The sequence below is a fragment of the Megascapheus bottae genome, chromosome X (genome assembly GCF_031878675.1).
Source record: "Megascapheus bottae isolate mThoBot1 chromosome X, mThoBot2.hap1, whole genome shotgun sequence".
Taxonomy (NCBI): domain Eukaryota; kingdom Metazoa; phylum Chordata; class Mammalia; order Rodentia; family Geomyidae; genus Megascapheus; species Megascapheus bottae.
In genome coordinates this window covers 76,759,301-77,029,458 of record NC_143547.1, presented here as the reverse complement: position 1 = coordinate 77,029,458, position 270,158 = coordinate 76,759,301, and the positions used below count along the sequence as shown (strand labels likewise).

Below are 270,158 nucleotides of genomic sequence, written 5' to 3'. Positions count from 1 at the left end.
TTGAAGTACTACATGAGTAGCCAAGAAAGGCACACTTTCTTATGCCCTGTGTTTGTCAATCTCTCACTGATGTGACAAACACATGATAAAACAACAAGAAAGACTGATTTGGCTCATGGCTTCAGATAGAGGTTTCTGCCCATGGTCACACGGCTAAGTTCCTTTTGGGCTTGTGTGTAGTAAGACAGAACACTGATTGGCAGCACATGGTTGAATGAATTGGCAAACTGGAAGTCTGTAGGGCAAAAGAGGAGCAGGGTGAAGGGAAAGAAATGAAAAAAGTAGGGAGATGAGGGGAGGACCTTGGAGGGGAAGGGAAGAAAGCAGAAGAGAGGAGAGAAGTTTTGGAACAAAATATATCCTTCAAAGATATGTGTCCCTAATAGTTCTCTCCTAATAGTTCAGCTATGAATCCACTTGAGCCACAACACCACTTCCAGCTTTTTTATATATATGTAGTACCAAGGAATCGAACCCAGGTCTTCATGCATGCTAGGCAAGCTCTACCACTAGGCCAAACTCCCAGCCTCTGTTTTGAGTTTCTTGACGTGGAAGACTAAGGTTACATTTTGGTAGGTTAGTTGAAAGGAAAACAATGATATGGTGTATATGTATATATATATATATATATACATATATATATATATATAGAGAGAGAGAGAGAGAGAGAGAGACAGAGAGAGAGAGACAGAGAGAGAGAGAGAGACTGCAGAGTTGAAGTCCTACAATGATACAACTTCAGTGTGATCACGGAAAATGTATTGAATCTCTTTTTGGACAGGCTAATTCATTTGTCAAAATAGATCTAACTCATGGGATTTTATAAAGAAATTTTCTGTGTATGATATAATCCATGTGACATCTGGCACAATGTATTTGTTTATGCTTTTAGTATAATTATGAAGTGGGCATCTGTAGAAACTTGTTGACTTATAGCATTTGGATCTAAGTAGGTCTCATGGCAATAAAGTGGGTCAGGGCCCTAACATTGTGGGATGCTTTCATTGAAATAATGCTTTATAAAACCAATGTGTTTGGGTAGATTGGTCATGGGGGTCACTATATTGCAGATTTTGCAAGATATTCAAAAAATTAGGCTAAAGTGAATCTTTAACGTAAAGTCATCTGGCAAGGGGAAATAATGTTAACAGTTTCTGAGTGGACAATTGATTTCAACTATGAATTATGAAAGACAATATGTATTTTTTTCCTCTTCCCTCCCTTCCTTGTACTTCCCTAATTTCTTCTTGTCTTTTCATCCCACTGTAGTATGGGAGTTAAAAAAAATAAATAGTGGGGCGGGGAGCATAGCCTAATGGTAGAGTGCTCACCTACCATGCATAAAGCCCTGGGTTTGATTCCTGCATACCACATATTTAGAAAAAGCCTGAAATGGTGCTGTAGCTCAAATGGCAGAGAGTTAGCTTTGGGCAAAAGTGTCTAAGGATGTGCCTCAGCCCTGAGTGCAAGCTCCAGGACTGGCAAGGAAAAAAAAAGTAAAAAGGGCTGAGAATATGTGCCATGTGAATTGACCAACAAGTGCAAAGCCCTGACTTCAAATCCCAATACCACCAAATTATGTGTTTATATATGCTTGTCCACTAGAGATTCCATCTCCATCTCATCTCCCTGACCAGCTCAACTCATCTTATTGAAAATTCACTGTTTATGGAAAGGCAAATTTTCCTTACAGGGACAAAAACAGAAGTTAAAATTCTCCAGATTTGTAAACTGGGGACACTTGGGTTGTGGTCCTAATTCTGCCACTGAGCAGTTGACCTGTTTTATATATCTCACCAATTTTTCCTGTCTCAACTAGTTCAGTTATTTCTTGGAGTAAATATGAGCTACAATAGTATTTTACTAAAATAGCATGTTAATAAAACAGGGTGGTTATGGCTGACTGTGCATGTGATGCTCTAAGTTTAACACATTTCATTCTTCTTGTAACCCATTAATGTCATGGAGGGTTCTATAGAAGGGAATTTAATTTGTAGTGATTTTTTTCTTTTTAAATATGAACTAATCATGGCAACGCTATGATTCAGAATCTCTTGTAGGACTAGTACATTTGCTTGGATGATGATGATGATGATGATGATGATGATGATGATGATGATGATAAGGATGATATTGGGTGTTGGAAATCAAGCCCAGGGCAGGGAGTATGCTAACCATTGACATTGTTTTGAGTTGTATCTAAGCTCTAATGTTCCACTTTAACAGTTGGTCTACGTGATCTGTAGGGGAAATACCAGTTTTTACCTGTTTTGATTTTTTAATGACATTCATTGAGAGTTCACTCTTCTGTCTTTTCTAAAGCAGACTTAAACATTTATCTCTGATACGTTGAAGGAACATTCTCCTATCGACACGCCCTCTAAAGTAACAGCATATGATTTTCAAAATTCTACTCAGTGTACTTTCACATGACTTGGTATTTTTGGAACGTAGCCTTTAAAAGATAGTGACTAGCTTAGGCTAGTTGTTTTCCTCTATATAAGAAGCTTTAGGGCATCTAGTGTTCATAATTAATTTTGCAATCTAGGGGAAATGTTGTAAAATTTCTGCAGAAAATAGTTTGGGAATCTACCTACAGAAATTTTGCCAGATACACAGGAACTCCTACTGCCTAAAGGCCACTTGCTTCCTTGTTTTAGATCCAGGAAGATTAGGCAGGGCAAAACACAACAAGATTCCCCATGAAACAATGAGTACCTTGTTGCCAAAGTGATGGGTTTGAAGGATTACAGCTGATCTGGCTGACTGACTGTCCGGTGTGAAAGAACTGTATCTCCTGTTGGAAGCACAAGTAGATCATATGACCTTGGAAAAGTCTTCCTTGTGGTCTAGGAATGGTCTCCAGAGATTTAGCCCTGTTGTTTCAACTATAAGTACTTTTGAGTCTTTTACTTGTATCTTAGTCTGCAGCCAGCCAATTTGTAAATTAACAGATAATACTAGGAAAGGTGTTTTATGGATTTTTCTTGAGTTACTAAAAACTTTCTATTTGTTTTCCTTAATTGTTCTAAGGCAATAAATGAATGGGACATGACACTGTTTACAAATGGGGAAGATAATCAACCATGGATAATGAAACATGTGATGTGGATGAGGAGAGTAATATTGCAGGAGTGTGAAAGTTACTTCACAATTGTAAAAGAGAGGAAAAAAATCTTATATAGCTTGGGGAACGAAGGACACCAATTAATGCACTAGTAAAATATACCAACTCCTTACTAAAACTCTTTCTTATATGACACTTAGGCAACACACACCAGAATACCAGAATGAGGAGTAAGTTAATTAACAAGGTAGAGTCTCTATCAATAAATACTTGGAGTTACAGTGTAATAACAAATAAAATAAGCAGTAAAATTAGATATAATAAGATTCTGACATAAGGCGTAGGTGGCATAGAATTGTCTTTACGGAGATTCCTTTTGTTGTATTTAAGAAATACAGCTCTAAGGTCATTTTAGTATTGTTTATGTATGTTCTGCAAATTTTAGTTTTTTCCATTTAAATCTTTTCTACATCTTGAAATAGATGTTGAGTATTCATATAAGATAGGGATCTGACTTTATTTACTTTGAAAAGATTAATCAATAAATCCGCAATAGCTCTTATTCAGTCATTCCTTTCACCTGATCCACGATGAGCTCAGCATATACAATTTCCATGTAAATGAATATGAATCAGGGCTTTCTATGCTGTGTCAATATGTCTGTATTGTGATAAAACCATAGTTTGCATTTCTGAGAATTCATCATTAGTCTTGCCATCTTGTAGGGCAAGTTTTCATACTATAAATTTCATCCATAATGTCCTTCTTTTAAGGTTAGAAGTAAAGTAATGCTGTATTACTTCATCTCTGGAAGAGTTTGATTAATATATGATGTCTTCAAGTGCTTACTGACTAATTGTATATGTTCTTTGAAGAAACACCTAGTTGAAACCTTTGCCCATTTCCTTTTGTGTCAGTACTAGGTTTTGAACTCAAGGCCTTCCTCTTTCTTTTATTTTTCTGTTTTTTTGCCAGTCCTGGTGACTGAACTTAGCACTGTCCTTGGGTTTCCCCTCAAAGCTAGTGCTCTATCATTCAAACCACAGCATCAACTTTTTTCTATGCATGTGGTACCAAGGAATTGAACCCAGGTTTTCGTGCATGCTAGGCAAGCACTCTACCACTAGGCCAAACTTCCAGCCCCCAGGGCCTTGCTCTTTGTGCCAGGCAATCTATCATTTGAACGATGCCCCCAGCCCTTTTTGCTTTTATTATTTTTCAAATAGCATCTTACACCTACACCAGAGATGGTTTGTAAGTAATACCTCTATTTATACTTTCCTCATGTCTGGGATAACAGGTATTGTGCCTAGTTTTTTATTGACTAAGATGGGGTCTCATAAACTTTTTGCTCTGGCTGGCCTCAAACTGCTATTTTACTATACAGCTGTCAGTTTTCTTTGGATATATTTCACTATATACCATTAAATATATAACCACGAGAACTGAAAATGGATCTTAATACAAAACTTACCTATGTTTCCTTTGTTTACAGACAGTAGTTTCATTTTTACAATGGTGTCTTTTGAAGTACGAATATTTTTAGACTTGATTAAGTCAAATCATCATTGCTAATTAATTCCTTGTGATTTTGTTGTCATATTGAGTCATAAAGACTAGATTTAGTGTTCTTTTCTACCTTGTTAAAATAGTTTTACCTCTGATGTAAATATCTAAATATCTATGACTGATTTTTACTTCAATTATTCAATTATTAGTTTATTGTATTGCATTTTATACTCATTTGTCCCCACATTGTTTATTGACAAGACTATTTTTTCTTTTGTTGGAAAGCAGTTGACTTTAAATGTGAGATTTACTTCTCAACTGTCAAATCTGTTCAACAAATCATCTTTACTCTTCTACCATCAGCATATTGTGTCAGTTTGGGTAGGTTTATAGCAAATTTTGAAATCAAGAAGCATGGGTCCTTCAATTTTGTTATTCAATATTATTGATTCCTTCTATCGAAACTTGAATCTCCTACTTAGTCACATTCATGAAATCATTACTCTGTTTTCCACTCCCTACTTCCTACTTTGTATTTTAATAACTTATAGCTAGTTTTAAAAAGATGATATTCTGGGGCCGGGAGTTTGGCCTAGTGATAGAGTGGTTGCCTAGCATGCATGAAGACATGGCTTCAATTCCTCAGTACCACGTACATTAAAAAAAAAACCCGGAAGTGGTGCTGAGGCTCAAGTGATAGAGCTCTAGCCTTGAGAAAGTCCAAGAACAGTGCTCAGGCCCTGAGCACTGGCAAAAAAAAAACCAAGATGCTATTCTTCAATTTTTTATTATATTTAGGATTGCTGATTTATCATCTTCTTTATTTATATACAATATCTGACTTCTTCACAAATATGTCTATGATTTCTTTTCCCCCTTTCTGGGCACAGACTATGTTTATTGTTTCTTTGCATGCCTCATAATTCATTTGTGTATATTTTAAGTAGAAAAATGTGTCAATCATAGAAATCAGATTATTGTACTTCCCTAGTATGCTTATGTTATTTTTTGTTTTGCTTCTGATTGTTTCTTGATTACTTTCTGAACTAATATATTATCTAAAAGTATAGATTCTTCATTGTCTTTGTTCACTTAGCTAGTTTTTAAATGGAGAGAAATTTCCTTAAATACCTGAAACCAGGAGGTCTTCTGGGCATTGCTGAGAGCTTTTACATGGTTTGGACATTTAGCCAAGTCTGCAAGACTTCACTTCTTTCTGCAAAGTTTTTTAAGATCAGCCAAACATGACAGCTTAGGGTGTTTGGTTTTCTCAAATCCCTGATGAATATCTTTGTACAGCTTTTTATTTTTAGGTTTTTATGTAGGCTAACATTTCCTCCAACTCATATCAACCTCTTCAGATATCCTCAAATTCAAGTGAAGTAACTTTAAACTATTTTATTAAATTTCCCTCGGAACAGGGGTGTGGGAAGACTTTTAGCACTGGACAAGCTCAGTCAGGTAAAGTCAGATCCACCCTAATTCTTCAATTAGAGTGCTCTGGAGAACTGTCAGTCATATCATTCTCTGGAAAGCAGGCTTTGAAGGACTTCATATCCTGTATTCCCTGACCAGTGGTTGCCACACTGTTGGTTCTCACTCTGACAACCATGAGTTAGTCATTTTGAAGGATATCACAAAGCTAGAGAAAGTAGGCTAGGAATTCTGCAAAATCAAATACTCCAATCTCTTTGCTCCCAATATTCAATTTTTTTTGCCAGTCCTGGGCTTGAACTCAGAGCTTGGGCACCACATCTGACTTTTCTATATATGTGGTACCAAGTAGTGGCAAAAAGAAATTATTTCTGCCTTCATATAATGTGAAGCTAATTGAAAGGACCTCCAGGATATTGAAACAAAAGCCATATAATGAATGATTGTTGTCCTTAATGTACTATGTTGTCTCTCATCTCCTTTGCTATCCCTTGGTTATCTCATATTGGTATAGTATCTCACTTTATTATCTGATTTATTGAATTTATTTGTATTTGGATATTTGAAATTTGATAGGGAAGGGGGGAAAACCAAGACGGGAGGGGGGGTGTGGGGGGGGGAGGGAAATGGGTACCAAGACATGTGAAAGGGTATCAATGTATGTGAATTAATGCACCTTCTATCTGGCAAATATCATGTAACCCTTTTACTAATTACAATAAAAAAAGGAAAAAAAAGAAATTATTTCTGCCTATTAAATTACAGGATATTTTAATATTTTCCTCAATGTTTCCTCCTGACCTTTTACAGTGCAATTCTTTTCACCATCACTAACGTTTGGTGTCCACTGATCTATGGATTATCTCTATACTTCCCTTTCCGTAATGTTGTTTTCTTAGTGTCATTGTAAATGTATCCTTTTGAGTCTTGTCTTTTTAAATTTGTTTAGTGACATTCAGGTTCTTCTATGCTGTTGAATATGTGAGTAGTTTGCTACATTTTTTTGCAGTAGTTGGTATTACACTTAATCTGACATATGCTAGGGAAACAGCCAACCCCATCAAACAGCCCTTTTGTATTTTTTTCCATGATTTTTTTTCCAGATAGGGTTTTGTAATTTTACCCCAGCTGGCCTGGAATGAAAATCCTCCATTTACCTGCTGAGTAGATGAGATTCCAGACATGTGTCACCAGTCAAGTTTGTTCTTTAAGATAAGTGTTTATTAGCCTTTTTCCTGGGCTTGTATCAAATCAACATCCTTGTATCTCTGCCTCTTAAGTAGCTGGGAGGGAATTATAGCCATACGTTACAATGTCCACCTCCCCTATATTTAAAGTATCCTTCATATATGAGAGAAAACTTGCACTGCTTATTGAAATGATTATATTTTTCCTCCACTGTTCTGTTATTATCTTGAGTTTATGAATTAATTTTACATAAGTCAGCCCAATCTTCTTTCCTTGAATAAGACTAATGTGCTTATTATTACTTATCCTTTGCATTGGGCTCTACTGTGTCCCTCTCCCACCTACCAGATGGAAGTCACAGACTATTTCGTGGGATGATGTCTACAAGTTCTGTGACAAATGGTTATGTGAATGTGATTCATAAACTAGAGGTGAGGCATATATTTTGAAATGTTGTTGTGCAATTTTCTTTTAAAGAGAAGGGTGCAAACGGTAGAGCATGCCTGTGTTTTAATTCTTTGATATGTTGAGCCCAAGCATGAGCAACTGTTTAATCCTGGCCAAGCCATTGCTTTTCATTTCCTTTCCTGTGGAATGAGGGGTAATCACAGTACCCATCTCATGGACTGATGTTTTAGCACCCATTTCATGCAAGACTAAGGGATAAGAAAAATCAGAAGAATAAGGGGGTCGTTTTCTGTATGATAGTTGGACACTAGGACCTGTACCCAGACCCAGATGACAGAGCATCTCTGAATTCAGATCCATATTCTAGTTGTCTAGCATATAGATCCTTTTTGCTTCCCCAAATTCCATGAGTTCAAAAGTTTGCTCTCTGGCTCAAGCTTAGAGGAATGAGAGGATCCTGTGGCCAAGTAATTCCAGCTGTCTATAAATTATGCACTAAATGAAAGAAAACAACCTTTTACTCAGGAGGATTATCACTCAAGGATCAGATAAACTCTATTGACAATGTACACTTTCTGTCATGCAATTTGATCATTTTTAATAGCTATATTGTCAATTTATGCTTTTATCTGCCTCATTTGGCTGATCCTTGAGAGCCATTGAATAGAGCATTCCCCCTTTCTCTAGTCACCTATCATTTATGGGCTTGGCTTTAGTCTCTATCCTTTTCTGGACCCCTTTGATGTATGGATATTGCAGTGAAGAAATGAACATACAATGTGGATCCACCATGTTCTGCCCTTGGCATTCTTTAGCTATTTATGCTGATGATGTTTTTAAATCTTCAAATAGTTCTATTTTTAGTTTTCTGGGGAAATTATGTACTGTTTTCCATAGAGATTAATTTACATTTTCCGACACAGGTTTTTCTCCACATCATGCCAGCACTTTGTCTTTCTGATTATTGTCATTCATACTGGAATGAAGTGATATCTCATTGTGGTTTTGCCCTGCATTAAAGTTTCTTTCTTTCTCCTTCTCTTGTGGGTCTTCAGGTCTTCAGTTGTGGTTGTATGATTTATTCCAATAGTGTGTTTTCATTCCTTATTTGTTTTGTTCCTTGTGTCTATTACAGGTTTCTGCTTTGTTTTACTATGAGGCTTAGAAAACATATCTTGATTATATTCTATTTGAAATGATAGCATCTTAACATGTTAAAGATAAGAGCTGATAGTTACTTCTGCAATTTTAGTTTTATTCAGTAGCTACTTCTGCTACTTAAATATTTTATGTTTCTTAGATGATGACCTATTTCCAGGTTTGCCAGGGATGTTGAAACTGCTTTGGTTACTAGAGTTTGTGCCAAGCCCTTGTTTGTTCCAAATCCATTTTGTTGGTATGTTGTTCAGTACAAATCAGGGGAATATTTTTAAAAAATGGGGTAGTTCATTCTCAGAAGCCTGTTCTTGGACTGAGGCATTACCAAATAACTTATTCAGTGTCAGTCAGTCGTAAGATATTGCCCGATTTTCCCCAGCTCTGAGTAGAATAAGAGGATGACTGACTTACTCTAGTCCCTGTAGCAACCACCACTTAAACCAAGGACTTTCAGAAGAGGAATTGTTATTTACTACTGTGGAGCCCTAACCATGGTGAAGCCATTTTGAACTCAGACTCCATTTTACAGGAAGGCCTGTTACCAAAGACACAGACTAAAATTCCTGGAAAACCCACAGAATGTCTCAGCCAGGTGATGTGACAAGCCCCAGAGGTCCAAATGTTGACCAAAGATAGCATTGTTAACATTCTTCACAGTTTAACGTATGCTCCCCAGCCAAAAAGATTGTGATTAGACTAGCTTGCAAAATATTAGCCAATTCTGTAGTCATTTAGCTGAAACTCCCCCTAGACCTGATTTTGTGACCCATAAAAACCCCTCCAACTGGGTTTTAGGGCTCTCAACTCAGACTCGCTGTGTCGGTGTTGGTTGTGAGTCCAGGCTCGAGCTCGCAATAAAGACTCTTGTGCCCTTACATTGGATTCGGCTCCTTGGTGGTCTTTGGGGACCCCAAAATCTGGGCATAACACTGCCACTTATAGGTTCTGTCCTCTGAACTTCCAGTTTTTATTAACATTATCATAAACACTAAGACATATGCCATATATTTGACTCTTTTCTCTTTTTGAGCTCATTTAGTAAATTATCAGATTACTAGAACCTTTTTATACATATTGTCTCCCCTACCCTATCAGCTTTCTTCTCAGTTGCTTTTTCCCCCATGAATTTTTATTGTTATTATAAAGGTAATATACATATGGGTTAGATTTACATAAGTTAGGTAATGAGCACATCTATTTTGGATAATATCATCATTTCTCTCTTTTGCTCCCATTTCCCCCCCATCACTTGCAAGTTGTATAGTTCCTTTTCAACACAGTGTTTAGTGTGTAGTACTGTTCTCAATAGCTTTTGCAGGTTCTAACTGGACTTTCTCCAATTAGTCTCTTTCTATTCTAATACACCTTATCAAAAGGATTCCAGGGAGGGAGACATGGTTCAATGATAGAGAACAGGCTTATTATGTGCATGCAGCAGTTCAATCCCTAGAACCGTCTTTTTTCCCCATATTTCCTAAAGATTCATTACTCAATGTTATTTAGCTTCTCAAAATAATTGATGCATATCTTTTTTTCTCAATGAATAAACATTCACATCTCAACCTGGCACTTGTTGCCCAACTCAGTAAGATATCAAGTCCATCTCTATATTTATTTTCTATAGTACTCAACAGAGACATTTAACTTTATTCAAACTGGAGTGATCATAACACTTTATACACACTCCATGATTTTTTCCTTACTATTTTGTTTGGACCTTTTTTTCTTCTGGTCACAAAAGCACTTGATAGCATATTGTATCTTCTGTGTTAATACAGACAATTTTCTCTATGGATATGCAAGATATCTTGGTTCCAAGGCAGGTCACATGCTGTTCTGTTTTGCTTTCTGCCATCAGATTGTTTATCCTTAAGATCATGAAAACATGATTAGTGCCACTTCTTTGCAGAAGAACTCATCTAATAATGACTTCAAATTTTGGCACAGAAACATAAATAAAAAGGAGGAGGAGTTATGACTTTAATAATCTGCAGGTGGGAAAAGTTTGTCTTGAAAATTGGAGACACTCCACAAAGAAATGATTTCCAGAGCTGGATTATGAGTGGGAAGGCTAGTAAATAGTAACATTGAGTTGAAATTCCTAGGCACAATTCCTCTTATTGTGTTATTGATTAATAGATTCTGAGAAAATTATTTGTGGGGCAACAGAGTCATTGTCAGAATTAGGATGTGTACTTTTAAGGTGCCTATTTGAAAAACTAGCCTCCATTTATTCTAAACTTATCCTGATTCTGTGGAGCTTTGTATTCTCACCTAACCTTTCCCTATCTTGTAGCACCACACTCCAGTCTTGGCCCTTGATACCTTACCAATCTTTTGTGATTAATTAGAGCAATGCTATACTGAGCAATGTACATATTCCTGATGTGTACAAGATAGTTGAATTATATTATTTAATGCTTTATGAAGTAGATACTTAAATGTATAAAATTGTAAAAGTGTAAGAAATTCAAAGCTTGCCATGCTCACATTCACACAATTTCATAAAAGGCATGGCTTCCATTGAAAGTCTAGAATATAGTTTGCATGTACTATTTACTCTAAATTCCTTTCTCTGGAACCCCTTCCAGATACTTTTAGGTCTCTCAAGAGCGAACATTTTCCCACAGGGAGGAACCCTATGCCTGTCATATTGATATTGGAGCAGTTGCATGGATTTTCAAGAAAAACTAGAGAACAAAAAGAACAAGAGCAAGAGGAATGGATTTTGAAAGTGCTAAGAAAAGATCTTAACCCCAATGTTTCCCACATTGAAATTCCCACTCCATAGCACTATTGAAAAAATTAGTTTCATTTCAACACTGCTTTTTGATTTTGGAAAATTATGGACACTGTAATGCACTAACAGTGCAATACATGCCTGTATGTGTTGCTCACATTTGTCTGTGACACTAATAAATTGATTATGAACATTAGAAGTGATAAAATATGTACAAATAATATATTCTATAGCTTGTTTCTTGTCAATTAAAAAAAACTTGGAAAGACATAACCAGTTTATAAATGACATTGGACAATAGTTGAAGTCATAATAAATTAAGACCTGATGAAAATAGAATGACATCTGAAATTTGAAGCTAATCTAACATTATATTGCAGTTCATTCTAGGAGAATGAACATTGGAATGTTAGAATTCTTTCAGTTAATTGGTTCATTTTTATACTGTGACTTCATAGTACTATCTAGCAATTTCTTTGCCATTACTGTAAGCCCAGAGGCTTTCTTCCTTAATAGAGGCAACATGGGCTTGGAAGTCAAAGGGAAAAAAATGAACTGGTAGTAATATTTTACACATAGTGTTCACTGTTTGCCAGGAATTAATCTAACATCTTTGCATTATTATCTCTGCATCACTTTTCTTTAATGTGTGATAATTTCCAGCCTATATATTTTCACCAGGACCCTGACACTCTTCTCTTAAACATTCCTTTATCCTCCACATATTTCTCTTCTATTTTGGTCATGTGTCCCCTGCCTAGAAAAGCAAAACCTCAGGCTTACATTGTTTTACTCATGAAACTTTAATTAATAGGTCTTATGCTAGATAATGGGCTGTACATGAACAAAGGATTGATTTTCTGCTACACTAAGTTTGAAAATGTTGTGTTCAAATTCAAAGTCTGCCCCTTACAAAGTGTATCAACATGGTAAAATTACATAACTATTTCTCGTCTTATTTTTCCCTGTCAGCTGAATGAAGGCAAAAATGTTATCTGTGCTACTGAGTTTTGCAACTATTGTATGAAATGACAAATGACTTTCTACACTGTTTTGCTTATAGTTACATGTAACAGTTGTCATTGTTTAATTATAATCATGGCTTTATTATAAATTATGATAATGCCATTAAGTTTGCATTTATGACCAAATGTTTAGTTTCTTGATGGGTCATAGAAACCAGATCTTAAATGCAGTAGATTCACAATTGTGCTCTATGGATAGTCACTTCAGAATCTCTACAGAGTCTTTCTCCTCTTGACACTAGGATTTGAACTTAGGACTTCATGATCACTCAGCTTGGTTGTTTGGCAGGTGTTCTACCACTTGAGCCATGCTTCCAGCCTGACAATTTCCTGGTTATTTTGGAGCTAGAGTCTCTGATTTTTCTGCCTTGGACTGTCTTCGGCAGCAATCATCCTGATCTCAGCTGATAGAGTAGCTAAGATTAAAGGCGTAAACTAGACACTCTCTTCTATATAATTTTTTTCCAATCCTGGGCCTTGAACTCAGGGCCTGAGCACTGTTCTTGGGCTTTCTCAAGGCTAATTGTTCTACCACTTGAGCCACCACACCACTTATGGCTTTTTCTGTGTATGTGGTACCTAGGCAAGTACTCTACCACTAGGCCACGCTCCCGGGCCCACTGCAGGTTATTTCTTTTTTATTTATTTCTTTTTCATTTTTTTATTGTGATTAATAGAAGGTTTACATTATATTCACCAGATAGAAGGTGCGTAACTACACAAACTTTGCTACCCTTTCTTATGACATACTATTTGGCCTAATGTCTCTAGATTTTGTTCTATTGTAAATCTCTGCTAGGAGAGCCCAAGGTTTCTACTGATTATGACAAATAGGGAGACTATTGGACGTATGTTCCTTTGAGTCTGGCTTACTTCACTTAATATGATTTTTTCCTAAGTCTTTCTATTTCCCTACAAATGGGGCAATGTCTTTCTTTCTGACAGCGGCATAGAATTCCATTGTGTATAAATATCAGTTAGAATGGCCAGGATCAAGAAATCTAATAACAACAGATGCTGGAGGAGATGTGGCCAGGAGGGATCACTACACTGTTGGTGGGACTGCAAACTCGTTCAACCACTATGGAAAGCAGTATGGCAGTTCCTCAAAAGACTAAACCTAGAGCTCCCCCATGACCCAGCAATTCCACTACTTGGCATTTACCCAACAGTCCAGAAACAAGGGCATACTAAATCCACTAGCACAATGATGTTCATTGCAGCATTATTTACCATAGCAAAGATATGGAACCCACCCAGATGTCCCTCAGTTGATGAGTGGATCAACAAGATGCAGGTAATTTCTTTAAAAAAATAAAATTTTAGTTTGGCATGGTGTCACATGCTTGTAGTCCTGGCACTCAGAAAGCTAAGGTAGAAAAATTTTGATTTTGATACTAAGAAGTGACTAAGCAGTTAGGATAGCATACATGTATATATGTATGATATACATATGTATATACTATATATGATAAGTATATGTATATATGATATATATATATCCACATATATATCCATTAGAAAACAAAAATAGAAAAATACAGTATCTGAAGATACCTAAACTAGATAATTAAACATATCCAACTTTGATTCTTAGAGTTACTAATTTAGTACATTTTTATAACTTCATTTATTTTATTAAAAAATTTATTAACACTTATTTTTACATCATATTTCAAATGTCATATTTAACAAACAAGTATTCCAGAAAGGAATCTCTATATACAATCACTGGCACACAGATTTTACAATATAAATAAAATTAAGCTGAAAGTTTGTATGTCATAGATACCTATCAATCCATATAATATAACATGTCCATAGAGTATATATCCCTTCATAGTTTTTTATGTCTATGTAGTTATAACTTGATTTTTATGAAGGGATACTTGAAGATACAATTTGCAATCATTTGGAAACTACAAGTTTGGAAAACAATATTCATATTTTTTAGCATAGTAAACAAGGTTTTTCCATGGTCCTTCCTTTTTATTTGTGGCTTCTGATATAATATTAGGGAACCCGTTTGATAAAGAAGTCTGGTAACCTATGGTACCTAGAAGAGAGGAATTGATTTGACAGACAAAATTCCTTTAGTTGCTACAAATCTGGTAAACAAGAACATCACCTTGAGACAGTTATTGAGCACATTTATTCACAGGCTTTATTTACTCCTTGAGTTTCTTGGGGAGCAAATCTGGAACAAGAATTTGGAATAAACATTTTTCCATAAGCTCTCCTGGTGATTCTAGAAAGACGTGAGGCTTGGAACCCATAGTATATTCTGTCTAGACACACACACACACACACACACACACACACACACACACACACACACACCTCAAGTATTTGCTCCTTACTAATGTCCAAACCCTGTAGGCCAATGTTTGTAAGTTATAATCATTTAGCAAAGTGTGGTGTTCATTTGTTGATCCAACAAAGAAGGATTTGTTGGCCTGATGGGGAAGATAATTCTGTGCTGTGCCACGGTAATGACTTACTTTGCATCAGACATTTTCTTCTCTGGTGTGAATAAGAGACATGACATCCAATTATGTATTCCTGACTCCTCTGAAACCACATAAAAAAAGCATTAAAGTTGAAGTTTATACTTTTCTACATTTTTTTGCAGTGCTGAGCATGAAACTGAAGGCTACATGCATGCTATACAAGTGTTTCTTCACTGAGACCCAGCTGCAGCCAGTTTGTTTGATGGTATGGGGACTGAACACATTTTCCCCACAGATTGAGGATGTGCTTTGTGTGTTCATTGGATGGTGTCAGAATACAATTATTCTTACTTAGATCAGAACTATCATTTCATAGTGGTTATAGGTTTTTTTTCTGTTTTTATTTTTAATTTTTAAGATTGTTTTTGTTGGTCATAGAACTTGAACTCTGAGCCTGGGTGCTGTCCCTGATCTCTTCAGCTTAAGGCTAGAGGTCTGCCACTTGAGCCACAGTGCCACTTACGTTTTTCTGGTGGGTGACTGGAGATAAGAATCTCATATACTTTCCTGCTCAGGCTGGTCTTGGACCATAATCCTCAGATCTCAGCCTCCTGAGTGGGTAGGATTATAGGCGTAAGCCACTGGCACCCAGCTTGATTATAGTTTTTATGTGTGAAAACAAAGCAAGTGAGTAACTCAGACCCAATGTTACAGGATTTTGATTAACAACGAAGATTAACTTTGAACTCTTCCTGTTCTAATTTTTTCTTGGCTTATTGCCAAAGGAAGATACATAATCCCTTGACAAATAAATTTAATTATTTGTGCATCTTCCTGTAACTACCAATGCATCTTCTATGTACATATTTCCCAATTTCCATAGAATTCTGATGTAATTTCCTAAAATATGTACTTTGATGAGTTAACCTCTTCTGTAGAAGTCACATTTTCTTCATAAGGATAGGGAGCAAGTTTTGACCATGTGTCATATAGAAAGGTCTCCAATAACTCATACTTCGTTATGTATTCACCATTCTATGCAAAGTGAGAGGCATACAGTAATGATTACTATTGTCATTTCTTATGAAAAATTTCCCTTTACACATGGATGATTTCATTCCTACATTTGTGGGATTGATATGCTGCCTTGTAGGTATTTATAATGTTTAAATTTATGACTTACAACTGGTATATCCCAATAAATCTGTCATAAGTTGCAACTATACAAATTGTAAATACATTTAATAACCCTAGCCTACCAAATGTTGTAGTTAAGGCTAACTTACCTTAAATTTTCTTAGAATACACACAAGCCTATAATTGGGCAAAATAATTTAATATGAAGCCTGTTTCTTTCAAGTAATTTATTGACTTCTGTACTGAAAGTGAAACAATTTCTATTGAATATCTATCATTTTTATACCATCATAAATTTAAAAAGTCAGGCCATATCATAGAAAACATGTAACAGCTACCTTAACAAAAATATTAAATGTGCCCTACCTTTATCAAAATTTAGTTGTTTGAAATTTTGCTGTTATGTGAAATATATTAGTTGCTTGTGGAATACATTAGTTTAAGAAGCACTTTGCTAGTTTTATTATTGCTATCTCATTCACACATAAAGCTAAAATATCAAAGCAGAAATTCACATTTCCTTTGGCCACCTACTAGTACAGATACATATTTCTTCCAGTTGTCTTACATTGTGGTATTGCTCTCCAGTTGACAAATTCCCCAAAACAGCTGTCATTTTGACATAAGAAAAAATTTTCCAAACCTTGCCAAGAAGAAAACTTACAATAATGCTGTCAGTAACTTCCAGTTGTCACTTTAGGAATTTTTAAGTACTTTACAGGCAGTAAAATGATTTATTGTGTTTTAAACAACTAAGTTATGATAATATTAGAGAGATCATTTATTCTGTCATTTAAGGTTGCATGTTAGTGCTACCAAAAATAGAAGAACTTGTGTTGCATTCAAGTTTCATAAAAAGGCGTTTAGAATGCTTTACAAAGATAAAAGCATGAGTTAAATGCAACATATTCTTGGTGGGTTCCTATGTGAGATTATGTTTTCCATTTTGATTTGCCTCCGTATTTCCAATATTATATGGATATAACTTTTCACACACAAGAGAGAAGATCTAAAAGTGTGTTTGGGTACTGTCCCTAAAGGACTGTTATTATAGTCGTAGGGTTAAAATACTGGACTCATTGCTTTTTCTTTGCTAAGGTTCTGAAGCTCAAACCCAGTTGCTTCTTGAAAATAGGCTAATAAGGAATTTTTTCTTTATATACTGTTGTGTACAAAATATAAAATTATAAAGATAATATGAAAGCAAATATAATCAAGAATTTATCTGTGATTTCCACTGGGCACCACCAATGTATGACATTCAAACTGTGGTCTTTAAATAAAATTCTAATAGTTCTACATCTAGCATTTAACTCCAGGTTTTTATTATTGGAATCAATCTTTAAGCCAGTGGTGTCTATTATTCTAAATTAAAAGGAAAAATTTACCAGATGAACTCAACAGCAGAATTTGAAGGCAGAAGAAAATACTATTGAACTTACCTAACTCAGGTAATTGCAATCCCTGAGTACATCGCCTCTGAAATAATAATAAAATAAATGATAACAATAAGTAACAAAAAGTGTCATAAATTTTTCTAGGATAGTTGTTTCTTGGGCATCCATGTTTATACTTTACCCATGTTGTACAAAACTGAGTTAAAGCCCATAATCCCTTTCGATTATTTCAAGTTCCTTCCCAAATTTTTCTTTTTGTTATATGACCTGGCCTAATTTTTCTTATCCCATCTACATAAACCTTAATATACCCACAGATTTTGATTGCATAACCCCTAATGGTGTGTATTTCTTAAAATTAGCCTATGAACAACTTCCTTGAAAAAGCTTAAGGTCAATGCTCACAGACTTAATCTGTTGGGATATGGATTTTGTAAATTTTTGACTAGGCTGGCCTTGAACTGTATCCTTCCAATCTGGGTATCTGTGATTATATGAATGAGCCATTGTGCTCAGAGTGTAATCCTTTTCCTCCTTTATCACTTAAGAGAATTTCAGAAAACAATAATTGCAAAACTTATTTTCCATACAAAAAATAGTCTGATCTGATTTTCCTAACTATGTGATTAGGCATGCCCTTTAATTATTCTCCTTATAGTCATCAGTTTTTCATTTGCATGACACTTGTGTCTTATAAGTATTGGGGAAATTAAAATGGATAATTCAAATTTAAAATGGATAGTTCAAATTTAAATGTTTTGAAATCAATATACTACTACATATATAGTTTTTTAAAATAAACTTGTATTTTACAAGACTGTTAGATTTATAGAAAATATGCAAATAAAATCATAGTTGATGCTGTTAGTAACATATTAAATGAGTATGGTAGAGTTATTATGCATTATGAAAGAAATGTGATAATTTATTCTAATTTCTCCTAGTTTCATCCTAATGCTCTTTGTCAGATACAGACTATCATATTACTAGAGACATAATAGTGTTTAGTCATCCTATTTCTGTAAGCTCATGAAGAGGTAATTAGTTAGATGTGGTGTCTTTCATTTTTTCAGAAATTGCTTATTATTTTTTTAACAAAGCGTTAAGTGTATTTATTCACATACATGATTATGTACAAAATCCACTAGCATGTTGTTCTCAGAGGCAGCACTTACATAAATCTGGTGGTGAGAATTTGATAGAAGTAGATTGTAGTTATTCAGGACAGAATTCAGGTTTCAGAATTTCTAAAAAGATCATACACACACATGCGCGTGCGCGCGCGCACGCGCGCGCGCGCACACACACACACACACGCGTGCCTGCAGCTACTCCTAGTTACTCAGGAGGCTGAGATCTGAGTTTCATGGTTTGAAGCCAATCCAGGTAGAAAATCCCTGGTAAGACCCTTATCTCCAAATAACCACTCAAAAACTGGAAGTGAAATGGTAGAATGCTAGCCTTGAGCTAGCAGGGACAGTGTCTAAGCCCTGAGGTCCAGCCCCACAACCGACAATAAGACAATAAAAACTCTGCTATGAAGAGCCCAGAATTTGGCCTAGTGGTAGAGTGCTTGCCTAGTATGCACAAACACCCGGGTTTGATTCTTTGGTACCACATATATATATATAGAAAAGCCAGAAATGGTACTGTGGTTCACGTGTAGAGCTCTAGCCTTGAGAAAACCCAAGGAAATAACCCCTTCTATGTATATATCTGATTTATGATTAACACCAAGGTTAATTTAAATTGTGAGGATTTTAAAAATAGCAAAGTGGGGCGAGGAAAATGGTGACCAAGACATGGGAAAGGGTATCAACGTTTGTGAAGTAATGCACCTTCTATCTGGTGAATATAATGTAACTCTTCTATTAATTACAATAAAACATATTTTAAAAAGTTGTACTTATTGCAGGAAGCTTATGGAAATAGAACTTTGCCTGATTTAAAAGGCTGAACTCTACCTTTGGAAGGTAGTCATGAATATCTATGTAGGACCTATGAAAGCTCTGCTGTGTGTGTCTGTGTGTGTGTCTGTTGGTTAGATATGGTTTTAATACATTATTATATATGTGGCAATTTATATTAGGAATGTCTTTAAATAAACAGACACAATCTGAAGACTGTATAAGATATTTTGGAACGCTATGTCCTGAGTTTGGTGTTTTCTCAGAAACATGAGAGGAATTTTTGAATTCCTGTGTGCCACCCAGGACTTGTAAATAAATATCATGTGGTCTGAAGGATTTGTGCAAGAGTTCCATTTTGTTGGTTCTTCCCGAAGTAAATTTCCACTGTAGTTATGAGACCACTGATCAGAAACAGGTTATAGGCAGGCACTTGAGATTCACTGTTTCGGAGCACTTCAATTTGTTCCTGAAGTATTCAGCTTATCTATAATGACATAGGATTATTGTTGAATAAAGCATGCAATTCTCTCAAGGCCTATGAAAGATTCCTCTACCAACTTTTACATAATGGGGCATCTGCTCCAACAGCAAAGAAATAATTCAATCTCCCAACTAAATGCATAGAGTCTGATGCTGGTGGTCCATGCCTGTAATTCTACTGTAACAGCTACTCTGGAAGCTAAGCTCCAGATGATTGAAACTTAAAACTAGCCTGGGCAGAAAGGTCCATGAAACTCTATTTCCAAAATAATCAGCAAAAAGCTGAGTGGAGATGTTGTACAAGTTGGAGAGAACTAGCCAAGCAAACAAACTTATTAAGTTTGAATCCCCAAGTCAAATTTCAGTAATAGGGAGGAGAGGGGTAGGGGGAGGAGGAGAGGAGAGAGTAGGGAGGGAAAGAGAGACAGAGACAGAGAGGTGCATGGAATTCAGGTCGTTATTGGTGCTTTCAGACAGAGAAGCCTTTACTCATTAAATAGATGAGCTAAAGAAAAAAAATTGGCTTATGTAGTAATACAAAACATTGAAGGCATAGAACCCAGAAAAATATTGTTCAGGCAAGTTCCTGTCCAACTTAATGCCTGACAATAAACAGTTCTGGGCTGGGCTAGGCCAAACTGTTCTCTAGACAAAATGAGATATGTGTTAAGAAGTTTTGACAAGTACAAACACATTAGACAAGCCAATCCTCAGGAAATGTTATTCCCAAATTAGTCACAAGTATTTCTTTTAGGGAGGTGAGGTTAGCATTTATATTTTGCCTGTCTTTTGACTTTTTTCTTAATGTGAACGATATTTGTGCATTTGTGGCGGGGCGGGGGGGGGGGTTTGACCTCAAGGTCTAGGCTCTCTGAGCTTTTGTACTCAAGGCAAGCACTCTACCACTTGGGCTACAGTGCCACTTCCAGCTTTGTCTGAGTAGGTTTTTGTGGAAAAGAGTCTCACAGACTTTCCTACCTGAGCTGGCTTAGAATGATGATCCTCAGATCACAGCTTTCTGAGTAGCTAGGATGACAGATGTGAGCCACCAGCACACAGAGGAAATATTTTAATTTTGATGAGATCTTGTTTATTAAGTTTTCTTGTTTGGATTTTGCTTTTGCTACTAAGTCTAAAACCTCTTTAACATAAATATTATCTGTTTTTGAAAGAACTAGTTCTTACTACATTGCTGAAAGTGTTATCTAAAATTTTTAGGATCTTTTAGGGTGTAAATACTGTGTACAAATAAGGGCAATTTGACTTCTCCTTTCTTTCAACCTCTTTTATTTTTTCCTCTTATTGCTCTTGCTAGAGATTCCAGTACTATATTTAATATGTGCAAGGAAAGGAGATACCCTTCTTTCGTTTCTGAAGAAATGAGTAATTGGAAGAAATTGAGTAATTTTAATACACTTGAAACAGTTGTTTTCAACATTAACATGTTTTGTATCATTGTGATGAGAATAAAAAAAAAACCACAAAACACTAACCCAAAAATGGTAGTCTATACTTCCCCAAATAAATCCAAACATTTTCTAAGGTTGAAAACAAGGTAATTGTACTTAAAAAACCTCTTAGAATGGTTATAATGCACAGCTTTATTTAATATTACATAATTACATGCTGCATGGTATGTTTATCCGAGATATTTATATTGTAACAGGTACTTCAACTACTTTTTCTGAATCGCAGTTACTTAGCAGTGCCTACAAATTAACTAGAATCAAGAAAAACCCTTGATATTTTATATATCTTCACTCTAAGTATTTCTCCTTGGTTTCTAGCAGGACAGGACTGACTCAATAACATCTTTAGTATGGAAACTACCCCCATGGAAAGGAACAATACAGACTCTACAAGAGAGACCATCTGTCAGGCAGCAATGACTGACTTATTGTAACAAGGCCCTCTGTGAACAATCTTAAGATAATGAGCAAACTATGAATGTCATCTATAACCACGAAACATACCTGTGACTGGGACTGTTTAATAATTATGTATACTTCTCTCCACTCCACTAACTTCTTCATTTGAACTGAAAACAAGCATTTTCCAGGAAAATGAGTTGAATAACGATCTTTCTATGGCAGCCCTGGGTGTGTTTATTAAATCTCAATTCTCTCATCTCTCTATTACTAGTGTGACCTACGTAATACAGAGGTTTGGGACAGGACCTAAACTTCCTATAATATCATATTGAATATAGTGTGTGTGTGTTTTTTTTTGCCCATCCTGGGCTTGAGCTCAGGGCCTGAACACTGTCCTTGGACTTTCTCAAGGCTAGAGCTCTACCACTTGAGCCTCAGCACCACTTTCAGCTTTTTTCTATGTACTTGGTACCAAGGAATTAAACCCGGGTCTTCATGCATGCTAGGCAAGCACTCTACCGCTAGGCCAAACTCCCGGCCCCGAATGTAGTGTTTTTAATAATGCCATTTTGTCTGAAAGATTAATCCTAAGGTTAATATTTTACAAACTGTAACCTTAGTAATTGAATGGGTATTATGGCCAAAAATATTTTTGTGTAATTTTAGAGGGTATTATTAATAAATGGAAAAATACATCTTAAAAATTAAAGTGTCTGTGAATTATAAACTCCACAAATTGCAATTCAAGTACAAAATGGAGAAAATAGAATGTGACCATAGAAATGGAACCTGTAGATGGTTACAGATTAATAACCTGACACAAAAAATAAGATGTCTAGAGTTTGATGTCCTTGACCCTCTGGAGGAATCAACAGAAATGAGCTAATATTTTCATTTACTTTTTCAGTTATGGTGAAATGATTGATTTATAAGCTCATATCACAAGACTGGCAGAAAGTGAAGGAACAATTAACTGATAAAAATCTCTTTAGAATCCAATAAATTAATATACATAACCTCTTTAGATTTAAATTCTAGCTAATAATTATTCATCTCTACCATTTTATGTATTTGAAGTCACACAAAAAGAATACTTAAGGCAAAATTGTATTAGCAAGATAGTGAAAAACCTCTAAAATTAAATCAAAAGGATGTAAATAAATGATGTAGCATTGTAGTTCGTTATTTTGAATCCTGAGTTTTCTGTTTTTTAGAATTGATTTAAAAATTTTAGAATATGAAGCTGAGTAAAGCACTTTCAAGTACTAAGTAATGTTTTTTTATGAATGAAAGTTATACACATTGCTAATACATACATAGGTGTATGACACTGGAGAATTCATTAAGACAATAAAACAACTGGTAATGATGATTACTTCTGTGTGGTAACCATGCAGACAAAGCATATTGTAAATAGATTTAGAAGGATTATTTTCCTTGATTGTATATATGTAAAATAATTTTTTGTCAGTCCTGGGCTTGAGCTCAGGGCCTGAGCAGTGTCGTTGGACTTTCTCAAGGCTAGAGCCCTATCACTTGAGCCAGAGCATCACTTTTGGCTTTTTTCTATGTATGTGGTACTGAGGAATCGAACTTAGGTCTTCATGCATGCTAAGTAAGCACTCTACCACTGGGTCACACTCCCTGCCTTTCTTTTCTTTTTTAAAATAATTTTTACTGTCCAGGGTGATGTATAGAAGGATACAGTTACATTCATGTAACTGTACTTACTTCTTGAACTTAAATGTGTGTCAGAATTGGGGCCAGAACTTAGCTGTCCCTCAGATGTCTCTTAGCTGGCCTTAGCCATTCTTTGACCAGTACTGCTTAATTTTATAGGCCTCTGCTTCTCTGACCTGATGTTTCCTTGTTGAAATTTAAAACTTAAATTAGTATCCTTAAGATGGGCTGAAATGGTTATTTTCCATCTTCTTATGGCTGGTAGCTCTGATATTAGTCACTCTTTTTCCTATGTCCTGTGTCATATTTCTTTTATTGGTGTAGTAGTATAAGTGGCTGGGTCTGACATGTTGGAAGAACCAACAATGGTCTTTTGGCCTGGGACTCTGGTTACACAATTAACCAGTGTTTTTATGTGTAAGATTACTGAAGAGGTATTTTTCAATTTGGAAGTACAGTGGTAATTACTCTTCCAGAAAAGTATTCTTTAGAAAACCATAGAAGTGGCTTAGAGTGTAGGTCAGTACTGGGCATACAAGAAGCCTTGCATTCAATTCACACACCAAAAACAAACCCCAAAAGTGGATACATCTCAAAGTAGAACTAAATCGTGAGCTAAGAAAAGAAGGAAATACTGGTAAAGCAAAGCAATGACATTGAACAATAAGCTTTAACATTAATGAATAATGTATACATGGTTATAAAATTAATATGTCAGAGGAGCAGTTTAATTTAGCATGTATGTATTGCATAAATAAAACTGTCAACATGAGTATTAAAATCTTTTGGAACATTAAAGAAAAAACAAGTCAGAGGGTAAGTAAAAGTAAAGTACTAAAAGTAATTTGTATGTCATACTATATGAAAGAAGGATATAAGTTTCAGTTCAATAAGAAACTGTAGATTCAAAATAATTTTATGAAATTAAGAAAGCACTAGGAAATTAATTCAACTCATACACTGAGAAAGACCAGTTGAAATGCAATCAATTTATGAAACAAATCTAATTAGTAAATATGGAAGTAGTGATCTGACTCTAATCTGGAAGTTCAATGAGAAAGAGCAAATACACTAATTAGAACGAAAATCTGGGAAATAATTATACATGAAAATTTAAAGTATAGATACAGCTTGGTCACATTTATGTAAGTATATTTGGAAGTAAAATGAAATTAGGAATCTGAACCAAAACTGTCCTCAAAAGTGGTAGAAAACAAATTACTATGGAACATACTACAAATGATGCTGAAGAGATTTCTCTTTCACTCTGAAGATAATCCCCAAAGTAAGAATTTATACTCTCAGATTTAAGGAGTTATTTCTTTGCTGGAGATTTATTTCCTTAAGAAAATATCAAACTTTTGTTTCCTAAACTATTCTAGCATATAGGGATATATAACAAGAAAAACTTTCAATTTCACTAAATGAGTGCTGACAATACATAGTAGGAAAGATAATACCCAAACTGAAGTACAAATATATCATTTCTTTGTGGGTTTCCTGTATCTGCAGAATTAACTGTTATAATCCATAGGGATATTAACCTCTATTTATACACACACACACACACACACACACACACACACACACACACACACACACTCTTTTAAAGGGTTAGTTGGAGGTTGTTTATTGGGAGAAAGGACAAAGGACAAGCATTGTAAAACAAGAGCAGTAGTCCTCCTTTTGCAGGACCTTTACCTTTGAAGAGGAACTCAATGTTTGCAATAGTGGCTCCCTCCTTGCACCAGGATAAGGCTGACTTCATGTCACTACCGATTGTCATCAATGGAAGATACAGAGCTGTATCCCAAATAACATCCTGTTTACTCCTAGCTTTTCCTCCTAGCTCATTCTTTATTGCATCCTTGATCTCTCTTTTGTTTCATTTGAGGATAGTATTGAGGGATGAAGGTGGGGTGATGTGCCGTCTTTCACTGCTGTGACTGTGCTGTGTAAAAATCTCCTTTCTCTTCCTTTCATCACATCTCTGTCATGGAATATCTAGAGCCTAGATCTGACATGTGGCACTCTTAGAGTTTGGGTTTAGGATTTAAAACTCCAATTTCATTACTCTCTCTACTAATCTTTCCTTCTTTAAACTTCTAGAACCTTCCCCCAAAACACCACTACATGGATACCAAACACTCAGCGCGTAATTCTATGGGAGATATGTCATGTTAATGTGCATTGCCTGTCGTATCACATATATTCTAGATTGTAGTGCTCTGTCATTCCCAAGCAAAATATTTGCTCTGAAAAAATCTCTATGCAGTATGACGCTAAATGAAAGGACCTCTAGGATATAGAAATAAAAGCTATATAATGAGTGATTGTTGTCCTTAATGTACTATGTTATCTCTCATCTCTTTTGCTGTCCCTTGGTTATCTCATATTGTTACACTATGTCACTTTGTTATCTGATATATTGAACCTATTTGTATTTGGTTATTTGAAATTGGATAGGGAAGGGGGGAAAACAAGATGAGGGGTCGGGGTGGGGGGGGAGGGAAATGGGGACCAAGACACGAGAAATGGTATCAATGTATGTGAAGTAATGCACCTTCTATCTGGCAAATATAATGTAACCCTTCTATTAATAAAAAAATACAATATTTTAAAAAAATTTTTTAAAAAGCTGGAAGTGGTGCTGTTGCTCAAGTGGTAGAGCTCTAGACTTGAGAAAGCCCAAGGACAGTGCTCAGGTCCTGAACTCAAGCCAGGACTGGCAAAAAAAATGCTATTTGTCTTGAACTGCAAAATCATTTCAACTATTCAAAGTTTATTCTAGCAATTTGGAGTACTCAGAATTAGGGTATAAAAATCCTCATTAGTTTCCTAATAATGTTAGATCCTTAGTGATCCTTAATCTCCTTGGCCTCATGAGACTGCTTTTGACTGATTTAAAGCAACTAGAAGTTGAGTAATTGGTAAAAAAAAAAAAACCAAAAAAATGATATGGTTTGATTGTTTTGGTCCTCTCTAGACATTCATGTTGATATTTAATCCTCAAGGGAATTCATCCAGGGAGATTTGATGGAGTCTAAAGGGTCTTCTTTTGTGAATGGGATTAGATCCTTTGTAAATGGTGCAAAGAGGCCTTTTGCCTCTTTTGCCTTTTCATCTATGCTGATTCTCACCTTGCAGCTCACAACACTCAAAGCACCACCTTGAAAGTCAGAGATAGGCCCTGGAAAGATCTAAATGTTCATTTAATCCAAAATCTTAACTGGAAGAGAAATGAGCTCTCTTTTAAATCACATAGTCTGTGATATTGTGTTATTAGCAGAAATGGATGAAGATTATTGTGTTTGTAATATCTTTCACAAAATTTGGCTTCATAATTTTTCATGCTCTTTTTAATATTTTGCCTCAAGTTTTGGTTTGATGACTGCATAGAGAAACTTTACAGGTGACTATGTTTATAACATCTACATCTTATGTATTTTATAAAGTCTTTTTAAAATAAAAAAATCTCTAGGCTGATTGTTGACAAAATACATATTTAAACCACTGCCTTAAATTTTCATGACATACCATAAGTTTAAGCATAGAATTTTGTCCTTTTAATTATACATTTACCTTTCAGAGGATTTTATTTGCTCTGCTAAGATCTCTCTTCTCATTCATTATTTTTCAGGTTATTTGTTTTCATTTTGATAACTATATTTTATTTATTTTATTGGATTTTATTGTTGGGGTAATGTACAGAGGAGTTACGGTTATATTGGTCAGGTAATGGGTACATCACTTCTTGAACATTGATACCCCTTCTCATGTTTTTGTCCCATTTCCCTTACCCCCACCCCTCCCAACATCTTGATCTTTTTCTCCTCTTCAATTCTTTTAATTTTTCAGGTTTTTAGCCAATTGTTAACCCTCTTTATGTTTATAGATTTATTGATTGTGGGCATGATTTATAAACAGAATCATACACTATTGTAACCTTTTATGTCTGGCTTCTTTATCTAACTAACATAATCAGGACCTCATTTATTTTTGCTGCCAAATAATATACCATTTTATGCATTATGATATTACATTACTATTCCCCATTCATTATACATTTGCCATTTCCCATATTTTTGCCATTATGAATTATATATATGGTTCTAAGGTAACTGTATTTAATCATTCAAGGAACTGCCATAGTGCCCTTAGAGAATGATATATTTCAATTTTCATACGTTTTATATTTTAACTTTGGTATTTCTACTTAGTTCATTTTGGAGGGGGTGTAGGAACAGTATTGGTGTTTTAAGTCAAGGCCTTTCACTTGGTAGGCAGATACTCTATCACTGATCCATGCCTCAGGCTTCCAGTCAAATTATTTGGAAATAATATTTTGCTTTCTACAGTGAGTGTACTTAGGCAACAGTCTTCATCTTTGTACTTCTCATAGTAGCTGAGATGACAGGTATACGCTACAACACCCAGCTTTTTCCACTGAAATTGAGTCTTCTGAACTTTTATACCTGGGCTGGCCTGAAATTTAGTCTTCCTGATCTCAATCCTCCAAGTAGCTTGGACAGAATTGTACTTGTGGGTCACTGCCACCTGGTTATCTGCTCAGTTTTTATTTATTTATTATTTTTCCCTTTTCAATTTTTCCTTATAGAAAAGTATTATTTTTAGTTTAAAATTGTTAAACTTGATTTAATAATAGCAATTTTGAAATGTTGTTTTGCTGACTAAAACCTGGGCCCCCACAAAGTCAAGTTATATCTTGTACTTTTTTCCTGACCACATTGGCATGATCCTGTCTTTACATATAATTTAAAAATAAATATATGATACAAATGTATGCACGTCATAGGGAGATGCATATGCAGACAGTAAGATATACAGAAAAGTAGATATTTTCCATTCGATAGTAGCAACTATGAAATCCTATTGTCTCAAATTTGGGGGTTTCTTTTTTTCTTTTCTTTTTTTTTTCTTTTTCCTTTTTTGTCAGTCGTGGGGCTTGAACTGTGGGCCTGAGCTCTCCTAAGATCAAGGCTAGTGCTCTATCACATTGAACCACAACATCACTTTCAGTTTTCTGGTGGTTGATTGGAGATAAAAGTCTCACAGACTTTCATGTCTGGGCTGGCTTTGAACCATGATTCTCAGACCTCAGCCATCTAAGTAGCTAGGATTACGGGCCTAAACCCATGCTACAGCCTGTGGCTTTTCTGCTCACAGCTGATTGTCATCCACTTGAGCTGTTCTTCTTACCCTGTTATTTTTTTCTGGTTAATTAGAGATGTGGAATCTCATGGACATTTATGTTTAGACTCACCTCAAATCAAGATCTTCTGGGTCTCAGTCTTCTGAGTAGTTAGGATTACAGTTGTGAATCAAGTATTTCTTTCTTTTTATTTATTTATTTTTTTCTAAGTCCTGGGGCTTGAACTCAGAGCCTGAGTTCTGTCCTTGGGCTTTTCTCTACCTTAGGCTAGATCTCTACCACTTGAGACATAGCACCACTTCCGCCTTTTTCTATTTATGTGGTACTGAGGAATCGAACCCGGGTCTTCATGCATGCTAGGCAAGCATGTTACCACTAGGCCAAACTCCCGCTGCAAGAACTTTCTTTTCTTAAAGGCCTGTTTATGCTTCTCCTGTGAAATATATTTGTCTCTCCTAGGTGGATATCCTAGGTACTGAGTAATTGCCGTAAGTATTCGACGTGGGCTTTTAGTCTGTGGAGTCGGTGTTAAAGCTAAGCAATGTTGAAAATGTCAAGGAAAACAGGCTGTAGCATTGGTTTAGGGAATGTAAAATTAATGAGATTCCACAAAGGTCTGAAGCAGGATTAAACTTCAGACCTGCAAGCCACTGCAACTTCCACACTCATGGGAATTCACCTTTGAAAGATAGTTAACTGGTTCACCTCTGTACAGCTGATCATTTCTCAAAGAACAAAATGGCACTCAACTCCTTTAATGACATAGCTTATCTTTTATCAGCAATTCAGGACAAGTGATATAATTTCCCTTGCTTCTTGTTGTTTAAATGTATAAAATCCAGGTGTCATTTTGTAAACGCCTTGAGAACCACTTCAACTGCGGCTTCAGTATTGAAATGCTAATTTTAGTGTTGGATAAATTTAACAAATACATCTTTCATTGTTCTCCACTAGATTGATTTTATTCTCAGTTGATAGAATTGAATTAAAGTATGAATCAGTTGGTGTTTTCAGAGAATTGCTTGGTTTGGAAACCCCGTGAAGTGTAAAAATATACCTTACTATAGTGAATCATTTACTATCCAAATAATATCCTATTTCTCTTGGATGCGGCTACTCTGCCTTTGGTGCTCATAGGGTATTTCCTAGGAGCTGACAGCTCTCATACATGTCAAGTCTTCCTTGGGAGTTGCCTTTGTTGTACAGAATGGCCTGGCCATTAAAGGAAGTGGCAGCACAAAGGCTTGGTGCCCTCATCTCAACCTAGAACCACTCTGAAGGGCCATCCAAAATTTACCACTTCCCATGGGGGCCAGCAAAGTACAATAGTATGTTGTTCACACATTCCAGTCATCATACCTCTGGTATTATAATAATTTTGAGTACATGTATAGTGTTAGGAAAATGACATCATTGCTAAATTCCTCTTCATGAAAGTCATTTATGAGATTCAGTTCAATTCTCAAAGGAAATGAGGCTATATGTTGAGTCTTTCCCTCGAAAGGGGAAAACTTCTCATGACCTGACTTTTTCCCCATCTCACAATCATATGCATACCCAAACCTCTTTCCAACAGAGTTCCTGCACACTTATCATCAGCATATCACAATTTACAAATACAGTAAGTACATTCAGGGTTCTTCAACCCTCATTTCCTTTCCTATACTTTATAGTTAGTAATGAGTGTAGCTCTGGGATTGTCAAGAAAATTTAGTCTCTTTCCGTTGCCTCACTTTTGGGCAGCTTAAATGCTATCAGCTATTTCTAGCTTTGTACTTCAAGTAGCCCTGCTATTTCAAGTTGCAGTTTAACTTGTATCACTGGACCTTTCTAGCAATGAAGTTACTTATGGTTATAAATGAATGAGGAATTGATGCTTTATTCTCAGGACCTGCAGTCAGAACAACCCATCAAGTAGCAGAAAAAAATAACATGGAAAGATAAGGCCAATGTATGTGGTCATCCTTGGATCCAGATATAGAGAAATTGCTTGTTTTTTATGGTGGGTTAGATGATTTTATAGGTGTTCAGAACTATCTGACATTACAGGTAGGTTAAGGTGACTGAATTGAGAGGATCTGTATGGCTCATTTTGACAACAGAAATGGATAACATTGGCCTGGTTAATATTAAAGCTCACTGTATACCTGTGCTAAAAACTATGAATAAGACTGACATGGTCTTTTTCTCCATGGGAAATAGACAATGGTGATATCAAGGCAAGGACATGTGACGCCAGTCGCTGTAGATCTTCTCATGAGAAGCTGGTGTTGCTATTGTGATATGGTTTTGACAGCCCCACTTCTTAATTATTTTTCCTCTCAGGCTGTGGTGTTTTCAAGTACATAGAGAAAGCAATATTTTCTCATGGTGTTAGTCTTTGAAAACTTATTTTATAGGAACCCATTTAATCTCCAAAAAGATAGTGAAGGATATTTTTGTCCATGAAATCCTCAGGGAAAAAAAGACACATGACACAGTATCCGACATTTAATAAATTTAATAAGTTAATAGGAAGTATCACAAAAACCTGGAGTGGATAGCATACAGGAACCAAGAATATGACATCACTTGGCAACCATTCACAAAAAGTACCATTGGACAAAGGAGAAGAATTACAGGAAATAATATAAGGCAGTCTGTTGCACGTGTCTTAAACAGTTACACATATATAATAGCACATCAAAGTGATTTGTTTGACAGTAAATTCATCACGTTTACGTTTATCACATAGACTGTTTTAAAACACTTAGAAAAGTTTGTAGCTTTAACACTGAACTGTAAGATTTATATCCAAATGAGTATATTTGTTTTCATACCAAACAGCACAGAACTTACGAATAGCACACTATTTGAGGATAAATACTGTGTTGGGTACTATTAAGTACTACTACTTGATGATATAGGAATTATTAACAAATGTGCTATAAGCTATTATCATCCAACTTATTGCTAGTGCTTTTGGAAATCCGTGGTTTATATTTTATTTCTCTGTAAAAACATGTGCTATGAGCTTGCCCTGATAGTTCAGAAAGACATCAGATGTTTCCAATTTTCTCTAATACAATAATTCAGCTCTGAATGTACACTCTTTAAGGACTGCTGAAGGCTTTTCTTCAGTCCTGTTTATATCAGCTACTCTGCCCTCCATTAATACAAATCGATGGATTCATGCAACACACATGGTATACATGCAGGGCACCATCTGTCTATGCAGAGCCCATGCTAAGTGCATGCTGTATCACTTCAGACAGTTTCATTTCAGTAAGAATTAGATCATCTCATTCTATTTCAGATAATTATTTAAACATGCAGTTCAACTGACCTAACAGGCAGGTAGACTTGACTTTCGTGTTATATTTGGGCATGCTCAAGAAATTGACAGGCGTTTGGCAGTGTAATCAAATAGAGACTGTTTGAGTTTCCTCAAATACAGCCACCCTTCCACTGCCCCTGTGGCAGACTGTTGGATGTATCCACACTGTGTGTTGAAAACACAGACCAGGGGTGTTGAAAACTCAGATTCTGCAGTCACCAATTTGAAGATACTAAGAAGCACACCCTAAAGTGTATAAGCAACTGTCAGGCATAAAAAACAGCATCATGAGTTCTTCAGAAATTTATCCACAGTTGTGTGAAATGGAAACACAGTTACTGGAAACACGTGTACACTCTGCACACAGCATAAATTTATAATGGTCTAGCTTTATTGGTGTTTGAAAACCTCTTATGGTTTACAAACTATTAAAGTAGTATTGAATTCTTAGAGAGCAGTAGCAGGCCCATGAATGAAACAATGGCCAACACTTATTGTAGCACAACACTATACTTTAAGAAAGATTTTATAATTGCAGTAACAATGAAGAGCTTGCCATTTGCACGTTAGCTGCAGCCTTTTCCTGCACTAGAGAGTTTGGAAGGATCTGAAAATGAGATAAATTTTGTTTAAAATCCAAATGGAAACTCTGTATTTCTGTTTTCCCAGAGTTCAGTAAAAGAGTCTTTTAAATTACTTTTTTCACATTCTAAGGGCTTAATTCAGCAGTCCTTAATCAAGTAAAACATCCAAGTTTTTTGTCATTGACCTATACAACACACATTTTACTTAAAAACGGACTGCTAATTTAGGTCCTATAGATAGAGGTACCACAATTAAGAAAATATTTTAATAAGGCTCAAAATGTGAATTTCACTTTGTGTGTAGCACACGAATTTCCAGAATTCTGAGATCAAAACCCAATTGATTTTGAATCCTGGTTTGGGAAGTAACTCTGGGATCTCATTTCCCAGATTAGTCATGGAATTAGGTATTTACTAAGGACCAGAATGAAGACACTAATTCCAGTTTCCTTGTCATAAGAATAAGAATTTGAACATTGTCCTAAAGAAGTGAAAAGCGATTTGGTATATATATTATATATATATATATATATATCTTTCTCTTTGTCATCCTTCCACTTCTGTAGTCCTGGTTAACCAGCTGCATGTTAAAATACCACTATGTTTAGGGACAGACATTGCAGCAAAATACCAACACCACATTCTGACAATGTCTAATTTTGCCCCTATATGTAACAACGAGGCTAAGTTCTCCCTTTCACACACAGGGATGTTTTTCACAAAGGCAGAATCTATCTTACTGCGTGGATGTGTTTAGATGAGCAGAGCAAGAATTTAAAGTATATATTTACTGTCAGTCTAGAAAAGATACCACTGGGCTTGACAATTTCGGTGTGCTCGAAATGTAACCACTATCATGTTTGTGTATCATTCTGGTCTCCTGCAAATGCCACCTGAGAGAACATTAATGTGTCCACGTGCACAGGAGTAGAGAGAGACAGGAAGGGAGGAATAGAAGAAAGAAGAGGAGGAGAGAGAGAGGGTGAGGAAGGAATGAAAACAATAAAGGAGGAAGGTGAAAGAAAACCATAAACACTGTATTCATCAAGATTCAAAATAACTTAGTCTCCATCTATTATAAACAGTAAATATAGAACCCTAAATCTCACTTTTATAGGCATGATTGTAAAATACATTGTCGCAAAGCTATATATAAAACATATTTTTCACACAGCAATATTTACATTAGGGATGACCGACATAAAGTCCAAGAAGAGAGTTTGCCTATGCATGTCGCATCATCTTAAAAGTCAAAGAAGAGAGTTTGCCTATGCATGTCGCATCATCTTAAAAGTCAAAGAAGAGAGTTTGCCTATGCATTTAGCATCATCTTAATAGTCAAAGTAGAGAGTTTGCCTACTCGTGTAGCATCATCTTAAAAGTCAAAGTAGAGAGAGAGTTTGCCTACTCGTGTAGCATCACGGTAGGGGACTGTGCTGCTTTCTTACACACTGCTGATCCTTTCACTAACCACATTGGAGGGATTTTCTGGCACCTCTAATTTCTCCACCTGCATCTCTATACTAGGCTCGCATCGCTGAGGTATCCTCATTATCGGTTCGTTGGTGTGCCGATAAATATTAACATTAAGCTCCCTCCCAGACAATGCAGTAGCTGCAACTCTAGGATTCTGTCTGACTGGAGGCTTTTTGTCTGGCTTATAATTACAACGCAAATAGTTGGAGAAAGCCCTTCGGTAAATTTTGTTAAAGAGCGTATACACCAGAGGATTAATTCCTGAGCAAACATAGCCAATCCAAACAAACACATTCTGAAGCTTTTCCATCAGCTTTTGGTTACATGACTTCTCACAGAGAACCGACAGAATATTGGTAATGAAAAATGGGCACCACATGATGAGAAACACAAAGAACACAATGCCAAGAACTTTGGAAGCTTTCTTTTCATTATTGATGGCCTGCATGGTGCCCCGTGGACGTCTTTCTTTCTTCTTCTTCTTCTTGCGGCGTGGCTTCGCGTCTTCAGTAGGATTGGCAGGGTTCTCTTCCTCAGCCGTGTCCTTGAAGCAGCACTTCAGGAAATCCAGGTTGGGCCCAATAGGTTCCTGGGTTTGGCCGCGCAGCAACATCAGGGCTTGTCTGCGCAGGACGTAGATCGTGAGGAAATACGTGATCACCATGATCGTCAGCGGGATGAAGAACGCCACGAAGGACCCAATTAGAACGAAATTGGGATCATTAAGCACACACGTGGTGTTGTTCACGAACACTTTGCTTTCATCCCGCAGTCCGATCACAGGGATAGGAACCGATACACCTAAGGAAGACAAAGGTGGAAGACTGTTACAGCATGCGAAACGATTGAACGGATCCGTCACAGCGTCATATATCCATTCACTTGCATTTTCCTAAAGATATTTTAAACTGGATGTTTGTTGAAAGCAATTCACAGCATTACTGATGGTTACTGGGGATGACAGGATCGCTGTTGCATAATAGAAAATGGTGGCTTTCTTCCCAAAATTTCTATAGAAAGCCTCAAATTATGATTGACACAATCGGTTAGAGATAGCTTATTGAGTCTAAGAATGGACTGTGATTCCTTGTGTCAGATTTCCAGTATCTGACCTGTCCTGGCTCATAGAAAGAACTCACATGTTTGGTGACTGAATGAATGAATAACTTCACATCTGTCCTCAGTGACATCACTGAAGTTAAGCATTCCTTTTTAGCATGTTATCATTGAAATTTGGGAAAAATAATATGTATATCACTTTTAAAACTACTAGTAATCTATTAGACAAGTGTGCATGAATGTTATGTAAAATAATCTATAAGCAAACTGAAATGTTTCTAGGCATAAGTAATATTGTTTTAAAGTTAAGAGAAAGAGTAGAGAGGGGGTCTCTCCACAATGCCTAAGCAATAGGGTTAAATAGAAGGCTCTGGGTCCAGCTGCAGAGAGACAGAGAGATGCAGAGAGAAAGAGAGACAGACAGGGACAGACAGAGACACACAGAGGAGAGAAATGAGGGAGATGGAGAATTCTGAATGTTTTTGTAAAAATTTGTGTTCCACCCAGGAAACACTTTTAAAAATTAGTAAAAAGTGAATAGAAGATTGGAGGTATTTTCAGACAGTCTGAGATGTACATAATGTGTCTATTCAAACTGCACATCTAAAGAGTTTCCAAGGTGTTGGGAGTTTTGCCGCGTGGTAGAGTGCTTGCCTAGCATACACAAAGACTAGGGTTCGATTCCTCAGTACCACATACATAGATAAAAGCCGGAAGTGGTGCTGAGGCTCAAGTGGTAGAGCTCTAGCCTTGAGACAGTCCAAGGACAGTGCTCAGGCCCTGAGCTCAAGCACAGGACTCGCAAAAAAATTAAAAATAGTTTCTAAGAAGTCGTGGCAATTGCTAACTTTGTAAATAATGACTTTTTGAGCAAAATATTTGCATCTCAGTAGAAACACTCAGCATGACCATAAGGATGACCATCGGGAAGAAGGACATGTTTATGAGACTATGTTGGTATAACACAGTTACCTCTAACAGCAAACCTCCATTAAGAATAGTACTCTGTGTGTGTGTGTGTGTGTGTGTGTGTGTGTGTGTGTGTGTGTGTGTATACTTTTTGGTTGCCTTCTTCTCCACTCTCCTAGGAACATAGAAACTCGACCTTGAGGCTTCAGACTTATGTGGGAGTTTTGTCTGCCCTCTCTGGGAGTTTTGTCTGCCCTCTCGTGGCATCCTGACTCCAGTAGTTATAACCTAAATGAGGAGATTTTTTTTTCCCTCAGGAAATGAATTCCTGAAAAATCTTCTACAGAGTGCTAGAGAAACCTGAGTATCTGGGGAAGGCTTCGTACAGTGGCTGTAACAGGCACTCATACACTAGAAATCTGAGGGATACTAACATCACTCAGAGCCCAGCTCTGGAGTAATGTTTACTTGCTTGTATCAATTTATTTTCTCACTTTGTCCAGGAGACTTTTGGATCTACACTGAAGCTTGTCAATGACAAGATAATGGTGAGATGAAGCCATTTTGGAAAATGTAAGAGCAATTTTATCCCTAGAATACAGTTGCATAATTTTTGTATGTTGAGTAATCCTAATAGTTGCTACTTATATTAATCGGCTATGCTTCTCAATTTGCTTGGTGAGGTAGCTTAACCTCATTACCAAATCTGTGCTATCATAAATTTTGTGTTTAGAAATCGTATATGCTGTCAACAAACAAGAAGAAATTAAAACTTTAGAGCAATATCAGATTATAAATAGCAATTAAAACCACAATAGAAATGGAATTAATAACAATATATCAATCAGAGACTATATTATTTAATGCTTTAAGAATTAAAAGATTGGTTCAGCAGTTCTCAAACTGTGGTTCAAGGACTATGGGAGCCCCTGAGGTTCAAGTATACTCTAAGTTTCCATCATCCAGCCTTTCCCATGAAAACTATATTGTTTCCTATTTTTTCTCACAAATTTTAGCCAAAAGAATGTACTACAATATACTGAATTTGGACACACGCATGAACATTCAATTGTCTTTGTATCATGTTACATAATTCATTAGAGTTTGAAACCTATAAAATGCTTGCCTTCTTTCTGATTTTCTGAAGTTATATTCATAAAACATGCATATTACATCTGTTAATATTTAAAAGAAGAAGACTTTACCAAAATTTCAACATTTCCAAGTATTAATTTCAAATATAAATACCAATAGATGTATCTCATGGAAACAAAAGCTCTTTAGAGTACTTTGGAATATAAAAGGGTCCAGGACATTGAGGTTTGGGAACTGCTGAATAGTACTGATAGATGAAGTTATTGAGGTTTGGAAGTGTTAACCCAGCATACACACCACCCACACGCCCCACATCTTCCTCCTCAGCATTTTATTTATTTATTTTAGTGGTAAATTTATGATACGTCTCATGGAGTATTTTTCACAAGCTGGCTTCAAAACTAAGCCTCCTGAGACGTTAAGATTAAAGGCATGACCTGCCAGTATCTGACTTCGCATTTTAAATTCAAACAATACTGATTGACATGCTATTATAATGCCAGTTAAGTATAAATAGCAATACTACCAACGAAACACCTTAATTCATAAGCTCATTTATTTCTATAAAAATTCTAAAAGGTGCATGTTATTTGGTGAAGTTAACTTCAGAAAAGTTGAGTAAATTAGCAAATACAATGAGGAAATTTTTGGTAGTTTAAAAATTCTTAATGTAACAGAGCAAAAGTGGAAACAAATAACAGTTGGAAATACTAAGTAATAGTAACAGCTGGGTCAGGAGTTTGGCTCAGTGATAAAAGTGATTGCCCAGTATGCACGAAGACCCGGGTTCGATTCCTCAGTACCACATACACAGAAAAAAGCCGGAAGTGGTGCTGAGGCTCAAGTGGTAGGGCTCTAGCCTTGAGAAAGCCCAAGGACAGTGCTCAAGCTCTGAGCTCAAGCCCAGGACTGGCAAAAAAAATAGTAACAGTTATTTTCATGGTAGTAGAAGTAGTGGTATTAACTTTTTACTGAATTGTTTTCATTTCTGACATCCTGGGCTTTAATGTACTTTATTCAACACAGATGAAAAAATACACAAAAAATGATTAAGTGAAACCACCTCACGTTTCTGAAATTAACTTCAGTAAGTATATCATCTTATAAATCTATGTAAAAATAAATCTATGTAAAATATTATTTTTGAAAAAACAAAGACATGTTATAATTTATTTTCTGCTGTAAATATTCATATTTTTGCATGCATTATCTTGTTCAATCTTTGTAAACCCCTCAAAAGCAATTATAAAATATTAACTTTAACTCAGAAAGAAAAATAGCATCTTCGGTAAACTTATGAAGACTTATTTAGCATTTAAATATAAAATTTAGTAATATCTAGTTTTATTGAATATATCATGCATTACTGCTATCACTACTTCACTGAAATATGCTATGATAGCTAATCTACACTGACGGCTTTATTCTGTCTGCTACTCTTTCTTCATTACATATTGTTCCTGCATTGTCTCATTCTAACATAATTTTTAAAATTCAGTAATAAGTAAATTTATTTTACTGTAAAAACTGATGTCTAAATAGGTTCTATTACTTCCTAAAACCTTGAATTCAAGCAACACAGATTAGTTCTCTTTAAACCATCAGCAAATATTATTTGTCAGGGATTCTTAGATGCATATTTCTTTTAAATTTTAAGGCCTTTGAAGTTAGGATGTATCTTAAAATTAGTGACTTTAACTTAGAAAAAATCATATTAAGTGAAGTAAGCCAGACTCAAAAGAACATAGGCTCAATGGTTTCCCGCATCTGTCATAATCAGTAGAAACCTTGGGCTCTCCTAGCAGAGATTTACGATAGAACAAAACCTAGATACATAAGGCCATATAGTTGCTGCTAAATGAAAGGACCTCCAGGATATAGAAACAAAAGCCCTATAATCAGTAATTGTTGTCCTTAATGTACTATGTTATCACTCATCTTTTTGCTGTCCCTTGGTTATCTCATATTGTTACAATATTTCTCCTTGTTATCTGATCTGATATATTGTACATATGTGTATTTGGTTATTTGAAATTGGATAGGGAAGGGGGGAAAACAAGATGAGGGGCAGGGGTAGGGGGAGGGAAATGGGGACCAAGACATGAGAAATGGTATCAATGTATGTAAAGTAATGCAACTTCTATCTGGTGACTATAATGTAACCCTTCTATTAATTACAATTAAAATATATGAAAAAATAGTGACTTTACAGTTAGTATTTGTCAATCCAGTAGTTGTTAAATAGTTGCCATTTTTAGCAATTCTGATATGAAAAAAATCTCTTGGCAACTTATGATTGGATCAAAACTATCATCAGCAAAATTTGTAAAATATCTTTCAGGTAACAAAATGTGTTTAGTTAAAATGAGTTTAAATAAGTAAAAATGAATTTGAGTTACAGAATTTATAAAAAATGATGTTCCTATGTAAATAAAAACATACTGCAATAGCCTAAAAACGTGAAAGCTTTAGGGGGATCCTTAACAGTTTCAGATGCGACAGTAACATTCAGAGGTTTCAACATTTTCTGTCTTTGAAAATGAAGTGTTCACACATCTCCACCAACGAAAACCCTGTAACTCATGGAGACTGAACAACACATTGTTGAATCACCAATGGGTCATCGAAGAGATCAGAACAGAAATCCAACAGTTTATGAAATTTAACAATAAGGAGCACACAAAATACCAACTCCTTTGGGACACAGCAAAGGCAGTACTCAGAGGAAAATTTATAGCGCTGAGTGCCTACAACAACAAGTTGGAAAAATCGCAAACCAACAAGTTAATGTCTCACCTTAAGCTCCTGCAAAAAGAGCAACAAACCAACCCTAATCCTAGTAGAAAAAAGCAAATTATTAAAATCAAAGCAGAATTAAATGATTTGGAATCCAAAAAAACCTATAGCATGAATCAACAAAACAAGGAGTTGGTTCTTTGAAAGATTTAACAAAATTGACAAACCCTTAGCAAATCTTACCAAAAAAAGAAGAGAGCATATCAAAATAAACAAAATCACAGACGAAAATTGTAATATCACGACAGAAATTACCAAGATCCAGAATATCATGAGGGAATACTTCTCAAACCTTTACGCCAACAAATTTGAGAATCTAGAAGAAATGGATGAATTCCTACCCAATATTAACATACCCACACTGAACCAAGAAGAACTAACCCAACTCAACAGGCCTATTTCAAGCTCTGAAATAGAAATGGCAATTAGAGAACTTCCACCTAAGAAAAGCCCAGGGCCAGATGGATTCACAGCTGAATTCTATAAGGTCTTCAAAGCAGAGCTCACACCAATACTCCTCAAGCTCTTCAACGAAATTGAAAATGAAGGTTCTTTACCCAACTCGTTCTATGAAGCCAGTATAACCCTCATCCCCAAACCAGACAGAGATTCATCAAAGAAAGAGAACTATAGACCTATTTCTTTGATGAACATCGATGCAAAACTTCTCAACAAAATTCTGGCCAACTGTCTAAAACAACTCATCAAAAAAATGATACACTATGATCAAACAGGATTCGTCACAGGGAGGCAAAGCTGGTTCAACATAGCAAATCAATTAATATAATTCAACACATCAACAGGAGCAAGGACAAAAATCACATGATTGTCTCAATAGATGCAGAAAAGGCATTTGACAAGATCCAACACCCTTTTATGTTAAAAGATGTGGAGAAACTAGGAATCCATGGAACATTCCTCAATGTAATAAAGGCTGTGTATGAGACACCCACTGCTAGTATTACACTTAATGGTGAAAATCTAAAGCCATTCCCTCTAAAATCTGGAATGAGACAAGGATGCCCACTCTCTCCACTACTCTTTAACATAGTACTAGAATTCCTAGCCAGTGCAATAAGGCAAGAAGCAAGCATAAAGGGGATCCAAGTAGGGAAAGAGGAAATAAAACTATCCCTCTTTGCAGATGACATGATTCTGTATTTAAAGAATCCTACAGACTCTACTCCCAAGCTCCTTGAGCTGATTCAAAACTTTGGAAGAGTAGCAGGCTATAAAATTAACCCTCAAAAATCAACTGCCTTCCTGTACGCCAACAGTGAGAGGAACGAGGCAATGATCAGGAAAGTAACTCCTTTCACAATAGCCTCAAAGAAAATAAAGTACCTAGGAATTAGCTTAACTAAGAATGTAAAGGACCTTTTTGATGAAAACTTTAAAACCCTAAAAAAGGAAATTAAAGCAGAACTAAGGAAATGGAAAAACCTCCCATGCTCCTGGATTGGAAGAATCAACATTGTGAAAATGACAATCTTGCCAAGGGCTATCTACAAATTCAACGCAATACCCATCAATATCCCAATGGCATTCTTTAAAGAAATAGAAGAGGCAATTCAAAATTTCATATGGAATAATAAAAGACCCCATATAGCAAAAACACTTCTTAGCAGAAAGAACAGCACTGGAGGAATTTCAATTCCAAACTTTAGACTCGATTACAGAGCTTGGTACTGGCACAAGAACAGGCCTGAAGACCAATGGAATAGAACTGAGGACCCATATATTAAACCACAGACCTATGGCCACCTAATCTTTGACAAGGGAACCAAAAAAATAGAATGGAAGAAAGACAGCCTCTTCAACAAGTTGTGCTGGCAGAACTGGTTAAGCACCTGCAGAAAACTAAAGGTGGATCCTTCTTTGTCACCTTGCACTAGAATTAACTCCAAATGGATCAAAGACCTGGAGGTAAAAGCTGACACACTGAAAACTTTACAGGAAGGAATAGGAGATACACTAGGCCTCCTTGGGACAGGTTGAAACTTTCTTAATAAGGACCAAGAATCACAACAAATCAGAGAAAGGCTGGGTAAGTGGGACTGCATTAAACTGCGGAGCTTTTGTATGGCAATGGACATAGCTAGTAAATTAATTAGGAAGCCTACAGAGTGGGAGAAGATCTTCACAAACCAAACAACGGACAAAGGCCTCATATCTAAAATATATCAACAACTCAAAAAATTGAATCACCCCAAAACTAATCTCCAAAGTAACAACCATCCCATTAAAAAATGGGCCAAAGACTTAAGAGAGTCTTCTCTGAAGAAGAAACAAAAATGGACTATAGACACATGAAGAAATGCTCAACATCTCTGGTCATAAAAGAAATGCAAATCAAAACAACTCTAAGATTCCACCTCACTCCAGTTAGAATGGCCAGGATCAGGAAAACGAATAATAACAGATGCTGGAGCGGATGTGGCCAGGAGGGATCACTACTACACTGCTGGTGGGAGTGCAAACTCGTTCAACCACTATGGAAAGCAGTGTGGCAGTGCCTCAAAAGGCTAAACATAGAGCTCCCCTATGACCCAGCAATTCCACTACTTGGCATTTACCCAACCATCCAGAAACAAGGGCATACTAAATCCACTAGCACAACAATGTTCATTGCAGCATTATTTACCATAGCAAAGATATGGAACCAACCTAGATGTCCCTCAGTTGAGGAGTGGATCAACAAGTTGTGGTATTTGTACACAATGGAATTCTATGCTGCTGTCAGAAAGAATGACATCGCCCCATTTGATAGGAAATGGAAAGACTTAGAAAAAATCATATTAAGTGAAGTAAGCCAGACTCAAAGGAACTTAGGCTCAATGGTTTCCCTCATTCGTCATAATCATTAGAAACCTTGGGCTCTACTAGCAGAGATTTGCAATAGAGCAAAATCTTGATACATAAGGCCATATAGTATGAAGGTAATTGAAAGGACCTCCAGGATATTGAAACAAAAGCCATATAACCAATGATTGTTGTCCTTAATGTACTATGTTGTCTCTCATCTCCTTTGCTGTCCCTTGGGTATCTCATATTGTTATAGTATCTCACTTTGTTATCCGATATATTGAATTTATTCGTATTTGGTTATTTGAAATTGGATAGGGAAGGGGGGAAAACCAAGACGGGTGGTGGGGTGGGGTGGGTAATGGGTATCAAGACATGTGAAAGGGTATCAATGTATGTGAATTAATGCACCTTCTATCTGGCAAATATCATGTAACCCTTTTATTAAATACAATAAAAAATTTAAAAAAAAGAAAATGAAGTGTTCATTGGTGATTGGAAAGAGAACAGTTCAGTGAAGTAAGAAACATATTGCCAAGTGATGGGCAAGAAGCAAATGGTGCTGGACTTGGTGGCTCACACCTGTCTGCAATCCTAGCTACTCAGCAGGCTGAGATCTAAGGATCAAAGTTCAAAGCCAGCCCGGAAACAAAAGCACCTGAAACTTTTATCTCCAATTAACCTCTAGAAAATGGGAAGTGGGTCTTGGCTCAAGAGTAGGGCAGTAGCCTTGAGCTGAAGTACTCAGGGGCAGTGCCCAGGCTGAGTTCAACCCCATGACCCACAAAAAAAGAAGTAAATGATGATATGAAAGAGATAATAAAAGAACTCTCCTAGGACAGTTTGTCCAACATTATAAGAGAATACAGGTTTGGGAAATTAATGTCCAACTGCAAGGATAACCAGTTTTTTATGAATGAGTGTGCAAAACAGGTATTTTTTAAGACTTAGGTGACCATACAATATCAGGCTGGCTAACACTCTTCCTCCTCTTCCTCCTCCTCCTCCTCTTCCTCCTCCTCCTCCTCTTCCTCCTCCTCCTACTATCAAAATGCCTTGTGGTGGTATTAGTAATTTCCTAGAATGTAATAATTGATAATAGAAAATGGTCATCATTTGACAGTCCATCTGCTCATATTGACAACCTTGTGTGGTCCATAAAAAAATGTTGTAAATATCTAAATAGCCCTTGGCAGATAAAATCTTCACTCTTGAATGGCTGAGCAAGAGTAAAGTAAAATGTTAGGTAAAGTCAAAGATGGGTCGCATTATTACTACAAGCTAATGAGTAAATTAAGAAAGATTATAATTAAAATGATAAAAAAGAATCACAAAAGGGCTAATACACATGTTCTAAATATTTTTGTATGGATTTCCTCTTGGGAAGATATATCTATATGGCATATAGGAAACAAAATATTTTGATATGTTTCTATCAAAATATTAAAGATAGGGGCTGGCAGTTTGGCCTAGTGGTAGAGTGTTTGCCTAGCATGCATGAAGACCCGAGTTCGATTCCTTGGTACCACATGCATACAAAAAGCCAAGGACAGTGCTCAGGCACTTAGTTCAAGACCCAGGACTGGAAAAGAAAATATTAAAGATTATATTTGGTTTATTTTTACTAATACTTGTAAAATTTTCTTTTTTGTAATTTCCTTAAGATTCCTCTAGATAATTAATTTATTTTCAAATGCAAATTCTTTTTTTTGCCAGTACTGAGACTTGAACCCTGGACATGGGCACTATCTCTGCTTTTCATTGGCTCAAGACTAGCATTCCACCAATTGAGCCACAGTGCCATTTCTGGCTTTTTCTAAGTAGTTTGTTGGAGGTAAAAGTCTCATGGACTTTACTTCCTGAGCTGGCTTTGAATGGCGATGCTCAGCTCTTAGCCTCCTGAGTAGCTAGGATTATAGGCATGAGCCATCTGGCTATTGTTTGTATTTTTACAACAATCATTACATTTATTTTAATCTATTTACCCATTTATTTATTTAGTACTGTGTATTGAACTGAGGCCATTGTGTTTACTAGGGTGACATGATACCATGGAACCTTGCATGTCTCCAGGCTATTTATTTAGCTTTATTCCTCTGGCTATGAACTAAAGTTAAAATGGAAAGAAATATAAATTTGAAATTCATGTTTATCTATTCAAATCAACTCATATTTAACAACTCTCCCAAAATTCCATGTCCAAATGGTTTCACTGCTGAATTCTGTCAAACATTTAATAGAGAAATATATTCAATTATACATGAATGGCTCCAGGTAATAGAAAAGGAGGGAACTTAACTAATCTTATGAGAATAAAAACTCTGTAAATTAAAAAATATAGAATCATATCATTTTGTCCATATATGTACTAATATTCAATAATGATTAGCAAAAAATTTATTAGTAAATAAAATTGCGTTATAAGTAAATGAAATTTAGTCCTCAATGTGATTCCAAGAATGCTAGGATATTTCAAAGTTGTATATCAAGAAAATGCTGAACATTAATAGAACCAAATAGAGAAAAATATACTATTACTTGGTATATTGTATATACATTTATTTGTTTATTTGAAATAGGGAAGGAAAGGGAAAAAACAAGATGATTAGGAGGGGGTAGGAGGAGAGAAATGGGAATAAAAACACGCCATCCCTTGGTTATCTCATATTGTTACAACGTTTACCCTTGTTATCTGATATATTTTATGTGTGCCTAATTGGTTATTTGAAATTGGATAGGGAAAAGGGGAAATCAAGATAAGTGGGGGGAGGGTGGGAGGGAAATGGGGACCATGTCATGAGAAAGGGTATTAATGCTTGTGAAGTTGTGCACCTTCTATCTGGTGAATATAATGTAACTCTTCTATTAATCACAATAACAAATTATTTAAAAATTAAAAATAAAAACAACATGAGAAAGAGTATCAATGTTAAAAATGTAATGTACCCACTGCCTGACAAATGTAACTGTAATCCCTCTATATGTTACCCTGACAATAAAAATGTATACTAATATCTCAGTAGGCTAGGAAAAAAATCACTTAATAAAATTCAATACAAATTTCTGGTAAAAAAATATATTTTCTGAAACTAAGAAGAAAAGGTAGTGGGTGCCAGGGGCAAATGTCTGTAATCCTACCTACTCAGAAGGTTGAGATCTGAGGATAACAGTTTGAACTCAACTTGCACAAGAAAGTCCAGAAGGCAAGAGATATAACTGTGGCTCAAGGGTAAGGTGATAGATTAGATTAGGTCTTGAATAGAAAAGGGCAGGGATGGACTAGCACAATGATGTTCATTGCAGCACTATTTACCATAGCAAAGATATGGAACCAACCCAGATGTCCCTCAGTTGATGAGTGGATCAACAAGATGTGGTATTTGTACACAATGGAATTCTATGCTGCTGTCAGAAAGAAGGACATTGCCCCATTTGTAAAGAAATGGTAAGACTTTGAAAAAATCATATTAAGTGAAGTAAGCCAGACTCAAAGGAACATAGGCCCAATAGTCTCCCTCATTTGTCATAATCAGTAGAAACCTTGGGCTCTCCTAGCAGAGATTTACAATAGAACAAAATCTAGAGACATTAGGCCAAATAGTACAACACTAAATGTAAGGACCTCCAGGATAGGGAAACAAAAGCCATATAATGAGTGACTGTTGTCCTTAATGTACTATGTTATTGCTCATCTCTTTTGCCATCCCTTGGTTATCTCATATTGTTACAATTTTTCACCTTGTTATCTGATATATTTTATATGTGCTTAATTGGTTATTTGAAATTGGATAGGGAAGGGGGGAAATCAAGATAAGTGAGGGGAGGGTGGGAGGGAAATGGGGACCATGTCATGAGAAAGGGTATCAATGTTTGTGAAGTTATACACCTTCTATCTGGTGAATATAATATAACCTTTCTATTAATCACAATAAAAATTATTTTAAAAAAGTGCAGGGATGCTATCCAAACCCTGAGTTCAAGCCCCAAGAATTATACATGTTCACACACACAACTAAAGTTAGGATGGCTCATGAAGGATATTTATAAAACTACAGTGGCTATTACACTAAATGATGTTACAAAGAAGGCTTTGTCACTATGATGAGGAGATGCAAGGTGAGTTCATATTAAGACAACTTCTTTGTGTTCAAGCTTTGCTTTAGGAGGTCTTACTACTTATTTTGATGTGCTCTCCTGCATTTGAATTATACTTTCTGCCATTTCCAATGTAAAAGACATCTGTATTCTGTTAAGATGAGAACAATTCTGCTCCTATCCAGATTTGCAAGGTTACTATATCTATACACAAATGTGTTCCCCAACAAGTACTAAATCTGCATTTAAACATTTCTCCAAATCTTGGCTGATCTTACCACTATATAGGCAAAGAGAAAACACTGAAACACAATAAGTAAAGAAGAAATAACTAGAAGCTAAGAAAATTGAGCAGAGTCATATCCAGAATAATGGGAGGGATACAGCAGCTATACTTTCCAACTTTGTTTATGGAAAGTTAACTTCCTCATAGAAGAGTAAGACAACTGTCCTCACAAGATCTAATAAACCAGAGAGTAATATACCATTAAACAATACCAGCTTCTAAAAGAAATATGGTTAGTCAGAGAAACAGAGTAGAAGCAAAAGACTACAAAAGGAAGTCAATATAGATTATAACTAGACACATCTTTTATATAAAACACCCATATTTCAAACTGACTACATGTGTCAATTAATTGAAAGAAAGTATGATATAAATGTCAGTAGTGAAATGGCAAATATAAAAATACAAGGTGGAAATGGTAGCATTGGAACCTATAAAAGAAAATAATCACCAGGTAACATGACTTCAGATTTCAAAGATCAAAAGAATTGATGTCTAGGAATGAAAAAATAATGGAAAATTAAAAACAAAGCCCAAGATATGTGAAATATCTATGAAAATAGGACTTTCCAACATTTGTTCCTACATAAAATTAGCATAAACACTGGAAAATAGTCAATAATTTTAGAACTAAGGAAACTAAACAAAAGTTTATGGCAACATATCAAATATTAGTTCAAGAAAAATGTCTCAGTTTTGCTAAAGAATGCTCGTTTCCCATTACCTGCCCTCCAGGTCAGTATTACCTTGAAAAACGCAGTTGACATTCTGATATTAGAGGTACTAAAATAGATTCGTAGAGCTTTAAAGCTATGAACCTAAACAATTATCATTTATTCTGTCTGGTTTTCTTTATTGGTTTTGATTTAAGGAGTTCAAGCAGTCCTAAAAAATATCCCATAGGGACAACACTGAGAATTTTTTACTGGAAAATGTTTTAACATCTGGGCTGCCTGAGGCAATGACTAACAATCAGGAAAACCAATAGACTAAGAAGAAAGCTGAAAAAAATAGCTGAAGAATAATGTGCCTATAAGGGCTTTCAAAAGTCCCAACATATTTCTCATTACTTAGAAGGACTCCTATTTATGTAAGTCTGTATGTATTGGCAAAACTGTGTTTTAAAACCTAAGAAGGCACGAAATTCTCAGATCTGGTTCACCTTAAGCTGTCTTCAGGAAGTAAAGACCATGGAGAATTGTAAAATGCCTGGCTGAATGTTAAAGCAATGTCCCATTCACAATCCATCACCTGGCAAAGTCTGGGAGATTAACTGGCTCCAGATATTTAGTGTAATCTAAGAATTACTTCCAGAAAGTCCTTAAAAACAATAATATCATGATAAATAGTGGAAACAACAAATCTTAGAGGATAAATAGAATCTATTTGCTTAAGTTTCGGGTGAATATGAACAAGAACTGGGTAGGAACTCCCTTTCCCTACTAAGCCCCTAGATGCTGAGAGTATTGGAGCCTGATAGTGTAAGATAACAGTTTCAGAATAAGAAAGCAAAGAACTGAGGTCATCATTCACCTTGTCTCCCCTAAAGGGTACACTTCCTAAAGTAGAGACAATAGTCAAAAGAAGGATGCCATCAATCAATCCTAGCTCTATAGATAATCATCCAGATATTTGGATGGAGGAGGGAAGTAAAGGAATTGAGAAAGAGATTATTGGAAAGATCTTGCCTAGAGCAAGAATAAAGTCTAAAACACTGACCTCAGAATTATTTCCTCTAAAACATTTCAGACCCAAGGCATTCTTGAAAATGACAGAGCATGATGTTTATTGAAATGAACTCCAAGTAATGGAAACAAGAGGTTTTTTGTTGTTTTGCTTTCTGCTCTTGTTTTTCTCCTTTGTCCCTGTTTTTGTTTGCTGTACCCTTTTTTTGTAGGTAAGTTTATCTTTTTGGTGGAGGGTGAGAAGGATTACAGAATGGTGGGACAAAGGGTGGACAAATACAGCAGTGATACTCATTATACACTAGAGATACTTACTAGACAACTGAGGGAGGGGGCCTGTCAGGAGGGAAAACTGGGAGAAAGTGAGGGAAAGGATGACACTGTTTAAAAAGAAATTTACTGGGCCAGGAGTTTTGCCTAGTGGTTGAGTGCTAGCTTAGCATTCACAAAGACCCAGGTTCAATTCCTTGGTACTACTTACATAGGAAAAAAAAGCCAGAAGTGGTGCTGAGGCCCAAGTGGTAAAGCTCTAGCCTTGAGAAAGTCCAAGGACAGTGCTCAAGCCCTGAGCTCAAGCCCAGGACAGACAAAAAAAAGAAATTGAACTCAGGGCCTGGGCATTATCCTTGGACAGTTTTTTGCTCAAGGCTAGCACTCTGCCATTTGAGCACAGCACCACTTTCTGCTTTTTGTGTGTATGTCTTACCGAGGAATTGAACCCAGGGCTTTGTGCATGTGAGGCAAACCCTCTACTACCAAGCCACACCCCTGCCCCCTTATTTTATTTTTTAAATTGGATATCATGCCTTTGTCCTGAGATATCATTGGACTGAAATCCTAACTGTGTCTCACATACAACTAAGGATTACAGATATGTGTTACCATATCTGACCAATATTTGTATGCACATTTACTTTGGTGATCAAGTTCCTATTCTGAGCAATAAGGCAAGAGAAAGAAAAAAGGAATACAAATAAGAAAGAAGGAAAATTACCCTTATTTTCAGATATGCTCTTACACTTAAAAGATCCTAAAGATGACACCAGAAAACATTTAGATCTAATAAATCCTTTCAGCAAAGTCGCAAGATACAAAATCAACATAAAGGAACAGTAGCTATTCTATAAGCCAATGATGAACATTTTGAGAAGGGAAATCAAGAATATTATTTTATATACAGTAGCCTCAAAAATATACATAGGCATAAACTTTAGGAATTACATTAATGATTTCTGCATGAAAAAGGAAACCACTGTAGAAAGAAACACTAGAAGAAAGTGGAAGATGTAAAAATAACTGCCATGGTCATGGAAGTGCATGATTAATAGTGTAAAAGTAGCTGTATTACCAAAGTTCATAGACAAATTTGATGTAATCCCCACTGAAATTCCAAGTACATTCTGTATAAAATCCTAAAATTCTCCCAAACACAAAATCACCAAAGCTGTCCTGAACAAGAACAATTTCACCTGTATTACAATATGGGATTTCAAATTATACTGCAGAACCATTATAACAAAAACAACATAGTCCTGACACAAAAACACATACCTAGATCAATGGAATCGAGGCAGGAGAACTAGAAATAAATCTACACAGCTATCATCATTTGATTCTTGACAAAGGCACTAAAAACGCACATTGGAAAAAAATGACAACCTCTTCAAAAACAGTGTTGTGAAATCTACATAGCTACACAAAGAGGACTAAAACTGCATCAATTTCATCCTGTACAAAAAATGAACTCAGAATACATCAAAGACTTGGGTTCAATTCCTTGGTACCACATATTTCCATAGAAAAAGCTGGGAGTGGTGCTGTGGCTCAAGTGGTGGATTTCTAGCCTTGAGAAAGTCCAAGGACAGTGCTCAGGCCCTGAGTCCAAGCCCCATGACTGGCAAAAAACAAAACAAAACCAAAAACCTTAATGTAAGACTGGAAATTTGAAACCTCTAAAGGAAACAATTGACAATGTAGACATAGGCAATGGCTTTGTGAGTTGGATTTTAATAGCTCAGAAAAAGATAGCAAAAAATTGACAAATGGAATTGCAACACATTAAAAACCTTGTGCTTTCAATGCCTATGTGCATCTGAGCATACAAAATAATATTTATTAAAATGAACTCCAGGAAATGGAAACAAGGGGCTTTTTCGTTGTTGATGTTTTATTTTTCTTTTCTGTCTTATTTGTTCATTTATCTGTCTTTGGAAAGGCCACGTGGATACAGAAATGGAGGGACAAAAGGTGAACAAATGCAGCATTGGTACTCACTGTACACTATGCTAAAAAGGATAATATACAACTTGTGGGTAAGATGGGAGCGAAAAATTGGGAGGGAGTAAGGAGTAACATTGCTCAAAAGAAATGTACTCTTATCTCATATTGGTATAGTATCTCACTTTGTTATCTGATATATTGAATTTATTTGTATTTGGATATTTGAAATTTGATAGGGAAGGGGGGAAAACCAAGACAGGTGGGGGGTGTGGGCAGGGAGGGAAATGGGTACCAAGACATGTGAAAGGGTATCAATGTATGTGAATTAATGCACCTTCTATCTGGCAAATATCATGTAACCCTTTTACTAATTACAATAAAAAAATTAAAAAAAAAGAAATGTACTCTTTTCATAGTTTCTACAAAGATGATGACATAGCTACTAAAACAGAAAGACAGCCAAGCAACTGGAAAAGATATTTACCAACAATACATCAGACAAAGGCTTAATAACCAATATCTACAGGGACCCCAAGAACCTATTCCCTCTAAATCCAACAAACCAATTGCTAAATGGGCAAGGGAACTAATGAGAGACTTATCAGAGTAAGAGGTAAAAATGGCAAAGAAACATGAGAAAATGCTCATTATCCATGGTTATAAAGGAACTGCAAATAAAAACAACCCTAAGATACCATCTTATTCCAATCAGAATGGCCAATATTCTGAACTCAGACAACAACAAATTCTGGCAGGATGTGGAGAAAGAGGACTTCAGTGCAGTGCTGGTGGGAATGTGAACTAGTTCAGCCACTCTGGAAGGCAATTTGGAGATTCCTCAAAAAAATAAAAATAGACCTTCCGTACAACCAAGCCATACCACTCTTAGGCATCTACCCTGAACATCATAACCCAGGATATGATAAGGACACCTGCTCAGCTATGTTCATCGCTGCACTATTCACAATAACCAAGCGATGGAAACAATCCAGATGCCCTACTGCAAATGAACAGATACCAAAAAATGTGATACATATATACACTGAAATACTATATAGCCAACAGACAAGATAAAATAATGGGTGGGAAATGGATGGAACTAGAGCAAGTCATGTTGAGAAAGATAAGCTAAGACCAAAGGAGCAAAAGGCGCATGGTCTCCTTGACATATGGATATTAGATCCAAACAATACAGGAGTGATGACTAAATACTCAGGTAATCTAGGTCATTGACATGAACTTGGAGATATAAATATGTCTATATAGACATATAATTCTATGATGGGATATATATTCTATAGACATATTGATATGTATCTATGTCATACAAAGACAGTTTAATTTTAATTATGTTCTTAAATTTGTGTGCCAGTGATTACATCTAGAGAGTCCCTTTTTAATACTCCTCTGTTAAACTTGGCATTTAAAATATGATGTAAAAATAAGATCTAATAAACATTTTTTAATAAAAAAGAAATGTACATTTTTCCTTACTTATCTAACTGTAACCCCTCTATAATCAACTTTGTAGTAGTAAAAAAAGCATAAAAGTCCTTCTGCTTAGCAAAGGAACATAATTTAGGGCAGGTGATAAATAGTAGATTATAGATTTAATAGCATCAGAAATTTAGGAATTGCACTTAATGAAAATTCAGATTGCATTATTAATTTTATCATGGATCTGTCTATGAAATTATAATGAAAATATGAAGGCTAATATTGTGGGATTGATGCAGCTTTTCTAAGATCTAAATGTTATAATTTAAAAAATTAGATTTTGTAGCTTTTTTGGTATTCAGAGTTTTAAATATCCCAATGGATTTGTATCTGTGTTGCGGAACTCATTGGTATACTAATGCAAAAATTACTTTAGCAGAGGAAATGGAAACTTTATGCCATTATATTCAAATGCATTGTATTTGTTTCATTATTGTTAACCTAAATATCAGATAAATAGGTTAAGAATAATTTTGTTGCACATTCCCGATTACACGCAATTTTACCAGTCGACGTCTGTGCGTTGTTCACAGTACATAATCCGAAGGTATTGAGCATAGCCGCTGCAATTCTAATGGCCCACGTATATTTACCTATTGAAATTGCCCAAACGATAGCAATCTTCATGATGGCCTTAGTCCGCGAATTGAAACGGCTATGCTCAATAGGATTACGTATTGCTACATACCGATCCAGCGATATAGCGCAGAGGTGCATGATAGACGCCGTAGAAAACAGGACGTCTAAACAAATCCAGACGGGGCACAAATATCTAGGTAATGGCCAGACATAATCTGAAAGAGAACAGAAGAAAGACAAAAACACATTATTCTCCTTGTACTGCTTCAATTTTAGACTCCTTATTCTCTTCTGACTCCAAAGCTTTCAAATAAACTGAAAATTTAGAATTATTTTTTTCACAGTGATGATGATGATGATGATGATGACGACGATGACTTCAATGGTATAATCCTTTTTTAAATTAAACTTCATACACCATGAAAGTAATTGCTTTAAAGTGTAAAATCCCATGACATTTTAACATTCACAATATTGTACAAACATTATCTCTCTCAGTTCTGAAACATCTCATCACTTGTAAGAGAAACCAATACCCATTATTTAGTCATCTCTCCTACTTCTTTGCCTGAGTCCTGGGCAATCCCTAACCTGCTTTCTGTCTTACTTAATTTAGGAATTATACATAGTTGGAATTTAGAAACTTTTTATCGTGTTTTTTTCACTAACTCAATGTTTCCAAGGTTTATTTATTTTTTCCTGCAGTATCAATATTAATTCATTTTAATAATTGATACAGTGATCAGTTGAGACTCTGGGATACTTTTTAAATTTCCTTTATGGATTTTTGGTGCTGTGTATAGATGCATATTGATTTTATGTACTACATCTTTACTGACTTCCTTTATTATTTCTATTTTTGTGTATGGAATCTGGGATTTTTCAGATACTAAATCTTATCATCTAAAGATAATGATAATTTTTATTTAATTTTTCAACATTCCTTTGACTTGTTCTTGTCCAGTTGTTCAAGACACATTTTCAGTATAATGCTGAATAAAAATAATGAGTATGCACATCATTTTTTTTCCTTATACAAAAATATTTTAGTTTATTATATTGGATTTTTCATAAATGCTTTTAATTGTTGAGAAAATTCACTTTATTCTTAATGTGTTAAGCATCACCAATATTTTAAAAATGCATAAAAGTGCTTTAATCTTTCTATTATTTTGTTTAAAAAATAAAGCCTTTTATAATGTTGGAGATAAAACATTCTAGTACAGATCTACACTCCACTCTTGCCTCAACTGTTTTTCCTAACAACAGCTGACCTCTAGAGATATGATTTCAGTCATGTCTCTGTTAGTAATTGTTATTATTTTTTATCAAATTTTAAGAAGATGAGGATATAAGTAGCTTTTAAATATTTGGAAAACAAGGATAAAATCCTTTCTTTTCTATTTTTGATATGATTACAGTCCTTGAAAATCTGTGACTTTTTAAAAAAAATCACTTAGTGAGATGAATTAATAAGTTGTCTAAGTAAAAGTCAGATATAAAACAATCAGGAGCTCTACGTAGACTATGAAAAAGTGCTAATAATGGAAAATGAAGGAAATAATAATATCAGTGACAGAATTCACAAGAAGTAGCATTGAAACTTTTAACAAGGTAGGCTCAGTATATATGTTTTTGTTTTTTCTTTTTATATAAGTATGAAATGTTTGGAAGAATACAAAACTTAATCTAAACAAATGAAAAGATATGTATGTGGTTAGCACATGGTTTGATTGTTTGTACCTGTGATACCATAGATGTATGAAAAAATAACATCAATCATACACAAATTGTTTGGATAAAGAAAGGAATTATTTCTCAACATATTTCATGAAACAATCCTGTTTTCAAAAATAAATCTGAAAGATGTACTGTCTTATATAAATAAAGAAGGAAATGATAGAAATAAGTCGAAAAATGAACATTTTATGTAATTCAACATGATTCATGATAAAATAATTTCTACAAACTAGAATTACATGTTAACTTCCTAATATTTTTGCCAGTTCTGGGCTTGGGCTCAGGGTATGAGCACTGTCCTTGGGTTTGCTCAAGGCTAGAGCTCTACCACTTGAGCCACAGCAACACTTCTGGCTTTTTTCTATGTGTGTGGTACAGAGGAATGGACTCTGGGTCTTCGTACATGCTAGGCAAGCACTAACCATTGGGCTAAACTCCAAACCCCATCTTCCTTAATTTTTTTTTGCCAGTCCTGGGATTGGGCTCAGGGCCTGAGCTTTATCCTTGGGTTTTCTCAAGGCTAGAGCTCTACCACTTGAGCCTCAGCACCACTTCCGACTTTTTTCTATGTATGTAGTACTAAGGGATCGAACCTGGGTCTTCATGCATGCTAGGCAAGCACTCTACCACTAGGACAAACTCAAAGCCAAATCTTCCTTAATTTTTAAAGAGCGTTTTTTGTTTTGGTCAGGCTGCGACTTGAACTCTGGGCCTAAGCCCTGTGCTTGAGCTCTTCAGTTCAAGGATAGTTCTCTACCACATTGAAACACAGTTCTACTCCTAATTTTCTCATGGTTAAGTGGAGATAAGAGTGTCACAGACTTACTGCCCAGGCTGACTTTGAACCCTGATCCTCAGATCTCAGCCTCCTAAGTAGCTATGATTACTAGTGTAAGCCACCATCACCTGGCTTATCTACTTATTTTTATAGCATATAATATGCATAATGCTTAATTGTTGAAGGATTTCCTTTGGAAGTGGAGAAAGAAGAATATGCTTGTTAACATGTCCTCCATTAGTACTATGAAAAGTAAAAATAACAAAAACTTAAAGATTTAAACAATATAACCAAAAAATTCACCACTTAGAACATAGAACAATGTAATAACTTTACAGATAAATCTCAAGTACTAGTAGACAACTTTAGAAAGGTTGTTGGATATAGAGATGACAATTAGGAGGTTTAAAGCCAGTCTGGATATGATGGTACATACTTGTGGTACCAATCAGGACAAAGATAAGAAGACTTAGGGTCTTTGTATGAAAATGAAGACCAGTTGGGATGGGAGCATTGCCTAGTGGAAGAGTGCCTTCCCAGCATGCACAAAGCCCTGGATTTGATTCCTTGGTATCACATACAAAGAAAATTTGGAAGTGGTGCTGTAGCACAAGTGGTAGATCACTAGCCTTGAGAAAGCCCAAGGACAGTGCCCAGGCCCTGAGTTCAAGCCCCAGGACTGGCAAAAAGAAAATAGAGACCAGATGATTGAAATCAGTGATTTTAGAAAATAGGCATGAGAAAGACCGTCTTCCATAATATGAAGATAATGAGTTGTCACTCTCTATGAAACAGAAAATAGATTTTTGCCAGACACTGAATCTACTAATAGCTTGATCTCAGGCTTCCTGGTTTCCATAACTCTAGACATAAAATTGGAGGACTTCTTTTCTCTTTTTTTTTCTTTTTTGACTAAATTTAATAAAGTATCTGTTGAAACATTTTTTGAATGAGTAGTGATCTCCATGAACACAGATAACAAAAAACCAGACTTCTCCAAAATGGGTTAGAAATATCACTATACAGAAAATTAAAAATACCTACAGTAAGCCACATTATTCTAGGAGAAGGAAAATCTGATTTGCAGAATTTGAATAACATGATAGTGAAAATAGCTATATTCACAGAACTATTATGAAACAGGGAAACAAATAAGAAAAAGAAATTCTATTCGTAACAGCATGAAATGAATTAATAGAAACCGTCCAAGAGGAAGCAAATGTATTTGACATATTAGACTAAGACATATAAATGAAATGCTCTAAAAAGAATGAGATTGGGAAAATGATCTAAACATAGATAACCAAATGTACTCACTAAGGTATGTATAACTGTAGCCCCTCTGGACATCACCTTGACAAAAAATTAAATTAAAGAAAGAAATTTTTGAGTGGTAAAGTACAATAATTGAAAAGAAAAACGTCACTAAAAGAATTCAATGACAGATTAGTTGGGCTAAGCTAAGAAGATTGATAAGTAAAACAAGATCACACAATCCAAGGAATAGGAAGAAAATAATGAAGAATAAACAAAGCCTCAGAGATTAGTAAGGCCTTATTAAGCATATCAGTACACTATGAGAGTTGCTGAAAAATAGAAAGAGAGAGAGAGATAGAAAGAGAGAGAGAATACTACAGCATTTAAATGAATAATGACACTTTTAGCTATATCTGGTAAAAGACATGAATCTGCACATTCAAGAAGCCTCAGTTTGTCCTTGCTTATGGACATTTGGGTAAATAGCATAACCACACTCACTGCAGCATTATTTGCTATAGTTAAGATATGGAACCAACACAGATGCCCCTCAGGAGATGACTGGATCAAGAAGATGTGGTACTTATACACAATGGAATTCTATGCTGCCATCAGAAAGAATGACATCGCCCAGTTCATAAGGAAATGGAAGGATTTGGAAAAAAAATCACATTGAGTGAAGTAAGCCAGACCCAAACACACATAGGCTTCATGGTTTCTCTCATTTGTAATAATTAGTATACATGTAGGATTTTTCTAGCAGAGGTCCACAATAGCTCAAAAGCTATGTACATATGTCCCTATAGAGTGAGGCTAAGAAAAATGAACTCCAGAAGAGAGATACAGAAATGTTGTTCCTAATGTAGTATGTGAAGCTATTTCTTTTCTCTGTTCTTCCCCTTATGATTTATTTCATGTTGCTACTGTATCTGACTTTGGTAACTGGTGTATTGTATATATGTTATTTTGTTTATTTGGAATAGGGAAGGGAAGCCAGGCGCAGCGGCTCTCCTGTAATCCTAGCTACTCAGGAGGCTTAGATCTGAGGATCAAGGTTCAAAGCCAACCTGGGCACAAAAGGATCTGAGACTCTTATCTCCAATTAATCACTAGAAAATGGGAAGTAGGGCTTGGCTCAAGGGTGGGGAGGTAGCCTTGACCTGAAGAGCTCAGGCACAACGCCCAGGCTGAGTTCAAGGCCCATGACCCACAAAAAAAGAAAGAAACAGAGAAGGGTATGGGAAAACCCAGATGATCGGGAGGGGTTGGGGGAAGGAAAGTGGGAGAAAAACATGGGAAGCAATAAAATGTTCAAGAAGTAATGTACTCATGACCTGAAGAATATAATTGTAACCCCTCTATACATTACCCCAACAATAAAATACAATAAAAAGCCTCAAAACTATTAGTATATGATGAAAACCACTGAACTGAAACAGAGCCATATTACCCTCTGATAGACAAAACATGAATAAAGAAAGCAGTAAAAGAAGGACTTGGCCACATACTTTTTTCAAAGCTATCTTGAAGTGATTATAAAAAGGGGTTGCCATTGAAGAAAGTAGAAGAATCTTGATCAATGCCATCCCTTTTCAACATTCTCACCCATCTGCAACAACCCACCCTCTCCCTCAATATTTTTTTAAAAAAAATTATAGGCTATACATTGAATTCTTGACTATATTTTCCCCCTTCTCATCATTCATGAATTGTTTTCCCCTTAATGGAATTCCCCTTTTAAGTTCTTAATAATATTAAATGAATATTCATCATTAGAAAATGTGGAAGCACAAAAAAAAAAACCACTGGAAAAACATTTTAAAATGGAGGAAAAGCCCTTTCAATCAGAAATTCTATATCCACACAAGTTAATCTTAGATTGAAGGAGAAAACTATATATTACCAATTAACTAGGTTTATCTTTGTGATTGTTGTTCTTAATGTATTATATGAAGTTATTTCTTTTCTCTTTTTTCCCCTTATGTTTTATCTGATGTTCTTACTATGTCTGACTTTGGTACATATTATATTGTATGTACGATATTACGTTTACTTGAAATAGGGAAGGGAAGGGGAAAAACAAGATGACCAGGAGGAGGTGGGAAAGGGGAAGTTGGAAGAAAACATGGAAAGGAATATCAATGTTCAAGAAGTGATGTACCGGCCGGGAGTTTGGCCTAGTGGTTAAAGTGCTTCCCTAGCATGCATGAAGACCCGGGTTCGATTCCTCGGTACCACATACATAGAAAAAAGCCGGAAGTGGTGCTGAGGCTCAAGTGGTAGAGCTCTGGCCTTGAGAAAGTCCAAGGACAGTGCTCAGGCCCTGTGCTCAAGCCCAGGACTGGCAAAAAAAAAAAAAGAAGTGATGTACCCACTATGTGATGAATGTAACTGTAACCCCTGTCACCTCAACAATAAAATACAAGAAAAAAGAATAAGTGAGTAAATAAATAAAAAAAATTTTAATTAAAAAAATATAAATACTGAGTCCTTGACACTAAAATGAACTAAATGATGGTAACTCAGAACCATATGTAGACATAAGAAACACACAGTAGTGTTATTTTAGCCACATAGAAACGTATAAAATTCACAAATGTTTATTCAGTATATTGTTCACAATGACAAAGTGGAATTTATTCCTAGACTATAAAGATAGTCCAATGAATGAAAATAAATCAGTGCCACATAATACATGAATCTGTGGGAAAAATAATACCTTTTCTCATAATATCAAGAATAATAAAAGAATTCCTGCAAGTATCAGTTCTATTTCACATGGTCTTGGTAGTTTTCGCCTGGGCAGTTTGCTAAGAAAAGTTTCCATACACTATAGGTTGAACTTAAAGTGCCTATCAGACCTGATATAATCTTACAAGTGGAAAATCTGAAGGATTTTTTTTAGAACTGAAAAAAGAATCAAATTTTTAGACTTAAAATTAATAACAAAAATCAGTTACATTTTGTATAGTATTAGTACATAAATTAGGGAATGAATTAATAAAAACAATTTTGATGACAACAGCATCAAATGGAAGAAAATACTAGAAGTAAGTTAAACCAAGAAAGTGAAATGTTTGTAAATTGAAAACTACAAATATTGTTAGACTAGGGATATAACAGTGACAGAGTGTCTGTGTAGATTGTGCAAGAACCTGATTTAGATCGTCTCTAAAGAATCCTACAAAATATTACTAAAAAATTTTGAAAGATTTTACTAAATAGAAAGAGATGACCTATTCATGTTTGCAGAGTTTATATTATTGTCAATGGTAGCAAATATTTTACACATTCAACAAAATACATTTCAAAATCTCAATGACTGCAGAAATAGAAAATTTCATCCTAAATTTTATATGTAATCTTAAGCAATATCACATAGAATAAATCTGAAAATATGTATAGTTGGTACATGAACATGTATTGATTTTAAAGCATTTGCAAAGCTATAATAATCAGATAACTTTGGTATCTGCATAAAATGAAAGAGATTGCCCAACTGAATGCAATAGAGAACTAGAAAATTTTTATGGTGGAAATGATCTTTAATAGAAGCCTAAGACAATTTAATGGGGAAAGGCAGTCTGTCAACAAACAATGCCAGGAAAACTATGTATTGAAGAATAAAGTTAGATTCATATTTTACACTCTATATTAAAAATGACTCAAAGCAGAAGATAGACCTAAATGAAATTTTTGAAACTGTAAAATTCTTTGAATAAAATGTAAGAGAAACAATAATTACATTGAACTTAGCAATGCTTTCTTAGAATGATATGGTAAGTCCAAAAAAATAAAATCAGCACAACCATATTCACTGCAGCATTATTTACGATAGCTACAAACAGGTGAATTTTAAAGTGCATATAACCTCCTTTACCAATGAAAATTTTATTCCCTGACTCTCAAGTAAACATTTCCACTTCATTGAAATATTACTATTCTTTATTTTTAAATTTTTATTTTTTGGAAGTCCTGGGGCTTGAACTCAGGGCCTGAACACTGAACTTGGTCTTTCTCAAGGCTAGAACTCTACCACTAGAGCCACAGCATCACTACTAGCTTTTTTCTGTGTATGTGGTACAGAGGAATCGAACCCGGGTCTTTGTGAATGGTAGGCAAGCACTCTACCACTAGGTCAAACTCTTGGCCTACTGTTTTTTATTTTTATCGTCCACTTATATCTGATCGTTCACTTGATTTGTTCATCATGCTAATGAACGCAAGGTCAAAAGGTTTTCTTTCAGTTTAAGCCAGCTATGCCTGTGAGGCTTCAAAACACAATCCAAATTTTCAGGAAAATACTTGTAGTATAAGGCAATGTAAATCATCTCATAGGATAATAAAAATGCAATTTAATATCATTCATACAGAAGTCGTACTAGAAATGTAAGTCATTTAGATATTTATTCACATTTTCTGCTTGACATATGGGTCTTATCTGAGACTATAACTTCTTTAGGGTGGAGATTTGTGCCTGCTTTGGAGTATAAAGTGAGTGAATGAGTCAACATATGGCAGGAAGGATGGACATAGGGATAAATGACGCATGCACATATTTCTCCCATGACTGAAGAGTGATAACAAAAACAGAGGTTTATATGTTTAAATCTATGCCACCCTTCCACATCTGAAGAACACAAACTTCTTATATTTTGACTGTTACTAACAGCTTTCTCTTCTCCTTCTTAGCAAGTTTGTGAAGTACCTATAATGTTTCATCTAAGTCACTCACTTGTTGGAACCATTCGCAATCTGATTTTCACCTCAAAATAGCTTCAAAATAGCTCCTGCTATCCATGTAGTATAACCATACAGTATTCTGACAAGGATTGAGTGTAGGTTTTCGAATGCTCTCATTATCTGTATCCTTAATAGCATTTGGTTCTATTGACCTCTCTTTCTTTCATGATATACCTTCCTCATGCTCTTCTTTCTAGCTCCTTCTCAATCTCATCGAATACTCATTTCCAATATCATGGTAAATGTTGATGCTCTTCAATATTCAGCCCTATGGCCTTGTTTGTGGTCATCTGGGTAAATGCCCAAGAGTGGGATTGCTGGGTCATACTGGAGCATATCTATGAGAAACCTCCTTACAGCTTTGCAGAGTAGCTGAACAAGGTTACACTCTGACCAACAGTGTAGCAGTGATCCCTTTTGGCCCCATGCCCACCAGAATCTCTTGTTATTAGATTTCTTGCTAATGACCATTATAACTGAGATAAGATTAAATCTCAATGTTGTTTTGATTTGCACAGCATTATTTAGCATAGCTAAGATATGGAATGAATCCAGATGACCCTCATTAGATGATGGGCTAAAAAAAATGTGGTACATATACACAATGGAATTCTATGCTGCCAGCAGAAAGAATGACACTGCCACATCAGTAAAGAAATGGAAAGACTTGGGGAAAACAACATATTAAGTGAAATAAGCCAGAACCAAAGAAACATAGACTCCATACTTTCCTTAATTTATAATAATAATTAAATTATTAGGTTAAATAACTATTCTGATCTTAGTAGAGGATCACAATAGCTCAATAGCTATGTACATATGACCATATAAGATGATGCTGAACAAAATGGACTCCATGATATGGAACAAAATGGTTTTCCTTTTTGGTTGTTGTTTTTAATATATTATGTGAAGTTATTTCTTTTTTCATTCATTTTGTTACCCCCTATGTATTATTCCCTGTTGTCACTGCATTTGATTTTAGTACCCTGCATATTATATGTAAGTTTTTCTGAATTGGGGAAGGGAAAGGGTACAACAAAATGGTGAGATAAAGGATAATGCAACAGAGATACTCACCAGACAATATTTTGGAAATGAACTTTAAACTTGGGGGGAAGTGAAGGGGAGGGAAAATGGGAGAAAATGAGGGAGGGGGTAACAATGTTCAACAAGGTACTCACTACCTTGTTAAGCAAGTAACTTTAATCCCTCTGTACAACACCTTGAAAATAAATAAAATAAATTTTTAAGTAAAAAAGTAAAATAAAAAGTGGTCAGATGGGGCTACAAGGAAATTTAAAATTCTTGCATACTGAAGGATTTAAAAGAATGAAAATAAAACATGAAAAAATGGAGAAAACATTTTAACTCATGTCTCAGGAGTTATTATTCAGTATGCGAACAAAACTACTACAGCTCAACCACATATGATTGGATATAGAAAAAGAAAGGAAAATATATCATGTAAATACCAATCAAAAGAATGCTGACAACATAGTGCATCTCCTTTGCTGTCCCTTGGTTATCTCATATTGTTACAGTATCTCACTTTGTTATCTGATATATTGAATTTATTTGTATTTGGTTATTTGAAATTTGATAGGGAAGGGGGAAAACCAAGACGGGTGGGGGGTGTGGGGGGGAGGGAAATGGGTAACAAGACATGTGAAAGGGTATCAATGTATGTGAATTAATGCACCTTCTATCTGGCAAATATCATGTAACCCTTTTACTAATTACAATAAAAAATACAAAAAAAAGAATGCTGACATTGCTACAGTGACAGAGAAAAGTAAATTATATGAAGTGGAGTAAGTCAGACCCAAAGAAACATAAGTTGCATGGTTCCCCCTACTTGTAATAATTAAAATGTGTATATAAATTTGTAAGTAAAGCTAGTAGATAGTGAAAGTTGAAACATACTTGGACACTGACACTAAAAGACAAATATTTACACTTGGACATGATAAACATTCCCATAGTGAGACCAAAGGAGGATGTTCTTAGAAGAGGATCATAGCTATGTACATATGATCATATAAAATGTTGCTTGTTGGGGCTGGGAGTGTGGCCTGAAGCCCTGGGTTTGATTCCTTAGTACCACATACAAAGAAAGGGTCTGAAGTGGTGCTGTGCTTCAGGTGGCCTGGAAAAAAATAATGCTTACAGAAATGAGGTCAAAGAAATGAAAACATTCTTTGTCCTTTTTTTGCCCTTTTGTCTGTGTTTTTGATTTCTGACTTTCCGTATTATATGTAAGTATGACTCTGATTTGGGGAGGGGAAGTTGAAGCATAGAAATGGTGGAACAAAGGTGAACTAATTCAGCAGGAATATTCGCTAGAAACTATGTTGTGGAGAAGGGGATGTGAGGAGGGGAGAAAACATGGATAAAATGAGGGAGGTGACAGTCTTCAAGTGTACTCATTACCTCACTTACGTAACTGCAATCAATCAAAAAGATATGGGGCCAGGAGTTTGACCTAGTGATAGAGTGCTTGCTAGTATGCATGAAGACCCAGTATCAATTCCTCGGTACCACATACTTGTTTATTAAACACAGCATTTGAAATATGATATTAAAATCAATGTTAATAAATTCTTTAATAAAAAAAAGCTGGTGTGTGTGACAAACCCACATCTAGCATTATACTTAATGATGAGAAGCTAAAGCCATTTCCTCTAAAATCAGGAACAAGACAAGGATGTCCACTCTGTACACTCCACTTTAATATAGCATTAGAATTTCTAGCAAGAGAAATAAAGTAAGAAGCAAGCATAAAGGGGATCCAAATAGGGAAAGAGGAAGTGAAACTTTCTCTCTTTACAGATGACATGATTCTGTATTTAAAGAACCCTATAGATTCCACTCCCAAGTTGCTTGATCTGATTCAAAACTTTGGCAAGGTAGCAGGGTATAAAATTAACCCTCAAAAATCAACTGCCTTCCTCTATGCCAACAACGAGAGGAGCAAAAAAGCAAGCAGGAAAGCAACATCTTTTGCAAGAGCCTCAAAGAAAATAAAGTACCCAGGAATTAACTAAGAATGTAAAGGACGTTATGATGAAAAGTTTAAAATCCTGAAAAAGAAAATTAAAGCAGAACTGAGGGAATGGGAAAACCTCCCATGCTCCTGTATTGGAAGAATTAACAAAGTGAAATGGCAATCTTGCCAAGGACTCTACAAATTTAACACAATACCCATCAATATCCCAATGTCATTCTTTAAGGAAACAGAAGAAGCAATCCAAAAAGACCACGTATAGCAATTACAATTCTTAGTAGAAAGAACAGTGCAGGAGGAATTTCAATACCAAATTCCAGACCCTATTTCAGAGCTATAGTAACCAAAACAGCTTGGTACTGGCACAAGAACAGGCCTGAAGAACAACAGAAGAGAACTGAAGACCCAGAAATCAAACCACAGACCTATGGCCACTTAATCTTTGATAAAGGAGCCAAAAAATAGAGTGGAAGAAAGACAGCCTCTTTAACAAATGCTGCTGGCAGAACTGGTTAAGCACCTGCAGAAAACTAAAGCTGGATCCTTCTAGGTCACCCTGCACCAGGATTAATTCCAAATTAATCAAAGACCTCGAGGTAAAAGCAGATACCCTGAAAACTTTACAAGAAGGAATTGGAGATACATTAGATTTCCTTGGCACAGGTTGAAACGTTCTTAATAACAACACAGAAATAGAACAAATAAAAGAAAGTTTGGACAAATGGGACTGCATTAAACTGCAGAGCTTCTGTATGGCAAAGGACACAGCTAGCAAGCTAAACTGAAAGCCCACAGAGTGGGGGAAAATCTTCACTAACCATACAACAGACAAAGGGCTCATATCTGAAATATATCCACCGCTAAAAAAATTGAATCACTCCAAAACAAATCTTCAAAGAAACAGCCATTCCATTAAAGGATGGGCCAATGACTTAAAGAGCCACTTCTCTAAGAAGAAATAAGAATGGTCTATAGACACAATGAAGAAATCCTTGACATCTCTGACCATAAAAGAAATGTAAATCAAAACAAGTTTGTGATTCTACCTCTTTCCAGTTAGAATGCCTACGGTCAAGAAATCTAATAACAATAGATGCTTTCTCTGGCCATAAAATAAATGCAACTCAAAACAACTCTGAGATTCCTCCTCACTTGAGTTAGAATGGCCTTGATAAAGAAATCTAATAACAACACATGCTCCAGGGGATGCCACCAGGAGGGATCACTACTACACAGTTGGTGGGAGTGCAAACTCATTCAACTACCATGGAAAGCAATATGGCAGTTCCTCAAAAACCTAAACATAGAGCTTCCCTATGACCCAGCTATTCCACTACTTGGCATTTACCCAATTGTCCAGAAACAAGGACATACTAAAGCCACTAGCACAACAATGTTCATTGCAGCACTATTTACCACAGCAAAGATATGGAACCAACTCAGTTGCCCCGCAGTAGATGATTGGATCATGAAGGCCATAGGATGAGGCTAGATTAAAGGATATTCAGGATGTGGAAACAAGAGCTTTGTATTATGTGCTTGTTGTTTTTAATGCACTATGCTACTTAGTTTCCCTTTTGTTGCCCTTCTGTTCATTTCATATTTTTACAGTATCTGACATTGTTACCTGGTATATTGTATATATGTTCATTTGAAAAAGAGAAGGGGGGAACAAAATGATTGGGACGGGGTGGGGGAGGGCAATTATGACAAAAAACTGAGAGGGGGTGTCAATGTGTGAGATGTGATGTTCCCTCTCTCTGGATAATGTAACTCTATCCCTCTATACATTATAATGAAAATTTTAAATTGGGAATAGGAGCTATGACTTAAGTGGGAGATTGCTAGCCTTGAGTAAAAAAAAAAAACACTCAGCAACAATTCCAAGGCTCATGACAGGCACAAAAAATAGACAGCAGATAGATTAGGGGAAAAAAAAAGATTGCACTGGCAATAAAGCCGTACACATAAATCCAAACATAATGATTGTGAGAGACTTTAATACCGTTCTCATCAGCAGTTAAGTCATCCAAACCTCCTTAAAATTCAGCAAAAACTTTAGAATTATATGTCACTGCAAACCACTTGGACTTAACGTATATCTAGAGAAAATTCTTTCAGCAATTACACCTGACACAGTCTTCTCTACCATCTGTGGAAATTTGGCCAAAGTATGTTATGTGCTGTGACATAAAGTCTCAATAGTATATGAAAAATGAAATGATTAATTGTTTTGTATCTGACCACAATGGATGGAATCTAGAACACAGCAATAAAAGAAACCACAGAATATTTTCAAACAAAGGAAGATTGAACTAAATGACAATTTGTTAAATGACAAGTTTGTAACTGAGATTAAAACAAATGTTTCCAGAATCTAAAGAAAAAAATTAAATGACCTTCCAGAATACTCGTGATATAGCCTTAGAATTGTTAAGAATAAAGCTTGCAAATGGTTCTTGCAAGAGGGGAGGGAAGGGTAGAGGGATTGAAGAATGAAGGGAGAAAGGGGAGAAGAATGCAGGCAAGAATTCATTGTATATATTATAGATTTGAAAACTACAAGGGAAGGGGTAGGTGGAAGCGTGTGTGATTATTAATGTGAGCACACAGATCAAGATACATTGTATATATAAACTAATTCTTTACATGGAACAAAAAACTCAATACATAACATAAAAATTAAGAAAGATGAGGAAAGAAGTGAGTTGAGATCGGTGAGAATGTCGAAAAGGGTGACATTGATCAAAGTTTACTGTATTCATAAATTGGTTTAGTGAATGGTGACTTAGAAATGATAAGCCTAAAGACAGTGCTCAGGCACTGAGTTCAAGCCCCAGGACTGGAAAAAAAAAAAGATTTCATAGAAATTCACTAGGAGGGGCCGGGAGTTTGGCCTAGTGGTAGAGTGCTTGCCTAGCATACACGATGACCCGGGTTCAATTCCTCGGTACCACGTATATAGAAAAAAGGCAGAAATGGTGCTGAGGCTCAAGTGGTAGAATTCTAACCTTGAGAAAGTCCAAGGACAGTGCTCAGGCCCTGAGCTCAAGCCCACAACTGGCAAAAAAAAGAAAAGAAATTCACTAGGAAGCTGGGTGTGGTGGCTCACGCCTGTAATCCCAGCTACCCAAGAGGCTGAGATCAAGGTTCAAAGTCAGCTCTGGCACTAAAGTCCATGAGACTCTGATCTTCAGTTAACCACTAGAAAATCAGAAGTGGCACTGTGACTTATCAAGGGGTAGGGCAGTAGCCTTGACCTGAAGAGCCCAGGGACACCACCCAGGCCCATAGTCCAAGCCCCACAACCGACAAAAAAATCACCAGGGAAAAGACCATATTGTGGGCCATTACATAGACCTTAAGAAATTAAAATGATTGCAATCATAAATGTGTGCATTCTGACTAAAACAGAATTAACTTTGGTACCAGCAGCAAAATGACTTTGAAAATGTTCATTGGGCCAGGCATGGTGGTACAAATTTATGATCCCAGCTATTTAGGAGGCAGAAATTAGAAATTAGAAATCCAAGGTAAAAGTTAGCAGGACTCCATCTCAGGAAAAAAAAAAGCTTATGTTAGCTCATGTCTGTAAACCAAGCTACATTGGAGACATAGGTATGAGTATCATAGTCTAAGGTTGACCCTAGACAAAAATTATAAAACATGCAAAAAGACAAACCCTAAAGCAATAAACAAATGGTAATTTTGGCTTATGTTAGAATACTTGCTTAGCGAGTAGTAGTTCCTGAGTTCAAACTTCAGTAATAAAACAAAGGGAAAGAAAGAGTCCAAATCTTCAAAAATGAAAACAATTTGTTTTAAAAAGGCAAGTGAAATGAGAGAAATTTGAATTTGAATTAAATCAAAATGAAATTAATGCATATCAAAAATGTTCTGGTAATGCTAAAGTAGTACTCAAGAGGAATTAAAAATATTTCTTATTTCAACAAAATCACAAAGAACCTCAAATCTATTATTTCAGTTTCCAAGTACTAGGAGAAATCAATGATGTGAAATTCTGGGTGTTTTTAAATATTGCTAACTTTTAAACAGATTGACTAAGAAAAATATAGAGGACAAAGGACCAATATTATTTGTCAAAGAAGGGGAATAGCCTCTGTAGATTGCAAGGAAAATTATAAACATTAGTGCTACCACTCATTTGAATAGTATCTTAGAATATTTATTATATTATGAATTTCTTAACTATGCACTGACCTCAGACTTCCAGTGGAGAGTTATGGTACTGAGATGGGAAAATATGTAAATCCTCAACCCTGAGGGTTTTTTCAGCCTAGGACTGTTTGCCGTACCACCCACTAAGGACCACCAAAGCCAGGTTAAATGATTGAAAAGTTCATCAACATTTTCAATGAAAGCTAACAAACACTTTGCATAGCTCTAGAGTCTTAGGAAATATCCTAATTGATATGGCTCCTCACTTAAAGTCTGAAGAAAACAAGAAGGCATTATAGGCTGTTGCTTTGTTGACATTACTAATGGAAATATTCTCCTGTCAACCCCATAGTTACAGAGCAGTGATTCTCACATACACATGTTCATAATGAAATTTTATCAATCTACTGTGAAAATTAGAGAAGTAAAACAGGAAATTGTAAAGTTGTATCTATTTTGTTTAAATGTCTTGTTTTTAGTGTAAGTTGCACTCTTTCTATAGAATTGGAAGTGGGAGGCTTATGTAATTAGGTGGGGGTTGCTCCCATTTTTTTGACAGATACACTCTAGTCTGCATATTCTCATCATTTGGCCTTCTACAGAATTCTTGCTGTGTTGGGATAGTACATCAAACATTGCCTTTATCTGCTAAATATTGGGTGCATGAAACTAGCTTTGTTTCTTGGAATCACATTTGTTGTTTCTTGCCTGATATTAGATTGTGTTTCTACTCAATTCAGGATTATTGTAACCTCTCTGGACCACTCCCAAATATCTTGCTTCTGATTTGCATATTCATTTTTGACATTTGTATCTTTCCATGGATAAATTTTTCTTGTATCTATAAGTAAAAGTTGGGTTATCTCCCCTTCTAGATATTTTGTTGCTTCCTCCTAAATTCATATATCTGAGTCCCAAGTGCCACTACCTTAGTGCGGTTCTGAGAGTAGAGGCATTGTACATATGAGTAGATTAATTTATGACAACGCTCCTGGCTTTTCTGCTGGCTAATATGGTCCATTGCAGATGTACTTACCTGAGTTTAGAGACGCATACATAACTTCCTCTTATAAACTGCTTAGCCTATTCTTTCGACTACACATTTGTCAGAGTACCTTCCTAGGGATGTAGCTCTCTTTTCTTGACATGTAGATTCAGTGGCTCTTCAGTGACGCTGAATGGTGGTCCTGGTTTCTTTCCTGACGAAGTGGGCCGGGAGATGGGACATCCTACATATGCAACCAGCCAGCCCCCTCTTAGTATGGAATAGGGATTTCCTGGCAGCACTATGCAGGATGTTCAACCTCCCGGCCCATGTGAAGGTCAACTGCTCCACCATGAAAGTTCCAGTTGCTGTTGGAAGACTTGTCATCGATTGACACTTCTCTGTATGAATACTGTCATAAAGGTTCCTTCTGACCATGTCTTTTGTTCTTGATGACCTGACGCTGATTATTAATAGTCCAAATGAGCTAGGAATTTGATGACTGCCTCATCCTCAAATTTAACCCATAAATCTCAAATCTATCATTTCATACACACCACACACACACACACACACACACACACACACACACACACACACACACAAAATAAGTCCCCTGATAATTCTAGGGTATTTCATGGATTACATACTCCCTCTAGTTTAGTCAACCTTGGTTTCTTACCCTTCTGAATAATACACATGGATGTTGCTTACAAGAAAGCTCCTAGGTGTGACTCAATTTTTCCCCAAGTCTATCCTAGTTCAAACAAATTACCACATAATTATTACAACCAAGTTTTCCTAGAGGTACCACCCTGAGATGTGAGGCCTTGGGGCTAGTGTAGCTACCACATTCTGAAATAGAGATTTAACTAGGGAAAGATTCTATCATCTATTATTTTTTCAGCTGTAAATTCCACCTGATGCATTTTCTCATTGCAAATCTCAGAGGCCTGGGAAGTTTACCTGTAAAACTAAGTGATCACACATTCCCATCTAGATATGACATCTGGAAGACTCTATATAATCTATAAATATCTTCAGAAAAATACACTGGTTTTATTCTCCTGGGGTAGGAGTGTTAACTAGTAATCCCTTTGTACAACTACTTAAAGATAATAAAGTATTATTAAATACAAAAGTGCACATTTTGGTTAAATATAAATATTCTAAATAATTATTCTCAAGAAAGTATTTCATTAGGACATTTTACACAAATATTTTGGGTTTTGTGATTTCACTTACAAAGGAAGTGACTGGAGTATATTAATTTTGATAGTAAAGTTTACACCAATGCAACATATAAAATCATATAATATCTATTTCCCTTCATCTCCATGTAGGTATTAATATATACTATTAATCCCAGTGTAAGTAAATAATTACATATTGAATTTGGATAGTAAGATTTCCTTAAAGCAGCAGGTATTAGTCTTTCAGATTGCGAATTTGTGGCATCAGTTCAAAGAGCCTGAGATCACCTGAGTAGCTGCTTTCTTTTCAGGACCTTGTAACCTATACTCAATCCACCGTATCCAGCTAATAATACTTTTGTTTACTGCCAGTAATGACTAAATTCTTAGCAAGATACATATTACAGAACCTCAAATAGTTACCTTGAACACCCTCCAAATTTCCTTTTCTTCATATTATGATTTGAAACCAATTATGAGTTAAAACTAAGTTCATTACTTTTCACATGCCTAATTTGCAAATATCTCCACACCCTAAATTTTACTACTATCCTACACAACGAAAATAGAATAAAGGAGAATATGAAATCTTTTTGCCATTATATATATATATATATATATATATATGAAATTGAACCTGTGTCTTCATGCATGCTAGGCAAGCACTCTACCACTAGGCCAAACTTCGGGCCCAGAATATTAATTCTTAAGGAACAGTAAAGAAGAACTTTTATTAATGCTTCTAAATGGAACTAGAAAGTGAAACAAATCAGGGTAACCAAGGAAGGAGCCACTGAAACTTGGATGGCTCCTTTGCAAATGCTTTTTGGTTTCTACTGAAAAATTAGGTATACAAATAATTACTCACAAAATAGCAAGGGACCAGAACGGCCAGTGGGACAAAAGTATTTCAGAAAATGTGTTTTCATGAAACAGGAAGTAGATGACACTGGGAAGAGAGGTGACTGTACTGTCACAAGGACTCCTGAATATTGGGGAAATTTAGGAAAATGTTAGCAATATTTCAAAATAATCTCTTCAAGACCCAGCTCAAAAGTCACCTGAGAGATTGGCAGAAGATGGTGGCGGTTCAGTGTGAGACTTTCTGAGCTCTCGACAAGATACCAGTTCTAGCATCGTAGGGGAAAGTTCATACCCAAAGATCCATCCTAAGTAAGCATTAGCACCACAGAGATCTCAGTCAAGAGTGCCAAAAGGGAGAAAACTGGTACAAGAAAACAGCCGGGAGCGGCGCCAGCTGCTTGGAGCCGCAGCAGAGACAAAGACAAAGCCTCCCTCAGGCACCTGAGCAGAAAGCGCTCCACAGCAGCGCAGACCTGCGGGCTCCAGTAGAGCCACACAGAGCCTGCGCGAGCCCAGAGCCATCACCCGGCCGTGCACAGACCTGCCAGCTTCACGAAACCAGAAAACCCAGCAGTTTGTGAGTACCTCCGTGGATATTTCTACTTCTGCTCAAGGAAAGGCATGGGGAAGGAATCCCCTCCCCAACCAGCTGAGAGCAGCACCATCTTGACTGCTGAAGAGGACCCTGCCAAACCACTTGGAGCCTGAGAAGTGGGGCTGGCAAGCCATCATTCAAATGGGCAAAGGTTTTCCCAGAGGCAGCTAAGCTGGACGTCCGCCTCCGATGCTAGCAGAAGTTCATACTCGTGGGCGGGCTGCACTCCTGGTAAACAAAGCCATTTGTGGCTCTACCGGCTTTTTTTCTTCGCAATAGAGCATACTGATTGGAAAAACCGCAAAGCCAAATCGCAGCAGAAAGACTTTTTAAAGTGGTTGAATTTAGTGGACACAAGTTTCCCACCCTGCCTCCCCCAAAAAACCTGAAGAACACCCACCATTTTTTTACTACTTTTTTCATTTGCATTTTTATGTGTTCTTATTTTTTTTGCCATTTTGCCTCCACCCTTTTTAAAAATGTTATGTTTTTCCTTTCTGTTTTTTATTTGTTTTGTTTTTTTCTTTTGCTTTCCTTCTGTAATTGTGGTCATTCCTAGAAAAGTAGTGACAGCACTGGGTACAGACTGGATACAAAATATTTTTATTGATACAGTCACCTGCTTTTTAATCTGTCGGCTCTTAACCCTAGTATTTCTTGTTTAAGAACTCACACTTGCGTGGATTCTCCCTCCACCTTTTTTAAATTTTTACTTTTTTTAATATTTATCATTGATCTCTCCTTTATGTACCTTCTTCTTTTCTTTATATATTCTTATTACTCTTTTCATTTTTTTATAAGTTTTATTTTATTTTTTCTAAATTTTGTACTCAAGTATCTTACCTTTCTATCACCTTAGGTCATCTATCCTTACACTATCCCTTTCCTTTATTACTATATTACTCTTACACTCCTACATTACCCTTTTCTCACCTCCCCTCTTGTCTTTCATACTATTTTTCTATCTCTGGTCCTCTGTTCAACCTTCAAATTTTATAATGCATGGATCTACATTTGATGGTTGTTGAGCAATACTGTATATCTAGGTGTTCAATTATATATACTGTAGGTCCAGAGGGAATTAAATATCATAGAGATTGGGTTGTTGGGTTTTTTTGGGGGGTCATAAAATGGTGATCGGTGGTGGTGTTAGATTTGTCTGAGTGTACAAAGAGAGAGAGTGATAATACTAGTCTAAAATTGTGAAATTCTATTTTCTGGCCAGCTAAAGAGCTCTAGGTTGGTTATAGCTGAAAAATTGTAATCTTGTGCAGTTTTAGTCTTGCTCCCATTTTCAAATGGGCATAACAAGAAATTCCAGAAAAATGGCAAATCAAGGAATAGCATCTCCCACCTAGTATAAACAGGCACTGGAGCAGTCAATGGCAAAACTAAAGGAGAGTCCTTTAAATGCTACACAAATGCAATTAATAAACATAATTAATAAAAAGTTTGAAAACTACAGAAAGAGATACTTGAATGAGAGGAAGCCATATCTAATTGAGAGGAAACATAAATAAGAAGATACATGAAAGTGAGAAAGCCATAAAGGAGGCCATAAAAAAGAATTTACGTGAACGTGAGGAAGCTAGATGAAGAAAAATGGACAAATTCATAGAATCCACAAGCAAAAAGCTGACCGAACTCCAACAAATGTCCAATGAGAGTAAAGCTACTGACCTAAAGGACTTCAAAGAGACCATTCAATTGGAAATCAAAAAGTTAAAGAAGTCCATTCACGATCTAAAACAAGAGATGCAAGGAGCAATTGGAAGGCAGGGAGATGAAGAACAAAGTAGAAAATATTGATAGCAGGTTAGACAATGCAGAAGAGAGAATCTCTGGGGTCAAAGATAATCTAGTTAATTATAGAAAAAGGACAGAAAGTGAGTCAAACCAAATCTAGGAAATTTGAGAGAATGCTTCAGGAGGTCAAAGATACAATTAGGAAGCCTAATTTAAGGCTAAGTGGTATTGAGGAGGACATGGAGAAAGAGGTCAATGGTACTGGAAATATGCTTCAGGGAATCATCTCAGAGAACTTCCCAAATATCCAGAAGGGCAGGCCCCAAGAAGCTTTTAGAACCCCAAACAGATGTGACTACATTATATTCTCATGGCCACATTATAATCCATCCAGGATCAATAGAGACCAAAGAAAGGATCCTAAAAGCAGCCAGGGAGAAGAGAACAATCACCTACAAAGGAAAATCAATCATAATAACCACAGATTTCTTAGCAGAGACCAAGTAAGCAAGAAGAGATTGGAAGGATATATGTCATGCCCTTAAGACAAATAAGGATCAACCAAGAATACTGTACCCAGCTAAGCTCTCATTCATAACTGAGGGAACAATAAAAACCTTCCATTCCAAGGAAAAGTTGCAACACTACAAAGCAACAAAACCAGCATTACAGAAAATTCTCAAATATATTCTACACATTGAAAACCTGGATGTGTAAGCAAATACACTGAAAACTATACAAGAAGGAATAGGAGATACACTAGGTCTCCTTGGCACAAGTAAAAACTTTATTAATAAGGACCCAGAAAAGAACAAATCAAAGAAAGTCTGGATAAGTGGGACTGCATTAAACTGCAGAGCTTCTGTATGGCAAAGCACATAGCTAGCAAACTAAGTAGAAAGCCTACTGAGTGGGAGATCTTCAATAACCATACAACAGACAAAGGCCTCATATCTAAAATATATCAACAGCTAAAAAATTGAATCACTCCAAAACTAATCTCCAAGAAAACAACCATCCAATTAAATGATGGATCAAAGACTTAAAGAGAGTTTTCTCTGAAGAAGTAAGAATGGCTTATAGACACATGAAGAAATGCTTGACATCTCTGTCCATAGAAGAAATGAAAATTAAAACAACTCTAAGTTTCCACCTCACTCCAGTTAGAATGGCCAGGATCAAGAAATCCAATAACAACAGATGCTGGAGGCCAGGAGGGTTCACTACTACACTATTGGTGGGAGTGCAAACTCATTAAAGCTGTATGAAAGTTCCTCAAAAGACTAAACATAGAACTCCCCTATGACCCAGCAAATCCACTACTTGGCATTTACCAAATGATCCTGAAACAAGGACATACTAAATCCATTAGCACAACAATGTTCATTGCAGCATTATTTACCATAGCAAAGATATTGAACCAACCCCAATGCCCCTCAGTTGATGAGTGGATCAACAAGATGTGGTAGTTTTACACAATGGTATTCTATGCTGCTGTCAAAAAGAACGACATTGCCCCATTTGCAAAGAAATGGAAAACCTTGGAAAAATCCTATTAAGTAAAGTAAGCCAGACTCAAAGGTACATAGGCTCAATGGTGTCCCTCATTTGTCATAATAATTATAAACCTTGGGCTCTCCTAGCAGAGATTTACAATAGAACAAAACATAGATACATAAAGCAATATAGGATGACGCTAAATGAAAGGGCCTCCAGGATATAGAAACAAAAGCCATATAATGGGTGATTGTTGTCCCTAATGTACTATGTTATCTCTCATCTCTTTTGCTCTCCCTTGGTTATCTCATATGGTTACAATATTTTACCTTATCTGATATATTGTATATATGTATATTTGGTTATTTGAAGTAGGATAGGGAAAGGTGGAAAACAAGATGAGGAGCAGGGGTAGAGGGAGGCAAATGGGGACCAAGACATTAGAAAGGGCATCAATGTTTGTGAAGTAATATACCTTCTATCTGGTGAATATAATGTAACCCTTCTATTAATTACAATAAAAATATATGAAAAAAGTCACCTGTCTTGGTATGCAAACAGAATGTTGCCTCACACACAACAGAGAAGAAGTAAATATTTGTATAAAACATGAATGAATTTGCAACTGAAACTATCTGATCTGTATAGCCCTCCTAGAAATTAATATATTCCTCTAATTTATCATTTGTCAAAAATTTCTGGTGAGCTGTGGGCTGTGAACTGATCCCTGTAATCCAAGCTACTAAGGAGGCTGAGATCTGAGGATCATGTTCAAAGACACCCCAGGAAGGAAATTCTTTTATATATATATATGTATATATATATACACACACACATATATATATACATGTATATACATATATATGTAAATTTTTTATTGTCAGGGTAATGTATAGAGAGGTTACACTTACATTCACCAGGTAATAGGTGCCTTACTTTTCACACAGTGTTACCCCTTCTCATGGATTTTGTCCACATTTTCCAATCCCCATCCCCTCCAAATCATCTTTTCTTCCTCCCTTCCCTTCTCTATTTCCAATAAACATATATACAATATACCAGGTAACAAAGTCAGATACAGTAACAATATGAGATTAACTATAGGCAAAAAAGAGAAGAAAAATAATGCATTAAGACCAATAATCACAGAAGATAAAGCTCTTGTTTCCACATTCTAGAGATCCTTTCATTTAGTCTCATCCTATATGATATTATGTACCTTGGTTTTGAGCTAACTCTCCAAAACAAATCTTCAAAGAAGCAAATATCCCATTAAATGATGGGCTATAGACTTAAAGAGAGAATTCTCTGAAGAGGAAGTGAGAATGGCCTATAGACACATGAAGACATGCTCGACGTCTTTGACCATAAAAGAAGTACAAATCAAAACAACTTTGAGATTCTGCCTCACTCTAGTTAGAATGGCCATGATCAGGAAATCTCATTGTGCAGAAAAGAATATGTGCTAAAATTTCAAATACTCATTGTAAAAAAAAAGGATCTTTGTTATTAGAATAATTCAGAGAGAAATTATTTCCAGTGACTATTGATCTTATGCTCATGCTAACCTTTGTTTACTCACAAGTAGTGATGTAAATTACACTACTAAACATAGATGTCAAATTTCTGTGATTTACCTCATTACATTTTTTATCATTTTGAGTAGAATTCATTGGTAATGAGTTGTGATAGCAATCATTATCTACTGAACATAATGCTTTATTTATTTTTTTTTGCCTGGCCTGGGGCTTGAACTCAGGGCCTGGGAACTGTCCTTGGACACTTTTTGCTCAAGGTTAGTATTCTGCACAGCCATTGTGTCACTTACAGCTTTTTCTGTGTATGTGTTACTGAGGAATGGAACCCAGGGTTTCATGCATGCTATGCAAGCACTCTACCACTAGGCCACACTCCTGGGAAAACAAGATGAGGGGTGGGGGTGGGGAGGAGGGAAATGGGGATCAAGACATGTGAAAGAGTATCAATGTATGTGAATTAATGCACCTCCTATCTGGCAAATATCATGTAACCCTTCTATTAATTACAATAAAAATATGACAAAAAGAAAAAAATATTTTTTGTCTTTAAGTAGTTGCCCAAAGGAGTTTCGATTATAATGTTAGTTTCTAAGTACTCCTCATCAGTGTCACCCTTTTCATCCCATTCTCTCCCATCCCTCACAACCACATCCATTCATTCAAGTTACCTGGTTCCATTTTCAAATATGTAATATTGTGATCTCTTTTGGCAACACTTCCTCTTTCCATTCATATCTCCTCATTCCCCACTTTACCCTTGTCTTAGACAGCACATGTTCTAGTTTCTTGGTATTTATTTGTCAGATTGCAGGTTAGTTGCTCAAAGGAGTTAGACCACTGGAATCTTCTGCTGCATGTACTGTACTTTACTTAATGTGTGGATATATATATATGTATATATATGTGTGCATAGGTTATATATGAGTATATGTGCAATTGACCCTGTATAGTATATCCAGAATACACAAAAAGCTCAAGAAATTAAACCCTCAAAGAATCATAACTTAATTAATAAATGGACAAAGGAGCTAAGTGGAGACTTCTCACAAGTAGTAAACATAAGCCAGGCACTGTGGCCCATGCCTCTACTCAGGAGGCTGAGACCTGAGGATCATGGTTCAAAGCCAGCCAGGGTAACACAAAGCCGTGAGACTCTTATCTCCAATTAATCTCTAGAAAACAGGAAGTGGGACTATGGCTTAAGGGTTGGGCTATAGCCTTGAGGTGAGGAGCTCAGGGGCACCACCCAGGCCAGAGTTCAAGACCAATGACCCCATGCCCCCCCAAAAAAGAAGTAGTAAAAATAACTAATAAACATATGAATAATGTTTAGTATCTTTGGACATAAAGAAAACTTAGCTTGTAATAATTAGAAATTATCATAAACCAATGTTTTATAAGCATAATTAACAAAGCATGGCACATGTACATTTTTTCTCTTGACCCTCTGATCTCTCCCTATTGTTCCAACTACCTTATATCATAAAGCTCATTTCCTTCTACCTTTCTCTATATTTTACTTATTTTATTTACTGTTTATTTCCTCCAATGTATGTTGCTTTGTGCCTCTTTTAGGCATAGTTATTAGAATACTGACTGACATAAAGTAGGTGTCTAATATATGTTGGTCGAGCTGTTTATTTATACATCATTCGGTAGTTTAGTCAGACCTAGATACCAGACCTCCTTTCAAACCTGTATTTCTTACTTGTGGATGAGGACGTTAATTGTGAAAGTAGATAATTCCCCATTAAAGGAGAGTAGGAATGAATCATACAAGTATTGAATGAAATTTGGAGACTTTTGAGTAATATAGTAGTATTTCCTGTGAAAAGCCAACTCTCCTAAGGCCAAGAAGCAATGAGAATCCAGCTTTGTATAGATTAAATGATTATAGATAATGACAGTAACTAATGAATATCATCCTAAGAGCTTCAATATTAAATAACATTTTAAATGATTGTTCAAATCTCATTCTTCTTTTTGCATTATTTAAGGTCAATTATTGGTAGATCTCAGTGCTTTGTCATAGGAAATGCCTTTTTATATATAAACATACACAATGCATATATACACGCATATTTTAAATTTAGAAGTGAGATCACCTAAATCAATGAGGCTTGACTTTTAGTCTACATCATAATGAGGAGAGGAACTTTTAAAATGCTAATTCAGATCACGTACCTCATACTGATGAATGAATTAAAATGTCCATCTTTAATTGGTAGACACTGAAGACAACTTGGCTGAAGCCATCTAAAACTTTCCCACTGATAATTTGGTGTGGAATCAGCTACAAAAACTTGGTTGTGGGAAGAAATCTTCCCATTTTTATTTTCTTTTTGGCCAATGCTGGGCCTTGAACTCAGGGCTCAAGAGTTGGCCCTCTGCTACTTGAGCCACATCTCCACTTCTGGTATTATTTTTTGCTGGGTAATTTAAGATAAAAAGCCTTTCAAGTTTGTCTGTGCTGGCTTCTGACAACAATATTCAGATTTCATTCTCCTGAGTAGTTACCCTTACAGTTATGAGGCAACAATGTTTGGCTTATTAATTTTTTTCTGAGAAAAAGAACTCATTAATGCTTCCACCATATAGCTCTTTTTGCCTCCCAATGAAATAAAATGTTCTTTTTTCACATTTTCTTTTTTTCTTCACATTTTCTATTAGTGCCAATTACTTGTATAATTGACTTTCATGTTGACATGTCCATTGATACATATTCCTCTATCACTCTACCTCTCCCTTCCTAAACCCATCTCAAAAAACTTCATTGCTCCATTTTTATCTTACTACATGGTGTATTTGGACCATATTCACCCTTCTCCAACTTCTCTGCTCATCCTTCTTCACCACCTCAGACAAGCTCTGTTTACATTTCTATCATTCACTCTTTAGGGATCTATAAATTGTTCCGAGGAGCTTCACCAGGGTATTTCACAATGTATACACATTACTTTAGACTGAACCCCTCACTTATTCTCAGATTCCTTACCTCCACTACTCACTATTTTTCAACAGCTTTAAGAGTTTCCTCTTGCTATTTTCATTATCTTCTTCAAGAAATTCAACTTCCATGTTCTGTGAACTTGAAAAAAATCCTGCGGACTGTTTTGACAAATCTGATGTATTTGTGTCCTTATTTTGTATAACAATGCCTTCCTATACTCATACATATGTTCATATGTAAATATTCATAAGTGTGTTCAGTTAATGTACTGGGACATGCTGAATATGTTTGGTCACATATTCTCTTAGCTTTTCTGCCAATTTTATTGTCACATCTGTTACATGATTGAGTTTTTATTATGCACTACAGTATAATGCCATTTATGAGTCTTGCTTGAGTGCTCAGGCTGTTGATGATTGCTGTGCTCAGAAATCTATATCTGTTCAGAATTTTAAAGTACCTTGAAACTTTTTCTTTGTTAAAACTATAAGAAAATGACATTGCATGTTTAGTTTGGTTATTTTAAAATTCTAGATGTTCTAGTGATGAGCTGGATAGTCTTGAATATCAAGAATATTTATACTGTTTCCATAATAAAATGTAATTGCAAAGAAACATTCTGTGATTAAAGCTTCATGTACTTTCTCAAATTCTGATAAAATCAAGAGGGGCTCATAGTTTAACATATTTGTGGAAACTTTATCACATAGGATCTTACTATATATCTCAGCCTGACCTTGTAATTGCTATGTAATTTAGGCTGGCTTCAAACTTACAGTCTTTTTGACTTCACTTGTTCAATACTGAGATTATAGGCATGTACCACCACATTTGACTTGCAGTGCTATAATCTGAATTATAGCAGAGGAGAGAAAAGGATTTCATTTTCTCCTTCTTATCTATAATATGTTTGGGTAATGTTTAAAATGGTTATTCAGCAATATAATTTCACCTTAAATATTTTTTTCTACCTGAGGAGCTGATAGAGAATAGCTCTCTTTCTCAAATCAATCAGCATGCTGACACCTCCCTTCGCACGTTCTTTTCAGTAGTATTTACAATAACTAAGAAATGAAAAAAAATCCATAAAATTTGGCAAAATGGTTAATAAAGAAAACATTGTATATATACACAAATGTTATTTTGCCCTAAGAAAGGATGAAATATTGTCATTTATGGCAACATGAATGGAGCTGGACTTCATTATACTAAGTGAAATAAGCACGGCACCCTAAGGGAAATACTGTATGATCTCACTTACATGTGGAATCTAAGTAAGTCAGTATCATACAAGTTGAGAGTAGAATGGTGGCTCCCAAGAGCAGGGGGTGGGAGGGGAAGGGAAGTATAGGAAAATGTTGATCAATGGTACTTCCTCATTGTTAAATAAGAGCAAGAAGTTCGAGGAGGCAGGCTACTAAACAATATAGGCAATAAGAATATGATTTATAGCTGAGCATTGGTGGCATGTGCCTATAATCTTAGCTACTAAGAAGGCAGAGAGGTGAGGACCTTGGTAAGAAAGACTGTGAGAGGGACGGGAAGTTTGGCCTAGTGGCAGAGTGCTTGCCTAGCACTCACAAAGATCCAGTTTCATTTCTTCGGTATCACATTCTTAGAAAAAGTAGGAAGTGGTGCTGTGGCTCAAGTAGTAGAGCACTAGCCTTGAGAAAGCCCAACGACAGTGCTCAGGTCCTGATTTCAAGCCCCAGGACTGGTGAAAAATGAAAAAAAAAAAAAAGAAAGTCTGTGAGACTCATCTCCAGTTAATCATCTAAAAACCAGGAGTGGAATTGGGGCTCAAAGTGCTAGAGCACTAGCCTTGAGCAAAAGTGATAGGTAGCAGCACCTAGGCCCTGAGTGCCAGACCCATGACTGACTGGAAAAAAAAGCTACAGAAAGATTTTAAAAGTTGTTAACATAAAGGGATGTTAAATGCTTCAGATGATAGATGCTATTTTAACTGATTTAAATATTATGTATTGCCTCAAAACATCATTCTACGCTATTAATATGTGTGATTTTTATATTTTTGTGTAGGTTAATAAATAAATTTAATTAAAGCAAACCAAACTCAAAGAAAGTAGAAAAATGGAATGGACTGAAAGAATTCATTAACACTTTGAAAGGCTTAGTTTTTAATGACAAGTTGAAGCTTGGAGAGGGTCCAACTCAATATTTTAGAGGGACAATGACTAAAAATGAGAAATATGAGAAATACCATGATATTTTGATAAAACACAACCCCCACATCTCTTACATAATACAAAATAATTGCATGAGAATAGTTGCATTCTGTGGGAAAGCTAAAAATCTCAAACAAGCTCCCATTTCAATTGCCACAAAAAGATAAGCAGTTTCAAAATTTTTCCTACAATATTTTCTGTGGGAGGATCACAATATCTCAAAGCTATGTACATATGGCTATATAGGATGAGGCTAATCAAAATGAACTCCAGGATATGGAAACAAGAGGTTTATCTTTGTGGTTGTAGTTCTTAATGTACTATGTGAAGTTCTTTCTTTTCTTTTTTTCCCCTTATGATTTATCTCATGTAGTTACTGTATCTGACTTTGTAAATGGATATATTGTATATACATTTATTTGTTTATTTGAAATAGTGAAGGTATGGGGAACATCAAGATGATTGGGAGGGGGTGGAGGGAGGGAAATTGGGAGAAAAACATGGGAAAGGGTATCAATGTTCAAGAAGTAATGTACCCACTACCTGATGAATGTAACTGTAAGCCCTCTATTTATTATCCCAACAATAAAATGCAATTAAAAAATACCTGTAGGCCAATAATGCAAAGCAAATCATTTCCTTTTTAAAATAGTACCAGTAAAGAGAAGATATAAACTTTCATGAGAAATATAATTTTTCTAATGATTATTCCATGAATACACTATAGTCAGTGTATTTTGAGAGGACTGACATTAATAGTTATTTTATCCTTGAACTCAAGCTTAAGTAGGAGGGTGAAAGCTTGAACTTGATTTAACATCTCTGATTATTAAGACATTTGATCACCTTCTCAAATATTTATTGTGCAATTGGATTTCTTTTGTGAAAAATTCTCGTTTTTTTCCTTTTGTAATTGTATTTTTTCTCTTTCTTTATTAATTCATTATATATGTAATATATATATATGTATTCTTGTTACCAGTCTTATGTTGAATACTTGTATAACAAATATATTTGCAGCCTTTGTGGCTTATCTCTTTATTCTGCTCAGTGTCCTACAGATTTGGCTTTTGTCCTCATATTTTGTAAAGATATAATTTGTATTAAAATTCACTGCAAGATGTTTTGATAAATTAAAGTTTTTGTATTTTAATGTAGCTATATTTTTCATTTTTATAATTATTGCTTTCTATGCCTTAGTTACTAAATTCTTCTTTTATTTTGTGAGATGATAAAAGTATTTGGTTGTTCTTAATGTACTATGTGATGTTATTTCTTTTCTCTTTTTCCCCCCTGTGGTTACTGTATCTCACTCTGTTACCTGGCATATTGTACATATATATAAATATATATATATATGTCTGTTTATTTGAAATAGGGATGGGAAGGAGGAAAACAAGATGATGGGAAGGGGGTGGGGAGAGGGAAAAAGGGCCAAAAACATATGAAGGGTTATCAAAGTTTGAGAAAGAATGCACCCATTACTTAACAAACATAACTGTAACACCTTTATACATTATCCTGACAATAAAATACAAGTAAAAAGTATTTTTCATGACTTTGTGAAATCTGAATATCTTATATACTACATTTTGTTCTTTAACACAACTAACTTATATGGAGTATGGTTATGAGCGAATAGTCTGATCTTGTTTAGTAGTTTTCATAAATAGTTGTACAGAGAAGTTTCAGTTGTATAATGCATTTTGACAAGTCACTCTTTCCATCATTCTCTAATAATATGATACTTCCTATGCATTTTAAAGATAATGTTTATCAGATTAATGAAATATCCTTTGTTTCCCATTTGCTGAGTTATTTCAGCACGAGAGAAGATTTTATTTATTTAATTATTTATTTGTGGCTTTTAGTCTGGGCCAGAGCTGCTTCTGCTCAAAGTGCTCACTGCTCTACCACTTGAGCCAAAATGCCACTTCTGATCATTGTACTTCTCACAGACTTTTCTGCTGGGCTGGCTTCAAACTGTGATCCTTAGATCTCAGCTTCCTGAGTATCTAGGATTACAGATATGAGCCACTGATGCCTGGTTATGAGAAAAGTTTTAACTTTTTCAAATGCTTTCCTCTATTTATAAGATCGTTATTTGGTTTTTATTCTGTTAAAGTTGTGAACACTATGAATTGATTATGTGATGTTCAAGCAACTTTTGTATTCTTAGGAATACAAAATTCTTGTTCTTATAGTATTTCTAGGATTCTTGATGTTATTTTTTTAATGAAGATCAATTTGCCTAACTTATTAGGTTGGTAAAGGATAGGTTAAAATAATGTTCATGAGACAGGCACAGTGGCTCTCACCTATTATCCTAACTACTCAGGAGGCTCAAATCTGAGGATCATGGTTAAAACCAGAAAACCTGCCCAGGCACTAAAGAACATGGGACTCTTATCTCCAATTAGGCACTAGACAACAGGAAGTAGCATTATGGCTCAAGGGTTAAGGCGGTAACCTTGAACTGAAGAGTTCAGGAACAGTGCCTAGGCCCAGAATTCAAGCACCAGGGTTTATCTTGTGTGATTGATGTTCTTAGTGTACTGTTATTTCTCTTCTTTTTCATTATCCCTTGGTTAATCCATATTGTTATTGTATCTGACTTTGTTACCTGGCATATTGTATAAACATTTATTTGTTTATTTGAAATAGGAAAGGGAAGGGGAAAACGAGATGATTGGGAGGGGGTAGTGGAGGGAAATGGGGACAAAAACATGAGAAGGGGTATCAATGTGTGAGAAATAATGCACCTACTGTCTGGCGAATATAACTGTAACCCCTCTATACATTACAAAAAATAGTGCTAATTAATGAGTCAAATATTTCAGATATCAGCTCAGAGAGCACTTCCACCTATACTTCCACTTGTCTCATAAGTTATCTACTGCATTGAACCACATCCATGTCTAGGAACTCATTTTAAACTAAAAAGCCCATAGAGTCAATTGAGGAAATAATGCTTCACCAAGAGGTGAGTTGATCTTTTCCCATGTTATATAAAATGGAATCTTTTCAAAGCTGTTCAGTCTTTGATTAAGGGCATAGGGCATATACACAAAAATTTAATATTGGTTCATCACTTCAATCTGTATGAATGTGTATTATATATATTATATATGTATCTATACACACATACATACATGTATATATATCCCATTATTTTTTCTACAAGGATATATTTCATTCCTTTTTGTACAAGGAGTCTGAGAAGATGGTGAAGAAAATTAAGATGGAACTGAGCAATTAGCAGAAATCAGAACATTTGCATTGCTGATCTGGAATAGCAAATGTTCTGTACGCAATAGCATAATCTCCCATCTGCTTCCCAAAGAATTATATAGAAGGTTATATCTAAGTAGCTTCATTTAGATTCCTTTTGATGATTGGTGAAAAGTGATTACAGATTAGGTGGTGGATAATACTAAATGACCACTCAACTTTTATAAGATAATTTCATGATGTTTTGTTTATCTTTTTTTTCCAGTCCTGTCTACTGAGATCTGGGCCTGAGCACTGTCCTTGGCTTTTCTCAAGGCTAGAGTTATACCATTTGAGCCACAGCACCACTTCTGGCTTTTGTCTCTGTATGTGGTACAGGAATGGAACCCAGGTCTTTGTGCATGCCAGGCAAGCACTCTACCACTAGGCCAAACTCCCGATCTCCATGATGTTTTCTTTAAAACATTATTATATTTGATGTTTAATAAGGATTTATTTGTAAGGGTGGGACAATCAGATTGACAGGGTTATGTCTCAGTTGAAAATAATCTTTGCAAATGTACAAAAATATCAGCCATTTTAGAATTAAAGAAACATATCAAAAGCACAATCCTGACTCAAAAAGATATTTATTCAAGAGAAACAACTTTGGTAACAACTACTGGATGTATATTACTTTGAGCCTCTTTTACCATAGCAAGGGAGTACAATGAATATGAAAATCTGGCAACCAGTGGAGTGGGCCTGACCTGTTTTGACATTCCACCCTTAGAACTCTATCATTATTTTGGGATGGGAGTTTTGCCTAGTGGTTAAAGTGCTTGCCTAGCATGCACAAAGACCTGGGTTCGATTCCTCGGTACCACATACATACAAAAAAAAAGCCAGAAGTGGTGCTGAGGCTCAAGTGGTAGATCTCTAGCCTTGAGAAAGTCCAAGGACAGTGCTCAGGCCCTGAGCTCAAGCCCAGGACTGGCAAAAAAAAAAGAACTCTATCATTATTTTGACACTATCTATAAGAGCTTCCTTGAAACATCCTATTCCCAGGACATGGGCAAACTGACCTCACTCTGAGTTCAATTCCTCAGAAAAAGCCACATCTTCAGGTTATTATTGGAAACAGTAGTGATAAGCTGGATTTAGTAACATGGCAGTTGCCTAAGGCTGTGAATGTAGTTGGAACAACAACAAAAAAGTAAAGGAAACTTGGTAATTGGAAAAAGACCAACATAGGGGATTAAAAAATCCTCCAACATATATCAGTAGATCTAAAGTATTATAGATATATCCTTATCAATGTACATACTAAGATACCAGTAATATCACTTGCTGATTCTGATGCTCTGCTCAAATGAGATGTCAAAACTGCGACTTCTCACAAAAATTCCCTTTGGAATTGGTGGAAGAAAGAATGGTTGACAATGTTTCATAAAATATTCAGAAAACTCATTAGTTAACTATAATATACTGATTCAGGGGCAACTCTTAAGAATTCAGACTAAAAAGTAAACATTAATAAAGGCAGATAGGAAAGAAAATAACTGACATGTATTACAAGGAGTATATTTAGTAGAAGTAATCTAGAAAGGTCGTTGAAGGAAGCAATAACAGGGAAAAAAACCTAGCTACTAGGGAGAATATTTCATTCCAGTCACTATAATATATTGCGTAAAATATCTGGCTTTCAACCAGAAATGGTTAATAGGAAAAAAGTCAACTAACAGAAATTATGGAGGCCAGAAATATGGCTCATACCTACAGTTCTACCTTTAGGAGACAAATATTGGATAAATTGTGGAATGACCCCAGCCTGGACAAAAAGATTCTACAATCAAAACAAACAAATTCACTGGCATGGTGGTGCATGACTGTCATCTTATCTCTGAGGGATGTATAAGCAGGAGGCCCCTCGTGGTCCAGACCACCCTTCACAAAATTGCAAGAGTACCAAGAAAATACCTAGAGAAAAAATGAATTGAGAGTGCTGCTCAAGCGGTGTAACACCGGCCTTCTAGTTACAAGACCTTAAGTTAAAACTCCAGTTCTAGTAAAGAAAAAAATATTGGATACTTATGAATACAGTGTGTTGGATTTTATTAAGCCCAGAATTTAATCAGCTGTGTTAAAATATTCAAATAACTAAAGAAGACTTTAAATAAAGGGAATTATGATGATACTGTCCTAACAAAAAATTCATAGAGATACAAATCAATCTGATATTTCAAAAAGTAAAAAAACTACGAATATGTGAATAAAAAATATCTGATAACAAGTCTATATTAATGCCACAGGTTTAATAGCAAGTCAAAGTGTCAGAGCAAAGAACCAGAAGACAAAAGGAATGATCTCGCTTGAAAAACATAAGGAAAAAAGAACAAGGACAATTAACAGGGCCTCAGAAGCCTATTAGGATCCCTTCAAATTATGCAGTGAATATCCAGGAGAGAAGGAAACAGAAAAATAAGAGGAAATAACAGTTGAGATTCCCCCGAATTTGATGAGAAACATGAATTTACATATAAAGATTGAATCTATAATAATAAAAATAAATTTAGAGCTACACAGCTAGAATCTTCAGAGTAAAGCAATCAGATAAAGACAAAGAGAAAAAATTTGGCTGGATGCAGGTGGCTCATGCTTGTAATTCTAGCAACTCAGGAGGCTGAGATCTGAGGATCGTGGTTCAAAGCTAGTCTGGGAAGGAAAGTCCATGAGACTATAATCTCCAATTAACAACGCCCCAAACCGGAAGTGTCGCTGTAGCTCAAATTGGAGTTCTAGCCTTGAGCAGAAGAGCTCAGGGAGAGGGGCCAGGCCTAGAGTTCAAGGCCCACAACTGACAAAAAAAATAGAAAGATTTTGGAGAGAGTGAGATAAATGCCTTTGCATAAAACATGATCTAAAGAAGATTAAAAGTTGATTTCTAGTCAAAAGCCAAGATAGTAATAGAAAATGGAAAAATATACTGAAGAACTCTAACATATATAAAAATAGTCTTTCTTTGCTGATGACATGATTCTGTATTTAAAGAACCCTATAAGCTGATTTGAAACTTTGGAAAAGTAGCAGGGTATAAAATTATCCCTCAAAATTAATGCCTTTCCTGTGTGCCAACAATAAGATGAGCAAGGCAGAAATCAGGAAAACAACTCGTTTTGCAATAGCTTAAAAAATACTTAGGAATTAACTAAGGAATAAAGGACCTTTATGATGAAAACTTTAAAAACCTGAAAATGGAAATTAAACAAGAATTAAGGAAGTAGAAAAACTTCCCATGCTTCTGGATTGTGAAAATGGCAATCCTGCCAAGTTCTATCTGCAAATTCAATGCATACCCATCAATATTCCAATGTTATTTTTTATGAAATAGAGGAAGCAATCCAAAATTCATATAGAATAATAAAAGACCTCGAATAGCAAAAACAATCCTTAGCAGAAAGAACAGCACTGGAGGAATATAAATACCAAATTTCAGAGTCTATTACAGAGCTATAGTAGTAAAAACAGCTTGGTACTGGCACAAGTACAGGCCTGAGTACCAGTGGAATAGAACTGAAGACTCAACTGTTAACCGCACAGCCCTATGGCCACGTAATCTTCAATATAGAATCCCCCAAAAATAGGATGGAAGAGACAGTCTCTTCAACCAATGGTGCTGGTGGAATTGGTTAAGCACCTATAGAAAACTGAAGTTGGATCTTTATATGTCACCCTGCACCAGAATTAATTCTAAATGGATCAAAGACCTTGAGGTAAAAGCAGACATTCAGAAAACTTTACAGGAAGGAATAGGAGATACACTAGGTCTCCTTGACACAGGTCGAGACTTTCTTAATAAGGACCCAGAAACACAACAAATCGGAGAAAGTCTGGATAAGTGGGACTGCATTAAACTGTAGAGCCTCTATATGGCAAAATAGCTAGCAAATTAACTAGAAAGCCTACAGAGTGGGAGAAGATCTTTACTAGGCATACAACAGACAAGGGCCTCATATCTAAAACATATCTACATCTCAAAAAATTGAATCTCTCAAAAACAAATCCTCAAAGAAACAACTAAAGAGTTAAAGAGAGACTTCTCTGAAGAGGAAATAAGAATGGCCTATAGACACATGATAAAATGCTCAACATCTCTGGCCATAAAAGAAATGCAAATCATAAAATAGGATAGGGAAGGGGGAAAAACAAGATGGGGGGTAGGGGCAGGGGGACCGAAATGGTGACCAAAACATGAGAAAGGGTAGCAATGTTTGTGAAGTAATGCACCTTCTATCTGGTGAATATAACGTAACCCTTCTATTAACTACAATAAAAATATAGGAAAAAATTTTAAAAAGAAATGCAAATCAAAACAACTTTGAGATTCCACCTCACTCCAGTTAGAATGGCCAGGATCAAGAAATCTATTAACAACAGGTGCTGGTGGGGATGTGGCCAGGAGGGATCACTACTACACTGTTGATGGAAGTGTAAATTTGTTCAACCACTCTGAAAAGCAGTCTGGTGGTTCCTCAAAAGACTAAACATAGAGCTCCTCTATTACACAGCAATCCGACTTCTGGGCATTTACCCAAATTTCCAGAACAAGGCCATGTTGAACCTACCAGCAGAAGTATGTTCATTACAGCATTATTTACCATAACAAAGATATGGAACCAACCCAGATGCCCCTCAAGTGGATGACTAGATCAAGAAGATGTGGTATTTATACACAATGGAATTCTATGCTGCCATCAGAAAGAAGGACATCGTCCCATTCATAAGGAAATGGAAAGATTTGGAAAAAAAATCATATTAAGTGAAGTAAGCCAGACCCAAAGAATCACAGATTCCATGGTTTTTCTCATTTGTAATAATTAGGCTAGGATTCTCCTAGCAGAGGATCGATCACAATAGCTCAAAAGCTATTACATATGGCTAAGGATGAGACTAAGTGAAAGGATCTCTAGGAAATGGAAAGAAGAGGTTTATCTTTGTGATTGTTGGTCTTAATGTACTATGTGAAGTTATTTCTTTTCTCTTTATGGTTTATCCCTTGTGGTTATTGTATCCAACTTTGGTACCTGGTATATTGTACATATATTAACTTGTATATTGGAAACAGAGAAGGGAAGAGGAAAAGCAAGATCATTGGGAGGGGATGGGTGAAGGGAAAATAGGAGAAAAATATGGGAAGGGTCATCATTGTTCAAGAAGTACTGTTACTGACAAATGTAACTGTAACCCCTCTATATATCACCTTTACAATAAAATACAATAAAAATGATTATATAATTTTTATAAATTTGCATATTTTTTCAACTCACCACTTTTGCTTTATATTTCCTATTCAATTTAATATTATGGATAATAACTATAACAAGACTCTTCTAAAGTTTGTTATTCATAGATGGTGGGTTTTGTTTGAGAAGTTGGAAGAACTGAAACTATATCTTAGATGGCCCCCTATGTCAGCCTCAGAATTGCTAGAGTTACAGTTAATAACCAACATATCTAGCAGGTTCTGAGGTGTTGATGAAGAATCCTTATGTGCCACAGCAAAGGCAGACTGTTCCTTTAGTTGTTCAACCTGAACTTCTGTTTCTTTGAGGCAGGATTGGTAGATGAGGAGACAGGAAATTTATATTAGTATTAACAAATATCAAAAATGCCTGAGTCTGAAATTGACAGCAGACCTGAAGATGAGGTCCCACTAGTGGGATACAGGCTCCCCTCCCACTAAACCTATTTCTGGATGTTAAGCTATGAAATGGCAAAAAAAGTTGCCAACTCTTCATGAAAAGGAGACAGAAAATAGGAAGTATATCTGAGAACAGATGTCCTAAATTCTCCTAATTGTCCCTGTGTTCTTAGGCAAGTTAAGCTACCTCCTTAAGGTTATAATTATTCTAGTAGGCCCTGAATTTTACAAAAGCAACAGGTAAGAAAATAAGGTGAGTACATATAGCTTTGTTTTCCAACTATTTTTTTTTGCCAGTCCTGGGCTTGAGCTCAGGGCCTGAGCACTGTCCTTGGACTTTCTCAAGGCTAGAGCTCTACCACTTGAGCCTCAGCACCACTTCCGGCTTTTTTTTTTGTGTATGTGGTAGCGAGGAATCGAACCCGGGTCTTCATGCATGCTAGGCAAGCACTTTAACCACTAGGCCAAACTCCAGGCCCTCCAACTATTTTTTCACTCTTATTTTTCCTATGAGCTATCAGCATTGTGTACCTTTTTTTTTTCTTTAGTGTGTGTGCTCCAGTCTTGATGCTTGAACTCAGGGCTTGGGCACTGAGTACTTTTCTGCTCAGGACTAGTCTTCCACCACTTGAGCTGAGCTTTGTGTATATTTATTATTTTTCAAGTAAGTTTAATTTGTGTCTGAAAAAAACTACAAAGGCATTATTAGGGCTAACTTAGTCAAAGTTTCTTGATTATGTACAAAATATTATTGTAAATTACTAAAAAGTTACTTTAAGGAGAATAACTCACAATGAGAGCTAAATGAGTGATTTGCTGTAGTACTGTGTACTGAGTTTATGAAATGTTCAAAAGCGTCTTAATATATTAAAATGAAGTATGTTAAGGAATTCTCATTTATTTCCTACTTTACTCGAAATATAAGATGCCTGACTTTAATTAACTGTATTTAGACCATATTACATTGTATTTAACTGAAAAAATTTCATACCATATTACATTGTATTTAACTGAAAAAAATTGTTCTGGCATGTGTGAAAATATTTGTGTTATGATTTCATATTAATGCATTATTTTTATTTGTGGATAGTGATTTGGTTTAATATAATATAGCGGGAAGATATTCTATACTGTTTATTTAAAATACTTTGCCTTGTTCTTTTATTCCAATACCCTGGCTAGAGGACACAGGCTGATTTTATGTTCATAAGCGCCACCCACTGGTGGATTGGTGTATTCACAGAGATAGTGTCAGTTTTTGAAGAATTAAAAGTAGAGACTTTTCTTTCTCCCAAGAGTAGAAATATTTCAAAGAACATAGGAAATTATTTTCCATTACTTGCCAATCTCTCATTTTTAATGCATTTTCCATTTGACATTTAACTTCAGTGTGACTTCAATATAACATACATATTAATCTCCACTTTTTACCAAAGTATAAAAAGCTTTGAATGTTCTTTCTCTTTATAAATAGGATGAGGATATTAAGTTTGGAGTATATGAGACTGGCTTAACCAAAATACAAAATAAATATTTACTAAATAATAATGTTAAATAATTTTCTTCAAGATGTTTTGTACAAAATTTTATTGAGAATATATTTTTTGCCTGTCATTCTTTTTGGTTTCAAGAATGATTATAATCTAGACCAAGGAAAATTGTTGTTTCAAAAAAGGTAACCTGACCTGGCTTTCCAATGAGCACTCAAAATATTAATTCAGAATACTTCATTCTGAGTGAAGAAGTTTTGGTCTCTGTGATACTATAATTACACGGAGAAGAGTGATATGGCATCTAAATTGGCATGTATTATCTGCAGTTATGCACACTCCCATAAAAACTCCAAATACTCATCATATGCAACTAAAGAATAAAAATGGAGACAAATAGATAATAAAAATTCTGTCTTTTGTCCAGGAGTGTGGCCTAGTGAAGGAGTGGGAGGAGTGCTTACCTAGCATGCAGGAAGCCCTGGGTATGATTCCTTGGTACCACATACATAGAAAAAGCTGGAAGTGGCGCTGTGGCTCAAATGGTGGAGTGCTAGGTGTTTTTTTTCTTTTTTTGTGGGTCATGGGGCTTGAACTCTGGGCCTGGGCACTGTCCTTTAGCTCTTCAGCTCAAGGCTACCACCCTAACCCTGAGCCATAGCCCCACTTCCCATTTTCTAGTGATTAATTGGAGATAAGAGCATCTCAGACTGGCTTTAACCCGAGAGCCTCAGATCTCAGCCTCCTGAATAGCTAGGATTACAGGTGTGAGCCACCACGCCTGGCTTGGAGGCCTAGTTTTGAGCAAAAGAAAGCTCAAAGATAGTTCCTAGGGCCTGAAGATCCAAGACTGGCAAAAAATAAAAATTCTGTTTTTATTGTTTATTTTATTAAATGGTTCTTGATAAATCTACAAGAAAAAAATCTCGTTAATCTTGTTTGTTTTGTTGCTTATTTTAAAAGAAACAGTGATATCAGCTCATAGAAAATACAATTCAGTAGGTGTATTTTGGGGATTTAGTATCATATGACCTTTGAGTATATGTGACTTGTCTTAGATTTACTTTAAATACAGAAAAATTAGAAAGAAAAAGCTTTGGATTTTGTTGTTTTTCAGTCTTCTGAACTGAACCCAGGAATTTGCATATGCTTAAACAGGGAACTCGATTACTAAGCTATACATCAATCTATGCCAGTTGATTTAGAATGAAAAGCACATTTCAGCAATCAAGAAATATGTAAATCTAACTGAAGAGGAAAAGAATAAAGATGACTCTTTTTCTGTTTTTTTTTTTTATTGTCGGGGTAATGTATAGAGGGTTTACAGTTACAAAAAAATGACTCTTAAGGATTAGTGTACGCACTCCCAGACTACATCATTGAAATACTATGATGTGAGCTACTTTAGATATTAATAGTTATAAGAGGTCCCATTTAGCATATGAAAGACAGCTTTCAAGATTAAATTACTGCTCTTTGAAATAAAGATTAAATGGGTTATTCATAGCCATCTCACCTCCCTTGGATAATAATACCAGATAAAATACTAAAGTAATATAAAAATAATAGGTAGGTTTTTTTGTCTAGGGTTTCTTACTGAGAAGTTTCTTACTTAAGTTACTGCAAAGATCATAGGCACATAAAAGTACATATTGAAATATATCACTGTTGTATAAAATAGTTTTTTCATCTCCTATTCAGAAAAACACATTATATCTACCCTCATAATAATAATTTCATATTCCTAATAGCTCATTCAAAGTAATATAATTATACAGTTCTAGGAGGGCACAGAAATGTATAGTTCAAAAAAATGTATAGTTCAACCACTTGTCCAGTTCAATTTTTTTTGTATAATTTCTAGGACTGGTTGCATTCTTGTCTCTGAAAAGTAGAGATTTTTCACTTAATTAAACCTAATCTACATTCTATATCTTTTACCATTAATGTTGATTTTGCCTTCTGTGTCAAATGCAAATGAAAATCTTTCAGCTCTTTGAATTTGTAGTATTATCCCTACTACTTCTCCTTAATTTTATTTTCTAATCTGTTGCCAGCAAAGATATTGAAATTTGGGCCTCCTATATATGAATAAAACAATTGGAACCCCATAGTAAAAAAATATTTTCAGTAAAGCTACTTTTCTAATATAGTGACAGGAAAAATCTACCTCTTTAATATAGATATGTTTAAACTAATGTGAATGAAAACACAGTAGTTATCTGTCTAAAAGCTGGACAGAAAAATCTCTGTTCCTTTCCTCAGCTTCCTCATCTAAAGACAGAAATGGAAATTTTCACTTGCTTAGTAACTCTGAGAAAGTGATAAAAGGATTTGTATAGAGTCTTTCTTCCTATAAATGTATTCTTTTTTTAAAGATATTAAACATGCACTTTATTGCACTTAAACTGAATCAAACACTGATGGAACAGTAAAATAGTATATATGTATGTATATATTAAATGTCCAACAATTACCATAAATGTATTCTTTCAGAGTTGGTCCTCCTCTGAAGCTTTAAACTGCTTTCCTTTTGTCTTGCTACTTTTCTACAGTTATTGATGTTTAAGAAAAGAACACTGAACACAAGACCCTAAGCCACTCCTTTGAGTTACTTTAACTAAAGCTCTTGTACGGTGGATATTGCACTCACTTAAACTTCCTTGTTTTTCTTCAGTCTTTTCTTAGTCTTTTTCAGCCATAAAAATAATGATGGTACAAGAAATTTATACCTTTACAATTTTCATTTTGGTAAGCCAGGCAGAAGAATTATGAATTCTTCTCCAATTATGACCAAGTATAACAGTAGAACATATACAATAACTGTCTCATTTTCATGATAAGATTTAGATAATTTATGCCTAAATATACAACAATTTTTTGCCAGTCCTGGGCTTGGGCTCAGGGCCTGAGCACTGTCCCTGGATTTTCTCAAGGATAGGGCTCTACCACTTGAGCCACAGCACCACTTCTGGCTTTTTGCTATGTATGTGGTACTGAGGAATCGAACCCGGGTCTTTGTGCATGCTAGGCAAGCACTCTACCACTAGGCCAAACTCCCAGCCCAAAACAATTTTTTACTACTTATTCTATACTCTTTCTACAATTGTATTAGGACATAAAGGCAGCATCAACATTTGGTCTAAATGTTTAAGAACACAGAATGCCCAACAATTGCATTTATTATCGTGATAGAAATATTGTTACAGCTAGGAGGGTGCATTAGAGGCAATGTATACTTGCCAGATCAGAGGAGAGAAGGCACTGTTCCATTAAATGACTATTAGAGACTTCAAAGGTTTCAAATAAAACCCTTCAGGAAACTTAAAGTACCGACCAAAATCAAGGGAGTTAATCTGACTTACTCTTTTTCAGTCAGGGTTCCACCCTTCCATTCAGAGTCATGCACCCAAAGATGCAGGAATTCCACAAGGCCTTTCCAACTAAAGGGTCAAAGCATCTCCCAAAATGTCTACCCTGGGTACTAAGACTTTTTGAACATAGACCTTTGGGAAGCACTCATTTTCCAAATTCTACTAGAGTTAATAAGCCTGCAGGTACTGTACTGAAAGAGGAAAAGAAAATATTGAGAGAAGACATTTCAACCAATATGCATAGATGTGAGATACATGGAAATGCAAAATATCTAACCTCATGGGGAGATCGAAAGAGAAGAGATGCTCTTATTTAGTCATTAAAAATTAAAAGGGCCAAGTGTAGACATAAATGTTATGTATACACAAGTACATAAGATTGACAAAGTCCTTGCTTATGCTTTTATCAGGAAATGTTACGTGAATGCCTTAAGATGACATAAAAATATCAGGATATAGACTGTAAAATCAGCTGCATATTGCATGTGTAAGCTCTGAAGAGATAAAGTAAAAAAGAAAAACAAAGTATAGCTGCACCAAAGAAAGGCTTTGTGATGGGAACAGGGATAAGCAGTGATTAAAAAAAATACCTAGATAATAAACTGAGCCATAGTTACAGAAATACTTTCCTAATTTGTGTAAGAAATGTAACAAAGGAAAATGAAGAGTGAAATATCATCATGCAAGTATCTTAAAAATTTTAGGTTTGGTGTCACCAAATGCAAGCACCTTGGGCAGATAAGAATTATTATTCCAGCAAAGGCACTGTTGATGAAATGGCAGAGTATCAACTGAGGCCACAAAACCTGGCTGGAGACTGTGGATGCTCAACAGACATGGCAGAATTCAGCAAATACTCAGTAAATGACAGATGAACAAAATGCAATGAGAGATGATAGTTGTCTAGTAGCAGAAGATAGAAAGATGGATGACTAACAGATACTGTGAATGATGGCAGGTGATATATAAATATAGATATAGCTAGACATGTGTGTATATACGCTCTGTAGAAATCTGGAGGAGTTGTAGTTCATAGATGACCATGTGATAAATCCTCTGAGAACTTTTAGGACTATTTAGGGACAATAGATGTATGTTCTATAGGAGTAGAAGAAGCTTGTAGCCCAATAGAGATAGCACAGAAGTCAATTTAAATTCTATCAAGGCAGTCTCCTTTGGGAACACAGTCATAGGGTCTGTCACAAACTTCAATGCTTCTAGGGGTCAGAAAGATAATATTCATGAGTAAGACAATTGGATATGAGATTAGAAGTGGTAGAAAATGTGACAACTCAGAATTCATGCACTATTCAAAGGTGTTCAAATCATGAAGATTTAAAGATCACAAAATTCACCTGCAGGCAGACCACAGCCTGAAAAAAGAAACTAGTTTGCTATCTCATTTAGACAAAAAGCAAGAATAAATATCTTAGGATTCACAAAGATTAAGCACATTTACACAAATAAGAAGATTGTACCAATTTGGGAATGGTTCTAGGTAGACAAATTCTACCTAGTAATACTTATAGGAAGATTTTTTTTTCTCATCTGGCAACTAATTCAAAAAAAATCACAGTAATTGTGTTGATTGCATATTTAAATTCATGGTCATTTTCTATGAAGTGTGGTGGCTCATTTAGCAGTTCCATGCTTAACATAGTTGTTCTTTAAAAAAAACTTTAGAGTTGTTTTAAGTGACATATAACATGAACCAAAGATTAAAAATAAGATCTTCTGCTGACAAAGAGAGATAAAAGTCACATGTTCTCTCATATATGTAGATTCTAGTCCTTAAAATGAATGACAGGAATGTAAAACAGATTCAGTTTGGGGATGGGCACCAGTGCGAGAGAGAAATTGTCTCAAGAAATGTACATAGAGGGAAGAGGAGATGTGATAGAAAGTAAATTTGATCAGGGAACATTTTAAGTATATATGGAAATGCCACAATGAATTTCTTTTGTACAAGAAATAAGCTAATAAAAATGACAAAAATCAAAAAAGAGGTTAGGTGCCAGTGGCTTATTCCTGTAATCCTAGCTACTCAGGAGGGCTGTGGTCTGAGGATTATAGTCTGAAGCCACCCTGGGGATATCTCAGCCCACTAAACCCTTATCTCCAATTAACTACCAAATAAGCAGAAGTAGATCATGAAAACTCAGGAATATCTCCCAGCACCCTGAGTTCAAGACCCAGCACTGGTACCAAAAAAAAAGAAAAAGAAAAAGAACTAGGTGATTGACGTTTGTTTTACATTCATTCAAATAAGCAGTGTTACCACTAACAAGTTACAGAGCATTAGACACATTACGGAGTTCCCTAAACAATAATATGTTTCATTATAATAATCATTATTTTAACCTTAATAAAATGTTTTCACTTAAATAGTGACATCTGTTTTAGTTCTCAATGACATGGATGTCTGAGAGTATTCTATATGAAACATAGGATAGAAATAGAGTTTTTGTGGGGGTCATGGGGCTTGAACTTGGCTTGGGTGCTGCCCCTGAGCTCTGCAGCTCAAGATTACTGCCCTATCCTTGAGCCAAGCCCCATTTTCTGTTTTTTTTTTAGAATTTAATTGGCGATAAGAGTCTCAGGTCCTTTTGTGTCCTGGCTAGCTTTGAACCTAGATTCTCAGATCTCAGCCTCCTGAGTAGGTAGGATTATAGGCATGAGCCACCGCGCCTGGCATACATATAGATTTTTATTTCCCTTCATTCTCCCAACAACCATAGAGAGAAGGTAAAAATTTGACCCCCTGTTTTTCTGTTTTTATTTTCTTCATATGTAAAATGAAATTAACTATCAAATATATCTTATGAAAATGGTCTTAGTTCCACCTGTCTGTGTCTCACATCCAAATTTTCTTTTTTTTTACTTGAGATGTCTTTTTTCCATATTTTTATTGTAATTAATAGAAGGGTTACATTATATTTGTCAGATAGAAGGTGCATTACTTCACAAACATTGATACCCTTTCTCATGTCTTGGTCCCCATTTCCCTCCCCCCACTCCCACCCCCTCATCTTATTTTCCCCCCTTCCCTATCTGATTTCAAATAACCAAATATGCATATATACAATATGTCAGATAACAGAGGAAAATACTGTAAAAAATATGAGATAACCAAGGGACAGCAAAAGAGATGAGACATAACATAGTACATTAAGGACAACAATCACTTGTTATATGGCTTTTGTTTCTATATCCTGGAGGTCCTTTCATTTAGCCTCATATTATATGGCCTTATGTATCTAGGTTTTGTACTATTAAAAAAATCTCTGCTAAGAGAGCCCAGGGTTTCCACTGATCATCATATCCAAATTTGCTTAAGCTCAATTGACTTAGTATCTTTCATTTCAAATGGGATGTAGACTTCCCTTAATCTTTAAAATTATCTAAAAGAAGCTTTCAAGGCTTTAGCTTTTCGCCATTAAGTATAATACTAGCTGTGGGTTTGTCATACACAGCCTTTATTATATTGAGGAATGTTCCATGGATTCCTAGTTTCTCCAGAGCTTTTAACATAAAGGGGTGTTGGATCTTGTCAAATGCCTTTTCTGCATCTATTGAGACAATCATGTGATTTTTGTCCTTGCTCCTGTTGATGTGTTGAATTATATTAATTGATTTGCTATGTTGAACCAGCTTTGCCTCCCTGTGATGAATCCTGTTTGATCATAGCCTATAATTTTTTTGATAAGTTGTTGTAGACGGTTGGCCAGTATTTTGTTGAGAAGTTTTGCATCGATGTTCATCAAGGAGATAGGTCTATAGTTCTCTTTCTTTGATGAATCTCTGTCTGGTTTGGGGATGAGGGTTATACTGGCTTCATAGAATGAGTTTAGTAAAGAACCTTCATTTTCAATTTCATTGAAGAGCTTGAGGAATACTGGTATGAGCTCTGCTTTGAAGACCTTATAGAATTCAGCTGTGAATCCATCTGGCCCTGGGCTTTTATTAGGTGGAAGGTCTCTTATTGCCATTTCTATTTCAGTGCTTGAAATAGGCCTGTTTAGTTGGGATAGGAATGAGAAAAGATGCCCACTCTCTCCACTCCTCTTTAACATAGTATTAGAATTCCTAGCCAGTGCAGTAAGGCAAGAAGCAAGCATAAAGGGGATCCAAGTAGGGAAAGAGGAAGTAAAACTATACCTCTGCAGATGACATGATTCTGTATTTAAAGTATCCTATAGACTCTACTCCCAAGCTCCTTGAGCTGATTCAAAACTTTGGAAGGGTATCAGGCTATAAAATTAACCCTCAAAAATCAACTGCTTTCCTCTACGCCAACAGTGAGAGGAACGAGGCAACAATCAGGAAAGCAACTCCTTTTGCAATAGCCTCAAAGAAAATAAAGTACCTAGGAATTATCTTAACTAAGAATGTAAAGGACCTTTTTGACGAAAACTTTAAAACCCTGAAAAAGGAAATTAAAGCAGAACTAAGTAAATGGAAAAACCTCCCATGCTCCTGGATTGGAAGAATCAACATCGTGAAAATGACAATCTTGCCATGGGTTATCTACAAATTCAACGCAATACCCATCAATATCCCAATGGCATTCTTTAAAGAAATAGAAGAGGCAATCCAAAATTTCATATGGAATAATAAAAGACCCTGTATGGCAAAAACACTTCTTAGCAGAAAGAACAGCGCCGGAGGAATTTCAATTCCAAACTTTAGACTCTATTACAGAGCTATAATTATCAAAACAGCTTGGTACTGGCACAAGAACAGGCCTGAAGACCAATGGAATAGAACTGAGGACCCAGATAATAAACCACAGACCTATGGCCACCTAATCTTTGACAAGGGAGCCAAAAAAATAGAATGGAAGAAAGACAGCCTCTTCAACAAGTTGTGCTGGCAGAACTGGTTAAGCACCTGCAGTTGGCTCCTTCCTTGTCACCGTGCACTAGAATTAACTCTATATGGATCAAAGACCTGGAGGTAAAAGCTGACACACTGAAAACTTTACAGGAAGGAATAGGAGATACACTAGGCCTCCTTGGGACAGGTTGAAACTTTCTTAATAAGGACCAAGAATCACAACAAATCAGAGAAAGGCTGGATAAGTGGGACTGCATTAAACTGCAGAGCTTTTGTATGGCAAAGGACATAGCTAGCAAATTAACTAGAAAGCCTACAGAGTGAGAGAAGATCTTCACAAACCATACAGCGGACAAAGGCCTCATATCTAAAATATATCAACAGCTCAAAAAATTGAATCACTCCAAAACTAATCTCCAAAGTAACAACCATCCCATTAAAAAATGGGCCAAAGACTTAAAGAGAGTCTTCTCTGAAGAAGAAACAAAAATGGCCTATAGACACATGAAGAAATGCTCAACATCTCTGGTCATAAAAGAAATGCAAATCAAAACAACTCTAAGATTCCACCTCATTCCAGTTAGAATGGCCAGGATTAGGAAAACTAATAACAACAGATGCTGGAGGGGATGTGGCCAGGAGGGATCACTACTACACTGTTGGTGGGAGTGCAAACTCGTTGAACCACTATGGAAAGCAGTATGGCAGTGCCTCAAAAGGCTAAACATAGAGCTCCCCTATGACCCAGCCATCCCACTACTTGGCATTTATCCAAACGTCCAGAAACTAGGGCATACTAAATGCACTAGCACAACAATGTTCATTGCAGCATTATTCACCATAGCAAAGATATGGAACCAAACTGATGTCCCTCAGTTAATGAGTGGATCAACAAGATGTGGTGTTTGTACACAATGGAATTCTATGCTGCTGTCAGAAAAAACGACATCGACCCATTTGTTAGGAAATGGAAAGACTTAGAAAAAATCATATTAAGTGAAGTAAGCCAGACTCAAAGGAACTTAGGCTCAATGGTTTCCCTCTTTCGTCATAATCAGTAGAAACCTTGGGCTCTACTAGCAGAGATCTGCAATAGAGCAAAATCTTGATACATAAGGCCATATAGTATGAAGCTAATTGAAAGGACCTCCAGGGTATTGAAACAAAAGCCATATAATGAATGATTGTTGTCCTTAATGTAGTGTTATCTCTCATCTATTTTGCTGTCCATTGGTTATATTATATTGTTATTGATACAGTATCTCACTTTGTTATGTGATATATCAGATATATTTGTATTTGGTTATTTGAAATTGGATAGGTAAGGGGGGAAAACATGCTGAGGGGTGGGAGTGGGGGGGAGGGTAATGGGGATCAAGACATGTGAAAGGGTATCAATGTATGTGAATTAATGCACCTCTTATCTGGCAAATATGTAACCCTTTTATTAATTACAATAAAAATATTTAAAAAAGAGAGAAGAAAAAAGAATCTGATGATTATCAAGATTACATGGCTTCTGTGAGATGATTTTAGACTTGTCTGAACACTTTTTTTAAAAAAATATAGAAAATTGCCTCCTCTGTGTAGTAGCCATCACATCCTCTAGTCAATTAACCTGGTGCCTCAGCCATCCATCAAGTCAACCACCCTAGGCTCTTCCTTTATACTCATGACCTGCCATGATCTCCTGCCCCCATGTCTCTCAGGAGACTCTCAGGCTCTGTCTATTATGTTTTCTCTGCTGGCCCTGTGGACATTGCAGATAGAGAAAGTTGCCGGCAGGCATAAACTTCTGGCGTTTCCTCTCATGATCTCCTCTTCACCTCATTAGTCACTTGGTATCGTTTGTCTGGAAGACAGGTTTTGGGCACAGCAATTTTGAAGCAGTCAATTTAATTGGAAGATTAGGAAAGACCTGGTATCTAAGCCATCAGTGGAGAATAGGCCAAGAAAAAGTCCATTTTAAAGCATGTCCCTTGCTTCCATTTTCTGCATACTGTTCAGTTCCCAAGCTCAAGAAATGACACACTAGTTTTGCACCAGTGGATTGTTTCCATGTTCCATCTCTCTGTCTACTGCTTAAGAATTCCCTATTCCACTATTTGCTCTAGGGAGGGCTTACTGTTGCCACCTGTAAACTTTGTAAATGTCAGGACACCAATTGCTGCTCCCAAGTCTTCATCCTGTATCGTATTGTCTTTTTTTTAAAAAAAATCTTTCTTTTTTTGGATAGGGAAGGGGGAAAAACAAGATGGGGGGTGGGGGGGAGGGTAATGGGGACCAAGACATGTGAAAGGGTATCAATGTATGTGAATTAATGCACCTTCTATCTGGCAAATATCATGTAACCCTTTTATTAATTACAATAAAAAATATCAAATAAAGAAGCTTTCAAGGGGGCAGAGATAGGCTTCCCAACTTACTAACAACAGGCTTCATAAACATTAATTTTTAATCTTTAAAATATGAATATTTAATAAAATAAATAATAGGCATTATTTTATGAAGAATAAATAAATTAATAATGTAAAGTTCTTTGTGTGATGCTTGAGGGAAGAATTTTCTCAATTAATCATATTTATTATGAATGTAGAGATTAGCATGGAAAGTTTAGAGAATTATCGTGTTACTAGTCAACTGATGATAGTTCTGTCTACTTTCAGTCATTAAACCCTTCCCAGCTTTCATAAGCACAGTTAAGTGACTAGTTAATTTCCTTTCTAAGTAGGCAATCCTATACTTTGCTGATAACTAACCCTTTGAAAAGCTTCAGAGGAATTTCTGCTTATTTCTGATCAACAGATTCCCTAAATAGAAAAGTAACCATTGTATTTATCTTCTCATAGGATTCAAAATAAGTCTTTGAGTAAATGTTACTACTACTCTTAATATTGAAGATCAAAAATAATCAAAATCTGTATTTTGAATCATATCATATTGCTATTTACTTCCTTTAGTTCTTTAAAATAGTAGTATTATACGTTGTGTAGGTTTTGCAAACAAATGAAACTGCTTCCTTCAAATAAGAAACAATTTACTAGTCATGGTGGTTCTTGTTTGCAATCCCAGCGTTTAGGAGGTTAAGGCAGGAGGATTGCAAATTTGAGGCCCACTTAGGTTATATCATAAGTTGCGAAAACAGTTGCTAAAATCACTAATACATTTCCTCCAATAAGCAATCTAGAGTCATAAGTTAATTTTTCTACAGAGATGCTTGATTACCTGAGTTGCCCACTAGTAGTTACACAAGAAAGCTATTTCCCTTCAAATACCCTCAATACTTTGATTGGTGGAGACCTTGCAAATAAATGATAAACATGTTGTTTGAAAAGAAATCATGGCTATACAATATGGGACTTATTGTGATGTATTTGTACTGTAATATGTATATTCATAAGTTTTCGATAGCATATATTGTTTGATAATATCTGGATGGAGATTTGGAAGTTTGAGAATAGCCTCCCTTTCTCCTCAAGTGATCCTAAATATCGGTATAAAAATTTCTCAATATAAGGTTTCATTCGGAGCCTTTTTCTATTGAACACTTCCTTTGTGATGCTTTTATTACAAATCATATGGGAAATTTATGATGATGACAATGATGGTGATGGTGATGATGATGATTATGATGATACTGATGATGATGATGAATTGGGTTGAATTCTACAAAGCTATATGGACTGACAGATACATAATTTAAGCAGTTAAAATTTTCATTCAGCACACTATAATTTGCCAATTGTGGGGAAGGGTATTTGTTTTCCAGTTGTCCTTTACAACTTATTCAAAGTGCTTGTGACTTTGCAAGGAAAGGGTTCCACCTAGATCTTGCCTTAACTTCTCAAGGTAGAGTATAAAGTCTATGAAATCATGTCTTTTTTTTTCTCCTGTTGCCAGATATCATTGTGTGTGACCCTGGATGTTCAGTGAGCGGTCAGATCTAATGAGTAAATGAATGAATTTATTAAATGGCATTGCACTGATTCCTGCAGAGCATGAGTACTTGGCAAGGAGGTTTTATTGTGTATTGAGGAAAGCCATGGGTGAGAAGAAGTTGCGTATTTCCTGTTCTCAGGAAGTGTGCTGAGAAGCTGCTAGGAGAGAGACAGAGAGAGGAAAGATAGCTCCTCAAGCAAGCATGGTGTCATAGGGCTTGTATTCATTTCATTCACCAATGTCTTTGTGTAGAACTCTATGTGCAGAAAGGATTCAAGGAGTTGGAGTGAATAAAGTTGGGCCCTGTAGAAAAATACATATGACTTAGATATTTTAAAAATAAAAATTATCAGGGGAGGGTGGGAGGGAAATGGGGACCATGTCCTAAGAAAGGGTATCGATGTTTGTGAATTAATGCACCTTCTATCTGGTGAATATAATGTAACCCTTCTATTAATCACAATAAAAAATAAAAAAAATTCTCATCAAAAAGATATCACGGGCAAAGACAATTTTAAACTTGCAAGATCTGTATTTGCCATTTTTTAAAATTAGTCCTGGGGTTTGAAATCAGGGCTTGAGCACTGTTCTTGAGCATTCTCAAGGATAGCGCTCTACCACTTGAGCCACAGTGGCACTTCTGGTTTTTCCTGTGTTTGTGGTGCTGAGGACTTTGTGCATGCTGGGCAAGCACTCTACTACTTGGCCACACTTCTAGCCCAGCCAATAAATATTTTTTAAAAAGGCATTTTACATGACAAAGAATTTAAGTATATAACCTGAATATATTTATATACACATAAGCTTTAATTCTGAAGCAATACAAGGTAGACTGTTAACATTGAAAGGTTTTACTAGTTGAAACCTTATGAGGTAAGAAAAATAAATGATGATTTAGCAAACCAGGAAGCCTAATCTCTATTCTAAGCACTCTGACATTCAAAGATTCTCACCATACTTGGCTAAGAAACCAATCAAATGGGAGATGCTGAGGGAGATGGCTGAAACAGAAAATGTTTGATTTTGGGTAGGAGAAAATGATAGAACACAATACTGCTGATCTGAAAAACTTGATATGCTCGACGGAGGGGGTAACAATGGTTAACAAGATATGTACTACTTACCTTACTTATGTAACTGTAATCCCTCGGTATATCACCTTCATATGCAAGTGGGTAAGCCTTTGAAATATGGTGTCCTGCTTACCTAAATAATTTAAATAATTGTACCCGTGTAATAGGATTTATGAAGGAAAGGTAAAATTTAACTTCACAGATGTTGAGTTGGTCTGGTATTTTTATATTTTTGTTTCATTATATTCTCAAAGATGTGGGACTATTATTAAAATTGTAGTTAGAAAGAATTAATATTATTTGGGAAATATCTGAGATATGATTGAAATATCAGAATGAAGTTGTTGGTGGCAAACATTTATGATCCCCTTTACTTCAATGATGGTAATAGGAGGATTGGGGTTTGAGGTCAGTCTGGGAAAGAGAATTAGTGAAATTCCATTGGAAACTGCAAGGCAGGTTCACACTTATCCTGGACTATTTTAGAGGTGGAGGGTGGGGATGAGGGGGGAGGAAGAGAGCAAGGTCTGAAGCCAGCCTAGCTATGTAAAACCCTACATAACAATGAAAGGCTCTCTAGAATATGGAAACAAGAACTTTATCTTGAGTCATTATTGTTCTTAATGTACTATGTTATTTCTCTTCTCCTTTGTTGCCCTTGGGTTAATCTCACATTGTTACTGTATCTGACTTTGTTACCTGGTATATTGTATATCTGTTTATTTGTTTATTTGAAATAGGAAAGGGAAGGGGGGAAACAAGGTGATTGGGGTGGAAGGAGGGAAATGGGGACAAAAACGTAAGAAGGGTTATCAATGTGTGAGAAGTAATGCACATACTATCTGGTGAATGTAACTATAACCCCTCTATATATTACTTTGATAATAAAAAATAAAATGAGAACAAATAAATTAATTAGTATATAGGAAAAAGAAAAAGTGTAAATGAAATAAAAATGGCTGGTGGTGTGGTTCAGGGTTAGAGCATGCTTGATTAGCATGTGCAAGGCCCTGGATTCAAGCTGTAGTACAGCAAATACATAAGCAATAAATAGAGAAAAGTTGGAGTTTAATTTTGTAATTTATGTATTCATGTAAACATTTGTGATTTAATTTGAATTTCTGCTATGTGTAATGATTGTCGAAAATATATTTCTGTACCAATGTACCATTTGCATATTCTTTACAGTGAAATGTCCTTTTAGGTCTTTTGTTCATTATCAAAGTGGGTTGTTTTTGTTTACTGAGATTTTAGATATATGCATATGCTTTAGATGAAATAGTTGTATTCATTACAAATGACCCTTTAAAAATAGCCAAGTCTTAATACCTTGAATGTTTCAATGTTAGGCTGTATGGCAATGAAGAAGAATCTTTTCATGTGTAATTGACTCAAGGATTTTTGAGATGGGAAGATTATTATGGATTGTGTAGGTGAGTGGTATAAATTAGTGTCAATTAATTGTATAAGGGGTCTATACCATTTTGTTTTTAGGCCAATTAGTTTGAGGTACTTTGTTATGGTTGCTGTAGTAAACTAAGACGTGTTTACCATTTTCAGTCTCCCCGTGCTTGAACAGGCTGTATTTCTTGATTTATTCAGCCCTTTGATTTCATTCGCTAACATTTTTCAATGCTAAATGTAAAAATAAATGCATATCTTTTTTTTGGCAGTCCTGGGTCTTGAACTCAGGGCCTGAGGACTGTCCTTGAGCTTTTTCCTCAAGGCTAGCACTCTGCCACTTGAACCACAGCATAATTTCTGGCTTTTACTATGTATGTGGTACTGAGGAATTGAACTACGGTCTTTGTGCATGCTAGGCAAGCACTCTACCACTAGGCCAAACTCCTGGCCCAATGCATATTTTTTAAGTCACATTTACATCACAGTATTGAATATTATTTTTTGTTTCCATATAATCATTGTTACCATAAAACATGACTGACTTTTGTATGGTGGTGGTGTACCTTGTGACCTGGTTGAATACACTTATTAGCTCTAAGAGATATTTTTATTGTAATGTAGAGAGGGGTTACAGTTATATTCATCAGGTAGGTGCATTTATTCTCACATATTGATACCCTTTCTTATGTTTGTGTCCCCATTTCCCTCCCCCACCCCAGTTCTAAGAGATTTTTGTATCATCTTTAGAATTTTCTCCCATCATTATGTACCCATAGAAATAGTTTTTTTTGGTTTCTTTCTTTCCAAGCTACAGGCCTTTTCATTTTTCATAACTATGATAGCTAGTACTTTCAGTATATTACCTAATGGTAGTAAAGACAAATTCTTTCACCTCACTTTTTTGTTTTGCTTTTGAAAAGCTTTATTTACATATAATTAATATAACATACTGATCACCTTTTTTTTGCCAGTCCTGGGGCTTGAACTCAGGGCCTGAGCAGCATCCTTGGGCTTTTATCAAGGCCAGCACTCTACCAATTGAGCCACAGCACCCCTTCTGTTTTGTTTTTTCCAGTATATACGGTACTGAGGAATTGAACCCAGGGTCTCCTGCATGCTAGGCAGGCACTCTACCACTAGGACAACTCAGGGCCCCATGATCACCTTTTATTTAACTTAATGTTAATTGCTATAAAATTTAAAATGCACATATTAAGCTGTGCCATATGATGTTTTGATACATGTACATAATTTTTAAATCAAATTAAATGCATCTGTCTCCTCAAAAAAGTGACCATTACTTTAGAGTGAATACATTAAAAATCTTAGCTGGGAGTCAGTGGCTCACTAGGGTAATCCTATCTACTCAGAAGGATGTGATCAGGAAGATTGTGATTTGAGGCTAGTAGCTCTGGCAGAAGAGTCCACTAAACTCCTTTTCTAGAGTGACTAGTGAAAAGTCAAGCTGGAGGTATGACTCAAGTAGTAAAGTGCTAGTCAAACAAATAAAATATTTCCCACTATTGTTTTGAATTGTGTAGTACATTATTTTACTTGGTAGACATAATACTATATATCACAACTTTTTATCCCTATCTTACTGTATTAATCAATGTCAGGGCAAAGGCTTTCAATCTTGCACCTAGATCCCACTGTTTCCATTGCTATGGGCAAATAATTCTACCTGTCCCTAGAGATGTATGTCCTTGCTAAATCTATTTTTGGTTTACTTGAGGTTTTTTTTGTTGTTGTTGTTTTAGCATGCATGAATTATACAGCAGGAATTTCGTAATGACACCCCCAAGCATGTACTACAATGTATTCCCATCAATCTCTCTCCCCAACAGGACTCCTTCATTCTCATCCTAAAAGAATCTCAGTAGATTTCATTATAATATTCTCATACATGCAAATAAACTATTGTAATTTTAAAATGTATATCTATTGGTGATCTTGAGTTTCAGAACTTTTCAACACCTGGCTCAGTCATAGAGGAGATAAAAGAGAAACCTAAGAGAAGTCACTGTAGTGGTATTCGTCAAATGCTGAATGCCCTAGTTTATTCACCTTTATCTTTACACTTTCAATACCGTTTTATAAGTGCTTGTCAGATTCTTTTTAGTTTGAGTTGGAAACTTCCTAATTCAACCATCATTGTCTGTATGTTTGGTGTTGTGTAAGAGTTGAGGCCAAGTGGAGATCTTCCATCTTACCACAGCAGACTTTCTCAGAAGTTTGAAGTGAATGGCTGTCTCAAGGGAAGAATATGATAACAATAACAGCAATTATAGCAATAAGAATAGTTTTAAAACTGACACCTGAGGTCATTATGAAAAAGTACATTGTTGCAAAAACAAGTCTTTCCATTTTGCAAGAATAAGGATCATTTTGAAATGTATTTTGACACACAAGGACATTGGCTATAATTTGAGAACTTGAACACATTCACAAAACTCCCTTTATGATAATTCTTTGAAGTCATTTTTTAAAATATAGGCTTACCTCCTGCCTCCCCCTTTTTTAATGTTTTAAATTAAAAAAATATTTTTAAATAAAAACATTTTAGGGTATAACCTGGTTTCTCATGATACTGGGTTCATCATGTGGTCTTGAGTAAATCGTAGCAAAACTAAGAAATGTATAATGTTCACTAGGGCAGAAATCTGTTACTATTTGGCTGCATATTATCCAAAATATTCAAAAGTATGCTTGGTATAGAGTAAATGCTCAATAAGCAATAGTAGAACAGATGATCCTTCATTTTCATGACTATATAGGGCATTGTGAAAATTTTAAATAGCAACTGTTAAGGTCTTGATAGTAATGTAATTAAAATTCTAATGAAACTATGTTTTTTGTGTTTCTGCATAATTTATTCAAATGCCAGGAAAAAGGGAGGATATAGTTAATTATGTATCCCCAAATTCCCACAACCTGAGAAGACAGGTATATTTTCTTACTGATTGATGTCAGTGACCTTACCTTCCAAGCTAGGAGAACAAATTTCATGTTTGTTGTCTCAAAATTGTACCAAGTACAATGTATGGCATGTGGCTACTACACCAGTAGATGTTGTGAATAAATACCAAGTTTAAGAAATGTCAAGACTAAATCAACAAATGCTAGTTTACTATAAGTTAGAGACTATCTGACATATGGTTCTGTAGAAAAAAAACTCATAAATTTAAAAAGGCACTGGTGGCTCATGTCTGTAATCTTAGTACTCAACAGGCTGGGATCTGTAGTATGGGAGTTTAAAGCCACAAGAAAGCTGCACAAGTTTCTAATATCCAACTGACCAGAGAAAAGCAGGGCTAGTTTGGTTATGCATGTAATCGTAGCTAAGATCTAAGGATGCCAACCAAAGCAAGAAAGGCAATTAAGACTCTCAATTTATCACCTGAGTTATGGCTCAAGTGTAGAGTGCTAGTCGTAAAATAAAAAAAAAATTAAAATTCAGGGACATTGCATAGGCCCTGGTTTCAGGTCCGATGACAAGTATGTATGCATGTGCAGGGAGACTCACACACACCACAGGGCTAGAGGTATGGCTCAAATGGTAGAATATCAGCCATAAGCAAGCACATGACTCTGAGGTCAAGTCTCAATACCAACCAAAAAAAAAAGGAAAGAAAAAGAAACTAATTTGTAAGGACTTTGGATTGTCTTTTTCAATAGTACAATTTGATATGTAATTATCAAAATCATGAAATATTATATATATTATATATACTTAATCATCAAAGATAATAAAACTTCAACTTCAAATTATAGAATTAAAAGCAACAAATTTTCAAAAGGAAACTAATACCTTCTTTTCACCAGGCGGGAAATGTGACTCAAGTGGAAGAATGCCAATATTATGGTTAGCCTGCAGTCAAACTTAGAACAAAGACTAAAACATTTATTTTTTTAGAGTAAATAGAGGAAAGTTTATTGGGGTACACTCTCCAGCAAAATTTTTATTTTTGTACTGATTTTTGAACATCAAATTCTTTGTATATCTTGGGGCTTGAACTTCTCAAGACTAGGGCTCTGTCACTTGATCACTTGAACCATAGTTTTGCTCCTACTCTTTTGGAAGTGAACTGGAGACTTTCCTGTCTGTGCTGGCTAAATTTTATTTAGTATTCTCACTAAACTTATTTATTTTTTACCTGAAATTACTTATAAGATATATATGGTGTAATGCACCTTTTATCTGGCGAATATAACTCTAATACTTCTATTAATTATAATAAAAAATGTATAATAAAAAAGATATATATGAAAGGTACTATGTTTTTCAGGATCTAGCCATCTTGAGGCTGGTAGTGTGGCCTAGGGGTAGAGTGCGTTCCTAGCATACATGAAGCCCTGGGTTCAATTCTTTTTATACCACGTACACAGCAAAAGCTGGAAGTGGCACTGTGGCTCAATTGGTAGAGCGCTAGCCTTGAAAAGACTCAAGGACAATGCCTGAGCCCTGAGTTCCAGCCCCAGGACTGGCAAAAATAAAAGAAGAAAGAAAATTGAGATCTAGCCATCCTCACTATCTCAGTGAAATATTTCTGAAATGTTCACTATATTCTAATTCTTAATTGCATTATCTGCTAATTAGATGGGTATAAATCTTTATCTATGATAAAACAGAAGATATTGGTGTCTAGACTGTGTATGCTATTCTTTGTAGGTGTTTATTAAGTTTATCTCTGACAAGAGTAACATATCTTAAATTTACACTGAAAAGGATGCTTTTTAGTGCACAAATATAAGCTGGCTGGCCCCGTGGCTCACGCCTGTAATCCTAGCTACTCAGGAGGCTGAGATCTGAGGATCAAGGTTCAAAGCCAGCCCGAACACAAAATGACCTGACTCTTATCTCCAATTAACATCTAGAAAAATGGGAAGTGGGGTTTGCTTCAAGGGTAGGGTGGTAGCCTTGAGCTGAAGAGCTCAGCTTTGGCACAGTGGTATATACTTCTAATCTCAGCTAATCAAGAGGTGGGAAATTCACTTGAGCTCAGGAGTTTGAGGCTAGTCCAGGCAACCTAGTGAAACTCTATCTCAAAAATAATGAAAATTTTAAAAAATCCTTACTGTAAAATATCTTAATTATCTTAACTTCTGCAAGTTATCTAATAACTTTGCTCCTCTGTTCTATGTCAGCAATATGGGAAAATAAATGATTTAATTTAGGTGAAACAGCTCATGGTAGCTATGAATATTATAACTTTGTAAAAGATTATACACAATTATATGCTCTGCTGCTTATATAAATACTTCATTCTAAACCATGATTCTAAGCTGAGTAACCTATTTTTATATATGTTATTTAACCCCATAGATATTGGGTAAGTCTTCTAATTTATTCAGAATGATGGTAAACAAAATAGATTAAATGTGAAACCCTAAACACAAAAACAAGAAAAGGATAGTATTGAAAATGAAAACCAGGAAAGAAGAAGTGATTTGACCAATGATTGGATAAAAGCTACACATTTAGTGTTTTAACATAGCAAAGATACAACTGGTCATTTGTTTTGAAGAATTTATGGCAAGGTGAAATTCATTAATTTAATCTGTCATTTAAAGGCCATGTAATCTGCCATATTGTGGAATATTTACACAGACATTTCTCAAAACATTCTAAGCTACCTTAGAGAAAAAGAGTGTGTCCTGGTCTCTTGAGCTAAATAAAAATTTTAAAATTTGTTTTCAGGATTAACTTCAACCCTAAGATCTGTTAGCAGTGTGGGGATTGAGTGAACTCATATTTATAATGCAATTTCAGTTTTGTAAACAGCAATTCTTTTTTTTTTTTTTACCAGTCCTGGGCTTGAGCTCAGGGCCTGAGCACTGTCCTTGGGTTTTTCTCAAGGCTAGAGCTCTACTACTTGAGCCTCAGCACCACTTCCGGCTTTTTTTTATGTATGTGGTACCGAGGAATCGAACCCGGGTCTTCATGCATGCTACGCAAGCACTTTAACCACTAGGCCAAACTCCCGGTCCCAGCAATTCTTTTTACCGCACTGTCTAACCTACAGATCATTTCTGTTGATTGACATTTTAAGAACATCTGTTTTTCTATCCATGTCAGAATTGGTCTCTCACTTTGAGTTTTCCTTAATTTATTTTTTAACTGTTTGAAGTTACTGCTGTATAAAACCTGCACATATTAGAATATATACCTATGATTTATATTTTAATTGTTGCTTTATAAATAGTACATTTTTGTTAGTTCTGGGGCTTGAACTTAGGGCCTGAGCACTGTCCCTGAGCTTCTTTTGCTCAAGGCTAGTGCTACTTCTGGATTTTCTGTTTATGTGGTAATGAGGAATCCAATCTGGGGCTTCATGCATGTTAGGCAAGCACTCTACCAGGAATTCACATTCCAAGTCCAATAAAAATTTTTAATGTTTCTAATTTTGTGGATTTTCACAAAAGGATGCCCAGAGCAAAGGCAAGTAAAAGGGAGGCTGGCATGTCAAATCTTTTATATATGTTGTCAGTTAACTTGTGGTTCCAAGTAAATAGACAGTGCTTTTTATTTAAAAAAAAAAGATTTTAAGCTTCTGTTATAGTAACATGAAACACAAGTTATTAACTTTTTTCCATTTTTATATTGGAGATGGTATTTATATTATACTGTCCAGAATACAGATCTGGGGTATTTCTGTCAATGTCCCATTCTGGAGAACAGAATACCTATGTCTAATTTCAATATATTATAAAATGTCTGTTTTGCTTTTTGAAAACTCTCCAAGGTGTTTTTTTAGTAAATCTATCATGCCATCAATTCCTTTTGTCACACAATTTGCTTTCTTCTCCACTTTCTACAAGAAATAATTAATGATGAATGTTGATAATGATATTTGACATGATTTTATGGTATAATCTGCAACTGAAAATGAATTTCAGAATACTTACCAAAAAGGATTGCAAGCAGAGAAATTGGCATGACAAATAGTCCCACTAGCATATCAGCAACAGCTAGGGACATTAGGAAGTAATTGGTGGCATTGTGCAGTTTCTTTTCCATGCTTACTGCCATGATCACAAGGATGTTGCCACCTATTGTCATGATTATTATCATGACGATTGAAAGTGCTGGCCAGTTTTGTACCCCGTCTGGAAAGTTAAAGCGTCCACCATCGGAGGCATTGTAAAGGTCATTTACTAGAGCAGCCACAGGACTCACTGAAATACTGGATTCCCAATTAAATAGGCCAAACAGGTGCACACTGAAAATTAAGAAGAAAGAAAAAAAACAATCAGGTATCCATTACATTAATTATTCACAATAAATTGCTTTTGTAATACAGTTGCTTTTCTATCCACTGCTGGGATTATCCTATTTTTTTTTTTATCAGTTCTGCTCTCCCAATTAAACCTCAGAATTTCGGTCTAGCCAAGGAATACTTTTCCTGAATGACTGCTATGAGTTAGGCACTTAGTTTATTGATATATATTTGTATAATTTTATTTGATTACATATTGTTATACATAATGAGTTTAGTACTGACTTATATCTATTAAATAACTATATGATAAAGCAAGTTAAATGAAATTGGTAAATTTTCTCAAACCAATGCAGCCAAGGAAGTCCCAGGTCCAGGGACCTTAACAGAGGTTGAACTGAGCTCAAAGACTGATTTTTAAGCTTTCATTGCAATTCAAAGCCATAGTATGTTTTATTTACTGTGATGATTTATTTTTATATTTTTAAACATTAATTTCTTCAAAATATCCTTTAGGACATCTGACAGGGAATAAAGGAATCTATTTACCTGTCAAGAAAATGTGAATTTGGCATTTTTAATTGAAAGTTAGGAAAAAAAATTGCCATGAAGATCAACTTAAGAAAAGTGTTCAAAAGAGGCCTAGTATATTATGAGAATAGTACATATTTAGATCTTTTGGAACTTTTTCTTTTCTTTTCTTTTTTTTTAACTACTGGGGCTTGAACTCAGGGCCTGAGCACTGTCCTTGGGCTTTCTCAAGGCTGGTGCTCTACCACTTGAACAACAGCACCACTTCTGGCTTTTTCTATGTATGTGGTACTGAGGAACTGAACCCAGGACTTCATGAATGCTAGGCAAGCACTCTATCACTAGGCCAAACTCCTAGCCCTCTTATTTTCTTATATTTGCAAAATGACTTTATTCTGTTTCATAGTGTTTCATGCCTTGTGCTATACCAACTTTTTTCTTTTACTCTCATCCATTCATGAGACCTGTTACAGGCTCCATAATTTGTGGTGATGATTAGTACCTATGGGTGAGTTACTGTTCATGAGATAGGAACTAAATCTCCAAAGTCATTTAAAATGTACAGTTCTATAATGGTCCTCAGAAAGATTATACTAATAGGAATTTTAAATCAGATGGTGATTCAATGCAACAAACATGAATGTAACTCTCATTTTCATATTTTAACTTAATTTTCCTAGATGGTGATGTTAGATTTAGTCAAGTTATGAACAAAATGTTCATTCAAAATATAGCCTTGTAAAGTGACCAATAAAACTAACATACTTATTTTCTTTAATAACACATAAAACATACATACATGGTCTATCTTTCAGTTTTAAATCAAGAAGTGTCTCTGAATGGCTGTTTTGAATTTATTCCATGTATAGTAAGAGTTTTTTAATGACTATAAAGCATACACATGAGAATATCTTTCCTTTCTGTTGTAGTTGCTAAATTTTGATATTATTTACATAGGACAAAATTTCCTCTCTTGTCAATATGTAATTTTCTCTAATAAATAATATCAGAGAATTTCTGTGTAAGAAGTTGGACGATTGTTTTTAGAATTGGAGAACTGGTCAATCGTTTAACTGCTGAGTTATAAACATTAAAAATTTAGGGTAACAAAATTCATTATAGCTATCAAAAGTTTGTCATATCCATAGTATTACATATACACATGCACATACTTTCTGAACAAAAGCCAAAACACTTAGATTGAGAGGATGTAGGCATGATTTAATCCTGTGAAAGTATTATGGTATTTTTCTAGCATATTTAAAAATTATTTCTTTTAAATGTATAAGATAGCCAAACTACCTTGCCATTCTTAATATCTTGTTAATGTACTTTTATGTTGTTAAGAAAATGAAGACAATAGGAAAAGTATTTTGGCTATCATTGTACAATGGATAGAAAATATATTCAGGTATCTATTTGAAAACAATTTTCTTATTAGTCAAAGTTATCTGGTATTCTAAACAATATGTAAAAATAATAAATGATTCCGAAATCCATATCAAACTAGGAAGCTGAGGAAGAATTGCTTAAGGCTAGTATGTATTGAGCATACATCTCTTAAAAAATTCTATCATAATTTATGACTAACAAAAATAGAAAATTTTAAAAGGACCAAATAAATAGAGGCAAGTTATTTTGCTTTCAGCTTTGGTTAATCTTTCACTGTATTTGGCTTATGGACAATGTGCTGGCCATATGATTTCTATAATTTTTTACCTATCACAGACTAATAAAGTATCAGTTCCTTTAACAAAAAGATTACAGAGATAACCTAGCATTGTTGCATTGTTGTTCAAACTATGATATAATCAATGTAAAGTCCTGAAAACAGTACCTGACTCACAAAAGAACTTCAGTAAAATTTATAGTAGGTTTTCTTTCTGCTATCATCTTAGTTTTTGCTTTTTGTTCTTGAGGATTGAACTCAGGATCTTGGAAATCCTAAGACCACAGTTTGCTACTGAGCTACATCCCCAGTCTACCCTTGAAGTTAATCAGAAGTATGAGTTTGCCATTCATCCAAACATGTATTGAAAACTTTGCTGATAGTTTCAGCTCTTTATTTTATTTTGTCCTTGGTCACATCAAAGCATATTTAATATGTATAAACAAACATAAACTGTATTTTCATGAAATGAAGAGGTAATAATGTCCTTACAGGAGTGAGTACACCAAGCTCCTCAGGTTCAACATGATTGCTTTAGTATTCAGCAACCCAAGTGAAAAATTGACAAGAGGAAATTTAACAGATTGGATTCATTTTCTGGGGAGAGAAAAAGAAAAGAAAAAAGAACATTAGTTAAATTTAAATAACTTGCATGGCTTCAAAAATGTAAATTCACTTAAAAGAAACAGTGAATACTTAATTCATCAAAGATATAAGTATGCCATATTGTAGAAGAAATCAAGAAATAGCACAGAACAATTTTTTTGCAAATGTAAAACTAGTGTTTAAATTTTTTTCTATAGGCTTTATTTTTATGCAATTCTGTTTAATTTTCCACCAACGGAGGAAAAATAGCTTCAAATCAATGTTTTGAAGAAAGAATTATAATGGGTGTGGTTGGGAGAGATGGAGGGAGAATGATGAAAAGGGTAACATTTATCAAGATGCACTGTATTTATCAATTGTTATATTCAAGGGAAACCCCTTTGTATATCTACTTAAAGATCATAAAATAATCCTTTATTTTATATATCCTTTATTTGTGACTATTGGAAAAATGTATGTAATCTAGTCATTATCATGCCTATAACAAAAAGGTTTATCTTTTTATTTTATGGAAAATTAATAAACCATGAATTTTTGAACAATGAACATATTTTGTGCAACATTCCTAGTTTTCATTTTCTTCAAAGTAAAGTAATCTGCATTAAGCACTAATATTCTCCAGAGGGCAGCAATAATAGGTTTATACCAAAGTAAATAGATTGTTTACTATACTAAACACATGCAACTACTGTATATATTAAGAGAGCAGCTAATATATTATCTAATAAGGATAATATACAGAAATATTGAAAATGATAATAATTACTATAATTATAATAAAATGTAAAACTTTTTCAGGCAATAAATGCTGATACCAATATTCCCTTTTCAAGATTTTGTCTTCAAGGCAAATTTCTGAGTAAAAGAGCTGTATATAAGTACTTTCTCATTGTCATTAGTCAACTGCTGATTTAAAAAAAAATAAAACACTACTGAATGTAGTAAAAGCTGATAGGTCATGACTAAGTTCTCTAGAAGTCTGATGATACACTAATAAGAAAATATCATTATGGTACAGCGGCAACTTTCCTTTACTATGTCAGGCATATTTTGATGACTTACATGTTGCCATCAGTTTTGTAGTTTAAAGTACTTTTTGATCCATCAGCATTGCTAGTCTCCTACTGTGTGCAGACTGCATTTCTCAGAAAACTTTTAATTCAGTGCTGGGAACCACTACACAGGAATTGAGAATTTTTTACTTATTTGTTTCTTGTTTAGTGTGGTTTATTTTTTGCAGGTTTTTAGTATAATAAAATTGAGAATCTTTTTTTAAAGTAATTAGCTATTAGAAGGGATGGTAGTAGAAGAGACTTGTAGAAGTCGATGGTGTATGAAATCAAAAGATCCTGTCCAAAAAATCAAGGAGGTGTGCTCTTGGTATAATTGTGTCAAGAAGATAGTTTGTAGGTTTACTGAAAAAAAAAAAAACAGTGTTTGTTGCATTTTGTGAGGCTAACGATTTCTAATTAACTTGGTACTGGAAAAAGAAGGGATTTCAATTACATTTTCTATCTTAAAACTATTTTTTTTTCTTGTCAGTCATGGGCCTTAAACTCTGGGCCTGAGTGCTATCTGTGAGCTCTTCAGCTAAAAATGATCGCCCTACCCCTTGAACCACAGCATCACTTCTGGTTTTTTGGTGGTTAATTGAAGATAAGAATATCATGGACTTCCATGCTTTGGCTGGCTTTGAATCATGATCCTCAGATCTCAGCCTCCTGAGTAGCTAGGATTAGAGGCGTGAGCCACCAGGTGCCTGGCTCTTGAAACTACTTTTTTATTCCTTCTTTCCTGGAAGTGGTTTGATGAGTTTAAAAAGGAGATATATTAATGGTGTTTCTCCTGATGTTTTAAGTAAAACTAGATGGCATGGATTAACCTATGAAATCTTTCTGCTCTTCATGAGATAATCATGGTGATATGGTAAAATGGATTTCTTTGATAATGAAAAGAGAAACTCAATGCTTACAAAAATCACAGAATACAGTCAACAGAACACAGTCAACAGATGATTTCTGTCTAACTTGTTATAATAAAACATTTAAATTGAATATGTAACATTACCTATAGAGATTTGAGTTAGTCAGTTATCACTGTTAAAAAACACTCCCACTGGTATTGTACCCATTCAGCACTCAGCAGATGGCAAAAATAAAAAATGAATTAGTCACAAATGTTCAGATTATTCCCACGAAATAATGTTAATGCTTCACAGACTTATAACAATTTTGAAATAACTTAATTTAAAAATGTCTTATGGCTATTGAGTATGTTTTTAAATTTTGGTGATGATTTATACCTATAATTTTGATTATAATCTATACATTTTTAAAAATAGACTATTATGCCACCAGAAAACTCTAAGACCTCACAACAAAATAAGATCATTTACAATTGTATTCTTTGAAACCAATCTGACACTTTAACCTTCAATTGTCAGGTCTTAATTTATCCTATAATTTTGAATTCACTGATGTCTTAGGGCTAGAAACATACAAGAGAAATAATCTAGTGCTTTCTCTTTCAACAGGTCTATATTTAAGCACTCCTAGAAACTTGACAAATGAAATTCTTTAGAATGATATTTGAAATAGGCAGTTTTATAACTTTACACTGTTCAGCAATCTGTTCTGTCAGAAAATTATATTTTATTTCAGGCAAAAATCTCCAGGCTAATAGTTTTCAGTGGAACTGTGAATTGCTTATTCAGCTGAGTATAGGATTTATATCACAAGATATTAGCAGTTAACCTATTGCGTATTTCCTGGACCTGGTTTTTATGCCTCAGGCATAAAACTGGATGCTTCTCCATAGTATGCATGGATCAATCTAAGAATTTTAAATATACCATTAAATATCTCAGGTGCTTTCATAACTTCTCCATATTTAGACTTTGGTGAAGTGAAGTGTGATAACAGTAACTATATGGGATTTGTATCTGTCCTGGGCATTCTATTACATGCATAATTATAAGGTGAGTATTTAATTTGAAATTGGTTCTAGTGGCAATCTTTTTTTGTGGGTCATGGGGCTTGAACTAGGCATGGGCACTGTCCCTGTGCTCTTCTGCTCAAGGTTACCACCCTACCCTTGAGCCAAGCCCCACTTCCCATTTTTCTAGATGTTAATTGGAGATAAGAGTCTCAGGTCCTTTTGCATTCAGGCTGGCTTTGAACCTTGATCCTCAGATCTCAGCTGCAATGTCAATCTTATACCCTGCTCCAAACAATGCAAGGGATTGTGGAAACAAATGTATTGTTTAACCTGGACTTGGGATGAAAATGAAACTTTTTACATTATTTGTGTTTACTTACTACTTCTGGTTGATATACTTTTTGAAAGGTTTAAAGTATTAGGAAGGGAGCCCAGGGCCTCAAACATGCTATGGAGACCTATAGCCACTAAGCTACCTCCCTCACCTCTCATGACATTAACTACTATTGAATTTAGAGAGAATTAATACAATAGTTAAAAAACAATGTACAGTGTACAGGATTATACATTTTCCATACTTTCAAAATTAATACAGTTAAAGTAGGTATGACAAAATATTCCACGGTTATAGTAACAGATATTTAGAGACTTTGTCTAAATGGTCAATGCGCACTGCACTTTAAAGCTATCTTCTCCATAGGGAGTAGCAGAACTGTGCCTGGATTATTTTGACAGAAGTGTCTATATAGCAAATGATCTAAAGGCTTTTAAAGAACAGAGGTAAATTTCTGTGGTAGAGACCTCTTCCAATTGATTTGCCAGGCTGACACTGTTACAGCAGAACTTTCATGTGTTTGAGTATTATGTGATTGCCTATTATGTGTAAGGTACTATGCCAATTCATTTAATGATGAGTACATGGTAAGAAATGAGATGAATAAGTCTCTTGCTCTCATGGAGTTCACATTTTAACAAGAAAAGCAGCCTATATTGATGTAAAGACATAGATAAGTTAGTTTCAAATAGCAATCATTGTCTTCAATAAAATGAGTTTACATAGAGATTGGAGGAAATATATGAGATGGATTTACAGACATAGCTTGATATGTTTCTCTCTATACATACATACATAAACACACACATACATGCATCATGTAAACCATATATGCCTGCATTTGCTCGCTATTCTCAAGCATGTGAAAACATACAGTAATTTCATACTGTTGAGGTAGGCACATGATAAATACCACTGATTGGAATGTTTCAAACCTTTCTATTAGTTTGACTTTAATTTTATAAGCTAGAGAAAAATACCCTCTTAATCTTTTGTCAAGATGGTTGCAATTCAATGTAGCTTTATACCAAAATGCATTCGTGCTCACATTTACAATAGCATTTCCTCACCCATAGATTCCCCTTACTCCCTAGCTCATTACATAACGACATTGGAAACAGGAATATCCAGCAGGCTCTTCATGTTGTAGAAAGTTGCAGTTGAGGCATGAAAAGCGAAAAGTTCAATCAGTTGCCCAGATGTATTTATTGCCAAATAACTGGGTACTTGGATACATCTGGACAGCCGAATGAACTCTTAACTCTTCATCTTTCCAATGGCTCTTCATTTCATAGCTTCAGAAAAACCTGGATCAGTTTGTGGTTTTGCTGTTCCCCTGGAAGGGAAGCAATCCCTGCTATTGTTTTATAACTTATTACTATAAAATGTACATAGATCACTAAAATCAATAATATGTGTTAATGATACATTATTCATACAAAATTAAAATATGTCATAAATACTATATATTTGGTTAAAATCAAAATTATTTTGTATAATTTATTAATGTGTAATTAATTTTAGTATCATTCACTACCCGAGCTTATAGGTCTTTGAACTGACCAGAAGGAGTCCTGAGTCTATAATTGTCACCTAGTTGATGTGTGTTGTGTGTCTTAGAATACACTATTGATGCTCTTTGAGTCTCAGTGTTTTCATACATGACATTCTATAAAGGTGCAGTAGAAAACCTATGCCCCTTCTTGCTCTAAGTCACTGAGGTTTTGATCCTTTACTTTGTAAATATTTGATATGTTGTGTGGAATTTACAAAAAGATACTTCAGAACACCTAAGGTTGAATATAATTAGATTCTGTTTGTTATTAGCAATTGAATATAAAACATGATATTCACCTCTTTTACTTCTTTCTTTCTTTATGTCTGTCTGTCTGTCTGTCTGTGTCTGTCTGTCTTTTCTATTCCTTTTGTTTGTTTGTTTGCCAGTCCTGGGGCTTGAACTCAAGGCCTGGACACTGTCCCTGAGCTTCAAAGCTAGCACTCTACCAGTTGAGCAACAGTATCACTTTTGGCTTTTTTCTGTTTACGTGGTACTGAAAGGAATTGAACCCAGGGTCTCACTAATATTAGGCAAGCATTCGACCACTGAGCCACATTCCCAGCCCTTTCTTAGAGTACAGAGTACAAAGAGGCATACAAAAATTGAAGATAAAAATATTTTTGATTTGAGAGGTCGTGTTTTTAATAATTTGCAGAAAAGTGAAGTTTAAGAAGTAATTCCTTTCATTTCAGTGACTTAATGCTTGGCTGCAATCCATTCACTGATTTGTGGATTTCCACAATACATTTATTTCATTTGTAGGAAACAAAGTATACATCAGTTGGACAATTTTGAAAATACTCTATTTTTTCCATAAATGTATCAACATTGAGAGAACCAGATATGCCTATTTTATCACTTCCTCTTGTGTGATTGAAGCCCAAAATATCAGGCTACAAATGACACATAATATATATTTACTTTTTAAATATTCTAACTCATGTCATAGATAATTCTTTTAATTACTTCTCAAAAGTATTTCCTGTTTCAAATAAAATCTATCAGATTCAAAACAACCAATCCTCAAGTCCTCAAGTTGTGTATTTGTGTGTGCATCCATAACTATGTATGCATATGTTTGTTAGATGTGGGGAGCAAAAAGAAAGGGATTTCAAATACACAAATCACCAACATATCATAAACTGAAACCATTTCATAATGCTCCAAAGCTCTTTGAGTGATTGAATAATTTTCCTTCTCATGCAATAATTAAAATAATCTATATAATGCTATATACTAAAATTTTGTGAAAGTATTTAAGTTTTGCAAGATTGAACCTGAAAGATAATTCTATATATAGTCAGTCATAATTGTATAACCCACTCCAGATCTATAGAACTGTGGTTTCTTATCTCATAGACTCGTTTAATGACATACATTTTCTCTAGATGATTTTTGGTGAAATATCAATGTGTTTCACAGCTTTACCTAAAGCTATAATTAAAGAAAAAATGAAATTATATTTTAGAGAGAATTGAGAAAATTTGAATATTGGCCTGGGTTTTAGATGACAGATATTCTTAAAATTGCTAAATGTGGTAATTGCTAAATGTTTTTTTATACAGTCTACTCTTGATTTGGGGAAGGATTGTAAAATGATTTTAAATAATTCAGCAAACTGAATGGAAAAGACAAAAGGATAGGTTAATCTAGCCATTGTGAAATCTTAATAGTTATTAGGTCAGGATGATGGAGTTATGGAGGAATATTATATTGCAATGTCTACTATTGTGTGTGTTTGAAATGTTTGCAAAGTAAATTATATTATCAAATGAGATATGTTTCAGGTTAAATAGCATGAAAAAGATTAGTTTTCTCCAAAATCAAATGTTTTTAGGTCTTTCTTTGCCCAATACAGTTTTATTTTTAGTACCTTAATATGCCACCAATTTAGTTGTCTCAAACAAAAGGATGCACAACAAACAACATTATTTTATCCCTTTCCTAGAATGAGAATCATTTATTTTCTCTCAAAAATTTGGTCTCTTTGTTGGCTTTCCTTCAACAGATATTATGATAATGCATTTTGAGAAAAGCAGTTCTTGAGTAAATGACGTTTGAAATGACAATTTTCAATTTTTTGTCGATATCATCTTCAATTAATTATGGCTTAAGCTTTCTCATCTAAGATCACCAGGGACGAGCAATCATGGAGAGTTTCTTAGTATAAGCCATGGCGTTACTTTGGCAAAGGTCTAAATATTCTGAAGGATAACTGGCTCCACCTTGCATGTCTAGGAATAATTTTTCAGTATCAGTGGCTAAATATAGTGATAGGTAGCTTTGACTAAATGTATTGATTTTTCATTGGGAATTTATGGAGAAATTTTTTTTAGTCTAAATTATCACTGAGACCTATTTTCCCTTTCCTAGGACTTTAAATCATGAAGGGAGTTAGGTTAAGTATTTTATTCTTTTCTCTTATTTCAGGGTATCTGCATTTGCTAAGATCACATAAGTAGCATTAATGGAATTTTATTCCTCCATTGGGAAGAGTAATACTATGCAATTTGTAAGAAATGGATGGAAGTGGAAAAAAATGGTATGAAATGAAGCAAGTCAGGTTGAGAGACAAGGAGCACATCGTTTCTCTCATATTTGGAGGTTATATCTAACTTATAAATATATATATATTTACAAACATATACAAGGTCATATGAATATCTACACAAATCTATTAACTAGACTATGATATAGACAGGGGAATTTCCAATTGTGTAATACCTTTGAATAATTATAGTATGCCTAGTTGAGGTAATTTGTCAAAAGTAGCATAGCTAATTTTTATTTTTTATCTAATGAAGTCTTTGCTTTATGAAGGGATTAGTTTCTCATTCTTTCCTTCTATTCTTTCTTAAATGACATCTTAAAGTGAAATACCTTATTTTTAAACATTTAGTCTTCTTTTCTATAGATAAACGAATAAAGTTACCTATGCTACTTTTGGCAAATTACATCAATTTTTTAACATACTTGATAGCTTATATTCCCTACTGCTCAGTATTCAAATTTAATCTTTCCCTCATCTCATGGCATCCAGGTTCTAATACAAAAACAGTTATTGTATTACTTGCTATAAGAAATGAAATTTAGAACAAAAATTTAAATTACTTAAGTAATTTGGTCCAAAACACAATTATTTTCATTGTAGATAAATAAAAGCCAAAGTATAAATAACTTGCAATATACAGCATTCAGAGCCAATTCTAATACATTATACATGTATGTTTTAAAAACTCTACAAAACATCCACTACTCACAGGATGCCGAAAATTATTTTGAATGGTCATTGTAATTATCTTGCCAAATGTAACCTGATCATGAATAAAACATTAGATCATTCCAATATCTATGGAAATCTATTCATTAGTTTCCTATAAAACTTTTGGCTTGTTACCTTGCAATTCTGGCAGTAGAAAACCTGTTAGTATAGAACCTTGTAAAGCACATGCTAAGAGTCTGTCATTGCAGAACACCCTGGGAATTCTTATTATCTAAGACACCATTTGTCATCCTAAGACAAAGGATGACCAAGGAACCTTTATAGAAATTGCCCAATATGAAAAAATATGAACAAGGATAATTATTTTTCATTTAAGAAGTTGTTGCCCTATATACTTTTCATCATTTACTGCTTGCTAAAACAACAATGTAACACTACATTAAAGTGCTTAATTATCACATGCATCTAGGAAGTGATAGAACAGGATTCCATTTCAGATTCATTATAGTCCAGTGTTCATATTTTTTCACTCTATACAACTACCATTTATAAGAAGTTCATTGATTATATAAAGACTGTGAAAATTTCCAAATTGGACACATCAATTCAATTTTTATGTCAGGTAAGCATAATTTCAAAGAAAATGTGGAAAACGGCAATTGAAAAACCATCCACCTTCCTGTTTTGATAGTTGAAGAAACTGTTCCAGAAGAAATAAATGACTTATTCAATGTCCTTATGTGGATTTTTTGACAGTGCCAAGAATAAAAGCCAGTTTCCTGTTCCCTTCAGTCCTCTGATTCTGAGTCTTGTAGATTGCAAGGTGCTTTGAAGAGTAACAGATCATTAGTGTCACTGGGTTGTGTCAAACTCATAGTAGAATATCTCATGCCCTTTCATTAAGTGAAAGGAAATAAGGGAACTGTCATAGCTACAAATTTTAATGCAATAGAATTCTACCTTGAAATACATGTCTAGACACGTGGCATTTCAAATATTCAAGGAAAGAAGTTCAGCAAAAAGACAGACAAGAAGAAAGGTAAAAAAGAAGGGGAAAGGAGTACATGGAAGGAAGAAGGTAGACAGAACTAGTCTTTAAATGTGTACTAATTTCTTGAAGTCTGGAAGCTCCACATGGTTATGTTATATGTGCTGTTTCAGGGACAAACTCTGGCAGGAATAAGCTGGCAGGACTACTCAACAACATAAGTTGTTTGTGTAAAAACTTTGGTAAATCTCACAGTTGCCTTCTTGAGTATTTAATTTACTCACAATAATAACAGTGAAACAAAGTGACTTTCGAAACAATGAACAATTCCATGACTAGACTAACAATTTAACAAAACCATTTTGATTTGCAGAAAAAAATGCAAGCCTATTTATTCAAAGATGGTGGAGCTCACCAATGAATATTCCTAGATTTACATTTTCGTATAGTTTATAAATGTAGTTCAGTTTGAATAATGGTAGGTAGACCAAAACTCCATGAGGAAGTTTGAATCTCAAGGTGTTTAGTTTGACTCATTAAGATGAACACAAGTGAGTGAAAAGATGACACTAACTTTGATATTTCTAGCATGACTTAAGTATACTAGCTTTTTTTAGAAAACACAAAGTTCTTGGAAGAAATAAACTACTGGGTTGTGTATAAACTTTGAAGTATGCCTTCTGTTTCCTGGATACATTGTTAAGTTCCCTTTGAAAGGCTTATGCCTAGTATATATAAAGTAGTATAATGCTAAAACATTTGACTCAAGATATAAAATATGTGTGATTTTTTTAAACTTCAGGACATGACATATATAGAATAGAGTAAACTCACTAATAGAAGATATTAGCCTGCTGCATTTGAATGAAGCATATTAAATTTGGGGTCAAAATGTGGACAACTGAGGATTGGGAGGCATGGCCTAGTGGTAGGGTGCTTGCCTAGCATGCAGGAAGCCCTGGGTTCAATTCCTCAGTGCCACATACACAAAGAAATCCAGAACTGGTGATGTGGCTCAAGTGGGAGAGTGCTAGCCTTTAGAACGGAAGGACAGTGCCCAGGCAAAAAAGATGGACAACTGAGGCTTTTACTTCTTAGCTATCAGTCTTTAGGAAAGTCATTTAATTCTTTGTCAGCATTTGCTTCATAAATCATGTGTCCCCAAATGCTTGTGGATATAGCTAAAGGATGCCAAAATAAATAAATGTTAAATGGTAGATATTAAAATAAACTTTAAAAAGTTGACTTCATACATTATTCCAGCAATAAAATAAAATTTAAAGAGTCAGAAGTTTGGCCTATTGTGTATAAATACCACATCTTGTTGATCCATTTGTGGTATTTATATATACACAATGGAATTCTGTGCTGCTGTCAGAATGAGATTGCCCCATTTGTAAGGAAATGGAAAGACTTAGAAAAAATCATATTAAGTGAAGTAAGCCAGACTAAAAGGAACATAGGCTCAATGGTTTCCCTCATTTGTCATAATCAGTAGAAACCTTGGCCTCTCCTACCAGAGATTTACAATAGAGCAAAACCTAGATACATAAGGCCATATAGTATGACGCTAAATGAAAAGACCTCCAGGATATAGAAACAAAAGCCATATAATGAATGATGGTTGTCCTTAATATACTGATATCGCTCATCCTTTTTACTGTCCCTTGGTTATCTCATATTATTACAGTATTTCACCTTGTTATTGGATATATTGTATATATGCTTATTTGGTTATTTGAAATAGGTTAGGGAAGAGGGGAAAACAAGATGAGGGGTGGGGTGGGGGAAGGGAAATGGGGACCAAGACATGAGAAAGGGTATCAATGTTTGTGAAACAATGCACCTTCTATCTGGTGAATATAATGTAACCCTTCTATTAATTACAATAAAAATATATAGAAAAAAAGAAGTTTGGCCTAGTGGTAGAGTGCTTGCCTAGCATGCATGAAGACCCGGGTTCAATTACTCGGTACTACATACACAGAAAAAGCAAGAAATGGTGCTGGGGCTCAACTGGCAGAGTGCTAGCCTTGAGGAAAAATCCCAAGGACTGTGCTCAGGTCCTGAGTTCAAGTCCCATGACTGGCAAATAAAATAAAATAAAATTTAAAAAAGAAACACAAAAAGATGAATCCATGAATAAATGAGTATTCTAAAATTCAATAGAAGTATCCATTTATTTTGAAATATTCTTTTTTCCAAGTATATTCTTGAAACAACTTATTAATGATATGTATTTTGCCTAGATATTTTTACTGTCTTCACTAAACAGTAAGAAAACAAGAAGTGGTTATAATACATTTTTGAATAGTATTGCTTTGAAAAAAGTTAACATAAAACTAAATTGATGACATTTGTACTAGTCTAGAAGTGCAACTAGTAGGGATTCATGATATTCAAATTAAAAGGTTTCCCAAATACTTTGAGAATTAACATTGGAAAGAAACAAAATCTGATGAAAATTGCCTGCTTCTGGATCTAACTGTTGGTTTAAAAGGGAACCCATGGGCTTTTCTGTCTGAGCTGACCTGTACCTCAATTCTACCATTCCTAGCTCCCCAAATAGCTAGGATTACAAGTTTTGAGCCACTGGTGCCTGGAAAAATTGGTTTTAATGACATTTAATCTTGAAAAGGGCAGAAACAAATAAAATTTCTATGTCATTCTTACTTTACTATTCAGAACAATCAGGACAAACATAGATGAAATGAGTACATCTAATGCATTTAAAGCATTTATGTTGATTCAATAAGGCATTTGATGTTCACAAAAACAACAAAAAATGAGGGGAAAGCTTATTAGGGATGGTGTATTATGCTCATGAAATTTGGGAACAAGATAAAGGGCTATTTACATGTAAGCATAATTCATGTTACACTTCAAGAAATAATTGAATGCCTTATTTCATTAGTTATGTTCTTATATCAAGAAAAATGTGAATGAGTAAAAACAACTGCCAGTACAAAGTGTTACAGCGAAATGAAGAGATTCATTTATTATACTCACATTATATATTCTTTCAAATCTGTAGACTCATGACCTTCTTGCCAAGAATTTCATAAGTGAATCATAAGAAATGCAATGTACCAGTATCTGTGGCACCAATCTTTGATTTTAATGAGAGAACTGGCAGTCACATAAAATCAGATGGATCATGGAAAATACAATTGTAGAACATATTGGCTGCCAGGTTGGTTGACATTTCTTCTTTTCTGTCACAAAAATTGTAGATATAGGAAGAATTTCCAAAATGAAACTTTTCATTGAAAATGTGGTATAGCTAGATATTTGAAGTCAGCTTCATCCTAATTGGCAGTAACCTAACTGATACAAGTGATTTACTTTTGTCATGGTACCATTCGAGGAAAAAACTCACATGTAGCTAAATGATTGAAAGATCTCTTACAAAAAATAACCTCACACCAGACGTGGTGGCTCACACCTGTAATCCTAGCTAATCAGGAAGCTGAGATCTGAGGATCAAGGTTTAAAGCCAGCCCAGGCACAAAAGGACCTGAGACTCTTATCTCCAGTTAACCTCTAGAAAAAGGGATGTGGGGCTTGGCTCAAAGGTAGGGCAGTAGCCTTGAGCAGCAGAGCTCAGGAACACTGCCCAGGCCCAGGGTAGGGTGGTAGCTTTGAGGTGAAGAGCTCAGGGATAGCGTCCAGGCGGAGTTCAAGCCCCATGATCCAACCCCCTCCCCCAAATTTGATGAAAGGAAACAATTACTGAATAAATCTTAATTGAAGGCCTTCCATTTGTTGAGTACTTTTAGGAACTGGAGACATGTTGAGAGGCAAAATGGACATATTCTGGCTTTTTATGGAGAAAAAAATCTGGAATTAGCCTTATATAGGTAATCGTATCAATTCCATATTGTCAGAGATGGTCAGTTCTGAAAAAGGAAGGGCATACTACTATGACATTGGCACAATGGTACTATTAAGAGTGGTTGGTAAATTATGCCTGCTTTAAGGTGGTAACACTTGAAGGAGATCTGAAGGATTCTTAGGACACAATATACATTTTTTTGGCATCAAGCTATAAGTTATTGGTGAAAGCTTCTATTTCAGTCTCCAGTCTGACATATCTGAAAACACTTGGAGGGCTATAGTTAGGTAATGAGTATAGTAAAAAGTTATAACTTAGAGGGAAAAAATAGTGAATAAAATATTTATAAAAGAAAACCAGAAGACATTAAACATTTGTAACTATACCACATTAATATTTGTTTTATTCTTGACCTATCACAAGAATACATAGGATATCTAAGATTAAATGCTAATTTAATAGCATTTTGCAACTATTTTCAGTCACCATAAACTTTCACACTACCATCTAATGACTACCATAATAACTACTATGAATGGTCATTTAGAACTGACATGGATGGCCTTATCTATGGTCCTACCAAGATGATATAATTGATGAGATTGCAGTTCCAAGCATCTTTCACACTAAAATGAATGTTTACTGTTGTAGTGCACACAAGCCCTTGGGACACTCTGTTAGGGGATTCATAGTTTGAGGCCAGCCTGGGCTACATACAGCATGCCCAGTCCGCCTGGGGTGCATAGTAAGCCCCTGGCTCTAAAATAAAATAAATGTGAGCGCCATTCACCACAGTATTAATACAAAAAGTGAAAAATTGATATAGAAATAAAAGATATCTCACTTCAATTGGATTTCATCCTCAAATTGATCAGATTTTCAGAACATTAAACATTGTGGATGAGTTTCCAAAAAGAGAAATCAATATCACTGACTTTCCTGATGTGATAAAAACAAAGCAAGCACAAACATTTTGCTTTGTCACTCATGGGGCTTGAACTCTGGTCCTGGGCGCTGTCTTTGAGCTCTTCAGCTCAAGGCTACCACCCTACCCCTTGAGTCACAGCATCACTTCTGGTTTTCTAGAGGTTAATTGGAGATAAGCGTCTCAGGTTCTTTAGTGTCTAGGCTGGCTTCGAATCATGATCCTCAGATCTCAGCCTCCTGAGTAGCTTGGGTTATAGGCATCAGACCTCGCACCCGGAAAGCAACAACATTTTTATGGCGCTTTCCATAAATGTTATAGATTAATTTTTTTCATTTTGCTGTAATGCTACACAATTGAAAATAGCATCATTTATTATTGTACAAAGTAAGAATCAAATACTCTTTCATGAAACAGGTCTTTTAGAAACAGTGTTGTCTGTGGTACAGTTACTGCTATCAATAAAATATCTGAACATTATTAGAAGTCTTCCCATGAAAATGGATTCATATGGTAATCAAAATTTTAAGGATTACCATCCAGTGGCCCTCAGCTTTTTATAATTCCCGCCCTTTTGAGAGTGTGAGGTACCTGTAAAGGTGACCTATTACTTTGGTGCGTATGTTTCTTTATATGGCAAAAAGGATTAGGCAAAGGGACCTAATCTCAAACAATTGTCCCTTTAAAAGCCAGTCTTTTTCTGTGGCTTGTTAGTAAAGGGAGTGTCAGAAATGAAGCATTTGAAAGGCTTGTTTGTGCAGTTAATAGCTTTGAAGAAGGAGAGGAAATGTGAGAAGGAATGTGATGAGACCTTGCTTGGAACAGGGCATCCAAATAAGGTAAATAGTAACCTCAGTCCTATAGTCCTAAGGAACTGAATACTATCAATAACTTGAACTTTCATAAAAGCAAAATTTCCATAGACAATAGTCCTGTGAGACCTTAGGGAGTTGAAGTGAGTCCTGGGACTTCTACAGACAATGAACTAACGAACAGATTTTGGTTTAAGCAAATTATCACATAGCAATAGAAATCTAATATTGGTAGTCAATAAATTTAATGCAAGAGAAGAGGCATAGGAAAAAAAGGCAGAGGGAGAAGATCATAAGAACAAACTAGAGACAGAAAATTAACTAGTAGAGAGCAGAGGGCAAAATAATTACAGGACAAAACAGGGAAAGGCTTAACCTCTGTGACACATGAAGAAACTACATTTTAATGTATTGCATTAATTTCTTTGATCATTCTCTCAAACATAAAGATGAGCTTCAGATTCAAAATTTTCTCAGGATATGTTTGTTATAAAAGGATAAATATGTTTGGGAAAGAATCAGAAGTTGTTCATGGCCACAATCCATCTTAATAGAAAAGCTTTATTGGATTTGAACAAGCATGAATAGGAATTGAATTAAATGTATGCCAAAAGCAGAAGACACTTTATGTGGATTTATGTAGACTAATGAATCAAGTGAATGACTCAGTACATTGTTCAAATGGAAGCAAAAAAAAAGAAAATTGAAACATTGGAAAGCTCTACTGGCTTCATACAGGTACAACAATGCTAGAACCAAAGCAAATATATGGCAAATTTACCCCAGTAAGGAATATAACCTACTTAAGAAAAGTTTCTGAGAAATTAAAACCCTGAGCTTTCATATCATGAGCAGGAAATTTCAGAATATGCTCTAATTGTTATTGAAACAGAGGCAATTAAAATGTTCAATGTGAGGAAAGATAAGAGCAGATGAATTCCCAGTAGAAACCCCTAAAACTTAAAAATTCTCACATATTCTAAACTGCTCAAGTAGCTGGATTATTAATGTATTTAAATCCTTTTCCTTTGGTGAAATTTCATAGAAATCCACAAATAAACAACTATGAGCATTGTTTTTTTTCACATTAGGCTTTATGTAATAAGGGGCCCAGAGAAATTAATGCAACAAGAAAGTAGATGAACAGGAAGTATCAAACCACATTGCACAGTATAATCAATGAATATCAAATTATTTTCTTCTTGTTAGATTGCAAATCTTGCATAAATTTCAAATAAAAAATACACTCAGTTTCAATTTTTTCAATTTTTTATAGATTTTATTAACATTGATTTTTACATCATATTTCAAATGTCATGTTTAACAAGTATTCAAGAAGAGAATCTCTATATACAATCACTGGCACATAGATTTTAGAACATAATTAAAATCAACCTAAGTGTTTGTATGTCATAGATACATATTAATCTACATAATAAAACATTATGTCTGTGGAGTATATATCGCATCATAGATTTTTACATCTATTTACTTATGTCCATAACCTTGGGTACCCAGATATTGAGTCATTGCCCTTGTACTGTTCGGATCTAATATCCACATATCAAGGAGACCATGTGCCTTTTGTTCCATTGGTCTTGACTTATCTCACTAAACATGATTTGCTGTAGTTTCATCTACTTCCCAGTGAATGCCATAAAACATTAAGAATCTGGTTTTTTTTGTACAAAGTTTCAATTTTATTTGTAAATTCTCAGTGTCCACCTATGTCATTTTATTGTCTAAAATTATTATTTCCAGATTTACTGTCTAGACTCTATATTGAAAATGAGCTGTACAACTTGTGGAAGAGGGAGGGGGCTTGGGAAGGAAAAACAGAGAAAACAAAGAAAAAGGTGGCATTGTTCAAAAAGAGATGCTCTCATGATGGTGACTTATGTAACTATAACCCCTTTGTGCATCACCTTTACAATATCAATAAGAAGAAAAAAATGAAAACCCAAATTGCTTTTTCCTAAAATCACCAACCCCTAAATTTGGCCCACAAATTAACTGATAGAATGGTAAGAAAGCTTGGCATCAAATGTCTTTTTTATGCCTTTTCTCTGAACTTTCAACTTGCAGGCACCTTGGAATCTAGAAAGTACATAACTATCAACAACATCTTATTATGAGAGTCAACAGTCCCTCACCAGTGGTAACCAATTAGATTACACACAGCTCCACCTCTGACTAGGACTATTCAATCTATGAGCATATAATATCCCTTGCCCATATTCTTCCTCTATTTCAATCTAAAGCTTATGTCTGTACCCTAGACTGACTAGAATTGGGCTAAAGTATCCATTTTGTCTCTTCCCATGCATTCCAATGCCACATAATGAATGTTCTTTTCTCTGCTTTCACCACTCCTCATCTATTTACAGGATGTTGGGGTACATGGGTAGATCTGAAATGGAACCTGAGAGTTGGGCCTCTGGCCTAGATCTTTGGGTTATAATTCTTTCTTTTCTTGCAGACAGGATATTGTTATATAGCAGAGGTTTGGCTTGCACTATGATCTTGTTGTCTCAGCTAAGCTTTGCAATTTCATTTTGTTTACCCAAATAGTGTAAGGAAAATACTCCAATTAATTTCATGATTTGATGTGACATATATAAGACTTTTAAAATTTTTTTCACAAATACTTTCTAATTTATTAGTAAATTTTGTGCATCATTTTGATAGATACTATTGAATAGAGGGAGATTTTATTTCAAAGTATGGATAGAAAGAAGAAGGTAAACAGAGATAAATGTTATCTCATTATGCTGAGAAGGCTGATGAGTGACCTGACAGTTATAGTTAATTAGAGGAGAAAACAAATCAAATTTTAGTGCACTCATTAGAAAATGGAAGTATTTTCTTTCCTTGTTTATAAGGTGCTGTGTTGCCTGAGGTTAGAGACAAGAATGAATCCCATGTATAATCTTGTTCAACACTACATGCAGCAAGCTTATTTATTCGACTTTGAAAAATAGACTTAGATGTTGAAAGTATGCTACTTCAACCAGTTTCATTAGTGCCATTGGCTTGTTTGCCATTGTGAATATATGATTTCTGCTGTTAGTGAAAAGCGGAAAGTTTGCAAAGTTCAGTTTTAAGAAATAATTAAGTGGGAAGCATGGCATTAAGAGTTACTGTAATTCATCACTATTACTATGGTGGTGCATTTATACGGTACTTCATATTTGTGGTGTGAAAGATAAATGACCTTATATTAACTTTCCTACTGAGTTTGGGGAGTCAAAGTGAGCACATAATTCTATTGTTCAATTAACTAAGTGAAACTTTGCAAACTTCTGTAGGAATTATTTGCTTATTGTTAGCTATTATTTGCAAAGCCTTTGTGGTTCCCAGGTAATGTTTACTATGCAACTGGAAAAGAATGAGGTTAATTTTTGTAAGCCTGCTATTAAAAATTCATAGCTCTGCAGAAATGTTTCAGTGAATAAAAATTATAGTGCTTTGAATTATATAATAGTTTAAAATGAACTCTTAGTATCGATTACATAGAACCTATAAAGGTTAAAAAAAGAGAAACATGAATTGAAGATGGAATATGAGACAGATAATGTAATTTAGGAAAACCAGGTACTTAGCATTAGGAATGTCAGAGGCTTTTATTTCTTCTCATTCTTAGCCACAAAAAATATTTGATACCTTCCAATCCCAATACTAAAATGTGTGAACCTCTAGTATCCAAAGTAGAACTATTTCCTCCATGCCTTTGCCAATTATGGGTTCCCATCACTCAATAACTACATGTTTTCTTCATTTTATGGTATCTAATAAAACGTGAAGATCATTTGTGTTTTTTATTGTTGGGATAATGTGTAGAGGGGTTATAGTTAAATTTGTCAAGTGGTTGGGTACATTGCTAGGAGAACCTTAGTTGTATACTAATTATTACAAATGAGGGAAACCATGGAGCCTGTTCCTTTGGGTCTGGCTTATGTCAATTATTATGATTTTTCCAAGTCTTTCCATTTCCTTACAAATGGGATGATATCATTCGTTCTGATGGCTCCAGTTAAAATAGCCATTATCAAGAAATCGAACAACAGACGCAAGCTGAGATGTGGCCAGGAGGGATCACTACTACACTGTTGGTGGGAGTGTAAACTCATTCAACCACTCTGGAAAGCAGTATGGCAGTTCTTCAAAAGACTGAACATAGAGTTCCTCTGTGACCCAGCAATCCCACTCCTGGGCATTTACCTAAATGTCCAGAAACAAGGCCACAATAAAGCTATTAGCACAACGATGTTCACTGCAGCATTATTCACTATAGCTAAGGTATGGAATCAGCCCAGACGCCCCTCAGTAGATGAATGGATCAAGAAGATATGGCACTTCTACGCTGCCATCAGAAAGAATGACATCACATTTGTTTTTAAAATGTGTACATCAAATAACTCTTTCTTCATTCAACCACAGCAAATGTCCGTGAACTTTAGTAAGTTAGAAAGTCTCTTTGCATGAGAAACTTCTGCTCATTTTTTCCACAAACATTTTTCCAGGGCTACATTTCAGAGACCATAATGCTATGTGAGTAAGTTTAAAAGGGTATGTATGGAGAACCACGTCAGTATTTAAGGTGTTAAAGCATTCACTAAAAGTGATATTTCACCTCTGTGCAGGTCTCAGAATTGATCTTACAGACCATGTAAGGTCTGCCAAGTGACCTAATTTGCCAATGTAAAAAATATGGATCATATCCATTTTTTCCAAAGTTAAGAGGGTGGGGAAATGATCTCATCAAACCATTTCCAATATTACATAAGGAGAATTCTTAATATTCTAATATTGAATTTATGTAATTTTGTACAAGAGATAAATTATTCAGAAAATATTTATACCAACAAGAGTGTTTACTCATTCTTCAGGGAGTCAGGAAACCAACCTGCTTCTGTGGATACATACATATATATATATATATATATATATATATATATATATATATATATGACGTGATCCTTTTTGCGAACAGTTTGAAATAGAATGCAATCTTTGTGATGATGATCAGTATCCATTCCATGAACTGAATTTCTTTCTCTATAATTAAGCACTATGTGTATCTTCAGAAAACATGACAAAGATTATAGTTGGCTGTAAAAAGTAGAAGTAACTAATCATAAGGTAGCAAGCCAATAGGCAGCCTCCTACAAGATGTATTGAATTAAAAAATATGTTAGTCATGGTTAAACAAAGTAGAATGGAACTGGGATAATAAAGAAGCTTATGGAAGAGTTCCTATCTGAGATATGATTGTCAAAATAATCAAAGTTAGGAGACAACTGTGATAACTACATATTAGGTTGAAATAAAACCAAGTAGAGTAAAGTGAGAGATTGCTAGTCATTAAGGATTTGCAAATAGTCTAAGGAAATGATTTCTTTAAATGAACACATTTACAATGATATGTGTTTTGCTTCTTCCTTTTATCCCTGGAATAGTTTAGCTCTCCATAAAGAAAATTCTTTTATCACCTCAGGATATCAGAAAATACATAATCATGTTAAGTCATATGTAAGTCAAAGATGTTGTCATTTCTAATACACTACTACCAGGCAGCTACTCAAACAAAAGGTAATAAATAGAATTGTTTCTGAATATTAGTCTTACAAAAGCTACATAAAATTAAAAACAGTTTTTAGATTAAAAAGTTATATTTGGTTGCAATTATGTCATAGATATGAGTGCTTACCCAGGGAAAAAAAATCTTCCAAAGTTACTGCTAAAATTGAAGTGAGTATGATATATACAATGTGTCTGCCAGACACATTTTTCTACCTCATTAGAGATTTTGGAAAAAGTTATTGAGGTTAACAATATTTTATTAAGAGGAATATTCTTAACTGAATCCTAAATCTAATTTAGTTTCTGGGTTGGAATAGTAAGCCTTTAATATTAAATATACTCCCCATTTCATCATAAAACCTTATGCTATTCTTTATCCTCATCAAGCCAAGCCCACTTGGGGTTGCATGTTTTTAAGACGTTATAATTATGAAGAAAATGAAAAAAACCCAAATATATTGTATATCTATATCTAAAGCTATACTTAGATAACTGAAGAAATTTTGCTTATTTGGTGCCAAATAAATACTCTAGTTCTACAAAAATCAATTCATCTAATAAAGCAAAAAAATCTTCCAAGCAACTGTAATATTGTTTCATGATGGAAAATTTTAGACCATTGGTAAACAGTGCAAGAGAGATATGTAGTAGTGGAACAAAACTGACAGAAAAGGCAAACCAGATTTGTTGTGAAAATGTATTCTTTCAAAGAGAAGTAAATGATCACATCTAAAAATTAATCACCCTCCTGCCTATATGTTTTTCAATCTGTGAATTTCACATATATCATCTTGACTTCTCAGTTATTTGTAAACTGATTCATTTGGGAGATGACTTAAATGGAATGAAAAAGGAATAGAAATAAATTTGAAATGACTGTGTTAGAATATGTTTATGAAACAACCAACTAGATAATATGGTTTAGCATGCAAGATGAGGCTTGGTGGGAAGTAGTAAGTCTCTCCGATCTATGTTATTTTTTTTCTTTTTTGTCAGTTGTGGGGCTTGAACTCTGGGCTTGGGCACTGGACCTGAGCTCTTCATCTCAAGGCTAGCGCTCTGCCACTTGAGCAACAGCACCACTTCAGTTGTTAAGTGATTACCTGGATATAAGAGTCTCATGGACTTTCATGCCTAGACTGGCTTTGAACTGTGATCCTCAGATCTCAGCCTCCTGAGTATCCGGAATTACAGGCATGAGTCCCTGGTACCCAGCTTGTCTGTATGTTTATGCTGAACATTTTTGGATTAGAATTGTCCAATTAATATTCAATTATGGGATAAAATGAACAGGGGTTGGAATATAAATAATCAATGCTTTTATGAAGCACTGAAGTGATTATAATTGTGAAAAATATAATGAAATAACTCAAATTTCACTAGCACACAAATTAATAAGTAGAAGGCAATATTGAAGGAAAAATTAGTTGTAACATTATTCAATAATTATTCTATGTTTTCCTTTAGATAATGTTTATATATTATCTTGTCTTGGGAAAGATAAGAATTCCAAAATCTGAGGTATAAAGACAAAATATTCCCCATTAAATGTTTACAACTTTCAAAATAAACTGAAGTAAAGTTTGGTAGTTGTAACCGCATATTAACACAAAATGACATTTTTTATTTATTAGAGTTTTGCTTAGTCTTATCATTATAGGCTATATTTTTCTTTTTTCCCACTTTCTATTTTATTTGATTGCAAGTAGCCACAAAACACTGTTGGGAATACACATATGCACATACATTCATGTCATTGGTGAACTCATCTTTATCTCCAGTTCCAATTGAGCTTTCCATATTAGCCATACAATCCCATTTTCCCATCTTCTGAGAGCCATTTCAAATTGTGTCCACTTCCCTAAAAATTCTTGCTGATTTACTGACCTACTCTTAGATGCCCTTAGGCCCTTTTCTGGGAAAGCTGAAAGATTCAATTGAGTGATTCCTCAAATGTCAATATACCTATCAACATTCCTTGGTATATACCTCATCCTCACACTTTATTAGCAAAGGCATCTTTCAGCATAACTTGGGCAATGAATTCTGTCTTTGACATTATTATTTTCATAGGTAGAAAAATAGCTAACTCTCACATCTAACTCACTGAATAGTGACGGGCAGGGAGTTTGGCCTAGTGGTTAAAGTGCTTGCCTAGCATGCATGAAGACCCGGGTTCGATTCCTCGGTACCACATACATAGAAAAAAGCCAGAAGTGGTGCTGAGGCTCAAGTGGTAGAGCTCTAGCCTTGAGAAAACCCAAGGACAGTGCTCAGGCCCTGAGCTCAAGCCCAGGACAGGCAAAAAAAATAAAAAGAATCTCATGGTGAAAAAATGGCTAGGTGATGCTGTGACTCAAGTGGTAGAGTGCTAACCTTGAGCTGAGAACCTCAAGGACATAGTCTAGGCCCAGAGTTCAAGCTCCATGACCAACAAAAAAAGAAAAAAAAAGAAAAATGGCTAATGACAATAGTGAATGCACAATACACTGAATAATTTTAGATTTAGATTGTCTAGTTTACATAGCTTAAATAGTTTAGGTTCTCTCATTTTAACTGAATATTTTCAAAATGGTCCAATTTGGTTTTCAAACTGGGTTTAAACTCAGTAACTCCCAGACAACAAATAATTACATAAATAAATAAATAAGTAAAAAACAGATCAAATCAAAGAACAATGAGAGAAGAAAATGATACTGACAGAAGAAAAACATCATCTTGGGTACTGAAGCAGATAAGTAATAGTGTGTTAAAGCCATGTTGTGCAAGTTTCAGTCCATATTACTGTACTCAGGAAAGAAAAGAAAACTTAGAAAAGCGAACTAGCACACTGAATACACGGCATATTCTGGGAGCTCCTGTGATAAACATGGTTCATGCTTGTTGCCATGACATTTAAAGGATCTCATGGTTGGTTTGCATGTCAGAAATTCTCCATAGCTGCATGTCAGGAGGATGACTAAGTGTCCTGACCACAGAAAGGCAGCCTTCCAAGGGTGCTTTTCACATGTACTGACCAAAATAATTCCTCGTCCAGGAAACAGACTTTTCAAACTAGTGTGAGACACAACAGATGCTTTACTTGGAGATTACGCATAAAGTTGTGGTGTTGCTGTTCCTATTATTTGAATAAATTTTAAAAAAAGAAAGCATGTCTCCCGAGCTGTCAAATTGCTACCTTTTATAAATGCTGATTTTTCAAAATGAAAAACGAATTATCTCAACATGACAAGTGATGTTCCCAGAAAGAAGTGTAAATGTCAGCTCACTTAAAAATATTGCAGTACACACCAAACTTGATCAACCATATTGAAGTTCCACACTTTCGAGTTCGTGACTAATACCAGGATTAGTGCTATATTCAAATTAGAGTACGTACTTATTTGTAGTCTATCATCTGCATTGTATGGTTATGATGAATGTTTTTATGTATGTCAAAACCTTTCATTATGTCTATTTGAAGGAAACAAGAAAACCTTGGTTATAGAAGTAAGATTGGAACTCTACAGACCAGTAAACCTTTGTGGTTTCCCTCTGTAAGTGGTGAAGAAAGGTAGTTGTGACTGCACTCAAGGCCTCCTGCTTTTTAGGTAAGGGTTCTACAACTTGAGCATTTTCCATGTCCACTAGTTTTCTTTTAATATAAATCCCTGGTTGACCAAATTATACTAGCAAACTTTAAATGGGTCTGAGTATTTAGCCAGGCTTGACACTGAATACCTGTAGCTTGAATTACTTGAATTCGGGAAATCCAGTCTGGCCTGAGCAACACAGCAAGGGCTTATCTTAAAGAAATACATGAGAAAGGAAAAGTCCATTTACCTATCTTAATGTATGGTAGAAATGAATTTGCATTTCTATTTCAAGGAACTCATTTCATGCCAATCTATTTCTACTCAATTATTACATTAATATCCCTTCCAGAATGACATGGCATCAGTGTCAAAATATTCTCCCTATCCAAATCATTCATACTTGTTTGAATTACACTCCTACCTCTAAACCAGAGGATAAATCTATATGGTAATCTACAATTGCACAATAATACTGAACATTTGCCACCAAAAATATTGCTGTTTTACAATTATATCTTTCTATATTTTGAGTGGAAATTTAAAAAGCACAGCTGTCTAAAATTTCAAAGCTATTTATGAAAAACTATGGAGACTTTCTCTTCTAAATCAGTTCTTAAAAACAGCTGTCAGACTGAATACATAGCTCAAGGGGTAGAACACTTGCTCATAAGATCTAGGCTCTGAGTTCAAATTCCAGTACTGACCAAAGATAGATAAATAAATGAATAAAATAAAATAAGGAAAAGTAATGACATCCTTAAAACATTCTCATACTGCAATTTCAGCCTCAAATGAAGATGAACAAAGTATCAATAAATGATCCAAAGTCATTACTAGAAATACTTTTCAAAGCAAAATATTCTTTTCCTGTGAGAAAAAATAGATTTAAAATGCATGTGTACTCAATAACATTAAATAACAAACATTCATTGTATCTCTACATGTGAAAGAAGAGCTCTGAGAGTGTTCAATATGTGGACAAAATTATTTATGGAACATATTATGAAGTAAAGAATCTAAAACTTATTCCTTCATGCTCCAATGTGGTCATTCACTTTTTTCTTTATTCTTCTTTTGGTATTTTGCTTTTGTCCTCATCTTCTGGCTTCAACTCAAGGTCTGAATGATATTCCTGAGCTTTTGCCACTTGAGACATAGCTCTACTTGTTCCTCTTTTGGTGGTTAATTGGATACAGAGTCTCTCAGACTTTCCTGCCCAGTCTGGTGTTGAAACCCTGATCCTAGATCTCAGCTTCCTGAGTGGCTAGACTTATAGATATGAGCTACCAGCACCCAGCTGTGGTAATTAGTTTTATACAACGAAGGGATATATTTGATTGAACAGTGTTTGAACTCAGGGCCGTACTTGTGCTCACTTGGTTGGCCTGCTTGGTTGGCTTTTGCTCTACCACTTGGGCCATATCTCTGGCTATTTTTGCTTATTAATAGGAAATGAAGTCTGAGGGATCTTTCTGCCCACGTTGGCTTCAAACTGTGATCCTCCAGATCTTAGTGTCCCCAGAAGCAAGCATTACATGTAAGAGCCACGACCACTCACAGTGAATTTTTAAATAAGCGCTTCATTTTAACCAGCAGGAAAGTAAAAAAAAAAAAGTGAGTGGTGATTACTAACAGGAAAAGAGTATCCTAAAAATCTACTGAATTACCTTAAATTTATATTGCTTCTTTGAAAATGATTTATTCTATATATCAACTGTCCTTTATTATAGAATTAATAATAAATTTCATTCACTTTTCTAATGAGTTTTTTCATCTTTTTTTACTTTTCATTGTTTTTGAGAAAAGATCTTGTTATGTAACCCAGGCTGACCTGGAACTTAGAATCTTTACTGTTTCAACCTCCTGAGTGGTAAAATTCCAGCATACTCCATCATTCTAGGAATTGGTGTTTTAATCTTTTTAGGTTTTTTAAAAAAAACTTCATTTAAAATGTGGATGTCAGAAAACATATAATTAAAGAACCAAGTAGTACTGCCACCAGTAGTTCATTTGGACATGAATGTCTAGATCATCCATGCACACATACCAATCCTTTTTAGGTACATGACATCATATAGTATGTGTCATGCTTTTCCAATTCACCAATGAGTTACTGTTATGATCAGAGTTACAACACTTTTTTAGTCTGTGTGAAAAATAATAATTGAACTAGATTCTAGCTCTCTAAAGTCTTTTCTGCCTGTCGTAATTAATAGTTGTATAACCAGTTTTAGATAAATGGAAGGTGCTAAGCAGATCTGAAACCAAGGAAGTCTAGAAATTGACAGTCTCCCTGGTGAATGTTTATCCTAACTTCAGGTAACTTTGCACTAGAAAAAGAATTTAACTCATGAAAAATCAATCAACATTTGAACTCACATAGTAAAAATACAAACTATGCCAGTTCCTATAGTATGTTAATAGTTCATTGATGGACTCAAATTATGAAGTCAATCTAATGAAATGTCACAAATACAATGGGATGGCTTTCACAAGTAACTCAAACATGTGAATATATGGGGTGAAAATAAACTATACATATCTTGTATATAAGCTTATAAATTGGGCATCATGGCAATTAGGTGCTGTTCTTGTAGGCTGAGAAGACTTAACTAGTTGAGGACATTTAGAAATTTTTAGTATTCATCAATTCTACAACTGTTATTTACAGGTGCACCAATGCATCCTAATGATATCTATTAATGTTATAGATTAATGGTATTTATGGTATAAATGTCAGCAAATAATGAAGCAATCTTTTTTAAAAAGCATAACCTTTAAGAAAAATACCATCAAACTTTAAGGTGAATGAAAAGTTTTATCTGCCTAGCCATAATGTGAAAAGTTTTCACAGCTAAAATCTGTGGTAACTGAATCTATTTCAAATTAAACTTTAAAAATAGCAAATTAATTCATATAAGTTTTCAAGGTGTCTTGTTTAGTTCTTTTCTAGTAGACATATTTTTGAAGTACCACAGTGAGGAGAAATATAATCCTCCCACTATTGTTCCCACTTTTGTACATTTGGAATGTTGATGAGGAAATGCTACAATACTTTCTATTCCAAAAAAGCATTTGTATTTATTCTTAGTTTATTTTCAAATAGTTTTACCAAAGTGGGAATTATACAGTTTCCTTTATAAAAATATCTCCTCCTACTACAATAGCTCAAAACCTAGATATAGAAGGCCATATAGGCTGAGGCTAAATGAAAGGATCTTCAGGATGTGGAAACAAGAGCTTTATATTATGTGATTGTTGTTCTTAATGTACTATGTTATTTCTCTTCTCTTTTGTTGCCCTTTGATTAACCTCATATTGCTACAGTATCTGACTTCATTACCTGGTATATTGTATATACATTTATTTGTTTATTTGAAATAGGAAAGGGAAGGGGGGAAACAAGATGACTGGAAGAGTGGGGGGAAGGGAAATGGGGACAAAAACATGAGAGGGGGTGTCAAAATGTGAGAAGTGATGTGCCCTCGGTCTGGTGAATGTAACTGTGACCCCTCTATACATTACAATAAAAAATTAAAATTAAAAAAATATCTCCTCCTTCTAAAAAATAATCAGGATAACCAAAATGATTGTTAAGTGAAAGAATCTTTTTAAAATTCAGGACTATGATACAGAACAAGACATTTATTACTACACAACTAGCTTCCAAGAAGCGCATTCCAAAATATACTTGTGTGTGTGTGTGTGTGTGTGTGTGTGTCTGTGTGTTTATGTTTATGGTATGGAAAATTGAAGCAAAGATCATCCCAAGTTAAGTAGTTTCTTGTGAGGTACACTCCAGCCTACAAAACCATTCTTTCACTTTGGGAAGAACATGAAATTCAACATAAGAAATGCCATGGAAATAAGGACTTCTTAGATTAATATATCTAGTCAAGATCAGTGGATCATGTGCTGTTGAATTCTCCAGTCTTGTTCAGAAACCATTTTACAAAATGTGGGGGCTGGGAGCGTGGCCTAGTGATAGAGTGCCTGTCTACCATGCATGAGGCCCTGAGTTCAATTTCTCGGTACTATATATACAGAAAAAAGGCCAGAAGTGGTGCTGTGGCTTAAGTAGTGTAGTGCTACCCTTAAGAAAACTCAAGGAAAGTGCTCAGGCCCCAAGTTCAAGCACCAGGATTGACAAAAAAAAGTAAACAATAAAACAATGTGGACAAGAATTTGGGTATGTGACATATTAGGATACTTAAATTCTAAGATAATACCAATACATAAATATTAAAACAATTAGTAAATAATTGAAGCTACTTATGAGCTTATGAATTGATTGATATCATATGTCTCAAATGTATCTCAGTATAAAGATTCTTACTATATATAGCATGATATTTTTATTAAGTAAAGATACTTTCACAACTCAGATGTTTTTAAAAGACTAGGAGACATTTTATTTATTTATTTATTTTTGCCAGTCTTGGGCTGTAGCTCAGGGCCTGAGCACTGTCCTTGGATTTTTCTCAAGGCTAGAACTCTACCACTTGAGCCTCAGCACCACTTCTGGCTTTGTCTAAGTATGTGGTACCAAGGAATCGAACCCAGGTCTTCATGCATGCTAGGCAAGCACTGTACAACTAGGCCAAACTCCCTGCCCACAACTCAGATTTTTAAGGGGAAAATGGACTTTAGAAATTTATACAAATAATATTATAATTTTAAAATTTAATTTCCATAACAACTTTTATGGGCTGATTCTGATGCGTGAATTCAGAGCCTAGGAGCTGTCCCTGAGTATGTTTGCTTAAGGCTAGCACTCTACTACTTAAGTCCAATCTTCATTTGGGGCTTTTTGGTTTAACTGGCAATAAGACTCACAGACATTCTTGACCAGACTGACTTTGAGTAGCTAGAGTTACAGGAGTTAGCCCCCAGCACTGGATTCCATGACAATTTTTGAAGTATGAATAAAGGTAGTTCTCAGACATCCAGCAGTTTGAACAGAGGATGACTCTTTTTGTAGCCAACTGCTGTCTGTTGTTGCTAAATGATTCTTGTTTGCCAATGCAGAAGTTGAAGAGATGCTTAGTCCTAATTACTCCCTCTTTTCTACTGCACCAGAATAAACCTTTGCCATAAATTTACTAGCGAAAAAGAGTGCAGAAAAATACAAAAAGTCTAAATAAGTCATTCCGGAACATATGTGCAGGAAGCCATTTGTTCTGAGGGGCTTAATGATGTTCTAATATAAATGAGTAACAATATGAAGGTACCTCTATTTTCAATCTGTTGTATTTATCATTTGAGTTTCTATATGCTTTATAAAGAACATCATAGAGAGAATATTGATAGTTAGTACGTTTTATCATCATTAATGGAACACAAATAGTTTGAAATACAACTTATGTTTCCCAAGCTGAAGTGTCTCATCAGACTTCCAAAAGTCAAACAAAGACGTGACATTTCCACGTGACATGCTAGATGTAATCATCTTATTGGTATTAATAGGACCTGATTTTATGAAATGTCACCAATAAAATTGGGAGCCTGCTTTGTTTGCCTCCTGTCATCAACACAGACAGTTTCCATTTTGGCAGAAAGGGGAGCTTCCAGGTACATTTGAATAATATTAAGCTAATGGAAAAATTTAATGAGGTCGCTAAGAGCAATTTTTTTCACTAATCAACAGAAAAGAAAAATTTTTCCAATGAAGAATGACAGGATCCCTTTTTTTAGAAAAATGCAATAATAATCAGAAAGTTCTATTCACAGTTTTGGCCGTACTAGGGGCAGAATCTAGAGTCTAATACATACCAGGGAAATGCTTTACCCAAGATTTACACCACTAGTCTAAAATAATCTTTTTTTTTTTTTTGCCAGTCCTGGGCTTGAGCTCAGGGCCTGAGCATTGTCCTTGGACTTTCTCAAGGCTAGAGCTCTACCACTTGAGCCTCAGCACCACTTCCGGCTTTTTTTTTCTATGTATGTGGTGCCGAGGAATTGAACCCAGGTCTTCGTGCATGCTAGGCAAGCACTCTACCACTAGGCCAAACTCCCGGCCCTAAAATAATCTTTTAAGAGAAAGAAAAATACATTTCATTTCCCGTACCATCTTATTTATCTGAACTTTGAAATCCTAAAAAGAGCATCATATTAAGCAACACCAAAAGCATATTGCATATCGAAATTTCACTGAGAAACTTCAACACAAATGCATTATTCACGTTAATTATAAATGTTAAGCAGTCCAGTTTTATGCAAGATTCAATTTGTATTAAAAATAGAAACATTCACTTAAATATTATATCTAAAAAGTTATGATTTGGCAAACTGACACGAAGTCATATTTGTTATATTTAAGGATATTCATGATCTTTCTTCATTAGTTCTTTTATATTTACTTTTGTTGTGTTTCTGTGTCTTCATTTCTTGTCTAATTTATTAAAAAAACACTTCGCTTATTAAATGGATTTACTAACTTGTAAATTCTTTATCTGAACTTAACTATGTATTAGTAATAAGCATACATTCTAAATATTTTAATTTTTATAGAAAGCAAAATTTGATTTTAAAACATCTGAACTTAATGTTATTAAGGCACTATATATAAAGAATAGTCCTATAAATTTAGATACTCTAACTCCTATTGTTTTTATTAGATGGACTTCATTTATTTTTAATTTTTGACATCACTGGCTATACAAATATGTATTTAAAGCCTCATGTTTACAGAAAGGGGGCTATATTTAATAGAGCACATCTGAGCAGACAGGAACATGCTTTCACAATAGAAAATTCTGGGATAGACTAAGATTATAAAAGCACAAAATCCTTACAATTAATCTCCTTTATTATTAGGCTGGCAGTATAGAAAGAACCAGAGCATTAAGATTTGGTCAGCTTAAATCTAGATTACCCAAATACCTGCAACTTTACAGATGACTGATTCTTTTCAGTCTGAGAAGTAAAGGGCAAATCATGAATGCTTCATTAAGAGGGAGACCGTTAATACTTGACTCCCTCTCTTCCCATCTTTACCATTCAATTACTCTCTTTTGTCCCTATTTTACTACTGAATATGAATTTATGCCTCTGTTTGTTCAATTTGAGCTAAAAGCATAATGATAATGTCGCAAAAAGCCCAAAACATTTGAGGGAGAAAAGTTTGGTTCTTTCTTTTTAGATAGGTTTTCAAACTTTTCTAAAGTAAGTGTGTGTGTGTGTGTGTGTGTGTGTGTGTGTGTCTATGTGTGTGTGTGTGTGTTGTAGCTAAATATGTAATCTCTGGATCTTATCTCCAGCACATACAGTGTGCTTAACATTTAACGTTTAGTAAAAGAAGAAAAATCATTCTGCCCATAATTATTCACAAGTTCTGTTACTTAGATCTATACTGAGGTCCAAAAATAAAGCACATGAAAAAAGAGAAGAGAGTGGCCAGACCTTGTGGTTCAAAAGTCATTTTATATTACAAAGGGGCAGAGTTTCAAAGTAATCCTGAATGACCTTATCTATCATAAGAGTTCAAGAAAAGAGGAAAGCAGAGAGCTTTAGGATAGCTTTTTTGCAACCAGAGCAGATCATTTTGATAATTGACAAGCCACACAAAAGAAAGGTGGTGACATTAGAAATGAAACCAACAGTATTTTCATTTTTCCTAAACTTGGATACATGTTTTACTAAAGCAGATAGAAGATAATTACAAAAAGTTTACCCTGATTATGATTGTTTTTTATTCTCCTCTACTGGCAAGCATTGAGCATTATTTATGCATCCTAAAAGCCAGTATGACTAATTATTAATGAAGCTTTACATTTGAGCAAAACTGTAAAAATCTTAAGGTAATTAAAAATATTGTTTTGTCATTCAGAAAATTTAAATACTGCCTACTATACAGTTTATCCATGGTAAAATTATCAGTAATGGCTTCATTATCTTCTGGCACTGAGTATTTTCTTGTACTTAACTGATGTTTGCCATCCAAGGAAAATACTAAAACCATAATATATTATTGACTATTTTGTACTAGTACTTGCCCTAGCAATTTTAAGCTCAAAGACTGGATTAACAACATGTCCCTGAATCAGTTCCCTCCTTTCCAGCTAGGCTTTCATCCATTTTATCTAGTTTATTTCAAGTATCCATTTCTTTTTACCTTGCATTCTTACCCATTCCAAGTCTTCTCAACATTGTCTGAAGTTTACTTCCTACTTGAGGTACAATTATATTGTCCATCAGCTCAAAAAATCCGTATTGACACTAAAGGAAAATCCACACTCCTTAGAGATTCCTCAAATTCCCACAGCTTACTTCTCATTTCTCCTTCAGGAAACATTGGGTCTTAAATAATACATAGGCACAAATGTACACTTATCTCTCTTGGATCTTACGAACTCAGTAGGTAGCTTTCTGCCTCTCTGCTTTTATTTCCTCTCTAGGAAAGTAAAGACAATTGCTCGGATTTGAATCTCATTAAGGAGTTCAGTCCCTGAAATACCTCTACTTTAATCCTGCAAGAACATTTGAAATAAGCCAATCATCCCTTGATTCTGTATTTGAATTTCATACTTACCCTCCCCCCCGTCCCCCCCCAGCCACCTGTTATCTGAATAGTTTTAAGCTCAAAAGCAAATAATAGCAGAACAATCTTACAAAGGTTTTCTAAGGATTAAAAATAGTTTGTATATAACATATTTATTCTGATCTAAAGGTCATAAAGAAAAGCAAAAAAACAAATTTACAAGTAATAAAGAAAAGTACAATGCTACTACAAATGTGTAGTAGCAAGTTCTTTGAATCCTTTATCTGAGATGTGACTGCTCATCTAACATTCCAATTTAATATGCTTGACACCCATGGATCACTCCTGTAGCCCTCCCTAGCTACTCAGGAAACTGAGATTTGAGGATCATAGTTCAAAGCCAACAGAGACAAGAAAGTCTGTGAGACTTTTATCTCCAATTAACTACCAAAAGAGCCAAAAGAGGAGCAATGACTCAAGTGGTAGAATACTAGCTTTGAACAAAAAAAGTTCAGGGACACTGTACAGACATTGAGTTCAGGCTCCAATACTGACGCATTTTTGTCCATACATAATGCTTCATAAATTAATCAAAAAGGAAAAAAGCCAAATATTTTGCATCCAGTGGTTTTTTGCTATGACAAATGGATTTCTTTCAATATCCCCAATAATGAAAGCACTTATAGCCTTTTCTTCCAAGTTGTAACTCCTGTGAACATGTAGAACACTTTTTACCAGAACAAATCCCAAGAAATGGAAACATGGGTTGTTTATGTTGTTTTGTTTTGTGTGTGTGTGTGTGTGTGTGTGTGTGTGTTCATTTTTTTCTCCTTTTCAGCTTTTCGAGGAGGTTGCCGAAAGGGAGGAGGGAGGATGAGCAAATGCAATCGTGGTATTCAGCATATACCATGGGGAAAATGAACTGTGCAACTTGTGGGCACGAATGGGAGGGAAAAATTGGGAGAAAGTGAAGAAAGAGGTGACATTGTCAGGTAAGGTATTCATTACCTGAATTGTGAAATGGTTACACCTCTGTGCAACATCTTAATAATAAAATAAAATTATGTTTAAAAATTAGGCCTTTTCTTGCCTCTGTTTTGATTATAAATCACAAATACACTATTTCAAAAATTCACATCTATAATTGGGGAAAATGTGAGGAGCCACACAATGACAACCCTATCTAAATGAATGAAAAAAATAAGGAAAAGAGGTGCCATAATATTCATTTTTTATTTCATCAATGTACATTGACATGACAGCTGAGATCTTTGACTACCAATACCAGAACATATGATATGTGCATTTTACAGAGATGTACAAATATTTTAACTGAAAATAACAAGGATTTAAGCAGAATTCTGCCTGCCCCTGTTTCAAGTAACCAAGTCAGATTGTGTGGGGGATTTAAACTTTTACAAAAAGAAAAATGTTTGCACCTATCATATGTATACTACTCCTTAATCCTGCTATGTTAAATAATGCAAAACAGATGTTACTTAATAAGCATGCCTTTTCACAATTACACAACTAGATTATTTATTGTTATTATCCATGGTGGTAAAGTGTAAATCTAATACTTACAAAGCCTCTAATGGGCTTAATTTGGAGATATAATGTAGGGGCAAAAGAAAGTGAGTAGAAGAGTATCTATGGATATTTAACGCTAATCAATTCACTTTCATATTTCTTTGAAATTTAGATATACATAGGTTTATAGGAAGGGTTCACTTTGAACAGTATATGAAAATGAAATAGAATCTATAATTCATCATGTATCTAGAGCAAACTATTGAGTACAGTATCAAGAAAAGTCATGGACAGTATAGGGATTAGAGTCTGAAAAGTAGATATTACAACTGCCTATACTATTAATACATCTGCAATGTTATGCAAGGCATTTTCCTTACAACTTAATGCCCATCTGTGGAATGGATATAATAAACGTCCCACTTATTTCAAGATATTATTGTGAGGTTTGGATGAAATAAAAACACTATAACTTTTAGGATAAACACATCATTCAGTTTAAAGTATCTCATTTTGCTATGCATTTTGATTTAAGGTTATTGATCAGCCTTGATTATGCATGATAATACATTATAAATATACTGTTTAAAATTTTAGATTTATAATTTGAGAAAATGTGAGAAGAAACAAAGTGAGAAACATGTCTGAAGTGAAGCATATAAGGAAAAAGAGGTGCCAGAAGATGTAGATCTATGGAAAAATAAATCCTTCAAAATGATTCATTTTTTCAATGTCAGTACTTTGAGGTCAGATGTGTCCCTTAAAAAGTTTCTTGTTAACATAGGAAATGAAGTGTTTCAAGTTCTAACATTTAGATTGTTAAGGTTTCCATAGAAACACAGCTCCAGTCACTGGATAGAATGAACCATATGTCATTGGTTCTTTTCCTAGGGATTTTCTTAGTTGAATATCCTGGAAAACTAAACTATGAAATAAAATGATAGGAAGCATCTGCCTTTGCTGTGAATGCAGTCTGGGCTTCCTTCAAGCCAACAAACCCAGCTGTTGTTCAAGAGTTACCAAGTGCCCCCAGAAATGTCTTTGGAAAGCAAGTTATGGAGAATGTAACTGTTCTTTTCTCTACTGTCTTTGACAAGGTAGAAGTTGAAAGGTGCATCAAAGGTAATATTCAAGCACTTGATGAGATACTTAATTTTCTTATTAAAATATATATTGGGCTTATTATTAAAATATATGATAATATGATAGTAATGATATGAGTATTTTCAGAGATGTAGAGATTGAATGTTACATAGAAATATAATTTTATGATTCCTTTCCATCATGTCAGTAAAAAGTTTCCAAGGGTTATTTTTCTGACTGGTATGCATTACTGTATAAAATCTGACAAAAAAATTAAAAATCCTAGGTCATCTTAACACTCACATGAAGTCACTATTGAGTGTATATTTTCATAGAGAGTGGAAACCACACATCTATGTATTCCTGCTTAATCTTGAGGTTTTTAATTTAGGATGAAATCTTTCATTGCCATATGATGCTAAGTATACTGTGATAAGAACAGGATTCAAGATCCTGTGAGCTAGGGGTGCAGTTCAGGGGAAGAGTGCTAGAATGTATAAGCCCTGAAAAAAATCTAAAAATGGATAATCAGAGAATTTTGAGATTCAACTATACAAGGGAAAGCAGAATTTCGATCCTTTTAATCTTGAGAACATATCAGATGAGCCTCAATGTCTTATTAGTCTTGTTATAAATTAATATTTCATTCCTAACAGCAGCTATGCTGCATTTAATAACACAAATGTGAAATAGAAATCTCTGTCCCCCCAAAATCCAGTTAAAAACAGAAAACTCTAAAGTTTAATAATTTCAGTTTTTGATTATTATCATTATTATATGTGTGTGTGTGCGTGTGCGTGTGTGTATCAGAGAACTGTTGTATTATTCAACACTGTGACAATACACAGAATAAATATACCTGCTTAATTGGAAATTGCTGCTTGTGGGTATCTGTACATGTTATGAAAATTCTTTTTTCTTTTCTTTTTTGTGTCTTTACAGGGGCTTGAATTCAGGGCCTTGGACTCTCAACATATTTGCTCATGGCTAGTACTCTACCAATTGAACCAGGCTTTCACTTCCAGTATTGTGTTTGTTAATCAGAAATAGAATGTCTCACAGAGTTTTTGGTGCGGGCTGATTTTGAAACACCATCCTGAAGGTCTCAGCCTCCTGAGTAGCTAGAATAAAAGATTTTAGCTGCCAGGGTCTGGCTTGTGAATATTCTTAATTGAAAATTAGCTGTAGATAATATATAAAGGCATTATTTAATTCAATATTAATATCAAAACTGTTATATCCATTTTATAGGCAAGATATAACCCACTTTACAGAGAAGGTAAGCAATTTATCCAATCCATATAGCTATTCTTATGAAAAATATTTTAACATAAGTAAATGTTTACCTGAAGTTTGCTTATTTAATATTTTTGCAATGCTAAGTATCAAACACAGGGCCCCACAAATGCTAAGTAAGTACTCTATCCCTGAGCTATACTACTAGCCCATATTTAAATTGGTTTAATACAGGGCTGTATTGAAATAGTGATCTGATTTTATGCATGTACTCTAAAGTATTATTTTATAACGTATTTTTACAAGCTTTATTTTTTCTAAGTTTACTCACTTTTCATCTTAAGCATTTCTTGCTTTAAAGGGTAGAAAATTTAGATGTGGATCTTTTTTTCTTAGTTTAAATCTCACAGAATATTAAGAATTTCCCACATGCATTTATACACATTGTAATGACCTTTATCATTTCTGACATTGAGGAAAGAGAAATGGTATTACTCATTGTGTATGAAGAGGCTCTGTACCAAGTGATCTTAATTTACTCTCTCAAGTATGCTGAAAGTAATACAAATATATGTTTTTAAAGAAGATCTCATAATGGTATCTGAATATTTTATTTTACTTTCCAAAAAACTGCCAACTGTAAGTAATGATAATGCCTCAGCCTATTACTGTATCTGCCAATTTCTTAAAAATATGGTCCACATCAATAATGTGGATAGCTAAAATGTAATGATTATAATTATCAAAGAAATATTTGAAAAATTTATGACATTTTAAAATATTTACAGAGAGGAATGTTACATATTTTCAAGGCTGTCAGGCCAAGGCAATGATGGAAGATAAATATCCTATTGTAGTGCAATGCCAATCATAGCAATTATGTAAAAATAGTGGAGTCAGAAGTTAGAAAAAACTCATATCTGAATCTTGTAGTGAAATGCTGCCAATCAAAAGTTTCTGGTTTTATAGTCTATTAATTCAAATGTACAATTTACCAGTAGTATAGCAGATGCTCATTTAAATATTGTGGAAATAATGCAGTTTGGGGATCAAGCATCTGAGATCTGAAAAAAGGCATAGAATCACAATGAAATGTAAATACATTTGTCATTTTAATTAAGTGTTCATTCAGTTGATCTTAAATTGCTAAAATTAATTTCTAAGGAGCCATCCATAATTTTCATACTAAAAGCATCCAAAACGTCTTCCTTCTCTGTAGATGGTGGGCTGAGGTGGGTGTGGGAGGAGGGGGTTGGGCTAACAAGGAGGATGAAGCACGACAAGTTATGTCTAAGTAGATTGAATCTATGAAAACAAAACAATGAAACCTAATGAAATTGTTTTGGAAATTGATAAAAGATGTATAAAGTAACAGAAAGATGAGACTGTATATGGTACATGTTTATGGAATGATAATAGTGAAATCCTCTTCTATCACTAAAGTATAAACTAACAAATATATTGCATTTTGATATACAAATGAATGTATATGAAAATGCAAATGTCAAGGTCGTTTGATTTTTCCCACAGTGTATTAAAATTGCATCTAAACAGATTTACAAAGTGAAAACAATTTATGTCTATCCTGATTAAAAGTATCGAAGAAAATTACTTCACAAGCCAAATAAGAGATGAACATGTTATGATGAAGCAAGCCTGTGCTTCATTAAGTACACCAGTGTGTATATTTATAAAACCAAAAATAGATAATTCATTGACTTCATCCAGTAGCTTTAAATAGCACTTAACTTCAAGTCTATTCTTTATTCATTTTCATTCTTCAATTAAATCCATGTATTAATTATAAACAGAGTAGTTTTGTGAAGAAATGTTTTACTTCTTAATACATTTTATTTAGGCAAACTGCCTATAGAAGCAAACACATGGTCAATCATTCTAATGGTCTGAAGATTTACTTCCAGGGGACATTAATCATGTATCTGCCATAAATTTATATATTTGATGACAAATTTAATACAATTCATAAATTTGAGCTTTGACAAATACATATTCATTATATACATTGGGCTTATATTATTTATATTAGGAATAGTATGATCAATACATTTTTAATCTGATCATTTCAGGATAAGGATTCTTTTTTTCACCAGGCTCAGTGGCTCATACCTGTAACCCTAGCTACTCAGGAGACTGAGATCAGAGGATCGCAATTCAAAGCCATTTGTGGCACTAAAGTCCGTGAGACTCTTATCTCCAATTAACCACTAGAAATACTAAGTGGTGCTGTGGCTCCAGGGGTAGGCCGGTGGCCTTGAGCTGAAGAGCTCAGGGACAGTGCCCAGGCCCAGAGTTCAAACCCCTCGACTGACAAAAAAAATTATTTTTCTTTAGTTTTACTTTGGCCAAAGGTCAATGACTGTGTATTAGACCAGAACCCTTCTACTGTTTACTACAGCAAATCAAAGGTACATTTTGCATTCTGTACAGTGAAGCAGAAGATTTTGTGTTTCTTTTCTAATATATGGCTGGTATAGATGATTTTATGATGCTGAGAAGAGAATAATCTACCTTATATAAGAAAATAACATAAAAAGATTTACCTAAAACTAATTTAATACAAGTGTTGTATGAGTCTGTGGATTTAGCTAATAAACACTTCATTGCTTTTTAGTAAAGGGCAATGCTTCTGATTCATAATCATGACATCTTCTGACTTATCTCTCTATAGCTGCCTTAGGTATGTGATTCATATTTGGAAGAGGGTCTATGTACAATCTGTGCTCACACATTAAAAAAGCAAATTGGTCCAATTTAGTCCCTAGCATTCTAGAAATAAATGCTGCATACAACTTCAATTCCATCTAGTTCCATTGCTTCATTTCTATGTTGTATAAGCCCAGCATGTACTAGATACACATTCTCATATGCTTCCAAAGTTCAGCAAAGAGTCCCTTCTTCATTTATTTTAGGCTTCCCAGAATACAAGCCAGTGTCTCTAAGATGCTAGTTGCTAAAACTGTGGTTTGAGTGTTGAATGCACCCACAATAGTGATAAAGAAATCACCTACCTGTGAAATGCATACAATATATATCCTGCATATTATAAAAGATTATTGGCAATCTTGAATGAAATAATGTACTAGTACAAATTATCTTGGGTCTTATCTTTTATGGAATTTTTACTGGCAAGGCCCTTGACCGAACAATTTTAAATTCCCTGGTATGTAATGTAGTGCATGCTAGTTCTCTAATAAATGACTAATGAAGAAATTAATTTGATTCATTTCCGTCCCCTTCTCTTCCTCTTCCTCCTTAAATTTTAGGGAGTTACAGGTAAAGCAAAAATATGAATCTGTTATAATCACCTAGTATGAAGAAGTATTAGAAATGATAGTTACAAGGTAAGTGCAAAAGTGTATGGTTGGGTGACTAAATGAGAACTTTACTCATGCTGAAACAATATTCTAGGAGGAATACTGTTAAAGGCAGACAATACAGAACAAAAGTTGTGAGATGAATTTATGCTAATCCTCTCATCTTTCTCCCCACCCTTCAGCTTCTCACTTAAATAACAAGCAGTGAAGGAAAGAAATCATCTAAAAGCAGTATAGTAAACAAAGGTAAATGAGAACAGGAAATTATGCAATAAAAGTAATTCAGAAAGGTTACAAAAGCCACAATTAAAAGTATATACATGGGACCAGGAGCGTGGCCTAGTTGTAGAGTGCCTGCCTAGCATGCACTAAACCCTTGGTTCAATTCCTCAGTAACACATACTCAGAAAATGCTGGAAGTGGTGCTGTGGCTCATGTGGTAGAGTGCTAGCTCTAGGACAGTGCCCAGGCCCTGAGTTCAAGCTCCAGAACTGGATATATATATATATATATATATATATATATATATATATGCAGAAATCAAGCAAGTGGCTAGAACAATGAGATAATTCATTTTGTTGTACAAAATGACCTAAATGAAGCTCTGTTGGCTGAAATTATCACAGAAACAAAAATTAAATGCATATTTGAAATGATAATGAAAATATGAGCAAAGCCAAGATGAGAATAATCAAAACAAATTACTGTGATTCAGCAAATTATTTTTACAACCTTAATTAACAAGTCAATGCAAATGAATAGAGTTTTGCATGATCTAAAACTTGAGAAAGTACAAAATCTTCTAAAAGTATCTAGTCAGATGAGCTAATGGAATTGAGATGGCAACAAGCAAATCTATAATGAGCATCCACATCTGTCTTAAAAGAAAGATGTGAATGATTTCTTTCAAAGTTGTTCTAACATTTGTGGTTAGTATACAATATGGCTGTGAAATTAGCTTCATAAAACTATAGCAAAGGAATGTTTGAGGAAAGATTATCTTACCACTGAAAAATGAGCATATGTAGTAAAATAATAGTAGTATGGTTCATTAGCAATACCCTAAATATGGGTTGAAACTCATTGTAGGAATATAAGTAAGAATAGATGTTAAAACTATCTGAAACTAACAAAAGAGGTAGGAAATGCTAATATTCCATTATCTGTTATAGAAATGAGTGCAAAATTCAAAATTAGAGCCTCAAAACAATAAAATTATTATCTAGATAAAAAGAATAGACTTTAAAGCAACAACTACAACTTATGAATAGATTTTGGCTAACAGAATATGTGATTATTATATACATTAACATATCTGAAGAAATAGAGCAGAACCAATTTTTCCTAATTCTAGTTGTTCAATTCTATAAACAACCAAATCCATACAGCTCTAATGGTCTTTCTTGTTACTTTAACCTAAGTAACCATCCTCTAAAGAAAATCCTTAGCTCATGTGGTTACTGTACCTGACCTTGTTACCTGGTATGCTGTATATACTCTTATTAGTTTAATTGAAATAGCGAATAGAATGGGGAAAACAAGATGATTGGGAGGGGATGGGGAGGAAGAAGGGGGGCCAGAAACATGAGAAAAGGTATCAAGTTTTGAGAAGAAACGTAGCCATTACCTGACAAATGTAACTGTAACCCTTCTATACATTCTCCCAACAATAAAATAGACTTAAAAAAAGAAAATCCTTAGCATTATTGCCTATCAAATTGCATTCAATGCCTTATTCATGATTTTCAGGAACGTAAGTACTGGATTCTTAGCCATAAATTATTCATTACCTACTAGATATGAGAAAACTGTTCAGTGCTTATTCACTATTTTGTCTCTACTTCTAATTCTAGTAATACAAATTTTGTATCGCCATTTCATACTAAGTACAAATACAAAAAATAAATTCTTACAGTACTTAAATGTTAAATTATTCATTTATTCTTTTAATTTAACTTTTATTTATAGTTTATTCTCCTGGAAGGGCATAAATAGGCAGAAGAGCTACAATTCTGCTAGCCCTCTTTTTTTTCAGGTTTTATTTATTTTTTTATATTTTTTATATTTTTATTGTAATTAATAAAAGGGTTACATGATATTTGCCAGATAGAAGGTGCAATAATTCACATAAATTGATACCCTTTCACATGTCTTGGTACCCATTACCCTCCCCCCCACCAACCCCCCCCCCCCCCCCCCCCCGTCTTGGTTTTCTCCCCTTCCCTATCAAATTTCAAATAACCAAATACAAATAAATTTAATATATCAGATAACAAAATGAGATACTGTAACAATATGAGATACCGAAGGGACATATATATATATATATGTATATATAATTTTTTTTGCCAGTCCTGGGCTTGAGCTCAGGGCCTGAGCACTGTCCTTGGACTTTCTCAAGGCTAGAGCTTTACCACTTGAGCCTCAGCACCACTTCTGGCTTTTTTCTATGTATGTGGTACTGAGGAATTGAACCCAGGTGTTCATGCATGCTAGGCAAGCATTTTAACCACTAGGCCAAACTCCTGGTCCCTCTGCTAACCCTCTTTAGGGGAGCTTTCCCTGACTGACTCAACTCGTGGCTGGGTTGAGAGAGATTTACTGTGCTCTCAAAGCATACTGACCTCCCCCTTTTCAGATCAGAGGAGACCAGATGAAACCAGACTGGACAAGACCACGCCAGACCAGACGAGACCAGACCAGACCAAATTTGATGAGACCAGACAGGATCTGACCAAACCAGACAGAATGAGACTGGACCAGATAGAACAAACCGGATGAGACCAAATGAGACCAGATCAGGCAGCATGAAACATGATGAAGACAAGACCAGACCAGTCCAGACCAGACCAGATCAGATCTGACTAGACAGGACCAGATCAATGCTCAGAGTGCAATGCTTCACTTCTATCAAGAGAATGCTTTGATCTGCAGGCCAAGGTTTTTGTAGACTCACGCATGACATCTCCAGGTAGGTGTCCTTCAGATTGCCATCTCCCAAGCTTGCTTAAACCTTAGGCTGCCAACCTTTGCCTTAAACATAGCATGTCTAAAACCAAGTCAATAAAATCCCATTGTATATATATACCACATTTCTAGATCCATTCATCTACTGAAGGGCATCTGGGTTGGCTCTATATCTTAGCTATAGCAAATAATGCTGCAATGAACAAAGTTGCTCTAGTAGCTTTAGTGTGGCCTTGTTTGTGATTATTTGGGTAAATGCCCAGAAATGGTATTGCTGAATCACAGGACTCCAATTAACCATCAGAAAACTGGAAGTGGCACTGTGGCTTAAGTAGTAGAGCGTTAGCCTTGAGTGCAAGAGCTCAGGGACAATGCCCAGTTGCTGAGTTCAAGTGCTACAACTGACAGGAAAGCAAGCAAGCATGAATGCATGTATCCATACATGCAAGCAAACAAGCTGACACAAAGATTGCAGGAACTCGAACAATTTTGTAATATATTAATTTTTTTAATTTATTGAATACTGATAAGAATATTGATTAAATAAAGTCCCAGGTTCAAGTCCCTTCTCCTGTAAATTTTAGCCTTTCTGGAGGGAACTGATAGGATCTTTCTGATCTTTTTATAATACATGTAATCTTAATTGGACACTTTCAGGCATGGCGTTTTTTTGTTGTTTTGTTTTGTGGGTCATGGGGCTTGAACTTGGCCTGGGCGCTGTCTCTGAGCTCTTCAGCTCAAGGCTACTATCCTACCCCTGGGCCTGGGCACTGTCCCTGTGCACTTAAGCTCAGCCCTACACCTGAGTGAAGTCCCATTTCCTATTTTCCTAGGCTGGCTTTGAACCTTGATCCTCAGATCTCAGCCTCCTGAGTAGCTAGGATTATAGGTATGAGCCACCGCGCCAGGCTAGTCATGGTGGTCTTTGTGCATCTTCCTTATATTTCTGTTCATACTAAATAATAAATTGTCTGGGTTGTAGTTTTTTATCCTCCACATAACAGGTGCTCAAATAAGACTTGTTGGTTCATTTATACTTTCAACAAATACTTATTGAGGACCTGCTATATGCCAGGCAAGAATAAATACAATGTGTTGAATATATTCTGATATTTTCTTTTAAAACTAAGATTGTAATTTTCAGTATTGATAATATTGAAAAAATCTCTTAGAGTCAGCATTTATCATCTATCAAATTCTTCTTTCTCTGAAAGCCCATTGATCATCTGTATTCTAATTTTATTTTACTTTGAGCTTTGTTATTTTATGTTTTGAACGAAATTTCTTAGTATTTGTAAATATTTAGAAACTTTATAGTATTTATGTTCCTAATATAGCTAAGAAGATTCCAAAATAATAACAAAGAAATATTTTGCTAATTATAAGAAGAGAGTAATGATTGGTGCAGGCAAATTTTCTATTTGGGATTTTATGTAAAGTACACAGCTTTCAGACAAAAGTAATTCATTCAATATTCTTGAATATGATTTCCCTATTTCAAATAAAATCTGCTGTAATGTATTTATAATTATTGAATCATTATTCTAATTGAAAAAGGGGGAATTTTGGAAAATGTTAAGCAAATAGCTTAATGAAATATCTAGTAAACAATGTTGGTGGGAGTGTAGACTTGTTTATCCACTATGGAAAGCAGTATGGCAGTTCCTCAAAAGACTAAACATAGAGCTCGCCTATGACCCAGCAATTCCACTACTTGGCATTTACCCACTCGTCCAGAAACAAGGACATACTAAATCCACTAGCACAACAATGTTCATTGCAGCACTATTTACCATAGCAAAGATATGGTACCAACCCAGATGGCCCCCAGTTGATGAGTGGATCAACAAGATGTGGTATTTATACACAATGGACTTATATGCTTCTGTCAGAAAGAATGACATTGTCCCATTTGTACAGAAATGGAAAGACAGAAAAAAAATCATATTAAATGAAGTAAGCCAGACTCAAAAGAACCTAGGTTCAATGGTTTCCCTCATTTGTCATAATCAATAGAAACCTTGGGCTCGCCTAGCAGAAACAAAACCTAGATACACAAGGCCACATAGTATGACACTAAATAAAAGGACCTCCAGGACATAGAAACAAAAGCCATATAATGAGTGATTGTTGTCCTTAATGTACTATGTTATCTCTCATCTATTTTGCTGTCCCTTGGTTATCTCATATTGTTACAGTATTTTACTTTGTTATCTGATATATTGTAAATATTTTTATTTCGTTATTTGAAATAGGATAGGGAAGGGGGAAAACGAGATGAGGGGTGGGGGTGTGGGACAGGAAATGGGTACCAAAACATGAGAAAGGGTATCAATGTTTTTAAAGTAATGCACCTTGTATCTGGTGAATATAAAGTAACCCTTATATTAATTACAATAAAGAGTATATGAAAAAAGAAATATATAGTAAGTTAACTATCAGATGACATGCTCACCAATATCATCCTAGGGTCAAACCATTCTTGGGAGATTTCAATTAACAACTGTGAAGAGTTGCATCTAATGAATGTATCATCGAAAGAATTGTCAGCACATGGCAACCTGCAACTCTCCACAATTATATCTTTCCAAATGTGCTTGTAGTTCTATTAAAAGAATGCATCTGTTTCTGAAAGGTAAATTTGACTGCCTTTGTGAAATTTTAAGAAACTTTTAATTTAGTATGCAAATTTGAGTTGTGGATTTAGAATCTAGGTTGTGGAAGTAGGGTTAGTAAAAAGCTTAAAATATAGTTAATTAATCTATATCAGCTACAAAGTTACTCTTTCAAGAATTCTTGCTTTGCCATTCTGGCTGTCTCTTTCAGTCTGTTATGTTCACACTACATTCTCTGTATATTGAAGTAAAATGTATGCAGCTCAAGCAACCAGCACTTTTTTTTACAGCCAAAGTTGTGATATTGTTATCATATGATTAAAATTTAAATATTAAATAATTTTGAAATGATTAATCTGAAAGGATGAAAACTTAACTAGATTATATTTGGTTGCCTGCGATCCTTTATCCACCAGCAGAATAGTCTAAACTTCTCCAACTATACCAGTCAGATGAATAGCTATGCAATTGAATTAGAAAGAGTGCTATAGATGTCATGAGACTTTCTGAAAAATACTTCAATGAATTAATTGGAGAAAAAAGATAATGTAAGGAAAAGTGCCTGGATCTAAACTGATTTTTTTATTCTCTTGGAGCTAAGATTTGTTAATGTTAACACATCAGAAACTGATGAAGAGTAGCAAAAATTTTCACTATACTAAGATCCATGGTGAGTGGTATTTTCCAAATTCTTATAAGTTAAAGGGAGAATTCTGAACGATTGCTTTCAATTTGTTGAAGTACAGAATTCCTAACTTTTACTGAGCTAATTAATATGGCACATATGTCTCAGAAATTAGCCTAAAGATGAAAAGTGTTATATATTTCTATATCTATCCATCTATGTTTTGTGACATATATATATATGTATAAGAAAATATTTAAATTACTACAGCCTAACACATGTTAAGCAATAACAAAATAATACCCTCCATCTGTTAGCTTATGCATCTTTTAAAGAAATAAAGAGCATTCTGTAAGATTCTAGTGCTATACACAACTCCAAATATATGGCTCCTTAGTACTAGAGCCAAAACAGGCAGAAAAGGAATTCTCTATTTCACTTTAGTTTTCTCTCATTCGAGTGGTACCCCTCCTATGTCCAGAGGAAAGGGACTGTATTATCTCCCTGCCTTGTCCAGTTTTCTTTTCTTCCTTATTTTTTGTCCTGGGGCTTGAACTCAGTGCTTAGGCAGTGTCCTTGAGCTTTTTCAAGGATAGTCATCTACCACTTGAGCCACAGCACCATTTCCAGCTTTTTCTCTGTATGTGGTACCAAGGAATCATATTCAGGGATTTGTGTATGCTAGGCAAGCACTCTACCACTAGTCCACACATCTGGCTTTGTCAAGATTTCTTCAAGTTATTGTCATTGAATCATAATTTTTGATCCACCTATATACTACACTACCAATTCTTCATCAATCCTAACTAAATTGCAGAAGGTTACTTGTTTTCTTGGATCTCTGTTTCCTTATAATGGCTTCCTTGTTGTGCATTTACATTAAATGCGTGTGAATCATTTTCTCTTTCCCCAAACTCTCATCCTCCTTCAGATTCTGGTAACAACCTTTCCTTCTACTCTGCTTCTATGACAGTGATTGAACAAGAAAATGCCATTTATGATATCATATAACATTTGTCTTTGTCTGGCTTTTCTCTCTTAGCATAATGAATGCACAAAGAGCATCAATGGGCTGTTCTCCAAGGAAGATATAGAAATGGCCAACAGGTCCAAGAAAGAATGCAAAATGTCATTGGTTACCAGAGAAATGCAAATCAAACCCACAGTGAGAAATCATTTCATGCCAATAAGAATGCCCATTATTAGTACAATCATTTTGGTAAACAATATGGAGGTTTCTCAAAAAATAAATTGGATATCACATCATCTAGTAATTTTATTTGTAGTATATGTCCAAAGGAAGTAAAATCAATATAAGTTTGATTTCCACCGCTCCTATATTCGTTGCAGCATTACTCATAATAAGTAAGATTTGGAAAAAGTAGAAGGGCCTGTCAACAGAAGAAAGGATTTTTTAAAATATGCTACGTATGCATGTATATATATATGCAGTGAAATATTTGTTAGCCTTAAAATAGTAGAAAGTCTACAACAGGAACACAGATGAGCCTAGAAAACATTAGGAAAATTATATTTTTGGATATAAAAGGACATCCTAATGTTATATGAACTATGCTTTGAGTAATGGTAATGCCTTAGAAAACTTGTGTTTCAGGATTTAAAAAGATGGACATATTCAAAAAAATGTGGTATTTCTGAAGCAATTTAAAATGTACCGTACGTTATATAACTCTAACTCCTATATAATCACCTTTATAACAGAAAATATAAATAAATAAATACATACATACATACATACATACATACATACATACATACATACATATCATACCTCCCCCAAAATGCATAGTTTAGACATGTGTGGTGGTACACATCTGTGATCCTACCACTTGGAAAATTGAAGCTAGAGAATTGCATGTTCTAGACAAGCCTAGGCTATCTGTTTAATTCAAGGCCTGCCTTAGGTATGCAGTAAGTCTCAAAACAAATTTAAAAAATCCATGTAGGGGCCGGGAGTTTGGCCTAGTGGTAGAGTGCTTGCCTGGCATGCATGAAGACCCAGGTTTGATTCCCCACATACATAGTAAAAAGCCAGAAGTGGTGATGAGGCTCAAGTGGTAGAGTGCTAGCCTTGAGAAAGTCCAAGGACAGTGCTCAGGCCCTGAGCTCAAGCCCAGGACTGGCAAAAAACAAAAACAAAAACAAACAAAAAATCCATGTAATAGCCAGGCACTGTGAACCAAGCCCTGCTGCTCCAAAAGAAGCTGATGTGAAAGAACTGTTTGAGGGCTAGAGTGTGGCCTAGTGGTAGAGTGCTTGCCTAGCATGCACAAAGTCCTGGATTCAATTCCTGTACAGAAATTCAATTCAATTCAATTCATGCACAGAAAAAGTTGTAAGTGGTGCTGTGGCTCAAGAGGTAGTGTTAGCTTTGAGAAAGCACACGAACAGTGCCCCAGCCCAGAATTCAAGCCCCATGACAGGCAAAAAACAACAACAAAAAAGAATCACAAGGGCCGGGAGTTTGGCCTAGTGGTAGAGTGCCTGCCTAGCAAGCACAAAGACCTGGTTTCGATTCCTCGGTACCACATACATAGAAAAATGTCGGAAGTGGTGCTGAGGCTCAAGTGGTAGAGCTCTAGCCTTGAGAAAGCTCAAAGACAGTTCTCAGGCCCTGAGCTCAATCCCAGGACTGGCAAAAAAAAAAAAAAAACCAAACACAAAAAGAACTGTTTGAGCCCGCCAGTTATAGGCAACAAAGCAAGACCCTCATCTTCAAAAACAAAAACAAAAATCCCACAAAAATAAATTTATAAATATATGTAGGGATCAACAAAATTGAAAAGTCAGTTTCAATTTGATATATTTCTTTAAGATATAAATTGGAACCCCAAATTAAAGACAAATTGTGCTTCATTAGCAAATCTCTGATATGCAAAGAAAGTACTCAAACATATGGTCAAATTAAACATTCCCTATGAACATCACAAAATATAAATATGCCTTAATTATAACAACCTAGGCAATTTTAGCTAACAATTTCAAACACAATTTACAAATGAATTAGACTTTTAAATATTGCTCTGAATTGATATACTTTCATAATGGTTTCAAGATTTAAGATAGTTAAGGCAAGCTCTCTATCACTCGGCCAGATTCCTAGAATTGTTTACTTTTAGCAAGTATTGAAATCCTTAGACTTCTGTTATACATAGAAAAGAATCCATCTTTTTTGTGATGTATTACAGTCAGAAATGTAATTTTGTCTTTTTGTAGGAAATGCTTAAAATTGCTATTTTTCTCTTGTTTGTTTGCTTGTCTTTTTTCTGAGAAACACTGTTTCCTCACATGGACCCATAAATCAACTGGGAACAGGTTGAAAGCTAAGCATCCCAAACTTCTCCATTCTATAACCATGTCTTTTCTTCTGCAATTACCATGGAAGCCAAGAAGTACCAGACTACCTGCTAGAGTCTCAGTGTAGCAAATTCCAACCTGCCAAATTCTGAAAGAATAAACTCGGAAGGAGCATGGCCTAATGGTAGAGTGCTTCCCTAGCATGCACGAAGACCCAGGATCAATTCATCAGTACCACGTTCATAGAAAAAGCCAGATGTGGTGGTGAGGCTCAAGTGGTAGGTCTCTAGCCTTGAGAAAAGTGCAAGGACTGTGCTCAGGCCCTGAGTTCAAGCTCCAGGACTGACAAAAAGGAAAAAACTCTCAGACCACCTCTGATCTACCTCTGAATCCCTCTTAACAGGCCTGTGACCTGAGAACATTTTAACTATGCATACCTTCCCAATATCTGCTCTTAACTCTCTCTAGTAAACCTACAGCAAATATCTGTACCTGTGAAGATGGTTGAAGATGTACTGAAGTGCTATATGTTCCTGTGAATGGCACATAATAAATCTCATTTTTCTGCCCTTCACTATGTCTCCTTATTTGCTGAGTGGATGGGCCTGACATGAAAGTCTTGAAGTTTGGGACTAGGATTTTATTTTCCTGTTTACTATTTTATCCACAACAAGATTATTTTCCAACAAATAATTGGGCAGAGAGTTCCTAATACATTGCAAGGAATGCAATTTAGTGCAGACACTATGGTAATCAGCATAAAAGTTCCTTAAGACAATGAAAATAGGTCAACTAACATATGATCCTATTATACCTCTCTTGGGTGAGTGCATAAATGAATGTAAATCAACATACATGAGATATACCTGAATATGTATTTTTATAGCAGCAGTATTCATAATAGACAAGCTGAGGAACCATCGAAGGTGCTGAGTAACAATGGTGTATTGTTCAGCTATAAAAAGAATATAATTATTGCATTATCTGGAAAATGAATGGAACTGGAGGTCATCCTGTTAAGTGAGATAAGCCATGTGCAAAAAGACAAATATTTTAGGTTTTCACTTACATATGGACTCTGGAACTAAAATAATAGTATGACCTGAATGTGGAAGGACTATGGGGGGAGCTACAGAAGAGGTTGATAGAAGGATAAATATGATTGAATTGTCATATATGTGTGTGTGTGTGCGCATGTGGATGGGTGTGTGTGTTTGTGTGGATACATGTACATACATACATACATACATACACCTATATAATGAGAGAAGAGTCCCTATAAGAAAGAGTAAAGCATTGAATTTGCTCAAAATATATTACATGCATATATTACATGTACAATTAATTTATGATAATAAAAGTAAAAATAAGAAATTAGATGTTAATTTGATTAATATGTAATGAGTTAATAGAAGGGAACAATGTGTAGCTATTTTTCTATGTGAATCTAGGGCTCAGAAAGTTTATCAAATCATTTTCTGTGGACTTAAAGTACAACTAAATAAAGTTTACTTTCCTGCAACATCTTAGGAATAAATTTTGTCACATTGAAAATAAATTCACTTATTTCTCACCATTTAATTAAATCAACATAATGTCCCAAGTTGTTTTATGAACTACAATTCCTGTTGGAATATGTAGAGAAAGGTGTAATACATCTAAAAACAGACTAAGAACTTAAACTCATTTTTGTCTTTTGTTTTTAGATATATGTCCCACATCTTTAATCTTGCACTTAGCAGACCTAGAAAGAAGACCAATTTGGCTTCATTGCAATAAACAGTGTTGAAATAACATCAAAAAGCAAAGTTATTTATCAGTTAATACTTTGAGGATTTATTTTTTCTGCAAGAGTAAAATCTATCAGAAACTGTTTTGCTTTGTTTAGCAGTTAAGCTATCTGAAATGTAGCCAACACAAGAAAATGTAATTAATGACTGTCTCCCAAAGGAATAGCTCACTGTTCTAATAAACTTGTGTTTCTTGCTAATTTGTCTTCACACTGAGAGCTTTACCAAATAAAATTGATTAACTTGAATTTTGCAGGGATAATAGGAAGTTAATACTCAAAGTCCCAACCTATTCTGTTTCTGCTACCCCTCTAACTATAGAGGTAAGTTGTCTATGTTTGACCAACTAATTAATAAACAATATATGAAGGATAACAAAGTATTATAGCAATAAAACCCTTGTGTAAAACCACCAACAAATACCTTAGAAAAGACAAAATTAAAAATAAAGGAGTTAATACTGCTACCCTCTTTTGACTAAGATGATAATAAGTGAAGTAGTGTCTACGATTCTGGTGAAAAGCCCTATAAAAATTGTGTCTCTATCAACTGAAAAACCTCATTATTCAGGAACCTTACCTGTGTGACATGCAATTATACCCACATCCCCAATAGAGAAATATTATCTGGTAATATAGAGTTCATATCAAATGGAAAAGCAGCTTTTCCATTTATAAAATCATGTCTTCTAGCATAAAATTATTCTGTTACAAAACAAATTCTATTTTATTTCATTCTTGAATATTTTTCCTGAATTATCCATCAATAACAATGCAAATGGCTTGGAATTAATGATACAATACTTGTTTGGGGATAATATTGTTGCTACCAAATGAACAAATGTGCCTATCTGTAGTAAACTGAAAATTTATTACCCTCCTAAGTAGTTCAAGAAATCTTTCCAGTGAAACCTAATTTGTTAACAACTAATTTCTTTCTTTTTTGGTGGGTCATGGGACTTGAACTAGACCTGGGCACTGTCCCTGAGCTCTTCAACTCAAGGATCCAGCCCTACCCTTGAGCCAAGCCTCACTTCCCGTTTTCTAGAGGTTAACTGGAGATAAGAGTCTCAGGTCGTTTTGTGCTCCAGCTGGCTTTGAATCTTGATCATCAGATCTCAGCCTCCTGAGTAGCTAAGATTACAGCTGTGAGCCTGCATACACGTTATTCATTAAATACTAATTTGTGCAGCTTCATCATAACTCAGTGGTAGAACACAAAGCCATGGGTTCGATCCTGAGCATCACAAAAAAATCATTGCAAGAAAGAAATACTAGTTCCTATATTCTTGCAGTACTTTCAAGATGAGATATTTAGTCAAGTTTATAAGAACCATTTATTTCTGGTACTAGAGATTGTACCCATAATCTTTTATATATTAAAGACACCATCTATCTATCTACTCTTCTCAACTTCAAAGAACTTTTGGATATATGGTATCAGCTATTTATTTTAAGCTGTGTTATACTTTGCAGCAATTCCTTTTCTACTAGAATTGCATCGTGTCTCTCTCTCTCTCTCTCTCTCTCTCTCTCTCTCTCTCTCTCTCTCTCTCTCTCTGTGTGTGTGTGTGTGTGTGTGTGTAAGATATGGTCATAAGAACTAGGTTTTAATGATGCAGAGTTAACATTTCAAAAGATATGTGGGAATCAATGCGATTTATTTTATCACTGCTTGAATGAAGTCCATATCCTGTTAGAATAGCTTAGCATCCTTTCTCAATGATCTTTTGAAATGATCATCTGCTGGGATATATATTCACACTTCCTTGCATTTGATGGCTGTTTGTACTTTAATGAGGGGGAAAAAAAGCAAAATGCTTAAACTAATTGCTACAAAAAATGAATTCTTCCTTGGTTCTAAATGGATAACCATTTGCCTCTAGCCAAGTTTGAAGAAACAGAAATTTTATGTTTTTTTAACTTCAAAAGCTAATCAAATCAGAAAACTTGTAGTATAAAAATGACTGAAAAATATTCCGCAATTTGCTGAATTGGTTCTCCAGTGTTAAATGAGAATATGTTAATCAAGATCATCATATCAGGAGAGTTTCCAATTGATTATGCAAGTGTTCATTTCCTGTCCTCAAAAATTAAAGTGAAGCAAAAGCCGAATTCAATAATTAAGTAAAATTTAAAATACAGCTAATTTGTTACATATAATGAAATGTTAAACATACAGTTAAATTTTACTTTGATTAGAAAAACCAAAATTCAGACTATGATAAATATAATGTGTATCAAACAATCTGAGTCTTGTATGGTGAAAATATTAGGTCAGACTGTACTCCTAGTTTTGCATTTGATACAATGTGATTGACAATGTCTTTCATTCCCTACTTCCTGGTGGCTGATCTTTGTAAGCTATGTGTATATTGCCATCTAGGATGATGCTAACTGAATTGAACCAGATTATAAGTAGAAGATACCATATATATAAACTGCTATAAAATATATGTTGAATATGTACATGATAAATTTATATTTATATTATGATTATATTTTCTGTATAATAAATATTAGCACAATGTAACAGTATACCATGATCTCTTCAACAGAAACAAGAGGTTTATGTTTGTGGTTGTTGCTTTTAATGTACTATGTGAAGTTATTTTCCCCCATTTTTTCCCTTATGGTTTATCTCCTGCTGTTAATGTATCTGATTTAGTACCTGGTATATACTATATATGTTTATTTGAATCAGGGAAGGGAAGGGGAAAAACAAGATGATGAGACAAAGGATAAAGGCTGAACCAATTTAACAGATATTCACATGACAATGTGTTGGAAATGAACTTTACAACTTGGGAGGGGGTGGGGAGAGGGAAAAGTGGGAGAAAAACATAGGAAGTGGTAAAAATATTTAGGAAATAGTGTAGTAACTACCTGATGAATGTAACTGTACCCCTTATATACATTACCCTGACAAAGAAAAAAATTAAAGGGAATGGTGGCAATCAATTGCACTATTTTTTTCTCTGTACTGATGATTGAACTCATGTTGGCTAGGCAAGTGCTTTGCCACTTGAGCCACATTTTCAATGTCCAATTCAAATTTTCATGGTTTTGGAATGCAGTATCAACAATGAATTGAAGAAAATATTATCTTTATTACTACGTTGCTGACATAATTAGCACTAGGAATAGGTCAAGAGGCAGGTATGATGGTGATTGTCTATAATTCCCGCTACTCAGAAGGCCTGGAAAGTGTGAGGCTCTGAGATCAAACCCAGTACCAGAAAAATAGACCAGATTTATAAGTAGAAGATACCATATATATATAAACTGCTATAAAACATATATTGAATATATACATGATAAATTTATATTCATATTATGATTATATTTACCAGATAAGAAATATTAGCACAGTGTAACCGTATACCATGATTTCTTCAATATAAATGGAGTTTTACAAAGTAATTTTAATTCCTGACTTGAGCCTAGTTCAATACATTTAGAACTCAAGGACAGGAAGATGGTAAATATGATAGTCATATATTAATATATTCCATAACTATTTGTACTGTTATACATGTTTTACAGGTACCATTATGAAATATTGGATATAAAATTAAAGAATGTCAGTTTTTATAAGCATGCATTTATATCCTCAGGGTATATATTTCATCCCTGTAACATTGTGATTTTATGAGCAATGCCTAGCTTAAACATTGTGTTGCTTAGAAGCAACGACGTGAGAAAAATGCTCTGTATTTCAAAATCATTGAATATCCCCACAGTTCTCCTTTCATCTACATTGAGGAATTGAAATGTAACACTATTTGCTCTTGAGAGATGGAGTGCAACCAGCTGGTCAATCTTCTATCCCAAGAAAATCAATCATGGTGACAGTTGCCACTATGGCCTCCTCCCTGTATTTTCCAAACATGGAGGAGGACAAGTGAGCACCTGCCTCCTAGATTCTAGACTGGAAATAGTTACATTGGAACAACCTAGGATTCTTTCTACTGTGCCATATTGAAAATTCTGAGAGTTGATCAATACACTTGTCCGTGCTTTAATTGTGATGTTTTCCTTTAAAAATCAAATTCCTCAAAGAATATGTAAATAGAACTTATCATTATTTACAATTTAATCATCAATAAATTGCTGTGGAAATGTTTATTTCACATTGCTTGATGATATAAAGAAGAATTGAAAAACATTTGATCAAAATATTCACAGAACTACTTTTTGTAGGGGCTGGGAGTTTGGCCTACTTGTCTAGCATGCACGAAGACCCGGGTTCAATTCCTCGGAACCACATACATAGAAAAGGCTGGAAGTGGTGCTGTGGCTCAAGTGGTAGAGCTTTACCCTTGAGAAAGTCCAGGACAGTGCCCAGACCCTGAGTTCATGCCCCAGGACTGGCAGGAAAAACAAGAACTACTTTTTTTTTTAACAGGAGGAACTATTAATTTTTTTCTTTTCAAATAGAAATAACGTATCAAACACAATATTTATTTAGGGTATTCTTCCCACAGAATAGTAGAATATTACTGAAACAGATGCCCTAGTAAACAGTACATAATGACCAAAATATTATAATTGTTTAAAAAGCAGAAGAGTTGTTTGTACAGGAATTCCATTTGTAATATATTCTATCTATATTTCTAGTGACTTAAAAGCTTCCTGATGTATGTGACTGTAACCTCTCTGTAGATTACCCCAACAATAAAATAAAAAAATAAAAATAAAAAATTTTAAAAAATCATGACTCTGTTGTTAATGATAGTTTTGAATGTCATTGAATATCTGTGTTATTAATATCATGAGACTTTGTAAGTTCTACTTAAAAGCTGTTTTTGTCAAAAACTTTAGCTCCTTACTTGGACCCATGAATTAAGTAACGTCACAGGAGAACCTTAGCATTTCTGTCTCCATTTTGTATTTGGGTCCTTTCCTCTGAGGCATTGTCTCTTGAAGTGGCTTTGCAATCATCTTGGAATCCAGAAAAGAAAGGCCATAATAAAATAATATGTTTAGTAGGAGAGCTTTAAACTACCACCAAGAAAAATCCTCAAGAGGAAAAATCACATATTAGGCAGCAATACTTTGTTATAACAAGTCCTCACCTGACCAAACATAAAATTAATAATAACTAGATGACCCGTGACCACACCTCTGACAACTTGAACTCAACTATGACTGGGACTGTTTTATATAATCATACATGCTTCTTTCCTTCCCCTCCAATTCTTTTTTTCTCTGTTTAAACCTAAAGTAAAATGACTGTTCAAAGAAGATAACCTGAAATAAATACTGTATCCCTTTACAACATATGTATGTGTGTGTCATATTAATTAAACATACTTCTTCAATATCCACCATTATTTGTCTATTAGTTTGGTACATTGGGCCAAGTGGTCAGGATTGACACATGGATCCAGGAGTTTGGATCTAGAGCCAGAAACTACTGTAACAACTTTGTCTTTACATTGTCAAACTTTAGGCTCAGGATATGGTTCAAGCTGTAAAGAGCTACCTAACTAGTATGAATCCTGAATTTGAGTACAAGCAGAATAGATACGTGAGGTGACACAGGGAGATTAAAATTAGTAAATATGGAAAGGACCAGACTTAGGCATTAAAATCAGAAAGTAAGTATTAGGGGAAGGCCTAGATTACATATTTATCTTTTAGAAAAATAGACACTGCTCATCTTACCCAAAAACAATGTCTGAGGATTAGGGTATAATCTCCTAGTTCAGGAAGTATAAAGGTCACACTTAGGAATCACTGTTTTTACGTCCTTTATTCCCATTTTTCCACCTGGGGAGCAGGAAATGTTTTTCCCTCTCTTTCCATTTCTCCTTGCTTTATTTTGGTATATTTTCTGATATTAAGAAGACAAATTAGTCATGCCTGTAATCATATCACTGAGGAGGCTAAGGAAAGAGAATTACAAATTGGTGGCTACCCTGGGCTAACAAAGTTGCATTTTGGGGTTTTTTTTAAGTTTTTGTTAGTCCTGGGGCTTGAACTTAGAGCCTGGGTGCTGTCCTTGAACTTTGTAGCTCAAGGCTCACACTCTACTACTTTGAGCCCAGTGCCCCTAATGGTTTCCTGATGATTAATTGGAGATAAGAATCCCACAGGCTTTCCTGCCTGGGCTGGCTTTGAACAGTGACCCTCAGATTTCAACCTTCTGAGTAGCTAGGATTACAGGTGTGAGCCCTACTAAAGTTGCTTTTCTTACAGCACTCATTTGTAGTCCAATGCCTACATTTTTCTTACATACAGTATTGAAATTATAGTTCTTTATAAAATCTTGAATGTTCTTCAAGTCATCTACTATCACTAGAGTCAGAGGGAGATTTTTCAGGTTGACTTAAATATATCCTGGCACTTCTAACCTACTGAAAAAGGCTGTTCGTTTTAAACAAAAAAGGAGAAAGAATGAAGAATCAACTTATATATTGTTTGCTATTTGATCTTGTCTTTGGTATGGTCTGCCATATGTGAAGATTTGAAATTTATTTATTGATCAGTATACAATTACTATAATTGTACCACAAATTTAAAGCACACAGTAAGTATTAGACAAGTTAACATAATTCTTCTCAATCCTCACATTGCTTTTAGACCAGATCTAGCTTCGACTTTTCCAGTAAATGAAGGAGAGTATCCATCAAATGTGACGTCATCAAAAGTTTGTCATTAAAAGTGATGTATAATCCATTTTGATGGTTTAGGGCCACTTTACCCACTCCCTGCAATAAAAAAAAACTGGTCAAGGGAAGTGGGCCTGCAGCCTTAAACCAGCTGGATTAATAAAAGTCATCTCAGCTTCTTTGGGTTGGTAGAGATCCTTGCTGCTCAGTTGTTATCACTCCACTTCATTGAACATGATAGCTCTCATTTGGTCATTAGTACTAGGAACAAAAACAAGATTCCTGATACCAGAATGGTAGGGCAAGTGAGAAGTTACCCTCACTTCTCAAAAGGTACAAAAGAGACCAGGGAACAGCATTTCTGATTCTCACTGAGTCACCTGTAGCTTTAGTTATGTAGCACAAGTGTAGTGTTCACTCTGAAAATATGCAATGACAGAGTCCCTACCATTCTAGGTACCATAACTATCAGAATGAACAAAAATATAGTCCTGATACAATTACGAGAGAAAAGTACTTGCAAAAATAATCATCCAATTCAATTTAATAAAACAAATATTCGTTGGTTGAAGGCCACTTATCTGCAATCCCAAACTCACTATAACTAGGTTACTGAAGACAACAAAAAGTAATCGGCACAAGTTATAGAGAGAAAGGAATTTTGCGGATTATTTACACATTCCTTGGTGATGTGCCTTGTACAAAGTAGTATCTCTATGGGAAAAATGACCAATAAATGAAAAAAACCTGAATATCTCATTTTAAAGAACAAATTAAAGCTAAAAAGAAGAATGATTTTCTTAAGGATTTAAAACTAGTCATTGGCAGAGGCAGGAGGAGACCAGAATTTCTGAGTGCTTATCTATTTTTTCTATCATGTCTTCCTTTGTAATGAGAGTTTTCAATTAGTTAATCAGCAGTGGACTATGTTGATTTCCATCTTATGAATTTGATCATGTGATTACATGCCTTCGTTGTCTTCAGTAGGGTAATTCCATTTAGCTAGCCTTACCAATTACTCTCTGGATTCTTGCACGGTTGTACCATAATATTAGCATCTTAGTAAAAACATAATTTACAATGATTTCATGTATATACCTTGTGCCATTACTAGGTTTTTTAGGTGTTTCTGGGTTGTAACCTATGTTTACAATTTTTTGTATGCAATATATGGGTTTATGTTTCACTTTTTATCCAAACTGGGGTACTTTTGAGGATCAAAACTTACTAATGATAATAACATATTTCTGGAACAACTGGAGTGAATGTTTATCTTAGAAGGTCACTTACCCAGCATGGGTTAAATTAGAATCATTTTGATTCACAGTTTTCTAGATATGGGGTATTGAAAATACTGAAAAACTTGGAGAAGTTTGTCATTTTATAACTTCTCATATGTCGGTAAACCTTAGGAATGATTCAACAAGTCCTCGTGTATTGCTTTACTTTAAAAGCTATAAGGGTATGTTTAAATGAAAACTTTTATTATATGATTTGAACCATTTCAATATTGGAAATAGAGACTGAAAATGGCCTTTTCCTTTTATTTCTTCTTGATGATAACACATAAAATCTGATGGCTTTGTAAGTGAAGTAGGTGAGAGATGGTAGCATGAGAACCTATGACTCCAAAAGCCCAAAATTGAAGTTTAAAAATAGATTTAGACTTACGTGTCCTACTCAAAAAGGATGAAGATTGACATCATGAACTTTTATTGTGGGGGGATAAATTATGGGAGAATAGGTAAGCAGGTAAACAAGCAAAGTCTTTGATAAATTCATTTAAAATTATTGATTGAAATATACAGCATTTATATATAGAAGCTACCTCTCCCTCTATAGAATCATCTACAAACATAGACAGAATGGCTTTCGACATCCTAACCTAATTAAATAAATCTTTACAATAATTTCTGTTAAGAAATAATTGAATATTCAGATGTAGTGGCATGGTTCTGTGAAGCCTCAGCTACTGGGGAGGCTAAGGCAGTTCTTTAAAACCTAGAGTTCAAAGCTATTCTAGGTAAGATATCAAGACCTTATCTCAGAGACAGAGACAGAGACAGAGACACAGAGAGATATGTTTCTTTTGAAAAAAGCATTTTATCAAAATTGTACTTCATATTCATATATGTAAGAAAGGTTCAGCTATCCCAGACAAGAGTTTATGGACTCCATTTGTTAATGTGGCTAAATAAGAGGCTTAATGATAAAAAGTACCCTACAACTGAATGAATTTTAAGCACTTGAACAATGGCAGATAGAACATCTGCTGAAGAGAGAAATTTGCTGTCTTCACAGTAACAAAACATACAAGCAATAGAGATACAGCAAGCTAGTGAGAGGGCAAATGCAATAAGAAAAGAAACATTTCTTACGTAAATTACTTGTTCTGTTAATACCATATTCCATACTAAATAACCTCAATTATAAGCAGATGTTTGTAGAAAAGAGAATTCATACTTTATTACAAAAACTGTTTTATGTGTTGAGTTCATCTAAATAATCATACTTTTCCACCCTCAAAGTTCCAAGTGAAATTAAAGTAGAGCTGTAGAGGGAAAAATATCAAAAATAATTTCAAGAGAAACAAATAGCATGTTGCCCTTAGGGAAAATACTGAGAAAAGACATGTTGACAGATTCTCACCTACCCACATGGACCTCTAAGACAAGCCATAAGACTATATTAAGAAATTAAGCTTTGAAAACTCTATTTAAAAGGCTGTAGGGAAGGGAGGAAAACAAGATGCGGGGCGGGGGTGGGAGGAGGGAAATAGGAACCAAGACATGAGAAAGGGTATCAATGTACGTGAAGTAATGAACCTTCTATCTGGTGAATATAATGTAACACTTCTATTAATTACAATAAAAATATATGAAAAAAGACTGTATTCTCACATCTTGTTATCAGTGAGATATTTGCAAGTATGGCTAGAGGTGGAGGGATAGGCACATAGCATATTAAAAAGGGAAAATAATAAAACTGCATCATTCACAAGGTCAGTTAGTCCAATGAATACTCTATATTGCTGTATTTCTAAGGAATAAGGCATTAATTTTCATTTAAAAGAAGGTAAGTTGATTGGTTTATGACTATAATCCTTTCTATTCAAGGAGGCTGAAAATCTGAGGATCAAAATTAGAAACCATCCTGGGAAAGGAAAATTCTTCATACTCTTATCTACAATTAACTACTATTACACTGGAAGTAGAGCTGTGGATCAAGTAGTAGAGCAGTATAGTTGAACCGCAAAGCTCAGGGACAGTGTCCAGGCCTGGAGTTCAAGCCCCAGTACTGACTCACAAAGAGAAAAAAAGGCAGTTCTCTAGAATCTTAGGACAAGGAGGCTTTATATATAGGTACACAAACTGTTAGTTCTCTCACTTCCTATCATTCATGTGCTTGACTTTCAAATTTCTTTCAGTGTTAATAAAAATATTTGAAAGAACCATATGTGCTGAAAACATATTGTCAAATACTGTCTAAAGAAGCCATTATACTTTATCTGTTAGCTAACTGTCAGCAAGATGTATCAGTTGTTAGTGCCTTTGTATCCATCAGTAAGAATTTAATTTTTATACTTTCAGTAATATATATATTAATTTAGCATCCAAAATAATAAGATAATAATGAAATGGAGGGTATATACATTGATTTACAAGGTTTACCTAATTATCAGAACAGAAATATGGCTGAGGATCAACTCTATGAGCCTTAAGTCCTTCATGATAGACTTGTTAATAATATTTCTTTGGAAGGCAAGTTTATCATCCATGTTAACATGAGAAAAATCTCAGTTCTTCAGCATATTTTACTTAAATTATCGATTACTATTTCTCAAATGAATCCTTTCTTGATCTTAAAAAAGTTTTCTCTCTATGTTTACTGTGTAAACCAATAGCTCATTTTATGTAGTGCTAACCTAGAGCATTCCATTTTCCAGAACTTGTCTTTAGTCCTGGTTACAAAAATTAGAGATGGATGTCTACAATTGACTTGCATGAACTTGTCTATCAATTGATATTTAACTGAAGTTCTAGTTTAGGTAACTACAAAGATATATAGTTTATCTATATTCAAACAGTTCTCCAACTAGGTAATAAGAAAGCTAGAGACAGGAAATGATCATTGAGCCAGGAACAGACCTTGAACGTAATTGTACTTTAAGATGAGGGATGGGGGTGGGGGGGAGGGAAATGTGGACCAAGACATGTGAAAGGGTATCAATGTATGGGAATTAATGCACCATCTATTTGGCAAATATCATGTAACCCTTCTATTAATTACAATAATAAATATATGGAAAAAAAGAATTGAGATGGGAAATTAGTAAGTCAACCTATAGTTCACATTCGATATGAACAATGATAGAAACTGGAGAAAGGATTTTTCTGGAAGCTACTAGAAACATGTAACTAATAAAATATATGCAAAGCATATACAGTCTTATTTTCATCCCATCAAAAAGAGAAAACTCACTTCTTTATCTGTCCTACTAACATTAAATAGGCATTTGTCAAAAAATATTAAATTGGTTTATATTTTCATGTAATCAGCATGATAATCTTAATAATTCTGATGGATTCAAACTGATTTTATAAATGACAACACTAAATCTGAGAGAGGGTTAATGTAAATTGCTAAGAGCTGTACAGCTAATGATTATAAGGTAATAATAAAGATAATATTAACTTGGTATGGGCATAGTGACCTTTATCTAGGAATACTAGTAACTGAGTTGGTTTCATTTTTACATTCTTATTTTTCTTAAGTAGAGTCACAGGACTCTGGAAATATGTACCCACCTGCATGCAGGAGTAGCCTACAGTGTGACACTCCCAGGTTTTGGAGGGATTTGCTTTTGCACTGCTCGATGCCCAGTTGGTCAAGGGGAAGCCCAATGGGTCACTTGCCAGTGCTATAGAGAGCAGAACTGGGATTGGGGCCCTGTGTTCTATATACTGAGTGATTAAAGGAGAGATTAACTAGGAGACAGAGACAACTCAGAACTCACTGCTGGATTCATTCAGCATGGTGACCACACAGATTGAAGGAAAGGCTATGTGGGCCGAGAATCAGGAAAAGTCTGTGTTATGAATCCCGTTTTTGTCACTGATTGGCTATAGAAGCTTAGAGAACTTGCCCATGCTGCCTTAGCCTCTGGTTCCTCATAGTTTAAATAGAATTTATACTTAATTGACTGTGATAAGAATTGCAGATCTATTTCTGGTCTGTTAACCAGATAAAATATAGATACTCTCCCGAATGTGCATGGCATTTAATGGACATAAATAAGATGGAAAATAATGTAATTATTTAATAATTATGGGTTTTAATACTTTAAATTTCCTTTACTCATTCATGGGGTGTGGCACTGTGGCTCAAGTGGTAGGGCGGTATCCTTGAGCTAAAGAGCTCAGGGACAATGCCCTGGGCCAGAGTTCAAGACCCACAACCAACACACACACACAAAAGAAATGAAGTAAGAATACTCATTCATGAAGCTGTAGTCTCATTTAATTCATTATTTAAGACACTGTATGTTTACTATTTCAATTTTGAAAAATCCAATTCCTAATTTTTAGTATGTTATTATAATTCTAGCAGCCTTCATCCTAAATTACAATATTGTGTTAAATCTGCATACCCAACAAATTGTAACAAAATGTAGTTGATAGTAAAGATAATTTACCTGCAAGAAATCAGACAAAACATTTACTTGATTGAAAGACATTCATCCCTGACTTACCATCGAATTGTAACACTGTTTTCTAATGATTTTGTTTTTTGGAAAATGGCAATTAAAGAGAGAACATCTAAAGAAACAACAGCCTCCTAATATAAAGAGATGAAATAAAGGTTTCATGCCTTTCTTAGGTATAAAATACATACTCCACAAATATTACCAAACTCGTAGTACAAACACATGATTTAAATATTCACATCAAACTTTTGATGTATCAGTCATTATAGAAATAATTCTGCTGATTAGTGACCTACTGGCCTTATGAAATGTCAGTAATACAAATAACTAATTGGTTCAGAACAGTGAGAATAAATTGTTTTCAGAATCCAATGGGCATTCAAATGTGGACATTTTTTCTCCAATTCTGTGAGGGGAGTTATTGAACATTGCATTCTTTAAGAAGCAAATTTGTGCGCAATAACTGTAATTAATAACTGTAATCCAAGTTATTTAAATGGCTGAAATCTGAGGATCCCAGGTACGAGTCAGCTAATTAACCATCAGATAACTGAAAGCTAAGATGCAGCATAAGAGATCAAAGGTCAACCTTCAGTGGAAAAGCTAAGAGATGGTGGGCTTTAAGGTGAAGCCCCAGTACTGGCACAAACATCAATAGAAGCAAATTTATAAGCAGTTCTATCAAGAATTACATTATTGTGATCAAAACAGTTTTACTCAAGATAACTATTTATTTGACAGAAAACCAGAATCTCTTTAGATAGGTTTTACTATATCCTTGACAAATACATATTTGATGAAGTACCAAATATTTATGCAGTGCCTATCACGTGCCAGGTACTGGTGCAAAGGACTTAAATTGAGCATCAAAAGAAAAATAGGTTCCTTAATAACAGAGAAAAGGTAATTGCAGTGTATATATACTCAAAGAATTTTACTCATACATTAGAAAGAATAATATTATACCATTTGTAGGAAAATGGAAAAACTTGAAAAAATTATTTAAGTTAAGTAGGGTAGACCCAGAGAAACAAAGATTGTTTGGTTTCCCTGATTTATGATAGATAGGATGTACTTAATAAATGCAAAGCAAACATATTGGGCAATATGCAAATTGTTACAAATGAATTATCTGAAGTATAGTGGACTCTATGGAGAACTCAAACCATATAAGGTTTTAGAAAGATTAGGTCAAAGTCCACCAAAATCTACACCAGGGAATGGGTATATCCAAGAGCATGAGTGGAGCCAGAGGAAGAAAGGTAGGCGAATGAATTGGGAAGGAGGGGAGAATGTAGTTAAGAGTTCATCATATATACCACAAAATTGAGAAAAGTAAGAGATGAGGTGGAATGAAGGGGGATTAGAATATTGGAGGAGGTGATAATGACCAATATGCACTGTACTGTATTCATTAACTCCTATGGAAAAATACTTAATGATAATAAATAATTTTAAAAATGAAAGTTATGAAGAGCCTAACATATGTCTATAGATATTTCAGTTGACCTACAATTCTGATGTTGAAATTTATGAAATTACTGCATATTGTGAGAAATAGTTGTTTTATTACTCACGTTATTTACATACAGAATTCATAATACAGTCTTTTTTGACTAATTTAAAAAGCAAGCCCATATGAAAAAAATAAGGATATATTATCGCCCAATTGATAAGTATACTTTCGGAAGATACTTAAGCTGAATTGCAGGATTCATTATTTCCTTACCTCTTTGTACATGTATAATCCTTGTTCCTTAGAGTACACTATTCTTTTTTCATATAATTCTATGTAAATTAAACATATAAATAACATTGTCAGGAACTTGAGAGGCCAGAGATCGTGGTCAATATCTGTTTACCTGCTATCCCAATAATTTCTGTTGTGATAAGAGCAAAATATTTCTCCATAGTTCTTTTGCTACTATTCAAATATATATTGCCCTGATATTTTGGTCCACTTCTTGACTATCTTTATGTATTATTATTATTATTATTATTATTATTATTATTATTATTATTTTGTGTCCATAGACACAAAGAGATAAGAGGAAAAAAATAAAATTTCATGTGTTAGTACTAACTACTAGTTCTAAACTCTTCTTTTAATCAGTTGTTTACAGCAAATTGTGTGAAAATTTCTGAATAATTTAGTGCAATAAACAGCATCCTTTCCCTGTGAGAGGGATATTTTGAAACATTAATTGCAATGTTTTGATTTTAGAAAAACTGGGTTATAGAATTTATAGAATTAAAAATATAATCAGAACTTTATGTTCTCTGGGGCATGATATAAAGTACAATGAAGAGAGAGCTTCTGCACTTGTATTCTGCCAAATACTGCTATTCAAAATTCCACTGACCTTCCCCTAAAGGCCTTAGAGAGTAGCATTATCGGTTTTTCTCCCTCTAATGTAGTGAACATCTCTTCTTACAGCTGTAACTCTGCCATAGGGAATCTCATTTAGCAAACGTATTGAAGAAGAATTAAAAAATACTTTTCAATGCCAGAACTTCATGCTGGATTTCAATGACACAAAAGCAAATTACTGCAGAATAGGTCACAGATTTTAATATAGAGTACAGAGAAGCTAGATAAAAATTTTATTATTTCCTTTCCTTTCATTTTGTGTTGTGCTTCACTTGGGAATCTAACATATAAATCAATTCCTTAAAGCTAAGGATATTGAGAAGAAATTAACTCAAACATTTTCTAAAATATTTCCTAGCTATTAGATTAAGACTCAAGTCGATGGTCAGCATGTTAAAGTTGTGACTTACAAAAACTTTGAGCGCACATATCTGAAATTCTTGGGAACTGCTCTTGTATGCGTAGGTCTGTAGCCCTCTGGTTATAGGGGTGTTATTTGAAAGTGCTATATTGATAAGAAATCAGGCCTGAGATTTAAGTACTGAGTACTTGTAGGATTTTTCTCTTTGGAAAAGCTGCTGAGCATATTACCAATTCCTCTAATTACTGTCTTCCTCTCACCGTTTTCTGCCACCTTACTTTTCACATGTTATTTTCTCTTGCTGAGTACAACACAATAAGTTCACAGCTGGATCATCTGGCCTCATTCAAAACATATTGTTTCCCAAGCGTTTCTCCAGGCTTCTACCTCAGAAACACTGATCTCAAACACATACTTTCTCCTTATTCTAAATTTCACTGACTTAAATTTTGAGTTGAGTCACTTTCTATATCCTATAGCAATTAAATTAATCTTACCCCTGTTTCATTTGCGTTTCTTTCATTGACTTCTATTGTTTCTTTCCTTGAGCTCTCTTTCCATTGATAAACTCTGAAATTAAACATTTCTTCCCATACTCATTCTCTTTAAAAATATATTTTGTAGCTCTTTTATTTGACATGAAGAGTCCCTAAAATATCAAATGTCTTCAGTGCACTGCCGATCAAAGGTTATGTTTTCTCTTTTAGAATCAGAAATTACTATTAGCCAATGATATAAGATCTGTTTGTAAACTAAAAATTTGGCTTACCCTGTAAGTACAGGAAGAGTGCCAGAAGTCATCAGAGGGAACATTAAATCAAGACAGGCACTGAGGAGCAGGATAAGCAAAGTGTACTGCACATCAAGTACCCAAATCAAGTTTATATATAATTGTCAAAAATAAAGGATAAGACCAATTCCTTTCTACTTTTATATTCAGAAGAACATGATGTGTATTCTTAAAATGAATCTGCAAGGATAAGTACCTATCCAATTTTAAGGAAGCTTTCTTTGCAGAAATGTAAAGATATAACTATAATAAAGTTGGAAATGAGTCATTCATTCACTCTTTCACCCAACATTTATTGAATAGTTCTATACTATATATAAATTTTGAACTGAGATGCAAATAAAAATGTCAGATTCATTCCATTGTATTGTTTTGTTAAGGGCACAAATGCTAAAGATAATGTGCTTAAATCCTCAGAAAAATCATAGGAAGAGAACAAAATGGAATGAGTGCAGAGGTAGGAAAACAAATACAACAGAAACTTACAAGTAAGTGCTACATATTTTCAAGAAAAAGTTTCTTAACTTCTGATTACTAGCACTTGAACTGAAGTAATTTTGTAGACAAACACTGAATTCTGGACTCAGGGACATGCTATAAGATAACTGAAAGTTTCAGTAGCTACTATCTTGTTAGGCCTTACTTGAAAATAAATAATATTTTCAAGAGAAAATTTAGAAGGATTTTGACATTTGCTCATGTATGTTCTAGAAACTAAGTAGATACATTCATGGATACTCTTTGAAAAACTTTGCCATGTTATTATCATCGAATTAAATTAAGCTTTAAAAAAGTTCAAAAAATGACAATTATTACAATGACAACACTAGCAATTAAACATGAGAGAATAAACATTGGTTAACATCTATTTAGCATTGGAAGTATACTAGGTATTTAATTTTAAAAGATTTACATTAGTACTTTTTATTAAACAAGTTCATAGTAATCAGGGGTCCTTTACTCATAGCTTTGTATGTTAAAGATGGGTAATAAAAACCCATTTTCATTGGAACATTGTGAAAATAGAAGGAAATAATTTGTAATTTTTGTCTTCAGCAGCACATATATAATTGAGAACTTATTCAGTGCATAATAGTTTATTTTATACTTGCATACATCTCTCATCACTTGGGAAAACCAAGTCACTGATTCTTTACAATGAAAAAAAATTAAACCAGGCATAAGTGACTCACGCCTGTAATCCTAGCTACTGAGGAGGCTGAGATTTGAGCACTTAGACTCTTATGTCCAACAAACTACGCCTAAAAAGCCAGAAATAGTGCTGTGGCTCAAGTGTAAGAGAACTAGCTTTTAGCACAGTGATTCTTAGGGACAGCACCCAGACCCATAGTTAAAAATCCCATTACTAGCAAAAACAAAAGAAAAGAAAAAACACTCCCCCAAAATATGGACTTTTTCAATGTATTTGCTATTCTTCCAAAGTTCCATTAATAATATTACATTTTCTCTCATGATGAATCAGTATTTTAACTGATTTTTCCCAACCAAGATTTGTACGTAATTGTTTTTTATTTGAACAAAGATGGAGACAATTCTTTCTTCTATATCTGGAACAGAAGCTAACATTGCTTCTGTTGTGAAAAAGCAGAAATTCCTCCCACATTTTCTCTCTGGTCTACAGCTAATGATAAAGATACTGCCTATTTTAGGGGCCATCTAGGTAAACTAAGGGAGCTTTCTGGCTCATGTTCTTCATCTGTTAAATTGTCAGAAAATGTTTCTACTTATTAGATTGCTGCAAGAATTTTTAATAATGCTTTGTATACAACAACTTCCTGTCAAATTTTACCTCACTTATAACATTTCATTGAAATTTTTCTCCCAAAAGCATCTTGTGTGGAGAACATTGAATCATTTGGGAAATCAGAAGTTTTAGAACAAGTTCCAAAAAGTATAGGAATTGTTTTCCTGTTGTACCCGAGGCTCTATATTTCATACTTTGTTATTCTGGTGGATTTTTGTAATCTTCTATCATTTCACTACCACCTCCAGGGAATGAATAGAAGCATCTTAAATAAAATCTATACGTTAGCTGGGTGTGATGGCTCACACCTCTAATCCTAGCTACTCAGCAGGCTGAGATCTGAGGATCGCAGTTCAAAGCCAGCCTGGGCACTAAAGTCCATGAGACTCTTATCTCCAATTAATCACCAGAAAAATCGAAGTGGCACAAGCGGTAGGGCGGTAGCCTTGAGCTGTTAATCTCAGGGACAGCACCGAGGCTCAGAGTTCAAGTCCAACAACCGACAAGAGAAAAAATATCTATATGTTCCTTTTACTTTTCTGCATGTATTCTTACTCTGCAGCTCATCTGCAAAGTTGGATAGATGCGGGAGAATTTATAGAGATCAGGTTTTTAAACCTTCATTCCTTATTTCTTAGCTTCTCTTTTTCATCTGTTGTATGCTTTGTATCAGTGGAGAAAAGGCTTCAAGGATTCTTTCTACTTGGCTATAGGATGCTCTTGGCATATTTCATCAATGAATTTGCAAATCGCTTATCTTTTCTATAAATGATTTTATAAAGCTTTCATTTGAAAACAGTTTGCAGCCACTTTCAGACTCCTGACCTTTTGTTGTGGCATTGCTTTATTACCATGATCATTTCTGTTATTTTTTATTCCTCCCAATATATCAGTCCTCACTTGAAATTACAGAATGTGGAACTTAATAACATTTCCCATTGGGTGCTCCCCACACTCATCTGATATCACTAATCAAAGACAAAAACCATATTTGGAATTCCTATTTCCTTGAGCTATCTCTACCTGAACAGCTTCTGTTCAGCAGCTGTCCACCTGAACAGCAACATTAGATGCTTCCAGTTCACAGAAAACACTATGTTCTTTGTTTATTTCCCTTTTATTTTTTCACATCCTTCCACTTGTTAGTGCAGAAAATGACTATATCTTCAAGTCCTAGCTCAACTGTAATTTTCCCTAAAGAGTCTGTTCTTCCACTGCCTCTCTTCCCAAATCTGTGGCAAAGTGGCCTATGTATATACCTTACTCTTCAACAGAGTATTCAATATACTATAAACTGAGTCTGGCCCAACATGAGCCAAGAATGGAGTTTGCATTTTTTACTTAGCTATGAAAACTGTATTTAAATTTCAGTGTTTATAAAGATTTCAAGTTTTTTTTTGTTAGTGGTAGGGCTTGATCTTGGGGCCTAGGCACTATCCCTGAGCTCTTTTTGCTCAAGGTTAGCACCCTACCACTTAGCCACAGCTCTACTTCCCATAGTTTTTTTGAACCCAGTCATTCATCTATGTTTTCTGTTTACTTCAATCTACAATAGCTGACCTAACTCATTGAGACTTTACTATAATCAAAACATTTATTATTTGACCTTTTATAGAAGTAGTTTGTTAATTCCTGCTCCGTGAACAGGGAATGTTAGACCATGCCTCTGATTGATTAAGTCAATGTCTGTGGCTAAACAAGACCCTCAGAGTACAATAATCCTTAGTACTTTACAAGTTGTACTATAGGGGCTGGGAGTTTGGACTAGTGTCAAGTGCTCGCCTAGCATGCACAAAGCCCTGGGTTCGATTCCTTGGCACTGCATACACAAAAAAGGCTGGAAGTGGTGCTGTAGCTCAAGTGGTAAGAGCTCTAGCCTTGAGAAAGTCCAAGGACAGTGCCAAGACCCTGAGTTCAAGCCCCAGGTCTGGCAAAAGTTAGGCTATACTATAATTTGTCAAATGAATTTATTTTAGAAATCATAACTATGATAGGATTTGACTATTTGGTTCTTAAAATTTAAATGTGAACCTTTTGATGCATGAAACAGGCAGGAGACACCATTTCAAAATCCTTTGTCCTATATTCCGTAATTCAAGTGAAGTATTGGGCATTTATAAGCACCAGGTGTGTATAACTTAAGATTATATTTAAAGTCGGGCAAATATAGCTGTCACAGTTACTAACTGATAGCTTGCATGTGCAAACCTATGTTGACATCTTAATCACTGAGTTCTTACCAGGCTATAATGGTTACAGCTGTCAATGGGAGGGAAGGAGTTGAATAGTTACAGACTAATAGACCCTCAAATGCACACAAATGTCCTTTTAATAACTACTGTCACTTAGTTATTCAGTGAATGAATATTAATTAAATCACTAATACATGCAAGACATTGTGCTAGATGCTAAGAATACAATATTCCCCTCCTCCAGCAATCCTCATTTGTGAAGCATTCTTTCTACAATTTCAGTATTGTAGATGAGAAACTGAGCATGATGACATACCTGTAATCTAGCATTTAGGAGGCTGTGACAGGAGGACTGAGAATTTGAGGCCAGCTTGGGCTACAGACTAAGACTGTCTAAAAACATAAAAGGACAAAATATTGAACAAAAGCAGATACTATTCCTGATCTCATGAAGTTATTGATTTCACATCTAGTAGAGGAAAGACTAGAATTCAATGAGTTACAACTATTATACATACACACATATATATATTTATATGATCAATAGTAATAAGTGCTAGGAAGTAAAGTGAGCTAGTGTAACTTATGAGGATTAATAGGAAGACTGTTTTCCTTGTTCTCTGAAGAAATGCCCTATTTAACCTTTGCTTTGAATATATAACATAGTTAACTAGTAACGTAAATGTTCAGAGAAGGGGGAATGTCAGGTGTATTTACCACCAAAGGCATAATTTTTGGTAAGGCCCTCTGATAAGTGATCACATCAATTGTCCAAGGCACTTGACAGCAGAGCAATGCAGCATAAGTAGTGATGATGGAGGGAGATCTAAGGGTGAAGTATGATACTGGAGGACAGATCAAATAATTTTAGTCTTTCTTTCCTTCTTTCCTTCTGTCTTTCTTTTTCTTTCTTTCTTTCTTTTCTTTCTTTCTTTCTTTCTTTCTTTCTTTCTTTCTTTCTTTCTTTCTTTCTTCCTCCCTCCCTCCCTCCCTCCCTCCCTCCCTCCCTTCCTTCCTTCCTTCTTCTTTTTGTGAGTCATGGGGCTTGAACTCTGAATCAAGGTGCTGTCCCTGAGTGTTTCAGCTCAAGGCTAGTGCTCTACCACTTTGAGCCACAGCTCCACTTCCGGTTTTCTATTGGTTAACTGGTGATAAAAGTCTCATGGACTTTAGTGCCTGAGCTGGCTTTGAACCTCAATCCTCAGATCTCAGCCTCCTGAGTAGCTAGTTTTACAGGTGTAAGCCACAAGCTCAAATAATTTCTTATAAACCACGATAAAGGTCTTGGTCTTTATTCTATGAATGAGAAAAAATGAAAAAATGGACTTAAGAATGTAAATGTGAAATTGTTAGGATTATTTAGATGATTCCAGTATTCAGGACAGATATGTGGCAAAGTCAAACAAATAACTGATGATATTTGCCAGAACTGCTAGGTCTTCAAAGATAACTTAAGTTCTTGTTGAATTCAGTGGTGAAATGACAGTTCTAGAGGTGCTTATGACTCCTCTTGTAACATTTGAGGTACTTTAAACTTCTTCCATAATTAAAATTATATGAAGGGGTTGGAGTATAGCACAATAATAGTCATTATTACTTATTGTCATATACTAGATATGTAGTGGCAATTACTAAGTTATTTATTGACTATTAAATCAAAATAAAATGTATGGAAACATTATAGAATATGAAAATATTCACTTCACATAACAAAATTTTCATGTCATTAACTTGTCTGAATTTGAATGATCTTTCTTTCTTACTATCTGCTAGGTTGCAGAGGCTGGCCTTAACTTATGATCCTTCTGAGTAAGACTCCCAAGTAGCAAAGATTTCAGGAGTCTAATACCATGCCCAACTGATACTTTTCTTTTAGAAATTAAAATAATAACTACCTAACACTAATATTTTGAATAAATGAGGTAAACAACAATATTTTTGTGTCATAATATTTCTCTCATGGTATTCTGTAAAGCATGTGTATGTTTCTTGTTGCAGCTACTGAAATTATACATTTTATTCTTTATTTAAGGTAATCTCTTATTTAAAGAAATATATGATTTGAAAATGTATAATTTAAGAAACTAAGACAATTTTGAAAGGTAAAGCTTTAGAAGCAGAACACACATGCATGAAATTATTATCTGGTCATTATCTAGTATGGAAATGTTTAACAATTGCCCTTTGTGAATAAAGTAACTTTTTATTACATTACAAAAGCTGAAATATTTTAGTGTGAATATAGTCATTTTTTTTGAGGGAGCAAGGATTTTACTATTTAGTACAGTGGCTTAGAAATATAAACCCTGGGCCAGAAGTTTGGCCGAGTGGTAGAGTGCTTGCCTAGCACACACAAAGACCTGGGTTCGATTCCTCAGTACCACATACATAGAAAAAGCTGCAGGTGGAGCTGTGGCTTAAATGGTAGAGCTCTAGCATTGAGAAAGCCCAAGGACAGTGTTCAGGCCCTGAGTTCAAGCCCCAGGACTGACAAAAAATGAAATATAAATCTTCCTACCCAACTTCCTGAATATTGTAATGCCAGGATTACAGATGTGCCTCAGTGCATTCACCCTAAAACATACACATTCTAAATTACATCACTAGCCTCATTTGCTTTTAGCACGGTCTTCTCCAAGTGAAAATGTGTAAGTTTCATTTTTAGTCTTTCAAGTTACCAGTTGCCTCAGATGATTAAATGCAAGAATCCACTTTTTATGGGCAAGGCATTTACATTTTAATTATCTTAATTATTTGCATTTTATGGGGCAATTATTACTTCCATAAGTACTTAAGCCACTCCAGATCTTATTATAAAATACCACTGACAAATTTAGATTATTAAGAAATGTTGACCTATATTTAAAATGTATATATTAATTCACTAAAGAATAATCTCCAAAAGAGAGATGCTATTAGTTTATGATTATAATTTAATTATTGTAATTTAAATACCTGTTCAATACATTATTGAATATATATTATAGTTAAGACACTATCTTAGTTCCTGCAAGTAATATAAATATATACATTCTACACAGAATACACTATATTCAATTACTTAACATTCAATCCCTTGCTCCTTTCATAAGTTTATGACTATATACTATTTAATTTAAACAAAGGAAAAGCAAAAATATATGCTTTTATGAAATGAAGAAAATTAAAATGTATGTGAATAAAATAAAACACAATAAACTAAGACGTAAAAAGTAATATTATTGTCAATAACAGATAATATGGATATTTGTTATGATCTATTTATATAAACACAAATAAAATTTATTAAAGTAACTTGGTAACAAAATAAAGAATTCTGTTATATATTTATATATATTACAAACACATTTAAAAATTCTCTTAATTGAATTTGTGTCTATTTGTAAAAACATAAGGCTATATAATAGAAAAAATAAAAATTGTTGAATTACTAGCCTTCAAGACAGGGACAAATATAAATGTTATTCTGATGGTTTAGTGACAGTATATGTATGTGTTCATTGTATTAACCTTTTTTGTGAAGATCTTTTAAATGCTGTTTTGAGTAAACATAAAAAATAATTTTTACCTTTAATACCTACTGATATTTCAGAACTTAGCCAGTTCAGGAAAACAAAGGTGTTCAACTGATAAATTTTCACAGAACACAGTCAATACATTACCTGAATCGTTACCTTGGCTATGCTATATTATGTGCACATGCATATAGTATATACAGCATATACATCATACATGGGTACACACATGTCTCACAGTAGCACATATTCATGTGTAATATGCACAAGTAGAAGTTTTGGAAAGTATCACCAGGTTTGACTGATAGTATAAATAAATCAACTTAGTTTTATTAAGAGCTATTGAAATTTACATATCTTAAAATAGCCACAAAAATTACCAGGGATCCATATTTTGAAAACTCAAACATTGATGGGGGGTGTATCTCCAATGGTAGAGATCTTGTGTATCATGTGTGAGACCCTGTGAGGATCTCCAGCACTACAAAATAAATAAAGAAAATAAAATGGGGCCAGGAGTTTGGCCTAGTGGTAGAGTGCTCGCCTAGCATGCACAAAGACCCGGAGTTCGATTCCTTAATACTACATACACAGAAAAAGCCATTAGTGGTGCTGTGGCTCAAGTGGTAGAGCTCTAGCCTTGAGAAAGTCTAAGGACAATGCTCAGGCCCTGAGTTCAAGACCCAGGATTGGCAAAAAGAAAAGAAACCCCCAAAGAACACTTGATTATGTATGTATAGGTATTATCGTATTTTGGTATCCTGCATATATACATATATATATATATATATATAATGAAAATCAATGAAAATGTTACCAGACTACAACCTTGTATAGTGTTAACTCATACATTTTTTCATATCATAGACATGCCTTGACAAGATCGGCCTTGTGATGTAAAGTAGGCCATGAGTTTGTATACCCCTAAATGAGATTTAAGCGTATTTTTCCCTTTCTCCCTATCAAGGTATTCAATTATTGCAACCATTTAAAAGTGCTTCTCTATGGATCAAGTAGGATGTCAAGTAATTAGGATGAATTCACATTTGGAATCTTCTGTGAGCTGAATAAGATCCAAGCATTAACAGTTTTGTGTACAGATGTACAGATATGTGGACAAATATGGAACAGAACATGAGGTAGAGACTCAGTGGTAACAACAGAGAAATGTTGAAATATTAAAGAAGAAATTGACTGACTTCACATTCTAGTAAAGCTGTTTTGGATTTTGAAATGAGACTGAGGTTATAATACCATTAACATAGATGAGAATATTATTTGCAACTTAACAGTGTAAACTTACCTGCACATCCACGTTTATCTATGTCATCAATGTAGAGAAAATATCTGTAGGTAGTCCTAGATCTTCACAAGCTTCCCATGAGTAACTTCCTTCTCCCTCAGTATACTTACTAGAGTTCTTTAAAAATGGTAACTTTAGTGCCCGGTAGTTGGCCTAGTGGTAGAGTGCTTGCCTAGCATATGTGAAGACTCGGGTTCGATTCCTTGGTACCACATACATATCAAAAAGCCAGAAGTGGTTCTGTGGCTCAAGTGGTAGAGCTCTAGCCTTGAGAAAGTCCAAGGACAGTGCTCAGTCCCTGAGCTCAAGCCCAGGACTGGCAAAAAAAAATGGTAACTTTATACCTACTAAATTTGTTCTGTGGGTCGCCTTTATGAACTTTCCCCCTCTGGGAAGCTGCTTCAACCACCAAGAACTCTTTAGTATGTACTAAATAAAGAGATACTGCCTGTATTATAATATGACCTGGCGATGGGTTACCACTTGGTGTTAAATAACAAAATAGGACTTCATGATGCTAACTATTCTGATATCATTTATATTTTAATGCAACCATTTTGATATGTCTCAGAAAATTGATGTTTCCTTCATTTGTTGTTTGATCATCAATAATGTGTGTAACAGACACAGCAAATGCTATGACATCCCTAATTTCTCTTGAATTTTGTGAGATCTGTACTTCTCATATTGTTTAACTTCTTTTTATATCAGTATAACTAATGTTTTGCTAACTTGTGCTTTGAATTTTTACAATACAAATGGTTTTGCCTCTATAGTAAGTCTTCCTTTCAATCTATCATCTTCCAACATTTTTATCATAAATATGACTGTGACAAGGATAAAATTGATCTGAAATGTATTGCAATTTTTAAAATAAGGGATTTAGCTGATCCACTCTGCCCAATTTGTACTCTATTTACTCAAAAAATTATTCTCTAAAAGTCGGTCCTGGGGCTTGAACTCAGGGCCTGAGCACTGTCCTTGGGCTTTCTCAAGGCTAGAGCTCTACCACATGAGCCACAGCACCACTCCTGGCTTTTTTCTATGTATGTGGTACCAAAGAATCGAAGCTGGTACTTCGTGCATGCTAGGCAAGCACTCTATCACTAGGCCAAACTCCCGGTCCCTGGTTACATTCCTTTAAGGAACAAAGTCTCCGAGAGTTTTAGGCCCATCTATCAAGACTTTTTCTTTTGATACTGAGTATCAAACTTAAGGCCTTGTACTTGCCAGGCAAGTACTCTACCACTAAGCTACATTTCCAGATCCAGCCACCAAAAATATGTTGTGGGGGGCCCGTGGTTCTCAACTATAACCCCAGCTATTAGGAGGTGGAAGATTACAGCTGGAGGCCAGTCAGTGAAGAAAAGTCCATGAGACTATCTACAAATAACTACAAAAAAGGCAGGCTAAGGGAGTGGTGCTGGTGGCAGCTAACCAGCCATGACCAAGCAAGCCCAGCCAGTATGAGGCCATGAATCCAAACTCTACTACCAGCAAAAAAGAAAAAACAAGAGAAAAAGAGTATTTGCAAGAGGTTCACTTTCTAAAATTTTTAGTCAAAAAAAAATAGTGGGAATTCTAAACTCCTACCAATCTGAGTTTGTCACAGGAGGACCAGATTGAATATTCATAATTTACCTTTATATTAATTATTTATTTTGAAGCTGAGGTGGTATTTAACAATCTGATTTAGCTTATAATAAAAAATAAATATTTTAAGGTTACATTAAAATACTGTTCCTCTGAATTATAGAATATAAAACAAATTTTGTTGTTATTGTTGTTTTGTTATTGGTGATGGTGGTGTTTAGGTTTTATGGTTTTTCTTGGCTGGGGAGGGGGTAAAGAAGGGTTGCAGAGAGGGAGAGAAGAAAGGTGAGCAAATGTAATCATGCTGTTCAGTATATATTATGTGGAAAATGACCTATGTAACTTATGGGCAGGAATGGGAGTAGGAATCTGGGGGAAAATGAAAGAAGGAGTGACATTGTCCACAGAAAAGGAGTGTACACATTATTGGACTTATGAAATGGTAACCCTTCTATATAAAGCCCTACTAATAATAACAACAACAACAATAATAATAATAATAATAAAATCATACTGAAAAATATTGTTTCTTAATCAACTATTCTTTTTCAGATATGGATTACATATAACTAATTCAAGGGTAGATCTAAGTTAGAAAAACAATAATGATAGCTTAAATCCTAATTGTGACTCCAAAATAAGATCCCTGAGGCATGCTTTTGAGCGTTGAGTACTTACAGTGAATTTTGAAGGATGATGGTACTTGGCCTCTGCTTGTAGGTGTTAGTTGATAACCCTAAAAGAAAATGAGAAAAAGGCAATAAGAACTTTATAAGTAAGGGAGTAATTAGAGTATGTAAACTATTTTCATATATAAAGCAAGAATGAAGAGTAGCAGACTCCAGAAGAAAATATAGTATATATAATATATGCATACTATATATACTATATATGTATGCTATACATGTACATATATGTATATATATTAAATATTAGTCTAACATGTTTTTCAATATTGTTCCTTCGCTGTTCATGTGCTACAGTAAAAAAAATACATCATTTAAATATTCTAAGTGAACCAGCAAAATCCTACATCAAAGGTTAAACCAGTATTTCACATAAAACAATTTATAGAGAAGAAACAAATGGTATTAAGCAGCCCATTTATGGGTACTAAAATAATATTATTAGACTCTGGAAGGGAAAATAACATATGGGAAATCAGCCCTTGCTATTCATTATTATCACAGTATCAATTGCCAATGTGTATTTTGGTATTCAAAAGTAATTTTGAAGAAAAATAGTAGCCAGCTATATTTTTATAACAGAAAAAGTAAGTTTGGCATAATATTTAAATATTTAATATTTTAAGCATGAATGGATTCCTAAAAGTATGAAACCTGACTGAAGTGTTTTAATTATAGGGATTTTCATAAACTATAAAACAAATGCTTCCACTCAGCCATAAAATGGAGTAATGTAAAGATTATTAACTGTGAGACAGAGGAAATGTTTTATTATTTATTCTGAGAATATCAAGTCGTTAGCTCATAAACTTATAAACAAAATTAACATAGTTGTAATGTAGTATAATTTATTGAATAAACAGGCAAAGAAATGTGAAACTTTTTTTTTAATTTCACAAGTCTAAAACAGCAATCAGCGATCAGACTCTAGACTTGGTGAAGAAGCTGATGGTCATTACTAATCTATACAATAAGAACAGCCCTTGCATGGCAGTACAGCAGTATATCATCTTCATTCACAATTACCCACTCTATTTTTGTTATAGCTTCCTCTCAATTTCTCTAATTGTACCAGGACCAGGAGGGACTAAACAGTGGACACAAAACGGCTATGAACAGAATTGTCGCCTCCTAGTGGTCACCTGCGACTATTGCAATCAGAACAATGAGCCTGGTTTGAGATTCTCATTGTGGATATCTTAACTCCCACTCCACATCTCCCCAACTGATGTTTCAAATATATCAGTGTCAGGTAATTTTGAAATAGCATTAACTACTTTAATAAAAATCAAGTATTGCCTCAATTTGCCTCTCCTTGACATGACAATATTTATATAAATATTTTCTATCAACACTTTTCTTTTTTTCCATTAAGCTAATTACACATAAATTTGTGATGTATTTTTACTACCAATGAACTGTCTTTTCAAATTTCCAACTTACTGGACTACTTAATTCCAACAATGACTTTTATTTCTTATTTTTGTAAGACAAATAAGCACTCAAGGTAGAAAAGAAATATATTTCTAATTATAGCCTACTCTACATGCTAATTCGAACACTATGCAATTCCCTCCTATGAAAATAATGCATACTCACCTTCTATCTGGTGAATATAATGTAACCCTTCTTTTAATCACAATAAAAAATTAAAAAATAATGCATACAATATTGTTAAATCACATATGCAATCCTATTACCATTGGTAATTTAATAGTGATCTGAAGAACCTATAATTTATACAGTGTTGTTAAAATTAATTTTGTGATTATTTAAGACAGGATCTATCCTCACTTGAAAAGTTAATTGATATTTTCTTTTCAGGTTACCCAAGAAATGTATTTTTTAAACTGTTTTTAAAAGTCTTGAAAAGCCAGTGAAGATTTAATGCGTATGCTTTTCTGCCTTTTTTCTCTTTCAGTTGAAATAATAGTCGGCTTTTAAAATTTAATGGCTATCTATCAAAGATATGCCTGTCTTAGGCTCAATCATCATTAGAATTCCAGTACTCACTCATGAGCAAAAGTATATTCTAGAATTACAGAAGACCATAATGTTCTTCTCCAGATATCTGTAGATTGCTATATTCACTTAAAAATAATGAGACTTCTTCCACTGAGAATTGAAACAATATCACAGACTGGAGGGTACTTTTTACTGCCTAATTTAGTTTTTTTAAGGCATTTATCTACTTTTATGATATATAATTTACATGTTAAACTGTGCTCTTCTTCTTTCTCTTTTTTTTTTTTTTGCCAGTCCTGGGCTTGAGCTCAGGGCCTGAGCACGGTCCTTGGACTTTCTCAAAGCTAGAGCTCTACCACTTGAGCCCCACCACCACTTCCAGCTTTTTTCTATTTATGTGGTTACTGAGGAATTGAACCCGGGTCTTCGGGCATGCTAGGCAAACACTCTTCCTGGCCCATATGCTCTTCTTTAAAGTAGAATTCCTACCCCAATGAAGATAGAAAATATCTCCATCTTCCTCTTCTTTGAAACTTCCAAGCCAATTTTTAATTTATTTCACTACTGATTGATTTACTAATTCTGGACGTTCATATAAATGAAAGTCATAAAGGAGACTCTATTTTTTCTGCATTTCTTTCTCTTCCAGTCTTATTTACATATCATTTTGTCTTACTCTGTTGATTTATTAAATTAAATTTTCTTTCCGAGTTACCATGTATTCCTTTTTCTTCAATCTTTGTCTAACAAAGATTTACTTTGTCCTATCAGCATAACTATTTTAGTGATACATGAAACAATGACCAGAAGTTCAAGAGACCCTCATAAACTGAATCAGGAATCATAAAAGATAAAACCACCAGTAATAATGATGAAATATAAACTGCAATTTTATCCATCCTACTTAATACACTACAAGTAGCACCCACATTCATATTTCTAAAGTGTATAGAGTATATATGTTTCGGCAAAAATAATTGAGTCATATGTTCAGGTTTTACTTGTTTCTGTGTCTGTATGTGTGTATCCATCTTGAAATTTAGGAAGCACCAGACCACCAGCCTCTTGTCAATGATCATATCCTAACAAAACTCTACCTGAACTCTTAGGAAACAATGTACTATCAGTGTACCTGATGTCACCGTTAACCACCTCTGAACCTGCCTGTGACTTGGGACTGCTTTAATTACACATAACTTCTCATTCATTTCCCATACTTCAATCTATTTAACATATGGCCAAGGTGTGTACCAGGAAGTTGCCTAAAGATAAATAATCTGAAGCATCATCTTCACATAATATGGTTATATTACATTATCTTCTTTCTCTTCCGTATCACTTTCCTAATAAATTTTCCAATCACTTTTAACACATTCATTTCTTCCCTGAATTTTTGTCATGCCAAATGAAAAGATCAAGGTTAGGTTGCTATGCTAAATTTCCAGCCACATTGGGGTTTGAATTCTGAGCTTCATTTTTTGCTATGGAAGCACTCTACCAATGATCCATCCCTACAGCTCAGATACGTATTTGTGTGCTATTGACATATGCACATAATTTATTAGATATTTGTAAAGAGAAAGGAAGAGAAATATATTAAGCAATAGATACCACATTTTAGGTAGAAGAACTCAAGTTTTTACATTCAGATTTCATGTATTTTATTAGCTCTGACAGGTAAAATGAGCAGTTGAAAATTCCTTTGTAGTGCTGTGTCACTAAGGTATAAGGATAATACAAAGACAATTAGAATGAATGGCAATTTTATTTCATAAAAATTGCTTGGGTAGGAGTAATTTTTAAAAAACTATTTTCCACATTAAAGATTTAGAAAAGAAACATAAGTCAGGCTTCAATCAATTGATTCTTCTGGCATTCAATTGTAAATAATATGCACAGAAAAGGTTTCTGAGAAAAATGCCTCCCTCTTGGATGGCAAATTCATGCTTAGCACGTCTTCATTGGATAGAATAGAAAAAAATGAAACAAATGTAGCAGATATGCAACTTTCCTGAGTTTAAAATTCAAGTTTTTCTAACCCATTGATTTTGGACAAGAGAATTTGGTGATTGATTTTGCAGTATGAATAGGAAACTGAATAATAAAAAAGATGATGAAAGCTAAGATACAACACATCTTTGTATTTAGAAGCATGAAAAAATAAAATGAATCAGAATCCTATTGCTTGAATCTGACCACAAATTTTCTGATTTGCCTCTCTCTAAACACTACAGCAGCTTCTTTGATATCTTCAGTAGATTGCTGTAAAAAGTTGGCAGGCTCTCAAACAAATCAGGTCCCCAAATGTAGCATATTTGGTAACCTAAGTTGGGAATGGAAGATATATTTGGAACAACTGCTAATGGGCATAGGGTTTCTTTTGAAAAGTGATGAAAATGTAAATTTCACTGAAGCTGTACAATTCAGAATATACTAAAAACCACAGAATTATGCACAAGTGGAGAAACTTGTAAAAGATACAGTTTTAATCTCAAACCGTTCAAAGTAATTTGTGATTTCCAGTACATCCAGTGAAAAATCAGAACTCATAGTAACTTTTTCTTATTATAAAGTATATGGGACACACATCAACTTCATAAATAAAAATTCAAACATTTTATAAATATAATTTTGCTAGATACTAGCAGAAAATAATAAATAAAAATTTTATAAAAGGTTAATAGAAAAATAAATATACATTAAATAATAATAATAGTAATAATCACTATCTAATACTCTGCATTTGAGCAAAAAGTGTCAACACTTTCCTGTTATCTAGAAGCTGGAGTTGAGCATTAAGAAAAAAAGACATAATAAAAGAAGGGAGAAAAAGAAGAAAAACCACAGAAGTGGTGCTGTGGCTCAAGTGGTAGAGCGATAGCTTTGAGCTGAAGAGCTCAGGGACAAAGCCCAGGTCCAGAGTTCAAGCCCCATGACAGACAAAGTAAAAAAGGAGATGAAGAAAAACCTCAAGCTAGGTTATATAATGCCTACTAAATAAAGCACTATGTAATTTTTCATAAAGTGAATAAGCATAGCTCTAATGACTAGTTTCTATAAATAATATAAATGATGATAACTTTTCTATTTTGGGTAACCCCTCCTTGTTTTGCAGTACTAGAGCTTGATTTCCAGGCTTCATGCATACTTGGTGTGCTTGTTCACAACCAATGTTCTACAACTTGAACATACTATCAGCCCAGCTTTTCGATGATTAGTTTGGAGTCTTCTGCACTTTTCTGACCAGGCTGGCTTCAGAATGCAACTATATCAGTCTCCTGAGCTAGGATTACAGCCACAAGCCACTGGCATCTACCTACAATGACTCTTTTTAATAATTGACCTTGTCCCTGATCCATGAGTTTCAGTGACTTCAGTGGTGGAAACTTAAAAACATCCGATAAGGGACAAATTAAAATAGCTTCATATCTTTATCATAGGTAAAACTGCATTTGATTAACTTCTTTTTTTCATGTTTGATCTTATTAATGGTTATTTTGGAGCAGTATACGTGTCTCTATGTAGTAACCTATCTTTTCCTCACAACTCTTTTTTGTCTAAATTATCTGGCATGTATACAATCTGGTTTTTATTTTAAAATGTGAAGGCAAATGAATTCAGAACTGAGTATAAGAAATAATGAGTTTCTGAATACAGTACATGGTTTTGTTGTGAACATTACATGAAAAAGATTCATAAAATAATTTTAGATAGCTGGTGAATGTGTATTATCCTTTATTATCCTTATCCTGTGATTAAGAAACATCTAGTAATAATATTTACTCATGTTGATGATAAGCTTCACTGTAGAAATAATTAGAAAAATTCAATATAAAATATATTATTAATATAAAGATGAACAGCAGGAATAGATTTTACATTAGAAAACATTGTAATATAAAGCTTTAAAATTTGATTAATATTCTGTGCAAGTATAATATTTAGAGCTTAAGTTTTAAAATGCATGATTGTTTTAAATGAAGTTAATTGGTAGAATTTTTATTAGTAGTATTAGTAGGATAATTTATTATGGTACAAAACATTAAATGTAAAGAGGACTTTCATGGAATGTACAGTCAAAATGTTTCTTATTACTCTAACTCCTTTCTTTTTGATATCTTTCTACTCCTTTTATTGAAGAGCTCCTCGTTGCAAAGACTGAGAATGGGAGAGATCGCAATGGTAGCCATTTCTATATGCATATTTAATTATTCTCAATACAACTTTTCCTACTTTACAGACATAGAAACTATATATACACTGACCTATTTTTCAAGTGAGCTTTTCTGTGGAATGACTGTCATATCACTTACCATACTGCTTCACCAAATCTTCTTCAAATGCTATAACTCCTTTTCATTTCTGTAAGTATTACAGTGACTTTAACATGAATATATCTGGCCTTTCCTATTTCATTACTCATTATTATTGTAGATAACTTTTTGACATACATCCATTATTATAAATAGCTCTTCTCTCCTTTCAAGCAAATAAATCAAGATTTGAAAAATATACATGCTAGATAGGCGCCAGTGGCTTGTGTCTATAATCTTATCTATTCAGGGGGCTGAGCTCTGAGGATTACGGTTCGAAGCCATCTTGGGCAGACGTCTCTCCTGTGCAAATCTAAAGTGAAGATCCCTGTTTGCACTTTGGCCCAAAGATGTGTGAATGCTTCAATTTAGTTACAAAACAATTACATTTACACAAGTTGCACGTGCAATCAAATACTTAATTCCATAAAATTCATTTTAATATTTTCACTATTTAGATCCTTTCATTGAGCTCATTACTCCATTGATTGGTCATGCTGTGATTTCATCTTTCATATATAAGTCTGTACTCACAGAGTGATTTCAAAACCACATGAAGGTCACTGGTTTGTTTCCTTATAAAAATGACATAATGGATTAAAGCTGGAATTCTGTAGCTAGTGACTCATGCTTTCATTGCACATTTTAGGAGATGTGATTTATAGAAAGGCAGCATGCAGCTATTTCAGACTTCAGTTACTCAAACAAATTAGGAAAGTAAAACTAACATAAATAAGTGCCTGTCACCTGAATTTTAACCTAAAAAATTTAGTTGTCTTTTCACATTTCTCTAGTTGTGACTACACACACACACACACACACACACACACACACACACACGTTGCCCTATATCACTAAAAATAGTAATCATAGTCTTGAAAGGATTCACATACCTGTAGTAACTTTTGAATTTCGAAGCAAAAAATACAAATGAGGTTTCTGCTTATTCTAAGTTTATTAAGCATGGCATGATTCTCAAGGACAGTATGACATATTCAAAAATTTAAAAGCTTTCATTTAATATGCTACACAACATTCAAGAGGCAGTCTACTACTGTGACACAAAAGGTGAACTAAGAGGTTTTAAGTATTCTCTGTTTCATTATCAGTATTTAGCTGTGTGATCAGAAGTGAGTCAATGACACTCTCTAAACTTTAATTTAGTCATCTTTAAAACATGAGCAGTATTAAGAAATATTAACAAAGTGTATATTTGTGCTAATAACAGGAGAGTCATGAAAAAGGAAAATTAAATTTTAAGGTTGAAATTAGATGACTGATCAGTTAACATGCCCAATGGAAATTTTTATGTCAACTCTTGTCTCAATATTATTTATTAAATCTCGTGATTTATTTGCCATTAATACAAGCATTGAATACTTAGTACCCTAGTGTGTAGTTGTTTTCATATTATCATCCATATAGTAAAGAACTGGAAAATAATTTAATAAAAATAAATGTTTTGATATTTGGAATTATTTGTCACATACTATCCAACCAATTTATTTTTATTATGGACTCTAACCTATAATTATTTACTTAGTTGTAATGCAAGTTAAAGTATAATTCAAATATCTAAGGGCATGCTATGAACAAATTAGCATGACTTTACTCATACAAATTTTGCTATTCCCATTTGTATCATTCAAGTAAACTAATGTGTTACTAGAGTTATAGAAGGTACTTAATTGCTGTTCCTAGATTTATTATTCAATAAAGTTATGCGTATCTAAAGAGGATTAATTCATTAAAAATGGTTAAAAATATCTGGACAGTATTTTCAGGGAAAAGTATTTAGAAATCAAAAGACCAGGGGGTCTGGACAAGTTATATGTGACCTTTCCTTTTCTCCTTCTTACTACTTGGAGTGAAAGTCTCAATAACAAACCAGGAAACTGAATCCTCTTCATAAAACCCAAGTTTCAATAGAGGGACAAAATTTATGTTATGGAATATATTTAAAGGACTTTACATATAATAAAATCTAAAAATATATTTTAGCTTTTTCTTTTTTGGTACCGAGGATCGAACCCAGGATGTTGCACTTGCTAGGCAAGTTCTTTGCCACTGAACTGCATCCCAGGCCTAAAAATGTATTGTAAAGAGAGACCATTTCTAGTCATGAAGATCAACTGAAAATTAAAAATGGGCAACACTAGTAATCAAGATATTAATATTTACCATTTGAATTTCTTCACTAAAAATTGACTTGCAGAACAAGCATTTTAACATTTCAAGATTAGTGATAGGATTTCTTTATAGTAGCTTTCTCCTGAAAAAAAGTTTGACACGAGGCAAGGGGTGAGTTGGGAGTGGGTGAGAGTGTGAAAAAGGTGACATTGGTCTAAGAAACACTGTATTCATAACCTGTTTTTTTGAATGGCAACTACTTTATACAACTACTTAAAGTCAATGAAAACATTTTCTAAACAACGTAAAAAGTTTGATACTATTTGCATTGAATGCAAAGATTTCTACTTTACCCATATTCAGAGTACATAATACAAATTTAACTTTAAGGCATATTTTAATATTATAAAACATTATATTATATATATAACAATGTACAAGAGTATAATTTTAAAAACAGAAGGTATCTTTTGTTATCTGGGCTGTAGACATAACACTAAATGTGAACAGGAAATGGCTTATAGTTATAAATGAGAAAAAAAGCATATGTTGAAGTAGTCTTGAAATACTTGAAAAGGAACTTAAATCAAGCTTGACTGACTTTCAAGAAACCTTGTTTGGCTATAGTACAAGAGGAACTCCAATTTATTTTTCCCAGAGTGATCTGAATGTTTTTGAAAGTTTTTATCAAAGGCACTCTACTCATCAATCAGCCTATGTTTATTTAAGTCTTGATCATATGCAAATGAATGTCTGATCTCCTTAGAAAAATATTTATCATAGTTTTTAAATTATGACAAAGAAATGCAGGTCACACTTACCATCACTTGCGCGCACACACACACACACACACATCACATCACACGCGCATATACATACATACACTTTATGTAGTGTTAGGCATTGAGCCCAGGATTTCCACATGCTGGGACAAGGACTAGCAATGCCTTACACACTCAGCCACTATTTTTTTAACTGTATATTTTTTTTGTCTTTTCTTTTTTGGCACTGGGGATTGAACCCAGGACGTTGCACTTCCTAGGCAAGTGCTTTGCCACTGAGCTACATCCCAGCCCTCAGCCACTGTATTACTTGTTCATGAACATCCAAAATTTCTCTGAAGAAATGCTCATGATATAAAGTAAGGAGGAGTATAGGAAATAGTATGGAATCTTTAATAAAATCATGCTTACTTGAGTCTCGTTATTGAGTTAACTGCTCCCATGGGTAAGATATTTTATCTTTCCTTAAAGCAAGCTGTGTTGCAGGAGCAAATATCAGAAGGAGAGGGAAGGAAAAATTGAGAGTGGGATAAAAGAAAATGAATCTAATTAATATATTTGGTATATGTATGAAGATAGAATATTGAATTTTTTGAAATTATTCTAAGAAGAGAGAGTTATGAGGAACAGAGATATGGAGTGAGATTGATGAGGGTACATGGTATTCTTGTGTGTAAGTGTCTCCCCTTTCCACCAAGGCAGTAAGTATATGCTAAAAAAAATCCTTAGTTAAAAGACATTTTATCTTTCGGAACTTTAGTTTCTCTCACTTGGTAACTTCTGCAGTACTTATCAGCAAGACTTTTGTAATGTATTTTACTTTTTGTTTTTCAAGTTCTACATATTTGTAAATCATTTTAAACTTAAATAAAAAGATGCTTAAAATGCTTCTATTCTCTATAAAGTAAAATTTCCATTATGGTATGTTCAACATTTAAGATACCTAGAGATCTTACTAAAATTCTAATGAAAAAATCACTGGTAATCACTCTTTAGTAACATTTCTATAATTTAAGGAAGTTAGTGATTTACTAGAATAATTTTGAGACATAAATTAGGGATTTTTTGAAAGGCTGGGTGACAGTCATCCTGTCAACATTTTGCTGTATTTTAACTTATACAGAGTTTGTAGCTGCACCACCATTTAAATTAAATAATTAAGAAATGATTGTTCAGTTTGTTACTGTTAATCAAATACCCCTTATATTATCTTCAAGTGTTGACGCAAAAGGAAGAGATATTTTCACTCACTAATCTAAACATAAACCATTTATAGACATTATTTGATATTGTCTTTGGTTTCATCTGTGAAGTTACATTTTAAGACTACACCCTCATTCTGTCATTGCTTATCATCCTGTTCTGAATGCTCCAATCCTCACACCCAATCAAAGGCCATCATCTTCTGAAGGCCCTGCTTAGTGTGTTCACTGGTTCATTCCTTCTTTCCAGGTCACTACCTACTGCAGGGGTCAGGCAGCTCCCAAGGTGCCTTAAACTCATGCTGTTTCACTTTCTCTGGTGCTCACTCGTCTGACTAGAAATGCACTCCTTTTTGTTCAGTAGAGGATCACTTCTCCTTCGAATCCTGAATAATGAGAATTATTGCTGACCACCTACATATTTTCAAAGCTTTTCCCTGTTTCAAAAGAAACTTTGATGTTAGAATGAGTGTAGTTAGGGATGAAATGGGGAAGAGGCACTCTCATGAGGACATGCAAAGGAGAATGAGTCAGAAGGAGTTATTTTAGCAACTCTCTGAAATGTATTAATGAGACTATCATTCTAAGAACTATAAAGTCACCATCTAATTTTCCCATAGCACTGGATTTACACTTTAATGTTTTTTCATAGTTTAAAACTAGAGTATCATAAAATTAAGAATGATCGTAATAAGTCTTTTGTTCCAACATTTTAGTGGCTGCCATTTTAGATTCAAAGTAAACATGCATAGCTTTCAAAGCCTTAAACATCCCTACCCTGTGTTTTTTTCCAAAGGCAAAATGAAACTACTGACAGGATTAGGATTATTGAGTTGCCTTGTCTTTACCCTTAAATCCCCCAAAAGATACATTTTGTACATAAAGTTATGAGGATTCTAAACAGATGCATCAAAATTTTGGAGGTGACTATATAGCTCACGCTAACTGAAGCTCAAGTAATTGTGTGCCCTTGGCTGAAGTTGGAGAAATTTAGCTTTCCCATTTATTCCCTATTTTCACTGTAACAGTACAAGTAAAATTGCTGAGAATACTGGATATAGGTGTAGCAGAGAGAAGTTGGGGAAAATAGCACAAGTGTGAAATAAGTCTAGAAATACAGAAGAAACTGGCTAAGGACACAATAAGACAACTGGCTAATGCTGAGGGGTCAGCTGAGACTATAGGTAACCGTATCTGATGTGGTTCATTTTTCTCTTGATAATCAGCAATGAAGAAAATGAGGGAAGCACAAATTGGGAGCAATAAAAAGACACTGAGGAGTTGGAATTGTTACTCAGAGTTCTTTGAAGGGTTCTAAAAGTACTGATGAGGTTAATGAGTAGGCATAGAAGAAGGAGGGGGAAATAAAGATACTGGAAGTCAAATTTGAACAGTACCTCTCGACATAAAATTTTTCAAACGGATGCACTGCACATGTGCGGAGAGACCTGAATGTGGACGACAGCAATGGGAAAAAAAGAGGTGGAGAAATTAGGAGGCTACATTAGAATTTGATCATATTTGTGGACATTGAAGTCTCCAGAGAGATGGTTAGATTTTTTTTTAAGAAGCAGTAAGAAACAGACATGTTTCAAAAGTTCCAATGATGCAGTAAAGTAAGATAGAAAAAAGAAAACCAGAATTGTTTATACTTTGGATTAAAAAAATGCAGGTAGGGGAGTTTCACTCATGTCTTTTAGCTTTCACATACAGGGAGGTATCTTCATGAATCTGGAAGGAATAGATTAGAATTGACCCACTGCAGTTGAAACATCTTTAAGGAAGTAATAAATCTTCTTTCTGGAGAAAATCTGGAGTCTGGTTAAGGCCAGGAGGTGACAAAACTGTTTAAGTAAAAAAAAAAGCCAAGGGTCCCTGATTTAGATTCCACTGTTGTCTAATGGATCTTGCTGCACTGATAGCTATTATCTATCTTTGCACTGACCAATAAATAGCCAACAGGAGGAATATGGCCTGTGAGAGTGAGGAATGGAATTTATAATTTCATTTCACTAAATATTATTATGCAGCTAATGGTTATTTTATGGAGCAATGCAGTTCTATAGTCTTCTGATAGCTGTCAATGCATTTATGCTTAGCTGTTCATGGGCGATAAAAGCCTATACATCTAAACAGGTATTTGTGCTTAAAAGAGACATTTTCTAAAATTAAAGAGATTCCTGAATGGAAAATTTCAAGTGCTGAGAAAAACCTGAAGGCTACTAGTTTGGCACCTGTATGATCTTAGTCGTTTTTCTCATGTAACTGGTAATCTATGATTCAGGAGAATCTTAATGTACAAGACTGACAATATTAAATACCAGCTACATGTTTAGTGCTGTGTCACAAAATATCTCAGGATACTGCAGGTGGCACAGTCGTTACCACAGCTGAATGGAGAATGAAGCACAAGGATGAAGTATAGACATATGGGGTTGATGGAAACAAGGACATAATGAACATTCCATCTCATGAGCATCTTATTTGAATTTCCACTGGCACTACATCACCTCTGCATTAAAATCTCAGAAATGGTAGTTATGATACTTGCTGAAGGCAACAGCTAATACTAAATTTGCTAGTGACTTGTTAAATGATGCTTCAGCTTAGCCAGTTGGTTGGTTTTAATGTTGTCTATAAAATGGCAATTACAAAGCTTAGTTTTACAGTAATGTTCTCAGTATATGAAGAATTCTTCCTAAAATGGGTTGAGGAAAGACAGACCATTGCATTAGCCATCAGTGATTTCTGAGACACAACAGTACAATATATAGATAAAATAACAGAAATTCTGGAATGTTGATATCATAATATAAATAATGCTTACTGCAATAATTAAAAACCTTTCCAAGTGCTTTATACTCTATTTCACAGTCAAGTAGGATTAACAGGAATAAACATATTAACATGTCATTTCACCATAATAATTAAAAATTATCCGTAAGTACTTGTGCGAAGTGCTTTCCATCCAACAGATGAGGATTACAATGCATCTTGATCAATGTCACCCTTTTCTCATGACAATGATATGAACCCCAGTTTATGGTTGAGTTTATGGTTGAGATTTCCAGTGTGCTCATGATTACTGAGACACTGAATAGGAATAGGACATATCTAGATATTTCCTTGCCCAGACAACACTGAACTTTACCAAATATGGTTCAAATGAATCACAATCCATGTTTGAATGTTCTGCTTTGTAAAGGATCCATTGATAAAGATAACCCTGAATGATACTGCCTAAATGGGCTGCCAATTGTAGAGATATTAGAATGTAGAATTTATATATTTTCCAGCAGGGCTCCACGCACTGCAGTTTTCTTTCATCTCAAGCCATGAACAATTTAATAACACAGGCTGAGGATACTGAATTTGATTTTAATTTTAGTGTTTCCCTTATTTGGTGAAGATTTTGCTTGAATAAAATACATGGCACAGAGAAATAACAGGGGGTTGATTTGGGCTTTAGATTTTTATTTAGGTTCAGGTATTTACAAATTAAACAAAAAATATTCCTAAAAATAATAAATTTCAAATGATAAAGACAACCCTGAAAATATCTATGAACCACAATGGTTATAGTGCCATGTTGTTTAAATCTTTAATGGATTACCTCAACATTAATGAAATGGTGGGCTTTTAACTTTTAAAGTAATTAATTAATGTATTTGTTTTTGTGATGCAGTGGATCAAATCCTGGGTTTTGCCTATGCTATGCAAGTGATCCATGACAGGCTTTTTAGATTTTTATTGATCAAAGCAAGACATGTTCTGTGCGCATTCCCTTGCAAGCATAAAGCAATGTTTTCATTCCTAAATTAATCTAGGGAAAAAATCTTGAGAAAAAATAGAGGAGATCCAGTGGTACAAAAAAAAGGTAGGAAATATAATTTTCCAATATATAGGTTTGCTATGAAGGTGACATGAAATAATGTATGTAGGGAATGTTCCTGATCTATGTCCAGTGTCCATGATGATTACAAAAATGTCAGCTGTCACCTTTCTTCTCATGATTTCATACTGCACCAAAGCTTATGCCCTGAAAACGTCACCGTTGTCCTTGATGATAAATCTAGATGAACACAACGTCCTCTAGCATGCAGAAAAAGGGTTAAAAAGCATTCTTCACCTCATGTAAACAAAATAATACTGTCACTGTTGATTTACCAACCCCAAATCCTACCTTGACATTGCCACAAACCTTACCCACCTTCTGACTTTCAGGACTTGCGTCAGAGCTTGTTGCTGTAGGTGATAGACACTAACAGGAAAGAAATCATGTGGACGAAGCAATTATTTTTCCTCCCTCCTTAACACAATCAGAACATATTTATGTAATGAAAAATAATTACATATCCCATAACCTCCCTCACCAATGTGTGTGTGTGTGTGTGTGTGTGTGTGTGTGTGTGTGTGTGTGTGTGAATCCCCCTCTAACCACTCGTGGGACATAGGTGATGATTCCCAAACAACAATGTGACAAGGGAATTGGTCTTCTCAATGGTCAGTAGTTAGTGTGACTTACATACAGCAAAAGTGATGAAATGATCAAGGTAGAAATGATTTTGTGTGGGTAATTCTATTGTGTGTATTGGCCTGTCTTATTATCTATACCCAGCCAACTACAGTACCACCTCATTCTTACTTTCATGCGTATCTGAAAGTTGGGATGAGTGATTTATTATTCATATATGTGTGTATATATATATATATATACTTCTAAATGTAAAATTTAAATTCTGGAACCCATTTTTTTTTATCATTGTTTGTGATGTCACACAAACTGGGAGCCCAGAGACTGCCCACTGCGCAATGTCTCCCCTGCCCCAACCATTTTACTTCAACCCTATTTCTTTCTGGAGCTAGCTTTGCTTGATTAGCTTGCGTAAAATGGTATGTGGTAAGGGGTAAATGCTCTTAGTGGCTCAGCGATCAAAGGCTTCCTTGGATGGGACTTGCATGGATAAATACTAATGAAGAAGCTGTGTGGTACAAGCAATCGTCTTGAATCATCTTAAATATCCTCTAGCTACTGAGTCGTCCACGGAGTTGGAGTTAGGGGATCACTGTCACTTAAAAGAAAGGGGTCTCCAGAGAGTCTAATGCAGTTTGTCACCTCAGGTTCCTACAACCCTACAGGAAACAAAAGGCAAAGGGCATGGCGCAGAAAAGAAGCAGACACAGACACAGTTTGCAATGACGAACTTTTATGTGGCATCAGGAACGGCAACCTGTTCTCATGTTAGCAATCCCGAGGCATGTTGTTAAGACTGCTTGTCAGGTTAAACTGAGCAAAGAAATCGGAATAAGAGGCAGCGCTGGAGACTTTTCCGCCATCCTTTTCAAGATATAAAACGGTCACCAATTGACTTAGGTAAGCTCATAAAATGCCCTTTTCTTTTCCTCTCAAACTTAATGTGACCCTCAGCAGGGTTGTGCTGTTTAAAATGCAGCCAACAGCCGTTAGACCAAGACACAGATCCGCAGTGTGTGTCTCAGAATCATGGATGTTCACTGAGATCGGCCGAAAATTAGGGTCAGAACATTCACCCCCTCCCTCTGCTCCCATTGCCCCAAGCCCTTACCCCCTTCCCACTCGGCCCCAATCCAATTTAAGAATGGAGTCCCTACTCCCTTAGCCCAATCTCCCGCTCAGACTTCCCAGCTCCCAGTCAGTCCTCTCCCCTCCCTCCCCTCCCTCCCCTCTCTCTCCTCCTTCGCCTCCCCCCCTCCCTCCGCTCCTTTCTCCCCCCCCTCCCCTCATTTCTGGAGACCCTCAGCCCGCCTTCCATTTCTCCTAGGGCTTTCCACACGCGCGCGAGATTCTCTAGATTTCCACAACCCCCTCCCTTCAGCATCTTCATCTCAAGTCCCACCCCCTCCCCAACATCCTTTGAGACCCTCGTGAAACCTAAGCTCCTCTCCCTCCCAGAAAGCCCAGTCTCCCCGCGATCTGCGTGTGCTCAGTCGTCCCCCTCCTCTTCCCACCGCCCTCCACCAGCGCAGTCGTTCAATCTGCAACCACCTAAGATCTGGAACCCACTCTTCCAAACCCACCTCCCGCCTAAATTACTCGGGGCTCAACTAGCAACGCAGCCCGGGGCTCCAACTTACCACGAGCATCCGGGAGGAAGACCAGGCAGCGGTCGCCACGGCGGCGGCAGCTAGACGAGGAACGGACTCGGCTGCAATCGCCCAGCGGAGCCCGCGGCAGTCAGTGCGCTGCTCTGAGCTGCGCGCCGCCACCTCGCGTCTCCGCGAAGGGGAAAAGGAAAGGAGGGAGCTCGGCGTGGTGGACAGCGCCGGCGAGTCAACCTCCCATGGGCGACCGTGCACCCCCGGCTAACTTTGGCTTTTCAGGGTCCACTGTCTTAATGCTGCTTAGTAATTGACCACCTCCAACATCTCTGCGCAAATCGCGTCTTCTTTCTTCTTCGATGGTCCCTAACTAACTACACTACTCTACACGGACGAAGGCCATCCATCCCGCGAGCACCACGACGATCTCGACGACTCCCACGACGACGACGACGAAGACGACGTGCAGAAAGAAGAAAAGTTCATATGCAGTCGGCAGGTAAGGGGCAGGCGGGCCGATGGAGTTGCCAAGGCTAGCGAGCTAGCCGCTCCAAAGGCCGAATGGGAACAGTGCACCAGAGGAAGGAAACATCCTCGGTGAGCACCAGAGCGCCTACCCAGCGCTGGTGAAGCTGCACCGCGCTCTTGAGCCCAAGCAGGATGAGGGCGGAGTCAAGAACAGCCAATCAGTGCTCAGCATTAAGCTGCCCTGGGCCTGTTTGGACCAGTCTCTTAGAGCATCTGGAACCTGCTGGCAAAGGGGGGAGGGGTGCGCGAGTCCCTCTGGCGTAGGTGGAGATGGTGATTCATTTGATTCATGAGGCCCAGACACTAAGGGGGAAATGGGATTATCAATGGCCCTCAGTTGGGGAGGGGTAGGAGAAGTCATTGTGAAGAATGTGTTCTCAAAGGTTCAAAGAGAATCCCCTCCTCAAGCAAAACTCAGAGACAGAGGCACACAGACATACTTGCACCTTTCAATTCCATCCACCTACTTCCCAAGTGTGGTAACTTTCACTGAGCTTTGAAATTCCCTTTGGGGGTCTGCACTCTAGGTCTTGTTCCTTTCTCCATCAGAAACATGGAGCTTCCTTACAAGAACCTAAGCAATTCAAAATATCAAAGAAGTACTCAGAGGGTGCACCCCTATTGTAAGGCTCTCCCCAGCTCTAGCCCCCAGCCTCAAATGCAAAGATGGGAGACAGCAAATCACTTGGCCTTCAACACCCAGGAAGCCACAGTGTAGTTCCCCTCTTGATCCAATAGGCCCTACTCAGAGCTTAGAAATTCTCGGGGAGGAGGATATTTGTTTTTGGGAGAGAGCTGAATCTAACTCATCCTGCACCAGACTGACTTTGGGACCTTTCAGTTGGTTGCCAAGCCATGGTCCAGGCTATCAAGGCATGCGTTTAAGGCAGTAAAGAAAGGGACATCGCCCCTAACATTCCCTTCAGACCCTTAGAAAAGGCTCAGCTTTAACTAGGCAGGCAGGAGCTCACCCGCATTTTGGGGCAGGTGACTATACTGTCCTGGCTGTAAGGAAGGTTGAGACAGGTCACCTTGGCCAAGACATGCCTTGAGGGCAGCAACACAAAGGAGTTAAGATAGTTTCAGCCGAGGAGGAACATAGAGAACATTTCTCATAAGTGGGGATGAATGAAAGTGTTGGTGGTTTCTTGGGTCTCCGTGGATGCCAAGGGCACTGCACCAAGGATCACGGATAGAAAAAAGGCTCCCATCCCACTGGGTCCGAGGTGGCTGAATGGAAGCAAAAGAGTACAGCTGTTTGGGAATAGAGATCCGAGCAGGTTATTGTAGCAAAGGTTGTGCCATGGTTTGATGGACCAAGCCCGGAGACAGCCATGGGAAAGGAGCAGCCAGCCAGCAGCCCCGAGACTTTTTTTTTTTACTCCTTCACTAACTCCAAAAGTTAAGGACGAAAGAGGAGGTGGGAGAGATGAAAAATGTCAAATCTCATCCTTTCCTCTGGGGACCCTAGCAGCAGTCATTTCTGTCTGTTCCTCTGTACATTTGTTTATTTTTTTTAAGTACAAAAAACACGGTTTTATTTCAAGGTGCATTTTGGAATGTCTCCATCCTTAATGAATGCAGGCACTTTGCAGGGCTCTGAAATGGTACTTGGCTATGAAAGTACTGTCCACACACAAGTTCTGTTTCGCAAAGAAACAGAAAAGAAAAGAAACCCCCCCCCAGCATCACAGTTTTTGTGGAAGCATTTGTTGAATGCTTCTGTATGATGGTGCACAGGTGGCGACAGCGCTGCCAACTCCACCGACTGCACAACGCTTGTATCTTTAGAAATGCTTTGTTAGCAAGCAGTATTTTTTTTAAAAAATAAATATCCAGGAGAAAACATATGTTTTTAAATAACCACTCATCTTTAAGAATTCCTCAAGTGTCCTTTTTCCGTCCCCACGCATGAGAAATACTTCCCCAGTGCCTTTTCTGGCGCGGTTTGTATTTTGTTGGAAGCTGAATCATTTATGTTACTTCAAAAATGTAAATGTGAATCCCTGTGTTATATTCTGTAAGGCAAAATAGACTGCCGAATTCGGATCAGGAGATAACGTCCACCAAAATCTGTTCTCTCCGATCCTTTGCCGGGAAATCAGTTTGCAGAAGATAAGGATGAGGCTAATGATCAAACTGTTATCAATCATATATATATATATATATCGCTCTTTAGCCTCTGTCTTTCTCGGGGAAAGGCAAAAGTGTGGTATAAGAAGCAGGTGTAAGGTCCGCTCTGGCTGGGAAGCCTCATGTTGGATCAGAGGGAAAGTTAGCTTGCTGGGCAAGGGGCTGAAGCGCGACTAGACTTCGGAGTTGGGCAGGCGGCTGCGGGCAAGCTTGCCTTTGAGCGGCGCTCACGCTCCGGGAGCGGCCAAGAGCCTGAAAGCCGAGTGTTAGCAGGGTGCCGCCGACCTCAGGCTCCCCGTTCTTTGAGTTTGGCCGCCAGCTGTGAGACAGTCCAGATTCCCTAAAGTGCAGCCTGAGAAAAAGCTGGTGAATACAGTGGGCTATGAAGATTTGGGGAACACGACCCAGGCAGAATATTACTGTAAAGAGAATTTAGAAAACACTTTTAAGATTAGGGAAGCAAACTCAGAAAAAGATTTCCTATTGGCACTCGCAGTAGTCGCCAGAATCTCTGCCTAAAGATGTCCAGGTAATCAGCCTAGGCTTTTCATCTCCTTCCTTTTCTTTTCCTCAGATCTGTGGAAGTTACCTCTGGGGAAAAAAATAACAAAAAAAACAAAGGACTCATTTGCAGTAAATTCCTCGGGTTTGATGTAAATCCTTAGCGACCTCCGGAACACAGTTTACAAATCCTCGGCCAGGTTTCTAAGGATATAGATAAGCTTCGACAAGTTTCTGTACAGAGGAGATTTTTGTCCACTTGAAATGCACACATCTTTTCCAAACTATTGATGTTAACATCCAGAAATGAAAGAAGTTTCTTATGAAGTAGGAAGAAGTTCTTCCGATTTTAGGAACTTCCTTACATAGTAATCACTGGTTACTACTTATTAATTTTTTACTTGGCTAAACAATCTTAGTTTTACAAACATCCATACAAAATAAAGAATTAAAAATGAGTAATATGCTAGCAAAATAAAAGTCATAAAAGGGATTTAAGGACCAAAAGAAACGACACAATATTTTTTACCAGCTTTTTTTATTCTAACTTGTAGTAAAGAGCATGGTATTTGGGAAATCCTTCTACTCATTTTTTTAAACTTTTAAAGACATTCTTGATTCTCAAAAATTCTTGCTTTTCAGAGTTTTCTATTTTGTATGAAATGATATTTTTTTAGCATTCTTTATTTTTTGTTTAACCACCCCCACCAACAAAAATATTAGTGTGTCTTATTGAACTATAGCATATGTAGGGATAAACTTTTCCAATATTTAAAACAAAATTTCTTTCTTACTTTTCCTGAGGCAAGGTCACAGATTGGGAAACATACCTTAGCTATTGACAGCTTATTATACAAGAAGTCTTGAAGTTGGTACGATCATTTTTAATGAAAAAAATAAAGCCTCATAACTGTATGTGCTAAGTGGAAAGGCAGGGGGCAGTCTCTGATCATGCCAGTCTTGCTCAGAATGCAACTTCCTTTTGGAAAAATCAGTATCAGGGAAAACAATGAACTCTTTTTCTCTGACACCTTCATTTTTGAGAACAGTAAAACCCAAAGCACTTAGTTGAAAGGTCTTATTACATAGTTTAAAATTCTTAGGAAAAAAGAGATACCATGATTAAAAACGTGTGTCAGCATTTTTGCAACAAATTTGGGGGGATTGAATTATTTTTATCTGATCCCTTCTCATCCTCAAATAATTACTTTGCATTGTTTCTTATCATCAAACATATCTATTAAAATGCAACAAATTATACACATGTCTGAGTGGAGATTGAATCTAGTACCATCAAGGAAAAAAAGCTAGAAGTTATATTGATGTCAGTTCTTCAGAGAAAAACATGCTATCTTAGAGAACATTCATGTTATGATGAAGGTTTCAGATTGGGATGAGAAAGATGTCAATTAAGACATTTTGTTTAAGTAAGTGTACATTGAAAGACCAAAGCAGTAGTGATTTCTCTTTCAACCCTAGCTCAAAGCTATTTGGTCCTAGATACCTTTATTCTTCCTGAATATCCTATTTTTACTCACATTGCTTTGTTTTCTATTTCATGTTTTTGTGTGAATTAGATTTTTATCAGTCTTCCAAACATTTGATTAAAAGTTATCTGTAGAGTAACAGAGTAATGTATGATCAAGGAGACACAATAATACATATACATTATTACCTAATTCTCTCTCTCTCTCTCTCTCTCTCTCTCTCTCTCTCTCTCTCTCTCTCTCTCTCTCTCTCTCTCTCTCTCATGAGTATAAGCATGTTAGCAGAAGCTTTTGATCTACACTTTTCTTCCTTTTTCCTCATCTCATCTAATACTGCATGCAAAGTACAGAAATGATAATAGTGATTACTAATTACTGACACAATAGAGGTTAAGATGAAAGGTTACCATTACCAAAACTGCTAAAATTTCAATCTTGCAATAAAGAAAAGTAAGTTTTTCCCCCCAAATGCACCCCTCACTGAGGGGCCATGCCAATTTAAACTGATCAACATGAAACATAGTATAAATAAATGTGCAATACTGAATTGGGCACCAAATTTCCTGCTTATTTAGGTTGTAGAAACTGAAAACTTCTATTGGAAAAAATACTTATGGATTTTAATGGGCTCTTAGATCTGTGAGTCCTCAGGGTGATGTGACTGTTGAGAAAGATCATTTTTATCTGCAGTTTTCCAACTTTCTTAGAAAGTCAGGATACAGTCAGGCTCTAGTTTTATTTTCAGCTACATTAAGAATGATGCCAGAAGATAGGACTTTCTTTGAATTGGATGCTATAGTAATGGTAGACTTAAAGACATGCTTCTTGAGACACAAACTCAGTGACTTGAAATAATTTGCTTCCAAAGGTAAACATTCACAATTCCTATCTGTTCCCATACCTAGCTATATCTGACAGAAAGGAAGGCTTGAGCAAATGCTTGATAACTGAATGAAATCACAAACATAGGAAAGTAAAACCAGAAATACAGATACAGACTAGATTTTTACTTTTTAAGAGGAATTTTTAGAGAGTATTTACAACTATCCAAATGTTGAATGACCTGTTTCTGTATATTGTGAGTTTTTCAACTCTATATGGGTTAATCACTTAGCAAAGATATAACAATGCACAGTAATCTGTGAGGAAACAAGAAAGCAACATACTTATTGAATGAAATTTAATATTCTTTCAATTCCCAAATAATGTGAAATCCATAAATGATATGGTACTCTAATTTTAAAGGATAATATACATATATGTATATATTCTTTATGAAAAACAAAGACAAGGGAAATTATGCATGGAATACTGGCCAAAGATTTAGCTTCGGTGCAGGAAATCTACAAGGTACTTTGGTTGAGTTGCGTGGACTTGTTACCTACTTATTTTCATGAAAAATAGTCACCAGGAAGCTTGTTTTCCTGAAAAGAACAGTATTATGCTGGACTACTATCCTTTTTTTTTAAAGCCTAGACTATTATGCAAACCTGATCAAATTAAAAACAGGATACAGTTAAAAAGTGACTTTAATTGAATATTGCTATGAATAATTTGATGAATGTAAATTGAGTATTCCTTTAAATGAAAGGAAATTCAGCTTTCAATTAAATTGTGTGATATGTGTGCACAGACTACAATATTCTCTGACAGTTTTGCCAAAGACTCATGGAAGTCAGCAGAAAGATACTTTTCATTAAGATTTGGAATATAGAAAAAATTGAAACATACCTGAAATATTTTGGAAAGCTTTTTTTATTTCATCGTATGTAACTTCACAAATCAACAGGAAATTTAGGCTGACTAGCATACCAAAGAATTGTTAAAACAAAATTCTAACTATACTAGTGTTTTATGATGTGATAACATGTAATTAAGTATAAATTATAAAATATATTCAGCTTAAGCTTGGAAATTAGGGTGAAGTTTGGGAAATATTTACCTTTTCATAAAGGTTTATACTATGGAGTAGTCTGCTTTTGTTTACTTGACTTTTTTATTTTGTCTCAAGAGTTATTACTTGTTAATTCAGTGCTTCAAGGGTTTTAAAATTCAGAACTAAAATTAACATTCACAAATTTTCTGAAGCACATTAAGTTATTTTATCACCATATAAAGCCAAGTTACAAGCGAGGCCACTTATTCAGTATAATGTGAAGTTAAGCTTAGTTCAGATAACTTGTTTCTTGATTTCCCCGAGGCTGCACACACTGCACGATAAATAGATACATTCTGTAACTCCAGTCCACACGGGAGCCAAACACACACCTCAAAGATAGGAAAGAGCTCTTTAAACTAGAATTTGTAATTCAGAGAGGGAAATAAAACTTGAAATTCTAAATCCCCTTTGAATATTATTAGCAGTTGCTTTATAGGTAGAATACAAAAGATAAATGTAGCTTCTCAGTAATATTTGCAATATGAAGTCTTTTCCTCTCAAATGTATTCCATTGAGAACTTTAAGTATTTTAGAAAAAGACAGTTTCCTCTTTTGTTTATATTAATGGTATAAGATATTAAATAATGAAATCCATATTCCACTCTGAAATGGTTCCTAACAGAAAAATTCTTGAACCTACACAGCTGTTCTGCTCTGTTTTACTATCTTAGTATGCATATCTTCCTGATATATAACATCACCAACTGAGTTGAATTTATCCATTTGGATAATGTGGCTTCAAAATTGGCATCACATGTTTCATAAGTTTCTTCCCATCTATAATCTCTTAAATGTAATATGTGTTGGAAGATAGCAATAGCAAAGTAGAAGTGAGTCAGGTGTGGAATACATCTCATCATCACCAACAGCTTCATTGCCTTTTCCATTATGCTCAGGAAACTAGTCAAAGAATGTGGTTTACTTAATTCATATATATTAATTGTTTGCTCTATTGATGAAATTATCTTGTTTATCAGACTTTGTTTCTGTCAGACTTTTTTCCAGACCTGGGGCTTCAATCAGGGCTTGAGCTCTGTCCTTGGGCTTTCTCAAGGCTAGCACTCTCCCACTTGAGCCATAGCACCACTTCTGGCTTTTTCTATATATATGGTACCAAGGAATCAAACTCCGGTCTTCTTGCATGCTAGGCAAGCACTCTACCACTAGGCAATACTCCCAGCCCTGTTTCTGTCAATTCTTATCATGGCACATTTATGTAGAACTAAGACCAGCATCATTCTCCATGCAAAAACTATTGTCAGTGTAGAAACTTCTGATAGATTACAGAAAATAGGATAAACTGAAGTATACAGTCTTATGAACCTATGAAATAAGCATGATTTATGGGGTTATTGATAGTAGGATACATAAGAAAATGAATATTATTTTCCACTCTTGACAAATTTTGAAGTTGATTGTTTCCCTACAATGCAAAAACGAAAACAGGATAAATAATTACAAAGGTCTCATTTTCTTAAGAATTAAAAAAGAATCTTAAAACATTTTGTTAACATAAAACATTTACACGCACTATTTACAGCAAGCATAGAGATCCTCCAGTCTTTTCAAAGTAGAGCTTACTTTGAAGCAAAAGTCAATATAACAATGACTAGTTGAATCACATATTACTAATTAGTGACAGTCCTGGTCTAGAACTCCTTTAGAGTTTATTTTATGGCTGTTTGGTTTTTGAATTTAGATCTTTTTTTGATTATTATGCCTCTCTTACTCATTATTAAGAAAATGATAGGAAATCTTTTACTGAGTGATCTTGAAGATAGAGCAATTGAAGCTTATATTGGTGATAGAATTCAACTTTATCAGCCTGCCATATGGCTAGCAGTATTTACCTGTAATATATAATACAAAATAAATGATTTTCCTTATGAATAGCACTTATAATACAAAATATCTTTGCCAAATCAGGAAATCTACCTTTGTTAATAATGTATCTACAAATATTTCAACTTTGTTATGATTTCAAATATCTTATTGTTCCTCCAAAGTGAATGGGCTAAAAAGATACAAGGTTAAAGCACTGAGAAGTATAAATAATTATTATTACTTCAAGCCAAGTAACATGGACAAAAGCACTATTATTATATAATCTGATTATAAAGTATAGTGACTAGATTCTATTGACAGCCCTGATATGTGAATTTCCCCCCCAAATTTGTGATATCAGATAATATGGCAATACATATATGCAGCAATACTTACAATGATGGCTTGGCTGTAAATGACTACATATTTATTTCAGTGATGATATGAGCTATCCAATATGTCTTAAAATGTCCAGGATTTGCTCTCAGAATCTATACCACATTCTTTTGACTATTTGGAAATAGTGACAGATCTTTGGGAGTTGTATCTAGCTTATTCCAATTTTAGAACCATATTTTATTGAATCAAATGAAAGCATACACACCTAAAATGCACTAGAGAAAGAAAAAAAGCAAGTGTAGCCTATGTATTGTCTTGCATAGCAATTTACTCCAGAACAACCAAAAGTTTTTTATTTGTTCTGCTTTCTTGAATATTTACTGTAGTATAAACTCAACATCTGTTTCCCTGAAGGTAAGTAGGAACAAAAGGTTACATTTCATGCTATATTTGAGAAGTTAAATCACGTGGAATAGTATTTTTACAGGAATATATACCACTAAGGTGACTATTTTTGGTGTTTATGAAATAAGGCAAATGCACTCTTCCAGAAGAATGAGAACATTAGAATCTCTGATTTCTACTCAACATTCATTTACATATTGTGTAAACTAAAATATTTTCAAAGTCCACAGTGGTATAGCTATGGCTAGAAATGTTTTAAATTTGACAGCTTATACAGAACAAAGAAAATTCCACTAGTTACTCAATTGATAAAGGATTAAAATACAGAATAAACAAAGAACTGAACAATAATGAAAGTATAAATATTTCAATTAATAATGGGCAAATGAATTTAAGAAATATTTTTCAGAAGAAGTAACACAAAGGGCTAACCAGAGCAATGAAGGAAATGCAAATAAAAGCCACACTATGATACTGTCATACCCCATCCAGAACAACAATTATCAAGAAAACAAACAACAAACTGAACCCTCAATTCACTGGAGGTAGGAATAGAAAATATTTGCACTGCTATCAGTGTGGAAGTTCCTCAAAAGACTTAAAAAAACTTACCTTATGGTCCCATCATTACTACTCTTGGGGATATTTCCAAAAGAGGGTAAACCAATTTATCAGAAAGACACCTGCATATTTAAGTGTATATATATTTAGGTATATTGCAGCACTGGTTATGATAGCTAAATGATGCAATCATTTGTGTTTCTTGACAATGACTGGATAAAGAAAACATGGTACATATAGGCCCTAGAATATTACTCAGCCCTAAAGTAAAGCAAAAGATATCATTTGCAGGAAAATGGAGCCTGTAGGGGTTGTGGAGTGCAATAAACTGAGCTCAATTAGTTAAATACCACATGTTTTCACTACCTGTGGAGTATAGACTACAACAATGATGTTGATAGTAATGGTAATAAGACATGAATATAAAAGGAGAATTGCCTAGGAAGAAATCAGTTAAGAGAGGGGATTCTGGGGTGGATGAAGAAGATCAAATTACACAGGATAATGAAACTTATCAAATGCTGTATGAAATAATGGGCAGGAGGGAATATGGAAATATAATGAAGGAAATTAATTTGCTCAAAATATGCTGTGCACATGTATGGAAACCTTCATATTACAAGTGCAAGTAAACTCAAAAATAAATTTTAGAGTTTATATATGTTGCTGTGGATGGTTTGAAAATGTAGAAAAGTATATAACCTTTCACAAAACTAATTAAAAATTTAGGATATCTTTAGAAAAAAACCCTGAAGTGATAGTAAATAAATCTCAAACCATCTACACATTGTCTAAATTTTCCTATCATAGAATGGAAAGGTGGCTTAGAACGAAAGTACAATATTGGATTTATTAGTCATTTTCTCTGGTTACTTCTGTTATTGAACAAAATATAATACAATTTAGTCATCTCTAGTTTAAAAGTTTTAAAGTGCTTGATGTTTCATTTTTTTGTGAATTCTGAATTGTTATTGCTTATCCAATGATGACTAGCAGGGAACAATTAGATCAAAAACCAGGTCAACAAACCCTTACTATAGAGATACAAAGTCTCTTACTTTTTGAAAAGAGCTATGAATTTTGTGATTTTTCATTATATTTTCATTGAAACACTGTAGAGGAGACTTCAGCTGAAGCAGGAAATCTTTTTTATTGTATTTTATTGTAGGTATAATATGTAGAGGAGTTACAGTTACATTCGTCAGGTAGTGGGTATATTGCTTCTTGAACCTTGATACTTGTTCTCATGTTTTTGTCACCCTTTGCCTCCCCCCCACAGTCATCTTGTTTTCCCCCTTCCCTTCCCTATTTCAAATAAACAAGTAAGTGTAAAAAAAGAGCTATGAATTTAAAACTGGTTAAATGAACAATTCTACATTACCAAATATATTATTTTCCGGCAGTTGTACTAATTACTTCAGGCACTGACTTACGCTTTCTTGGCTCTATAATATTATTTTCTAAGCTAAAATTATATTTTGAAGTAGTTCAAAAATGAAATAATACTTACCAATAAAAGAATCTCATAATTCAGTAAAAGAAAGTTGTATGATGGTTTTCTCTTAAAAATATTTTTATTGGGATGGGAGTTTGGACTAGTGGTAAAGTGCTTTGCCTACCATGCACCAAGACAGTGGTTTGATTCCTCAGTACCACATACATGAAAAAAAGCCAGAAATGGTGCTGTGGTTCAAGTGGTAGAGCTCTAGCCCTAAGAAAGCCCAAGGACAGTGCTCAGGCCCTGAGTTTAAGCACCAGGACTAGCAAAATATATTTTTATTGAAACACAGTTGACAGAAATTAACTGTACAGTCTTAATGGACACAATTTAATCATTTGGCCACATTCATATACCTGTGAAACCATCACTACAATCAAGATAATGAATAAACATATAATCTATGAAAGTTTCCAAAGTCCCTTTGTTTTGTATTTTTCTTGGGAGGAGGGTGAGTTTTAAGAGCATCAAATATGAAATCTACCCTTTTAATAAGTATAATATTTTTTTAAAATTTCATTTAGATAATTTTTTTGCCAGTCCTGGGCTTTAGCTCAGGGCCTATGCACTGTCCTTGGACTTTCTCAAGATTAGAGCTCTACCACTTGAGCCTCAGCACCACTTCCAGCTTTTTTCTATGCATGTGGTACCAAGGAATCGAGCCCGGGTCTTTGTGCATGCTGGGCAAGCACTCTACTAATAGGCCAAACTCCCGGGCCAAAGTTTAATATTTTTGATGGGGTCCTCAGTATTTTCTACATACATCTTTTTTTTTTTTTGCCAGTCCTGGGCTTGAGCTCAGGGCCTGAGCACTGTCCTTGGACTTTCTCAAGGCTAGAGCTCTACCACTTGAGCCTCAGCACCACTTCCGGCTTTTCTTTCTATGTATGTGGTACCAAGGAATCGAACCCGGGTCTTCATGCATGCTAGGCAAGCACTTTAACCACTAGGCCAAACTCCCGGCCCCTCTACATACATCTTCTGCATACATCTTTCTACATACATCTGCATCTTCCAAGATTAGTTAATTGTTCTTTATTATTTATTTTTGCTTGATTGTTAGGGCTTGAACTCAGTACCTGGATGCTGCCCTTGAGCTCCTTCACTCAAGCCTAGTGCTCTACCACTCTGGGCCAAGCTCCATTTCCAGTTTTCTGGTGGTTAATTGGAGAGAAGAATCTCACAAACTTTCCTGCTTGGACTGGCTTTGAACTGTGATCCTCAAATCTCAGTCTCTTTAGTAGCTAAGATTACATTGGTGTGAGCAACCAGCACCCCGCTAATTTTCTTTTTATTATTTAATTTTTTTGTAAAAGTGATTACAGTTTACATAGGCCCTTCTTTCTACTTTAAATGCCCTTCCTTGTATGTAAAAAAGTGTCAGGAGTGGAAACTCTGTCTTGTTTCCATCTTAGAGGAAAGGGATTTTTCAAATGATCTTTACCATGCTAAATTCATATTTACCGAAATTGATGAGAGATTTCTTATATTATGAGAGGATACTAAATTTTATCAACACCTACCCTTCTTTTCCCACATTTATCTTGTACTAGGCAATGAGGCCAGTTTAGGAAGTACATAACCTATGCCCCCAAGCTTGTTTTTCTTTTTGAGACAGGGTCTCATATCTTTATGATACTGGCCTCAGACTCATGATTCTACTGTCCTTGCCTTTTGAATAGCTGAGACTACAGGTAGATTGCCACTACTTGTGGTGCTTTTTCATTCTTTTAGTGTGGGTAATTCATTCATCAATTTTTGTATGTTGAGTTATCCTAGAGATGCAGCCTACTTGGTCATAAGATCTCATTCTTTCACTGTACTATTTGATCATATATGTGTAGAGGACTTGATTTATCTTAATTGGGGAGACAAGTCTATAATTTTCTTGTGAAGTGCCTTTGACTGGTATTAATTAGTTTGGAATGATTTCCTTTTCTCCAGTTTTATTTGAAGGGTTTAAGGTTGGTGTTTATTGTTCTTATTATACTCGCTAAAACTTATCAGTTTGGCTTTCTCTTTGTTGTGTGTGAAGTTTTTGGTTTCTGATTTAGTTGGGTTTTGATTTATTCATATTTTGTATTTCTTCCTTATGTAGTCTTGCGAAGTTGTATGTTTGTAGAAGTTTATCCATTGCTACAAAGTTTTCTAAGTTGTTGGTGTACAATTGCTCATAATAGTTTATTGTCATTTACGTTTCTGTAGTATCAGCTGTAATGTGTCCAATTTCATATATGACTTTATTTACTTGAGTCTTTTTGGTCAAACTTTGTCTCTGTCTCTCTGTTTCTCTTTTAATAAGTCACTGTGGGTTTGCCAATTCCTCCTCTTTTTCCTTTTCTCTCATCTTTTCCCCTTCTTCATCTTCTCTCCCTCTCTTCCCCCTGCCTCTCTCTTCTCCCCTTTTTGATCCCCTCCCCTTTCCTCCCTTTTCTTCCTTTCTTCCCCTCACTTTCCTCTCTTTCCCTTCCCCTTGCCCACATTTCCCCTCCCCTTCCCTCGCTGTTTTTCAGCCTCAGCATTCCACCTTCCAGGTTATGGATATGTAACCTCATTCCAGGACCATTTCATATTTATTTAAAAAACCCCAAATCTTAGTTTTGCTTATTTTTCTACTATATTACACTTTAATCTGTTTCATTTACCTACTATAATCCTCCCAGGTTTGGGCTTAGTTTTTCTGTTTTCTAATTTCTTGAGGTATAAAATTAAGCTGTTTGAGATTTTTTTCTTTTTTTCATTACAAATGTTCATTGTTACAAACTTCCCTTTCAGTACTGCTTTTGTTACATTGTATAGGGTTTGGATTTTTTTCATATATTTTTATAATAGAAGGGTTATATTATATTCGCCAGACAGAAGGTTCATTACTTCACATACACTGATTCCCTTTTTCATGTCTTGGTCCACATTTCCCTCCCCCTCACCCCCACCCCTCATCTGTTTTCCCCACTTCCCTATCCAATTTCAAATAACCAAATACACATATATCTAATATATCAGATAACAAAGTGAAATACTGTAACAATATGAGATAACCAAGGGACAGCAAAAGAGATGAGAGATAACATAGTACATTAAGGACACCAATCACTCATTATATGGCCTTTGTTTCTATATCCTAGAGGTCCTTTTATTTACCATCATACTGTATGGCCTTATGTATCTAGGTTTTGCTCTATTGCAAATCTCTGCTAGGAGAGCCCAAGGTTTCTACTGATTATGATAAATGAAGGAAACCATTGAGCCTGTGTTCCTTTGAGTCTGGATTACTTCACTTGATATGATTTTTTCTAAGTCTTTCCATTTCCTTACAAATTGGGCAATGGCGTTCTTTCTGACAGCAGCACAGAATTCCATTGTGTATAAATACCACATCTTGTTGATCCATTCATGAACTGAGGGACATCTGGGTTGGTTCCATATCTTTGCTATGGTAAATAGTGCTGCAATGAACATCAATGTGCTAGTTGATTTAGTGTGCCCTTGTTTCTGGATGGTTGGGTAAATGCCAAGTAGTGGAATTGCTGGGTCATGGGGGAGCTCTATGTTTAGTCTTTTGAGGAACTGCCATACTGCTTTCCATAGTGGTTGAACGAGTTTGCACTCCCACCAATAGTGTAGTAGTGATCCTTCCTTGCCACATCCCCTCCAGCATCTGTTGTTATTAGTTTTCTTGATCCTGGCCATTCTAACTGGAGTGATTTGCATTTCTTTTATTACCAGAGATGTTGAGCATTTCTTCATGTGTCTATAGGCCATTTTTGTTTCTTCTTCAGAGAAGACTCTCTTTAAGTCTTTGGCCCATCTTTTAATGGGATGGTTGTTTCTTTGGAGGTTAGTTTTGGAGTGATTCAATTTTTTGAGCTGTTGATGTATTTTAGATATGAGGCCTTTGTCTGTTGTATGGTTAGTGAAGATCTTCTCCCATTCTGTAGGCTTCCTAATTAATTTACTAGCGTTCCTTTGCGTTTGGAATGTTTTATATTTATGTGGCAGTTTGCAATTTTATTTTGGATTTTTTCCTTTAACTTGGTGATTGTTAAAAAGCGTTTTGCTTGGTTGGAGTTATAGGTAAAATGTAAAATCCTTGTCTTGCATGTATAAGTTAATAAAAGTGGCTATTCGTCTCCAGTGAGGAATAGATTTATTGGTGCCTGTGTTCCAGCACAAGTAAGAGCAGCATTGTTTAGCTTGTATTCTGTTCATTAATGTTTAAACATAAACTCAATTTTCCAAAAGTTAATCTTAGTTGATATTAGAAAAAATTCTTCAGCGTATTACAAGCAACCTGTATAACAACGTAACCTGTTGACATTTTATTTCTATACGAAGAGCTAAGGAAATCTGGAATAATGCGGGGTGGTAATTGGGTAGGGATTGAATTTTGTATAAGGCCTCTTTTAGAACTAGAAATTAAGTTGTTTGTTTCTCTTAATATAAGTAAAAACTAGAAGACAGAAAGAAATTTCAACTACAGAATAACCGTAATTATAGAAGAAATCATGCAGTATTTCTTACCAAAAATTTTAAAATGTCATACTTTTGATATTCCATATTATAAATTCCCCATCAAATAACTAGGCAAAAGTTAAAGATTGACCAGCTTTGATGGATGAATGATTAGTAACCTAAAAGAAGGATAAATTACCCCATCTACATAGACAGCATCAATCACATTAGCTTCGTGCTTCTAAAAAGAAGTAAAAAACTTCAATTCTTTTGCTTTATTATAAAGTCATAAAATGTGGGACTGTTCATATAATCATGCTTTGAGATTGATTTTAGCAAGTGGAAATTGCAATCTAAGTTTGCAATGGTTCCTTATTATGAACTTCTATTCACTGTTTGCTTTCTTAAATCTTGCAGAGTTTAATACCTACATTCTCTTTGAAGGTGATTTATTTTTTCTGTCCTTTTTAACTTCTAATTTAAAGTTACAAAGAGGAAAGTAAAGAACAAAAACTCTGGAGATAAAGAAGACACAATGTTAATTTTTTTTAGTTATAATTATTTAACTCAGTGCAATCCATCATTTCCTATTTCTCCACTCTTCTGCAGTCACATGACTGAAAAGAAAATAAAGCAGATATCCTTTTGTTTCATATTATTTTATAGCTACCAATAATTAGACCTAAGTTACTTAAAACTTCACTAGATCTGACCAAAGTAAAATTTCAACATGAAAATGACTTTCACGTACTTGAAACATGCAGTGAAATTATCCTGTTTTAAAAGTTATGAAACAGATTTTTTTCCTGTTTTCTTTCAATAAGAATCAAACAGGTCTTTTCCTTTATTACTGTCAATCTTGGTTTCTAATGTTTTAATAATACCTCTCGACATATAATCTGATAGCAAATATTTTCACCACAATTTCTTTTTTGGGTTACTAATGGGTATTTTTTCTTGTGGTACTGGCACTTGAATGTAGAGCCCTATACGTATTCAGCTGGTGTGATACTATATCAACCCATGCTTCTTTCCTTGCATTTTGCTTGTTATTTTGGAGACAGAGTCTAGGGGACTTTTTCCCTCTGGCTCTTCTTGAACCACCATTCTGAAGCTCTCAAGGTTTGGAGGAGGTAGCATTATAGACATGAGCCACTAGTACACAGTACTGATGAATATTTCAAATCACTGATCTGCAGTAAATAAAGTATTGCCTACATTATTGACTAATATGTCAAGCTTGGTGACAGATTAGACTTCTTAAAATGTCAAATTTTTGTATATTATTTAGGAATATAGTATGGATTTGTTATAGAAGTTGTCTTTTGGTGCATTGAAACAATGTGTATTGAATGATACAAATGAATTTGGAATATTCAGCAACTGACTACTCCATAAAATATAGTATGGTATGGTATGAGCTGTTGCATTAATCAATAAATTTACAACTATTGACACTGGTGATTTGTTATGATTGCTTCTTCTGGAATTTGTATAGACTTAGTTTCATTATTTTCAGTTTGTTATCTTTACTAAATGTCACAGATTTCCGAGTTAGTTTAGAAAAGGGTTCAAATTTGCTGTCTGTCATTTTTCCTTGAAAACCTTATACACTGTGGGCCGTGGTATTATGATCAGCTCACAGTGTGGATTACAATTCAGATGTCTTGTTGATAGCCAGAAAGATTCTCTGAAGGGTAGATTTTGTTTTGTTGGTCATGGGGCTTGTACTCTGGTCCTAGGTGCTATCCCAAACCTCTTCAGGTTCAATGCTAGTGCTCTACCACTTGAGCCATAGCACCACCTCCAAAGGGAAGAATATTGACAGATACATTTGGATGTATAACATTGCATTGCTTGCTAGATATTTGTGTATCGATTGAGGTAGGGCCAGCATACTGAAAGAAAATGATCATAGGACAGGAGAAAACATTCTAAAGTAGCAAAATGAACATAATTTTAGAATAGCATGATTAATGAAATTAATGAATTTTAGAATAGCAATGACACTATTAATAACAATTACACTAATTTAGCATTATTTGCCAGGTATTGGAAAGGCATCATTAATATTTAGATGTAATTTGACTGTACAAAGTGGGCATTAATATCATTCCATGGATGAGAAAATCAAAGATTAGTTTGTGACCTAAAATCATAGAGTATTTTTATTGAACCAGATTTGTAAACTGAGATCTATCTTATTTTAAGGCTGGAATTCATAGACATTTAAAAAAAATCAATTTACTTGATAGAAGCCATTCATATACATAAGGAATCATGTCAAAGTTGAGAAATATTTGCTAGTCAGGATTTCTGTGGTTCTTTTTTTTGGTAATTTTAGTTTTGTTTTTTGCTTCTCTCAACTCCCTACACATTTAGAAAAAATAGATTCACATAGAAAATAAGTTTATGCATATAATTTAAAAAAAATTTGGGGCACCAGTGGCTCATGGCTATAATCCTGCCTATTTAGGAGCCTGAGATCTGAGGATAGTAGTTTGAAGTCAGCCCTGGCAGGAAAGTGTCTGAGACTTTATCTCCAATTAATCACAGAATAAAACAAGAGGAGCTGTGACAAAAGAAGCACCAGGAAAGCATTCAGGCCTGGAGTTCAAGCCCAAGGACAGGCATAAAAAAGAATTAGCATTCATTGCAGCACTATTTACCATAACAAAGATATGGAACCAACCCAGATGCCCCTCAGTTGATGAGTGGATCAACAAGATGTGGTATTTATACACAATGGAATTCTCTGCTGCTGTCAGAAAGAATGACATCGCGCCATTTGTAAGGAAATGGAAAGACTTGGAAAAAAAATCATAATAAGTGAAGTAAGCCAGACTCAAAGGAACATAGGCTCAATGGTTTCCCTCATTTGTAATAATTAGTACATATCTAGGACTCTCCTAGCAGAGGATTCCAATAGCTCAAAAACTAGATACATAAGGCCATATAGGATTAGGCTAAATGAAAGGACCTCCAGGATATGGAAACAAGAGCCATATAATGTGTGATTGTTGTTCTTAATGTACTATGTTATTTCTCATCTCTTTTATTGTCCCTTGGATATTCTCATATTGTTTCAGTATCTGACCTTGTTATCTGGTATATTTTATATATGTTTACTTGTCTATTTGAAAGAGGAAAGGGGAGGGGGAAAAACAAGATGAGGGGAGGGGTAGGGTGAGGAAAATGGGGACAAAAACATGAGAAGGGTTATCAATGTATATGGAATAATGCACCTACTATCTGGCGCCGATAACTGTAATCCTTCTACTAATTACAATTAAAAAAAAAGAATCAGTAGAGCTGGGCACAGTAGCTCAGAGCTGTAATCCTAGCTACTCAAGAGGCTGAGATCTGAGGATTATGGTTCATAGCCAGCCCGGGCACTAAAGACCTTGAGACTCTTACCTCCAATTAACCATTAGAAAACTGAAAGTGGTGCTGAGGCTCAAAGGGATAGGTTGGTATCCCTAAGCTGAAGAGCTCAGGGCCAAAGCCCAGGCCCAGATTTCAAGCCCCTCCACTGACCAAAAGAAAAGTCAGTATTATACATAGGTGTTTCCCATGTGGTTTTGGTTTGTGGAAAATATTCATAAGAAATATTTTCCTTTCATTTATTATTTGCAGTGTTTTCCTACTACGAATACTATACTCCACAATTGTGTAAAATGTTTTTGTTTATTTCAATAGATATTCATGAATTCTTTCAATATAAATGCATTGATTTATGTTTTATTATCAGAGTGTATAGAGGTGTTACAGTTACATTCATAAGGTAGTGAGTGCATTACTTCTTGAACATTGTTATACCTTCTCAAGTTTTTTCCCACTCCCCCTCACCCCCAAGTTTAAAGTTCATTTCCAACATACTGTCTTGTGAATATTGCTTTTACATTGGTTCATCTTGTCCTTTGTCTCGTCATCTTTGCCCCTTCCTTTCCCTGATTCAAGTAAAAAAGTAAACATAAATACAATACAGCAGGTTCCAAAGTCAGATACAACAACAACAGAGTATAAACCATTAGGTGGTGGGGGTGGGGAGAAAAAGAGAATAAGAGGAGTAAAGAAATAACTTCACATAGTACATTAAGAACAACAATCACTAGGATAAATTTCTTGTTTCCTTATTCTGGAGTGCATTTAGCTTAGCCTCATACTATATGGCCATGCACATAGCTTTTGGGCTATCTTGGGCCTCTCCTAAGAGATTTCTAGATGTGTACTAATTATTACAAATGCATTTTGTAGCTGACCACAGTGTTGGAAACTTGGAAGAATGTGTGCAGCTAATACACTGTGGAAGAATGTAAATAGGGACTTATTTTTATTTTCCATCACTAATCATTTTCAATAAGAGCTATATGGATTTAAAATGCTTTCTGATAGATTATCCAAAGTATTTAATCACATTAAGATTTATAGACTTTAATTTTATGGACAGAGTTTTGAGATTTTTTAATGTTAAAAATTCTGAAGTGTTTTAGCATACTTTTATGCAGTTGGAAAAAATATTGTGATGAATTTAGTTTATACTTGCCTGCTTTAAATTCACGAATACTACCAGGTACATAATTTATTTAAGATCTGAAGTGTGTATTGAAAACGATTAAATTTTCTGATGTTGTCATCAACATAAAACAGCTGTTTTTCATTTGTGCTAGAGAAGACTGGAAGCATCAAGACACTTGCAGCATGAAGGATACAGCTAGGGAAACAAACTATTTCTACTGAGATGTTCATCTGTGTTGTCAAAGGAACCATTAGTTGTCTATGTCAGAGATTTTTAAAGAAGTCTGTGGTGTTTGTGGAATGCATTAAGATACAGTTTTTAATTCAGAACAAAGAAGAATTTAACAATTTCTAAAATTTCTTCCGGCTGTATAATTCTATGCATATTTCATTATAACAACTATCTCTCCTAATTGTAGCTTGTCATCGTCAGAAATAGGAAATGCAGTACTTCAGCACCTCAAATGCATTATCCTCCACAACCATTTGAATCAACTAACACTGGGTAATTAAAAAGCCACTGTTTGAGAGGAATATTAAACACTAGATCTGTAGCTCTGAATTTTTACAACACTTCCACTAAAATACATAAATATCTATGGGCACTTAAAACCCTCATAGGTTCTTTCAAAAGCAAATTCTTTATAATACTGTTGAGTAAGTTATTTACCTGGAATTAATACTTTTTCCATTCACATAGTTGCCATGAGAAAAAGTTCAGGCATTCATAACATCCCATCATCCTTTTTCTTATCCTTCTTTCAAAAGTTCAATTATTTTATCAATACTACCTCAGAAACCTGTCGAGTAAATCCCTTTGGCTTCATTTCCATGGTTGCTGTTCTACATCAGCTACATGTTCAGGTTCACCTATAGTGTCACAGTTTCATTGAACTATCTCAAGCTAATTCCCTAAATTTCTACTAAAATTATTTACCTTTAAAATATATGCATAGATCGGGAGTTTTGCCTAGTGGTAGAGTGCTTGCCTAGTATGCACAAAGAGCCGGGTTGGATTCCTTGCCACCACATACATAGAAAAAACCTGAAAGTGGTGCTGATGCTTAAGTGGTAGAGCTCTAGCCTTGAGAAAATCCAAGGACAGTGCTCAGGCCCTGAGCTCAAGCCCAGGACTGGCAAAACAACAACAACAACAACAACAACAACAACATATGCATATATTTATCCCCTCTCACGTCCTAAAACCTGAACTCTGGCTCCCCTTGTATGTATGAAATCATGTTGTATACTAGTTATAAATTTTAAGAAAAATTCTTGCTTTGGCACTTGGATTTTACCTTTTGCCTCTGTCAGCCACTTCACATATATTCTGCAATTCACTCAAATTGTAAGAAGTCATGTCCTATCAAGGGCTCTGGTTGCTTGTATTTCCTTCTGAGATTTTCTTCTTTTCCTTTCCCACCTGATTAATTTCAGATGTTAGTTTTATTGTTGTATCTTACCTCACTCCTATTTTCTGTGCAGGCCTGGCCTCTGGGGTAGAAACTGTCTTTGTTGTAGCACACACTGCCACATATTGCCACCAGCATTTGAATTTGTCACTGGACTGATGGTGCATAATGACAAAAATATTAGTTCCTTAGCGTTGTTTTGATTTGCATTACTTTTATGACGAGAGATGTTGAGCATTTCTTCATGTGTCTATAGGACATTTTTGTTTCTTCTTCAAAGAAGACTCTCTTTAAGACTTTGGCCCATTTTTTAATGGGACGGTTGTTACTTTGGAGATTAGTTTTGGAGTGATTCAATTTTTTGAGCTGTGGATATATTTTAGATATGAGGCCTTTGTCCGTTGTATGGTTGGTGAAGATCTTCTCCCACTCTGTAGGCTTCCTAGTTAATTTACTAGCTATGTCCTTTGCCATACAAAAGCTCTGCAGTTTAATGCAGTCCCACTTATCCAGCCTTTCTGTGATTTGTTGTGATTCTTGGTCCTTATTAAGGAAGTTTTGAGGGCTGGGAGTTTGGCCTAGTGGCTAGCATGCATGAAGACCCGGGTTCCATTTCTCAGTACCACATACATAGAACAAAGCCGGAAGTGGTGCTGAGGCTCAAGTGGTAGAGCTCTAGCCTTGAGAAAGTCCAAGGACAGTGCTCAGGCCCAAGACTGGCAAAAAAAGAGAAAGTTTCGACCTGTGCCAAGGAGGCCTAGTGTATCTCCTATTCCTTCTTGTAAAGTTTTCAGTGTGTCAGCTTTTACCTCGAGGTCTTTGATCCATTTGGAGTTAATTCTAGTGCAGGGTGACAAAAAAGGATCCAACTTTAATTTTCTGCAGGTGCTTAACCAGTTCTGCCAGCACAACTTGTTGAAGAGGCTGTCTTTCTGCCATTCTATTTTTTTGGCTCCCTTGTCAAAGATTAGGTGGCCATAGGTCTGTGGTTTAATATCTGGGTCCTCAGTTCTATTCCATTGGTCTTCAGGCCTGTTCTTGTGCCAGTACCAAGCTGTTTTGATAATCATAGCTCTGTAATAGAGTCTAAAGTTTGGTATTGAAATTCCTCCTGCACTGTTCTTTCTGCTAAGAAGTGTTTTTGCTATGCGGGGTCTTTTATTATTCCATATGTAATTTTGGATTGCCTCTTCTTTCTGTAAAGAATGACATTGGGATATTGATGGGTATTGCGTTGAATTTGTAGATAGCCCTTGGCAAGATTGTCATTTTCACGATGTTGATTCTTCCAATCCAGGAGCATGGGAAGTTTTTCCATTGCCTCAGTTCTGCTTTAATTTCCTTTTTCAGGGTTTTAAAGTTTTCATCTAAAAGGTCCTTTACATTCTTAGTTAAGGTAATTCCTAGGTACTTCATTTTCTTTGGGGCTACCAGTTAGAATGCCCAGGATCAGGAAAACTAATAACAACAGATGCTGGAGGGGATGTGGCCAGGAGGGATCACTACTACACTGTTGGTGGGAGTGCAAACTCGTTCAACTACTATGGAAAGCAGTATGGCAGTTCCTCAAAAGACTAAACATAGAGCTCCCCTATGACCCAGCAATTCCACTACTTGGCATTTACCCAATCATCCAGAAACAAGGACATACTAAATCCACCAGCACAACAATGTTCATTGCAGCACTATTTACCATAGCAAAGTTATGGAACCAACCTAGATGTCCCTCAGTTGATGAATGGATCAACAAGATGTGTATTTATACACAATGGAATTCTATGCTGCTGTCAGAAAGAAGGACATCGCCCCATTTGTTAGGAAATGGAAAGACTTAGACAAAATCTTATTAAATGAAATAAGCCAGACTCAAAGGAACTTGGGCTCAATGGTCTCCCTCGTTTGTCATAATCAGTAGAAACCTTGGGCTCTCCTAGCAGAGATTTGTAATAGAGCAAAACCTTGATACATAAGGCCATATAGTATGAAGCTAATTGAGAGGACCTCTAGGATATAGAAACAAAAGCCATATAATGAATGATTGTTGTCCTTAAGGTACTATGTTATCTCTCATCTCTTTTGCTGTCCCTTGGTTATCTCATATTGTTACAGTATCTCACTTTGTTATCTGATATATCGGATATATTTGTATTTGGTTATTTGAAATTGGATAGGGAAGGGAGGAAAACAAGATGGGGGGGTGGGGGGAAGGTAATGGGGACCAAGACATGTGAAAGGGTATCAATGTATGTGAATTAATGCACCTTCAGTCTGGCAAATATCATGTAACCCTTTTATTAATTACAATAAAAATATCAAAGAAATAAATAAAAATTACACATTGAATCTAAAAAATATTAGGTCCTTTTGTACCTTCAGTGCTCTCACAGATCATACCAATTGTGTTTAGTATTATCATTAATGTTCTTACTGAACAGGTAGAATTTATCTAAAGTTTTGGAGGAGTTCTGCTTTGTTTTCTGTGAGATTCACTTATTCTTTCAATTAAACCTTTGCTTAATATATAACTTCCTTTGATTTAAAATCTGCTTTTCTTGATATTGACATAGCTACATTTGCTCTCTTTTAGCTCCTTACTACTTGCACAGACTATATTCTTTACCTCTTAATTTCAACCAATTGCTCTTTGAGGGTTTAATGTGAATCTTTTTTTTTTTTTTTGCTAGTCCTGGGGCTTGAACTTAGGGCCTCGGCACTGTCCTTGGGCTTCCTCAAGGCTAGACCTCTACTACTTGAGCCACGGCATCACTTCTGGCTTTTTGCTATGTATGTGGCATCGAGGAATCATATCCAGATTTTTGTGCATACTAGGCAAGCACTCTACCACTAGGCTCAACTCCTGTCCCCTAATATGAATCTTTTTAACAGTACATAAATAAATTATTTTGTAATTTGTAATGAATCATTTTATGTTATCATTTCTTTGGAGAGTTTACTCAATTCACAATTAAATTGGTTAATGATGAAATAGTCTTACAGCTGACATTTCCCCTTATATACTATTTTGTCCCTGCTTTTCTTCATTATTGTCTTTTGTTTTTGGTTGCAGTGTTTGTGATAAAATGTTTAAATGTCTAACTCATTTCCTGTTATTTTTATTTTTGTTGCTATCATGGGGATTGCAGTTAACAGTCAAAATGTATAACACTCTAATTTTAATTTCTACCAATTTAATTTCAGTAAGTTAAAAGTCTATTCATCTGCAGTTTTGTAGTGCTATGTTAAATATGCAGTTATAAAATTGCATATCTACACATTGTTTTTCCCAAACATAAACTAATATTTTAAATGTTTTTGTCTCAAATTATTTAGAAAAAGTTAAACTGCAAACAACAAACATATTAGCTTTTAGCTGAATGTTTTAAAGGTATGAACATTCAGATCTTTGTAAGTAATGAAAAATGGTTATACGCCACATAGGCTCCATGGTTTCTCTAATTTGTAACCATTAGTACACATTTAGGATTCTTCTAGCAGAGGATCACAATAGCTCAAAAGCTATGTACATATGGTCATAAAGGATGAGACTAAATGAAACACACTCTAGGATATGGAAACAAGAGGTTTATCTTTGTGATTGTTGTTCTTAAATACTTTGTTATTTCTCTTCTCTTTTTTTTTACCCTTATGGTTAATCTCATGTTGTTACTGTATCTGATTTTATTACCTGGTATATTGTATAAATGCTTATTTGTTTATTTGTAAAAGGGAAGGGAAAGGGTAAAACAAGATGATTGGGAGGGTGTCTAGGGGGAGGGAAAGTGGGACAAAAACATGAGAAGGAATAGCAAGGTTTGAGAAGTAATGCACCCGTTTCCTGAGGAATATAACTGCAACCCTCTATACATTATCCCAACAATAAAAAATAAATGAAATGATTCTACCTTTTGTAATTGTACAAGCATTTACTTTCATAGGGATCTTTATCTGTTAAAATTGCTAATATGACTTTTTAACTATGATTAATTGCTGATAATGGTATTGGGGATTCATTGTATGTAACAATTTATTTTTTTCTTATTTCCAAGATTCATTTTTTTTTCTTTTTAAAGTTTTGTTATATTGTAGTGTGAATGTTTTTGAGTTTGTCTTACTTGGAATTTGTTTAACCTCTTGGATGCTACTACTCACATCTTTCATCAAATCTGGATACTCTTCATCCTTTCTTTATTTGTATATCCTCCCTTCTTTTCTTTTCTATATATTGTAAACCAACAGAAAATACATAAGACTATTCAGATGATTTTTTGGTATAAATCCTATGGTCTTCTGAAACATTTATTTAAAATAGCAATCAAATTTTATTGATGTTATTGACTCATTGCATCCCTGATGACAGTTTATTTTTGCTAGATCAATGCAGACATTATTGAATGCCTGCACATTGCTTTATACTTTTGATGTTTCCTCTCAGTGAATTAGCATTTTCCCAGATACATTTGGGAGCTTCACAAAGGGAGTACATTCCTTCTCCTATGTGGTAGTGCTGTTACTTGATGACTTCTTTCTTTTGGCTTAAACATTGTGTGTTTTAGGATGTTTCATGAGATAGGTCATCTGACTTTGGAAAGATTTGCTTTTAAAATATTATACTAATAAATACATGTAATACTACAGATGGAATCTATAGTGTGGCAAGATGGTGGGAATTTCTGGGCATATTTCATGTCTGTGGCTGAAGTCAAATTTCAGATTAATAACTGATGGTTATGTGAAATTTTCAGAAAATTCATTGAGATACAACTTGATTTAAACATGGGAAGGTCGGTTAGGTTAACCCAGTACTTATTTGAATTTCTTCCATACTTTCCTTACAGAATTTTCTCTTAAATCTGAAACTAATTAATTTCCACTGTTGCAAGTTGGGACTCTACTAATCTGCTTCATAAGCTCACTTTCAAACCTCAGACTTTTTTTTTCATGAATATCCTCTCAAACTTCACCAGTTTGCAGCATATTTTTGAAGGTTTCCTGCTGTGTTCGCACCTTGTAAAAAGTTTCCCATGAAGGTATCAACAACCTGTACAGGAGTAAATGAGTAAAGAAGCTTAAGATAAGCAGAGATGAATTTAAATATCCAATAATAGCAAGCAAATAGCTGCCTCATAAAGAAGCATTATAAGGTGAAGGGAATTTTGCTTTCTTAATTAAAAATAAAGTGAAAAGGAGTGGCTTAAGTTGAAAAAATGTCATGAGGCAGTTTAACTCTCAAGAAGAAACATGTTTTAATAGAATAATTAACTTAAAAATGTAATGAGTATGTTTGCCTCTTGCATGGGATACAAGCCATGACTATCTATATTTTTGTATTATTTAATTTAAAAAAAAATCTGAGAAAATATATCTATGAACTATTTCCTACTAGCTATCAGGGATATTGTTTTATATGTAAATATGAACTGCTTAGAAAACAGTAGACCGAAGTTAGATATAGTTTACTAAGCAATTCATCACATTCTCTTGCTTTTTTTTAAAGCAAATAAAGGAGAAATTCTACACTTTTCATTGTACAAGGCAAAGAATAACCGAATGAGAACTCTATTTATCCTGAAGTGAGGAACTTTTGTGCCAGAAGTTCCCACCTCACAGAATTAAAAACTTTTAACTCTGGATATATTTTTCTAAATTCTAATGATATAGTAGACAGAAAAGACAGATTGGCTGGTATCTGCAATTAAATTATACTGTTCCTGGAATTAAGCTACTGATCTAGATGGTAACTTCATGTGGGATATCTATCTATCTATCTATCTATCTATCTATCTATCTATCTATCTATCTCTATATATTTGTAAAGCATGGCCTCTGTGTGAGGGAGTTGTATCTCATGGGTAGAGTACACAGGCAAGAGGTCTTGGATTCTTCTCCAACAATACGCCACCCTCAAAACAAGAAGTCAGCTCTTGTATTTTAGTGATGAAAATATTTAAAAGAATTATGTGTGAGCCGGGTGCGGTGGCTCATGCCTATAATCCTTGCTACCCAGAAGGCTGAGAACTGAGGATCAAGGTTCAAAACCAGCCTGGGTACAAAAGGACCTGAGACTCTTATCTTCAGTTAACCTCTAGAGAACGGGAAGTGGGGCTTGGCTGAAGGGTATGGAGCACTCAGGCCAAGTTCAAGCCCCATGACTCTCCCCAAAATTGTGTGCTACTTATTAAGGTATATTGTTAAAATGGCTTGCTTTGTTTTTAAGTTGCCTCATGCCCTTTATATTGCACTTTGATTTTGTTTCAAGTTCATTAACACATCAGTGGGAAACTGAATTTAAAGACTGTGCTTTTCATGCAGCACTTTTCATTATTTTCCTGGCAGTTCTGAAATGAAATATGAACTTTAGTAATGCTGAAATATCAAAACATGGTAGATTTTTTCCAGCACATTATTGGAGGACTTTTATATTTCATTTTCATTAATTGACATATGACAAATCTATTTATCACAGGCATTTTTTACATGGAAAAGTTGTTAACCTGTAGGAGTGACAGATGATTTTGAGAATGTGTAACTTTAATTGTTACTTCTTTTGTCACTAGATTTGAAGATCTCATGGTGCTTTTTATGACATTTCAACTTTCTGTCAACGTTTCTATAATAATCTCATACCAAATAATTCTGGTTTATTAGCTGCACATGTTCGGTGTAAGGGAAAGTTTCCTATAAAGTCAAGTTGTAGCAATCCCATTATAACTATTCACTGAAAAGGAGCTTTATTTTTGTGGGTTGTTTCCCCAGTTGCTTATAAGGTTCCCTTTACCTATTTACAATATTAAAGCCTGATAAAACATTATTGACTTTCTTTGAGATAATATCTATGTTTTTGATTTTCATATTGTCATAAGTGTGTGCATATCTTGCTTTAAGAGAATGAAGAAAACTTGTGAATGAAAATCACATATGCAGTAATGAATCTTCCAGATGTATACCGCATGTTTTAGGTTTTCAGTCACTACATCTTCTTTGCTTCCCTCAATTCTTCACACCATTCTCCCAAATTTTTGCTGAAATTCAAGCTATGGTCATTTTTTTGCCAGTCCTGGGCTTGAGCTCAGGGCCTAAGCACTGTCCTTGGACTTTCTCAAGGCTAGAGCTCTACCACTAGAGCCTTAGCACCATTTCCAGCTTTTTTCTGTGTATGTGATACTGAGGAACGTAACCTGGGTCTTCGTGCATGCTAGGCAAGCAAGCACTCTACCACTAGGCCAAACTTCCGGCCCAAGCTATGGTCATTCTTAAGTGTAAAAATGTTCACATTTCACATTGTACTTCCTCTAGGAAATGAATATTTTTCTAGTACTCACTGAATTTACTCTTACTCCTTTTTCAATATCTATTAAAGGGGGATTATAAAATATTAGCAATTCCTAGCAGTAAGTAATTTTTTTGTGGGTCATATGGCTGAGATTGGCCTGGACGCTGTCCTTGAGCTCTTCAGTTTAAGCCTACCTCCCAACTCCTGGGCCTGGGTTTTGTCCCTGAGCTCTTCAGCTCAAGGCTACCTCCCTACCTTAAGCCAAGGCCCACTTTCTGTTTTCCAGTGGTTAATTGGACATAAGAATCTCAGGTCTTTTTGTGCCTAGCCTGGCTTTGAAACTTGATCCTCAGATCTCGACCTCCTAAAGTAGCTAGGATTACAGGTCTGAGCCACCTTGCTCGGCCTAGATAGAAATTTTTATAGGATGAGATCTAAAAACATTACTGAGGTGTGCTCTGGATAGTCAATGTAGTAGTACAAACAAGATTCAAAATACCATTGTTATAAGGTTGAAAATGAGTTAATTGCGGGGCAGTGGCGGGTCATGCCTCTAATACTAGCTATACAGTAGGTTCTAAGGAAGCCCTGGCAGGAAACTCTATGAGACGTTTATCTCCAATGAATCATAGAAAAAGACCGTATTTGGTGCTGTAGCTCTAGTGGCACCATGCAAGCCATGTGCAAAAGGAGCTAGGGACAATGACCAGGCATAGAGTTCAGTACTGGCAAAGTACAAAGACTTAATTATTTATTAACCTTATTTTCTTTCAATAGATGAAATATAAGTAAAGGGTACATTTTTTCTAATTATTTTGTGATCAACTGTTATGCAGTTGAATGTTATATAACCTTTCTTCAACCATGGAATTTTGCCATTAATTTTCCATGAAGTTTGTATCTCAAATTTAGAGCAGAGTGCTGGATTATATGCTGGTGGTAATTAAATGTTTGTTGTGGGTAAAAGTTCGGGCTTAGATTCTTTATGAAGAGTAGAGAAGACTCAAGTTGAAATCTGAAGTATGAGTATGGTTTCTCATATACAAATGAAAAAGATGCAGCATTCTGGTGGTGAGAAATGGTGCAAAAGCACTGATTGTGGGGCCAGGAGTTTGGCCTAGTGGTAGAGTGCTCACCTAGTATGAACGAAGACCCAGGTTTTATTTCTAGGTACCACATACATAGAAAAACGCTGGAAGTAATGCTGAGGCAGAGCTCTAGCCTTGAGATAAAGGCTCAAGGGACAGAGCTCTAGCCTTGAGATAAAGGCTGAAGGACAGGGCTCAGGCCCTGAGTTCAAGCCCCAGGACTGGCAAATTTTTTTTTAAAGTGTTGAGTGCTTGGCTGGGGGTTTGGCCTACTGGTAGAGTGCTTGCCTAGCATGCATGAAGACCCAGGTTCGATTCCTCGGTACCACATACATAGAAAAAAAGCCGGAAGTAATGCTGAGGCTCAAGCAGTAGAGCTCTAGACTTGAGAAAGTCCAAGGACAGTGCTCAGGCCCTGAGCTCAAGCCCAGGACTGGCAAAAGAAAGTGTTGAGTTCCTACAACTCAAAGATAGAATTAGAACATAGGCTTGACAGGAACACACTGTTAGCATATTAAAGAACAATTGTTTAGTCACACAAATCAGTTAGTGTTCAAGAAAAATTTAGCTTTAACACTGTATATGATCTGTATATGATGAATTTGGGGTAAAGACTGAAGACAGATGGATAAATCAATTACAATGCTCTACATTTTTCTCCAGAAAAATATAGAGGCTAGGAATTGGATGTTGAGAAGCCATGTCAATTTAAAGAATGACATAGGATTGATTATGTTTAGAAACTTTGTTCTTGAAACAAAGGGAGAAAAACCCCAAAAGATATGCAATGTTTGACATCTAAGTGACTATGTTTTATGCTTCTGAGAGACTGTACAACATAGTTAAAAATGTGGACTCTGTATTCCAGGCCCCCAAACTTAATATTCTGCTTATTCAATATTCTCACTCGTAGAGTGCATTTCGTGATATGGCATACTTCATAATGCATTTATGAAGACTGATTGGGTTACTATGTATTACATTATTTTTTGCCAGTCATGGGGCTTGAACTCAGGGCCTGAACACTGTTCTTGGGCTTTCCTCAAGGCTAGAGCTCTACCACTTGAGCCACAGCTCCACTTCTGGCTTTTTTCTATGCATGTGGTACCAAGGAATTGAACCAGGGTCTTTGTGCATGGTAGGTAAGCACTCTACCACTAGGTCAAACTCCAGGCCCTATGTATTAAATTTTTGAAGGGAATTTTTGTATAACAGGAATGATTAAGAACTCTGTTGAATTAACTGACATAAACCAGATACTCCTGCAACAACCCAGACTATGTACCCACTAGGAGGGACTGTAAATCAATAGATTTCATAATGATTCAAAGCTTTAGAACACACAAAACATATTTTATCTATTACCTATTAAAGAGAAATTAATTTACATCACCATACTTTAAGGCAGTCCAGTAAAATTAAATTATTTGATGAGATCCATAAACCACACTTCCTGCTACATCACAAGTGTCCCTGCAGCTAGGTGCTTGTGGCTCACATCTGTAATTCTAACTACTCAGGAGTCTGAGATCTGAGCATTGTGGTTCAAATTCAGTCTGGGTAGGGAAGTCCATGAGATTTTATCTTCAATTAATCACCAGAAAACTGGAAGTGGAGCTGTGGCTTAAAGCAGTCCTGGGCTAGCTTTAAACAAAACAGCTCACGGACGGTGTTCAGGCCTTGAGTGTAAGCCCCAGGATTGACAAAAAAAAGAAAAAGATAAAAAAGAGTCCCTGCAAATACACAGAGCAGCCTTTCTAAATGCACCTGCAGCTAACCTTCATGGGTGAAGGACACTTAGACAAAAACAATTCCCAGGCAGTATGCCATGTTCTGAATCAAGTTTGGCATATATGACTCCAGGAAGGCAATTTTCTTCAGTTTATGTGATGCCTGTTGGTATTATTGCAGTTTATTTTCCTGTAGACTAAATTTACATTGCCAAAAGATAAGTTTGACACTTTCATTTGTACCGACACAGCCAGTGAATATACAATTTTTTGTTCTGCATCACCTAGTCTCCTTGATGCAAAGTCAGTGAAAGAATTTTCTCACTAAATTTTCTATCTGAAAACAAATATCTATTGAGCCAGTGGGAGTTTTCCTGCCCACATAGAAGATTTATACCTACTGCACAGTGTGCCATGATTTATAAGGAAAAAATATCAGAAGATGCCCAAGTAGCTTTGTCTTCCAGTGTGGACACCAGAATGCTGCTGAAGAGTTTTTTTTAAATGTGTATCTCCACATCAATAATTCATTTCATATATGAAGGCAAAAAGTACATAGACTTCTTTTTAAATATAAAATTGGTTTGGGATCTGTTTTACATAGTGATGTTGCAACTCAAAAATTTTGTTTTCTCCTACAACAAGATTGGGAGTAGTAATTGTAAGACTGGTTTTAAAAATCCCAATTTCTCATTTAGAATATCACTGAGCTACATGTGAATATAAAGTATGGAAAAAGCCATAAAAAAGCCAACATTTATTTGAAATCGGATAGGGAATGGGGGAAAACAAGATGAGGAGTGGGGGTAGGGGGGAGGGAAATGGGGACCAAGATATGTGAAAGGGTATCAGTGTATGGGAATTAATGCACCATCTATCTGGCAAATATCATGTAACCCTTCTATTAATTACAATAAAAAATATATGAAAAAAAGAGAAGAGAAGAGAAGAGAAGAAAGAAACATGTGTTGTATGTTTGATATATTGCAACATTCTGATCCCGACACTCTGGAATAAACTTTCTTCTTAGGTCTTGCCTCTTGATATAATAAGGCAGAACACCCTGGATATCTATGAAAGCTTCCAGGAACTCTCTAGAAATACAGACTCATGCTATCAGTAAAGGTGGAGTCCTTGTATGAAAAATATCAGTAACTGGGGATGTAGGGTCTTTAACAATTATATTTATTTGGATCTCTAAACTAGATATGTATTATGATGTCAAGGTTTATGGAGAAAGCTGTGAATAAATTGGAGATGAAATTCCAAAAAAAAAAAAAAAAGAAGCCAACATTGTCTCTTGAATTGATGAACATCCAAGACTCTAAAATTGCATGTAATATTTTGTCCCATATATATCTTCCTGTTTATCATATTAAGGAGTCTTCTTAATCTTTCATAATGGGTAAATATTCATTGCAAGTGTCTCAGAAAGCTTACATATCTACTCAGAAGCATATATGTATTACTTGCCCGACTCTGAAAAATTGCTAGTGATAGACGTAGTGAATTAAATTAATCCTAAAGAGGTTCGTAGTCATGACAGAACTATATCTAAAAGAATACATCCAGCTAATGATTCCATTTTAAACTAGAGCCATGCTCTTTAATCTACACTTAATCTATGAAAGCAATTATACAAGTTTTATAAATTGAATAATACCTAGTGTACATGGAGGTTTTCTAGTAATGTTAATTATTGTCATTGCAAAGAGTTTTTCATTTACCTTATTTTTTTTTAAATTATGAGTGTTTGATAAAAGAAATCTCTCTGAGGGGCCAGGACTGTGGCCTAGTGATGATTGTTTGCCCAGAATGCATGGGGCCCTGGGTTTAATTCCTCTGTACCACATATACAGAAAAGGCCAGAAGTGGTACTGTGGTTCAATTCGTAGTGCACTATCCTCGAGAAACCACAAGGACAGTGCTCAGGCCCTGAGTTCAAGTCGCAGAACTGGTAGAATAAAAATAAATAGTAATGGGAATGATGGAAGGACTTTAGGATTGCTTTATAATATAGTATTCAGTCGCTAAGTTTATTTAAAAGAAATGTCTTTAAAAATCATCCAGTAGTAGGGTCGGGAGTTTGGCCTCGTGGTAGAGTGCTTGTCTAGCATGCATGAAGACCCGGGTTTGATTCCTCGGTACCACATACATAGAAAAAAGCCAGAAGTGATGGTGAGGTTCAAGTGGTAGAGCTCTAGCCTTGAGAAAGTCAGGGACAGTGCTCAGGTCCTGAGATCAAGCACAGGACTGGCAAAAAAATCATCCAGTAGCCTCCATTACACCATGTTTTCTTATAGTTGGATTGCCTGAATATAGAATTATGTAACTATGCATATGGAGATTTTTCATCTTTAAAATAGATGATAGCTGTCTAGATACAGTGGTTCCAGCCTGTAATTCCAGCTACTCAGTAGGTGGAGATTAGGAGATTAAGAGGATTACCAGTTGAGGCCACCCCAAGGCAAATGTTATGACTCCATCTCAATCATTAAACTGTGTGAAGGTCTATCCTGGTGATCTCAACTACATGGGATGCTATAGGTAGGATGATTATAGACTTAGGTTAGTGTCAAGGAAAACATACAAATGCCTAATTGAAAGATAATATAAAGCAGAAAATGGGCTGCTTGAGTGACTTAAGTGATAGATTGTGTGCCTAGAAAACATAGCCCTACATTTAAAACCCCTAGTTGACTCTCAAACAAATTAAAAATAGTATCTGATACAACTCACTAAGTTAGGTACGCACTTCAGTCGTCCATCAAATGGAAATAGAAAATGGTAGAACATGTTCAAGTTAGTCCTTAAGTCACAAATATTTTGGAAGAACGTATTTATTATATTCCAATAACACATAGTCTTCCACGCTGTCACTTCTTCAGTCTGGAGATTGTACTGATGACTTTGTTAGGAGCAAAGCTATAGCTTGAAATATAGGAGGGCCTGCTAGGCAGCATGCATTCAGGAGGCAGAAGTGGCTTACTGTCACATTTTAACCTCACTGGCAATAATGGGAAAGCACAACCCTCCAGATGGGAAGGTCTCTCACTATGTATCTGGATGCTCGGTTTGTCTGAGGGAAAATTGCCTGAAGAACAGAGTTATGTTAATTTATAGACAAAAGCTCTAATCCAAGGTCATAAATCCGATATGCATAAGTTTAGAAAACTTATGATAAGAAGTTTTAGGAAGAAGTATATGAGAAATGTTTGCCATATGTATACACATATTAAATGAGTAGTAACAGAATCATGTTTATCTACTAAAAGTTGTTGAGAAGGTTGAAAAAGTGGAAATGCAAGCCTTTCTCTTCTAAAGAGATTAAAATTCTCCATAAAATGATAATTCACAGAAATGAAAAATTATACATAAATTAAGAATTGTTTTAAGCTACAGAAAAATGCAGTTTATGTGAAAACAATCTGAATTTAAGAGTTGTTTTGAAACATTTTATTAACACTGATTTTTAAATCATATTTCAAATGTCATGTTTAACAAACAAGTATTCAAGAAGGAAATCTCTATATACAATCACTGGCACATAGATTTTAGAACATAATTAAAATTAAGCTGAGAATCTGTATGTCACAGATACATATCTGTCCATATAAAATTATGTCCTTAGAGTATATAACCCATCATAGATTTTTATGTCTATGTAGTTGTGTTTACATCTCCAAGATCATGTCAATAATACTTGGATACTCAAATATTGTACTTTTTGGATCTAATATCCATATATCAAGGAAACCAACATGATTTGCTCTAGTTTCATCGACTTCCCAGCGAATTCCATTATTTTATCTTGTCTGTTGGCTACGTAGAATTGCATTGTATATAAATATTATGTATATCACATTTTTTGCATCCATTGTTGTATTGAATGAAAATAAAAACTATTTTAACTAAAAGAACTTCATCCATATATAGAATATACCACAGGCTGTATTCGTATTCATCTCAATAACAAATTTCCTCAAGTATGTCAAGACCTACTAATAATACTTCTTATTATTTCTAGAGTATCTGAAAGCAAATTACAACAGTCAGTATGAACTTCACTTAAGAAGAATAGAGCATCACCTTAGTAGAATGTGAAACTTAAAAAAATTAGCATAAGCATAAAATAATATTTAAGTAATGGGACAGAGCAAGACAAGTGGCACTCAATTACATCATATTGCAGCTGAATGGTTATGGGAAAATACACATAAAGTGAAACAGTTTAAAAGTTCTAATGAACCAGAGTGGCTTAACAACATCCACCGTAAGAAAATCTCAACTTCAAGGCCAGCATGGCCACATGTAATAGAAAAACCACGATTTAGCTAAGAGTGATCATCCATAATTATGATTTATTCCTTCCTTCTTACCCTCCTACCTGCCTCCCTATCTGTCTGTTTATATTTCCCCTTCCTCCCTCCCTCTACTTTTCTATTTTTGCTTTGTTATATATCTTTATTGTAATTAATAGAAGGGTTACATTATACTCATCAGATACAAGGTGCATTACTTCACAAACATTGATACCCTTTCTCATGTTTTGGTTCCCATTTCCCTTCTCCCCACCCCCACCCCTCACCTTGTTTTCCCCACTTCCCTATCCAATTTCAAATAACCAAATATGCATATATACAATATATCAGATATCAGGGTGAAATATTGTCACAATATGATGTAACCAAGGGACAACAAAAGAGATGAGAGATAGCATAGTACATTAAGGACAATAATCACTCATTATATGACTTTTTTTCTATATCCTGGAGATCCTTTAATTTAGCCTCATCCTATATGGCCTTATGTATCTAGGTTTTGCCCTATTACAATCTTCTGCTAGGAGAGTCAACAGTTTGTACTAATTATTACAAATGAGGGAAACCATTGAGCCTATGTTCCTTTGAGTCTGGCTTACTTCACTTAATATAATTTTTCCAAGTATTTCCATTTTCTTACAAATGGGGCAATGTCGTATTTTCTGATGGCAGCATAAAATTCCATTGTGTATATATACCACATCTTGTTGATCCACAAATCAACTGAAGGGCATCTGGGTTGTTTCCATATCTTGGCTATGGTAAATAGTGCAGCAATGAACATTGTTGTGCTACAGGATTTAGTATGTCCTTTTTTCTGGAAGAATGGGAAAATGCCAAGTAGTGGAATTTCTGGGTCATAGAGAAGCTTTATGTTTAGTCTTTTGAGGAACTGCCATACTGCTTTCCATAGTGGTTGAACAAGTTTGCACTCCCACCAACAATGTAGTAGTGAGAGCTCCTGGCCACATCCCCTCCAGCATCTGTTATTATTAGATTTCTTGGTCATGGCCATTCTAACTGGAGTGAGGTACAATAGAGTTGTTTTGATTTGCATTTCTTTTATGGCCAGAGATGTTGAGCATTTCTTCATTTGTCTATAGGCCATTTTTATTTCTTCTTCAGAGAAGACTCTCTAAGTCTTTTACCCATCTTTTAATGGGATGGTTGTTTCTTTGGAGATTAGTTTTGGAGTGATTCAATTTTTTTGAGCTGTTAATAAATTTTAGATATGAGGCCTTTGTCTGTGGTATGGTTAGTGAAGATCTTATCCCAATCTGTAGGCTTTCTAGTTAATTTGCTAGGTATGTCCTTTGCCATACAGAAGCTCTGCAGTTTAATGCAGTCCCACTTTACCAGACTTTCTTTGATTTGTGGTGTTTCTGAGTCCTTATTAAGAAAGTTTGACATGTGCCAAGGAGACCTAGTGTGTCTCCTATTCCTTCTTGTAAAGTTTTTAGTGTATCTTCTTTTACCTCTAGGTATTTGATCCATTTGTAGTCAATCCTGGTGCAGGGAATCCATGGAACATTCCTCAGTATAATAAAGGCTGTGTATGAAAACCCGCAGGTAGCATTATACTTAATGGTGAAAAGCTAGTCATTTCCTCTAAAATCAGGACTGTGTCAAGGATGCCCAATCTCTCCAGTCCTCTTTATTATAGTATTAGAATTCCTAGCCAGAGCAATAAGGCAAGAAGCAAGCATAAAGGGGATCCAAATAGTGAAAGAGGAATTGAAACTTTCCCTCTTTGCAGATGACATGATTCCGTATTTGAAGAACCGTATAGACTCCACTCCCAAGCTCCTTGAGCTGATTCAAAACTTTGGCAAGGTAGAAGGGTATAAAATTAACCCTCCAAAATCAACGGCCTTTCTCTATGCCAACAGTGAGAGGAATGAGGCTACAATCAGGAAAGCAACTCCTTTTGCACTAGCTTCAAAGCAAATAAAGTACCTGGGATTTAATTTAATGTAAAGAACCTTTTTGATCGGACCATTAAAACCCTGAAAAGGAAATTAAAGCACAACTGAAGAAATGGAAAAACCTCCCATGCTCCTGGATTGGATGAATTAACATCGTGAAAATGGCAATTTGCCAAGGGCTATCTACAATTTTAATGCAATACCCATCAATATCCCAATGTCATTCTTTAAAGAAATAGAAGAGGCAATCCAAAATTTCATATGGAATAATAAAAGGCACGGTATAGCAAAAACAATTCTCATCAGAAAGAACAGTGCAGGAGGAATTTCAATACCAAACTTTAGACTCTTTTACAGACCTATAGTAACCAAAATAGTTTGGTACTGGCACAAGAACAGGCCTGAAGACAAATGGAATAGAACTGTGGACCCAGATATTAACCCACTAGACCTATGGCCACCTAATCTTTAATAAGGGAGCCAAAAATTAGAATGGAAGAAAGACAAACTGTTCAACAAGTGGTGCTGGCGGAATGGTTAAGCACCTGAAGAAAACTAAAGTTGAATCCTTCTTTAATTTTGCTTTTTGTATGAGAGTGCTGGGGATTAAACTCATAGTCTTGGGTATTCTAGGTATGTACTCTATTACTGAGATAAAACACTCAGGCCCCAAAATCTTCTTTTCTCTTAATGAAGAATCTTATTTGGGTACAATAACAGAAAAGGAATGAGTAGAAAGATAGAAACAGAACTTTTAAGGGAAATTTGATAATCAGTTGCAAAGAGAAGCAGAATATCAAGGCAAGAATTGTACTTTATTATCCTCTTCCTCAAGTAGGTAGTGTAGAATTATTCAGAGACTGGCACAAATATGCGTCTTAGCTAATTTTTGCCCATTAACATCTATTGTATCAAGTTGAGAATAATAGCTACTATTTCTTGATTTAGGTAAAGATTGTAGGAATGATGCATGCTTCTTTTGAGTAAGTGGATTAAAATATAAATGTATATTAATTGCTTATCTGAGAGAGAATGTTAAGCAAGCCGAGATTCAAATCATGCCCTAAATACTATCTTGAAATTTAGCTTTCATGTTTTAATGCTGTGTCCTTTACTCCCAAGGCAAGCATTTCTCATGAATATGATGCAATGATAAATGAATGAAGATTTAAAACATTTTTATGATTCACTTCCATAAAATATGCTTTAAGGTAAGTAGAGTGAGTATATATTTATTAACTATATTATTGATTTAGGCAAACTAAATTTCTTGGGACTCTGATTTGTATTTCCATATCATCCAATTCCAAACTTATCTGGGGCTGTGCAAATTACTATTTACATCAAAGAACTTATAAATATTCATCAGTTTAAATTTCTACAGTTTATTTCATTTTTCCTTTGGAATACCATTAAAGAGGAAGGCATTATTACTGTATCTTGAAGTGAGTAGGTAGGCTATATATAGTTTCTCTATTTGAGTAGTGTGGTTATGGATAAAAGACCTATGTATAAATGTAGAACAATTATTGACAGTATAAAAATTTCAGTCACATTGTATAACTGTAAGAGTTCAAGTAGCTCTGGATTTCACATTCAATTAAAGCCCTGGCCAGCTCTCTCAAAAGGAAGTATCCAGGGCAGCTGATCCATAAATTATGGTGACATAAAGTCAAATATTTTATTACATTAGGAAAATGGCTAAAAGGGCACAATCAATGGAGTATAGATCTGTGGTATTTTCTCTGCCCTTTATGATCTGAAAGAAATATTAGGTGATATTATATGATGCACATTCCTCTTTATTAAATCCCTCAACTTTGAAAATAAACTGTACCTCATCATGTTATTCTAATTTTTCAAAATGTGTATTTTCTTCATTGTCATTGATTTTTATGTTTCTGGTGATTGATGTGTTTCTTTGAAAGATTCAATATACAGCTCCATGTTTTGCTTTTGCTGTGTTTCCTCATTTTCTTTCAACTGCTTGACAAAATATATGAGTTTTTTCATGGCGTGCTTCTAAATATCTTAACATTTTACAAAGTATAATCTATATTGCATTTTAGAAGTATCTGGGAAGGCAGAACCCAAATACCTTGTTACAGATTCTGTCAAAAAAGGACCTGGAACTTTGCCTGCTCTAAAGCTGATCCTATTCCCATGATCTCTACCTCTTTTCCCACGTTTTAGCTTAGAGTTCAGCTTTTCTTTCTCACATTTCTGAGAAAGCCCCAGTCTCTGCTTGTTTTATTCATGGTTAAATAGTCCCAGATAAAAGTGTGATGTACACTGAAACTTTTGAGATTACTTTCATGAGAATTTAATGAATTTTCATGTCCTAAATGCCTGGTAGATTATTTTTATCTCAGGACTTAATGCTCTGATAAATGAAAAATATCATGTCATTTGATTACATAGTGAATTAAACACAGTTGTTATCAGAGTAAAAGCAAAATAAAGTCCATTCCTTGTGGCTCAGGTTTGTAATCCTAGCTAACCAGAGGGCTGAGATATGGAGGATCATGGTTCAAATCCAGCTCAGGCAAAAATGTATGAACTATTCCATCTCTAAGAAAGACAACAAAAAAGCCTGTGGTTTGAACTCAGGGACTCATGTTTGCTACTTAGGTTTCTACTACTTAAAGCATGCATGGCCTTCAGCTGTTTTTTTTAAGTCCTTGTAAGTTTTCAAATAGGGTATTGTCTGGATTATAATATTCCTATTTATGTCCCTTGTAAAGTTGGGATGATACAAATGCACCACTTCATAGTTTGTTATTCTTACCAACATTTTATCTAGTTGGCCTCCAGTCATAATCTTCACAATGACAGCTTCTGAAGTATTTGTACTTACAGGATTGTGCCATGTATCTGGCTTTGTGAATTAATTTTTAAACTATTAATATTTAAGTTTGTTAATGATAAAATTGGATTTATACCTGCCATTTATTTTTGTTTATTTATGGCTCATGGTGTTCTCTTTGCACTACCTTTGCAGCACTGATTAAATAAACACTTCTTTATGTAATATTTTAATGCCATTAATTGTTTCACTATAATAATTCCTAATTTCTTAGTACTTTTGGGCTTATTATTCATATCTAATAATCTACTTCTGATTCATACTAACTTCATTGCAGTAAGACACAAATCATCACTGATATTTACCTGTCTTCTTTTTTGTGCCATTATTTCAGAATTTTATATTTATGTATTATAAACTGAACAGCTTTCCAACACTGTGTTATTTCATAAAATATCTCCAAATATAATTTGTAATATTAATACAGTTATTATAAATCTATTACATTTTAGGTACTGTAATGAATATATATACATAGTCACAAAATTGCTTCTGTGTTGAGAAAAGAAAGAAATGCAGCTATGGCTTTAATATTTATTTACATGGTTACCTTTACCTGTACTATATGTAAATTTTGCGTGCATTTGTGTTGCTCTCTGAGGTCTCTTGTTTCAATTCGAATGATTTTAGTTTTTAATCACTTTTTAAAAAAGTATCCTTAAATAGTTGTAGTATGGAATTTCAATTCAGAATGTCTTTAAGTATAATGATTTTGAGCAGTGTCACTCCTTACATCATTTTCCCTGATCTTTTCCAACCCCATTCATGCTATCAAGCTACATGGTTGAATACTATAACTACCCACCCTTTTTCTCTAATCATCTATCCCATACATTCATCTATTCATCTATCCCTCACATCTTCACCATCTACATGCCATCACTATGCACCGAATATTCACTGCTGGTTGTGTCATGTGTGTGTGTGTGTGTGTGTGTGTGTGTGTACACACAGAGAGAGAGAGAGAGAGAGAGAGAGAGAGAGAGAGAGAGAGAGAGAGAAGAGGGAGGGGGAGGGGGAGGGGGAGAGAGGGAGAGGAAGAGAGAGAGACTATATGGTCTTTGGTTAGGATCACCCCCTCTGTCACTACCTCTACTCTCATCTCTTCACCCCTACCTAAACCAGTCTCACCAGATTTCACTGTTCCATTCTCACACATGTACAGAAAGTATTTAGATCACAGCCAATCTCCTTTATTCCTTGTTCCTGTTATGCCAGTGTCCCCATCCCAGACAGGGATGTTTGTTTCACCTTTATATATGTTAACTCTTTAAAGGTGTTTCGCCACTGTGTTTCTCATCCACATAAATATTTTAATCAGCTTGATCTTGTTTATGGAGACCTCTAACAGACCACGCGTCAAACAGCACTGCTTTTCTGGATATCACTCCCTATGTGCGACCCCCAGAGTACTCACCTCCTTCCCCTCCTCTTCCCCACTCCTCCTTCTCCCTCCCCACCATTACAGAACACATAAAAACACATGCTACATCATCCATGACATGGTGTTTTAATTTTCATTACCCGTGTCCTCTTTAGAAAGGAAGAGGGCAGACCAATTGTGCGCAGCCAGGGATCTAGCGATGTCGACGATGGAGGACGTCCCTGGCCTTGTTTCCTCTTCATCTACATCTTCACTCGCCCTCTTCCTTTTTTGGGTCTGGGGGCAGCTTACTTGTTCTTCATCCCTCGCCGGCCACGGCTCCTGAGACGCTTCTCGGCTAATTTTCGTGCCTGGAAAGACAACAGGGAAGTCTCAAAGAGGTATTGGATGGAGAGAATCGGGTAAAGAGATGGGTACATTGAATTCACAGGAAGCAGGAGGGCTAGTAACATGCTGTGCGTGGGGAAGGGGTGTTTGCAGGATCTTTGGGAAGAAGTCATGGGGAAAAAGGAGCAGACATTGGATGGATCACCTCACCTTTCCTTTACGCCCTGATCTAGAAGAAAACCCCCTTCCCTTGTTTGATTTTCCTCGTGGAAGAAAGCTCCTTTTGCGGGGAGATCTCTTCCGCCGGACCATTGCTCTAGCCATGTTTTCTTGATTGCTGTCTTGAGTGATCTGACTGCCAGGCCTCAGGATACTCAAATATGCCCCCATCAGGACAGGTGCTCACTGTCTTAGTTGTTGTTAGGTCAGCAAGTCACTTCTGGCTAGCCAATCAACAACTACTGATGGGCTAACACGTCACAAAGCAACATCCTGACTCCTGTGGGGGATGGAAGTGAAGGAGGTGTAAACGGGTAGGAGAGGGAAGTTTCTGGAAGAAGAAACCAAAAAATTTTGTTGGAAAAAGAGAGCCTTGTGTTTCTACCAACTCTCCACTATGACAGAAGACACAGAAACATATGTAGCATTATCACTGTGGCGAGTTTATTTTCATCAACTCATGTAGTCCTGGAAAAGGAAGAGGGTGGACCAGTTGCTATTGACTAGGTATCTAAAGATGTCACGGATGTTGATAGGTTATGTCCCTAGCACCTGATTCTCTTTTTACAGTGGTAGATTTTAATTTGCCGGCTTCCTTTCTGGGATCCGATGGCAGCCTTCTTGTTTCTCATCCTCAGCCAGCCATAAATGGCGCTTGAAACCTTCCTGGGTTGATCTCTGGACCTGTAAGGACAACAGGAAGTTCTTAGGCAATGGAGGTGAAAAAAGAATTTGGAATGGAGATGGGTACATGAAATTCACAGGAGGGGTGAGGGCTGGTAAGATATTTTGCCAGGAGAGGACAGCGGGCTATCTTGGGGAAGAAGTCAATAGGAACGAGGGAGCACTTGGGATGGATCTCCTCAGTTTTCTTTCTTTCATTTTCTTTTTGCCAGTCCTGGGGCTTGAAGGCTTGAACTCAGGGCTTGGGCGCTGTCCTTGGGCTTTCTGAAGGCTATCACTCTACCACTTGAGCCACAGCACCACTTCCAGCTTTTTCTATGTATATCGTACCAAGGAATCAAACCCTGGTCTTCATGCATGCTAGGCAAGCATTTTACCACTAGGCCAAACTCCCGGTCTCTCACCTTTCCTTTTGATCATACTCTGAACAGAGACCTCCTGTTCCCACGTTTGTTTGATTGCCCTCACAGAAGTGAAGTTCTCTGGTGGGCAAACGTAGCAGCCCTTCTCTATGTGATCAAGGATTTTGTCATCATTCAGTACTGCCTGGTGATGTCTGGCCTCTAGGCCTCTGGATATGCAAATATATATGCCTATGCAGGATAGTGTGCCATGCCCTTAGTCATTATTAAGCCAGAAATTAACTTCCTAGTCAATCACCCGCCAGGGAGGGACTAAAGTATCACAAAACCCCCATCTTCAATTCTGATGGGGAAGGGCTGTAGAGGAGAAGAAGGAGAAAGAGGGAAAAGTATCTGGATGAGGATGACTAGACTTTTCTAGTTGGAATAACAGAAATTTGCTTTATTACTATTAAATAAAAACCTTGAGCCTGGTGCCAATGTCTCATGCCTGTAATCTTCGGTACTCAGGAGGCTGAGATGTGAGTGAGACTCCAATTAACCACTGGGAAATTGGAAATGATGGTATGGCTCGAAGTGTTAAAGTGCTACTGTTCAGTAAAAAAGTTCAGAGATCAAATTCAAGCCCCAAGACCCACCAGAAAAAAAAAGTAGCTTTACAAAGCAACTTCATTACCACGTGTTTATGCATTCTGATCTGTCGACTGTCACCTCTTCCATGATTCTCCCACCCACAATAATTTAAGCAAGTGTTGTAAGATGGATATAGTAGAAATTAATATTTCTTGGCCCTCTATTTCCTCTTCATATTTGAAAAAGTACTCATTTGATGCATTATTCTTTGTGTGTTTTTTTATTATTATTTTTAGTATATCTGACCATTGTCTTTTTTCACTGACTAACAAACCAGGAGGCCTATTTCTTTTTCTGTTTCAGTTTTCACTTTGTTTCTGTCTTTACAACTTTAATATATTTCTTCACAATACATCTATTTGTTTATAGTTTGTTGAACTTTGTGGATATGTTCATTAGTGTTTTTATATCAAAATTTGAAAGGTGAAGGTTATTATTTGGAAATTTTTATTCCTTCTCTCATCTTCTCTTTGAGATTCCCATTACATGTATATTTATTTCCTTAACAATACCGCTCAGTTCACTGAAACTATTTGGTTTTCTTTTTTATTTTAAGTTTTATTATCAGGGGTATAGAGGGGTTATAGTTATGTTCATAAGGCAGTGAGCACATTACTTCTTGAACCATGTTTTTCTCCCACTTTCCCTCCCCTACCCCTTTCCTAATTGTAAAGTTGGTTTCCAAAATATTTTGTGAATTTTTCAGTTATACTGGTTCATTCTTTGTCCTTTGTTCATTGTATTTTTCTCAATTCTTTGATTTACCTGATCTGTATTGATGGATCTTTGTTTGTTTTTTTTCTGTCAGTTGAATCCCACCTTTTAATCACTATTGTGCAGATTCCATTGTTTTATTTAACTCTCCATTAGTTTACTTGAAATAATTTTTTGTGGGTCATGGGGCTTGAATGAGCCTGAGCACTTCAGCCCAAGGCTACCAAGTACAAGGCTCAGGACTGGCAAAAAAAGAAAAGAAAAGAAAATACTATTTCAGTATTACCTACTACAACAGGTTTCCATTAAGGCAACCAAAACAATGAACAATTTAATAAATCTTTAATTGAGAAACACCTTGGATGATGATGAATGTTTTTCCATATGCTTTGCCTAGCAACATATGGTAGTGCTCTCTTTCAATTCATGTAATTATTATTCTTTTTTAAGCGGCATTACCATTTTTTCCTTAGCCAAACAACTCTGCTAAATGCCTTCCATTTAAATATTTTTCACTCTCTCACAGCTAATCAACCTTGCCACCTTCATTTTCTGTGAGTGGGACTGTTAATTGACTTTCTTAGCTTTCTATTTACTCAAAATGAAACTCAGGACCAACCTGTTAACATTTCAAATCTCAGCATGGGAGATAAACAGCCTTTCCTAGGGAAAACATTGTGGTGTGCTAGTGTACTGATATAAACTGACAATTCAATCTTCAAAAATGTACAAACCAGAGATAAAATGAAGTTCAATGACTTTGCATGAACTCTTTCCACTAATTTCTATGGATTACTTGCTGATGTCACCTGATCAATCATATTTTAAGTCTATCTAATTCAATCAATATGCCTTGAATGTTTTTAGTTAATGATAAATGCATATTTTTGAAAGAAGTAATTATACATTTGGAAAATAGTTTTTCATTGTTTTTGTCAGGCAATATACACCTACCATGAATGACAATTTCTGAAATGAATGGAACATATTTAACTTTTTGACAGCAAATCAAGCATAACATATTCATATTTTTAAAATTCATAAAAATAGTAAAGGAGAAATAGTTTATTCTCTATTGTTCTTAACTAATCTTGTTTTGATGCTTATCCATGTGGAATCTGAATAGAAGTCACATTAAGTTCAAATATTACACAGGTTACTATTATAACTCCTTGAGGCTTTGGAAATTCATTGAACTGCATACATAATACAAATCTAGAATTTTGGAAAATTGCATTGAAAGGAAATTATTCTCAATAGACATGAAGTAATTTCTTCACTCATAATTTACTTTATTTTCTTACTTGTTGAATTGATAGAGGCCCTTCTTTAGATCATTGCCACAGGATCATATCCAACTGACCAGTAAAAAATGTTAGATTAGAAGGGATATAGAGACTGAATTTGTGAATGAAGGAGGTGAACTGCTTGTCTATTATTTCATTGTAGTCAAAAATAAATAAATTGATGTGTAAACAGAGAAGAGAGAGACAATTCTTTATTTCTCTATTCACAGGAAATCAATTTACCAGGACTAACTGTGCTTGTGATTTAGCATAGAAAGGCCATACTAATAAACTAGAGTTTTCAATTAAGAGCAATGTTGCTCCCAAAGACAGAAATTCCACTTAGTGAAGCCAAAAATATTTTAAGCATCTCTTGAGAAGTAATAATCCTCTTTTGCATATTGCAATAACAAGATCTTTTTGCAGATTATGTGCTAAGACCTTGAAGGCATAAATTCAGATTGGTTTGCAAGACTCAGACCAAAATTTAGTATGTTTAGGAAAATGATTACTTTTGTCACAGTTTAGGAGTCACAATATTTTTAAAGTTAGAACATTAATTTAAAACTAATGTAAAAATATACAAATGCCCATGCACTTGAGTAGAAAAACTCTCGATATTATACTTATGAATTTTAATTACCATTGGTGTTCAAAAAATGTTAATGATCACTCTTCAGACTTAGGATACTTTAATAAGTATTACATATTTTCTGCCTTGTGGTAAAAGGTACGTATTACTTACATGCAACAAAAATATGTGCAGTATATAGCATTTTGAAAATGAATACTGGAAGCAGATTTCTAGAAAAATCTCAACTTATATGACTAAAACATCTGCTCACTGACCAGAAAATTCTTTCTCTCTCTTGCCTTCAGTAACTTCTTTTTTTCCCCTGCCTTCTGTCTGTGGCTAGCATTATTCTACTTTCTGGATTCTTTTTTCTTTATATTCATTTCTTCTTTTGCTTCTGAGTTTCAGTAAGTTATAAAACCCATATAAGTTTTCACTGAAATATTTGCCTTTCAGAGACTAACTTATTTCACACAAGAATAATAGTGTCCTCAAAGTCTATCTATATCTTAGCATGGGTCAAGAATTCTCTTTATCCATTCATCGGTAGATGGGCAATTAGGCTGTTTCCACATCCTATCTATTGTGATTAGTGCTGAAGTGAATGCAGCAATAAAATATCTTTATAAAATATTCATTTCAAGGTTCTGCATCCATACTCAAAAGTGGGATTGCTGTAACATATATTTCAAGGCATAAACACATTGTTTTCATTTTTTGAAGAATCTTCCTAGTGTTTTTCATAATAGCTATAAAATTTTACTTTCATACCAACAATACACAAGGGTTTCATTTTATATATGTTCTCCCCTGCATTTCTTTTCAGTTTTCTTTTATTTTTGTTTGTGCTAATAGCCTACAAAGCATGAGGTGATCTCTCATTACACTTTTGATTTTAAATTCCCTATTTTACTTTTATTTATAGTTTCCTTACATATTTTAGATAGCAACACTTTTCCAAAAAAGTTGCATGTAGATAGCATGCAAGTGCTGATTTTAACCTCCTTTTTTCAGTCCCTGTCTTTCAAATGATGTATCTTGAACATATATATTTAATTCAATGCAATTTAGATTCATTAGGGGGTTAAAATTTCCATATTCCTTTTTCTTTTTTTTTCAAATTCCATTTTACCTTTCTTGTTGCCATTGTTTATCATCCTGTTGGGAGAGATTTTTATTTTTATTACTTTTATTTTATTTTATTTTATTTTATTATTTTTGTCAGTTCTGGGCTTGAGCTCAGGGCCTGAGCACTGTCCTTGGACTTTCTCAAGGCTAGAGCTCTACCACTTGAACCATAGCACCACTTCTGGCTTTTTTCTATGTATGTGGTACCGTGGAATTGAACCCAGGTCTTTGTGCAAGGTAGGCGAGCACTTTACCACTAGGCCAAACACACAGTCACAGGAGATATTTTTTCAAGATATTTTTGTACGGTTTTTGAGTTTCTACATTTGCAGTATTAGTTTTAGCACATTCTGTTGGTATTAATCACATATATGTAATTTATCATAGACTACTGGTGTGGTTTAACCAGTTCAATTCAAATACAGAAACATTATCTCTCTTTACATTCATCCATCCCCTTCCTTTTGAATAATTTTTTTCTTTTTCTTTTGTAGGTCATGGAGCTTGAACTCTGGGCCTGGGCACTGTCCCCGAGCAACTGCACACCTTTTAATATTTTTTTCATTTTTTATTACAGAATTTATTAACATTGATTTTTACATCATATTTCAAATGTCACATTTAACAAACAAGTATTCAAGAAGGGAATCTCTATATACAATCACTGGCACTTAGATTTTAGAACATAATCAAAATTAGGCTAAGTGTTTGTATAGCATAGATACATATCAATTACATATCAATCTATGTAATAAAACATTATGTCTATAGAATCTTAAGTTTTTATACCTATGTAGTTGTATTTATATTTCCAATACCATGTCCATAGCATTGGGTGTGCAAATATTGAGTCCTTTCTCTTGTACTGTTTGGATCTAATAGCCACATATTAAGGATACCATGTGCCTTTTGTTCCTTTGGTCTTGACTTGTCTCACTCAACATGATTCGCTCTAGAGTCATCCACTTTCCTGCAAATGCCATTATTTTATCTTGTCTGTTGGCTATGTAGAATTGCATTGTGTGTATATATATATATATACATGTATATATATGCCACATATTTTTGTAGCCATTCATCTGCAGCTGCAGTAGGGCATCTGGGTTGTTTCCATCGACTGGCTATTGTGAATAGTCCAGAGATAAACGTACTGAGCAGGTGTCCTTATCATATCTTGGGTTATGATGTTCAGGATAGATGCCCAGAATTGGTATGGCGGGATCGTAGGGAAGGTCAATTTTCAGTTCTTTAAGAAACCTCCACACTGCTTTCCAGAGTGGCTGAACTAGTTTACAATCCTACCAGCAGTGTAGTAGGGTTCCTTTTTCTCCACAACCCCGCCAGCATCTGTCATTGTCTGAGTTCAAAATCTTGGCCATTCTTGTTGGAGTAAGTTGGTATCTTAAGGTTGTTTTTACTTGCATTTCCTTTATGACCATGGATGATGAACATTTTCTCATATGCTTTTCTGCCATTTGAATCTCTTCTTTGGTTAAGTCTCTCTTTAGTTCCCTTGCCAATTTAGTGAATGATTTGTTTGGTTTGGGGGGTATTAGTTTCTTGAGTTCCTTGTAAATGCTAGATATTAAGCATTTGTCTGATTTATTATTGGTAAATATCTTTTCCCATTTGGTTGGCTATCTCTCTACTTTTGTGGCTATGCTTTTTATCTGTGCAGAAACTTTATTAATGAAAACTATAAAAGCCTAACAAAAGAAATTAAAGAGGGCACCAGGAAATGGAAAGATATCCCATGCTCATGGGTAGGGAGAACCAACACAGTGAAAATGGCTATACTGCCAAAATTGATATACAAATTCAATGCAATCCCCATCAAAATCCCAAAGACATTCTTTACTGTAATAGAAGATACAATCCAAAGATTCATATGGAACAAGAAAAGACCTAGAATAGCCAAAATAATTCTAGGCAAAAAGAGCAATGCAGGTGGTATTACAATACCAGACTTCAAACTCTACTATAGAGCCATAATAACAAAAACAGCATGGTATTGGCACAAAATAGACCAGAAGATCAATGAAACAGAATAGAAGATCCAGAAATAGAACCACATACCTATAGTCAACTTGTATTTGACAAAGGAGCCAAAGATATACAGTGCAACAAACACAGTCTATTCAATTATTGGTGCTGGCAAAACTGGGCAGCCACATGCAGAAAACTAAAAATTGACCCTAGCCATTTGCCATGCATAATGATTAACTCAAAGTGGATCAAAGACCTCAATGTCAGACCGGAAACCATGAAACTGCTACATGATAGAGTAGGAGAGAACTAATAGGCATAGGCAAAAGATTCCTGAACAGAATTCCAAGGTCACAACAGATTGGAGAGAGACTTGATAAATGGGACTACCTAAATTAAAAAGTATATGCACAGAAAAAGCATAGCCTTGTATCTTTTTAATCAGTCTTTTTTGTCCAATTTTCTACATAGCAGTCAATGATGTTGACACACATATGAAAGAACCCTCTTAATATTCACTAGTATAGTATCATTAAGTCCAAAATTAATCTACAGGATAATATTTTTCTTACGTTCTGTGTTTCATCATCTTCCAATTTCATCCTTTTCATTTCTGTGGAAACAACATTCTATAATGAAAAGAAACCCTCTCTGTCTATTTTTCTTTTCTTTTCTTTATTTATTTTTGTGAGTCATGGGGCTTCAACTCTGGGGTTTTACACTGTCCCTGAGCTCCTCAGTTCAAGGCTACCACCCTCCCCTGGGCTGGGCATTGTCCTTGAGCTCTTTAGTTCAAAGCTACCGCCCTACCCTTGTTCCAAGCCCCAATTCCCATTTTCTAGAGGTTAAGTGGAGAAAAGTCTCAGGTCCTTTTGTGCCCGGGCTGGCTTTGAACCTCGATCCTCAGATCTCCACCTCCTGAGTAGCTAGGATTACTGGCAGTCTTAAGCCACCGTGCCCAGTTCCTTTTCCTTTTCTTTTCTTTTGTCAGTCCTGGGCATGGACTCAGGGCCTGAGCACAGTCCTTGGGTTTTTTTGATCAAGGCTAGAGCTCTACCACTTGAGCCTCAGCACCATTTCTGGCTTTTTTCTATGTATGTGTTACCAAGTAATCGAACTCGTCTTCGGGCATGCTAGGCGAGCATACCACTAGGCCAAACTCCCTGCCCCTCTTTTTCCTCTTCAATTGCATTTTATTGTAGAGGGCTTAAGTTCTGTCTTTGTTGTTGTTGTTTTTGTCATTTTTGGAACTTGAACGCTGGACCTGGGTGTTGTCCCTGAGGTCTTCAGCTCAAGGTTACCACCCTAACCCTTGAGTCAAAGCACCACTTCAGGTTTTTAACAAGGTGGGTGGGTTGGGGGGGAAGTAGGAGAAAAACATGTGAAGGGGTATCAATGTTCGAGAAGCAATGTACCCATTACCTGACAAATGAAACTTTTTCTTTCTTTGATAGCTTTTGTTTGCTTTTGTTCCAGAGCTGAGGACCAAAGTCAGGGCCTTGCACTTCCAGACAAAGGGCTCTTTTGCTGAGCTAAATCCCCAAGCCTACCTTTTCTTTCTTTTAAAAGATAATTTTCTTCAGATATTCATTTAGTGTAGATATTATCTACAAATTATCTTAGATTTTTTTCATTTTTTAAATATCTGGATTTTTTTTCAACATTAAGGATATTTTTACTTGATCCTGAGTTGATAGTTTTTTTGGGTTATGCTATCTCTTACCTTCATTAACTTATTTTTGTCTCTTAATTAAATTGATAAATAAAACACATTTATCACGTAAAACTTATATTTGCAAAAAATGGACACACTGTAGAATGATTAAAGTGATATAGTAAATGCATGGATTTCCTCAGATACTCACCATCTTAATGACAAGATATAACATTTTAGTATGTTTCTCTTCTTCTGTAGTAGAAATTATGCAACTTTAGACCACAGTTCCCCAATATTCCAGCCTTCTGTAATGGATCCTTGTAGCCACAATATTGTATCCATTCTTTTTGGTGAGAGATTCAGTATCTCAAAAAATTTCCCCCTCTTATTTGTAAGATATTGTTTCTCTCAATTTTACATTTTAAAAGTTGTATTTAGTTTAGACTGGGATTCTTTATATATGATTTTTTTCTTTTATCCACATATTTGCAATTCATATTTTATAGTTTTACCTTTTAATTTTTGCAAGTAGTAGGGACTAGACCCATAACCTTACCCATGCTTAAGTAGTGTTTTACGACTGACCTATACACTCTACTTCTGCTTGTGGCTTATTTGGGTTCTGGGGTTGTACATTTGAAGGTGTTGTTTCTGTTCAATTTGAGAATCTGTAAGCCTTTATTTTGTGAGCAATTTAAAAGATGTCTATTCTTCATCTTCCGCCTATGTAATACTGTTTACAGACTCTCACACAGCAGTGATTGTGCCATATAATTGGTAAGTCTTCTTAAGCTTATAAATTTTAACACAGAGGTTATATTTTACTTAGAAAATAGTTTGAGGAAAAGAGACTTACTGAGAATAAAGGGGTCATTTTAGTATATACATTTTCCCCCCTTGCCATGGTGTGGTGTTTACTTTTATAGGCAGAAGCTAAATGCCTCAACATAACACTTTTAGATATCCTCTCAAAAATATTTAATCTGCCTTAAGAAGTTGGCAAAAAATTGCATGGAACATATATTTCATTTACTAGCAAAAAATAATAGGGAGGGTAGTTTGCCTAACTCACTCCTTTATTGGGAACATAAATTCTATGGACTGATTGTACCTTCATGAATATTTGTGTTTTGAATGCAAGAATAGATGAGAGAACTGGCAAGTGTTTTCATTTGCTAAGCAGCCTGAGGGAAATCAGGTTTTAATAAGATAATAAACATCCCCAAACTTTCCTAACTTCTAAATGGTTAACTGCCAAATATTTTGAAATGAAAAATAGTGCAATAAAGTGAACTCTACAATGAGAGTCAGATATCTGCTTCCCACACCCTCCATAACATTAGAAAGCAAAGAACACTTTTTAAAAGAATATGTTGGTCAGCAAGACCCCAAAAATTATTTTTGGTGTTAGTATACATTTCATTACATGAATAAAAGGATGTTACCATCAACTAGACACCATGGTGACAAGAAGTAAACCAATGTAAGAATAAGGACTTAAAAAAATCCAAACTTCTGTTGTTCATTCACAAGGATACATTAGTCTTGACATAATACATACCTTTCATATTGGCACCAAAATTTTAGATATGGAATGTTAGCCAGTGTCCATAGCATGTTCTAACTTGAAGAACATATATGGGGGCCAGGAATTTGGCCTAGTAGTAAAGTGCTTGCCTGGCATGCACCAAGACCCAGGTTTGATTCCTTGGTATCACATACATAGCGAAAGCTGGAAGTGGTGCAGTGGCTCAGTGGTAGAGTGCTAGCCTTGAGAAAGCCAAGGGCAGTGATCAGGCCCTGAGCTCAAGCCTAGGACTGGCAAAAAAGAACATATAGAATATATATAAATAAGGATTCAAGAACTATTGAGGAAAAACATGAAAAATGAAACATTGCATTTTAGCATTATTTACCTTTGGGCTGTTTGCTGTAAGTGAGGAGTGAAGAGAGATAATTTCCAAGAGTTGGTGCTAGATCTGAGAATAGCGTAGAATAGCGCACTGTAGAACAGCAATATTTTACATTGGTGAGTAGGAGGAGCTTTGACAAAATTGGTTATAGTTTTCCAGTTTCTAAGTTTTATAAGTCACTGGGTGAGTAAGTAGTCCATATATTTGCAGGGGAGTATGCTATTTATTTTCATCAAGAATAACCATAGAAATGTTAAAGGCACAAAAGTAGATACCTATATTGTTTAAGTCTAAAGTTTAATGAAGGTGAAGGTATCTCTGAAGTAGTGGGACATATTGTTTCAACCTGAAGGACCTTTCCTTAACACTTCTATATTCCTAGTGATGAGCTGTTTCAGAGACAAATAAGACATGTCTCTATGGCTTTTGCCCTAAAAATATTATCAATCTGAAATGTAATTGAATTTCTGTCATGCTGAGGATTAGATAGCTCAAAACATGAAAATCAATGTACTGTAACTGAAGTTGGGAAAATGTGACACCATCAAAAAGCAGTGAGACACAAAATAGAAGTCAGTGACAACAGGCCTACCCTGGGCTTCACCAGGAATGACTGAGCCTAAACTCTGGCAAATATACTAAGAATTTTAACAGAACCACTTTTGCCAAAATTAAGTTTTATCAAGTAGATAGAATCTGTATCTTGGACTGTGGTTCTGTGGTTTCTCTGGAGAAATATTCCACTGCTCTAAGCAATCAATTTTTTACTTCCTTTAGTTCACTCAGTTACTGAGATTAGTTAGAAAACAAGCCTTACTTTGTATGTTAGTTTTTAATGTGACTCCCTGTGTAATCCCTTTAAGAGACAGCAATGGAAAAATGTGAAGCACGTCATTTTCCTATTTATTTGTGGTGTTAATGACAAAGTATCAATATGAAACAAGATGTGACTTAGAAGGCTTTGCAGTTAAGAGACGAAAATGTATTTTTTTCATGAACACAAATGAAGCACTACCATAGAAACTGGAGTAGGAACTCAACCATGAACTTAGCGGGTATTGCTTTCAATTTAGAGGCGTCCTTCCATATATTGTTAGCCTCATTGTCTCACTGAGTGCAAACTCCTGGAGGGTAGACCACATCTCAACTCAATCCTGCCCACCTCTATATAAGTTTTAGATCTTTGATTATCATTTAACATTTAATGAGGGTTTTGTTCCATGGCTATCTTTAAAATTTCCACAAGGACCTGATATGTACACATAAATGAAAATCGGTCATTTTTAAACTGTCACTAATGCAGCATTATGCATTTTTTACTGAAACACAAAGTATTCATTCTAATACAATTATGAGCAAAATCTAAGCTAAAAGGGACAGAATTTTTGAAGGAATATATGAGCTTCATAGAAGCTGCTTCAGAATATCTGTCACTTTAAATTCTACCTCTTGTCAAAGTAATACAAAAGAGATTTAGAAGATACATTCTCCATTAGAAGAAGGTCCTAAAATAAATTCAGATTCTCCAGTGATTATTCTCCTGAATTTCTTAAGGATTTGGAAGCTTTCAAAGTTCGAAGCATTAATTCTTGGAAGTCTGTGTATTCTTTATATGTTAAAAACCAAAGACAGTAAAGCAACTTTTTCCTGCAATATTCCAGTTTTCTGATATCAGTTGTAGCACACAACTGCTCTGAAATGACAAAATTAATGTCATGGATATGTCGTCCATTGAAAACTTTTTTATGCTTGTGTTGAAGAGACAATTGTTTCATGATATTGAAGTTGAACTTTTAAAAAGAAAAGCAGTCTTAAGGGTTTGGACTAAAGTGGAAGAAAAGAGTTGCCCCAATAGAGCTACACACACACACACACACACACACACACACACACACACACACACACACACAGAGCCACAGGTACATACACAGAGTATAGGTTGTTCACGTTGGAGAAAATGGAATTAATCATATACTCATAAAAAATCCTTACCCAATCAAACAGGATAAAGTAATATTAATTCACGTTTAAAGAGTGTAGAAAAGTTCAAATCTTATTATAGGATGGTTCTTAATGAATATATATTTGCAATTACCTCTCCAAAAGAACAGTGGAGTACAAGAATAATGGGAAGTACCAATTTCTTTCTGATGTCAAGTCTGCAGAAGTGAAGTCTAATTAACAATGTATATAACATTATTTAAGCTTGCCAGTTAATTGCTATCTTCTGATATCTAGAGTGAAAAAAACAACTCCATGATTTTTATGTATTAGTTGAGCAGCAGGAATGTGGCTTTTAGGTCTCAAATTGCTTCAGAAAATCTTATCACTAGGTATTGATTAATCAATGTGGTTTACCAAGTTGAAAAACAATGGCAAATAATATTTTCAACTCTATACTTAACCAAACAACATTCCAAATGTCTTACCATAGAAAAATAGACTTCATCACGAAATAAAGAACATTACATTTTGCTTGTAGAAAACAATTCTGCTATCCAAATATCCTTTCTTTTGCATACTTCTCATTTTAGTTATTGCAGAATGAAAAATAGGATCCTGTTAAACTTTATTTTTTATTCTTTTAAATTGTATTTTATTGCCAGGGTGGTGTATAGAGAGGTTACAGTTACATTCATAAGGTAGTGAGTACATTACTTTTTTAACATATTTTTCATATATTTTTATTGTAATTAATAGAAGGGTTACATGATATTTGCCAGATAGATGGTGCATTAATTCCCATACATTGATACCCTTTCATATGTCTTGGTCCCCATTTCCCTCCCCCTCACCCCCACCCCTCATCTTGTTTTCCCCCATTCCCTATCCAATTTCAAATAACCAAATACAAACATATCCGATATATCAAGTAACAAAGTGAGATACTGTAAAAATATGAGATAACCAAGGGACAGCAAAAGAGATGAGAGATAACATAGTACATTAAGGACAACAGTCATTCATTATATGGCTTATGTTTCTATATCCTAGAGATCCTTTCATTTAGCGTCCTACTATATGGGCTTTTGCATCAAGGTTTTGCTCTATTGCAAATCTCTGCTAGGAGAGCCCAAGGTTTCTACTGATTATGACAAATGAGGGAAACCATTGAGCCCAAGTTCCTTTGAGTCACTTAATATGATCTTTTCTAAGTCTTTCCATTTCCTAACAAATGGGGCGATGTCCTTCTTTCTGACAGCAGCATAGAATTCCATTGTGTACAAATACCACATCTTGTTGATCCATTCATCAACTGAGGGACATCTAGGTTGGTTCCATATCTTTGCTATGGTAAATAGTGCTGCAATGAACATCATTGTGCTAGTGGATTTAGTATGTCCTTGTTTCTGAACGACTGGATAAATGCCAAGTAGTGGAATTGCTGGGTCATAGGGGAGCTCTATGTTTAGTCTTTTGAGGAACTGCCATACTGCTTTCCATAGTGGTTGAACGAGTTTGCACTCCCACCAACAGTGTAGTAGTGATCCTTCCTGGCCACATTCCCTCCAGCATCTTAAATCTTCTTAACGCCCACTCCATGGATACTCTTGTGAACGTAAATGGTGTATTCTTGGGTCACCACCTCATTGATAGCAGAATGGCCCTTCTTCTTCTCACAACACTTCTTTATGGGAGCCATTCTGCCAGGCGCAAATTGGAAAGCCTAATTATGCAATTTTGATGGCAGTAAATCGGTTCAAATTGGTGCAAGGGTCTAGAAATGTCTACATTAACTGCAGAATAACCCAGTATTCTCATCTACTGAGCACCCATTGAATAAATAGGCAGCTTTGTCCCCAAATAATTTGTTGCTCTGTACTTTTTCAAAAATTGTTTAATTTAGTAACACTGTTACACTACATTACACAATTGAAGATAGTGAAAGCAATAAGAATGGATTACAAAACATGTAGCATATGGATAGAGATAATGAGCATCAAAACTTCCTTCTTGAGACAGTTGTGATACAGTGTGCCTTTGGTGGAAAGAGATGCACATACCCTGTTTTTTTATGGTGTTTTAGGATTCTTTTACACAAACCAGAACCACTTCTTTTGTCTTTCCTATATGGAAAGAACAGAGTTCTGTAATTGACAATGGTTCTTTCCATGATTTATGTAACCTAGTAGAGGCCACTAAATGCTGATCTTTTTTTTTTTTTAGTTGAGAATCATTAAGGTTTATTTTACCCCCTCGTATTCCATGCTTTAGTTTTTGGGCATTTCTTCATAAAACATACTTTCAAGGTTTGAGTAATTGTTCTGTAAACTCTGACTAGGTTGGCATTTTTCAAAATGTAAACTATTTCACTTAGCATCATCTTATATGGTCATACGTCCATAGCTACTGAACTACCATGATCTTCTGCTAGGAAAATCCTAGACATATACTAATTACTACAAAGGAAGGAAACCATGGAGTCTATGTTTCTTTGGTTCTATCTTATATCACTCAGTATGATTTTTCCATGCCTTTCAATTTCCGTATGAATGTGGCAGCATCAGTCATTCTGATGGCAACACTGAATTCCAGAGTTTGCATGTGTGTGTGTGTGTGTGTGTGTGTGTGTGTGTGTGTGTGTGTGTGTGTGCGTGACATTTTATTCCAGTCCAAGATATGGAAACAAGTGGTTTTTCTTTGTGGTAGTTGTTTGTAATGAACTATGTGAACTTATTTCTTTTTTCTTTCACTTTTTTCCCCTACAATTTATCCCATTATTATCTTGTATCTGATTTTCATACCTGGTATATTGTATATGTTTATTTGAATTAGGGAAGGGAAGGGGAACAACAAAATGGTGAGACAAATGACAAAATGTGAACCAATGCATCAGCAATACTCACAAGACAATATGTTGGAATTGAACTTCACAAATCGAGGGAGGGGGCAAATGAGAGGGAGGGAAAGTGGGAGAAAAACACAGGAGGTGGTAACAATGTTCGACAAGGAATGTACTCACTATCTTATGTATGTACTTGTAAACCCTCTGTACTTCACCCTGACAATAAAATTAAATTTTAAAATGTATGCTA

The 270,158-nt window shown here is 35.2% G+C and overlaps 1 protein-coding gene, 1 long non-coding RNA gene and 1 other non-coding gene across 3 annotated transcripts; all 3 read right to left on the bottom strand.

Annotated features, from left to right (window-relative positions):
• Positions 1-32,053: 32,053 nt before the first annotated feature.
• Positions 32,054-212,053, bottom strand: Htr2c (5-hydroxytryptamine receptor 2C). Its single transcript, XM_090326035.1, has 6 exons — positions 211,494-212,053; positions 194,980-195,037; positions 117,227-117,331; positions 114,224-114,537; positions 53,044-53,244; positions 32,054-34,804 (listed from the first exon to the last, which is right to left on the bottom strand). The coding sequence occupies exons 3-6, from the start codon at positions 117,259-117,261 to the stop codon at positions 33,972-33,974; spliced, it is 1,383 nt and encodes a 460-aa protein (XP_090182161.1). The 5' UTR covers positions 117,262-117,331; positions 194,980-195,037; positions 211,494-212,053; the 3' UTR covers positions 32,054-33,971.
• On the bottom strand, positions 179,501-179,628 carry LOC150041372 (small nucleolar RNA SNORA35). The gene has a single exon (XR_016533957.1). It is a non-coding gene; the product is annotated as a small nucleolar RNA SNORA35 (small nucleolar RNA).
• A 41,696-nt stretch (positions 212,054-253,749) lies between the features above and the next one.
• Positions 253,750-254,397, bottom strand: LOC150041370 (uncharacterized). The gene is made up of 2 exons (XR_016533812.1): positions 254,177-254,397; positions 253,750-253,989 (listed from the first exon to the last, which is right to left on the bottom strand). It is a non-coding gene; the product is annotated as an uncharacterized LOC150041370 (long non-coding RNA).
• Between the last annotated feature and the right edge of the window lie 15,761 nt (positions 254,398-270,158).

Excerpts from the sequence above, each read along its gene's own strand:
- Htr2c (XM_090326035.1), bottom strand. The coding sequence starts at position 117,261 with ATGTTGAACCTGAGGAGCTTGGTGTACTCACTCCT. Across the intron at positions 114,538-117,226 it reads AGCTTGGTGTACTCACTCCT|TGTGCACCTGTTTGGCCTAT; the intron begins GTAAGGACATTA and ends CTTAATTTTCAG. Across the intron at positions 53,245-114,223 it reads TCTGCTTGCAATCCTTTTTG|ATTATGTCTGGCCATTACCT; the intron begins GTAAGTATTCTG and ends GTTCTCTTTCAG.